Raw genomic sequence first — 253,926 nt, forward strand, 5'->3', positions numbered from 1 at the left:
GCAGGGAAGAGTTCCAAGGATGCATGAGTATTGTACCCTCAATCGACTGCTGAAACTCGACTACCAAGTCTGTCTTAACGTTCCCATCATTGGCAGCAGCTTTCCATTAACAATGAGAGACACAGTCGCCACTGGGTTCAAGTTGACAAGAGATGCTGTTTGCCAGTGGGCAAGGACAATAATTGCTACAAATTCGTTGTATTTATTCTTACTGTTCCTCCTCCTGATTGAGATATATTAATTACATCACTGTCAAATATATTTTAATCCTACTGTTTGGTGAATTTGGACTCCTCTATATTTGTTATGTTTATTATTGCTATTCCATGAATGAGTCAAAGTGGAAATTAAGCATCATTCTGATACGACAGCTTAAAATCTATTTATTTAGACATGTGGGACAGTTTCATAATATATCTCCATCGATATCTCACCAACACCCAAATCTGGAGTTTTTGTGATCTTAATATCATATGGTAATCATCTCAATTGTAGCTATAAAGATTAAATTCGATTTGAACAGGGGAACCAACATCATATATTAGTCTTCTTCCTTCCGAGAAGGTGTTTAGACGGCACTTATCTGCTTAATCATGTTATTTCTTCACCTGCTCATATTCCATATCGCATATGGGGACTTATAAACTCTGTTTATATTCTTTTTGGGGAGTAATGACCATAAACTTACGACCTTCTTTTGATAAGGATTTGTTTGTGATTAGAGCTGAAGTAGCAGAGAGTTGCAGTGGTTGCTAAAGAGAATTATATTGAGCTTAAGTTTAAGTACAGTAAACAAGGCATCTTTACGTCTGCCTGCGATATATGTACAACACAGATTCACAGGAAGAGAAACAGAAGTCTTTTGAGCTCAGTGATGTCTGATATTTCTGTCTGGTTCTTCTGGCTGATGATATACGGTAGACTGCTGCCTGTAATATTCCATGCATAGGTAATGAATTCTTTATACTTCACTCCGGTTGACACTTCAGCCTGCCAAAAAAGGGGAAGAATTTTTAGATGATACAGTTCGAATTTGCTTGATGATAGCTACCAAATTCCATTCTAGAGAACTAAGTTCATGAAGCTTTCACGAGCAGATTGGAGGTCTTATTGTCAAAAGGATAGCAACACTGGATGGGAGTGAAACGCGTTACTGAGATGCCAAAAGGCATCCTAAAGTTCGCTTGGAGAACGGCAGACAACAACCCATGATATCAACATTTCCTAAAAGTGAATGCAACCTTAGGAGAACGCAGGAGTAGGAAAGGGTAAGTGAGAAGGAAGAGTACCCCTGTTGCCGGCCGAGTGGTAATTGGCGCGAGGCATTTGTCCCGTCTCGATGCGAAGGAGGTCCTCCACGAGCAGCTGGTAGTGCTGCTTCACTTCCTGCTCGGACTTCCCGCCGACGGCGCGCGCCACCTTGTGCCAGCGGTCGGGCGTGTCCTTGTCGTACTCCACCAGGGCCATCTCGAACACCTTGTTCTGCTTCGGCGTCCAGGCGGAGCTCAACGAACAGGACGCCATCTCTAAACAGAACAATAGAAGTCGGCTCTAATGCTAATGGATCACTTGTCGCCTTCTGAAAACTGTGCTGCTGCTACGGAGAGGAAGTCGTCGTGGTCTGATCTTTATAAGCTGTGCTGCGGTGGGGTGTGCACAGTTGTGAATGATATTTCCATGGGGTAGGAAATCAAAGGCAGAACAGGCGATCACTGGATTGGGGAAGAGAATAAGGCAGTGATTTGATGGGTGGGAGAATCACACCGTTCTCGTAAAGCCATGGAGTTATTTACAAATCTTTATCTGAGCCTTCCTCCTCACAAATCTTCTTTTTCTTATCCCATGCCATATGCTGAAACATCTCAGTGGATATTCGTTCTTCTACCCGCAAGAACACATCGACTCCAGAGCACGTAAAGCTGCGAGCCAAAAGCATAAGAGAGAAACTTTGTTCGTGAGGGTAACAGATGTGACAACAATATCACCAGTCTGGTGATTCCTCCGTTTGCTTTAGAGCAAGTTGCGTCGGAGAACCTCAATCTTGGGGAATTAGGATGATGTTTGATGCTTTCCCTCTGCAAGTTGATCCATGTGTGATACTGTTGCAGATTCAGCAGGGTAGCTCTGGAGGGTGCAGTAGAGCCAAAAGGGAGAGGAACTATCAGAGATTCCAAAGGCTTTCTGCCATTTGCAAAAGCATGAACCCACTTGGGACATCAAAATAAAGGAAACAAATCTGCTAGTCTCCTGTGACTCCGGAGTGGAGAGGTCAAGCCCACCATTCGTCAACTCTCACAGTCGCATCTTGTGACCGTAACAGGACTCCACTCCACCAGGATCTTAACCTCTACCCAACCCTGCATTGGTTCTTCAGTTCTTTACTGTGGAAGATTAAGATCCATGAAACCGACAGGTCCCCCCCATGCAGGAACCCATACTTCCAGAAAGTGGTCCGGGAGATACTGATTCCTGCTGATAATAAGAATAATATCACTATTTTCTATGATGCCCACCTCCAGAAAGTAATGACTGGATTCCTTCCCTTTCCACGATCACAGGTTGGTCGGCATGGATTTCAGCTATGGTGCTGCTTGGTTTGCAAGTTGACTGCTTCCATGGCAATCTTGGTATCGATCTCAGCGGAATACGTTCACATCACCAGATTCCAGGATTCACAGGCAGGGGAGAAAGCCAGCCAGGCGAAGCTGCTGCATCACCTGGGGGGGTGTGGAAGATTAAGCGCGGGGATGATTAGTTTATGGAGCCACACGAAGCTCCGGCCGTGAAAGGAATTCCTGTTGTCTGCTGAAGTAGAATTCATCCTCAAGCCCCGCAAAGACCAGCGGTCGATCAGACGACCTTTTTGAGGGAATCTCGCGGGAAAGAGGCTTTCCCGGGGTCAAAGATATGCCGCTGCTCTCGAGCTTTACACCAGAGAGACTTAAAAGTTCTTCCATTACCAGGCTGTTCTTTGCTGACATGATCACATTTAACAGAAAAATAAAAAGAATAAACATATGAATAATCATTTTATTCCTGATAATGCATTTATTAACGTAAGATGATTAGCTTTTGTTACCACCATAATGCTTCCTTTTATATATTTTAGACAGTGAAAGAAAAGCTTTCCAGCTGTTTTACATGAGATTTCCGGCTTGCAAATCCGTGGATTTGCCAGTGGTTGCAATCCAATTTCACGATCGGATGTTATTGCAGCTTCGGCAGTAAAGAATGAAGAGACTCTGACAAATATTGGTAGTGCACGCTTTCACCGGTTCCGAATCATCACTCCGTCGTTCACGTGGCAGCCAACCTGATTTAGCACCGACGTGAAGAAGCCGCCTCCGTCGACTCTCGCATCCATCGATGGCGGAGAAAACGGCAGGATGACGTCCCTGAGCGTCACCATGCCCTCGAGTCGCCCAGCATCGCCGACCAAAAAGCCGCTCTCCCTCATCGAAGCGGCCATGATCTCCATGGTTTTCTTGAGGCTGTCGGACTTCCGGAGTACTGCTGGGTTGCTCAACCGAAGAAACCTCGCGTTCTTCATCCTTAGAAGACCAGCTGGGGGAGCCTCCGTTTCTGTGTATCGATTTCTGCTCTGTTCACTCGCAGCATATCGAACCTTAATGAATTCTTCGACTGCAAACGTCCTGCAAGAGTCCTGAACTTTAATTACCAGCTTTCTTCTTCTGAGCAGTGAACAACTATTTTGTCTCAGGGGAGATCATCAACTTACTTCCTGCGGATGAACAAGGAATCGTCCTCCAAAAGGAGATAAATATCCGATCGCCTCACACATCCGAGCAGCGTTCCAGACCTTCGATCCACCACCAGCACTCCATCAAGTTGCTTATCCCACAGTACGTGCACGGCATCTGCTAAACTTTGATCCGAGAAGACCGAAACGACTCCAGCAGCATTCATCAACCTACGACAGCAACATTAAGTTAGTTCACGTCGCTTTGGTACATTGCTATGGTAGCATTGTGTTGACTACCGGTATTCTGAGAGGGATTTCTCTGCAATCTCATCAAACCATTCGAGTCCACTCGACTGAAGAAGCAACTGAATCACTGCATGCTAGAAAACAATGAATACATATTATTTTCAGAACGCGGATATCTGAAACATATACTCAACAAGTGTAGTGACTCACATACGATTGATTACCTGAGTAATAAACCCAACTATGCTAGAGTTGGATGACTCGATGACTGGTATGACATTTAACTTGTGATGCTTTGTGAAAAGCAGCAGCACATGAAAGAGTGTGTCATCCTCATGGGCAGGGAAGAAGGGTTCCCATAAGAATGACTTGGTCAGCTCTATGATCTGCATGAAATAGTTTTTAGGTACACACGCTGCACATTTGATGCTCGTTCAAACAAATATACACATATTTATCGAAGACAATTGACTGTCAAGATTTGTACAAGAGAATGCTTTGATTTTTTTTCCTTTAGAGAACAAAAGAATACCTTAGTCTGTCCGATCTGATAGTACTTCTCTAGCGTATCAAAGAACCCATGGTTGCCTTCCTTTGATGCAGCTCTCGCTTTGTCAATTTCCTGGTAACATACGCATGTATACGAAAGGAACCTAATATGTTCTTCTTCCTCTGTGATTTAGAGGCTCAAAACGACACTACGATCACTCACCTCAAGCGACCATAAAACCATACTCGAGAACTCGATGAAGCCAATATCTCGATCCATAGACTTCTTGGACGCAGAATCTGCTGGATCAATGATCGCCGCGCCGGATACATTGTTCTCATACAGCAACCGGATTGCATGCGCCACGCAGTCGTCAAATTTTACCTCCAAAACTGTGATAACATTAACATACCACACTGGTGATTCCTCCAACCTATTCGTCAAACAAAGCTTTAGAAAGAAAGCCGAAACCGGATCAATAGCATCAGCCATTTTGCTCGGATTAAGACACGGATTCTTAGATACTGTCATCTTCCCTCTTCTTCAAATACTAGTGTTTCCATTAAACATGTGAAGGATGCAAGGAAGACGAAGGGCATGCAAGCGCACCTGGCACGGAACCACGAATACCAGGGATGGCAGTGATAGGAATGTGATCGAAAAAGGACTGCAGCACAGAGCCGGAGTCTTCTTTTCGATCGCTGTCGCCGTCTCCTCTTGCTCCTGGAGGCATGGCCTCTCCCTTCCTTCCGACCACCGCCGAAGTGCTTCATGTTATCACTTCCACAGCCCCTCGGATCCAAAACACATCCGTGTGTGCGCGTTGGTGCAGCCCGGCACTATCGCCGAAGCCATTAACGTGGCGGGTGGCGCAACAGCATCAGGTCCTGCACGCATGCTTCTTCCAACACGTGTCACGAACTCGCGTGTTTGGCTCCCCTTAAAGACCCAATATTGACCCATCCATTACGATTTCCAGGACAACTAATCTCCGCCGTTGATTTGACTCAAGATTAGAACTCATTCCTTCCTCTCTTGTACAAATCGAATGATTTATTATTCTAACAGAGAATTCAGATGCGGATGAAAGCAGCGGATCAAACAAAAGCCGGTCTCAACGCATGACGTGTGCCCCAGCAGAAGCAGAGGCGGTGGTTGATGGGATGGGCGTCTCCTCATCCTGGCTCAGAGGCGGAGGCCGTCGCCGCGTGGGGCCGTCCGGCTCCTGATAGGAGGGCCGCTATCCTAGCGGACTCGATCAGATACGCGTCATCCGACGTCATTCGTATTCCCCTTCTCTCTCCCTCGTTCTCGTGGAAGCTGAGATCAAGCAGAAGACGAAGAAGAAGACGAAGAATGCAAGAGAAGGAAGACATTTTTGATATCCTTCTCCGCAGGGGTAAATCCCGAGCTTATTTATTTGATTTGGTCATCGGATCTCGTTTTTCCTTTTTTTCTCGTAATTTGTTTCGGAAGAGGAATCATGACATCTCACTTTGTTCCAATCGTGTCATGATGCCGGAACCTGGGTTTTGTCAGCCCTAATCGATCCGACGCTGGCTTCTTTTTTATCGGCATCGCCCATTATTAGATTGATTTCTTGTTCAAACTCAAGAAAGAGATTTTGTTTCGATGGATTTGGATGTGAATTTGTACGATTTGATTTAAGGTTTCCATCCATTCTGTCGAAGTTCGCACTGATTTAGAGGTTTGGGGATTCTGGTCCCTGAAATGCTGAATGCTATAGCCATGACGGTGATTCGTGGACATCGCGATGAACTTTCTTGACGCACTTATTATTGGAGTGTTTTTATGTATTACTCAAGAAATAGAATGATTTATAAGGCTAGATGGATTACTATTATTATATAGCCATGTTAGTTTATATCTTTTTTCCTACATATGCAATGCATATGCTTTCTTCATTCATAGGCATGCCTTTTAATTCAATGAGCGTGACTGCTTAATTTTGTCTCACATTAGAAGTGAGAGGATAACAGTGATCGCATCCAATATTAATGAGTCTATCATCATTAATGTTGCTTAAGCATTTTGAGCAGCCTTTTAATTAATTGGTCCCATGTGTATTGGATAAGTATTCTTATGAGGTCGCTTCAATGAAACTTGCATATTCATGCAAATATTGATGTTACTTGTGAAGCGCATTGAGTTGGTAGCTAAGAGCTTATAGTTCATTGTAGTTGTCCTTTCTTTTGTTTGTTCTTTCTATAGATGATCCCTACATTTAATTCTTACCTTTCCTTTGGAATCAATGAATGTGATGTCTTGATTTAGCCTCACTATGTGGTTGTCTTTTCTTTTGTTTCTTTTTTCTATGGATGATCCCCACATTTAATTTTTACTTTGTCTTTGGAATCAGTGAGTGTGATATCTTGATTTAGTCTCACATCGAAAAGTGAAAAAATGAATATAATAATATCTAATGCTTCATCATCCTACTACCTTAAACTTGTGATTAAGTATTTTGGATCATTGGTTTAAGTTAACGGTTGGTAAGAGCTGTGACTTCCCCATGCAAAGAATCCCATGTCGAATTTGCATTCCTTGATGACGTGACAAATTTTTGACATTTGTTCAATTTGTTGCCATGTTAAGAAGAATGTGATTTATAAAGTTAAGCCAATGAACAAGTGTATGAGAGTAATACTTGGTGTCAGATATTTTTGCTATCCATGGATTCTACTTATAATTACTACTAAATGACATTTATCTGAAAGACACTTTGATTGGCTATATATATTATGCATGTTGTTTTTTAATTCCTCCTGATGCATTAACTTTTGTCCCCGGCGTGGTTCTGGTAATCTTTTCCCTGTTATTCTCCTTTCTACTGATTTTGTCTTGTGAGTCTTCAAGTCATCGTTTCTAGCTACTTTCATCATCACAATTTATTTGCTTGCCTATTCTGTTGCAGCTTCTTAAGATTCATCAGAGCTCATCATGTCGGACATGGATGTCAATGGACATATGAACCAAAACGCGGAGACTGCCGTGCCATCATCTCAGGAGGAGGTGATATTTAAACTTATACTTTTTTTTTATAAATTTCTATTACATCAAATGATGTACATGACGTTCACACGTGGATTCGAACTTGAAACCTCCATATGTCTCAACAAAGACAACTTGCACCATTTATTTATTCCTTCCTTCCATTTTAAGCACTCGCTAATGGTATTCAAATTATATATGCACAGCTTTTAAGAATGTCTTGACGAAGATTTATCAGCTCGTGATTATGTATAATTAACTTTTTGCAGGAGGAAGCAATCAAGAAAAAAGATGGAGGAATTTTACCCAAAAAAACCAGTCACATCCAAGGTAATCGGAACCATTTCTGTTGCAAGTTTCATTACTGTTCTAAATATTCTTTCTTAAGCGTGCTGAACGTTGTAAAAGTGGAAACAAATACTACGGTAGGACCATGAACTGGCTTACTTTGATTCATCAGGCTGGGCTTTAGGGAAGGTATCATTATCAGCTCATACAAAACTATTTCGAGCTAAGACGCCATGAGGCCACTTCCTCTGGTTCGACTAGATTGTGAAATTACAGCAGGGGGAACTTGCTCATAAGCCCAAAGAATCCCTTGAGGCACTCCGACCAAAGTTTCAGGTATGCCTTCCTCTCCTTGTCCCTGTGTAGTCTCACACCAGTCTGTTATCTGCTCCCACATTTGTATGCCTTCCTCTCCTTGTCCACTTTATCTTCGCAAGTGCCATGCAAACCTGCTTTTGTTTGTAATGTGTTTACAGTGTGCATACAGTCAAAAAAGTTACTTCATAATTGATTTTGTGTCTTTTCTTTTTTTTTTTTAGCCCACGCCACATCTGCAAGTACATTCTACAGCCTATGCACACTCTGATAGCAAAGGTACGGTCAGTTGTTTGGCTTCTGTTCTTCAGAAACCAGTTAATGTCATCTCTTTCTTTTTCAACCTGTAGAGGGAGGAAGTGCTACTTCAGAGGATACCTAGGATGACAATGTTAACGATCAGTGATTTCATGTTGCCAATTCCGTCGACCTTGTCTCTCGACAGCTACCTTCTTCCTGTATGAGAAAAGAAGTTTGAGATCATTTTCAGATTCCACAAATAAAGAACGAGGGTGGTTTTGTATTTGTACGAAAGGTTACCATTGTGACATAATTTTGTAGTGCACAAATAGATGCTTCTTTATGCTATAATTATCATCTATTATGATGATAGATTTTGATTGTCCGATATATCAAAGGTTTCAAAACCAATTTGGTTCAATATTCCAAGGTTTCAAAACTAATTTGGGTTTAATATTCGAACATGAGCTTTGGTGTTCTAAAGTAACTTGACGTTTAGGACTCTTGCAAAATTATGTTGGTATATACCCAACAAATGTTCTTTCATTAAGTGGATTTTAGAGGTTTGGAAATATGTTCCACCATAATTTAGTTTGTATACTCTAATTGTTGAACTCTTTGGATTTGGATTAGGTCGGAAGATCCTCCAGAAACAATTTGAGAATGAGTGAGTAAATTCAAAAGAGATTTTTTTTCAACCATGATCGTGGTCTACGCATGATTATCCTTTCGTATGATCCAAATATTCTTATTCTAGCATCAATATGTTAGGGAATATTATGATTTCTTATACTAGAATAGTGAAGGATTCGAAAAATTAAGGACTATTTTAAAATAATTTTTGACAAAGTAACGTAGCTAAGAGGATCTTATAGTAATTTTTGGTAACTAACTAGAATAAATGGACACTAATTCATTGGGCAAATACACAAAATCATCAAACGTCACTCGGATCTAAAAAGTCAATCGAAACATTCAAGCAGTGTGTTGGGTTAATAAAATAGGTATTGTATCAAGTTGATTAGGAAGAGCCATTGGATCATCCACATGCTCAATTGTGGGGTATATACGTATGTTGGTAGTGTAGTACTGCTTACAAACATCAACTCATTTGTCCCCGTCGTTCTCTTTTCTCCCAAACACTTTTTGACTTCCGTAAATGCAATTAGCTTCGAATGGAATTGCACAAGCATTCACATGGACTACCACTCCAACAGAAACCCAATCCACACATCATTCCCATGCAACAAGTCACGTCAGCAGCAAACTCCTCAGCTAAAAAGCAGCAAGTTCTTCATCCATAGATACGATATACATCGAGACGTATTCCAATTTTGATATGTACTGATGGTACAATAAAATTATCAAAAATAACTTCATTTAAAAAAAAAAAAAAAAATTGAATCAGAGTTTTTAAATTTATATATTTTATCATTAAAAAATAATGAGACTCTACAAGCGATGTATATCAGTTTGATATATTTATCGGATCCAATCCTAAAAATTATCTCATGACATAATATACTAATGCACCATATGTTTTTGGTGCATTGATGTGATGATGATCGTAGTTTAATCATTGTAAACCACATGTCCGAGATGACTCGTGATGCAAGGACGATTATGATATATATTAGTGCAAAGCACGAAGAATGTTAAACCTTCTATTTTCATCATTAATTTACTTCTGTGTATCATAAGATTGATCACTATACTACTATTAATCGTAAGATTCTTCATAATATGACAGTTGTGAATACGATAAACCATGTAAGCTCTGTTGCATCTGTTCAAAATCATCCATTATTTTCTCCTCCCCTTTTTGTGTATAAACTTTTGACTAATACCTCATTGAACTCTATAATCTAAATCTTGAGTGACATGTGTAAATTATTGTTCCTCGATCCACACACCACCCTCAAAATTGTATAGACAAGACCATCAACTCCTTGGTGTCATCGCTATCGATCAAGTCACTACTGTCCATATCATTGTTATATCTCTAGATCGAGCGAGCCGTTAAATATGATTAAGAAAATATCTCTCATTGTTATATCTCTAGACCAAGCGAGCCGTTAAATATGATTAAGAAGATATCTCATCACTCGACTCGATTCTTTCCGATGATTCAACTGATGCTAGCATCTGAACTCTTGATCGGTAACAATCGAAATTAATAGATATCATGTGGCGATGGTCCACATGCTAATCCCCTTTCGGATCGGATCAGTTGGTATCATTTGTGCCAAATGGTACAGTTCAATACGTTACAATCTAAGTCATAGAGCAAACCAGTGAACATAAACAAGCATTGTCTCATAGCTATAACGGAGATTAAAAGATTCAGGCATAATCATCAACGGAGATTAAAAGATTCAGGCATTATCATCAGGCATTAAGTAGAGCAAACGAGCAAAAAGTGAAGAAGAATTTTAACAGAGAAAAAAAAAATGGCAACCGTACCAAAGAACTAGCAACCTTTGAAGAGCAATCGGAGCATAATCATCACATTCCCTATCGATGATGCATCATTACAGTATCAGACTAAAAGATGCAAAGGTCAGATGATGCACACTATACCAACAGCAAGCAGCAGGGCAAACAATCCGGATGCAGCAGCACTACCTACTCCACAAGTTAAAATAGCTGGAACAGTGTATTAGAGTGAATAACATTAAAATATCCTCTTTTTCTTGGGAAGGACCAGTGAGAAGATAATACGCCAATCTTCACCTTGGAGAATAGGAAATGACATAAGTATCATGTAATATTGTCTGATGTGAACTTGTAAATTATCAGACAAACCAGCTTAACTAAAGTATCATCACTCCTTATTGGGCTCTTTTAAACGTCACATACTATATATATCAGACACTGTTTAAGATAACACACGCAACCATAAAAGCTGGTTAAATCAACAAAGTTTCTTCAAACAACTACAGTTCACTAAAGCTAATCAAATAAAGGAATTGTGCATGTGTTATTGATCCTTGGAGCAAAATGAAAGTTTTATTCGATGCAAAAAGCCAGTTGTGTTCATAATGTCATTAATTGCATGTAGTGATGTCTATAACGAAGCAATGATTTTAACATTGAGGATATCCTTCTGCTTAGTTTCTCCATTTACCACTCCAACTGTAGAGAGGAAACATATAAGAACAGAGGAAAGACAAAGAAGATACAAAAAACAAATAATAAATGCCAGGTAATAGAAATGTCAAATCCACTTTGTTTTACAAACAAATGGAAAAATTCTGATTCTGGAGTCCTCGAGCGAGACAAATATTTTTTTAGTTGTGGCAACTAAACCATCATATTGTGATTTGTTCTATATTCTAATATGGTAAACATTGTCTATTCAAAGGATTTCAAGTGTTACTCAGTATTGAACATTGTCTCATCATTGCGGGTCATGAAAAGATGAGGATATTGTGGACGATGAACAAAATAAAGGTTTGACTTATGTTTGTACATAACTTCTTTGGTTAAATTATAAATAAAATCTAAAACTGAAAACACATATATAGCTAGGTTTCGCTTTGGCCGCAAAAAGGTACAGAATCAAACCAAACTGCAACCATCTTTTTTGAATTTCCACAGACCAAACTGTCTTTCTTAAGGTCAAAAACAAATCCAAACAGCATTTTTAAATTTGCTTTGGTTTGGTAGGTTAGACCATGAGATGAAATAATATGTTGTATCGAGGGGGAATCTTGCGAGAAGTATTGGCAATCTGCTGTACACACTCTTCTTCAAAATGGAGATAAGAACTTCTAATATAACCTTAACTGGGTATTCCAAATTACAAAGAAAATGAAAAAGAAGCAAACAATTTTTCTTACCTAAAGCATACGGTTTGATCAAACAAATTTAGCTGGCTTCCTTAATAGACTAAAATAGCAAGAAGTTAATTCATTATATCCGGGACTTATATCCCAACACAAACAGGACACCGAACACATTGTCCGTTACTCTTTTATCAGCAAAAGGAACAGCTATAATGTTTAAGTCCTTCAAAAGTCCTTAAACAGAACATGATGATCACCCCAATAAAACAAATATGGTTATCAAGATCTCTAATAAAAAAGATAACAAGAAGATCTCCCCAACAATTGTTAGAATAACAACATTAAACTAGTGAAATCATATCTCACAAATCATATATTTCATTGTGATTTACACATCATCTTCATGAAGTTCAAAAAAAAGATGCATCATGTGGGAGATGTGTGAGAAGAAAAGTAATCAGACCATAAATGTACCAATAATCAGGCTGACTCAAAGTTAATCCAAACTTATCAGTTTTAGAATAGCAATGTGTACAAGAACCAACAAATACATGCCACAAGCAATGACAGCAGACATCCGTTTGTATATCGAATTATTGAAAATAAGCTTGATATAACAGCAAATGTTCAGTCAACGATAGAACAAACAAGCATTCTGGCCAAAAATTATCCATAATGTAAACAACAACACTTCTTAAACCTTTCAGCCTACTAATCAAGCATGCAAAAAAGAAAAAATCTCACAAGTTCAAATTTTGAAGATAGAGAACAACATAGTCCTCACGATCTAATTGTTATTTATGACGAAGATGAAAAATATAGATGAAGAATGCAAGTACCCTTCAGACCACAGAAGCATCAGTATCCTTCTCACCCTCTGCTGCTCCAGCTGCAGCATTGGCCTCTGCTTCCGCTACTTCATCCACAGCATTTGCTGTGGCATCTTTCTCGGCAGGTGGCTGCACCTGCTCCTCCTCTGGCAGTGGCTCCTCCACATATTCATTCTCAAATGCATCCGGCGGCACCTCATATATCCTTACCTGAGGCTTTGCTGGATCCTTCACAAGCACATATTTTCCCTCGTTAAGCTTCATGCAAAGGTCCACGATCGATTTCACAATCCCCCACATGTTAGAGGTATTAAGGTTGATCTGAGCAGCAAAATCTTTCAGCTTGTAGCCAATGACACTCAAAATAACATGGTTGAAGTGATCCCGGGGATGGACTCTGGAGACATAGCCCAGTTTCATCAAATCAGCGCCCGCAAGGAGGGCTTGAGCTGTCCACTTGGCCAGCTTGTTGGCGTTGTTTTTGAGTTCGGTAGCAAGAACTGCTCCCCTCTGCGTCTCAAGTTTCTGCCTCCAGTCTACCCCAGAATATTTTGGATCGAACTCGTTGAGGGCGTTAAGGGTCATGAAGGTTTGCTGTCCCTTGACCTCAGTCACACTGTGCACCTCACATCTTGCAACGAGATGAGTGTTCTCGTCCAGCTTCCAACGGCGGTATCGGTAGGCAACGGAGGCGACCTCCTCGCCTTCAGAAGCAAACGGGTTGGGCTCATCAAAGGTAACCTTGTTGCCATCACGTACAAGGACCTGCTGGGAGAAGTTCTGGTTGATGTAAGTGGCCTCCATGGCGAGGGAGTACGCCGAGTTGATGTCCTCCTTGGCCTCGGGTAGCGGATCCTGCGAGGTCTCGTTGACGGAGAGGAGGTCGAGTTGAGACCCGTCGCGCTTGTCAAAGAAAAGCTTGTTGCCAACCCGCTGGATGACAATGTCCCAAGAGGACACGGAACGCGGGGCGCACATGAGGGCAGAGAGGATGGCGTCGGTGGCGAAAACGGTGGCCTTGTCGTCGGCGGCGAGGCGGCGGATGACCGGGTCGTCGGTGGTGGTGATCTTGAAGAAGTTGCGGGACTTGAAGCGCTCCAGACGGCGCTCGTTCTTGGGGTTAACGCGATCGAAGTTGCGGTCGTAGAATTCGAGCGCGCCACAGATGAGGAGGTCCTCCGGCGGATCTGGAACAGCGAAGGAAAGCTTGGAGAAGGTGGAGAAGGGGATCTGGTCGAGCATGGTCCATTCCGGCTGGATATCGACGGAGGATTTTTGGTTGGGGGTGTCGCGACGAGAGCCGGCAAAGCCGGGACCGCCGGCATACGCGGAGCGGCGGTGCATATTGTAGAGACGGTCGCGGCGGGCGCGCTCCTTCTCGGCCTCGCGCTTCTTGGCCTCGACCTCCTCGTCGCGACGCTGCGGCAGCTGTGGGCGCTGCTGGAAGCGCCAGCGGGGGCCGAACTTGGGGCGAGGAGGAGGCTTGCCGTCTACGAGGCGGAAGGAGGAGTCATCTGCGGCGGCGCCGGAAAGGGCGGACGACTCATCGAGCGCGAAGTCGAAGACGGCGTCGCGGGTGCCACCGGCAGATCGGGAGGCGTTCGCGCTAAAGTTGGGGTTACGGCTCCAGTCGGCAACGCGGCCGAGCTTCTCGGAGCGTGAGAAAGGGGCGAAGGGTATGTTAGCCGGGTGGGCGGCGCCGTCCTGCTTGACGAGGAGAGGCCCGGCGGGCGTCTCCGGCGGACCCCAGCCGTCAGGGTTGAAGGGGACATTCCCCACGTCGAAGCCCATCTACACTCTAGGGTTTCCGATGCGGTCCGCGGTGGTGAGCCGAACAAGACAACACAAGGTTGATTGTTTAGGTTCCCTATTCACGGCCTTATAAAGGCATCGCTTTAGGGATCGCGATTATCTGTTGATGGTTTCGGATTCAGCGTCAGTTGGTGACGGTTTGATCTTAATCCAACGGTCGGATGGCCACCCGCAAAACGTAAACAGCCCATTGGGCCGGTCTAAGTACTCCTATGGGCCGGCCGAAATCAAACGAGTTCTAGGTTTACTTGCAGTCGCATATTTGTCAGGTCTACAAGTTCTGCAAACAGTTCTTTAGCGGAAGATGATGCAGTTGCATCTTTGTTTAACTTAATTAATGCACATATCAAGTATTCAACTTGACCTTTGTCAAAGATCGTTGGTGCAGAAAATCCAGCTCTTGTATCAGCAGCAGAGCAAATTTTTGGTGCTGGTGGAAAGAGGCTGCTACCAGCTTTAGTTTTCCTGGTGTCAAGGGCCACTGCTCAAATATTTGGTGTCAAGTCATCATCTCATTTGCTTTCTGCAGTAATCTATGGTTGGAACACCATGGAAGATTTATTCATTTAATGCTTAAAACAGGGAATTGACTGTAGAACACCGACGTTTAGCAGAGATAATCGAGATGATTCATACTACAAGTTTAATCCATGATGATGTGCTAGAATATTCTCTCTCTATTTAGACAAGAGAAGGTTTTCGGCTTTCCCCTAAAAAAATGTTTCATAGAATATTCTCTCCTTATCTCATACAAAAAATTATTTTTAACACAATAATCGAGATCAAAATTATTTCATAGAATATTTTTGTCTGAGATTTTCGGCTTCCATCTTAGGGATACTTCTTTCCGTTGCAACCCACGTGAGATATCTCAATCATCATTCGTAGGAAAAAAAAAATGATACCTCAGTCTTATGAATCGACAGGATTAGAATAACAATTATAGTTCATGTGATAATTTCTTTTCAGAAACATACAATGAGACGCGAGGGGCTGTAACAGCGGGAGATTTCATGTTTGCACAATCTAGAGAAAATGGAAGTTATAAAGCTCACAAGTATGCCAGGCAGATTTCACTAATTATTTGTTAGCTACGAACAAAGATCATGATTTCTTGGGAAGTTGCTATCTCGCCGCAGGCTATAAAGGATTCGGCCGACTATGAGATTAAGCAAGCATCAAGGCTCTTCAACAGTGACCTTATTCTTGAGTATTTGCAGCTTTAACCGCAGCAAGCTCAAGATCTAGGTGAACATATGTTTTGAATAGCGAAGAACATCGGCATCTATTTCCAGGTAGTTGATGAAGAGAAATTATCTAATCCGAGTTCAGCCAAGATAGTTTGTTGGCCACCACGATTAAATCGACTCTCAAGTGTGCCGAGGGCTCCGTAGAGCCAGGGGCAGAGATGGCCATCGAGAAGCAGATATGCCTACCTGAGAGACTGAAGACTCGATATGCATGTATTCTTTGATCAATAAAATATTATTATTATTATTCGACATGCTGTTGAAGACGAGAGAGAAGGCAACAATAAAACAAGAAAAGAAAACCAGAAACCCAGTAAGAACTGGACTCCAAGAAAGGTACCACTAGGAAGCAAACCAATAACAAGGAAACAATCCAATGGAAGAACAATGACGACCAAATTACGATATGACCATATCGAGCTACAAAAGAATTCATACTAAAACGGCACGTCCAAGCCAAAGATCCAAGGACTTCAGTCTCAAAAATCCACATCCTCATACAACGTTATGAAACAGATCAAAATTGATTTGCTGGTAAAACAAAACAGTGGCGACTGACAACAGCATAAAAATGGCATTTATCAAGTAACAAGCACATTAAATTGATAATTAGATGTAGGCACGTGCATTTGCCATTAACCACAAGAGAAGGTAAATGGAACTTAATGCAAACAGCATAATGCCAATTGATTTAGGCAACAGGGAAAAAAAGGAAACCAAACAAGTCTTGGTAACCTCGGCAAAGTTGCCCTACAAAACTGAATCATTAGTTTCTTTACGATTATATTCATTAAATGTAAGCGATGTGGTTTGGCCATAACTGGAAATCAGTCAGTTAAATTTGCAAGATAAAACTAGCAAACTGAATTCTAAAATATGAAGTTTCCAATAGTAGTAATGCAAACCCAAATATTGAAGCACAAAAATTATAGTTAATGAATAAAAATAAAATTAAAATAGGTGTTCTAAACCAACCATACAGAAGGAAAAAAAATAATACAAAAGTTTAATCACAATGTTAAATTTCTAGCAGTTGTTCTCGAAACCATCATATAATCATACATTAGTATGCTAGAAAAAGCTCAGTAATTCCCAGAGCAGGGGCTACCAGAGTACCATGCAAACAGTTCAGCCTAACTATAGATTTTAATTAAATAATAAAATAAATCAGTTCAAACTTCACAGAAAGATACATATGTTGATTTGCAATCCAGGATAAAAACAATAATTCAGGAAATCCTCAATGGAAGGAGCTTGTGTCATGCAATATAAAAGATCAAACAGAGCAGATGTTCTTGGGAAGTGCTCAATGTAAAAACAAAGACAAATGAGTTATTGAAGAACACCTCACTAAACCACCAAATGATCAGCTACTCTGTTTGCTCAGCAAACATCATAATACAAATATGCACCTTGCAGTACCACTTTATCAAACATGTTTCTCATTCAAAGTTTAGTCTACATCCTTGTGCTCATAACCTCAACTTTTTCAATCATCCATTTACTAAAACTAATACACCATCCATCAAATTCAGTTTATGTAAAACATATCAAAAAGCGCATGTAGCAATCTCAAACAGTTCAGTGAGTGGCTATGAAAAGCACCATTAAATGCAACATTGAAATCATGTAAGCATCCACATCTTATGCTACTAGAGATTCAAAAAAAAGCAAACGCCGAATGAAGCTACATAAATAAGTTTGGCCTCGATGCCTTATATGTGGTTTTCAACTTCCTGGTTGGAGGCCTAACCTTCTTAAACACCAGAGGAAACTTGATTTTTGAGTCATGGAACTGCTTAGTACTCTCCCTCTTGCAAAGCTTAGACGGAATTGTAGCTGTTTTAATTATTTGAATACAGTGATGCCTTACTCGATGACGAGAGGCCATCTCATTATACATCTGCTCAACAGCACCATTGAGAGTGGTATCACGGTATTCCTTGTACATGTTGTGATAGCCTGTTCTGCTCTGGTATCGTAACCAGATGCCATAATTCTTGATCTTGGTGGGTTTACGCTCAAAGATCTGAATTTGCATAGGTACACCGGTAAAGAGTAGGAAACAATAATGATTAAATAATTAGCCAACACTGAAAGACAAGCAACATATAAAGTCACCAAACTAAATTTCTTGCTCAAAAACCCTATAATCAAGAAATTTACTAAGGCTTATACAAGCAGATAAATGGCGAACAACAAGGATTTGACCTAATAGCTTAATATAGCATGCAAATTTCCAGTAATTAACAAATTTGCTTATTAGTAAGGTAGGACACATGAGACAAGGAACCACTTGACAAGGCAACATGTCATATTAAATGTAACAAATTTGGGTTTAGCTTATGCTTTCAAGCTTTAAAATCTAGATAACAGATACAATAGCAACACGAACAAACTGGCAATGTGGCATCTTTCTTATCTAAATATACAAGATACAGATGCACCTGTACTCATGCCAAACGTTCAAATAAACAAAGAATCACTAATATCTCAAAGCAGACAAATTCTAGTATCAACTATACTGACTGAATGGTAGAAAAGACCAGTACCCACATAACTGACTGTTAAAGAACTTTTTCTCTCTCCAAAGCCCTCTGCATCCATGGGAATAGACCGGTCTCCTAGAGAGAAGTATTTATGTACTTATATCCTCGGATAAATCTTTACTAACTTGTAAGGCATTTTGGTTCTCTACTCACTGATTCTCGCATTACAATGATGAAGTAAATATTTCATCTCGCCATACCCCCAATAGTAGAAAAGGAGCATATTTCACACAAAGGACAAAATCTCATACAAAATCAGCATCAATATAAGGAGCACTATACATTCAAGGAAAGAACGGAGAAAAGGCAAAAGAAATAAACCTCGTTGATTGCCAGCACTTGTCCATTGCTCTTCTTAACCTTCTTAAGCTTCCTCAAGAAGTACCTACATTACATGGAAGTAGCTACAATATGAGAAAAATGCTGCTCGATAAATCGAAAAAGGTTTGGATCTACAGCAGGTATAAACTTCGTGTCCCACCAAAACTTGGATTTGGCGCGGACCTCGTTCGTTGCCCACAGTTTCATCCGGTAGATCTTCGGGTGCTCATCGACAGCCGTAGGGAGCGCCCTCCCGACCACTTGATACTGATGGAACTGCAAACAACCATCAAATAGACGATCAAACAAAGAATCCCACCCAATTCTCAGATCCACGACACTCGAAACGCCAAGAACGTAACAGGCATCGACGAGGAGTAAAAGATGAGAATCAAGCATAAACAGACTCGGATCGAAGAGAAATGTATGCCGAACAGAGGATTCGAAGACTCACCCTAAAGGCTACCATGTCGAAGCGTCGGCGGCTGAATAGCTTCATCAACGAAAGAAAAAGGCTTATTTATAGAGATCCACTGAACCCTAACGAACTGGGCGACCATTGAACCGGACGAGTTAGTTTTGGGGCTCTTGTTAGGTAAACTGGGCCGGGCCAACTAGTTTTGGGGCTACTCTATCATAATAATCGGTACGAACAACTCTAGAATATACAAAATAGAAAATTAAAATAAATAAATTCAAAATAAAATAAAATAAACGATTAATATAATACTTATGTGAATGATGAAATAAATAATAGTTTGGCCAATTTACATTTAACAGCCCGACGACGTTCGAGTGATGCAGTCTGCCGACTTTGAGGTTTAGGTTTAGGAGGGTAAATACGTTACATCCTTACCTGTTCTCACTCCGAGGTGCGAGAGACGACCGAACGGTCCGATAACGGTAGAAACATCGGATGGGCGGCGGCGGAGCATCGACCGAGACGGCGAACCCCAAGCCCTCGCCCCTCAACCCCAACTGGGCGCAGCTTCAGCAGAAGCTCAAGTCCCGCCGTCCCCCTAAACCCTCCCATTCCGCCGACCCCGGCGCCAGAACCCTAGCGCCATCCGTGTTGGGAAAGCGCAAGGAGAGAGCAGAGCCCGCGCCGGAGGCATCTCCATCCGCTTTTCTCTCTCCGACCTCCACTGACTGCAGGTTTTCTTCCTCCTGTCGCTGTTCGAAGAAACATGGTGTCTTTTGCTCTTGCTCTCGGAATTGTTTGTTACGTCCGCTTCCTCGAATTGCAGCCTGACGGATGCACTGGCTATGGACTGTGAGATGGTCGGCGTGAGCATCGAGGGGAGTAAGAGCGCTGTTGGAAGGGTCACGCTGGTGCTTAATCTTTACTCTTTGCTTTCTGTCCATTTTTTTTCCTATTTTTGTTTGATTGCTTAGATGACTCCGCCTAGAAGTTCCATGAATTTGATATTAAATAAGGAATCGTGACTTGCAGATAATGACATCATGATGAGTTGATAAACAAAATGTAGATCAGAAATAACTAAGTAATTCTGTAGGATTTCATATCTCAAACAACAATCAAGTTCATTTGACCTGATTCTTCAAATTATTTATGACATAACTCAATGAAAGAATGACTATATATTGCTCTTTCTACTTACAAAGATGATCTTCGGTGAGCAAGTAAGCATAGGAGAGCTCAAACTTTTCCAATGGTCAAATTAATACCATAATACTAAAACACAAGCAAGAGCTATCAAACATAAAATATATACAACAAGATCAACATTATGTTTTCCCTAGTTACTTGAGTAGGCTATATGGAATCTTGTTGAACTTTGACAAGGTCAGTGTCACTGGATAATTTCCTCCCTTGGCAAATATAATCTTATTTGATCTAACTTGCATCCTGGTACATATATAAATTTACTGATAAAGATATAAGTTCAAAAGTTTAGTGAAAATTGCGGATTACCCACTTGTTTTTGAGCTTTATTTGCAATCTGCTTGTTGTTTGAGAAGCATGACTTGGTTCACTAGAGTCTCCTTCCATTTGTTATTCAACCTTGCCATTACCCACCTCACAAAAAAAGAAAAAACAAAACAAAAGACAAAAATATACTCTCCATGTTTTCTGGAAACTTTGCCCTTTTAAAACAAGAGTATGTTTATCCTTTTTGACATACATTTAGTAATAAGACGTGTGAAAAAACAAATGAATAGGTGGACAAAGTGATACATTTCTGTGGGTAAAGTGCAGACGTACCTAAGCATAGGTGAGTAATATGTGATTTTCCAAGAAAAATTATGTCACACCAATGTACAGTTGTACATAAGTGCTGTGTTGAATATACCACTTTTTCTACATGGATTTTTGATCTGCCATTATAGTCTCAGAATTGTATTTCATATATAATTATTCTGCTCTGTTCTGTGATAGGTGAATTCATGGGGTAATGTAGTATATGATGAATATGTTCGTCCAATAGAGCGTATTGTTGACTTCCGTACCAAGATCAGTGGCATCCGGCCCAGAAACATGAGAAAAGGTTTGTGTCTAACTATTATGTCTGTTTGCATAGCTGTTCTGGAAGTGGATGAAACTGTCATTCCCTAACATTATTTTTTGTTTAATTATGGCAGCAAAGGAGTTTTGGGCTGTTCAAAAACAAGTGGCTGAATTGATTAAAGGACGAATACTCGTGGGCCATGCTTTGCACAATGACCTTAAGGTTGTGAACAATGTAGACTTGTAATTGTCTGTATTAATGTCATATTGTAGAAGGTGACAATCATATATATATATTTTCTTTTACAGGTGTTGTTATTGAGTCACCCAAAGAAGGACATAAGGGATACCTCAGAATACGAGCCCTTAAGAAGGTTTGGCTTATTTTGACTTCACAAACATTATCATTATGGAAAAGTACTTTGCAATTATGTTTCCAACAATCTCTTCTCTGAAAGAAGAATTATTATATTAGGGGTGGTCAAAAGAGGGCACTGAAGCATCTAGCAGCTGAAATTCTTGGTGCTAAGATCCAGGAAAATGTGCACTGTCCTGTGAGTATCAACTATGTTGATAGTTTTTGTAGTGTTTCAGTTTTATCAAGTTGAAATGATTTTTATTCTTCACAAGCTTGGTATAGTTCTAGTAGTTACATTCATCTGTTTAATTGTTTCTAGCTCACTCCGCTTGCCTCAGTGCTTGCAGTCATGCATTGTTGCATCTCTTAGCTTATTGCTTTCATGTACAGTTTCCTGCACCGCTGCATGAGATGATTTGGAATCAGTGCTTGCAATCAGCTTCTGTTGCTGCAAATTTTGATGATTTGGATTTTTTTGCTGATATCAACATACCATAGGATCACATTAGCTGTTATAAGTATCTGAACATTTAGATTGGTTACCATACCTCTGATACTATGAATTGCACGTTTGAGTAAAGCTAGTCACTTTAGGTATGAATTTCCGAAACAGGAACCATTAAGCTATGAGGTTGGGAATAGATCTTCCACTCAATAATTTTAGTCGAAATGGTTTTGGATGCAAGTTTGTTTATATCCTCATACCGAAAATTAGATATAAGATTTTTCTTTATATGGTGTACTTCATATATTAAAATATGAGTTTGTGATGTTTGTCTGATATCTATGATAGCTAAAATTTCATTTATAGTTGAAATGCATTAAAGCAAGATTCTTGTCTTGTACAACTAACATCTATGTTGTTCCCAAGCCAGATATTAATATTACAATCCAAAAAGACAAAATTGGTAATGGATCTAGTTCGTCTTATCTGATTGAGACTTGATCAAAAGTAAAATCTTATCTGAATCTAGCTCGATATACCCCTATGAATTATTGATCTAGCTACTTTCTTGACATTATTGTTTGCTTTGGGATCCCTCCCTGTCCTAGGATCTCAGACGTATTGTACAATCTTGCGTCGATTACTCCAGTTCCAGTTGGCTGTACCTGGTCTTTTGCTGGGTTAGGCGAATGGTGCTTAAAGATCACCATGGTGTTGAATCCTAGCTTTCTAGATGGCAGCTAGACAGTATGTCTATAATCAAACCTTGTTGACTGTTTTTTAACTTTTCACAAAGCTGTTGAATCTATCTATTTGCTAGATTCGTGCATTTTTTTATCTGTTATTATGAATTACCATTGTGGCTCCACTAAGAGCTCGTTAACATTCTGAGGACTAGGTTATTGTCATTCCCTTATGACACTCTTGGTAAGTTGATGAACAATCTTCGATGAGATTTCTATGTTAGCCTACGACGCATTTATGTACCTGAAAATTTGAGGCTTTTGTAAACTTAACTAATTTGAACTTTGTGAACTTTAACTAGATTGAGGATGCCCGAGCTGCAATGTTTATCTATAACAAATACAAGAAAGCCTGGGAGAAGAGCATGAAGAAAATTTTCATGTTCAAAGAAAAGCTCAACAAACGGAAGAAGAAACAGATGGAGGCAAAAAAAAGCTGATGTTCCAACAACCATTTAATGGAAAGAGAATTTGTTTTCTGCTCATCGGAGTCTCCACACCTGGCCTTATTCACATTCGAGCATGATCCTGAGCGCCATATAGTGCAGAATCAGTGATTGTAATTAACTAGATCTCAAACTTCAGAGTTTTGGTGAGAGTCTTGGAATCATATAAAAATGTGAATACCTGGAGATACATGTAGGTGAATCTGAGAAGAAATAGTTCTTCAAGGTGGATTTGTTGAGTACGTATGGCCAGTCTTCTTTTTTCACCTATTTGAAGTAGAGTGAATTATGTTTGTTGTGGTTGCCGCAGGCAACTCATCGAGTTCTTTTCATTTTATTACTTGTTTATTATTTTGTTGAGTATGTATCATCGATCAACATCACCAACTCATCGAAATTATGTCAGGGCATCCATCATTTTTGTTGAGTCGTCAACGTGATGCATATGAAGCTGACACAGCAGCTACAAAGAAAGCAACTGTGCACCAACAGCTGCCTCTTAGATTTTATTCCTTCCAATACTTTCCCCCAACTGACATAATTAGTTGATATCGGAATTAAAAAAATCACCGTATTTTAAAAGGTTCGATAAACAACCAAATTGTGTGTAAGATAATAAACTTCTGATAAAAATTGTGACTACTTACTTACAAATAAATATAAAAACGTAAATATTCTGTTTTAATGATTGATTGCGTTTCGGCTGTTGTCATTATATGAAATACTCAGCCAAATAACGTCCGACAAGTTCTAAACATGGGTTGGTTAGGCGTTATTTCGTTGAAATAGTTCTCGATAATTTACTACACAATAGCACAAAACAAAACTTAGCCAAGACTTACCTGAGACATTGTGTTCCATTGCATGATTGTTCATTGGATTTACAAGTAGTAGTCAGAATTAGTCTCAGGAATAATACAGCGGACGAAACAAGAACAGCATCAAGCACTAGATCACAAAAACAGAGAAGAAACCATAAGAAAAAAGTGAAAGGAAGATGTGGTGCAGGTACGTACAGTAACACCCGCTCATGGCACAGTGAGGGAAGAGCAAGAACGAATGGTTGGAATAGATGTAACAGAGCACTCTTACCACGTCCACTTCCACCTCAGAATAGATAACCGGCAATGGCTACAAGCCCTCCGCCCACAAGGAGGCTCCATCCGACACCCCTCCCATGCAAGCCAGCTCCGCTGGTCCCTTCCTCCGCGGCTGTCGAATTCCCAGACGGGCTCTTCCCACCGGCCGTCGGGGGCACCGACGCCGGCGGCTTTGGCCCGAAGAGGTCGTACGGCAACAGCACCTTGTCCAGCGAGTACACCGCCAGCTGCTGGGAGTCGTCGAAGATCTTTTTGGCGATGCGGGTGTGGACGATTCCCGTGGAGATGTTCACCTGCATGTTGCTGTCGGTGGTGACGTTGATGGTGTACGCCCCGTGGTTGCCGGACGCCTGGGTGCGCACCGGGTTGCTCGCCGTCTCGAACATGTCCAGGCTGTAGTAGCGCGGCAGGATGTGGTAGAGCACTAGCCCCACCTGGTCCTGCTGGACGAGGGTGTTGAGGGTGCCGGACTTGAGGCTCTTGAAGGCGGCGTCAGTGGGGGCGAAGATGGTGAAGGCGTTGGCCAGGTCGTTGAGCTCCTCGTTGATCTGGATGTCTACCTGGGTTTCGCGGAGGAGGTGGATGAAGGTGTTGTAGTTGGTGCCGTTGACGAGGACGGCGGTGATGTTGAGAGGCTCGGGTGCCGGCTCGGGGGCGGCCGGTTGGGCTCCGTCGAGGGGGGTGGTGAGGGCGAGCAATGCGGCTAAAGTCATCACCATGAGAAGCGGGCAAGTGGCCATGGCGGTGGTGATGTTGATGGTGGCGGTGGTGGAGGTGGAGGAGGAAGACCTTGCTTATTTATGGCTGGAAGCAAGAGTGCGGCAGGTGGTTGGAATGAGCTGGCTTTTGGAATCCAGTGGAGGAGGGAGTTCTGTAGTTCTCCAACCATTTAGATGTGCCATTTAGATGTATTGGAGGTAGAAATGGGTCCCTTTAGGGCCCCCCAATGAATCATCATGCTATTCATACATATGGATAAGCAATAACCGGTAGGAAAGGCGTCGTTCTCATTATATTTTCATTATATATGTGTGAAATTAAATGTTGTATATGAAAGTTTACCATTAGTAAAATGTCTTATATAAGTAAAAAAATATAGTATATGACTCGTTTATGTAGTATCAATTCTACCACAAAAATATGCTCAAATTAAATTATACAATTTATGTCAAAAGGATTAATAGAAATAATATTACATTTAAACATTAAATATAAAATAATTATGACTCAAACTCTAATATCCAAATGTTACGGCTGAAGCTTAATAGGTTAACTAATTCATCAACTTTGACTTAAATCATCAATTAAAATACTTAATTTAAAATTAATAATAATATATTCACCGTATCTTTATAAGTTAATTCTAATATTACTTAGTTTTGATGTTGAACTAATCGAAATATTATAATTTTGCTCACTCAATGACTTGACGTCATCATCAAAGCCCAACATAATCTGGGTTCAAACCTTAGTACAGGCATAGCCCAATGGTAATTTCATATCATGACGAGTCATCTGATTCTATGAGTAACTCTTTCCTATTCGAGCCATTTCACTATGCCCAAATACTAGATCAAATCCAATATCAAATGTTATGGCTTAAGCATAATAGACTAATTTGTATTAAAAGGAAGACCTTTGCTTGAGGGTTGGGAAACCCAACACTCACTTTGTCGAGGCGTGGAAGTTGAGAAACTTAACCCTCACTTTACGTTAAGGCACAAAGATCAAGAAGTCCGACCCTCACCTTTGTTAAAGATGAGGTGACACCCATCATGGGGGTTGAACCCACGACCACTCGAGGAGGGTGTAAAACTCGATTCCCACCTTATGTTGAGGCACGAAGGTCAGGAAGCCCGACCCCCACCTTTGTTTGAAGTGTGGAGGCACCCATGACCACCTGAGAATGTCTGGAAACCCGACTCTCACCTTCACCCGAGGCATGGAGGTTAAGAAATTTAACCTTATCAAATCAAGATACGTCTCTTGAAAATATGAGGAGATGGTCGACGATGAATTCCCATCAACATCACTCGAGCATGATGAACTAGATGTGTTAAACGAACTAGACGTGCCACTAGATTGCCGATAAATCGAAGAGATGTAAGCTTTTGATGTGTCAAATGAACTAGAAGCCGCATTTCAAACCTCTCTCACAAAGAGTCCCAAAGCATATCTTGGGACAAGACAAATGATAAGAAATACACTATTATGTTAGCCAATCTTTATTCAATATATGATCACCATGTAGTGTCTAGAGTGAAAGAAGAAGACGAAGGCCACCCTCCACTTGTCTGCCCACTTAGGCAAGGGTTCAAGACAAGCGGTTATAGGTTGCTCTCTTTTTATTGCCCACATGGACAAGAGATTAAGGGAAAGAAGTTGGAGGTGGTTAGAGGTTGTCTCCTTATAAAATATTTTTTAGAATATTCTGTCCATTTACAATGAGGTATAAAAGCTTGTTTTTAACATAATGAGAAAGATGACTTATCTTTTTTTAACAACTCACGTTTGTATTTATATATCTCGAGTTACTAACTGGACATTAAATGAATCATCGGGTCAAAAACTTGACCTTAGTGTTCGTGGAGATCACACCTCGGATAACCCTATACCTATACATATGGATCCGAATTATATCGATCTAATCAAAATGTTAACTGCTTCTTTTCCTAGGTAACAGATGTTAAATCTTACCCGAGCATGCATCTAATATCAATTATCAACCCAAGTCATCAAACCAACTTTTACTTGCCACATGGACATATACTAGATTAATTGATGCAGATCGGTCAGATCAGATTCACTATAGATTCCATTCCATTAACCTACAAGAATCATCATCCGGGTTAGGATGCCAACGAAGATGGTACTATAGTCATTAATTTTTTTCCTTTTAAATAACAGGAAAAACCCCATAAATTGTACCATATTTATATTTTATGTTGAATTATGCACTTTGGTTATTAATATTGTATATATAAATCCGTATGGTACGTTCGGTCACATGTCAGCCATCAGAATAAATTGGTTTTAAATCTATGATTTGATGCTATAAATTAGACAGAACTCGGCCCCCTTTTTTGTTATGTCTCCTTTGCACAAGACATATTGAAGCCCGAATTAGCTACTGATGATGTTCATTTGTATTGGAAAAAGGCTTTATGTGGGCTGGTAATGGGCCCAATTATAGTGCATACGAAGGCTTCGGTAAAGGGCACGAGAAGGATTGCTAGCTGGTATATTATATATAACGGCTGTTAAAGTGACACGGGACGAATTGGCTGGTATATAATATATAACGGGAGTTATAACGTGTTACTGGCCGAGGTAACCGCCCTAAGCGTGAAAAGAACGCGACCGTAAAGTGATATTACCGCTACAACAAGACTTGACCGTCATATTTAAAACATCACGCCGTCTTCACGGTCCCACCATCACCTCCGTCTTCTTCCTCCCGAAGAAAAGCAGCAGCGACATAGTGAGAGAGAGAGAGAGAGAGAGAGAGAGAGAGAGAGAGAGAGAACGCAGAGCGGAGGGCGAAAGAAGAAAATGATGCAGTTGCTCGGCTTCCGCGGGGGATCCGCAGCATCCTCCCCTTCGTCGTCGACGGGAAAGGAGATGGAGCCGTCGCCCACATCGGACCCACGAGGCCCTAGCTCGAGTGTCGCTGTCGCCTCGCCGGAGCCCGGACGCCCTCTCCGCCTTGTCTACTGCGATGACAAAGGCAAGTTCCGGATGGACCCGGAGGCTGTCGCCGCCCTTCAGCTCGTCAAGGGCCCTATTGGCGTTGTCTCCGTTTGCGGCCGCGCCCGCCAAGGCAAGAGCTTCATCCTCAACCAGGTGTTCCCTCTGCCCCTCTTGTAGATTGTTGGCTCCTTTGGTTCTTTCCCTTGATGAATTATTTTTTTTCTTCTTTCCTTCCTGAGTCGATTTAGATGGCTATTCGCTCAATAAACGTTGGTAACTTTGATCTATAAGTGCAAAGTTATCCCGGGATTGTTCACTTTTTACGGGTTACAGGAGTAGTGACCTATTTATATGTCTCATGTGCAAGCTAGGGTTTGCTAGGGAAATGAAAAACCCTAATTTAAGGGTTGAAGGGGCGTTTTAAATTCTTCGAGCGTCATTCGGATTATTCTTTCAGGTCATATGAAGTCTGTATATGTGATGAACCTGAACAAATCCGATGTTATTTCAGATAGGTAGACCTGTAAATAAGAAGGTACTGGGCATTATAATAGCCAAAAAGGAGGCTCATGAAGACTGTTCAAGCCTCTTCAGATAATCAATTGAATAAAACTGCTGGATGAAAAAGTAAGTTGACCAAGCCAAAGTGGTTTTGTCCCTTGAAGAGCTTTTTCACGCTAAAGATGGCCATTTGGGAGCATAGAGAATGGACTTGGGTATTCCATGTTGATATGGTATATTATTCTGTGAGCAACCATAAATTAAAATAAAGCTAGTAAGAGTCAGCAAGCTTAGCTGGTAAGGATTTTGTCAAAAAGAAATGCTGACAGAGACTGGGATGAACATTGAAGTGTAACAATAACATCCGAAAAGCAAGTGCTTGTGTTGTATGATGCCATACCTATATAGGCAGCTTCTTAACGTGCAGTATAAACTCTAAATACACATTTATATAATTTCTATGTATGAGTTGATTTAGATTATTACTCTCTATATAGCCTAGTATTATGCTGAAATATTGGTGGAGCTTTAGATTTGTTACATGAAAAATTTGAGGGCTTGTCTGTGAAACAGAAGATAGTGTATACTTAAGTTGTTTTAGGTTGTGAGTTCTCTGGGAGAAAGCTGGAATAAGTTTCTTGGGGATCTGTCATAATCTGTGTACATATCTATTAAAGGCATAGCCTTTAGGCAATTAGAGGAAGGTTCCAGTGGAGGTGGATTAAAGAGACAGACTTGGTCAATGATGTTTGATTTTGCAATTCCCGTATATTGTTGTTTTCATAACTCATCTTCGTTGAAGTTTCTGGTTGAATTTGCATGATTCTAAATATGCAAGGTTATCAAATTTTGGATCTTTTTAACTTGCTATTACTCATTGTATATCAACCAAAAGATGAAGAGTTGTCATTGATTCGTGACTGACATGCATACTTGATCTTGTGGACCAGCATGGTAATAATTTTAAATGAAAGAATGCAAAGATTAAATATGATGAAATTTATAGTTTATAGCAACGTTCGTAATTTCGTACTGTACCGGAGTATCGAGCTCAGCTCGGTGTGTGTATATATATATATATAAAGACGACGTCGTCTCATTTTTCTGTCCGCGTGGGGAGAAGAAACCGCAAAAAAGGACGACGAGGAGATGTCGTCGCCTCGTTTCTTCTGCCCGCATGGGGAGAAGAAAAGTTGCCTCGACGACACTCGGTTTCTTCTCCCCGCGACGTCACCGAGGCTTCTTCTCCCCGCGCGAATGAGGAGAAGTCGCCGACGACGTTGAGGCCTCGTCGCCTCAGATGAGGAGACGACATCTCATCTGTGGCATTCGGCGAGGGAGCGCGACGACGGATCGGGATCGTTGACGGAGAGTGGTGTTGGATCTCCAGGTTCTCTCTTTTCTTCTCCCCTTTCTTTCTTCTCCCTCGGGTAATACCACCCGGTAGTGGGGCGGAAACAGCCCTAATCGGCAGTACTGCCCGGTAGCGGGCGGTCCGTGTACCAGTCTCCTGGCGGACCGGTACGTACCGCCCAGTACAGGTGGTATTATTCAAAATTAAAATCATTGGTTTATAGTACATGTGATGATGGTGACCTCGAAGAACCACGATTGAAGTTAGCTAATATTCTTGAGGCTGTGTTATTTGCTTATGCTATAGGGAATTTGTAGGAAAATATCATCTTAACTTGGCCTTCAACTTTGGGTATAATTATGATATTACTTTCAGTTTTTCTGCTTCAACTCAGTACAGCTAGTTACAAAGTTGTTAATATGTCTGCCCCCCCTACTCAGTGAAATAGACCTTTAATGCGTTATTTGATGCTTAAGGGCAGAATTCATAGGTTCCATTGCTCAAGGAAATTTGACCTATTCTTTTTCTTGATAAACTTAGGATTCTCTTCTTGAAAAAATTATCAATTATAAATAATTGGAAAATGGTTAATTGTTATGCGCTCTAGTTTTGGGTGGGTGTGCTGGTTGCCTTGAGAAATATAGGACATGGATCTGGATTCTGAAATACAAATTTTATGCAGACCACTGAGAGATGTTTGTTATTGATTAGATTGGATGTTCTGAAGTTAATAACTTAATGTTCCTTACCTTGCAATAACACTACAAGGACAATGGCTTTAAGGAACTTTGTTTTTCCTCAGTTCTACTCTTTTGTTTATCCTATCATATAAAATTCTTATTGTTTTGTGTTGTAATATGAGCCATCCTCTTCATATTTTATATTACAATGACGGGATTGTTAGTACTCTATACCTTGGATACATTCTGCAGGATATATTCAATTCATATAGTTTGCTTATAACTATATTTTATGCAGGATACATTCTGCAGGATATATTTTATATTACTTGTTTTATGCTTATAACTAAGCAGCTAAAATAATTCTATCTAATGCCCTAGGCTTTTTGCTAATGCTAATTTAGTTTTTTATAATTCATTTACATTTACAAGGCACCATGTAAGAGTCATGCATAATAAATGAATGAACTGTTTGTTTTTATTTTTGTTGTCTTCTTTTAGTTAATTAATTCTGTTGATGTTTAAATTGATTGTGGTTGCTTCCATTTTTTTTTGGTTTAAATATATAACTTGCATTCGTTTTTGTAAAGAATTAACTTCTCTTTCTTGTGGTAGCTTTTGGGCAGAAGTAGTGGATTTCAAGTAGCTTCAACTCATCGACCGTGCACTAAAGGGCTTTGGATGTGGAGCACACCATTAAAGCGAACTGCTCTTGATGGAACCGAGTACAATCTTTTGCTACTGGACAGTGAAGGAATTGATGCCTATGACCAGACAGTTAGATTTGCTCTTCTTATCTTTTTCTATTGGTTATTTTTTATTCTAGTTTAACTGTACTGAATTCCTATAAGGAATACAAAATAAAACTTGATTATAATGTCTAATTTTGACCTTAATCCACTACAGTTTTTTAAAGGGTCTTTGCTTGCAGATACCTCTTTCTAATTGGTTAATGACATATTTGCTTCTCCAATACATGTACATACATTCTCAGAGAACTTAACTTATTTACCTTAGTTCCCTTTAATAGAAACTGTTAACCATGGTTCATTGGATTAGGTGATTAGATCAGTATTGGCCAAAGCGTATTTCATGCTAGTCACTTTCTCGGTCTTATTGCTAGAAATTGGTCAGAACTGCAGATATTAGCTGGTTGTAGCTGACTTGTTTATTTCAGAAAGAAAAAATAGAAAAGGACATCCTCTCTTCTATATCTCCACCTCCTTTCTTAACATTCTAGCAAGGAAATTTTAAAAGGGGCATATTGGTTATCTTGATGACAATTGATTAAAATAATAAATAGTTTATGAAAGGTAGCTAACCTCAAGGACATATCCATTACTTTCAGGTATCAGTTGAAAATAGAGAGCAAGGCTTGAAATTTCTGTTGGGTACTGACTCTATTTATTGGTCTGACTAACATGATATTGCTATTGATCCATATCGAGATTCAGTATGGTTTGATACAGATTGTTATGGATCAGACCCTGCCCAGTATCTACACTGGCATGTTTCTTTTTTTGTCTTAGTTTTTATTTATTTGTTTTGAAGATCCATAATGGTTCATATATCATCTGAACCTAAGTATAGTTTCTAAAACGTAAACAATGATGCTAATTATGTGCAATATCAATATTTGAACCTGATTATGCAAATCTGATGTAGATCCAATACAAAGGTTGATCCAGATCCAGGGCTTTATGGTTTTGGTAGATGTTGGACTTGGACTTGGTCTAAGAAGCTACCCTTTTTATTTACATCATCTTTTACCTTTTTATAAACTTGTGTTTGTATTTCTAGTGACGTCTCTTTAATTTTTGTGGGATACCAAGTGATGATGTCATATTTGATAGTCTTTTTATGTGGGGTAATAGGATTTGACCTAGGCCTTTCCTGCACAAATGAACAACGTGTCACGAGAAGTCCCTTGTTGAGGGTCTGTGGTCAGAGGGTCTGACCAGAGTCCTCTCACCTCGTAAGGCTTTAAAAGTGGTAGGATCATCGAAAATGTAATGGGAGGGTTTTTCTCTGACAGCCATGTCAATATCTGATCTAAAGTTACTCTAGAGAGGGTTTTTAATTACTTAGAGAGAGGATAAATATGCAGACAAAAAGAAATAGAGCTTCTTTAACTGTGAGGTCCCCTTTTATAGCTTGTCTTGGCTTGGGTTAGTGTTCCGTTGGGCAAAGAGTTGGTGAACTACAATGGGACACCACACTAGGACAGGGCATATTTCCCTTGTGGCAAACTGATGCCAGTAGTGTAAGGCTGATCCATGGGCCAGCCTCAACCATTTTCATTGGATTCTGATGTGCCTAGTATGGTAGCTGTCACCAAGTTTCTCATATTTCAGTTGCTGTTTATCAGATGACTTTTCTTTTTTCTTGATTTTTAATGATATTTTCATTGTCAATTATTAGTTGTTTCATGTTCTTTTCCTATAGACACGGACCTTGTATAAGTAACAAATATATCAATTATTTAATTGTTCTGCTCTCATAATTTGAACATATTTGGCCTATGCTGAACCTGAGATCTGATCCAGACCAATATCTTGTGCCTGATCTAGATCATGATTTGACCTTAATGGATACAGTTAGGTCCAATTGCCTACTTGCCAGGATTGGGTTTAAATTTGTGGTAGCTGATTTTTGACCTGAATGATGCTTGTTATGTAGCATAGAGTTACATCATAAAAAATGAAGGGTAAAAAGATCCTCTTGTAAATTGGCCAGGAATTAACCTAGGTTTTGACTAGTATTACACATATGGATGGATTGTGACAATGAAGGCACAGGCACATATGAATCCAGTTTGTTGTTGGAATATATATGCAAATTGGTATTTTTGAGGGTTAAATATTGTATTTAAGAGCATATGTTTGGAAGAAAAAAAATCCTATACCGGATTCTCTTTGGTGGATGCCATTTGCATTTGGAGTATCTTCTTGGGACTCAGAGAAACAAACTTGTGGCATAATCTTGATTTTATACATGTAGTGTTGGTTTGACTTAAGGCATCAAATGGGAAGACCCTTACCTGTAAAGCTCATATGCATTTCTTTTCAGTTATATGTGCTTCCTCTTCCTTGTTATGTTCGCTAAAAAAATTATTTTTTTATATCTACAACTTGTCATATGAATTATTTTCTTTTTGGCAGGGCTCATACAGTACAAAGATATTCTCTTTAGCTGTTCTGTTGTCAAGCCTGTTCATCTACAACCAGGTAAAAATTGTGTTGCGTTGAGCTGTTACTGATTCTTTGCAATGGAATTGGGAATTAGAAATCTTCTTAAGCTTTACATTTGGGCTTGCATAAACTTGTTGTAGTACCTAATGCCGTCTTATTAATTGTTGACCAAATATATATTTTATAACACCTGTCCTTTTGTTTTTCTTTTGGTTTCTTTAGATGGGTGGTATTGATGAAGCTGCACTTGATCGTCTATCTCTTGTCACTGAAATGACTAAACATATTCGTGTTAGAGCATCTGGTGGAAGATCCACGGTATCTGAGCTTGGACAATTTTCTCCAGTATTTGTGTGGTTATTGAGGGTAATTACATCGGTAGATGGCTTTTTTTGTTGTTTCTGTTACTTAGTTTCACCTGTTCTGCTAATTGATTATAAATAAATATTCTGCAGGACTTCTATTTAGATCTTGTAGAGGATAACAGAAAGATCACCCCTCGTGAGTATCTAGAATTAGCCTTAAGGTCTGTGCAAGGTGGTGGGAGAGATATATCAGCTAAGAATGAGGTTCATTGCAATCTCTGACATGTAATCTAATTATATTGATTCACAACATCTTGTAACATTCATTGATAATAAGCAACTAATCATTTTGATTAATAGATTCGGGAGTCTATTCGCACTTTATTCCCTGATAGGGAATGCTTTACGCTTGTGCGGCCACTGAACAATGAAAACGACCTTCAACGTCTTGATCAAATTCCTGTGAGTATTCCTTCCACTTTTTTTTGGACAATTTCAATCTATTTAAAATTCTGATATTGTCTGTTGTGCAGTTAGATAGATTAAGACCTGAATTTAGATCAGGTTTGGATGCATTGTTGAAGTACATTTTCATGCGAACCAGACCAAAACAAGTAGGTGCAACTGTAATGACAGGCCCCATTCTTGCTGGTATTACACAGTCATTCTTGGATGCCATTAACAGTGGTGCTGTGCCTACAATATCTTCTTCATGGCAGGTCAGTTGTTTTGAATATTTAGTGTTTTCCAAGTTTCTAGTTACAATATCGCTCGTTTAAAAACGATGATTACTAAAAGTCAAGTTTTTCTGGGTACTTTTGAATGTGAAAGACTATATTGACTTGTTTCTTTTTAAGTATTGGGTTCATTGGAACAGCATTAGTGTTGGATTATTCCTTTGCTACAATGGCTATTTCAAAATTTCAATATTTACATATGAAAAAATTTTAATTGATTATACATTTTGTATTTTTAGGTGTCTTTCTTTGTTATATAGTGTGATGACTTTTCCTTGGAAATTTTTTGGCTTTCTTTAGGATCTTTGCTTCTATTGTCCTGCATTGTCACTAGGAAAATCGATATCTCCTCCTAATCTTAGCTGATACAGTACTAGCTGTCTTAGTTGTGAATATTACTATTTGTATCAGCCTATTGATTATTTAATGCAGTCACCTATAATGCAGACATTTAAATGTAGGGAAGGATTAGAGAATCTCGCTTCTAATTATCCTTTTGTCTTAAATGTTATGAGTTGAAAATCCAGCTAATTTGATGACTTATCCGGCTCTTAAGGCATTATGTTCAGGGCTTAACAACTTTAGTGCGTGCAGTCCTTTATCTGCAATCTAGATGATTTGTTGATCTTTGTTAGCTGGCATTTTGGCTTTTGGCAGTATCATTAAATGATCTTAATTTTTCACCCACTTTGGGGCTTTCTAGTGTTATAATATGATTAAATGTTTGATAATATAATGATTACAATGATTCAATTGATATGCTGCTTTGATAAGATGTCCATTAATACTTTGTCTTTCAGAGTGTTGAAGAAGCAGAGTGTCGGAAAGCTTACGATTCTGCTGCTGAGATTTATATGTCCTCCTTTGATCGCTCAAAACCGCCAGATGAGGTATAGGTCAATATTTTTTTTAGTTGTTGTCACATACCACTTCATTTTAGTTTCAGTTGCACTGATTCATAATTACTTTAGACTGTTCTAAGAGAAACACATCAAGAAGCTGTTGAAAAGGCTCTCAATGCATTCAATTCTGGTGCTATTGGGAGTGGATTAGCGCGTCAGAATTATGAGAAGCTTCTCCAGAATTTCTTTAAAAAGGCCTTTGAGGTGAGCTCTAATTTCACATTTTGGAAATTGTTGGTTCCTAAATAGATTACTGTCACAACTATCACTATTATCATCCTATATTTCATTTTTATTTTCAATGTATTTCTCATCCAGAGTTTTTCTTTTTGCTAGTTCTGCATGTTCCATGACATGTGCCTGCTTGAAATTTCCTCTTTTTTATTTGGCTTGAACTTACGACCGAGTAATATTCAGAAATAGATCAAAATTTTTTCATGAAGTTATGATCTTGTACTAAAATAAACTTGTTACTGGTGCTACTCTCTAGTCTGTGGGAATGGTATGAAGTTCAATTGGATTATTATGTAGCGTCACCATGTGTAGCTCATGAATTGGCAATACATTCAGAGTAAAAGGAAGAAATGCATCAAACAGTCATTCCCAACTGCCATCTCATTTCTTTTCTCCTATTCTTTGTCGTAATGCTTCATGGTCTGAGGAGCTAATGTGAAAATTACAAGTATATGTTGACGTTAATCTATCCCTGCTGATTTAGTCATGATGGATGGGATATCCTGTTAATTGATCGTCACAAGGGAAATTTTGCATCCAACTGCAGCTTACATTTTTAAGCAATCAGAGCATTTAAAGTTTCATTTTATTTGTTGTTTAGTTTAGAGCTTGCAAGGATGACTTCTGCTCATGATAATAATGCCAATCTTGGGAAGCTTTCAAGTGGATGTTTTGCACAAGTAACTTTTGGGCTGTCCGATAACTGTGTAGCCTAGGATATTGCTGATTGTATCTATACTGCTTGCGCAGGACTACAAAAGAACAGCTCTTTTGGAGGCAGATTTGCATTGCTCTAAAGTAATCCAGGGCATGGAGACGAAGTTGCGAGCAGCTTGTCATGCTCCTGATGCAAAACTTGATGATGTGATTCAGGTAAGGCACTGTTTGTCAGAGAACATGTATAGGCTTATGATGCTGAAGCAAGGGACAGCATACCAAAACATGTAGAGTGCATTGCAGCATGGCTTAAATCATTACATGTGTTTTATCATCGGCATAATCACTATTCTTTCCGTTATCATTGCCTGTCATTACTGTGTCAGTGGTTTTGTTGGACATGTAGACCTTTTGCCCCTTTTCTATTCAGTTTTATCTATGCATTTGGGTTTATCTGCTGGTACACAGGTCCTCTTTTTTGCACCAGCTATTAGTCTGGGTTATTGGCTTTGTGGATAATGAATACTTATTGTCATGCTTGTTCAATCTCTTGATGGCTCTCACATTGATAATAGTTGAGGTCATCACTTGTGAAGTTCTATCTATGCATTTGGATATATCTGCTGGAACACAGGTGTTCTCTTTTTTGTACCAGCTATTAGTCTGGGTTATTGGCTCTGTTGGTGGTGAATACTTGTTGTCATGCTTGTTCAATCTCTTGATAACTCTTGCATTGATAATAGTTGAGGTCATCACTTGTGAAGTTTATGCTGGAATCTTTCACTATGTATGGTTGCCGATTCTACTGATCTGGCATCTTTCTTTTGGTATTCATTGTAGTTTTATGTTGGCTTATATGTACTTTTCTTTGAATCTTGTCATTTAGAAGATATGGACATGAGACTCGGTTGCATGTAGTTTATCCATGTCCAAACATGTTTTTTACGTAAATGCAAACCATCAATAAGTCGTGGCTCCATGGAGTTTTTTATTTTCTTTGTTTTTTATTTGCTTAATAACTTGTTTCATTATTTGACTAGAGGCCCATTATTGGTCTTAATTATATCAACAAACTTTTGCAAAACACAAATGCTTCAGATTGTTAGTCCTATTAGTATTAGACATGTCAGCTAATATACCTGGAAGAAGCTTCTTCGAAATGTGTTGGATACTTTCAAGAAATATCTATTTTTTAAGAAATATTAAATGTTTTTAGTATAGAATCTTGAACCTCCAACAGCAAGAATTTTAGCGTGTGAACTCTCTCTCTCTCTCTCTCTTTTGCCTTATTTTAAGTATTTCTATTCTGGTGGTTTTTCAAAAATATATGTTGATGCATCCATATTGTGTCATATTCAGTATCCATGATCATGCTTCAAAGGCTTTAAACATGCTCTGGATTGATGCCTTTCTTATTGCTTAACTTTCCTTTTATCTTTAAACATAATATGAGATGAGAGGCTTGAATGTCACTGCAGCTCTTGGGCAGTTTGCTAGTTGGCTTCGAGTCATCTACTCATGGTCCAGGGAAGTGGAAAAAGTTGGCTGCCATCCTGCAACAAAGGTTTGTCTTTTTCTCTGTTTCTCTTACAGTTAGGTAGGTACCAAAAATCTGATTCCATCAGGCTGCTGAACCAATGTTTTCTTACTTTTAATTGTATGAATATCTTTTGAGGTCCGCATATAATGACCTTGACATGATTTATTATCTTCTGGTTGATCAAAGTTCCAAGATTGTTTCAGATTATCGGTGCTAAAAGAGAAAAAAAAAAACTATTCTGTCATTGAACCTTTTTTCTTTCTGCAGTTTGCAGGGACCAATTTTGGACTTATTCAGAAGGCAATTAAATTGTGTTGAATCAGAAAGGAACTCACTGAAGTCTAGATGCAGCTTAAGTGAGGACAAACTGGATTTGCTTAAGAAGCAACTTGAGGCAAATGAAAAGCACAGATCTGAATATTTAAAACGCTATGAGGAAGCTATCAGTGACAAGGAAAAAATATCCAAAGATTACACTGGTCGGATTGCTGATCTGCAGAGCAAATATAGCAAATTAGAGGAACGCTGCTTGAGTTTGTCAAATGCTTTGGAACTTGCTAGACGTGAATCCTCTGATTGGAAAAATAAATACAATGGGAGCAGCATAGAGCTAAAGGCTGAGGAAGACAAGTTCAAAGCTCAAGTTGCAGCTTTGCAGGCCAGAATAGGTGCTGCTGAAGGAAGGTTAACTGCTGTTCGTGAACAGGCAGCATCTGCTCAGGAAGAGGCATTAGAGTGGAAGCGGAAATATGATGTAGCAGTTGGAGATGCTAAAACTGCTTTGGAGAGGGCAGCAGTTGCACAGGAACGCACAAATAAGAAGGTACAAGCCAGAGAAGATACTTTAAGAGCAGAATTTGCTGAGCAACTAGCAAAGAAGGTAAACTTTCTCTTTGCTTATGTACATATATGTCTTCCAGTAGGTATATGTAACATGTATCCATAAGGTTTTCATCTGTATGTTATGTATTCACAAATACCTTTTTGTTGACTAAACAGGATGAAGAAATCAGAAACTTGACTGCAAAGATCGACCATTCTGAGAAGCAAGCAAATACTTTGGTCCTGAGAACAGAGGTATCACCTAAGAGTACTTTGAAAAATTCTGATAGATGCTAGAACATTGTGATTGTGCTGTGCTAAAGGAAGGTCATTTTTAATTGCAGGCTGCCGAGGCAGAACTGAAAAGCCGTGAATCAGAGTCCTCGGTTTTGAAAGAAGAAATCCGACATTTACTTGAAAATTTAGAGTCTGTTAAAACCATGGCTCAGTCACATGAGAGACAAGTCAAAATTCTAGAACAAGAAAAGAACCATCTTCAGGAGAAATATCTCACTGAATGTAAGAAATTTGATGAAACAGATAAGAGGTGCAAGGATGCTGAAAGGGATGCAAGGAAAGCAACTGAGTTGGCTGATGTAGCTCATGCAGAGGTCGTGGCAGCTCAGAAAGAAAAGAGTGAATTTCAAAGGTTGGCAATGGAAAGATTGGCACTAATTGAAAAAGCTGAGAGACAGGTTGAGAACCTGGAAAGAGACAGGAACAAGCTGATTGATGAAATTGAGGGGCTTCGTCAATCAGAAATTTATGCGATTGACAAGGCTGCGTTACTTGAGTCAAGAGTCCAAGAGCGAGAAAAAGAAATAGAGGAGATGTTGAGTCAGAGCAATGAGCAGAGGTCCAACACAGTCCAGGTTCTTGAGAGTCTTCTGGCAACCGAGCGAGCAGCTCGTGCAGAGGCTAATAACAGGGCGGAGTCCTTATCCTTGCAGCTACAAGTAACTCAAGGCAAACTAGATTCTCTCCAACAGGAGTTGACATCTGTTCGGCTCAATGAAACTGCACTTGATACCAAGTTGAGGAATTCTCGGGGGAAACGCCCGAGAGTGGATGACAACATTGGTACGGAGTCGGTCCATGATATGGACATCGACGAAGAGGTTGCCAAGGGTAGAAAGCGGTCCAAGAGTACCACAAGCCCGTTCAACTATGCTCGGTCCGAAGATGGTGGTTCAATCTTTAGAGGGGAAGAAGATAACAATCCGAGTCAGGGAAATCAAGAATCTGAGACTGAAGATTATAAAAGGTTTACGGTGGTGAAACTCAAACAAGAGCTTACCAAGCATGGATTTGGCGCACAATTGCTGGAGCTGAGGAATCCCAACAAGAAGGATATTCTTGCATTGTATGAGAAGCATGTCATCCATAAGTAGTAGCTGTTTTTAAACACTGGATGTATCTCTAAACGTTCTCTAAACGTACCTAACTTAGGTAGTCTCTCAGGTGGCGTGTGTGGGTCATGAATAGTTAGTTGTGTTGTTCTTTGGTTTCTGTAACGTGCATCTTAAGCTTTTATGATGCATGCATCAATTCTTTTGAGGAAGGTGTGTACATTCAAATCACGTTGCTTCCCTCGTCTTGTGTGCGTGTCTGTATCGTGCCACCATCATTTCTGTGTGTGTTGGTGAGTGTGTGTGCGTGCCTGTTTTCCATTTTACCATGCGTTTGTGGTACGTGTGAGCCATCTGTCCTATTTGGAGTCATGAGATACACATGGATTTGTTGGAAATTAGATGTGGTAAAGTAAGTAAATGATTGTCTACCATCTGCTTCTGACGCCATGAAGGAACTTATGACATCTTCTTTATGGGTCCGCATCCATAAGAGTTGCTCGATAGCACTTGATTTGCTCTTCGTTCTGCTTTCTTGTTTCATATTATTCCTCGATTCATAGTTCTTGCTTCTTGGCTTCTTCTCGATGACGCGGACAGCGACATGTATTGTATTTTATGGCTTATGCAACCCAATAATCAAAAAGTTATATGTTATGGCACGACAGATGGATCCAAGACTTGTTAAATAAGCTTCGCATATTTTAATGACAAATCCACCCACGCAAATCACAAGATTTCAATTGTCATGTAGCTTTTTCCTTTAATGAAATATTCGCCTATTCATTATGGGGGTTCGACATGTGATGTGGTGTGTCACGTTGATCGAAATATTCTTCCAAGTATTTTAGTGTACGTGTCGATCACATCACATATTCTGCCGAAGATAGGAGGACCAAAGGCTCCTAACGAACGTACGTCAGTCGGATCGTAACCAAGTCGAACTGATCGCCTGCCACCGGCATGGATACTGCTGCTTCGCAAAGTTCTGTGATATCTATCTTTGCATAAGCTGGAGAAATCTCATACGGTAATCATCAAATCATGGTTACGAAAGAAGAAGAAGAAGAAGAAGAAGTAGAAGAAGAAGCAAAAGAGAACACCACTGATCCTTGTTGTGAATAAAGCATGCATACGCGCCACCAAAGGTTGGCCACCGTCATTTTTATTCAATGGGTTTCAGCTGAACAACTTTGTCGGATGAATCGAATCTACATAGCCCTGAATTGTTAAGTTCTGTCGTGCTAACTGTGAAGTTTCCACATCATCATCACAGAATGCACGGTTGAATGGATGGATCTACATGGAGTCTTCCATCTCCTAAAATTAATCGAGGACGAATCCTCGTCTACTCCACTCGTGTTCAGGAAAGGAAGGGAGGAGGAGCCCCGGTGGCATGCATGGTGGGAAAGCTTGGAAATAGATGGGGCGAGCTAACTCGGTCTTGGCCACCTTGGGTGTAGGCCATCAGCGACGGCGTGTAATAGCCACCGCCGTTTCCATCCCTCACCGCATTGCCATCGTCGTCCTCGTTGTCCTCCTCTTCCTCATCCTCGTCCGCCACCAGACCCTTGAGTTTGGTCTGAAATGTATCCTTGAGTGCCGAGCCACACTGCCGAGGCTGCGTCTGGAAGAAGATCTTGGACACCACCAACTCTCCGTCCTTCTCTTCTTCGTCGAAGCCCAAGTGGTACTGATGCATTATCCAGTTTGTCTTCTCGGGCTTCCGCTGCTTGCCGTAGTTGGTGTAGAGAACGAGGATCTTCTTGTACCCCTTCAGATCACCACCTGCGAACACCGGCCTCGTCTTCCCGGTCTTATGCCACCGCGTCTCGCTTCCATGCACGTCGGTGTGCACCTTTCGCCTCTTCCTCGTCCCCGTCGTGTATGCTCTGGAAGGGCGATGGAAGAAGTGTCGAACCAGCCCATCGCTTCGCACGCCTGCATATCATCGCAGGAAGAGAAATGCCATGATACGACGATGGACAAAGCTTAGCACAATAATTCATGCATAGAAACTTTCACTATTGAAAATATATGTTATTTAATCGACCAGTAAGGATAAATTCCTTTTTAAATGATAAGTAAGGAAGACGAAATTTGAACTTTCTTACTGTCTTCAAGTGAGTGTGAAGTCACAACTACAAAGTCAAGTCAGTCTTATGTTGCTTAGAGGCTACACTACAAAAAATTCATTATGCTTTAATATAGCCTTTTCTTAATTTTTTAGAATACCAATAAATATTTTATGAAGTTTCAAATTGTTGGGGGAAAATATTATTAGCATTCTTGTCAATCCAATATGGTTCTGATCCGTATGCATAGAGTAGTCCGAGATGGAAAGCACCTCCTTTAGAAATGAAAACACCGTGCTCTTAAGGTGTTACCTGTATAAAGACCGAAGTTGGAAGAGGCTTTCCGAGCTGATCTCTCCGACACTCAAGTTAGTCTTAAGGTCAACTTTTGTAACCTCACATAAGTTAACCTCAGGACTAACTTGAGCATCGATGGGATCGACTCGGGATGTGTCTCTCGACTTCGATCTTTGTATAGATAATACCTCATAAGCACGATGTTTTCATCTTGGAAAAAGGTGCTTTCCATCTTGATGACTCTGTACATATGGATCAAGGCTATATTTTCCCTTAACACAAACTATACTTGCCTTCTCTTAGTCTATACAATTGCAAAGTATACATGAAGACATAAAATTTTCATACCTGTTGCCAATTTTTTGACTTAGTTGGATAACAATAACTAGAATCTGAAAACTGCAGTCAAATAGAAACAAGATCTTTTCTTGCACCTCATGAGAGAGAGAGAGAGAGAGAGAGAGAGAGAGAGAGAGAGAGCAGACCAAGTGACTCTCAGTAGAAAATACGTATATGTGGACTTGACTGACGTTTATTTTGATTCATGACGATGACAAAAATGGACTTGTATTGTTGGCTCTATTGGATAGTCTAATAAAGCCACAAAAATGCATATGTCGACGACCAACATAATTAACAACAGTGGTAAATTGTCAATCGAGACGCAAAGATGAGTATTTCTTTGAGTAGCAAAAATCATGATGTACTACTAATTAAGATTCTTCTTGGACGTAGGAAGTTTCATAGCGTTCCTTCATGTGCAAAACACAAAGCATAAATGACTTGTGTGCTCTGGTCGAGCAACGATGATAATTGTGAGGAGGCAATTTTATGACGCAAAACCTACGTTGATGTTAATGCATGCAACCCTACGTACATGAACACCGTTAGATTATGCTGCGATGCCATGTACGTATGCTATCGGGCGCAAGAATCATGTCATAGATGGATGGTCTCAAGAGATGGAGGAGGGCGATTAAAGAATCGATCCATGATTCAATTACCAGGGAGCTTCTCGGGGTGTGTGTAGCAGATGCCGTCTTCTCCTTCGATCGTAGGGATGAAGTCGTCGATGAGGGGGTGAAGCCTCTGGGGATCTGACCTCGCCTTGCCCTCCAAGTGTTGGAGCAGCTCTTGGTCGGTGGGATCAAACTTGACGCCTGCAGGCAACCCGAGAAAGTCTTGCATGGAGGGAGCAACCTGAATACATCGATTCATAGATTTCATGATCGTGTTAGGTCTTCCCCTACACAACAACTTCTGGCATTTGCCTTCGACATGAGATGAAGAAGGTGACACGTAAACTTTGTTCGTATGATCTAACCATGCACCTGTTTCTTGGTCGAAATTACGGAATAATCTTTAACTTGTAGAGAGAGAGAGAGAGAGAGAGAGAGAGAGAGAGAGAGAGAGAGAGAGAGACCTGGCGTTGATACTGAATGGGATAGCCGCAGGAGGGGCATGTCCGAATCGTGTTCTCGTGTGACTTCTTGCTGATGGAAACCATGGCAGAGAACTCGTGGTGTCCGACGCTAAGCGATGGTTGTCTTGTTCTCCATCACCTCCTCTCCTGTGTTTCTCTTATCCAGATCAATAGGAACGATAACCAGAGGCACCGAGGAAGAGGAAAGAGGAGAGAGAAGAAAAAAGGGGGGGGAAAAAATGGAAAAGGAAAAGAAGAAAGAAGCTTGTCCCTCTTAAAGCTATTGGAGCTCTCGTCCCCCCCCCCGCCCCCCACCTCAGTCTCTCCTTGAGATCGAAGAGAAGGAATAGAATTGTCCTCGACTTTTGTTCATCACCCAAGTGCAGCAAAGGAGAAGAGAAGACGGACCCTCCAATGGTCTCTCTGCTGCTTCCTCCGGACAACAAAGGGGAAAAGGAAAAGACAAAGAAAAACAAGTGTATTTGTAGAGATAGAGGGAGAGATGCCTCAGCAAGCAAGCTTAGGTTGCTTGTCCCTTAAGCTTCACCTTGCTATATATGCTTATCACTCGCATGTTTATCCTCAACAGGATGATAAAGAAAAGAAAATAGAGAATAACAAGACATACATCTCTCCAACTGCTACTCAATAAGCCTTTGGCTGAACCCCACAGAGAAGATGGCGAGAAAATAGAAGGAAGAAAGTTATAGGACAAAAGGAGCGATTGGGTTGAGTGGCGATGGGGCAACCTGATTCGCATGAGACGTCTCACCTCCCTGACTGGGATAGTTAGACAGAGAGAGGCGGAGGTCGAAGGTGATCATCATCTCCTTTTAGCTCCGAGGTCAACCTAGAGTGCCTTCCAAGACATATACCGAGCACTTGCCCATTTGCATTATCCACTCTCTCTCCCTCTCTCACCATCTTCCTGATCTCCCTCTTCAACCAAAGCACGCATTACGTACTGTGCAGCATAAATGTGATATTTCTACCGACCAAAAACTACATACACATTGCATCATATCTGCAGTACCAACGTGATTCTTCTCTCTCTCTCTCTCTCTCTCTCTCTTCAATGAAAACACACATTCGCGTTTTCCGCAGTAACGCATTCGAGAGTTAATGCTGTAAATGCATGGGATCGGAAAGCATAAGGTGAGGTGAATCAGAGTCGACGTGATCTCTGCGTAGATGAACATGGGATCGGGCAACAATGAGGGTGCGGTGAATCCTGGAGATTCTGGGGGCGTAAAGGAGGCGTGAAGGATACTATTAATGTCCGAAAGCAGGAGGTGAGGTGGGTCTTCTTGTCTGTGGAGTCTCGTGGTTGCGATTGGTGGAATGACTGTTGTGGCTTGGAGACAAAGCTATCCATCCCACCCATCCATCCATCCATCCTCCTATGTTTGTTAGCCCTTTCGAAGGTAAGGCTGCAACAGATGAGGCTAATATTAGCTTGCTGTGGGCTCTTTGGACCTCGGACCTTTGGAGAGAAGACGCTTGAAACATCAAAGCTTTCCTGGAGAGAGAAGCATGCATGAACAGTGAGGGATGTCACATATCTCTCTGTCTACCTCCACATTAATGAATATATATATATATATATATATATATATATATATATATATATATATATATATATATATATATATATATATATATATATATATTTGAAACCATGGCATGATTCTTGTTTACATTCGATGTAAGATTATGTGTGTTGTAATTATCTTTTCTTTTGTTTCATTCAAAAGCTCAGTAAATTATAGTTTCAATTAAACAATATACAAGATGCTAAAATATGAACTCCAGACTTATCAAATGTGAATAATATACTAAGATAATCTCCATAGAGACCACAAATTGCAATGTTGATATTTGATTTGATGTTATATTTATATCGTCAAAGATTTGTGATTTATTTTTCTTTTTTTCTAATTCAAGAAAGCCAAAAAATTACTCGAGGGGTGAATGACATTATTACGATCTGCTTCTTGCATTATCCATTAAATATTATGATTCGAATCCATGTGTAAGCATCATATATGCCTACATAATCATTGTTGTGGCATCCATTTCATCGTTAGACCAGATCGATTAGCTTCAACATCAAGAGACAACAGCCAAATTATATGCTTTTGGAATGGGGAAACCTTATGAATCAATCTCTTTACTGTTCCCTATAAGATGAAATAACAACGAAAATACAAAAAAAAAAAAAAAAAAGGTTTTTGCTCACGCATATCATTTCATATTTGTTGAAAGAACTCGGGACATAATAATTCGTGCTTACAAGTTTCTCTCGGAAATAATAAAGGAAGTGGGGGTCATTTGCGGAGCACTAATGATCTACAAATAAGAAAAAACGTAGGTGCGTGAGAGTTAATCCCACAAGGTTTCGACAGAGTACTGTGAGTATTACTGAAATCATCTAAAAAAATACTTGCCCAAAATGCCTCTTCGATTAGTGAGAAAGGAGAGAAATCACTAGGGATCAGTTGTCGGACGGAAACCATTCAAGAGTCTCGCCCGCAAACATAGGCACTATTTCTCCGGATGTGTATGGATACGAGTCAGGTACTTTCCAGGGACTCTTCCTCAATTTGACCTTTGAAGTGTTTCTTGGAAGTCCATAGAAATCAGGGCCATTGAAGCTTGTAAAGGCCTCCAGTTTGTCAAGTGAACCAGCCTGATCGGAAAAAAAAAATCAAGAGACTTGATTAGAACAACTTAATGAATAATAATCACATAAATGGTTATGTATTCAGGTTTAGAACCGGAAATTTCCGACATAACCTGCTCAAATACTTTAGCGTAAAGGGATAACGCAACAGGAGCATTGTATATTCCCGCACATCCACAAGGACATTCTTTCTTTTGTCTCTCATGTGGAGCACTATCGGTACCAAGAAAATAACGATTGCTACCTCTTGTTACAGCTGATACGATAGCTTGTCCTACAGAAGACGACAAATAGAAGTGATACTATCAGCATAAATTAAAACTTCAGCAAACTAATGAATTGACCAGTTAAACTATCTTAATTCCTATACAAACTAGAATATGGTCAAAACTAGAAATGCGACAAACCTGAGAAAAACCACTGTGGAATAAAAGGAAATAAACCAAATGGTGATGTTATCATGTTTTTAAGCACTAAATCTTTTAAATAAGCACTAGAATGACTCCTTTAAGTTATGATAGAATCTGTAAAATGAAAAATATGCTTACGTAGTAGTATATAAAAAGGAGTCACTAAGGACAACAAACCAAAAACATCCATATATTAATTTTGGTAAGTTGTTCCTAAGCAAGAGCATCAGTATTTAGGTTGCCAGTCGTTGCATGTGATTCCTGACTTTCCACAAGTGTTATAAACAGTTGAAGTATTCCATAGTAAATGCAAGAAAAAAAAATTTTTCTGTTGGCAAAGGGAGCAGTTGCACGTACTATGAATCTCTCGTTTTAGTACTGGAAGGCAGTAATTGTGAGGCTGTAGTCCACCTTGAAATAAGGAATTTCTGTTCAGAAGAAGGTGCTGTGGCGTGACAGTGGCAGCAACAGAACCTAATAACGAAAATATATCAAAATATATAATAAAGATAAAAGTAAGCTCAGTGCATGAGATTTCAACAATGTGCGGGATAAAGAGGGTCAATGCAGTCTTCCTCCAGGTAGAGAATTGTTTTGTTGGTCTGAACCCTTGACACCCATGAAGCATAAAAATACAACCACACCATAGTGCAAAGGCTCATCCTTACTGAATTATAGAAACATGAAAAAAAGGAAGAAGAAAAAAATAATTCATTCTGAAGCCTACCTTCATTGCATGATTCAATAAATTTAACTGCGTCCATCGTGGTAATATGTTCCATTACAACTTTCAGATGAGGAAGCTTTATTAGTAGTGGTGATAAAATAGTCTCAATGAAGACCCTTTCTCTGTCAAATATATCAATATTCGGATCTGTCACTTCCCCATGCACCTGTTATAAGTTTTACATGAAGAAATCAGCCTCAAGATTACACCCTCGATAATAAGGCAATAAGTAAAAAAGAAGGAAATCTTTAGTGTACAAAATATTATTTACAGTAAAGCTAATTAAAGAATTTTTTGATCAACTAGACATTTCCTCAGAAGAAACTTAAGTAATTTCTCTAATACATAGTTATTTTACTGAGTAAAACTCAGAGTATGGTAAACCGATAAGAAGGAATAAACTAACACATACCAACAGTGGCATATTATGTTTTGCCATTTCTTCTAGGACAGGCAAACACTTCCCAAAAATATCAGTGACTCCATCTTGAGAATTGGTAGTTGCTCCAGCAGGATATAATTTTACAGCAAATACCACTCCACTTTTTCCTGAAAGCTAAAATCAGCAAAAAATGGAAAGAAGAGCTAGTAACAGGAAACTGGATCAGAGCCAAACTTTTAGTGAGCCATCAGTTCCCTTTATTATAAGGAAGAACATAAAGCATATTAAGTAGCTTGAGAAAAAAACAGAGAGAGATAGAACATATAGTACGGAAAAAGTTCAAATGGATGTATTTTTTTCTAATTCTTTCTAAAAATAAGTCTTATTGAGCGCATGTTTTCTTGAGTAGTTGAACACAAGGTAGTGTATGTGCAAAATGCAGAAGCACATGCATTCACAAGCACATATAAAAAAAAAAAATCAAAGTAATTAGTATAAATAAGAAATATGGTGATGAACAAATGTGAAAGAATGAAAGGTAGAAATATATTAAAACAAAACAAAAGAATCTTACGGATTCCATTTATACTGAGTTAAGAACTTTTTCTGTGATAAGGTGTGGAAGTGAGTCAAATTTATGTTATCATGGACACCAAGATGGTACTAGTAGTTGACACAATACTACTAATAACAAGAAAATACAAACTAAACCATGCATGCGATCGTCTATTTTATTCTAAGTGGTTTATTCAGAGAGAGAAACCAAACAATTTGGCATAGCACCCAAAAAAAAAAGAAGAAGAAAAAAAAGGAGCTCACTGGCAAGATTAATCTCTTCGGGGCTGGTGTTGTCTGTGAGGTACAGGGTCATGAGGGGATCGAATCGACTGTCGGGTGGCAGAGCCTTTAAGATGGATTGGCGGTACGCCACCGCTGCAGCGGTGGTGGTTATGGGGGGCTTCAAGTTGGGCATCACGATCGCCCTTCCAAAATGCCTTGCGCTGCGTCGTCATCATCACGAATCACCCATCAAATTCCCCCTTTCTTTGTCCGTCGTAATCGAGAAGAAGAGGAGATCGAGAGGCCTATCACCTACCTGTGGGAGACGACGGCGCGGAGAAGGTCGCCCTCGCGCAGGTGGAGGTGCCAGTCGTCGGGCCGCGTCAATGAGAGCTCCATCCTCGACCCGGCCGATCTCACCACCAGGCGACGCCTGCTTCCCTTGTCGGGACGGAGAGGGATCCAAGCACGGGTGGCAACGTAGTAGCCGACCTGCATCGAACTCGACCAGTATTCACAGGTAGCGCAAAGCGAAGCCTACCGATCGACCTCCTCCTTTTAACGGACCAGATCGACGGCTTCGATTAACTGGGCTGACTAGTGGGCCATTGATCCGGACCATGACCAATGCTGGCCCAAAATGGCACTGAAATGGGGGCTTTACGGGCCGGATTAAAAGGCTCTTGTAGCAACTCATGAGAAATTTTATCGATTTTATTCCATAATTTTATTATTTTATCCCTAATGTACAATTAATATTTTATTTTTTTATAAAATTAACGATATAAATATCACGATTTCATTAAAAAAATTAAAGTATTTTATTATAAATTAAATGTAATATTATTTCTTATGATTATATTATTTTTATTAATATAAATAATATATTTGCATATTATTTTTTGTATTTATATTATAATAGTATTTTAAACCGATTTAAATTAATAGGTCGAATTGATTTGAAAATTAGTGGGTTGATTGAATCCGATTCAATTGAAAGGAAAAGAGGAGAGAAAATGCCCCTCAAACTCCTTGAGAGTATTTTTCTGATCCTTTGAAAATAGCACTCTGCCTTGTGGGAAAAACCCAAAATTGATGACTTTTATAGGGAATTTACCCAATATCTAATCTGCATTACATCTCATTGATATAACATAGAAGTAATTTTAAGTAACGAATTTTTGGCTTGGCACTTGACATTTCCAACCTATGCCCATGCATAATTAGACATGGATCTTCGGGTTATTTGGGCTAGAGAGAACACTAAGCCCAACCATACATAACTGGACATGGTGTGGATGTCTCCAATACGACAGCTTAAGATAAGCTGCAGTGTGTCAAACCCACTCTACTCAAGCCGAGACAGGACCAAGAATACTTGCATGTGCAAATATGAAAAGGAACATTGTGGTTTTAGTGTTGTAATTAGAGAGATTATTTTCATAGTTTTAAACCATGATCACTTAAATCTAAAAGGAATGATTTAATTATGACACCAAGGTGCAGTTTTTGAGTTGGGCATGAATAGATGTCTAAGATCCAGACATGAACTCTGCATGTAGCACACAGGTCGACTCGTACATAATTAGCCTATCTACCGGCCAAATATTTATGAACAAAGATCAACCTTATTCATGGACTTTATTCTAGTACTAGACAAAAGTGAACAGACACATGCCACTAAGTCTGCTTGGAAGAAGGGGAAAAAGCAAAAAAAATCGGAAGGTCAACCAAAATCTCAAGACTTCCATCTTCTTCTCCTAGCTCGAGATGGATGTCAGGTGAGACACCACAATGAGATGTGAATACCACAAACCCTGCTCTTTCCATTCTTGGATGCCATTTTCCCTGCAATCTGACAGAACCACACAAGGGCAGGCAATCCAACGTGAAATGCAAAGGGGGACAGCACAATCGAGTGTTGGTTGGTGCCATCAAAGTAGGACTGCACTCTTAGCTGCTAGAATCTGAAATCCAACCTTCCCTCTTCATTTCCAAGGTATTCTTGGACACTCGAGTGCAGCATGGAAATGAATGTGACCATGGGTAGAAGAAGGATTAGGATCTGATTGATTTGATCCCACAAACAAACAATTGGATGCGTCAATGGACTCCTCACTAAGAAATCGATGGGCTCTAGGCACACAGGAGATGTGTTGGGGCACGGAACGACTAAAGTCACGGGCATTCCAAAGGGCGAGAAGAGCCGGAGTCGTGATTCACAAACAGATAAGAATTAGATACCCGGGCGGAAGCCATCCATTCGGGCAGGGCAAAATGGCTGCAATCGTATCTTATCTAATGGAACTCCATTGCGAGCACTATGAAGGAAGGGGGGAAGCTTCGTAGATGCTGTCCCAGGTGCCTTGTTATCGTGAACCGATGCTGTCCCAAGGTGTCGCCGGTTTGAGTTGGGCAACGAAATAACTTTTTATGATGCTTAGAAACGACACATGGCTTTTTCTTCCAAGTGTCTCGACTTGGTGCCGAGTTTTACCGGTCGTTATAGTTCTGTCAACTTAACTCGAACATGTACGCAATCGACGAGTAAAATCTACAAGGTTCATGTCCCATATCCAGAACCGATCCAATTCGATATTAGCTTTCCAGAGAGAAAGATCAGTAGATATTCCCACTTCAAAAGTCTGCCTAATTGTGGGCAAGGCAGGTCAAAAAACAGAAAAAAAAAAAAATTGATTCACATAATTATTACTATGTACCCTAAAGACAATATCTGTGTTTATTTAAAGAAAGAGGAATAATGTGAGTGGAGAGAATCCACCAATGCAAACGAGCAAATTGGCCACTAAAAAGAAGAGAGCGCCTGGCGCTCAAATCAGCAGCTCTATCGGATTCGCCCTAACGATCATGACCCATGGCTGTAGCTAACTACAAAATATGCCTGAGAAAGCAACGGAAGACGTGGAGAATCCATTCTCTCAAAGCTATAGCGGTGAGGAACACATGATGGTGATTGGCCATATTGACGACCTTATCACAGTAGATAGGGTATCTGCAGATTTTGTTTTAGACGTATCCAAATCTAACTATTAAATTATTGCCTTTTTCCTGCTCCATGGGAAGAATGGCTTACTTTCCTTCCTACATTTGACTCTGCCCTGTAAAGGACTGACATGGATATATAATTTCCCACTATATCCATCCTGAAACCAAACCCAATATCAGTTTTAAAATGGGTTGGATAAATGCAGGTAGGTACCTACAGAAAAAAAAACCAAAAAAAAATCACCTGTTATTATCTAAAGAACAATCGATAAAAAGCATGTCTCAAATTTGAGGAGCACGTATCCTAATTCGACCTAAGTGGGTCAGTGGGTATTGGGAAATAAACTTTCTTCCCATCCCTTATCCAAGGCTACAACAATCTCTCGATGTTGCCGACCCATCATAACAATGCTGCCACGCAACCTAAGTGGCTGCATTTGCTATTTTTGTGTCACTCAGATTAGGAATTCTTAGGTAGACCAAAAGTATTTAGCAACACATCTCAAGGTATTTTGCTACAATTGGATGGTCCACCGATAACATGGTGGATCTAGTTCATCAAAAACCTATATATAACATGAAAGCTACTTGGATGGATCAAATCACATGCAAGGAGTTTTTCTCGGTACTGGTCAGATCGTCAGGTTTGCGAAAGGTGACATTATTCTTGAAATTTAGTCTGACAAAAAAACATGGAAAAAAGAGGAAGGAATTACCTGACAGGTTAGGATTGTGAGAGGACCATGCAAGATGAGTCTTTAAAGAGGGATCTTTGCTACAGGTGTCAGACCTGAGAACGAATTTGATGCTACAAGAACTGTTGATTAACAGTAATATAATCCTGCCAAGAAAAATACTGTTGGTTAGTAGTAGTGATATTTCCACATTAGTTTCTTATAGGTATTGCGTAAACATGATGTTAACAGTAAATCACTATGTAAGCATCTTACTATATTCCAATAGAAAGGTGAAGAAAAGTTTCAATTGTAGCATATCCTTCACAACTCATGAGACTAACAATTTGCATCATCCATGAGGGAGAGTTGATAACCATGAACCAGTCCTTTAGAGATCAGCATAATCATGTAATCACCAAGCTTTATGCCCAAGTTTGCAAGAGGACCATTGGAATTAGAAGGACTCAGAGAGGTGGAAGCCTTCCTTGCTGGACCACTTTGCACTCTCAGCCTTAACAGTCAGATTTCACTTGGAATTTTGAGATATGGAAGAGGGACAATGATCAAAGTTCTGGCATCCTTTACTGTCAGATGTAAAGACCAAAATGCTTCAGTTGCATAGATACCAACTAAATATTTGATTATGGCCCGTAACTTCGATTGATAATTTGAGAACATAAAGAGTGTTCTGTGATCCATCACTTCTACCAAATGCATTGCACAGGTTTCTTATATCATCATATTCCCGATGATGCTGACAGAAGCTAGTCACCAAAATGTGAATGATAGACATGGGAGTATGGTGAAGGTTTATAATCTTGTTGCAGGACAACCCATAGAGTTAGGTAGTCCCAACTGCAAGCAGCTGCAATTTCAGGTACCACCACTTAAACAGGAGACTGAATCTGCTTCACATATCTAAACTTGGACTATGCATGCCATCTACAATTACCAATAAGGTAAATTTTGGTTAGCATCATATTTGTCTCACATATAAAAAGAAAATATAGACAGACACAGTAAAATATGTTGAATGCTAACCTACATTTCTTTATAGGTTCTTCACGACAAATGAACAGTAGCAAAAGATCTGATGGAAAATCGGGCTGATAAATAGATGGTAGTACCTTTCAAATTTTCCTTTTTCACTTTGAGAGACCATGAGATGGGATGTGAGAGGTGGTAAGGTAAGCCAACCATAAACTGGAAAAGATCCAAAATTGATGGCACAGAGCATCTAAAAGATCAGGAACTTACACTAATAAGTGATGGAGGTTTAGCTAAAGGACCATCAACCAATAAGTGGATCAGGTTCTGTGGCATTTTAAAATAGATCTTTTCTTTTAGCTTCTTGGATTCTCCAATCAAGGAGAAGACAGTATGGAAAGGAACTATTCACATAATACAGGACTAAAGCTCCATCCAACCCTGACAATGAAAACAAATTGATGTTTTTCATGTCCTTAACCTGTAGAGTGGTACTCAAGTTATATTTCCGAATGCTGTTTCCCGTGGACTTATTTGATAACTTTAACATTCTCACCAACAGGCTTTGTGGCCAAGATGCAACTTCCCATTCTTCCTAGGCATCAATCACCATGCATGGCACCCACCAGGAAACCACAAAGTTTGGCACCCATACTGTATTCGGTATCATCCAACCTTCATCATGGACTCTCATCTTCCCAAGGACAAATCAAATGCTGTATTGATTTATGATGCATTTCACAGGATCATGAGGGTTATCACTTAGTCATGTCATTTGCCCTCAGAATGCAATGTCATTCTACTAATGAAATTCACATGGTTGTGGAAAAAACTAACAGAACTTCACCAGGAAGAGAGAAAATGAGGTCTTTCTGGTCTTAAGCCATCTTTTGGCTATGACCATCCACAGGATCATATAACTAGCTCTACAGAATTTCGTGGTCACATTCACATTCGCAGACCAGACATGCATTATCCCAGAAGTGGTGCCTGAACACAGACATCTAAGGGCATAATTCTGGGAACCCAAAAACAGTTCACTGTTTACAGTAGGCCCTCACCCCTCAAAAGGTCGATATTCATATCCTGAAATTAGTTCCAAAGTAACCTAACAAACAGGACCTAGTTCTTATGGTTCACTTGTTTTATCTATGGCCACCTCTAACCAATATTTTACGTGGGCCTGGAAACAAATCCATCCACCATAGATGTGTAAACCACCACATACCTCGTAAGTTGGCTAAAACTTCTGCCCATTGTTTCCAGAAAATTAATGTTCTGACTTCTTCAACTCAATCTGCAGTATTTCCCACTCCTAATGATTAGATCCAAGTAAAATCCTTTATTATGTCTTTTCCTTCTCGTGAACTTTTCCTCATCCAATCCTTCCTATGCATTGACCAAGCAGCCCACTTGATCAAGGACATCAGTCAGACAGCAACCTTCACTACCCTATATATATTAGACCTCTCTCGAGTCCCATTACCACTGAATATCAGATCACAAAGGCATCATAGTGCAACCATGTTGTGCTCTTGTATGAACTGCTTACAGCACTTTGGCAACGATAGTTTCCAATTGGAAAGTGGAGGATACAGCATGCACAATGACCTTTTGCCATCACTGGGAGCAACAATAAACCATACAATCAAGCTCAGGAAGCACATTGTTTCACCATACGATCCTCGTTACAGGTATACTGACTCATCGGTCTCCCTGTATTCTCACAATTATATTTTGAACAAACAGCATGTTTATTTTCTTCTCACCAACCACTTTTCAGGCTATGGGAGAAATTCTTGATAGTCCTGGTTCTCTACTCTGCCTGGATCTGCCCATTTGAATTTGCATTTCGGCGATACTTGCCAAGCACAATCTTTCTTGTGGATAACATCATCAATAGCTTTTTTGCAATTGACATAGTACTCACCTTCTTTGTTGCTTTTGTTGACCATAAATCATATCTTCTTGTTGATGAACCAAAGAGAATAGCAGTCAGGTTAGGATTTGTGAATCTTGTACAACACAAAAACTTAAAAGCTGCTTGGGCTTAACAGAATCTGACTTCACAGGTATCTGTCCACTTGGTTCATCTTTGATGCATGTTCAACATTTCCCTTTCAAACAATCAGCTTCTTATTCAATGGACATAGTAAAAGCCTCGGCTTCAAACTTCTCAGTGTGCTTAGACTGTGGCGTCTACATCGTGTCAATTCCCTGTTTGCTAGGTCTGTATCTTCTATCATTTCATAGTATACATTTTACCAGAACAGGACTGATTTCCTAATTTTCTTTCCACAGACTTGAGAAAGATATTCGGTTCAATTATTTCTGGACACGGTGCACAAAGCTTTTCTCTGTAAGCCCAGCATTTTGTTCATTGTTTTGCTTCAAGCAGCTGCACAAGTATTCCTACCATAACATTTTTGTACTTCAGGTAACTCTTTTCGCAGTCCACTGCTCTGGATGCTTCAACTATATGATTGCTGATAGATATCCCGATCCGGAAAGAACCTGGATAGGTGCAGTGATACCAAACTTTATGGAACATAACCTGTGGGTTAGATATGTAACAGCAATATACTGGTCAATTACAACACTAACGACTACAGGTTATGGTGACTTACATGCTGAAAACACAAGAGAAATGGTATTTGGTATTTGCTACATGCTCTTTAATCTGGGGTTGACGTCTTACCTCATTGGAAATATGACGAACCTTGTTGTCCACGGGACCAGTCGCACGAAAAACTTTGTATGTCCTATCTCACAAGTTCTTTAAAGATCTCTTATTTTGCTGGCAGATAAACCTCATACCTGTTTATTTTATCAGAATAAGCAGTGGAAAAAGGAAAAAATCATAGCATGCACATCAACACTTACACAAGATTGTCAAAGGTCCAGATTCAATATGATGTTGGATCATCTGGTTGCATGGCTTTCTCAGTTGTCTAATTGTTGTGTACAACTTCAGAGTTCAGTCTTGCATTTTTTATTCAAATTTAAAAATATTTCTTCTTCTTAAATTTCATTTCATTAATAGAATTATCAAAAGCATGATCAGAGGATCAAAAGAATATTTTATTTCATTGCTCCTAATAAAGGATCAAGAGAATTATTGAAACAGTTGAACAACAGTATACCCCACTAATTGATTAGAGAATTTTGTCATTTTACATTCTGTTAATGAGTGTTTATTTTGATATTCAGCGGGACACCATTCAGGCTGCTTCTGAATTTGCGTCAAGAAATAAGCTACCAAAACATATGGAGGAACAGATGTTGTCTCACATATGCTTAAGATTCAAGACAGAGGGACTCAAACAGCAAGAGACTCTTGATGGCCTCCCAAAGGCCATCCGCTCAAGCATAGCCGAGTACCTATTCTTTCCTATTGTCCAAAAAGTATACCTTTTCCAAGGGTTTTCCTTTAATCTCATTTTCCAGCTGGTGAGGTTTAAAATATAAATGATCAATTACAACACTAAGCAGGTCAAATGCATGCAGCATGCTGATAAGACCATTGTGCAATTAATAGGTGACAGAAATGCAAGCTGAGTATTACCCACCAAAGGAAGATGTAATACTGCAGAATGAAGCCCCAGCATATCTATATATAATAGTATCAGGAGCAGTGGTGAGTAACTTCTCTTTTTTGCCTGTATTCTTGATTCACCCGCATAGTTGTTTCCAGCAATTTCACATTCATAACTATTTTCATTAGTATTTTTGTTGCAGGACATGCGAGCATCTGCAGATGGGGTTGAAAAGGTAAAGGCTTTTAATATGTGCATCAATAGCACACTAGCACGTTAACCATTGATAATTATTGTAATATCAAAATCTTCAGGTTCATGGAAGGTTGACTGCAGGGGAAATATTTGGGGAGATAGGAGTTCTATGTAACATGTCACAGCCATTCACCATAAGAACCACTGAGCTCACACAAATTCTCAGACTGAACAGGACAACACTCTTCAACATTATTCGACAAAGTAGACAGGATGCGACTATTGTCATGAATAATCTTTCCCAGGTATATAATTAAGATTCGACCAGTGCGCTTTTTATAGAGAAAATAATTTATCATTTTTGGCAAAATAGGAGCTTAAATTTCTCTCCATTTAATCTAACAGAATTTAAGGCTACATGAAAGTCTATACCCCGGAATACAGCAAAATGAACCTGGTGAACTTCTTAAAAGATGGCTCGAGAGAGATCCATGGAAGAGGAATGAGAACCATGCACCAGATGGAAATAATTATCAAGTCTGCAAGCTACACACACAGGAACTTATGGATAAATGTAAAAGTCCAGGCAACGCAGAAAAAAACAAGGACAATGGCACACCCAATGAATTTCCAATCGGTCAGGTCAATGCAAAATTAGACCATGCAGATCGGCACAGTGTTTTTCATACGGTTGCACAGGATGGATACAATATAACTGCCAATATTTTGCTCAAACAAGAAGCAACTATAGAAGAGGACAAAGATAACAGGTGGACCCAAAAAGGATTGGTTGAGAAACATGAAAATACAGGTAAATTTGAGTTTTCATCAAGTAATGGAAGTACAAGGAGACACACTGGAGAGCATGAAATAGAATTTGTTGAAATGAAAGCATCTGGCTATGAAAATGACTTTGAGAACCATGGCAGCAGAGAATGGAAACCCAGGTTTGGGTATCCAAATATTAATGAATTGACGATAGCTTCTTGTTCACAAAGTGGAAGCCACAACTTCGAGAACAATATCATGAGACTAACAAGCAAAAGAGTGACCATCCACATGCATTCTCAAAAGGGAAATCCAGCAAGACAGCTAACTGCAAAGATGATAAACTTACCAGGAACCATGGAGGAACTCCTCAGAATTGGCAGTAAGTATTATTTGGACTGATTTACATGAAAGGTATAACCATAAAAGCTGCAAATGCTAATATAGATAGTATCCAAAATCAGTGTCAAGCTTAAACTGAAACACACAAATAACAAAGCATAAGAGTACCAGTTTCAGGAAGAAACATAAACTGTGAACCAGAAAGAATTCATGTGTCATATATTCCATTGTTGTGCAGGTGAGAAGTTTGTGGGACATCATCCTACAAAAGTGATCAACCAAGAGAATGCAGAAATTGATGACATTACCATAGTCCGTGATGGGGACCATTTGTATCTCCTAGAGATTTAAGAAAACTAGCAAGACTGTCAAAGAGGACATGGTCTAACTAGGATTCAAAGGTCAAGGAATACTTCCAATACACTTGAGTGTGTAGGTTTGAGCAATGTTTCTGAAAAATCAAAATTATGTAATGGTTTCTGACTAAATTAACTTTAGTTCTTTACTTCTACTAATTTAATGAATAGTTGCTAAGTACATGAGAGCTTGGTTCAAAAATATTCCTTGTGCCCATAAACCAATATAAATCACAAAAAAACATTTAATAAAATTTTAAAAATAATCTGAATTAGACAAATCACTTTTGGTTTCTTATCGAAAAAGATAATTTACTAAAATTGGCATTGCAGAGAAAATGGCACAAAAAAATTCACTTTTACTTGAAGACATTCGAGAAGGTTGATCGACCAACTTTGCATTGTAGGACAACTGGACTGGAGCTCAATCGTATTACCAGGGCACACCAGGATACTCTGTACATCAAATTTACTAGAAAAGCTGATAAAAGAAGTACTTCAGTACCATCAACCAAGTTAACGAGAATACACATAACAATGCAAAAAATATTCACCAAGGAGAAATCTCTGTCACCATTTTTTTATTGAGATGTTATATTGTCACAAATGCCAGGTGATCGCCACCAAGATCATCATGCATGCATCTGTTTGTTCACATAAAACATATAGATGAAGCCAACCGCAGCACCACGCATTCAATAAAGTTGATCATAAAACTTATAGTTACACACATCAATGGTACTTATACTGTCTTTAAAGAAATAATTATGATTTTGACTTGAGCATGCAGGAAAATTGATGATTGATAAGTAGAAATATACGCATACGGTCATATACAGATATAGATGCATCATAATTTGTTCAAATACAAATGCACAATACAAACATAACAATAACATATATAATTAGCCAAGGCAGCAAAAATTTCTAAGTAAAATAGTGAGACAACAAAAAAGACTGGCATAAAACATAAATGAGTTAACAAAAGAGATTAATAATGATATAGAAGATCATGAGGTATCTACAATTAAAACGAACAAAAGAAAAACAGAGAGAAGATGAGCCTATTGCTCCTACCTAAATCCGTTGCCTAATACTGTTGTCTCAAGCACATCAGACACATATTGGTCATCCACCAATTCAAGGACAGCATTCTGGCCCAAAGTTTCTCGATCGACTATTTTCTTAGAATACTAATGTCCTACAGCAGCGATCGAACGATCAATAACGAAACAGAGAACGTTCAACGACACTAGTTCCACGGCGTACGCGATAGCCAACCCTAACTCCAGACTTGCAGAGATCACCACATTTCGAGGGATTATTACGGTAAAGAAATATATCAAGAGGAGCTAGAAGACCAACTCATGAGGAGCTAAAAGACCTGGCTTAAAGAAATAAAGGAGGAAGGAAGACCAGGAAGCCACCACCTCGAGTCTTGGACGTCGGCGATCACCGCGAGCGTCGGACCAACTTCCGATGCGCTCGAATCCCGTTTGTTCCTCCGATGGGCTTATCTTATTGGGTAACGACGCCATCGACTACCGGATGTTCCCCCATTTAATGGGCCTTATGTGCCCATTAACATCTAAGGTTAATCAAATGGTTTCTACAAGTACCAAAATAGCATATTTGTCCCTACATATTTTAATATAGCATGCATATAGGTCCATAATATTAATTATCCTAATATTTTAGTTTGATACTGAAAATATATTTTATTTTCTTACCATTATAATAACGATGAGTATTTTAAAAGTACTTATCCAGCCAGTCTAATGACGTGTAACAATCAGCCTCATACATTTGACTTATATCTTAGATGTTGTCAAGTCACAAAAGGTTGGTGTCGAAAATGACTCGATTCAGCAATGGACATGAATAACTATATTATCGGATATGTCCGATGAAGATTCTCCGATATCTAAATTAATGTCCGGATGTGGAGAAATAATTGAATGGAGAATTAAATCATGGGAGCAGTTTAACGAGGGATCGCCCAAATCATCAAGCTATGGCACGTCGTGTCAGTTACGTGAGTCAAGCTGGCGAGGGGGTCCGGTCCGAACACGTGTCGTTGTTAGTCTTGCCAAAACTTAAATTTAAAATGATAAATTAAAATACATTTCAGAAATAAGAAACGGCACCATATTATTACTTACTGGTACAACGGCTATAACAAATGTCGTTTTGCTAGTTCTTTGTCATTGCACGCCACGTTCGCAGAACCTTTTAACGGCTACTCCACTCAACACGGCAGGCAGCGGGACCCACCCACGTGCCTTTGCCTGCGATCCGACGCTTTCGAATCTTTCCCTTTCCCAACGGCTCTCTCTTCCTCCTTCCCCCGCTTCTCCGCCTTCACCACCTCCCTCTCTCTCTACGATGTATATATACACGCACACACATCCTCGACCTTTTCACATTCACCGCAGCTAAAACCAGCTTCTCGAGTTCGTTTCCCTTTGAGCCACTCCCTCACCGCTTGCTACCTGTGAGAAATGGAAGCCTCCATGAGACTTTCTTTGAAGGTACCGCTGCTGCTGCTGCTGCTGCTCCTACTCGCATCTGTTGCAGTCCACGCGCAGGAGGCTCCGGCGCCTGCGCCGACCATGGAGAGCGGATCGGTCCCGGCAGGCCCCGGTCTCTGCGTGCTTGCTCTCTCTGCCGTGGCTTCTCTTGTCGCTGCCTTCGCGCACTGAGGGTCACTTTCTCGTGGCCCAGCATACCATAATCCTAAGATGATTACAATGATGTGAGCTGGTTATATGATATATTACGTCTCTGTTGCATTGGGTGTTCGTATTGCCTTCTTGTTTAAGAACGAATTGATCCGTGGATGCTATTTGTCGGGCTGTAAATGGGTGCTATATATTTTATATATTTTTGCATCTAATTGGAGAACCACAGATCTCAGTAGCTTTAATCCGAGTGTTTTTGAGGTATTATATCGTATATGGGAAAAACATAATCACATTTAGTGCCAGCATTGTCTTGATCGTAGTGAAGAGGAGCAGCTAAATGATGACCGAACTCTTCTTTGACCATTCTTAGACAAACACCAACTTTTTTGTCATTTTGACCGGTGGTCAAAATCATTAATTAGAAGATGACAATGTGAAGGCACAAGCGCAAAACGTGTTCCTCCTAATTTGCACTGGATTTGGCAGAGGTAGCTTTAGTGGGCTAAATTTTGAGTTGCGCATGCCATTTTCCTGCGACTGTTCTCTCTCTCACACACACAAAATCCAGAACATCATGGGGACATGCCATTTGCTGGTATCTGCTCTCCGCAGCACTGATATGTGGACATGATGATGACGAGACTTGCAAGCATCGGTTGGCAGCTGAGTAAAGGCTAAAACCAAGTGTATTGACCAAGGTAAGAAGTAGCACACCTCCAACCATGTGAGAGCAGCAGGCTTGGTGGTGATGGTGATGTCCTTCCTTCCATGTACACTAATAATTTATCCTCATCATACAGGCCATACCTTCTTTGACTTTTGCCCCTCCTGATAAGAACCAAATCATGTCGTAGATCCCAATGCTTCTCGGGCATCTTTCCTCCAACTACATGTTCATATTACATGGTAAGATGAGAACAAAGAACAGAGTTTTTTATAGTCTATACTTGCTGATCATTAGATGCAAGCGAATACGAGTTTCGGATCATCTGAACCTTCTCCTAATCTGTGAAGCTGTTCTTGGACAGTCTCAAGAAAAATTCAACAAATTTCTGAGCATAACAATCGAACACTTATCAAAATTTAGATCACGATCTCAGCCTGTACAGAACGACACTGGAAAGCAGAAGTTGAGAGAGTAAGACTTGCATGCCACTAATTAGCTGCACACAGATCCTTCCCCTATGTGCACTGCACACCGTAACTCAAGAACTGCAGCCGCGGAAGTCAACGGAGGCCGCGGTCAACCCTCGCCGGCGCCTCCCGTCTCAAGAGCCGCCGCCCTGCCGTCGCCCGGTCCAGGTGCTCCGCCGGTTAGTGGGGCATCCCCTACGGCGGCCGGCTCCGACGGGGACGTTCCGGAGGGCGCCCCCGGCGGTCCAGTAGCGATGGCAGGCCTTGCAGAAGTGCCGCGGCTGGTTGACGTTGTAGTTGTTGAAGTAGCAAAACTTGGTCTTCTTGCTCTTGCACCTGGGGCATGGCAGCGCCTCCTCCGGCTCCACCGCCTCCACCACCCCGGCCGGCTCCGTCGCCGGCTGCGCCGCCTCCTCCTCCTTGCCTAGTCCGTCCCCCTTTAGGATCACCGTCCCGAAAAGTTTGAAGCTTGGTGCTTCCTCGTCTTCTGCCATGCTGAGATCGGAGAGAGACAGATGATGAGGACTCCCGATAGGTTGAGAGGGATAGGAGGCGCAAAGCGAGAGAGAGAGGTATATATAAGGGAGGTGGCAACAGAGGCTTCATTCTTTAGTGCTCTTTATCGTCATCTCATCCCAATGGATAGAAAGGCCACCCAAAGAGAGCAAGAAGAGAAAGAAAAAGAAGGCTTGTCTGACAACAAGAAAAAAAAGGTCTTCCATTTTGGATGTTATCCATCTCCCGGAAGAAACTTTTTTCTCATTACTTGGGTGTGAATTGTGGACTCTGCCACTCGGGAAAAGAATTCCCCAACAATGACAACATGGAAACTTTGGAATGGAGCTTTGTTTGTCATCCATTCATGCGGTGATGAGGTCTTCAGTTCATGAATCATCGCCATGTGCCTACAGCATGTTACTGCGTAAGTCAACAAAGAATATGATGGCAAAGCGAAACATTCCAAATTTTGTTTTCAGCTATGGAAGTTGTTTTGGCACTGATGAAGTAATCACAAAAGTAATTCAAGATGCTCAATGAAAGTGGAGATAAGAATTGTGGTGCATATATTTCGTTTATTGTTTTTTATGTTGGGTTGATTGCAGGACCACTTTGCAATAAATAGAGTAGGTGATTTTGCCTACCCTTCCTCTAAGAACAACATCAAAGTCCAAATAAATTGTGCCTAATCTTCTCCGATCGCACTCAGAATATAAAGCTTATGGACTTGAGATTTTTAAGGGAGTAATGGAGGACATGTGGGAATAAATGGCTTTGCTCGTACTACTGAGCAAGAAAGATGGAGAAATTTGTGGTTAGCACCAGAACTTAGATTCTTTGGCTCCAAGATTGACTTTTCTTCGGCAGATGGGTCCAAAACTCAATTTTTAATGTAATTTTACATTAAATTTTGTTTTTTGACTGCATATAATGCACCGGATATTTTATCAGAGATAATCTAAATCTCATTTGATTGGATTCTTTGCTCGCTGGAATTTGCTCTGCTCACAAGCATGATCACATGATGTTGGATTGAACGCCAGAATAAGGTGAGTCTGATTCGTTCTGGAATTAGTTCGGATGAGGGAAACGGATCCGTGGAAGGAATAAAGCTGAGCTCCTCTTTCTTCGATCTTTTCCTTGCTTTTGACTCGATCTTTTTTATCTTGACGATACTGCGCGCAATGCTGGCGATGATGGAGGGGCTGTAGAAGATACTGATAGCTGCGCATCACAATATATCTAGAATTAAACGTAATTAAATTGGTCTCTTTCAATCGGTAGGACAACACTTGTTCTGTACCTGAGAATGATTGACTTGTTCATTTCTGGCATCCCTGTCTGCTTAGATCAAGTCCTAGCTTTCTACAACCACCATGAACATCTCTTGGCTTCTTCCCAGCTCCCTTTCTCGGTTGATGTCAGTGTCCGAGTAGATGGGAATTCTTGAATGCACTCAGTGAAGAACTTGAAAAGGTTGTCTTACTGCTTCAGTCAGTGTGCACTTTTCTGCAAAAGAAAATGACAAAAACCATCTCAAAATTGCATCTTACTTTTCTTCTCCGTGAAGAGTATGTGCTTTCTTCTCTTACAGTAGGAAAAAGTTGGGAAGTAGTTAATAGGGTGGAAAGGAAGATTGCCGGCCTCTTTTGTCTTTGAATCATTAGTCTATGCCCTGATATTATATATATATATATGAAGGATAAACAAGCATATGTTCTTTTGTCTTTTCTAGGGTTCATCCACCCTCATCAGACTTTTAACATGATGATACAAGACTGATCCTTTCTTCGTTGGATGGGATTTGTGGTTGACTGACTCCAAGCACTTTTTTACACCTGAAGAATCTATATGGTGATCTCTTTGGTGTTTCTTTTGTGGGAAGGAAAGCAACATGTGTAGCAAGCATTGGACAGATGGTTGATGGTTGAAGAATGTATACATCTCATTCAGATCATATGGAGGTCAGCAGCTCATGTGGATCAATTATCATTATAAGATGAAATCATTAATGACTTGATTAATTTTGACATTAATGTTGCTGATGTCTCATGACGCTTAAGCTGCAGATTACAAAACAATCATTCATTCCAAATCCTTTTATCATCTTTAGTTTGGAGAACAGTCGCCAACAAAAATGGCATCCGCCAATTCCATGGCAACCTTCTCAACAAGTGCAGTCACGATGTGCTCTTCCACCTTACTGACAACGTTATATGCTTCTTCCATGCAAAAGCCATTCCTCCAACCCACGTCCCACATGGCGTTCGTCAACATGTCTTTGCATCTGAGATCTCTTTCCAGCCTCACGTAGAGACTGTCTCTGTAAGGAACATCATCGTCAGCCTCACTGTACTTGGCAAGTCTCCCAATTCCCTTGCTGATTTCCCCCACTATCTGATCAAGTGAAGCGTGCTCTGTTCTGCTCCACCGGTGAGTCAGCGACATAGGATGATGGCCAGAGAGCTCCGCGTGCTGCCTTTTGCGCTCTATCAACTCTTCTGCACAACCCAAATAGAGCTTAGCATCTTTGTCAACCTCGTCCCAGTCCAGCTTTCCGTGATTCGTAGGTGTATGAGCGTCAAGGGTCAGCTCGTCGGCATGCAGCAGGAATGACTGGCAGCTGAGCAGTAAAGCTTCGAGGTGTTCTACTTTATCTGCTCTTGTAGTGGTGCTGATGAGTTCATTGCCGACATGCTTAGCGGCCGCTGCTTCTGCTTTGCCAGAAACCATTCCACCTTTGCTGGTCTTTGGCATGACTTCGCGAATGACTTTCTGGTCTTTCCCAGTCTTCTCTGCAAGCGAGAATAAGAGAATAGCCTATTTAGAACTCATATGCTTCCGTGACCACACGTCAGTTCTTAATTGATTGAAAGGATGAAAGAATGCTTACCATTGTTGGAAGATTTTGGGCTCAGCTTTCGCTGTTTCGAAGGTTCGGCAGCAGGCGAGATGTTGATTGCAGATGCGTCATCATCTGTCTTGCAGGAAGGACTCATTTCCTGGCCATCTCTCTGCTTTGGAGTCTACAAGAAAGTATGGTAGGATTGTACAAATAGATGTTTGTTAAACTTTGTGTTCATAGTTCTCATCTAAATAAGCATCACAATAATTGAGTAAAATTCCTGAGATTAGTTTGGCCATCTTCTGTATCGAACGCTTTCTTTTGAGTAATCTCTACATGGCTGACCAATTCATGGGCTCAAAAAAATTTGAATGGCATGAAAGGGAATACCTTGACCTTGGTCATCTTTCGAGCTGGTTTTGCTGCAGCTGTTCTCTTTTCTGCTGCGGCATTGGTGGAATTCCCTGATACCATTTCCCTCTGGGGTTTCATCATACTCTTCTGCTGTGTCGCCCCTGCTTTCATGGCAATGCTCTTTGCAGAAGCTGGTCTTCTGTTGGGCTCGGTAGATGCTGTTGTAGCTTTCTTGGCCTGAGATAACGGAGCTGCAGCAGCTTTGAGGCCTTTTCTGCTTTGAGGAGTCGTTCGATCTAACAATGACCTCTGTCCCTGATAGCTTCTCTTGTGAAGATTCGCTTCCTTCTTCTGCTGTCCATGGCATACAGAAGCTGGCAATTTACTCGTCTTGGACGACTCTACTTTGCTCTTCTTCGAGCTCACTGCTTCTTTTCTCACCGATTCATGTGCTAGCTCCCGTCTTCTGTTGGCAATGACCTCGTCATGCTCCACCTTGGTGGCTTCGATCGACTCCTGGCTTGAAGGCGGACGAGAAGGAAGGAGCTCATGCTGCTCCCCTCTCTCGGGGAACTGCATTGCCTTAACAGTCGATGGGTCTTCTTCATCCATATGGAATCTTTTACTGTAGCGTTCATCTGCCGAAGTATCGTTTGAATCCGACTGATTTCGGCAACCTATTTCTTGGCCTCTCTTCACGAGCCGCTCGATCTTTTCTCGTTCGATGATGCTCCGTAGAGTCACTCTCTCCGGTTTCGGACTCTGCTTAGACAACAGCAACCTTCCTGCCTCAGGCTTCCCAACATGAAACATTGATCTTGGTGCATTTAGATTCTCCCTGATCTGTTCCTTTCGTATGGTTTCGGCAGCGTCTGCAGGGACTTCTTCCAAGCCCATCAGCCTTGCAATCAGGCTCGGAGCTTTCATCTTCACTGGCTGCTCCGAGGCAGCGGTAGAATTCTTTCTTCCCCCCTCTGTCTCATGATAGGATGAACCGAGTGCACTTCTGAAATATACTCCCAATGACCGGCTGGAAGACGTCTTCTCGTCGTCGGAAGAGATTTGCAGTAGATTCTGACCATGGAGACCCTCTCCGATCACCTTCTTCATCCCCTCACCGGAACTCCTCCATGAAAGACTACTGCAGAGCTTCTCTTCCTGCAGCCTACAGCTGTAACTGTTCACTGCGTACCTATGTGGCTGCTCTAACTCATGACCGATGTGTGCTCCCTCCATGAATTCTCTTTGGCGAGGAATCGTCTTCCTCGATTGAAGCTTCAGTGATTCCTCAGCGTCCAAAGCATCCTTCAGATGACCGTTGCCGATACATTTCGATCCTCCATCAAGATTTGCCACCCCGAACCATGTGTTGATCATGTGACTCAGCTTGCGAGCTGGTTTGGATACCTCCAACAGCTGCACGTCACTGTTCTCCCTGGAGGGGAGGCCATTGCCTCCTCTTCTTCTTACCATCAAAAGGAGTGCAATCCAGGCCTCGACAACCTCTCCAGGGAATCCACCACCCGCAGAAGTCAATTGTTTGTTTCTGCCGACAAGAACAGGATCGTTAAAACCCATAAGCTACTAACCTTAAATTGTCTGAGAACAAAATTCCAGTTGTCAAGGAAGAAAACAAATATTCCAGTAGAAGTGAAAAGCTCTCTGGTTTTGGAACTCCACTAATTCTTGATCTGTACATATCATGACAAAATGACCGGCTATAATCTATATATGCGGGCTAACACTGGCTTCAAAGCGAGAAGTGGAGAGAACAGAGCTACCTGAAACAGGAGGCATATGAGCTGAGGGTGGAAGCCAAGAAGAAAAAGAAAGGTGGCTGAAACCATCAGGAGTCCCCCATGCTGCTGTGTCTCCACTCCCGGTTTGGCTCCTTGAGATCACAAACGTGTCACGTTAACTCCCTCTCTGTCTCAGCGAAACAGCAGATTTAGGTTTTTTGCTACCTGCTGGTCTTCTCACAGACTGAGCTCATTGAATCCCAGTAATGTTGGTGGGTCAAAGTTGGCGTAATGAGTAAGAAAGGAGAACACAGAGATCTGAAGACTTTTGCTGTTTGCTAGCAGTGTTTGCCTTTTCCTTCCCTTTCATTTTAATACGAGAGAGTTCATGTAGTTAATTCCCTGTCATGAGCATATCGATCACTGTGGGGCTAATCTGAATCATGGATTCTTGTTGAGATGTCTTCTTCTTTTTCAAGGAAGAAGGGAGGATTTGGACCACCCAAAGTTTATTAGTGAATGTTCCCTTAAAACATGTAATTAATGCAAGAGTTCTTCCCAGAGCTTCATTAAAACAGGAAAGGTTCTGCCACAAGAAACTCTTGCGGCGATGTGAAGCAATGGTTTCCATGCACTTAGAGGAATATGGTAACGACATGGAAATACTACATGATGGAATGAAATAGGAACTGGATATCTCAGGTCTGATCTCAAACATAAGTTGCCATCATTACAAGCCTCCTTTGTCTTTTGTTCCTACTCATTGTTGTTTGATGGAGCAGTAGGAGATGGATAATTCTTAGTGTTTTCTTTTTACCTGCACCTCTTTTCTTTTACTTTCTCTTTTGGTGTGGTCCATGACATGTTGGAAAGCTGGTCGAGCAGCACATCAATGCATCTGAGAAAAGATACGTAGCTGCATTGGCAGTGGTGACAGTTTGCCGGGGTAGTCCCATCTCCTTTGCTCTGTCTTCTTCCATTTGCCATCTGAGTTACTAGGCTGTCAATCTTCAAGCTCTGTAGGCCCACAAGTAGCATGCAGTGCAAGGAAAGCAGAGCTCGTTTGCTTGAGCTAGCAATCATGAGCTTTCCTGATGAACTATCAATACCACCATGAGAATTCATCAGCCTCCCTACACCAATCAAAGGAAGATGACACTCTAAAGCTCGGGATTCACGGATTAAAACTTCATAACTCTCACACCACGACAATTAATTAACGGAATTTATTTTGATATCGATAGATTAACTTAGATCGTTGTTTTCTGACTTGATCTATCTGTATTCGATGAGACGAGAGACTAGTGATATAATAATGATGATCCATCGCTAATTAAGCATGACAACAATATCCAACTATTCTCGGTAACCATCGATAATTATGAAAAAAAGAGTTTTCTCCCCGAATACGTTCTTCACACATATATATTATTATTTCAATCCCCAACTAACTTAAACATCATACGAGCATTATTCGAGAAACGTTTCCAACGTAGTTTTACAAGTTCATTACCTTTTGATTGACAGTAATTTATTTAAGACCAATCAATAAAAATACTCTTAAATTAAGATAATTTAACAATGTCAGGTAAAAGAATGGTTGAAAACATCGTCTTCTCGATGAGCTTAGAAAGGGTATCTTTGTCATGGGAAGAGAAATATCGACGTGAAAGGGGGAAACTGCCCTACCAACCATAATTGCAGGGCTCGCTGTTGTCAGCCTCAGAATGTTGAGACCACAATACTGACCATCCACTTCATAACCTCCTTTCTATTTTATTCTCGTCCCTCAACCTTCCCTTCTCTTCCTCGACATGCACCCCACGTCCACTCCTTCTGGGTGCATGGTGGAGGTCGCCTTCTTCCCTATCTCTTGCACTGCTTCCCAGAGACAAGGCCTCAACCTGTGTCTCCCCCTCCCTCTATTCGTCTCCTCGTGAGAGAAGGGCTTTTCTTTGTGCAACCTTAGCCGCTACACCAACAAGTTTCAGCCTGCGTTGCCTTCCATATGTTGGCTTAGAGAGAGAGGGGGGGCGGAGATATATGCATCTTCCTCTGTTGCTCAATCTAAATCCATGCGCATGCACAATCCGAGAGAAGACACGGTTGCTTCTCGAGTGTATCGATCACCTTCGGTGGCAGACGTGTGAAGGTCGGGTTTCTCACGAGAGGACATAGCCTTGACAGATTGAAAGTGCATGTTAAGGCGACGCTGGAGACCTCGAGGCGCTGAGCGCAGAGCTTTTTTCGGATAATGAGGAAGGGAACAGATCTTTTAAGGAGGAGATCAAGGTGTTCTTCAGAAGCCAGGGCTTAAGAACCGCTGACAACTCTGTAGAGGGCCAGTAGATTGGTGTTGCGTTTGATCGGTCGCCCGAGGAAGGAACCCCCCCAGAAATCAAGGAAGGATGAGAAAGGATTGTGCAGGAAACGGTCCTCCATCAGGTAAGGCAGATGAAGGATTGGGTGTTCAAATTTAGGCTGAGAAGACAAGATCTAATTCGTGAACTAATCTACATAATATCCTTAATGCAATCCAATGTTTGTTTTGCTTTTCTTATTTTATGGTGAAGATACATAGCCTTTTGAGTTTTCCTCATGGACTTTTGTCAGACATGGAGCTAATGAAGGAGAAGTTTGCGAAGCTTCTTCTCGGTGAGGACATGTCAGGTGGAGGAACAGGAGTTTCCTCAGCTCTTGCTCTCTCTAATGCCATCACCAATCTTGCAGGTTTTGTCTAATACGCAGTAATACATATTATTACAGCTATTCAGCTATTCTGATCATTCTCTCTCTCTCCCTCCCTCTCTTGCTCCTGCTTGATTCAGCTTCTGTCTTCGGAGAGCAGCGGCGCTTGGAACCCATGCCAGAGGAAAGGAAGGCAAGGTGGAGAAAAGAAGTCGATTGGCTCTTATCCGTCTCTGACCATATCGTGGAATTTGTTCCCTCACAGCAGGTTTCAGGAGATGGAAAGAGCATGGAGGTAACTATCGACGTCCGGAAGCCCTCCTTGACCTTAAATCCAAAGATCAAACACTTACATCATCATGCTCTTCACAGATAATGATAACTCAGCAACGCAAAGATCTTCGCATGAACATTCCTGCCTTGAGGAAGCTCGACGCAATGCTCATCGTAAGCAAGAAAGATGATCCCCGCACGAACATTCCGCTTCACTCTGTTCTGATACCGATCTCGACACTTGTGCAGGAGTACCTCGACAACTTCAAGCAGAAGAACGAGTTCTGGTATGTGTCCAGGGATGCGGATGAGTCTGAGAAGGGGAACGTGCAGAGGACCGATGACAAGTGGTGGCTCCCTACCGTGAGAGTCCCCCCCGGTGGGTTATCAGAGGCCTCAAGAAAATGGATTCAGCATCAGAAGGAGCTGGTGAACCAAGTGCTCAAAGCAGCTATGGCTATCAATGCCAATGTTATAATGGAAATGGAGATTCCAGAAGACTACATCGAATCCCTCCCAAAGGTGTTCGTTCACTCGAGCAATGCTTTTTTTGCTCCAACTCACCATAATCATCGCCTCAGTCTCTGCCATGGATGGATGCTGATCATTTCTCATGGCACAGAACGGAAGGTCAAGCCTCGGAGAAACCCTCTACAAGAACATCACCGACGAGGATTTCGATGCCGAAACATTCCTTGCATCCGTAGACCTGTCCACGGAGCACAAGATCCTGGACCTCAAGAACCGGATCGAAGCATCGGTCGTCATTTGGAAGAGGAAGATGAACAACAAGGACGCCAAGTCGACGTGGGGTTCGGCTATAAGCTCGGCTATTAGCATGGAGAAACGAGAACAGTTCGAAGACAGAGCAGAGACGATCTTACTCATCCTCAAGCACAGATTCCCCGGCATCCCCCAATCAGCACTGGACATAAGCAAGATTCAGTACAGCAAGGTACGTAGAACTCCAAGAATTGGTACTCGCACCGTCCGACTTCTTCTGCTGCCGTAAACATGCGACTCCCCTTGTGCAGGACGTGGGATACTCGATCCTGGAGAGCTACTCCAGGATTCTGGAAAGTCTAGCTTTCACCGTGATGTCGCGGATAGAAGATGTTCTCCATGCAGACTCCGTTACTCGAGATCAAAGTCTTGATGGCTCCAAGACGAGCCCTTCGGTGGCAGATTCGGAGCCAACTGCAGGAATAGCGACGCCGCTTGATCCAGCAGAGGAGATCGATAAGCTTAATAACATGGAAGCCAACAATTCCATGACGCTGTCGGATTTCATGGGCTGGCAATTCGATATCGACACCCAGACAAAGAAGGAAGACGAAGATGGAAAGCTGGTGAAACAGCCTCCAAGCATTGTGGTGGCCAACAACAAGCTTTCCAACTTAGAGAAGTTAGAGACATGGGAGGCTTGAGCTTTCAAGAAGCCCACAGAAAAGACGAGAGAGAGAGAGAGAGAGAGAGAGAGAGAAGAGATGCATTTTACAGAGATTTTGTACCATAAGTTTCTTGCTTTATGAAGATCGAAGAGCATTATATGGATTTTTTTTCCTTACTTTGACACAGAAATTTTTTGAGAAAATAAGGTTCATTCCATCAAATTAATTGTTAACAACTGTTCATAGCTTCAGGAATTCAATTAAGAAAATAGTCTCGAAGAATTTATTTATATGATGATGATCGAAGTGAAATGATGGAGTTGAGATTCCAATAAATTCGATCTGATCGAGTTGCCCAAAGTGAGCCCAAAAGAAGCATTCCATGTCGATCTTTGTTCACACACGACGAGCATAAAGTTGGAACAGAGTACAAAGGAAATAATCGAGCTTCTTTGATGTTTACACCGATCGCTTAGATCTTGCCGCGAGGCCCCGGAGTAGGAGGCAGCTGCGGGCCCTTCTTGATGGGTAGTATGTCGCCGGAGGCGGTGGATCCCAGGTAGGCTATCGAAAAGCCGCCACCCAGCAGCAAGAACTTGAGCAACAGACCCCGCTTGGTGAAAGGAGCAACGAACGTCTCGAAGAACTTGCTCTGCAATTCCACAAACACATGGTCGGCATCAACCGTAGCCGAGGGGAGGAGGTATGGGTTTGCCTACCTGGAGTGGGTTGTAGGGCGAAGGGGCGTCGGAGCCGTAGAGGTCCCACTGGCCCGTGGTGTTGCCGATGTCTTCGAGGTCGAAGTACACGCTCTTCTCCCCGTACTTGGCGACCACGGCGGCGCCAGGCCTGCTACCAACAAGATCGGAGTTCGATCGCGTCCATTGCGTTCGACGAGAAAGGTAAAGGAATCGTACCTGAGGTTGGCGCGAGAGGCGATGCGGCGGGAGGGCTTGAGTGCGAGCTTGTTGCCGTTGAAGGAGCTCCCTGCGAGGCCCTTCACGGCCACAGGTTGCACGGCCGCGACCGCGGTGAGGGAGGCCATTGCTGCGTCCTTCGCGTGGTGCTGCTGCTAAGATTCCGAGGACTGCGTTCTTTGCCTCACGTTGCTGCTGCGCGAATCTTTATCCGCTCTCCTATATCTACGAGGCTGTGGTGAGTCCCAATTGCAGGTGGTGGCGCGGGTGATGGGAGAATCCAGTGAGGGAATGCCACGTGAGTCGAGTTGAGATTGGCTTATCCAGATAGATGCATAGGAAAAAGACACAAAATTATACACAAATATACATAAATACCTATATGTTACAACCATAATATTGTTGACCGGGGAGTCGATACGACCTAGTTCCATCCCAAAAGTATAAGCTCGTCTTGAAAGCTTACTTAACGCTCTTGAATGCTAATGGGGTGAGGCGAACCGACTAGAATGATCTTGAGGTGTCGCTTGTTCGCTCGAGGTGAATTCTACGCTTGGACCGAGGTGGTTGGACCTTCCTCGGGATTCTGGAGTCGAACCGAGGTGTGTCTTGATTTTATCGAGATTCCTACACATGAGATTAGCATCGTGAAAATTTCCAACTCGACCCCTCCAATGATAGAATCAGTAGTGGGAATGAGAATAGTAGGCTTTTTTTTTTCGTCCCCCTTTTGGGTTTCGGGTGTTTGCTTTTATACTTGGACGATCGATTGTGGGAGATTGATGACTCCTTCAAGGGTTCATTTATGTTGATGATCGATTGGTTCCTTCTCTTATCAACAAAGGATAGTCAAAGGGGCATCGTTTGTTTGGGCTGACATCTGTATAGGAAAAGAGCATGGAGATTGCCCATGTCAAACGATCGGGAAAAGGGAGATGGATTTGATCATCGGGGATTAATATCCCCTGGAAATGGGGAAGACGTATTTTAATGAAAGTGAGAATTTTGAGTAAAACAGTAACGAGCCTCGATTAATAGTAAAATAATATTTTTTATATAGATTTAAGAAAAAAATATTTTATAATATAAATAAAAATATTCTCCTCTCCTTATATTCCGTTTTTGATAGATGTGCACGTGACTCAATCTTTCATTGAAACTCATTTTTTCTTAATGATAATGCTGCCACATTGTTATTTGAGCTTGAAGTATAATTATCGAGCTAATAGATTTATCAGTTTGGTTGAATCAAAACTACATGAAATGTAACCCAATGATAACTAATGATGATTTGTAATCCTATACAATGAATTTTGGGATAGTGATTCATGCACGATACAATTTATTTGGTGAGTGAGTGAAATCGTAACAGAGCGTAACAATAATAGCCAAAGAAGATGATAAGAGTGACAGGCTTGTGAAGGCAGCAGCAGACAAAACGTCTCACAAGCCATGTGTAGTAGTTTTAAGGGAAGTTTGAGCTTCCATCACTTCAAAATTACTTTTCGCCAATTCAATTGGCTTTAGAATCTCAATTGTTACATTTCCCTAAATGTTCGGATACATTGAAATTTGAGTGACATTATAGCCGATACATGGGAGTCAGACATCATCAAGTGGTGATGAACCATCCTCTACTTCAGTTGAAGCATCAAATACATCAAAAAAATATGAATGACTAAAGAAGACTTCGAGACCTGTAGCTAATAGCACCTGCACTAAACCATCATCTTCAGGTCTAAAAAGCAACCTGCTTGCCAAACTCTGTCATTTCAACTATGAATCATCCATCTACTATGTTCAGAGGCATGCTTTATTACCATGTATGCAGCCCCTCAGATTCCTTATGATGTCACAGGTTTTGATTAAAAATGTGAGCAATATCCGGAGGCAAGATTCCAATAAGAAGGACCTGATGAACAGATAAAAAGCAAAGAGTTGATCAACTAAGGAAAAGCAAATGATCAATTGATGTCAATTCTAACAGACTAATTATAAATTGCAACAAAAATGAAGAAAGAAAAAAGTTAATATATGCTTCCAGCAGCATATCAGAATATTATAGAATGAGGCAGTGATGGGTTCTGAGACTCGCTTACTTGTTCACGTATCCGATTTCTCAATCTTAGGTTTGATGTCGCCATTTCCTATGGCTGCTTGTCTGATAGGAGTATGCTTATTAGGATAAGCAGGGATTGGTTTCAACATCTGAGGCATCTCCATAGCAGTTGGCATTGTAGTTCTAGCAGCGGCATTTTGAGCTGATTCCATATGATAAGGTGTTTCATACTTCGCAGACATGGATGAGTACTTCTCTTCTGCAACACGTCAGAGAAGAAAGCATCGGATCTGAACTAGCAATGCAAAAACAAGAAATTGTATACTGCTTAGTCTAAATAATTAAAACATCATTATTCAATGGCACCTTTGGACAATCGAGAGAAAATGATTTTCATTATAACTGAGACACTTTATCACATAATGACTTTTGTGTCAATTCAGGTTAGAGAAAGAGACTCTCAAAACTGCATGAAGTTGCCATTTTAGAATTTCAACTTAATAGCAAAATGAGTCATTCCTCACAACAAGATTATCCTGCTACTAATACTTCCCAAACATTCAAACAGGCTAACTGGGGATAATAAAAAGATCACATCTTTCTGATAACAACAGAAAAAACACTTGGATGACAGAATCAGGTTCAGAATCTGGGCAAGACAAACGGTCAAAACAAAGATTTCACATAAAACAAATGTCCACCTTTCGTGGTCAAAAGACACTTCAAATTTCAGAAGAAACAAACATAGATGAAAGAACAAAATGATCCATGGTCATTCTGAAATGACATAATCAGCAGACTCACAGTTAAAACTATTTATCTCTACTACCACGGCACAAGGAGAAAATGTTTACCTTTCATTCGTCCATAGGTAACTAGCTTGTGGAGATAGTCTCTGAACTCCATTAATACACACCTTTCTTGCTCCGCATAGACCTCTGACATGCTCTGGTCGTTGGAAGATCTTGGAGCTGTACCAGTAGCTCGAGATGTCATAAAAATTGTGTCTTGCTCATCGCACATCAGTGCCAGTGTACCAGGAGACATCGACCGTTCACCCTTCTGTCCATCCCCAGAATCAGATCCAGACTCTTCGGTGTTAGTTTTGTCTATAGGAATTCCACTTGAATACTCATCCACTAATGCATTCTGCATGTCTGGATCTTTCTGACTCTGATCTCTGTCATGATTTGGTGGTATGAGAGAGCTTTCATCTTGACCTTCCTTCTCTTCTAACCTCTCCTGAACTCTTCTGTCTGAAACATTTTACGTCAGAGAATAAGGATTTGACGGAATCAAAGGTAAATGACCCATAAAGAACCCAAATTCAGACTCAGCAGCAACATATAGCCAACAAAATCAGCATATGTTAGTTAGCAAAAGAAAATTTTGATCAAGTAGAAATTGGTCAACACCAATATCGCAAAAACCAAATCTTTCGACCGAAGTATCTTAAATTCTAGCATTCATGAAACTCCAAAATAATTAATTATATACTATATTAAGTTCCGCACAAACACTGATGAAACATGCATTTGTTGAAGTATTTTATTTCACAACCAATGTTTTTAGTAAAATTACGATTCAAACCCTCATTTATCAGAAAATCCTGCACCTTGTATCTTCCATGCTAATTTACAAAATATAGATTTTCTCTGACTTTGATGTCCAGAAAGAGAGAAGTAGTCAAACATTCTAGAAGGCTACTCGATGAGCACATTCACCAGGCCCCAGCTTCGGACTTTGTTCATTACCATATAAGATATGTTTCAATGGAACAGTAGCATTCTGACGGTTGCATTACTTGCAATTTAACAAGAACCAAACAATGGTTACTATATATTCAGAATCCAAGTGTATGATCAGAAAGTAAAAATATCAAATGAATCAACAGAGCTCAAGATAATAATAGGTCAGCAAATAGAAAATGCATAGAAAGAAAGAAGCATAACAACTGTTTTTATAAAATTTCCAGAAGAAAATAAATAATCTAGTAAAGAATTTAAGACAGAACGAAGAAATATATTCAAAAACTCTTTTTCCTTTATGAAAAAAATACATAAAGCATTAGAATGACTGGGTTAGTTTCGAATAATTAAATATGTGAACAATGGAAGAACAAAATTCTCCTCATGACTGTCCACTTCATTCTTTTGATATGTGTCACGTATGGGTAACATAACCGTTGCAAGCTGACATAGGATGGAGATGTAAGCATGTTTAACTTGTCCTATACTGCAACGGTTTTCAATAATTAAATATGTAAACAATGAAAGAATCATGACTGTCCACTTCTTTTTTTTTAATGTGTCATGGAACAGTTTTTTGTGGTGACATGGGTAACATAACAGTTGCAAGCCGACATAGGATGGAGGTGTTTGTATGTTTAGCTTGTTCTATTCTGCAGCAATATTACTCAAATTGATAGTCCAAAGTGTACCAGAATACTGTATGAATCAGTTATTGAAAACTGTCAATTACTGTGGCAGTCATACCGGAAAATGTTTTGGCAACCTCTCCAGACACTACCACCAAAAGCTTGCACAGATCCCTAACGTGCTCAGGTTGGACTATGTCTGCTAGAAGAGACCTTCAGATGACCAACAAAAATTAAACCTTGAAGGCACAAAAAAACAACAATTCAAAAGTTCCACAAACAAGATTAATTAAATAAAGAAGAAAAATATTGGTAGATTGACTTTAACCTGTAAGTGACCTTAGTGGATGCCGCAGGAGCAGTATTAATAGCACAAGCCACAGGAATGGAAGCAAAAGAAGAGCCCGATGCTGAAGCGTTAGCCTGATAAATGCAGAGTAGCATTGGTAACAACAATGATAAAAATTATTCTCCAATGTAAAGTTCGGCAAAGGTTAATCAAGCAGTCATGTGCAAGTCAGAAGAGCGACAATAAATCACTGTTACATCTTCTTTCATTGCCTATAAATGCCTGTCAGAAAAGCCCTTTGGACAAAGTTAACTTAGCCATCGCATGGGCAATCATCCAGATTTTCAATCAATCCATGCAATGCAAAATTTGAAGTGAACAATAAATTTTTGTCTGATTATTTAGTACCAATTTCATGGAAATAACAAGTAAAATAACAAAATAATCTCTATAATATTGCAAATATCAGAAAATTACCTGTGGAATTTGTGCAAGCCTTTGAGTGGGTTGATCCTTTACTGATGCACCAGCTAACAGCACTTGGTTTTTTCTCTTCCTTGGTGCTGAGGGAGACATGAACCCGGAGGGACCAATAGCCCCATTCAGGGCTGCATTGGTTGCCTGCTGCATGTAAAGAATGCTCCCATGATCACCACGAAAAAGAGCCTTCCTCTCTTCACTCCCTTCAAAGTTCTTACAGTCCATACATTTACAATTATCAGAGCAAAGAATGTTGGCTTGGAAGCATTCACAGTATTTCTTGAGGCATCCAGACTTCTTACAGTGACATCCTTTATTGTGCTTTCCCACTAAAGGAAGTTCTCCTGCCTCATCCTAGCAAATATAAACATATTAATATTAGTAATTAGCACATATATTAAAAAAAATTCCTTTAGGCAAAATGGAACTTTTATTTCTTATCCTGAAAGTAGATTAAAAGGATTTTATGATAGGAGTCCTAAAACATTTTTTTTATAGAACAAGATAAACAAAACTTTCGTGATCACTTAATTGCCTGTTTGACTTGCAGAAGATTGAGAACTTCACAAACATGTCCTCTGATCTAATCACTTATTTCTCATCACCTATCACCACCTTGAGAGCATATACAAACCATCAATATCAAAAAATATAGTTGTTCTTTTCTGAGAACAATTGCTAAGTTGCTCAAAACTCACAATAATCTGTTGTTATCATAGGACGCAATTGCTAAAATTTGTCATTACATGCAGAGTATAATATAAGATCCAATCACCAAATGTGCCAAATATCTTGAATGTCACACCTTGTGAAACAAACCAATTATTTAATTCTTCTAGGATATTAACTACATACCCTGCTATCCCGCAGTGTGTGTGGGCTACTTCCAATCTTAGGCCTGAAGGCATTAGGATTGCGCTCTAGAGTAGCTTCAACAGCCTCACGCCTGGCAGCTTCATTCTCGATATTGTTACAGCAGTTTGCACAGTTGCAGCCATCACAATAAACTCCAGACGCAAAACACTCACAGTACCTAAGCATGCAATAATGAAAAAGTTAATATAAGGACAATATGCTAGTTTACAAGAGGACATATAAATAAAACCATAATATCAAGCACTTAATTGCAAGACTATGTTTAATACCACAAAAGACAGAACTCAGCATGAATGGGACAAAAATATCTAGTAGTAGTATTTGCATATTCACTGAAATTTTCAAGCGACTAGCAAAATAGAAACTCTAGCATAGTAGAGAAACTTAATGTCCCCATTCCATATTTGTGAAGCATTTAGCTGCAAGACTGCAGGCATAAACTTTCCTTATCTGGAGTGCACAGCAAAATTCATTTTAGATGAGCAAGTAAATAACCAATACTCCTTCTGGCATAAAACCTATCAACCAGAGTAAGCACCTACAGATTTTCCTGCATTTTTCGTTAATTATTTTCATCAAGTGGGATTCTTGTGATGTATATATCCTTAATTAAAAAACTAGAGATAAGGGTAATGAATTAGACAGAATTATTCAAACGATTATTGAAGTCTCTCTGCACATTATTCATGAGTCATCTACAACTTCCTTGGGAAACAAGTTATTCATAACCCAAGATTTAGTTTCTAAAGGTCCCACAAGGAAGAATTTTATATATGACTAATTTACCAACAAAAACTGACAAATTCACTAGCATATGAACTTCGCTTACATAATTAATTAATAATCAAGTTGCATGCCTGACTAATCAGAAATCTGTTTTCCATTAATGAATATCAATAATCATAATACATCCAATATTTACCGTGCTAATTCTCAGTCAGAGAAATCAGACGGGGAAGGCACCATAATACATCATAGCTCATACAACTGAAGTACAACACTCTGCGACTACTACAATTAAGTGTAGCTAAGACAGCAATAAGTGCTATGTAACAATTTAAGTTGTGTGAGTTCTGTGTTTGTCTAGATGGGAGGTCTAGGAATATGTGTTACATAGGCCTGCACTTGATGAACCATATACATGAAATCACAGTGTAGCAATTACTGCACTAGTAAGGTTTAATCAGTCAGTCTATCCAATGACCATCTTAAGTGGTAGTTAACTAATGCTATGAGAAATTGTAATACTGAATATGGGTCACAATCAAGATACCAATTGCAAATTACCACCGCAGCATAAGTATCAAGTTAGAAATTCCATGGTTGTTTTGGCTGTAAGAAGCAGCTAGTGAACTAAGAAGTCTTAGTAATCAACTACTTGAAAAAATCTTCTCGAGGACAGGGATTAAAGGAGCATAACAGAGACACAGATGATAATTTCTGACAATATTTACAACAGATTTCCTTTTTTGGGGTCCTATCCTGCCAGAAGGCATGATGTTTTATGGCATTCTTGGTCATCTGTGCAATCCTTAGACTATAGATGATCTCAAAGAAGTAACTATGCCATTCAAGTGTTAACACACCATAATCTTATCATGCAAAAAAATGAAACTAAGAAGATGACAAAAACTTTCATAACAAAAGTTAATTCCACCTACAGCTTCAAGCATTTTGAGTGTTTGCAGTTGCAGTTCTTCTTTCTTGTTGGAGTACCATCTTTTGCATCATGTAATGGTCGTGGCCTTGATTTGGGTGATGCTGGCTTCCTGGAGAGGTTGGTTGTAAGATAGTGAGCCCTTCTTTGCAACAAAAAGCAATAATACACAGAGACATCGGGTAAAGATAAAAGCTTCTCTACTGCTAGTCATGCCTCCGAGAATATTAATAGGTATCCCTCCCAAGACTTGCATGTCACTGAAAAAATATGGATGTACTAATGTAACTAATAGATTGCAGCATGTTCAATACAAGAATATCTCGGAATGAACTTTGATGCTTGATATACCCTGGGCATTTAGAGAAATATGTTGAAGGGATGAAAGCAGACATATTAGCCACTAAAAACTATGACTGAAAAGAAGCAGAAGGTTGATAAAAAAGAGTAATCAATTTCAAAGTTCTCATCTACTGTAGAAGACAGTCTAATTCAACTGTAATCGTAAGAATTAATAGTGTACTTATGAAAGACTCCTGTGTCCTAAATGACATATATGAAATATACGGATGAATCTTATCACTATAAATCCATCATTATTAGCATCATTAAATACTGGCCAAGATGTCCAAATCTAACAAGATTTAAGCTTGTAGTCTGAAGTAAAAGAACACTAAAATACAAAGAACAAACAAACAAACGAACGAAAACAAAAAAGGACATTTCTGAGGCATTATATTTCGAATTGCATTCCGAATTAAAATACGAGGAATCTTAACATAAGAGCACTGCAGGGACAGTTTCAGACGGAGCGGAGAAACTCTCATGGCCATCCTACGCTATATAACCTTAGAAGGTAGAAACTCAAGCTCCCAAAACCTAACCTAAGATTTTTAAGAGTTTCGCAAATCCATAGTGATTTCAAAAAGCCCGTTAGATATTAACTCACGCAGCCACAGAATTTGAAGGAACAGAGGGGCTCAAGGGATCCGGCGTGGGCCACGGCGGTCGTTGCTGCTGCTGCTGCTGCTGCTGCCGCTGCTGCTGCAGTTGCTGCGGTGGATCAAGGGCCACCGGTACGGCCGCCGAAGGCGGGGCTCCGCAACAAGTCGCGGCCGTGAAATCCAGCTGGCGGACGAGCTTTCTTGGAGGGAAATCAGTCGACGCCGACGCAACAGGTTGAACACTTTGCTCCATCGGAGTCGTCAATCGCCGATTCAAGGACCAATTCGAGAAAACTGCAAAAGGTCCCCTCCAGAATTCGGGTCCTCCTTAAAAATCTGAACCCGCACAGATGCCCAACGGCTGGAGATCACTTGGATCGAGCACTGGAAATCCCGCAGATCGCCGGAGGTGGAGACCAAAGAAGGTCCCGTGGAGCCTCGGAAGATCTCCGGCGTCGGAGAGGGAATTAAACGGCAGAGATCCACCGAGAGGAGCAGCGACGGGTGGTGGAGGGCGGGGGATAAAGGTGGATTTTTTATTCGGGTGCGGGAAATCTTTCGAGCACAAGGAGATGAGAAGGGGGAGGAAGAAGCGAATTGCTTTCTCTCTCTCTCCCTCTCTACTTTTAAATCGAATTCTAATATTTCGACGGACGGATTTAGGTCGAATAGACGATCGGACGGTCATTCTCTCGAAAAGAGATCGTGCGGTTAAAATTCATAGGTTCTCGATGTCGGGCCGTCCGATCCAAGAAAAGGAAGATTTTTATTGTAGGGAAATTTGTGGATGTACGTCACAAGACGGCGGTGATATGATCCTGTAATAGATTTCTGGGTAATTTACTCACAAAAATCACTTATATTTATATTTTATCATCTTTTTCAAAATATTCAATTCACTTTCATTATATTGGACCTAAAAAATATATATATAAATATAAAAATAATAAAAAATAACTTTTATGTTTTTTGGACAAATTTTATCAAAATGATGCAACATATTGAACTTACTATAAAAATCCCTAAAATCAGTAAAGTGCCTATTTATATCATATTTTCATTTGATGGTTAAAATTTAAGATGTGTTGCATATAATGTTACACCCATAAATGAACGGCTACATTCGACTGCGTAATTAGGAGTAACGTAATTTTATTTTGATTTTGATTATATATGGAGTGTAATACAAATCTTTTTCAAGAGTAACAATATAAAGTATGTTTAACTCATCTCAATCTCTTAATGTATCATACAAATATGATATACATGATGATGTCATTAGTTTTTCTAGTTTTATATTATTTATGAGTTTTGAGTCAATTCAATAATTAAGTGTGACACAACTCATTAATAAATATGACATGATAAAGTTTGTCTAACTTACTTCAATCTTTTAATAAATATAACCTAAATAGTAATTTCATAATTTTTTATTTTCTAAATAAATTATATATATAATTTGAATAAATTCATGCTAAAACCCATGCTAATTACGTATTACAATTTTATAATTTTTGCTTGGATGCTATTGTAATCTCTCTCTATACTTAAAGTAAAATAAATAACTCTATTTGTCCTAATGTTATCGGATACATTAACAAAAAAATATAAGTCATGACAATAATATTCTGGATCACTATGAAAATGATGGACAGAAATAAAATTTTTCGATCAATTTCATATTCAACTAAGATGTTTTTATTTTGATAAAATAAAAAGAAATAATATTAAAATTACTTTTTTACTTATAATATTCTTATCAACTTTCATTTATTTCACTTTCATCCCATGTAAATTTTTCAAACACAAAAATCCTAATACTAATAGGATAAAGTACAATAGCTAATATGCAATTAGCCACTCAGAACCTGTGAGTCATGTGATAATACTTTCATTCCATGTAAATTTTTTGTTCGCAGGTAAACCAATTATGAACAGCTTTTATAGGTAAATTGTCTTGGATATTTTTAGTTTATTTATTTATTTTTGCTAAAATAGATGTTTAGATTTTTTAAAATAAAAAAGACATATTAATATTTATTTAATAGCAAATGACAGTTACAAAGTTCTTAATAGACCGTCATGAGATTGATTATATGGATATTTATTTAGATGGATAAATATGCTAGCATAAATTTATAGGAAAAATACGAAAGTATTGTCACATAAAATGTACATATACACTAATATTTAATAAATGTGTGATATATATATATATATATTTATTTATTTATTTATTTATTTATATACATCCTTCTTTCTCCCCAATACCCCTTTACAGGCCGCCGCCCTCATCGACATCAGCGCACAGCGCCGCCTCCTCGATCCATCTCCGTCTTCCCCCAAGCCCCTCTCTTCTTGGAGCCCACCGCCATGGCCTCCGCCGACGCGCCGCCGAAGCCCCCTCCGTCCACCGTCGAACCCGACGACGACGACGACGATTACGAGGATTACATCCCCGTCAAGAAGCGCCGAGCCATAGAGGCCCAGAAGATCCTCCAGCGCAAGGGCCGCCCCACCTCCGCCGGGGACTCCGACGCCGCCAACCGCCCGCAGGCCCTCGCGGAGGCCAAGCCAAGCCTCCTTGTCAAGGCCTCCCAGCTGAAGCGCGATCTCCCCGAGATCAGCCCCACCGAGCAGCTCGTCCAGCAGGAAAAGGAGATGATCGAACACCTATCCGACCGCAAGACACTCATGTCCGTCCGCGAGCTGGCGAAGGGCATCACCTACACCGATCCCATCCCCACCGGGTGGAAGCCGCCGCTCGCCATACGCCGCATGCCCGCTCGCCACGCCGATGCCATCCGCCGCCAGTGGCACATCCTCGTCGAGGGCGAGAACGTGCCTCCCCCCATCAAGAACTTCCGCGACATGCGCCTCCCCGAGCCCATCCTCAAGAAATTGAAAGAGAAGAGAATCGTCCAGCCGACGCCGATCCAGGTGCAGGGACTGCCAGTGATCCTAGCGGGGCGGGATATGATCGGGATCGCGTTCACTGGCTCGGGAAAGACGCTGGTTTTTGTTCTCCCGTTGATTATGACGGCATTGCAGGAGGAGGTCATGATGCCGATCGTCCCTGGAGAGGGCCCATTTGGGCTTGTGGTATGCCCGTCGAGGGAGCTCGCGCGACAGACGTATGAGGTTGTGGAGCAGTTCCTTGTTCCGCTGCGGGATCATGGATACCCAGAGCTGAGGCCGCTGCTATGTATTGGCGGGGTCGATATGAGGTCGCAGCTGGAAGTGGTGAAGAAAGGGGTGCATATTGTTGTGGCTACTCCAGGGAGATTGAAAGATTTGCTTGCAAAGAAGAAGATGAATCTTGATAATTGCAGGTATTGTTGCATCATAATTAGCAAACTGCTAATTATGATATTTGTCTTAAGAATATTTGTCTTCATATATGTTTTGAATTTCTGAATTATTCTTGTGCTAATGCTTTGCTGTTACTGATTAACTGTCCCTACAGTTTTAATCTAACCAAGAGTTCTTGAATGATATTCTTTCATGCTCTATGATCCTCCTGCACTGGACTTCCTCATGACATTGTTGACAGGTTTTCTCTGAATGGTAGCATTTTATTCCAGTTTTGAGTTTGGTTGGATTACTTCTTTACCATGTAAGCTCGAGCAATATTTGGTCAGCCATGAAATTTGCCTTTCATTTTAATTTCATTGACTTGTATGATTGACAAGAACTTTTGAGGTATTTTCTTCATATTTAGATTCTTCAGTTGGAAAAACTATTGCCAGCACTCTTTGGACACCCTTATACTCGATAGGAAAGTTGTGAAGTGTGGCACACCATTCTTTTTTGTTGATTCCTCGGACATCATCTTCTAGCTTTTCATTACACTAATTTTTTTGTACATGGGCGGAAATGATCAAGTAGAGAGCTTCATGAACTGATGTTGAGTCAACATAAATGAAATTATGATTCTGGAATTAGATGACAACGTCAATATCTGACCTATACATTGTCAGATAATAAATAATGACTAGTCTACGAACGAACTTTGTGAAGCTGGTGTTAATAACAGTCTGATTAGAACTTTAAATTACTGTTAGCTATGCTGTAGAATCTAATACAATTAGCTTCTTGTGGAATCATAAGATTATTGATTTCCCATATCATAATGCTAAGAAGTTATTCCACATACTGTCACTTGCAGCCTTAATTACCTTTGAATACAAACGCTATATACAGGCAAGGAAAAAGACATCTCTTAAAATATACTTCTTGATTGTATTGCCAATGGTCAGATCTGAATCTTTTCCAGTTTTCTCATCAACATCCTTTACTTCTTCTTGTGGTTGGCTATATGGATTGTTTCACGTTACTGATATTTGTTAATGGAAAATGTTACTATTCAAACTAATAGACAGCAAATTCCAGTAGTAATCTTTAATCACCGGGCCAGCCTAACCATGTGGACAAATATGAAGTCTTTATCCCCATCTCGCAGAACAATACAAGAACTATTTACTTGTGAAGCTCTGGAAAATTGAAGAGCTAGTTTTGTAATTTTCCAAAGCTTGTTAAGAACAAGTGATTTCTAAAAGCAATATTTTTATTTAATAAGTAGTTTTTTTTTAAAAAAATTTTAAGCTTTCTTGGATCAATTTACTGAATAATTTGGAAACAAACATCCCTAAGTTATATAAGTGTGTGAATCAAGGCAATCATTTCAGTAGAACATGGTATAATTAATGATAGTTTCAGCAAAATATGGATTATTCCTTCTACCTGCACTAGAAAATTTGTTTGTGGTTAATAAATATTTTTAGATCCTTGTATCATTTATGCAAAGGCAGCACAGATTCTCATATATATTATCAGAACAATTGCACCAACCACCCCCTCTCTCCTCCTCTTTTTCTAATATCTGACCTTTTTGTTTGGGTTGAAATATACGAAGACTGAGCCATCTTCCTATTCATTTATGTGATCTCACATTTTTGCTACAGGTACTTGACACTGGATGAGGCTGATAGGCTGGTGGACTTGGGCTTTGAGGATGACATACGGGAGGTTTTTGACCATTTTAAAGCCCAAAGACAAACCCTACTCTTCTCTGCTACCATGCCAAAGAAGATCCAAAACTTTGCAAAAAGTGCTCTGGTGAAACCTGTGACAGTCAACGTGGGAAGAGCCGGAGCAGCAAACCTTGATGTCATTCAAGAGGTTGAGTATGTGAAACAAGAGGCTAAAATTGTATATCTTCTTGAATGCCTCCAAAAGACACCTCCTCCTGTCTTGATTTTCTGTGAGAATAAAGCAGATGTGGATGACATTCATGAGTATCTGCTTCTTAAGGGAGTTGAGGCCGTTGCCATTCATGGTGGCAAGGACCAGGAAGAAAGAGAATATGCCATTGCATCCTTCAAATCTGGCAAGAAGGATGTATTGGTTGCTACAGATGTTGCTTCCAAGGGCCTTGATTTTCCTGACATCCAGCATGTGATCAACTATGATATGCCTGCTGAAATTGAGAATTACGTCCATCGGATCGGCCGAACCGGAAGGTGTGGCAAAACAGGAATAGCAACAACATTCATAAACAAGAACCAAACAGAGACGACACTCCTCGACTTGAAGCACCTCTTGCAAGAAGCAAAACAAAGAATTCCGCCAGTATTGGCAGAGCTTAATGACCCGATGGAAGATGGTGATGCTCTTACTGATGCTAGTGGAGTAAAAGGTTGTGCATACTGTGGTGGGCTTGGTCATCGTATCCGAGACTGCCCAAAACTGGAGCATCAGAAATCCATGGCTATTGCTGGTTCTAAAAGGGACTACTTTGGTTCAGGAGGCTATAGGGGCGAAATATGATCCTGCTTCTTGTATCTGTATATATGGGGAACTATTGCGGGATTTCCATTAACGACCAAGTTCTTACTATGTCTAGATGTCTGTAAACCAGGAAACATTTCTGTAATCAGATATTACAACCCACCTTAAAATTCACAGTGCCCAACTTTTTTCAGTTGGATGTGGAGAACTCCTTTGCTGTAGAGCAACATATCAGCTGCCAAATTTGTATGGAGTTTAGAAGTTATTTTAGCATCTTGAAACACATCATAATGTGAAAACATCAACGTGAATGCAGCCGAGTGATGCATTGCTTGTAATATAAGTGAGACATCAGTTTAATTGTGGAAGCCAACTAAATGCTCATCATCTTCAGGTTGCTTGTTGATTGTTATGATGATGTTGCTACTGTTTGGTAATTGACTGTTGATTGTCTTTTGGGTTTAAAGCCTTATGGACTAATTTAAAGGATTTGCTTGTACATATGCTGCAAAATCTAATTTTATCAACCGTATGCTTAATCGATGTATATATATAATTTTATTTGGTTAACATTCTCTACTTCTTTTTCCTTCGTAATAACGATAAGGGGAGCATACGAGAAATTATTTTGATTTTTAATTCCTAATATGCGAAAATATAGGAAAAAAATAAAAGTCTATTTTGGCAATAAGGTATTTAGGCCCTTCTTGATGCAGTTCAATTTGATTTAGTTGACATGATAAATTCAACCAATTAAACTTAATTCTCATAAATATGTCATCATAGTGTTCCGCTATTATTTAAGGTTGGCTACATGATCTTTATATACCTATTTAAATTTTCAGTTAAATAATCAGCTACTTAAAATTTTCTATTAGTGAGTCTTTCTATTTCTCATTAAAAATTCTAATAAATTCAAAACCTACTAACAATAACATTTATGCCTCAATCACAAAATTATTTCTTATGATATATATTTTAAAGTAACTTCGCCTCAATATTTTTATCTTAACTGTACTAACTATTCCACACAGTAGGCTGTGCTCGTCCTGTGGCACGCAGCGGTGCAAGCATGTGCCGATCACTCCACGGTCGCCGTGGCCACCGGTGAGCAAAGCCGCCACCTTTAAGCACGAGATCCTCCACATGCCCAAAGGTACGCAACTCTTTTATCTCTTCAGGCTTTCTCCGGTCGCTCTCTTCCTCGTCTCCTCTCCCGCTTCGTCGACTTGCGCATCCGAGGCGTTTCTGCTAGCTAGGGATGTATCTCCACTACACTTTATAGTGCGTGATGGTCCAACCTGCATCGAGAGAAAGGTCATGGTGGCTCGACTATAGTTACTGATCTCTATGTACGTGTGTTTTCTTGAACAGTATCTCGTGCAGATGTTGTATGATCTTGATGGCTCCGGTGCAAGGACGATGCTCCTTCTCGACAACATCCATCTCCTTGGTGCTCTTTATCTGCTGCAGTGAGAAGTAGGAGATACCTCGATCTGGAATCCCTCAGGTTATGGGCGAGGAAGCTGATGACTCCGACGACAAAGCTGACGAGGAGTTGCTTGCATCGACAGACAGCTCAAAACAGCAGAAGGTGGCTGCTCCACCGTCATGTATGTACTATCTGTCTCGACCAACCGGAGGCATTTTTTAAGGGAGAACACAGCAGAATCCACTCATGAAAGCTGAAGTGATCGGGTCTCCAATCTGTGGCTAAAGGAAGAAGAAAGAAACCAGTGCAGCTGAATGGGAGCACATGGGTTACACCAACTCTACTGTCATACTCCCATTCTCGCATGCTTTGGCATAAAGCTCTGCAAGAGAATAACACCACATTTCTGGATGATTGGATGCTACACGCAGATGGCTCCTTTGGAGTCCCATCGTCGCTGAGCAGTTTGTATCCACTTTTCTTCTCCCTGAGAAGGTAAATGGCTCCCTTTCAGTTTTATCACCACTTCGATGCTATCTTCATACCTCAGACCACTGTGAAGCTAAATTATGAGACGAAGAAGATGACTTAGCAGTATATGGATCTACGAATGCCCGAAGTAATTCAGGGAAGAAATAGGAACACCCTTCGGAGACTCATCAGATCCATGCAACAAAGGGAAAAAGAAAGCAGAGCTGCATCAGCCACTCACTCGAGACCATAACCTTTTTCATCGGGCCCCACAAGAGGAGCCAAACAAGAATCCAACACCAACCTCCCATGGATTTGGTTCCTTTCTACCGCGCCATCAATGTCCGGTGGTAGATTCGCCTGCTCGAAACATCAAACTATCATATGTCCCAGTCGCACCACCAACGACAGCAAACCTCAACCGGGGTTCGGGGTAGGGTTAGGGTTAGGGACGCACGCAAGCACATATGATGGGTGCGGATGACATGTCGCGTATAGACACTCTTTTAATTCAATGGAGGTGTACTATATCTCCTGCTTTTGTCGTTCATAGATTCCCTCTCTCCCGCATGGAAAGCCCTAGGCCAAAAGAGCTTGGGTTTCCGGATCGAACACTCGCTGATCCCTCCCGTCTCTCTTGCCCCGAGCTAGCCTTCGGTTTGGCTGAAGATTGAAAGCTGAATCGCAGTGGAAGAAGCAAGAGAGTTCGCGTTCGGCTTCCTCGTAGAAGGTACTCATTCTTTGCCCAGGTTCGAGTTCAAGTTCAGATTTTTTTTCTCCCTTTCTTGTTCACCTCTCGTCTATCGCTTAACTTTGTTCCGAAATTTTGTTTGTGATTGATGGGTGTTGGCTTCTGGGATTGTTTCTTGTTAGGTCTACTGTTTATAGTACGATTAGGGATGTGGTCTAGAAAATGGGCGTGAAGGAGTCTTCTTTTCTCATGTGGATTGCGGCTCATTGTTGGGCCGTAGGATCTCTTGGCCTGTCCGTTCATTTTCGGAGGTGGGTGGTCGGCAAAGCATGGGTTGGATGCGGTGTATTACGTTGTGTCTTTCTTGCCACTTTTATCATTTTATGTAGGAAACTTTGATTTTTATAGAGCTTGTTTACTGCAGATTGTACTCATCTTGCTTTGTATGATGATCTTCCTGTTCTGGCTTGAATTGATGTGCTCACTATTTAACCTAGGTTATGGTTGTATATTATTATGGGAAGTTGGATAAAGCCCCTGTTAGCCCTACTTCCCCTAAAGAAAGCATCATTGTTTGTCCTAAGTCTAAAGTAACAGTTTATTTACTGATTTTGGCTCATTTTTTTTATGATTAGTTTTCAACAGGCAGAGCTTGCTTGATGTCATGACCTTAATTCTCATCATGAATGGAACTTCAAAATATTGTTTCTCTTATTTCTCATGTTGCAAGTTTGATATTCTTGTGGTAATTAAAACGCTAACTTTTCTTAAGTGCGTGTGACTTGTTCAGTTTCTGTTGAGCTGGTCAAACAGCTCCACTTCTCTGATGATGATGCAAAATTAATACCAGAGTGAGTCTGACTTGATTATAAATAAATTTAAACACTTGTGATTAATGGCTTGGTTTTTTTTGTGTAATTGGGGACTGCTTTAAGTTAGTTGGTCCGTTCAGTAATATACACATTGTTTGTTTTCACCTTCATGTTGGCAATGTACTATTCTGTAAGCACAAGGTTTCCTTCTCCTTCCATGAGTTTGTTGTGATAAGCGGTGTGGCCGTGGTCCATCAAAGTTCTTTTTGGAATGTTGTTCTCATGCTTTTGTTTCCTCTTTTCAATTTATTCTTTGGCATTATTGCGGAAATCTGCAATGTCATGAATCAAAGCAATTATCATTAATCTTATATAATTGAGTCATGACTAAATCTTAACTATGTTAGAGTTAGAATCTTCATTGAGAATTTTTAATTGTTTTTAATTATATACAGTTTTGTACTATGTAAATGACAAATCAGCTGATTAATTTAAGCAACTTTTGTAAACAAGTGGATTATACTTTCATAAATCCTTATTTAATGTATTCATCCTCGGTATGTTTTTTATAAGCTGTTGTAATGTGAATACCTTGGAAAAGGAACAATCAATTTTGACCAGCTATTTTTCTGATGCATGATAATATACATGTACATGAGACTGGATCTTCTATTATATCTCATCGATATTTAAACTATTTTGCAGCGTTTACACTAAATAAGTCTGATGTGACTGCTGCTTGGAATTATGGTAGCTTAAGTTACATTCTTAATTCACATATTTACAGCAAGAAGCAGGTCTAGTCTAAACTCATACAACCTGCTGGAGATGATTTTGAACATTATTTCAAGCTATGGAAGTAGCAGTAAAGGAGCTCAATGCTGAAGGAAAGGAATCTGCACTTGTAACTCATGGCAAGCACGATGGAGATGAGTGCAACCATTTTACCATCCGGTATTCCCACTATTCACCTGTTTTTAACTGTTTAATCTACTTCCTCAAGAATTAGCATGCAAAACTCTTTTAAAACTTGGCATTATGAATGAAATGCTGTATTGCTGCTAACGTATTTACTTTAGTGACTTTATTCTGGTTTAATTACAATTTTGTTAATGTTAAAACTGTGATTGAATAACAAAACAGAGTAGCTTACGTATTGAGTGCAAGAAACATAAATCAACTTGTTTATAACATATTACTTTCTTGTTACTTGCTTTAGTACTTAATGATTGAGGCATTTACTTTCAAGCAGTGGTTATGTTGCTGGTGTTCGGAAGAGAGATGCAAAGATTTGCTGGCCATTATATATGGCCGGGAATGAAAGTTCAGATGCACTTTCAAGCATGCTGCCTCCGCTACATGTTTCTAAGTTCAAGCGATGGAGTTGCCTGAACTGTCTTCATACAATTTGCGCTTCTGCTGATGTAACAGGAAGTGCAAACTTTACAAATGTATGTAATGAAGATAAGAAGACAAACAACTCCATATTTCTTTTTGATCTCAATGCAAAAAGGTTGTTTTTTTCTGGTCCTAAACAGTCTTTTGAAACCGTCATACTTGAGGAGAGACCAGTTTCAGACTGTATTATCAAAGTCAGTCATGGTGAACATAGCCCAGTACCATATCACGGCAACAAAAATAATGAGTCCAAAACAGATGATGCGGCAAAAGAAGGTACCTGGTTTGTGACCGTGTCATACATATTTCATTAATTCTCATGAATCATCATGGTCATTTCTTCCTCTTAACAGGATACCATGTATTCACATATAGAAATTTTAGAACGGAAGAAAAAGAAAATCATTCATGCAAGTCTATCACTGCTGTGGCTGAAGGTGAAGAATTTCAAGCAGGACAAAGCCAAAAAAGAAACATGACAAATAAGGAAAACAAGTTTAAGGCAGCTCTTCTTTTTGATGATGCTTCTCCCAAGGTTGGTGCCGAACCAAATGGAGGTATGAGGATTGGGCTTTTTGATGCAACTATAATTTTCAGAGGCACTGATCTTGCAGCATGTGAAAACAAAGATGATGAAGGGATTACTGCAAAAGGCAACATAAATATAGTGCCTGATGGCATGACCAAAGAAAGTAGAAAGTTAGTTGGGGTTGATCTCTGCATCCCAGAAGACGATGTTCTAACTACTACTGCTGCTAATCTCCCTAATTATGATTTGATGACATTAGACCAGAACAATGATGAAGCATCATATGGTAATAAGAATTTATCAGATGGCATGTATTTTAGCCGAAACCAGAAATGTGTGTCTAGCAGTTCACATAGAAAAGTGACCCAAAAAAGGGTTCTTAAGCTACGTTTGCTGGAGGACATTATGAAAAATGAAGAGTTACACATATCAAAAAAGATACATACTTTTAAAGGAAGTGCGGATACATGTGAAAAGAGCCACAAAAGATCAGATGAATGGAAATGTGAAATCCATCCTGAAGACTATAAAAAAGGCAATTTCTTCAGGCAGAATTGCAAAGTGATACCAGCGAAACCTATTAATGCTACAGAAGCTACTCACAGCAAAGATGAGGAAATTTCTCTAATGCATTGGCTAAAGAAGGTTTCTAAGAAAATTGTCACTGATGATTCTCAAAGAAAGAAAAACATTGTTGGAAAAAGATATGCTGAAATCAAGCGCATAGAGAATAAGGTTGTTACATCTCCCAGTACACATAAAAAGAAGGATGCTGATCCTCTTTCAAAAGGTTCTAGAGCGAGTAAATATAGTAAAAGTTGTACTGTTGAGAAGAAAAGTAAGTTTACTCGACTAAAACCAAGTGCCCATTGCCTCAAGCCCCAACTGGAAAATTTGATATCTAAAGATGCATCGGTGAAACATGTACCTCCTGAAAATGTTTATCCTCAACTGAGAAACATAATTTCTGAAGATATTTTGCCCCCTTGTCTTGAAAATCTAGAGAGGAGTTGTGAGCAGAAGTCTAAATTCAATAGAAGGAAAAGGAAGGCGTTTCAAGTGAAGGACAGAAATCCTTCCCAAATAAACTGCTCAAAGGTATGCATGCAAAGTCTATCCTTCTAAATATAGAAAGCAGACAGCTCATTTACTTTTATTTTTTAGCTCCTTTTCCATATGGTTTTCAACTGACAAGAACAGAATCCTCTTGTAGCGATAAATATTCTGTTCTGTTCATTCTCTTTTTGAGATTTTAGTTAAAGGTCTCGGCATCCTCGTATTCAAGCATGGTATATCTTAGAATCTTATAGTTCATTCTGTTGCAGTCGAATAATTGTTATGAAGAAATCATATATGTGAATGCTGTGCATTGTTAACTAGGTCATATTATCTTTTTTTGTTCTTCGGTGTTGAGTTTCATGTGATTTGGTAGACATTTTTATTAACTGTAGCATGTTATATTAGAATGAATAACCAGGAAAGTTAAATTTTAGATCTGTTATCGACAGAACAATCTCTGTATTTGCTTAATCTTCTTGGGAAAGCTGATACTCTTTTAGGTTCTTATATTCTGCTGGTTACAATATTTTCAACATAGTTTCTCGTTGTGTCTCAGTGGTATATCATTTTTTATTGATAAGTTCTCAGTGAAACAAATATTGTGACTGATGATAAATAATCTTCTCTTTTCGTCACACATGTGCATGCTTGTTTTTGAATGCAGAAACAAGTGATAAAGAAACAAAGAAACATGATGCCTCTTGAAAAGAAAACTGTGGATGACATTCCAATGGATATTGTTGAACTCCTAGCTAAAAACCAGCATGAAAGAAGTATGATGAATGCTGAGGTTTCTAACATGAACAAACATGAGTTGTCAATGATGAATGGAGAGTTGAGACATGGAATTTATTCAAATGTAACTGGATATTGTGGAAGCAAGTTTCCACAGGCAATATATCAGAGACAGGCCAATGATACAGTACTTTGTATTCCTACTGCTCCTCATGGTAACCAGAATGACGTGTATGGACCAGAAGCCTGCAAAGCTATCGAGTTCCAGAAACATGCCCTTATTGATCTGAACCAACAAGCTGCAGATTTTCTGGCAATTCCACAATATGATGGATACCAACCCTGTACAACTCACCATTCTGCTGTTGATTCTAAGAAAACCAGTTCTTTTCAAATTTCTTCTTGGGATAGAATGAGGATGCAAGATTCAGGATTATATCAAAAGAATCAGGGAGTTTCAGCTCAGAGATCATGTGGAGGACCTATCCATGATATGTCGTCACTATCGTTAAATGGCAGAATATTTGGAGTCAATAAAAGGAACGTTGATACTTGTCACAATCACGGGAAAATGGTTCCTTTTGATTCATTTCTTGATACAACTCAGAAGATCGTTCCTCGAAAGACTGGTTATCAGGAACCAGTGAATTTAACCAGCTCCAATCTCCCATATGGGGAAGGAAAATCCGAGCAAACAAAAAATGGAATAGCTCTACCAGGCAGATCATTTCTCATGGAACGTGCAAGTAGGTGCCATCCAGGAAGAGCAGGGCCGATAGATATGCATAACAAGGAAACAGTATCGGCGTTGCATTTGCTTAGGCTAGTTGATCAGGCAGCTCAGTCAGGTACATCATGGGATATTAATTGTACAGGAATTACCCAAGACTCCCGCTTAAATCATAATCGTCAATCCAGTGAGATGCATGGAGCAGAAGTTGGAGTTAAAAATAGAAAGACCCAGGAAATTCCATCCGCCACTGGATACTGTGCTCATGATCAAACTGAAGGTGGTTTCAGCAGCCCTTGCCATCCATTTCCTCGAATAGGTGCTCTTGGTTCTTTGCTGCAAAATGAAAACATGACTCTTTCATACAAGCCTCTGGCACCATTGGGTTCTAAAGCTGTGTGTTCTGCTGAACTGCCATCTTTCTGCATCTATGACATGGACAAAATAGATGCTCCTTCAGCCAGTAGTACAAAATACAGAGACAACAAAAACCCTCCATCTGTGACTACAAATACCAAGCAGATTGTTTCGGCTGATCAGGTTGGAATCAACAGAAAGGGTGACCAAGTCCAACCTTTGAGTTATGATCCCATGACTATAACCTGCGTTATCAATCGAAATCCTGCTGACTTCAGCCAACCTGATGAAGACAATATTTACATGCGAGGAAATGACTGAGCTCTGAAATATCAAACTCTCATCATGACGGGAAGAAGTGGCAGGTGCTGAAGATGCCACTAAGATGCAGCTTTCTCCCTCGGAAAAAGGTGACAATCGATGGATGACGCATCCTACCAGCTTATGTCTTTCATCAGTAACTCTTCTGTGGCCTATTCTTGTACGCATTTATATGCTTACATATGATCTATAATTTGGGTTTGCTAATGTCTGCCTCCAGCAATGTCTCAAAGGTAGCTTTAAAGCGTGCAGTGATGATGATGATCCATTATCAACAACACGAGTTTAATCGTCTAGATGTAATAGTTATCATACCTAATCAAATCATAAATAGATTTTATACTGTATAGATCACCACATGTCTAAGCATGATACCCCGGTGGGGCCCACCACGTGTATTGCGGAGGGCCCCACGGAAAGGATAAATAAATAGCCTGAACCCTGTCGGGACGAAGGCGGGTGAGTTTCAGGTTGCCCGACAATTAAAGCATTCATCAGACGGCTGGCATCGCGATGCTGAGGGCGCTCGTGGGCCACCGAAGCCGGGGATGGATTGGGGAGCCTCGAGGCCATCTCCTCTCTTTCGAACGTTTCCTTACCGATCGTCCCAAGTCGATGACAGCGACACCATATAGAAATCGAAGCACCAATACTTCTCCTCTCTTTCGTGATTCTTTTGGTTTTCTTTTCTCTTGGGTTTACAGCGGTGGGATCCAGTGACGGAGCTATTCTGGCGGTGGTTAGTCAATGAGCGCGAGAGTCGTTGGGAGACGATTACTGCTACTGTCGGGGCTACATTATGAGCGCATTCAAAGTTTCCTACCGTCTCTCCCCTCTTTTTCACGACCTCCTCTTTATCTCTTCAAGATCATCCTCCCCGTTATCGCTACTCCAATCTCGCCTCTTCTCAGGTGAACGCTCTCTTTCACCTTTTTTTGTTGTTTTCTTCTCGATCCGTTCCCAGGTTTCTTGATCCGTGAGTGGGGTTTGATGTAACCGGGTTTCTTATTTCTTGAGCTACGATAGGCTGGTTTTTTGGATTATTTGTGAGCCTTGATATGTTGATCGGAGGGTTTCATCATTTTCTTGTTTCTTGCGTGATAATATAATAGGTTGCCTTTTTGGATTATATGAGAGCCTTGATGTTTTGTAGGAGAGACTCATCATTATCCAATCGATGTGGCTGACGATTTACAAAGCATGTCTTGGAATTACATGACCATACATTCGAATCTCTAGCATAGATTCAAAAATAAATGAATATTTTCTTGAAACTTGTAAAGGAGAAAGGAACTTCCTAAAATGATCCAAGATATGCGTGTTTTCAAAGTGACAATATGCAAGAAATTGAGAGTTGGCCTTCAACAATAGCTTCTTTCTTGTAGGCTTATAGTCAACCTGAGCACTTCATCATCAAAATCAGATGGACCTTTGACCTCTTCAATTGTTTCACTGAACGAATCAGAAATTCTTTGGTCGTTTGTCTTCTGCTCTAGACAGATTATAGATGAACAGTTCCACATTTACGCCCTCTATCAGCAGGTTAAACAGGTTCAAACTAGCTTATTATTATGTCATCTCATTTAAAGCTTTTGAAGTCTCTTCAACTAGTAGCACATTGTGTAGCTTAATATTAAGAATTAGAAGTTTCTGCATAATTAGATTGAGTCCTCTCCTTCCTACTTTACGCAGAAGTCGGTATTTATGCTACAAAACTTTTGTTCTGTGAATTGATCACTAATAACAGTGGTGTCATCATAAAATCTCCTCTTAAAGTTATATTACCTGAAATGTAATCCTAGTTTTTGCTATATAGCTCATAATACCAGACCATCATCTGGTACATTCATGGAAGTTGTTAAGGCAGCACTCAGCCATGTCTATGCGACTCAAGAACGTGCCGTTATAAGGGCTGAACAAAAAAGCTATGGTTATGCTCAAATCGTCGCTTCAGCTGTGAACATCTCAAATTTATTGCATGATGCAGATGTTAAAACTGTACGTATGATTTTTATGAATTGTGCTTATGCTTTCTTGTCTAATGTATTACATAGTACATTTTAATTACAAATAGACCTTATTAAATTTAATTTTCCAACTTGAAAATATATGATAACAAACTGTGGAAATCATTGGTATAATACATGTAATTTTTTTCGTGCATATGCTTTCTTGTGCCATGCAATTTATGTTTTGAAGGTTCACATTATGTGTAGACATGCACAAGTATACAATGCTATTCCATGGAAGTGCTATATTCTATGGATGTGGCTTTGTGAATCAGTGTTATTCTGATGTAACTAAATTAGCCAATTGTGCCTGTCGACCATTGTTGCCATCTCGACATTGTTGCATGCTCACTGGATCCAAAGCATAAGGAAACAGAAAAACTTACCATCTTGCAGCATAGTACTGTAATGATGAAGTAGGAATTAGGTTACAGCTGCTGTTCTATTTTCATATTTGCTAGTTACTACCTCTGGCAAATCTTGATCTGAGGAAGAGATATAGGAGCCAAATAGGTACATATTTGGATCAAATCAGGATCTTTGATAAGAAATAGCAGAGGGAGAGGACAGGAAGAAACAAGGAAACAGTTGGTAAGGTCAGAGAATCAAAATAACTTACATATTTTTTAATTTATTAAAATTCCATGTCAATCTGTAGTATTTATCTGCAGAATTTTTATGCCTTCTAACCTACCTAATTTTACCACCCATTAACATGTTTCTTATGTATTTAAGATACTTGACACACTTCTAGAATTCCTTTATATTTTCCTAATCATACATAAAATGTGAAGGTGATGCTTGAACTACCTAGCAAGTGTGTGATGTGAAAAATGAACTTTGCACTAAATAAAACTACTTTAGTAACATTAAAATATGTCATTGAAGTTGAATAATTTATTAAGCTCTAAAACCTGTATATTAGAAGGATCAGAGCACAAGGCTCTTATATAATTTGAAATGTGATTATACATAATCTTTGCTGAAGTAGTTTCCTTGAGTGACACAGGTGAAGGAAGGGTGCACAGCTTCAGGTTCTGCTGAGGTTGTCAATGGATCAAGATACCTTCATGGTGCTCGGGTAGGGATTGTGGCTAAACCTTCTGCTGAGTTTGTTGGGGCAATCCTTGGTACATGGCTCCGTGGAGGAGTGGCAGTTCCTCTCGCTATAAGCTATCCAGAATCAGAGCTTTTGCATGTGATGAATGATTCAGTATGTACTGCACATATTCTCTTTATGTATGTTTTCATGGAATTACTACTAGAGCTGTGATTTATGGGTTGGCCAAAAGTAATTGGGGAGCAAGGTTCATCGTACCTAGGCGTACCGCTCAGTACGGGTGGTACATATCAGTCCGACAGGAGATCAATATGGATGGTACATCAGTATGCTCCCATGTACTATGTGTTGGTACTCTTGGTACGGCTCGATGTAGCTCAGTATATATTGTACTGTAGCTGGTTGATACACCGATATGGACCGATAAGGCGAACCATGCTGGGAAGAGTTACAATAAAAATAAGTTCATGTTTAATAAGCCATTCGACTCTTCTTCGTTACCCTGGTTTAGAGATGGTGCAATTATTCATTTAAGAAGAGAAGAACTTGTATCAATTATTTGCCCTTTTGGTACCAATATATGGTTTTTTGTGATTATTTGAAATTTGACAAATGATTTTGTGAAGGACTCTGCTGTCTGGACGAATTCAAACCATTATATTAGCCTTATCTTCAAAATTACATATTAGCATCAATTTTGTAAAATGAAGTTGTCCATTCTTATGAATTTTTGTTGGATTTCTGATACCATAATTTTGAGGTTCAATATTCTGTAATAATCTTGAATGTGTATTATTTCAATCATCAAATTGATGTTAATATTTCAAAGGCTCTCCATGCAATTCTGTTTTGGTGAATGATCAAGATCACCATTATACATAGTTGGCCATTGATAACACTAGTTCTTTTTAAATTCTTTTTTCATAGTGTCTTTTCACAAATTTATCAATATTGACCTTTATAATGTTGTTACCAATACTCCTTTTAGGTTCAAATAATTTTCCTCATATATATATTAAGTTTCTTTGATGTTCTTCAACAATAAAACAGTAAATGTGATTTTCGATTGGCAAGCTACAGTGATAAGACAATGCTGCACCTAAAGTGGCCCACTTTTAAAAAGTGAAGTGATCCAGAGTCTTTTAGAAATTATTGAACTTATACGCATATCTGTCTGTTGCCAATTTACTCTTTCTGTTGTGTGGTTGAGCTCTATATTATTATCATCACTTCCCCTTCCCTCTCACTTTCTCCTCTTGTGCTCCAGGTTCATAATGCTGATTCTAGAGAAAAAAAAAAGACTAACATGTTCTTGTTTGTAGGATGTATCCATGATACTGAGCACTCCAGAGCATCAAGAAACCATGGAGAATGTGGCTGCTAAATGCTCTGCTAAAGTTTCACTAATTCCAACGGTCACCAGTATGCCATCAAACAATATGTTCAGTGAACATTCAGGGGAAGAAGCTATTGGTTTGGTTGTTGAGTTGATAAGGGAAATTGAGGATTCATGCATGATTAAAGGTAATTCATGTCTCCCCACACCTTTAGCTTTTACTTCCCTTTACCAAGCCTTTTGAGTAATAAGCCTTTCTTATGCTTTTGTGCTGAATCTAAGTTGGATTTTATTTCCACAGTGATGTGCTAATAAAAAAGTAGATTGGAAATTTCACTCTTGCAATGTGATTGGACTTTATTGCATATAACTTCGGGGATATGTTCCTAAATTATCTGATCTTCTAGTTTACCATGCACTTTTGTTGCTATACTACTTTCTTTCGGTGTTCAATGTGACACTATCTAGGTTGCATTTGTCATAAAATATTTTATGATGTCCACCTCTGTATCATTGGTCATTTTGGCATAGGTGGTATGTTGATTCCCGTACTTGGTTTGTGCTTTTACTAGTAATTGGTTGGTTCTATGCTTTTAGTACTTATCAGCAATCAATTCAGGTTCTTGACTTGTTATGTAGGAGATGATCCTGCTCTGATTCTTTACACGAGTGGTACAACGGGTAAACCTAAAGGTGTTGTCCACACACACAAGAGCATAATTGCTCAGGTAAACATGTTGCTTCTCCTTCTGTTAATTGATTCCTGGAACGTTAGGTCGATCTGCCTCTGCACTCAACTTTAGCTCTAAAGATGTGATGAAGACAATGGAAAATTATAACTTTGGTTTAGTCATCAATAAAAAAAATAGACTATATTGTAATTTAAGGGATTAATTTAAGGTCCTATCTAATGGCATCAGTACAAAATACGAGTACCTAAGACTTACAAATTACTTACTTGTATCTCATGCTTCATCGTCAATTATTTCTTTAGTCCCATTTTACTTATGGTTATATTTTTGATATGTCATTTGACATCTCAAGTCATTTTGTTGCTTCAAAGATACATTTGCTGAGACAATTATGTTGTCACTTACTTTTGCAGGTGCTAAAGTTCATTCTGGTCAACACTTTGTTACCTTGTTTCTCTGTAGTCTCTATTTTCTTTTTAGAATTTGGTGAATCCCAACTTCCAAAGAGATACACTATCTATAAGCTCTTTCACTACAATGATATAGCAACAGGACATAAATTTATGGTAACTTGTTTTAGTTCCTGAAATATCCTGGGAATCCATTGTCCAAATGCCTTTGTTCTTTGGAAAAAGCAACAAAGATTAATCACATTTTGTACCTATTACTTGTAAATAAGTGCAGCTTCTATTGTTTCCTACAGGCTCCATAGATGTGTTAACATAATTTATGGGTAGCTATATTTATCATCAGTTAGGCAATGGATTTTTACACTTGTAGTGTTCATGTTGTTCAATACTTTGTAGTGACCAACAGGTACTTTTAAGTTGTTGTACCTTACTTGCTCTGTGATTTCCTTTCGTGCTATTGTCACAGATCTCTTGATCTTCAAGTTTTTCGTAGGATATGAGGTATGCTAGTTTAAGAAGTCACTTATAGCTATAACTAGTTGCAAATTGTTGATGATGTAAGCCTTATAGCAAATAATACATGTGGCTGCTCATCCTTTATTTGTATTTCTTGCCAGATGAAATTGACTGTTACCTGTCTGAAATGTGGCACTACTTATGCTATTCTTTTGGCTTGTTTCAGGTCCAAATTCTGTCTGAGGCTTGGGAATATACAAATAACGATCAGTTTCTGCATTGTCTACCCTTGCACCATATCCAAAATTCACGGGCTTTTCTGCTGATTAAACAATCATGCAATTAACTTGTTTTGTATGCTTTTTCTAATCGTAGCTTATAAATCTCTTATTAATGCATGTGCATATTATAGCTTCACTCAAGTCCCTGGTGGAATGCTGTTAAATATGTAGATCTGATAAGTAGTTTATGTTGTTTTGTTTTTTAATAACACTTCATTTGGTTCCTTAACCTTTAGTTTACATGTTCATGGTCTCTTCAATGCTTTATTTGCGCCTCTATATGCGGGATCAGTGGTAGGTATCGAAATCTGGAATCCATTATTTGTCAGTTCAGTTTGTATCTTAATTTTGCACTTTGTTGTGTTAGGTTGGAGGTTATGATTTTTTTCATTAGCTTGAATAATTTTGTCCATGAAGCCCTGATGATAGTTGTCTTATGTCTTTAGCACACTACAGTTAGCATATGCATATAATGATTGATACCTGTGGGATTCTTTTGTAATATAATTTTTCATCAAGGTTCAAGAGTGCGTGATCTTGTAATTTCGTCATCATTAATGCTTATGTGTCATTATTCTAATTACAGGTTGAGTTCATGCCAAAATTTAGCGTACGAGGTGTGTGGCAGAGATGGCGTGATTCATACCCTAAAGATGGAAACAAAGCAGCTGATGCGATTACCTTATTTACAGGAGTAACTTCACGCAACTTGTGTTTTGTAGAAGATGATTAATGGGATTGTACTATTTTATCAATTGACATATGCTTGAACTGTCATAACAAAAAAGAAGTTAAAACCACTAGGTCTTTCATTTTGAAGACCAATAGTTGCTAGAACTTAGTGTAAAGCAACTTTAAGATGCAATAATCATTCAAATTTATGAACCTACTGCCTTTTGAGGAAGTGCACTCATGGGGCTGGTATACCATCATTTATATTATCTTTCTGCAATACATGCTAGAATAATGAACTTGTTCAGTGAAAACTTAAAATAACGTTTTTGTTGAGTACATACCAGAATAGCTGACCACTGTCTTCTCTTTATAGAAATGTTTTCATGAAAACCATTTGTTGTGAGCTTGCCTTAGAAAGACAAGAAGTTCCTTTTGTGATTATTTTTCAAAATTTTGTTCGCTGATAAAAATCTTAGGGAGAGTTGCAGAATAATTTGTGATGCTAACATTTTCCCATTTGCCAGAGAATCTAATGCAACCAAACAACTTGAGACATTCAATTAATGATTTGAGCCTATTCTGAAGATCATGAGTCATTGCTTTGTACTGGATCTCTGGGTTAGATGAACATAGATTTGATTTTAGATTTATGCTTACTGAATATTGTCACCAAATATTCTTTTCTGCTTTTGCTTCTCGAAAGTGATAGTTGTGCAGTGACAAGCAAATACGCTTTTATTATTCTTAGTCCACTTTTTCAAATAAAGACTAACTTTTAGCTTTTTATGTATCCAAAAACAAGACTGGGAAAAGGAAAAGGTGGTATTTATATCCTATGAGCATAACAATTAATTATTATTTTTACATTAAAAGTTTTCAATGGAAAGACCTTTCAGAGCATTTCTCTGTGTAATGGAGATAGCATAGCTTTTTTCAAATAGTTCACAGCCCTTGACATTAAATAAATTCTTTAGACATTTATTTAGTTGTGAAGTCACAGTATATGGATGTTACTTTTGAATTTAGCTTCATGTCGTTTGTTTATCATGTTGAGAACATTGAAGATTTTCAGGTTCCAACTATGTATACTAGACTGCTGCAAGGATATCAAACTATGGATTCTGATCTACAAAAGGCCTGTGCATCTGCAGCAAATCAATTGCGTCTCATGGTAGTTGCCTTTAGTGGTTTTTCATTTGTAATGTGTGAATGAAACTTCTGAACTTGGTAGTTGGTAATGGATATATGCTTTAGTTTATGCCCTTGATAATCCAAGCTAAGCTTAACCCTTTGGAGAGGGTTTCATGTATATATACTCATACTTCAATGTGATAAGATAAAGTTGCATCTCTAGTAGTTCTCGGCTAAGAAGCATGGACATGTGTGTTCGACATGTGTCGAACACAGACACGTGTGTCAGACACTCGTGTGCGGCGATGCGCACACATGGCCCTCACATGAGGGTCATATGTTTCACAAGAAAAGAAATATGGAGATTGTCGCAAGGAAACATATATCAATATTTATTTGATGTACTCAACCTTTATTTTGGATACTTAAATAAATGTATATGATTTTAATTGTTTTAACCTGAATGATGATATTTATTTGTTCATATTGCTAAGTTTATAAAATTTAAGTATAAATACTATGAAACTTGTCAATAGAATATTATATATACATATTAAAAAATACATGTGTCTTTGTCGTATCTGTGTCCTAATTATTTTAAAAATGGCATGTCACCATGTCCGTGTCGTGTGGTGTTCGTGTCCCGTGTCTATCTCCGTGCTTCTTAGGTTCTCAGCATATTATGGCTCCAGAAGTAGAATAATATATGACTTGTTTATATCTCTGAGAAGTCGCAATGGTTACATTTAAATGATGCTTTAATAGCATCTTATTTATTGGCTCTATTGATCAAGATTTATCCTTCTTAAGTTTGAAAAAAAACCTTCAATATATTGTTAGCTTCATCCTTAACATCTATGTTGTGCTGAGTCAACAAAGCTTCAAAAACAGGGACTAGCTTGTAACCTCGAAAATTGATATATATTTACCTTATTTTGCTCATTTGCTAGCAAAAGCAGTATTACCGTAAGTACCAAGGCTCACCATGTCGTATTCTGTTGACTTTCAATGTTACTTTTTTTATGGGTTTGCATAATCCATCGTTTGACACTTTGACATATATGGCCAGGATAGGCTAAATTGTTTGAAATTTCAACTTGAAAAAACCAAAAATAATAATCTATGGAAATTAGACTGTTAAGGGCCAAGCACTTACCTTTTGACCTTCATACAAAAGTTGGGAAACTTTTATGGCCAGTCGATCCTTATTGGTCTGATACAAATTTTTATAGTTGAGCATGAATATAACATAACAAGTCAATCTTTATATAACTTTCTTGATACCTTAAGCTAGAAAGGACAAAAGACATTCTTGGAGGGCCTGATGGCATGAAAGGAAGCCTGCTCATTAGGAGGACCAAGTCATGAACACAAGCGATACTGATCCAGAGTTGCTGAGGCTTGGAATACTATTTGGTTTGTACAACAATGAAATAGAATAAATCTGGGAATGCTGTTTGGTTTGGAATACTATAAGTAGTGGTTCTTAATTATTGTAGGCATTGCAATATTTTTTCTCATAAAATATTTCTTTTTATTATGTTCAAACTTCAAAATCATGTTTACTACAAAAAGGGATACAGGCCCTGAAGTTTTCAATCAATAACTATTATCATTTACTTGATTTCCTTCCTAGATGTGTGGGTCTTCAGCTCTTCCATTTCCCGTTATGAAGCAATGGGAAGAGATAACAGGTCATCGCCTTTTAGAACGTTATGGCATGACTGAGGTTAGTGTCATTCCTATTCACACTCTATCTCCTTTCCACCCTCTTTTCACTGTCTTATTCTCTGGTAGCTGTCCACACTCTTCAGGAGATCATATTGATTCATATTGCTCGCCTTAGCCTGATTGAAACCTCAAAGTTGCATATTTATGTTTCTGGCTGACTTGCGTAGTTCTCTGTAGTTTGTGATGGCAATATCCAATCCCTTGCATGGTGTACGAAAAGGAGGCACTGTCGGGAAACCTCTTCCTCGAGTAGAGGTATGTTGAGTAATATGTTCTCTTGTTTCATTTGACTTGGTTTCTGGTCTATTGTTGCTAGGAAGATCATGCATTTCTTTTAAATTTTGCTTAAGTTAGTTTTTAATTTTTTTTAGTTCAGCAATAATTGAAATTATTATGCTAGTCTCAGTGGTATTTGATGTGTAAAATCTTAGAGTTCCAGTGAACATCCTGAAACTTTATAAGAGCTGCTCAAAGCTAGAAACCTACCAGTAGTAGAGGTTAATAATCATTCTATTATTTATGGGCAATTTAAGTCTAACTTTACCTTAGTTTCTTTGGACAATTTTCAGATGTGTCTTCGCTATATAGGTTTTCAACTTGTTCTTTACTTGTGGCCTCTCAGAATCTGAAAACACTGGTTCTTACATAAATGACTTTGTTGATTAATTAGCTAACCTAGTGGCTAATAGCCTAGTTATGATGAATATACATTTTTATCTAAATATTTTTCTTAGAAAGGATGTGCACAGTCTACAATGTTTCCAGAACATTTATTCGTGATATGGCTTCATCCTGTTAGGTGAAGATTCTTGCAGAAGATGGTAGTGAAGTTGGCACAAGGGGAGTGGGAGAGCTTTGTGTTAGAAGTCCCTCTCTGTTCAAGGAATATTGGAAACTGCCTAAGGTATGATCTAATGAGAGTTTTTCCTTTTGACCGAAGGAATCCAAGTGTTGGTTTCTTCCATTTGGAAAAACTTGTTTCCACCATAATGGTTTGCTACTTTATTCTTTTGCTTCCGGATCTGAAAAGTGGGCAGATGGAACTAAAATGGAAAATCAAAAAATTCTTTTTTTAATTGTTATATGATGTCACCATTAGTAATTAACACCCATGATTTTTGACCTTTCCACAACTGTACCATAATTCTTCTCCCCGAAGAATTCTGTTGTGCTGCTTAAAGTTTCCACAGTGAAGATTTATCTCTTTTAAAAACAGATACTTGATGCTTATATAATATCATGTGATCTGTCTGTTCCCATTAACCGTAGCTTGAGAATAGCATTGATAGTTATTTGATGTTCTTATTTCCTGTCTTAAGAGAAAATACAATCATCAAATCACCATTGAAGAGATCCCCATAAATTTGTTATTTGATGTTTGGTCTTTAATTGATAGATATACTATAAGCTAAGCTGGAAGACACGGTAGATTCTAAAATTGTAGGTTGAGACTGCTTCAATTTGTAAATATTGATCATGTTAGCTTATAGGAATTAGGAACAGAGCAAAGAGTAGCTTCTGGATGATAGTTTGTTATATCGTATACTTGTTAAATTGAGACTCTTTATAATTTTTCTCTTTGGTTCTTTATTTTGAATTTAGGTAACAGAGGAATCCTTTACTGATGATGGATTCTTCAAGACTGGAGATACAGTCACAACAGATGAAGATGGATACTACGTAATTTTGGGGCGTAAGAGGCTACTGTTTTCATGCATTATGTTTAAGTATTAGTAATTTGCTTATTTTTTGTCAAATATGTTGCTTAGCATAAGTAGTTTGAGAATATTAAAAAAAAAATCATCGATTTATTCTTCTGGTATTTCTTCCGGTAATAATAATATTGACTATTGAAGAGGAGAATCAGCAGTATGCTGTGTAGGTTGTATGCCGACCAATAAATTATTCGTTTTGTGTGTTTTGATAAGTCATGTTTTGCAGCTATGCTTCACATGAATCATATGCTTAAAAGTCTAATCGGTGTGTAAGAGGATCATATATGCAACTCTCTGGATATGGACTTGGATATGGATTTGGATTGACTTGGTTTTCTGGATATGGATTTGGATTTCCTGTAAAAGCAAAGGTTGATCTATGTAATTTTTTTGGGGAGAAAAATATCATTTAACTATGCCTTATCAGACACTAACTGACACTATTAGTTGATTGTCTTCTTAATTTAGAAAATGGATAGGACCTAGCATGCAGTAGGAAGCTCTACATCAAACGTTCAGAGAATAATTTAGTGCTTACATATTGCAACCAAATGTCCAAAGTGAACTGGGTCCATGACTTAAAATCCCAAGTTTATACTTAATTGCCTACTGTATGTTGCATTAGTCAATCTACAGTTATCCTTTCATGCTTTGACTTGTATTAGAGTACCATAAAAAAATTACTAGACATGACACCTCATAATATGACCAGGATAACTGTTGCCTTCTAGATCTGTTTCCATCAATTATTAGTGATTGATATGTAATCATCCACATTTCATGTGTGCTTAATGTACAGAAGAAGAGATGTTTATTTTCATCGAGCACTGTCAACTTTGTAGACCGATAACCTGTATCAGTGTCTGAAATGTATTAGTTTGAAGATGCCCAACCACTAACTAATTTTTTTTGAAGTCTTTATAAATGAGATAAATTAGAGTAGAGTCATTTTAAGTAAATTATGACTGCAAAATTTAATTTGCATATGAGTTCGTCTTGTATCTTTTGCATGTTCTTTAGAGTTTAGACATTTATCTGTTATGTGAGGGTTATAATTGTGATGCTGATATGAAACTACTTATTTTGCCCCCATTCCAATGACATGTACATTTGATGGAAGTGAAGAGCCATGACAGTAAAAAACTGGTTCCATAAAGACTATTTAGGGCCTAATTTCTAAAGATGATGACATCCACCTTACTCTTTGCAGGTACTAATGCTGATATTATGAAAGTTGGTGGTTATAAGCTGTCAGCACTAGAAATTGAAGCAATACTTTTAGAGGCAAGGAAATCTTATATCTCTCAGACGTCTATAGTTTTCTTAAGCAATTCAGTATCAATTGCTTTAATTATTTATATCTGTTCATGAGCTTATTATTTATAACCGTTGCCTTCTAGTCTATGTAGCTTGAATGGCTTGCTATAACAGCTGAAATTGGTCTTCTGTGTTCTCGTTCAGCACAAGGCAGTGTCAGAATGTTGCATTCTGGGCTTACTGGATGAGGATTATGGGGAAATTGTATGTGCTATAATTGCGCCTCATGCAGATGCAAGAAGTAGTGCAGAGCAAGAACAAAAGCCAGCAATAACCCTAGAAGATCTACGAAGTTGGTCCAAGGATAAACTAGCTCCATATAAGGTTCTTTACTATCATTAATAACACATTACTTCAGCTTTGTATTTGCTTTTAACTATAGTCTAAACTCTAAAGAGTACCTATGGACAAACTACAAAGACCAACCGCCTGCTGTAAATACATTTTGTTTTGGCACGGATATGCTATTTATCATTCTTTTATTCATTTTCTTATATGTTAACTACAGCCTACTTTGAAAATCTTTTAAAAGCTTTGTTCTCTGAGCTCAAAAACATCTTCTCTATCTTGGTTCTAATTATATATGGTTACTGATTTAGTCTACTACATATTTTGTTATATATTTTGGGGAGATTATATTGCACCTCCCTAGGGTTGCGGACTTCAAGAATTTCTTTTGTATAACTTTAACCTGGAAATGCTATTCAACACATTTCTAGGCCTTGTTTCTTTTGGAACCCCTGGTTCTGATATTACAAATGGATAAAGCAAAGGACAAGTTTGATGGTTGGGGATGCTAACTGGTCATACCTCATCCAAATTCCTTTAGGTCATCAAAATTGTATCACTTCACAATTCCTCTAGGAAATCAAGCATTCCCTGTCCCTAAAATCGGGATGTGATACAAGCGTTTGACTCTTATAGCATCATTGGGCAATCATGCTGCACGCAGGGGTGCGGAAAAGATGAGGAAGGCCTGCCATCATTACTTCAATGCTGCTGCTGCTGCTCTGTCACCAGCACTACTCTTGTTGCATTATTATTAACGGTCAAATTTGTGAAAAAATTGATTTTAGTATTTAATGTATTTAGCTACTTGTCTCTTTGTAATTAATTTTAATTTATATTCTGTATGCTTTATATATTTATATTTTCTTAATGTTATATATTGTATCTATGGCCATGCAACACTACCAAATATGATCATATGTTACATGTCATATCTCTCTCAAGTCCACACATTTGTTATTTTCTATTCTTACCGGAACATTTTTGAACTAAAGGTCTCTGAGGAGGCCTCCCAATGGCTAGTGTATTTTATGCACCTTTAGATAGTGTAGGGTTTAAAACCTATTGTAAGTGTCTAGTGCACATGGTTATGTAATACTTATGTGGAAGGGGTAAAATTTAGAAAAAAAACATTTTAAACAAAAGGACAAGATAATTTTTTGAGTTTCACTGTGGACATTTGTTGTTATGATCCACAAGGATTTTCATTTGGAATTGTTTGGACCTGGAGGATTTCCCCGTTGTTCTTGTTATACCTCTTAACACCAAATTTTTGTTGGCAAAATAGTTTTGAGGATAGAATATAAGCTCATTTGTTCTTAAACAGATGCAATCCATATCTCATGATATTTGTTTACATTCATTCAGATCCCGACAAAGTTGTTTCTGTGGGATTCTCTTCCTCGAAATGCCATGGGAAAGGTTAGATGTGCTCCCCACTGTATTTAATTTTCTTTTTTAGTGAATTTTTCTGTGGTCAAACTCTCTTGCATTTTACTTTTCAGGTGAACAAGAAGGAGATCAAAAAATTACTGGAACAACAACCATAATTTAAGTTACAAATTAACAGTGGAATTTATGGCTGATCAAAAAATTAGCAGCCCCATTAGGTTAGCAAGATCATTTTCTTCAATGAAATCTTCTTTCCCATCGAGGCACAATTTGGATCGTGGTACTTTTATCTCTATTTATTACAGTGGCTTTAAATGTGTACCCGTCAGTCATTGGATTATGTGACAAGTGGTAAATGTTGTCTCCAATTAAGTATGATGCAACTGTAGCGAGCCTTGCAATGGTAGATTTGAATGGTGATGTAAAAGTTCAGTACAACCGTCTCACCGTAGCATCTGCGTGCCATTGGTGATCAGGGTTAAAATTCTTCATTGACGGAAAATGTTGAATGATCTTGTCCTGCTTTGATCCATGTTTAATAAAATTTTGAGATTCTTGATCGATGTTGTTGGCAATCTTTTAAGCATACTAAAGGATTGCACATCAACAGGAGCCCTGTGAAATGTCAGTAACACAGGACCTCATGTTACTTAGCTAGATGTGCTGTGATTATTATGCTTGTCTACCGTGATTGACACCTGCATCAGCTGCCAAATCCTATGTTTTAAGTAAGTCTTGATGCTAGTTATAGTAGATGAGAGTGCAAGCATTTGAGGTTTCACTACATAATATTCCACTGTGTAAGGATAGTATATCTGGAACCGAGGCTTCAGTATCGATCCTTGCTTGCAAGCTGAGGATATGGATGGTTACTGTCGAACTGTTATCGAGACAATTTTAGCCCGAGAGGAAAGTGAAGAACAATATTGAATCTTCTCGACCTCCATCATGAAGCATTTGTTTTTGCTTTTTGTTCATTGATTCGGGTGACTGCTAGAAGAATAGCCTAAATTTTGAGGAATGAGTCGAGAAACCAAGCACAAAGTGGGTTTGATGCGATGTGTGGGTTGTGCCGGAATAAAATATTCAGGGGACAGCTACAGGAGTTAGTTCAGGTCGGTGAGCCACAAATACACACTTGTTGTCAGCTTCACGCATCACACTCATTCCTTTTCACTTGTGTGGTGGATCTGTTGGTGGAGAAAGTTTCTCGATTTTTCTGTGTCACCAGTAAGAGCATTCGTGTTTTGCTCACAATCTATCTAGTCACACATATTTCTATGTATAAACATTTAGATGCTTGGATGGCGGTACAACGTGCCTGCTACTTCCAGCGGAGGCCTTCTCCCCGATGAAGCGATCCAAGGAGGCAACAAATGGAGGTACCTTTCTCGCGTCATTGTTATTCTTATTTGCCTTATATTCATCTGTTACTGTACGCCCTATTTCATGACTTTATTCTTTCGGAATGGTCCACCGAGAGAGACATTATGCTGGTGTTGTCTCCGCTTGGGACGTGGACTTGCAACTTGGTACGACTCTTTCAGAAACAAGCTGCAGCAGCAATGGTGAATCAATGGAAGTCGAATCACCGAAGAAGGCGTGTTCCAGCAGAAGGCGGTCTCCTTAATCTGGACCAGCCCCTTTCTCAGGTGTTTGACTTGAATAGGTCAAGGACGCCAACTCCACTGGTCCGAGTCATCGGTTTTCGGGAGCAGCATCAAACCGCTGTTCCCACCACTTGTTCTTGTCCGCTCGCCGCAGATAAAGCATGTGGGCAGTGACTGCCACCAACAGCGGATGGGCAATACTGACACCGACACTACTATATCTACTTACCGACTCATTTGTTGGTTTGGTTCGCTTCAAGTCATGTTGCTTTCAGGTGGCTGCCATCAAAGTTGAAGTTCCTACCGACCCGGTGTTGCTTTCTGCTGCTTCGCCTGGTGGATTCGGACACTTGTTCTTGGATCAAGACCTGATTTGATTAAGGGGTATCGCAAGCAATCGCAGCATTGGCTGAGCATTCAATCGTATGGTAGGAAGATCGAAGGAGAGATTACTGAACACGTGATCATCAACTCTTTCTCCCACTGATCATTCAACTTTTCTTGGCTAGTACTGAGATCATGATCATGGCGGATAAAAGAAGATGTTGTTGGAAAATTCATCCGGAAGAGTCAAAATGCGGTCGATGGCAAGCGGTCAACTCGGGTGATGTGCACGGATCGATGTCTCTGTCGGATCATGATTCCCCCTCTCTCTTCCCCTGCGTACCACCGACTCGCCCAGCGTCGTTGCGCGGCCCTCGAAGCGGGTGCGAGCGGGAGGCCGAGGCGGCGAGCGACTGTGGAGGCTTCCGAAACACGACGATGCGGATGATGCAGGCGTGCGACGGTGGCGGTGGTGTTGGAGTCGCACTGGTCCATTTGCACCATCTTGTCGTTTGGTACTTGTCATCATTGTGGCCAACAAGGCATAGCTCGATCCGAGTGCCAGCACTGGCCACCCAACTGAGACGGTCTTCGTCCGGCGACAGCATGGAAGCCAAGAGGAGAGGTTTGTCTTCCAGCTGTGATGTGATGTCTCACTGGTGGAGCAAGAGCCGTCGGCACCAGAGGTCCCTGCTTTGGAGTCTCGTTAGAGTCAACAACACTACAGCCACTAACAGCCATTGGTTCCCCCCCCCTTTTTTTTTCTTGGATTTCAGAAAATTTTCCTGGTGAGTTTAAGGAAGGTTTATTTTTTCTCTTCTTTATAGTTTTTGTATTACTTTAAGATTCTGTTCTGCAAGATTATAGAATACCATTGGCGTTCCTAACTTTATATACCCAGACACAATATTGTGCGGATAAACAGCGCATCTATCAAAGATCCTGAGAGATTCGATAAGAGACGGGAAAAAATATATTCCAAGGGAGTTGTCTGAATTCTTGTCGGGTACTCGAGAATCCCTGTCGGCAGGTGGTTGAAGCCTATTATCTCCAACGTTCTACTATTTAACCACACCAATACTTGGTTGTCTCCGGATAGCTGTTTCTTCTTCCATTTCTCTCCACGAATCAATCCTAAATCTGGAAGTCCGATGACACCGCCGCCATCGGAGCAGGACTACATACGCCTCTCCGACGGGCTCTCCTCCGCCGGGGCGCTCAACCTGAAGGACACCGAGCTCCGGCTGGGGCTACCGGGGTCGGAGTCCCCCGAGAGGGTCGATGTAAGAGGCGGGGTCGACGGCGGCCTGAAGCTGAGGCTCCCCAAGGGCTTCGTCTCCGGCACGAAGAGGGCGTTCTCGGACGCCATGGACGGGGCGGAGCTCCCCGGGGTGGATGGATCCGAGGTGACACCCGAGGGAGGCGAGGCTTCCTTCTCGGAGAGAAGGGAGAACAGCGGTGGAAAGGAGGAGGATGGCGATGGAGAGGCAAAGGCGGCGGCACCTTGGGCGGCGAAGTAAGTCTGTTTCTCGTTGCGGTCGTCCGTTTGGCGGATCGACGTGATGAATCAATCAAAATGGTTGTGTGGTAGGGCACAAGTCATTGGGTGGCCACCTATCCGGAGCTACAGAAGGAATACAATGACCTCAAACCCATGGAGGAACAAAGAGGAGGAGACCAAAGGGAGCCAAGGAGGGGAGTGCCTCTATATCAAGGTCAGCATGGATGGAGCTCCCTATCTCAGAAAGGTCGACCTCAAGACGTACTCCACCTACGCGGATCTCTCACTGGCACTCGGGAAGATGTTTACTTGCTTTACCCTCGGTGAGTGAGCACCGCCATCTTTTTTAGTAGCTCGATCCCACCATCAAATTGATGTTGTCGAAGCACTGGAATTAATGGCATTCGGATATCTGATGCAAGGGGAGGTTTCACTTCATCTGTGGTTTTCGATTCAGGTCAGTGTGGTGGTACTCATGGGATGGGTGGCAGAGAGGAGACGAAGACTGAGGGTGGTGGAGCGATCGACCTTCTTCGAGGGTCTGAGTTTGTTCTTACCTACGAGGACAAGGATGGTGACTGGATGCTTGTTGGTGATGTTCCCTGGAAGTAAGCGAAATATTACATGCATCTGATCCTGTATTCTAATCTGACTACTGATGGTATGCGTTTGTCATGGCAGCATGTTTACTGATTCTTGTAGGAGATTGAGGATCATGAGAGGTTCAGACGCAATTGGGATGGGTAAGAATGGCTATCTATCTATCTATCTTCTCAGGATAATACTTACAAGAGAAATGAACTTAAATAGAACACAGAATCTCTACCTAATTGACCCTTATTATTCCAAACATATGATGGATGCTACAGTCCTAAGAAGATTAGGTCACAAATCTTGTTGTGTGCTTGATGATACTGGGTAACCTTGTTGCAGCACCAAGGGTGATGGAGAAGTCCAAGAGCCGGAACCAGTAGAGGTTTAACCGACAGCAGACCAAATGGCTACAAGATGGTCTTTAATTTCCTCAAAGGAAATGAAAGCTTTGGTGTCCATGAGATTGTGGGGTGAAACTTCACTTGAGTTCTTGGGATTGTTCTTTCCCTGGACCTTTCTGTATATGGTGAAAGCTCAAACTTCCAACATCAATGATCTTAGTGGCCCTCATGTTTCAAAGGGAGAACTCCCATACTTTTGCTATGTTTACTACTGTCTTGGGGATCAAATTTGTGTTTGTGAATGACCTGCAAAACTTCCATAAATTATTAGATTTGATTGCTGAGGTTTACTTGTTCCATGTGCAGTTCAGAATATGAGGAATAGCATAAAAATTAAAGATCAACAAGACAAAAGGAGGGGCATTGAGCAAGGTGATGTCAGGAATCTTTCAGAACGGCAGTGATTCCTCACTAAGTTCTGTTTACCATTTGGGAACAAAGGGACAACCAACCACTAACTTGTATAGATTATGCTTATGCTGAAAACAAAAATGAAGAGACTATAAATTATTACGTGAGTGGGAGAGAGAAAACTAGATCTTGAAAGAATACTTAATTGAGTCCTCTGGTTGTAGCAAGTGAAAGGTTTAATGAAATTTCCACAAATCCATCTATTTTTTGTGTTTGGTCGATGGAATTTTATGTATCTCTTATGGATAGGGATAATTATATATTACCCCCGTATAGTTAGCTATATTTAGAATCTCGATTTCTATACTTATGAAAGTGAAACAATTAATCTTATTTTTCCTCGTGTCGTCGATTCTACTAACGAAGGATACCTCACACGTACAGAAAATGATGCTAAAAAAGGGATAAAAAGATAATTTACTCCTTTTTGAAAGCTTTGCTATCCTGCTTCTCTTCCCTCTCGCGCCTTTTCTCGATCCTCTCTAACGTTGAGGTTGCCTCCATCGTGCATCGTAAGCTCCTAGCCCTCTCGAAGAAGAGAGACCTCCCCAACGATTTCGAGTTCGATGTCGAGATTAGTGTCGTATTTCCAATCCCCACCTCTATTGCACTTACGTCACTCTAAAGGCATGGAAGAAAGCCATGCACTTTGACCCCCACAACTTCACCGGCAACTGGGTCGACCCTGAGTGTGTGACTATCAGGGCATCTTTTGCACCGTGACGCCCGACGACTCTTTGGTTAACATCATCATCGGTGTCAACCTTAACGATGCCAATATCGTCGAGTACCTCTCTACAGAACTCAACCTCTTAATCGATGCCGCCCTCCTCCACATCAACTCCAATCGTTTCTACAGCATCATTCCCCAAAATATCTCCCGCCTCAAACTCCTCCATGAGCTCAATGCTAGAAACATATGCTTCGTTAATCCATTCCTAGACATTGCTCTTCGCCCGTCGTTGCTTAAGTACCTCGACCTTCGGTTCAATGACTTCGAGGGAGCGCTACTGTCGGTGCTCTTAGATAAGGAGCTCGATGTCATATTCTTGAATGACAACCGTTTTAGCTCTTTGATGCTCGACAACTTCGACAACTCCAAAGCCTCCGTCGTTATCATTGCCAACAACAAGATCCATGACTGCCTTCCGAGCAACATCGACAATATGACGACCATCCTCAATAAGCTTGTTCTGATGAATAAGCTTTCAAGATTTAGTCGTAGCTTTCTCCTCTCCGTAAGTCATCCGGGAGGATAGCAAAGTTGAAGGGAAGGATAAAGCTATGATTTTGGCATCATTTTTCGTATGTGATAGCACGTGCAATATCTTCCGTCAGTAGAGTCGACGACACGAGGAGAGACAAAATTAAATGTTTCACTTTCGTAAGTAAAGAAATCATAATATAAATGTTATATTAAATATAAATATAAAGATCGGGATACTAAACATTATCACACAAGAAATTATTTCAAATTTTCAAGACCATATTGTTGAATTTCTAAGTTGGAGGAACACAAACCCCCATGTCTCAGACAGCTAATTGGGAACCCCAATTCAAGAATCCATATACTAAAGCAGCTATTTGAAGGTATAACCTCTGCAGGATCCCTAATTTGAGAGAACAAAGATAATTGGAGAAGGCCTAAATGTAAGCATTTATGCATCTTATGGCAACAAGAACTGCATTTTGTTCGCCATTAGCAGACAAGAAACGTAATCCGGTGATAAGATGTAATGTGATTCATTCGAAAACAAAAGCAACAGAATCAAGAAAGTGAACCCTACCATACCAAGAAACCAATTCTCGACGAGAAAATTAACAAACGATTCAAGCAGATTAATCTATCAATCTCCAGATCTAATGCAAATCCAAACACCCAAGACGATCAGAGCCGTACCGAAGAAGGTGAGACCAACGCGCATCTCCTCGCCGAGGATCATCGCCGCGACGGCTGTGGCGGCGAACGTGGTGGCGTTGGTCACCGGCACGGCGACGGAGATGGGGGCGCCGCCCAGCATGTGGAAGAAAGCGGCGGAGGCGGACAGGTTGATCAGGAAAGGGACGGAGTACTGCCACGTCAGGAGGAGGTCGATCCACCTGAGGACGTGGCCGAGGAGGCGGCCGCGGGGGCGGTGGCCCGGCGTGCGCGATCGAAGCTGGAGCTTCCGGTCCCAGACGAGAGCCCCGCGGCGCATGACGGCGTTGGTAGCACCCCACACGATCCCTACGGCGATCATCTTCTCCACGTCCCCGGCCATCTTTTTCCGCCCCTCCCACCACCACCACCACCCACCTCCTTCGACAATCGGTCGAACGACCCCGATCGTCTTCTTTGGCTCATCTTGAGCCCTTGATCTTGGCTGAGCTCCCTGCGCGACTCTTAAAGCAAAGATCCGAAAGAGTTCAACGGTGGATATGGAAAGACTCGATGCCCAAAGATAGCACCAAAAATAAAATTGGGCCCACATCACTATTTCATTAAAACTACGGATAAGAAAATTCATCTATTTTTTATTCTTTGTACCGAATTATTTTTTGAAAATTTTATTCCTAAAACATTAAGAATATATATATATATAATTTTGTTGCATTTCACCATAGCATGTGATTGCATGAGTGGCTGTAGATCACACGGTGAGACTGATCATGCTGATCCTACTCCTTCCTGCTTCTCCTTCACTGAGATTAAAGAAAGATGGTGTACCTAAAAGATTCCTTGAGAGAGGGAAAACATGAAGGGAGAAAGAAATTTCTTTTAATGCATGAATATTATACTCTAAAGAGTACAATGAGTTTCTATCAACGGTTAAACTTGGTAGATAAAACAAAGGCCAACAACATTCAAAGTTCACTACATACATCGTCTTTCATTTGTTGCAGGTGGGATCAGACTATACACACAAGCAGCAATAGCCAAATGGCAACATGTTTATTTCTATTGCCATGTTTCTGCTATACATTCATGTTTGCTCTATTGAGCAACTTTTAACTCTTCTAGAAACAGAATATGACCGATATCCCAATCATTTGCATTTGCATCAGAAGATGAGCTTTCTCATGCATTGTTTTGTTGAATCACTGAAAGTTTGTTGCCTGTACTTCAATTTAGTGACTAAACAGAACAATGGAAATACTTCAACTCCATACCACATAGTTAAGCTAGAAGCTTTGCCAGCTCATCTACTCCCAAGCTCCCATGTGGAACCACATCAGGAAGGATGTCTTGAAGATTGTCCCTCCTCCGACTTCGGAAGTTCTTACCACTAATTCTTGTATTAGAATCAGAGACGACTTCAACCTCTATATCTTGTTCCTCACTTTTGTCACTATTTTCTTGCTCAGTAGTTTGTACAGAAACTTTCTTAATTCTGTGCTGAAAGATCGGCCCAGGTGGAGCTGTCTTGGCAAGAGCCACTGACCTTTCATAGACAATATTGGCATCCAAACATGAATCATCCAAGATTACTGCAGTGCCACTGTCAACTGCCTGCCTCAGAAGAAGCATTACTCCCTCCAAACATGACCCACTAGGTAAACAATCGCTTTCTTCCATTTCCAACCCAACACTCTCTCCAGAAGCATTATCAAGTCTAGTACATCTGTCCATGTCATCATGCCTGGTTGGACCCACATGAACTGCGCTGTGTTCAGCTTTTTCTCCTAGATAAGATAAATGCTTACTTTCATCCTGAAACAACTCCTTCGAGCTATATTCAGCTCCTGAAGAAGAGATGTCATGGCAAATTGCAATTGAAGCATCCTGGTCAATTACCGTTGAAGAATTAGAGGTCTGATGGACAACATCGTTTGGGCGGTTAGCAGTTTCTCTGGATAATTGGTCAATCTCTTCGGATTTGGACATACACTCAGTTTCTACCTCTCTTGGATGTTCATCGAAAGCCGCATCCTTGGTAGACAGACTGATGCCGGGTTCCTTGTTGGGACTTGTTCCAACCACTTGGTCCATTATGTCCTGATCAGTCGATAATGTATTGTTTGATGACCTGGAAGGAGCAGCTGTTGGGTCAGTGGTGATGTGTTCTGCAGCTTCATTGCTATTGTCTTCTTGTGGCAGAAGAGTTGATTTCCAATTTTTCCCTCTCCACATAAGTATATGCTCATATTCAAAAGAGAGCAGAACACATGGGACAAGATCCTATAAAATCAAGTCAAAAGATTGAAAGGTCTTACCAACAGATGAATGAGGAAAGATATAAAAGCTGGTAAAATCAACCAACCCGAAGTTTGGCACCAATTTTCCTGCAATCATGTGGGTTCATATCCTTACAATTAATACGGACAAGCTCACATGCTTCAAAGGCTTCTCGGACTTGCTTAACCAGCTTACAATACACACCATTTTTTCCTGTTTCAGGATGGAAGCACAATTAGCTCCTCTCCACTGAGCCATGGCTATAGCAAATCGATCTCAGGATAATACTAAACTATGTCGATCAAGACCTTCAAATTAATTTAAAACTAAAGGTTTCATCTTAGGCACAAACCTTGAAACAGAATAATCAACAAAAAAGTAACTAGTTCATAGCAACCAGAGATGGGTGTCTAGACAATAGCAGAAAGTTAAAAAAAAAAAGAAAAAAATATTACCGAGTTTACATATAGGAGGCAGCTGGCGCCCCTTCTTACGCATTTCTGTTGCTTCTTCCAAAGTTAAACCATCCGGTACACGTTGCACCAATCGTGGATATACAGGTGTGATAGGTTTCCAAAGCATAAGAGGATATCTGGGACGAGTCCTATAATTGTAATTTCGACCTCGAAACAGATAGATAACTCCCCCTTTAGTGTATATAATCTTCCCTCCAGTTTTCTCCTACAAGTTAACAACCAATTTTTAAAAAAATATAGGAAATTAATCAGGACAAGAAAATTGCAGCCTGTTAGATTTAATTACAAACTAAACCTGTGGCAGTGACATGCTAAGAGAGTTGATTCAATGTATTATTCAAAAGTTGGCAGAATAACTAAGTGCAGTTAAACAGTGAGACAATTCTATACATCTCAGATATTACTGTATACTCAGCTTGATTTGGATTGTGCCACTTATAGTTTCAATACCATACCAAAAAAAACACATTTTTCAACAAAACCAGATATTAGCCTTAAGTTTGCCAGTTATGGCACATGCTGTTAAAAATATGGAGTGCGTGTTTCGATGTTTTTTCAGGATGTCCTTTTTCAATTGGCTACATAAAGGAACTTGAAAGAAATCCCAATGATACTATTCTTTTTCATCATATTGGAACTTTCTACTTAGAATTTTTTAATTCCATGCTGTACGTTTTGTCTTATTTTGAAAAACATTCTTCTGAAAGACAAATACCAACAAGAACAATCTCAACTTCCAAAAATTGAATATATTTTAAAATATTAAGCAAAATATCATGGTTTGCCTTACCAATCTATATCGGTGTACTAACTGGCTATCGATACGGTACATATAGAATTGTATTGATATACCAACACATGATACAGTGAGGCATACAAACAAACTGATATATACCACCTATACCAGTCCCCTATCGGACCGGTATGTACTATCTGTACTGAGTAGTATGGCGCAATACGATGAATCTTGCAATATACAATCATGACGTTGAATCTAAAATGATCTAACTGCATCCCATATTTATAATGACCTCCAGACAGATGCTTTTATTTTCAAGCATGTACAGAAAAAAAACAAGAAAAGTAATTCCAATGAAAGAGACAAACAACAGATGCCAAAAAACTTCATCATAGACTATTGAAATGCAGGATTCCAGTATGCATGTGATATCAGTCAGTGCTAGCAAGAGCAGGCAGATCACAATGCTTGTTATCTATATTTCAAGTTCATGCCATTGTCAGTCAGCATCAGCCCTATCCTAGCATCAATCTTCAATATACCAGAGATCACTGAAATGCAAAATCAAAACATAATATGCTAAAAAAGGAAGTTAAAGGATGACATAATGAATTATATTTTAAGTGCAGACCTCCAATTGCTGACGAACATTATCCATATCAACTGTGCAAACTCCTTTACATTTTATCTTGCACACCCTCCTCCTTTTCCAGTGAGCATGGATATTTTCCAACATGTTATGTGTCAAACCATCTCTACCTGCAAATAATTAACATTATATTTCACAAAGCTGGTGCTACTGGTACAAGAAATTGTATTAACCTTGAGAAGTTACCACAGTTTGAGATTTGATGAGAAAATATAGCGATTCTGAATAATTTACTAGCCAGGATATATCATTGAAACAAGACTATAGCACCAAAAACTATACCAGCGTACACCTTTGATTAAGAGCAACAACAAGTTCCTCAAAGTTTATTCCATCAAGAAAATAAAAGACCAGCACCAGATTTCACATAGTTTATTCTGTTAAAGAAATTTTTGAGTTGTATTTTGTTTCAATCACTAGTCTTCAAAAGAAAACCAAAGATGCAATATTTATAATGAAATAGCATTTCCTTCTGAATTCTCCCATAATCAAGAACTTACTATCAGGTTTAAAGTTTCAGTGACTGAGTTATAGTTAAGCCAAAAAGGTGAAATTTATCAGTATAGAACATATCCTACCTGTGTCTTTAAGTGGTAGCTGAGATTTTAACGATCAACAAAGTGAACAAACTATGATAGAGTCTATATATTATCCAAACATTATGATTACTTGTAGTCCTATTCACTTATGCCATGTCAGAATCTATTTACAAAAGTTATTACCAGTAGTCCACTATCAACAGCAACTTGATTCTAATGAAGACTTTTCCTCTTTCCTTCCTAATAGTTCATGATTCTGTAACCAAAAGAAGAATTCAAATCATCCATTAAGCAAAAAAAGAAGACAAGTTTGAGAACTCAAATTAAACAATTACCAACGTGCACATGAGGACAGAATGAGTAGGGTATATGACAAGTCATATGCAAACATGCGGGTAGTTTGAATTTTCACCTCCTTACACTTCCTTTTCAAGAAACTAAAAATCATAGTTATTTATATGAACCAAAAAAATCTAATACTTGTGACTGCAAGAGCTCATATATGTGATTATTTGACATATGTCATCAAATATTTCTTCCATTATCAATGAATCATGTGGTACCTAAAAATAGTAGAAAAGTATCTTGACATGGCAATGCTGTTACAAAATCCATTACAATTACTCCACACTATGAAGCCAAAAATTGAATGTCAAAAGTTTTGTACAAAAGACTTCCCATTCTTCAAATTTGTTCTCCATGTTGTCTAGACCTTGTTATTGGATCTTTTTCATCCAAGATTATGATTATAAGAAAGAAAAAATCCTTGAAACGTACCCATATTTAGTTGTCTTTTAGTCCTCAGACACCCCTTGATAAGCACCTTGATCTCCTCCGTCGTCAGCGGTTCTCCCAGTATCTCTTCCCTTGACGCAGCATGGTACTTCGGCTCAGAACCGGCCAAGAAAGGTCCAGGCGCCTGTATCGACTTCACCCCCTTCTTTCCCGGGGGCGGAAGCTGGAAAGAGTCGAACTCTGGCAGCTTCTTCTTGCTCGGTGGAAGTGGAGCCCGCCCAGTCCACGGCCTAGGCATGGTGGTCGGCCCGAACGGCAAGAACGGCGACTCCCGAAGGGCCAAAGGTTTGACCTTTGGAGTTTCAGTATAACTATACTGAAACTCAAAGGGCGCACCTTTGATCCGATATGCAATCCCATTCTCCCCCACGGAGATCCCCGACTCCTCATCCGGCTTCGGAGGGATTCTCGCCCTCGCGACACGGCGGAAAGCGGGATGGGAAGGGGAGGGAGGGGCCTTATGGTCGAGCGGGGGCTTGGAGTACTTGGAGGCTTTGCCAGGGATGGAGGGCCGCGAAGGGGCGGAAGGGGTGCCGCGAGACCTGAAATCTGCGGAGGGAGGAGGGGATTCGATGGCGGCACGATTTTCCTCGTAGTCCGCATCCTCGGCGATCCTGAGGGCGGACTGGTGGCGACGGTGGCGGCGGATGTCGTCCTCGATCTCCTTCTGCTCGCGGCGACGGCGGAGGAACGGCTCGGCGTTGGCGTTGTTCCACCGGGAGAAGCGGAGCTCGGTGGAGGACGCCGGGCGGCGTGAGGGGGTGAGGTTGGGGTAGAAGAGGGGGATGGGAGCGGCGACCCTGAGCGCCATGGCTGGATGTGAGGTCGACCCCAGGCAAGGGAAGCGAAGGGTTATCCGCCGCTTCCTTGCTTCTTAGCGGATCACCGCTATAAGTTACCGGGTCCAAATCCGGTTTAAGTTACCAGAGACCCGATCCAGACCCGGTCTTGGCTTCAACGATAGATAACTAATGCGATAAGAGATTGCTCGAGTAAATCTAAAAGCAAAAGCCCTCAAAGTAAAAGGATCCGTTGACATAATGGATTAATCACCCGAAAACAACCACATTAATTATATTTGCATCCATCCAAAGTCAAAGCCCAACAGTCGTAGCATTTCTAAGATCATTAATCTTCCTGGCACAAGATCACAAATTCTTTATCCGAGCAATCCGCAAACACCTTTTAACTGCAAAAAAACAAAAGAACAAGCCACACAAATTTTATGGAAACAAGATGCAAGGTGCAGCAGAGATCATGACTTCTGCTGTAAATTGTATTAGGTAAAAATGTCGAACAAGAGTACCCATATTTTCTATACAAGTAATAACTCAACAGAATGGAATTCCAACAAGGAATCCATTTGGTAAATCTAACTATGAACTTAATAAGGAATGCTCAATCCTACATCTATCCACCTTCCAGAACTGTCAACAGAAGAACAATTTTAAGTTGGGGCAAAAAGCTTGAAGTTGGCACCTGGTTCCGCAACAAATGGGTTGAAGAATCATGGCATCAAAACCACCCTCTCTGTCTCCCTTCCAATTTCTTGGCTGCAATCAACTTGTCTAAAGAATCATGTGAACTAGGAACAACAACGAATACTGGAGGCTTTTCACATTTCCATGCTGAAATCATCCAAGCCTGGCGGAGACATTGGTGGCATCGCACTCTCAACACCACCAACAATCTCCATGATCTTCCGTGCAGTTGCTTGAGCTTTAATCTTGTTGCCTCCTATCCTTCCTCTCTTAGATATACTGTCAATTGGATCTAGAATCACCGAAGATCTATTTTGAAGATTCTCGATGGGTGAAGTAGATTTCTGTTTGGATGATGCTTGAGCAGATGCAATGGCAGAGCTAAAAACACCAGATTCCCTCAGACTTTGGACAATAGCCTGAAGATTTGCAAAACAAACTATCATTAAGCAGGAAACAATACTCAGATGCATTATAAGCACCATAAAGGACACAGAAAAAAAAGTCAAAGTACCATTGGAGCATATATGCGTGTCAAGATGCCCTTCCTGAGAAGCATAAGAGTTACCTGTTTATCACTCCACACAACATGTTCCTTGTACCTGTAGGAAATGAAAATCTTCAACACTTAAATAAACAAAAAGATGTTTCCAGCTAATAAATCACAGGCAGCTAGATGTTATTCTGGACTTGGCACACAAAAGTAAAAGAGAAAACATATTACTAGCAAATAGTTTATAAAGTAGCACACCAAGAATTATGGTAAAACCCTTAAGAAACTAACCACAATCATCCAAATAATACTTCGCGATACCTGTACCTCCAGGAACTTGGAGGCAAACAAATTGAAGAAGGTTCTCTGACTTAATAATTCAACAACCTTGAATCAACCTGATCAAACTCTAGTCCTATGAGTGATACTGCTGTGTGCAGAGAGAGGACAAATGCAAACAAGATTTTCTATTTAATGCCCAGCCACTTGCTGCTGTATGCAGTTAAGACTATTGGTGTGTGCTTGTATGGTGTAATCACAAGGAAGTCATTCATGTATGATGATAACAATATTCTTAATTCAAATATTTGCTATTATTAATGCCATGGCAATCTGAACTCAAGTCACATGCATATGTTGTCAACTCACAAATTTCTCATGTCAGTGGCACCAGCTAACATACAATGCACCATTACGTTACTAGCATGGAACATGAAATCCACTGAGGCCTCACAAGAGCATATGTATCAACAAGTAAAATCATGATAAGAAGTTCAGATCCCAAACAGATGATGAGATATGCTTCCCTGCATATCAACCCTTGCTGCCACCATGGTCACCATGTTCCCAATCAAACTGGTGGCAGTGGAACTCGTGCTCAAAATCTTAAAGATAGCTTAGTTCTGCCAGTCAATTACCAACCATGTAAATTTACATCATTAAAACCGACTACATTTCAGATCAATAAAATAAGAACTAGTGAACTAGTCTTGTCAAGTAGATCTAAGATTCTCAAGTAGTGAAGTACATTAGTCACAGGATGGGAATCTAAGCACATACTAGCAATCATCATAGGTTCATACCATGAGTAAGGATACATATCTCTGGAAAAGAACAAACATTTAAAACAGATCTACTGCCCTAAGTAGTGAGTGACCAAACCCATCATGCTTCTTGGTGAAGACAAACCAATCTCTGATCTAAAGGATCATTCCCCATAGTCCTCCATAGACAAACTTTCAGCCCTCTGAGCTTGCTTCCCAACTCAGAAATTGATTATTTTTGCAAGTAAAATGGGAAGATTCAGACTATATTATGGCATTAACTCTAACGATTGGTCAGTTTCTAGATTGTACTCAAGTCAGGTATATGTAAATAGCTAAATGCATATTGTCCAAACAAATAAGGTGATTGAATAGTTTCTGTTAGCTCCATAAAAAGGGTAAGCAAAACATGAATTCTTGTTAGCTTAGGTGCAAACATTATCATTCCACCAGAAAGATGCATTTCAGGTAGGAAAAAATATTATGTTTGAAGTATCTTCCCATGAGATAGGTGCAAAGTTGTCACAGGATGCAAAATAGTTCGACAACTTATGCTCTATTATAAGTAATACCAAGACTTTAGCAATCCCCAGGAAAATGTTTGTCTCCAAAGATCTTTTTTCAAACAAACTGAACCTAAAGAATTTCAGAAAATTACCAGCGCAACATTTCTTCTTCAGTTGCAGTTGATGCAATAATAAAAGCCTGCCATGAGAATATGGAATTTGCCATTTAGCCATAGAAAGCAACATATAAACAAATAACAAAAATGACCTTGTTTACATATGTAATGGACCGAGGGTGAAGATGCTACATTTCACCTCCAAAGTAGTTTTCATAGACCTTTTCCATACCAATTTATTTGCAGATAAAATCAATACTTGCTAGCAAATAAGTAATATCTACTGCCAAAGGTAGAGTCATTTTACAGCACATAAAGATCAAATACACTTCTGTGTGATATATTTAGTGATTGTTTCTACTTACACTCATGCCATTACTAGTGCTGCATACAAGCATGAAATACTGACATGCATGGTCTGAGAGCAATTATGCTTACACTGAGCTAGGGACAGGAAGAACCACACAATTCATACAATTAGAATACATTTCTAACTTATGTAGGTAATATATGACTTATGGGCAGAACAATCAAAAGATAAATTAAAATAAACTCAAGCCATAATTGAAAGTTACCAATATGTAAATGGAAGTAGAGTGGCAATGGTCAAGGCTACCTTTGAGAAGACTGTGATGTAATGGTAAAGTAAGCTGTACAGGTAAAACACTCACAGCTCTGTCAAAATCCAACATGAAGCATCTCTTGACATCCTCCTTTGTTGGTTTGCAGCCACACCGGTCACGTCGAGATGTCAAATCTGAGAACTTTGTATATGTGTAATGCAGGACGGCAGCATCTTCAAACTTGATCTCACTATAAAAAAGGGGTTGTTTTAAAAGGGATACTGCTTAAATTGCCCAAGAGATTAAATCCTCAAATAAAAATGTGATTCTTGTCACTGCAAGGCCAGCAGGGTTTGGCTCAAGTTGAGCATCACTGTGTGAACCAAACTTCGTAGTTGAAAAGGTCAGAACGGACTGAAAATATATTGAAGCAAGCATCTTACTGTGGGGCCTTCATGTAGTTATGCCATCTATGTGCACCATTAGGGCGAAGATGATTCTGAATCCGTGCAGCTGATTTTCCATTTCCATAAGTAAGAAAGTAATTTGGGTTACCGTGTGATGCCTCTTTATACAAACCAAAATATGTTTCTTTTGGTAGATGATCATAATTCTTCTTGAACATAGACACCTACGCAGAAAAATAGAACACAGAATGAGATGGCAACATGCCTGATAGTTTTTAAGTTTCATTGGCAAGGGTTATACAAAATGAGCATTCATGCACCTTTCTAAGATAAATTTGTGAAATAATTGCATTATTTGCAGCATAATGCTATTGTATCGAGAAAGGTTTAGATGAAAATCTGATGTAGAACCCAAATACAAAGCACCAGATAAATTGTATTGGGCAAAGAAAGGGTAAAGACACGATGTAAGAAGTGAAGTGAAAAAAGGGGTTACCCTGGGGATGAGCCATAGGGGCCTGGTATATAAAATTGGGGAAGGATTTTAAATAAGATCATATCAGTTCATTTCTCTTTAGGAGTAATGGCCACAAAATGTTTACATGGCTACAACTAAAGAGTAACATCATGATAAATATATTAGATATGAAGGAAGAAGGAAGCACCATCTACCTCACTGAAAGGATCTTTGATGTCATCCCGCTCAATGGTACTTTCCTGGAACAGACATTATCAGAGATACAATAGAGCACCATCATTTATTATGAAATAGCTATCCACTTACATAATTTGGAAAGACAACCATGTCCACGTTGGCAGGAACATCAGAAAGCAAACTAGTTAAAGAGTATTCTTGGGCACCAGCTGGATGCAGTAACTCATCAGTATCGAGATGTATGATCCAGTCCATGCCAGCATTCTTTACACAGAAGAAAAGAATGTTAACTACTGGAGGAGACAAGAGTTAATTATTCTTAAAGTTTATAAGTGCTGTAGCAAGCCTATAATAAAAATCAACTTAATCTGTTCAAAATTTAAAGTTAAAACAAATGCAAGCAAAAAAATGTCAACCGGGTTACTGCCTTCCACAGAAAACATGTTTAACATCAAAATAACAACAGAATCGAACATACTTGTGCCATCACTATCGCCATCTCCATATTAAGTGATTGCTTGACAAAGAGTTCGTAATTACAAGGCTTGTAGAAAAAGGCTGCCAACCAAGTCTCATTCCAGATACGACTGCAGAATAGATGGAAAATGAAACTTAGCCATTGTTTTAAAACTCAATGCAAAACAATGTGCAACAAATATTTTCACAAGTTTCTAAAGCTTGAAAAAGAATTCATGCTGCTATGAACTTTTACACATGGTAGATGCTTTCAACCAACAGTTTTGACTTTAGAGGATGAAATTATTAGTGATGACTGATGACAAAGAACGAAATGAGAAAATATCTCCAGGCAGAAAAGAAAAGGTCACCAGAAAGGAAAAATCTCCAATCCATAGAGGAAAAATGCTTAGGGTAAATTTTATCGTCAAGTGACTCGGAACAACAAATGACTATTGCTGTAAGGTAAAACTTTTTTAATAGAATATCGCTAAGCTTTCTTTTGAGATTTTATTAAGTTCAAACATCAAGTCTCTACATAACATTTTATGCTCGTAAAGACAATTTGTCATTTACGCCATAAAAAAGACAGTAAATCTCATTTGAATATGAGCAAAATAGTGATTAAGAAAAGAAAGCAAAAAATCTTATATACTGGCAACTTTTCATAAAAAAAATAACTATAATAGTTGTTTATTATGCTCTTTAAATAGCACAACCATACTGGTAAAAACCTATACAACAATAGCCAATATCAAGGCATTTTGATGAGGCATTAAACTCAGGCTTCTAGACGAATAAACTCTAACTAGATGCTTGATAGTTATCAATTGAGCAGAAACTGATTTCAGTGGATTGTGGTACTGGATATTAGACAAAAATGCCTCAAATGCTTAACACAAAATTATAATTTCCTCTTACTTTTTCCCCATGCTATAATAAGTTCTTGCAATTGTTTGATACCTTTCTGAGAATAAAGAGCCAAAGAAGGGGTAATAAAACCAACCTCTTTGCCTGTTTTTCCTCGAGTTCTCTGGTTCTGTACATCAGTTTTACCCCCTGTCAATTCAAAAACTCAACACCAAGAATCACAGCATCTTGAATAAATTAAAAGTAGAGGAGGCCCTTGGGATTCATGAGAATCTTCCTATAATATCAGTAACTAGAAAGAGAGATTAACTTACGGGTATGGCTTCAAGGACAGCAGAAAGATGAGGTTTTGCAGCCTTTCCTTCAACAAACAGGAAAAACTGTGATACACCGAGGACCTTGTGATAAAACAACCAGGGTATGATCTGCTCTAAACCGGCAGAAGTGCTTGTTGTTATACATATCTGTGAATCATATACAGATTCCCACAATTAGAGGCACAAACAGCTTGACTCCAGCACAGTAAAATCCTTCCGGTCTATAGTCAACGATTTGGCAGCAAATGCAACAGAACGCGGATAAACAAATTAACAAGATTAACCGAAATATGAACAAGTAATCATTTGACGGAGATTCTTTCCCTCAGAGTTCTGAAGGCAAAACAGGAGGACGATTCGTGAATCTATCCACACACACACCAAATCCATCTCCCCAAGTCAAACATGATCCCAAAACCATTCAGAAGCGCTAGAGATCTCACCTTCGGCTTCAGATCCTTGCCCAAATTAAAATTCCAACCGCGGTAGTAAGGGAAAGACGGCGACGAGCTCCGGCCGAGGATGTCCGCGCAATCCGAGGCGGATGAACCAAGGTGGCTGTCGTTGTTGCTGTCCATCACAGGGAACATCTGGGCGTCGGCGGCGGGCCACCGCGAGGTCAGATCGTCGACGCCGCCGCGCCACTGAAGGACGAACGCGAAGGAGGCGAGCGCCAAGGGGAGCACCGTGAGGAGGAGGAGGGCTCGCGAGATGAAGCCCTGGTGCGGGGCGGAGGACGCCACCGGCGGCCGGCGGAGCGCGCCGTGGCCCGCCATTGGATCGATTGAATTGACGAGGCGCAAATGCGGGCGAACAAAGAAGAAAAAAAACACTAATAAATAGTAACTAAATTAAAATCATTTCTTTGGGGAGAAGAGAATGGGTCGGTTTGTGGTGATCCGCCGGAATATTTATAGTACTAACAGAAACCACACGAGAAGTATGCATTCCTACTTATAAAGGTAAAAGTCGATGAGAAAACCTTTCAAATGTGATTTTTATTGGACTGTGCGCATAAAAAAATGATTTGGTTCAAATATCATTTAGTCTCAAATTGAGGAGTATGGAAATCAAAGATTAAGTCTGTCGAATCTCTCTTATATTCAAAAGTATTTTTTGAGATCAAATGATCCCATCTCGAGTTAATAATTTTTTGATTTCTAATTTTTTTTTCACAACATATAGATAATTAAACTTTTTTAATGCAAGTAATATCTAATTTTATTTTTACTTGACTAGGTAGCTTTGCTGCTGATCTTTTCTAAGAGAATATATAATATTTCTTGATCGTTTTTGGGTGCAATACTTTGCTTTTTTCTTTCTTATGATCATGTCAAAACAATTTTTTCTACTCGAAGAAAAGGCACTCATGTCCAAAAATTGATATGAAAAAGGAAAAAAAGAGAGAGACAAATCTATGGCAATATTCTCTTTCTTCTACGGAAGGGAAGGGATGCCTTTTCAGCTGCGGCTCTGTTTTCCTGCACGACAGAGTCATAGAGGAAGTTGCTCATCGAATTCTGATGAGGCGAGAGAAAGCAATTCCTCTCGCATGATCCGACAGAATCAAACTGAGCAGTTGTTCGGACGTCTAAGAACTGAACTCTGCTCGCCACATTTTGACTTGGACAAACAGAGCTGCAAAGATGATGGTTTTACAGGGCAGAGGATTGAACAAAGCATGAGGCAAGCTCCACAAAGTCAACGGCAGCTCTGGATTCGAGTGTTTTCTGCGGTGATCTCTCAAAATCAAGAGGGACTGACTGACTCTACAAGGATGAGTCGCCTCTATCTATCTACTCTGCGTCATATTTCTATCTATGCCAAGAATTCAACAAATACTTGCAATCTAGAAGAGGATTCGAGTGTGATGATGAAGAAGAAGAAGCAACCTCAGACCATTTAATTGCCAGGAGAACATTTAACTCTCCGCCGAATACTTTTCCTCATCAAACCACTCATGTCGAACAATAAATACATCACCATATCAGTATCGACAAGTCGAAGAAACAAGCAAAACCTGGATCTTTCTTCTCCGGAGAGAACATATCATGTATGATTTGATCCGCGACCTGATGGGCATACGATCGATCAGTCTTTTAGACGTTTGTCAGCAACAAATAACAGTTGTATTAGCCATTAGAACCATATGATCTCAGATTCTCTTTTGGGCAACACAACATTATTATTACGGCCGGAATTCTAATGTGTGTGTTTGAACGAATCAGAACCGTTCATCGAATAGTTCGATAGGATACGGGTGAGAACAAACGACGTTGCGATGGGGAGGGAACAATTAGATACGTTCGGGATTTCAATATTTAGTTACACGAATTTGGATCGTTCGTCGAATAGCTCGACTAGATTTTGGTGAGAATATACTGCGCCGCGATGTGAGAATGGCTCACCGGTAAGTGACGTGATCGGATGGAAAATTTATATATCTTGGGAACGCGTGATGCTCGATTTTTTTTTGAAGGAGATGCGAAGTAAGACATGTATAGGCTACGTTTGAAAATGTGTTTTTATTTTTAATATATATTTTAAAAAAAAGTAATTGTGTTTATTTTGAGTGTTTAGTGCTTTTAGATAAAAGAAATTTGAGTGGTTATGAAATAGGACTAATTACGTATTAGCCCTTGTAGTTAGGGCTTTTAGTATCTCGATTTTTATACTTTAAGAAATTATATTGGCGTCCTTATAATTATGAAAATAAAACATTTAGACATATTTATCCTAACATCTTCGATTTTATCAATAAAAATATAAAAAGTAAAAAAATATTTTTAATATTTTAATTGGTGGACGATGGCATCATTAGGGATCATCGATGACTATTATGAATAAAAAGAGCGACGATGAGAAATGAAGGTCGCTCTATATCTATGTCGATACTAATGTAATTATCGAGTGACCCTTTCGTTGCTTTATGATTATTGTGTCGACGTCGACATAGTTGATGAGCGATAACTAATAAATAGATAAATGTATGTAATCTTATAAGAAAATTTTGTATGACCTAAATATATAATAAATAAAAATATAATCATATAAATAAATATAATTTTTTTAAAAAATAAATAGATAAAAAGGTCCTTCTTATAAAAAATATAAATCATATTGATTTCTGAATAAATTATTTTGATAATCTTATAATTTCAAATAAAATCATAAGATAATTTAAAATTTTAAAAATTTATGTTAGCATCCTATAAAAATACTAATGTTATCCCGAGGTAACATCAACATTCGAACATTTCTAATGTTGCATCTAGATCAAGTGTGATTTGAAAAATATGTATTCACTTTCAATAATATTAAAATATTGAAAAGATAAATTTCTCACAAAATATTCAATAGACTTTTAAAATATAATTTTATCTAGCAATACTTACCTCAATATACATTTAAAATATATTTTTTATTTGTTGTTTACCAAATACTTGGAGCATTACATAAGTACATATTCACTCAAATCCCTTTCTCCAAATATATATTAAAAATATTAATATGATAAATAGCAATCTATGTTCCAAATCAAGAACGCTATATGATGATGATTCAAGGCCAACGACACAACATATGCAAAAAGTAAGAAACAATTTCTTATCAGATGGTCATAAGTAAGACCTAAATTAATAAGTAAAATACCAAAAAATTAAAAAAAGATAATGATAAGAGACCACTCGATTCTCGAACAAGAATCCAATATACTTATAATAAACTAATCCACACTAAAGGCAAAGAAGAGGAGGGGAGGAGACACAGAGAATGAGAAGGAATAGAGTTTTCTTTTTGGGAACTGACCTAAGAAGTGGCGAGAGCGGAGTCGTATACGACGATCCAAAGCGAAGGGAGAAGCTGAGGGGGAATAATTAGATGCGATCGGGATTCTAATATATAGTCGAACGAGTCAGAACTGTTCATCAAATAGCTTTATAGGATTCACGGTGGAAGGGAAAACAATTAGATACTGAGATTATTTTATGTAATTAGTTAACTTTAACATCCTTCTTATGTTTTAAAAAATTATATTAACATATCTATAATTATAAAAATAAAATATCTAAGTCTATTTACCTATTAGTTTTAATAAATAAAATATAAAAAATAAATAGTAAAATAATAATTTTAACGTTTTAATTGGTGGTGATGGATGATATCGGTGGTAGCAGATGGCGTCGTCGTTAGGGGTCATAGGTGGTTGTTGTGGATGAGAAGAACAATAATGAGAGACGAGGCTTGTTCTGCATTTACGTTAATACTGACATAATTACCGAGTAACTCTTTCGTTGCTCTGCATTTATATTTGCATCGATGCAGTTACTGAGTGATTCTCAGTTTTTACCATTACTCTCATTATCCATAATAACTACTCGTGATCCCTAATAATGTTATTATTTGCAATCATCTACTAGAACATTAAAATTATTTATTTATTTATTATTATTTATATATATATATATTTTTTTATAAAATTAAATTAATAGGATAAATAAATCTAGATATTTTACTTTCGAAGTGTAAGGATCAAGATACTAAAGAACTAACTATGAGATGTATGCAATTTATAATAAACCCTCGAGATTCTAATATTTAGATATACTAATCTAGATCGTCCATCGAATAGCTTGATTAGATTACGATGAGATGGTCACATGAGAAATTTTAAGGAAATGTGAGAATGCATAAAATTCTCGATTGTCAACGTCTTATAATTAATATTTTAAAATAATTTAAAAAAATAAAAAAAAAACTAACTTTGATACTTTTTATATGTTTAATATTTTTAATTAAAAATATTTTTTAAAAAATATGTTAATTAGTTGAATTATTTATACAGATTTTTAGGGTGTATATATATATATATATATAAAATGTGTGTTAAATTCAGCATTGGATGTAGAGTGATATTTACAATTTTCTCCCGAGTCGGTGTGTTCAACCCCAAGCGGCCGCCTCGATGCCACCATCGTGCTGGTCGACTTGACTTGTCGCGTCTTCACCTGAGAAGGAAACGGACGCACGGGGAAGGGGAGAGCTGATAAGATTCGCAGACTGGGAGAGGCGAGAGTGAGAGAAAATGGAAGGGGGAAGCGTTGGGTCCGCTCCTGCGCCGCCGCCGCTGCACCCTGCGATAGCCCCTCTTTCGTATCTTCTGGGCAGGTGGAGAGGGCAAGGCGAGGGCGGATTTCCCACCATCAATTCCTTCGCCTACGGCGAGGAACTCATCTTCTCCCATTCCGGAAAGGTAACTTCTCTCCTTTCTCTCTGTGTGTTGCTCGTTCTTAACATGATCTCTGTCGAACAGCCTGTGATAGCGTATAGCCAGAAGACATGGAAGCTGGCGTCGGGCGAGCCCATGCACGCGGAGAGCGGCTACTGGCGCCCCAAGCCCGACGGCTCCATCGAAGTCGTCATCGCTCAAAGCACCGGCCTTGCCGAAGTTCAGGTACTCAATTTGGTCTCTTATGTTCCCTGCTTCCGTCGAGTTCAAGAGATCGAGGAGGAACATAGACTCTCTGGTTGCTTACGGTACTGTTGATCTTAGATGTAAAGGTTACCAAACGATTTGTTAGCATCTACGAAGTCTCCCAATCGAGTGTGTCAAATCAGATCTGCAAAGCTGGAGGATGATAATCTCCACAATTTGTTGTGATGAAAGTGAATAAAAAAGGAGCTGATAAAGTGCATGTTTAGCAACTGATGAATACTATGTGGAAAATGAGGAATTTCGAGTATAAATTAAGAGAAGGAAAAAGGAAGTTAGTATTGAGGCTCGAAGGGACGTTGGCAAAGTTGGAAGACTTCATATAGGGTATGCTCCATTGCTGCTAGATTTAATTTGTGAGGCTAGTGTGACATTGCAGGCAAATGTTAAGATCTGACCATTGCCTGATGAAATCTACTTACTAATAGTTCTCTCATGGCTAGCTCTTGTTGCTGGTGGAGCTTGGCATATCTTGATTCAAATCTTTGGCCTACTCGAGAAGCTTCATTGACAGGGAAAAATCTGGGAGTTCTTTTCTTATGTGTGTGCATGCATCTCATGAGATCTCAATGCTGACAAAAGATCCATTTATCAGACCCCGTTTGTTGTTAATCTTTTTTCTAGCAATCATATTGCATTAATGATTTGTATGTTGATGATTGTTCTTTTGTTAACAATATATGACAATGTCAGTTTTCTTATTGGCATCTCGTGTGTGTGTTGTGATTTTGCAGAAGGGTACTTATGATGCCGAAAATAGGATTGTGACACTTCAAAGTGAACTTGTCGGGAATGCATCAAAGGTATTCTGCAACAGTCAATTACATAATCATTTATTGGTCAGCAAATAACTATTACAATCTATTTTTGTCCATTTGCATTCTCCTTGAACTATGCTCTACTGGAAGTAGTTGTCTTAAGTAGGTATACATAATTCTATGTGCAGCAAATGTTTTCATTCTATTCTGTGTTGAAATGCTACCATAGGTTACAAAGGGAAAAGTTAGCTGCAAACAGTATCTGATAAATTTACAGTAGAAAACCAGATGAGACAAAAATCTAGAAGCATTCATGAAGTTCCTTTTGGGACACTCCTTCAGTCAATTACAATTTCTTGATGAGAGTATAGATCTCCTCCAAATTGTGAATTCCATTCCATATTTTCTTTTCTTTATAAACCTGCTCTGAGATTCTCCGTAGTAGCAGCTATGATCCACTTGATGGGAGAATACTGGGGTCTTAAGTATGTTAGTTTGGTCCTTTGACTTCTATTCTCGATGCGATCATGGTAAAAAAACCTTTGCCATGCAGGTGAAGGAGATAACAAGGGTTTTCAAGGTGGTTAATGGTGAGCTTTCATATGTTGTTCAGATGGCCACAGTGATCACTAGTCTTCAGCCACATTTAAAAGCCTTGCTCAAGAAGGTCTGATTTCCATGACCAACCAATCGAGAGTGAAATAAAATCAAAGCTCTGATACAGCTGTTTTACTTCATGTCGTGTGAATTTAGACATCAGTATTAGAAGACGGCATCGTGATGTCGTTGAACCTTGTACAATCATTTTCATTGCGATCACAATAAGTGACTGCAGAAACAGACTCTTCTTTCTTTTCAATGTTATCCAGTCTGGATTTGTGGCCTTGCTCCATGGTCTAGTTTGATGCTTAATTATAACACGCTGTGTTGAGCTGCTGGCACTAGATAAAATATGCAAAATAGGGGTCTGGCCATGGAATAATGATAATGGTCTAATATCTACTGGAATGTGTTTAATCTCTGCCTTGATTGTAGAGATTGTGTTGTATTCCAATGCCTGAGGTCACTCAAGTCATCCTCCATGTTCCTGTTGTATACATGTTTGTGGATTTCTCACAGCCAGGAAAAGGTAAAGGAGCAGAAAGCTTAGAGCTTGAGCATGCAGCTAATAAGTACAGCTGACTTCCAACAAAGCCAGCATCTGCTTGATTGATATAGGATGGAACATTGCAAGCTAATAGTAAAATAGGAAAGCAGGGCTCATGGTAATCCTTAACTTCCCAATTTACAATGTGTTAGCTTTCATACTTGTAGTGTTGGCAATAGATGCATGTCAGAAAATAGAGTGAAAATTATATATTTAATCAGGAAAGCAAGCATTAACCCCAGAAAAGATGGAAGCTTCTTATTTGCTCAATTCATGGCAGCTCGAGTATCATTACGAATGTATCTCACACCTTGAACAACATTCCCTCTGCAGTTCGTAATTAGAACATACAATTACAGAAGAGCATCAAAGTATCAGATGGGCAAGACATCATAAACAGTTTCATGGGAACAAGTTGCACATTATGGTCACGGCTTTCAGCTACAGAGATTGGGCATGCAAACTCCAGCATCATTGTTCTGCTGCTCCTTCCATATCCGACCAGTGACCCTCAGCTTCAGCTCTTTCCTCTCTCCACCAGAGAAGAAGAGTGCCATGTTTCTCTGTATGATGAGCCCATCATGACTGTCACGGACTTTGCGATGACTGTCACGGATGCTCCGAGGTGTACCTTCCCATATTAGCTTCCTTCCATTGACCCCAACTTCAAGACTGTAGCTGAAATTTCTGGCTTCATTCTCATCACCCATGAAGCGCAGAAATGCCATGTACACAGGAGCCATCCCTAGCTGGAAGGCCTCAAAGTGCAAGCAGAAGTACTGCCCAAAGCAGTTAAAGACCTGAACAGCCAAAGGTATGCAAATGAATGAATATATTTATGTATACAAGGGAGGACATATTCCCACAAACACATGATGCACATCACTAATTATGGAATGAGATCTCAGGTAAAATTTAAGTAGAGGTCATATCCATCAATGCGGTTGTTTTGACAGCCATGAATCTTTTTCACTATTCTCAGGAAGGAGTACGACTTACTGAATCCATTTCCTAGTTGATGAATGCCGAATTTGACATTAGATAATGGAAATGAAATGTGGAGAAAGATCAAAGAACTGCAGAATATTTCTATGAAAATGTGCAGTTTGAGCAGTAAGGCAAGTATATGTGCTTACAGTGAGCATCCATGTGGCGTTTTCAACTTCTCGTGGATTGGATTTAACATATCGATGATTGAACGTGCAGCCAGTGTGCATGTCAACTTTGTGGTCATCTCTTAAATGTGTAACCAGGGAAGGAATATCACCCACGACCGAGCATTCAGATCCAGCATATGGGCAACTATATGGTCTATAGTTGCACTGAGATTCATGCTTCAATTTGCTGTAGTATGGAAAGATTTCAGGGCATCCAAGTGAGTAATATTTGCAGGGAAGCTCAAGCGATTCGGCCACCTTTTCCAGTGCTAGACACCTGATATCTCCAAGCTCTTGTCGACATGTAGGGCATCGGTTGTGCACCCTTGTTTTGCATGTTGAACAGAGTGTATGCCCATTTTGGCACTGCAAAAATAAGCTACTTTTGAGACACAATCTTGTTGTAGATGCAAAGGACATGGTTTTTTTTTTGTAGGTGATGATGCTATGCTTACTGGAATCGTGGAATCATTGAATAACCAGCAAAAACGTTACAAAAAAAATTGCTAAAATCATGATGATGCTACCCTGACAATCTAAAATCATGTTCTTCTTCTGGATCAGTAATGAGAAATCCAGAATTAACTGTAGCCAAAACATTAACATGGAAGTGCCATAAGATTGTGAAACAGGAATGTCAAAAAGAATTGTAGTACAAGGAATATTCCTAGTACAGATAAATTTATCCCATGGGATGCTCAGTGCCATATAATGGATTTCACATTCGTCAACTTATTCTGCCAATGCCCATAAAGTCAATATTGGTTTGCTTTGTCTGATCATTAGGAGGATATATATATATATATATATATATATAGAGAGAGAGAGAGAGAGAGAGAGAGAGAGAGAGTAAATTGGAAAAATAATAAAAGACATATATCTTTGAAACTTATTTCAAAAAGCAAGTGTCTAGCATGTGCAATACTAGAGTTTCAAAACTGAATCATAGCTACTTTATCCTCTTTATGCAATAATATTTTTATCAGCAATTCAATAAGTTCTGTCAACTAATTGTGCTCTTATGGAAAAATAACTGCCTAAATCAGTATAAATAGCCATTCATGATGATTATCTACGTCAGCCAATCCTATGCATCTTGTTGAATTTTCAAGGCACCAATTTTGACCACCATGCCAGTCACTCTAGCTTAATCATAATTCCTTTTGACCACAAACCACTCTTTGGGTATGTGTGACAAATTCATTATCTCTTCTCAAATGACATTATGTTTCTTTTCCTATAAAAAATAATTTGATACATCACTAATTCATAGTCAACAAATTTTCAAAAATAGTTGAATATTGAACCTCCATTGCACATGCCACATTGCTAGTACCTAATTAGAATAATGACTAGATGTTGATGGGCATCCTATTTGATAAGATGGACTGTCTGTTTATTAGATGATAAGCGTGTTTAGTCCCACATCGGTTGATGAGTAGGGGAGTCAAAGCCTTCTAAGTGCCAAAGTCGCTCTAAATCTCTAACCTTAAGGGGCATTGACAATCACATTTGATCAATAGATAAGAGAGATCCTTGCCATAATCATAAGTACAAATTGAAGCTCAGCAGAAAGAACAATGCTTACTCATAAAATTTGGAAAATGAATGGCTTTGAAGACCAACAATGAGACAGAATGTTATTGGACATTTGAATTGCCATGAAGATGCCAATTTTCCCATCTTCATAAACGAGATGTTCAGTCAACAAATACATGTTTCAATATGCACATACTAGATTCAAAAGCTTCATAACTTTTCATGCAACTGCAATGTATACCGAGTTGGATAACTACAGGGAATGAATCTAAAAAATTCTATAAAGCAAATATCATAATTACAAAAAAAACTTGCCCAAAAGGTTACATTCCAAGTATTAGGAAAATAAGAGCCACATTCAAGACAGCATTTAGCTGCAGAGTTGAGACAAGAAAGTTATACAACTGTCTATTAAAAAGAAAAATAATCAATAAAGTTAATAAAAGAAGAACCCCTACCAAGCCACATATTTAGCTAGAGGAATGTGACATTTAACTGACAAATGTCAAAGTAAATATGCAGCTAACTATTCCCGGAACATGCGACAATGTATTAGTTACAAGAATCGGAAAGTTCTTTAGAGCATCCTGTCAGCTTTGCCATCAAACGATAATTATAAAGGCCTCATAATGACAAGAGGCAAAGGCCAGAACAAAAGGGACAAAGAAACAATAATGTCAGATCAACTTTATTCAGATGGAGACTCGTCACATTCTTTTCTGAACTTCTTCAGGGGCTATGCCAAAGTGACAATAACAAATCAACTAATCAGCCAATCGGAATTAGAATTCCACGGCCTCAAACTTCAACAAAGACTCGTGCATAAGATGAGCCAATTCAACCAATGATGATGGATTATATATTAGTTTCAAGACGACAACTAAATTGCAGGATATGAACAACAATTTCTTTTATAGACCTCAAAGTAATAGAAATTCCAAATCACAATTCCACGGCATCAAAGAGAACCAAGACTCGGATCATCGAAATCTTTCGACAAATACATATCAGCGATTATCCACTGTCTAAAAAGAACAAATCATCCGTATAAGCACGAGGAGTCAAATTATGAATTTTTACTGTAGAATCGCATGTTGTGTCACCGGAATGACGAAAGAGATGAGAAACTACAAATGAAAAGCCCATAAAAACGACAGATTTGCCCCAATTTCTTCGCCCAAAATACAATAGCCAACAAGATTGCTGCTCTAACCAAAATCCAGATATTAAATGCCACAATAAGCTAAGCAAATCGAAAATCGCCACAAATTAAGTGATAATAAGGAAAAGTGATCAACCTGATGAATTGGGGGGTACATAGAGTTGGTGCAGACGGGGCACTCGAGCAGCTCATGGACGCTGGTGGAGGGGACGATCCCGGCGGGAGGCGCAGCGCCTCCGTGGGACTTCGAGGAGTGGTGGTTAAGGGAGGTCGCCTCCTCATCTATCCCGTCGATCGACGACACGCATTCGATGCTATCCGACTCCATGCATCCGGCGGCGAGGTATTCCGGTCCTCGCACCTCACCAGTCCGCTCTTCGTTCTCGAGCTGGAAAGGGGGAAAACCAAAAGAAAAGGAGCGGCGTGCAAGGAATAAAGGGGCGACGGAGAACGAGACAGAGAGCAACCGGAGCGAGAGGGGAAGAGAGAGAGAGAGAGAGAGAAGGTGGACGAGGTGCCTTTCTTGGTCTTTGGTCCGGATTACCAGGCGTGACGAGATCACCGTCGTTCGCTAGAGCAATCAATACCTTTCGGAACCTTCTGCGAACCGCCCGATCACTTACCTGCCTTGTGACTGCACAAACCTCATGGGACCCGCATGACCCGTCACAATCACTCGAAGAAGCCGGTAGAAATTACGAACACTGTCCCGCCAGTTATCCTTGGTCCGGATACCTCCGGTGACGGGATCACCGGTTTAACTAGAAAACAACCTTAACAACCCATTTGTGCGTCACGGTAGCCAACTACCTCCCTTGTAATTGGAAATATCCATAGGGACCCACGCAGTTCCCATCCACGCCATGAATTATTCTCGTTAAAGAATAACAGATAATTGGATAAGGTGGGAGAGACAGCGAAACCTTTTCCTTTCTCTCGTGTTTTGGGCATGTATACGAATGAGTATATAATTAGAGGATACATTATATGATAGACTTTGACCCATATTTTGTCGTTGCAAACACGAAAGTAAACCTCAACAACAATGACATAAGAAGATAAAAATATATAGACGTTTCCAATAATAGAATTGACAGTCAAGTCAACTTTAAACGTCAACAAAAATGACATAAGACAAAAATATATATCCGTTTTCAATTATAGAAATGACAGTCAAGTCAACTATAGAAAGGACGGTCGGTTTACAAAGTACCTCTTAATGAAAACCACGCTAAATATTGAATGCCCTGACACAAGAATCCAAAATAACCAAGTATATAGCACTGTATGATTCAATTAGTAGAAACCCCATGTCTTGAATGACAAACATGAACTTGATTCACTGAAACAGCTTGGAGATACGGTTTGCCATCTAGTTTATACAAACTGATCATCTCGCACAGGGATAAAGAAGTGCAAGAGTACTCGAGAACTCAGAAGGAAAACAAAACAGCAAGCTATTCAGGGACTAACATTTGTGTCACCGACTACTAGCTTAAGGAATCCATGGGCAAAAATCAAAACTGACATTGAAGAACTCATTATCCAACAGCCAACAGGGGTCTCAGACATAGTAGCCAGTGAAAGTGAATCCTCTTCCAACTATCTCACCAACACAGAACCATGCATACAACTCGAGCCCAAATAATGCTGCAATGCCAGCATCCTCAATTTTGAGATCCTCTCTGTTTCTCCATATGTGCTTCACACCATCAAGCTCCTTCCAAAATGATTCATAACGACCAGGGATGCTGTAATTGAAAGATGTCAGTACTGGCACATATTTGACACTTTGTCCATCTCGTAGGATAACATCTAAAAAGATGGTTTACATGACATGCATTGTTGAAAAAGGACTGTCTCAAACAAAACAAGCATAATCAACTTTGACTCTATAGCTTTGAATGACAGCAGAGCAATCGACCAGGATCGCAACCTCTCCCGTGGAACACACCATCCCATGAATTACGGGGGAAGCACTTGTCTTTGGGCATGCTAATTTGGACTTTGGAGAAGGCAGCCTAACTGGAAGGTAACAGTATACACATAGTGCTTATTAGTGGCAGGCTTCTTGTTGTTCTTGAATATGAATTTGCCAGAATCTGAAGTCAATTAAAAAATTGTGTTTGGTTCATGGTTACAGTAACCGGGTGTAGTTATTCTATAGCGGCTAGCTTATTTTAACTTTTCATTTTTCTTCGACTGCTTACTAATCAAACAAAGTTACCTGGAGTAAGGATTAATTCTAAATAACCCTATAAAATGGGCTTTCTTAAACGTGGTTGGTTGAATAAAAGTCATTTTGACCAGATTATTTTGACCCTCCCCAACTCTTTAGACTACATTTCATTAGTGGCTAAAACTTACAGGTTAAATCATCCAAACCCTGCTATCTAACTTTAACCCTATTTTTTGCCTGGTTGCTAAACGAAAACTATCTGGGTCAGCAAAAAGTGTGTTTGGCAGGTTAAACCAATAACCACAACTTAAAAGACTTAATTCATCCCAAGTTATCTGGGCTGACAGGATTAAATTTGGCCTTCCTTAACCCTATTGTTGTGGCAGGTTAAACCACTAATCACCAGTTAACCCTTTTAACTCTAAACCACAAGCAAGCAATTTCCTCACAAAAGATGTCACTTAGGATAATGTTCATAACCCACAACATAAACCTAAGCAAGGATAATACATTTAGCTTACTAGTTTTATAGTACCTAAAATTAGTAGAGTAATATACAGATTATACAAGGTAAGCAAGATTCTTAACAAACATCAGGCACAACAAGCTGCATCAGGGGAACAAGGAAACTCCTTGGATATCTCATCAAGGAAATAAGTCACCGACCTGAATTATGAATTCCACCACTAAATTCAGAGAAAGATCGTACCACATGCTATGTTCAGAGATACAGAAACTTACTGTTGACAAGGCAAGTGACTACGGCAGAAAAACCAAGCCAACGCTGTTAGTCTTTGGGTATTCAGTGTTTTTATGCTTGAAATAGATTTAAACTATACATAACTATCGTACATTCTTACACTTCAGCTCCTGGAATAACCTACATCCATCTTGTTTAAGAATAGTTACGGCCAACACCAACCTTACAGTACATTTATCCGAAAATAAGATAGAAATTATCCCCAAACTTGTCATTTTGTTTAGGATGACTTAAAAACGCAGCAAAAACAACATAGCGTGGATGTTAAGCCAAACCTTGCAAGCCGTGTGTAAAAGAGCTGTTTTGAGAGCTCTTGGCACTTCTCGACGGTTGGTGGTTGAACAATATGCTGCTTGTTCTTCTCCAAAAGCTCCTTATAGTATGCGCATCCGTGCTTAGCCACAAACTCCGAGGCTTGGACAGCCTTAGATCGAAGCTGATGCAGTTTCGATGCCATCCACCAAAACAAGTCCACGCCACAAAATAAAAATCTGTTTTCTTCAGCCAGTCATTTCAAGAACGATACGAATGACGTAAATTAATCATGGTAAAATTAGTCATGGCATGTCATAAAGATCTAAAGACCCAGAGGCACATTAACGTGTCAGCTCAAATATACATTTTCAGATCGATACCGAAAGAATCCAGAAAAAAAGAAAGAAAACAAGAGTAAAATCCAATGGAATCGATCGAGACCCCTACAATTAGAATGAAAATTGGAAGGACAATTGAGAAACATATCAGGGAAGAAGAATCCCTGGGTCCGACTACACAATCAGGTACAAAGATATCAGGAAAACAGTCCCAGTTAGAGATCGAAAGCTTTTCCATCAACAAATGAAGCACAAAGATGGGACTCACCTCTCGATCGACCGGCGAAGAGATCAGACACTGGAGTGGCGACAAAGTACGAGGACTAGGGTGGAAGCATGGAATGGGCGTCCGCTATTAATATTGGCTCCGATGTAAGTAATTTCGTAAATTAATGCACATATTAGGGCTTTCTGTGACACATTTGTATCCTTCTGTACGAATCGCCAAAGGCCTTTCCCTATGTTCTTCTCCGCCCGTGAGCTAATTCAAACGGAACTTCCTCCCCTGCGGGACCCGCAAGCTTGTTTGGTGTAAGCTCGGCGAGTAAAACGCGCGAGTGGGAAAAAGAAACCTTCATTTCGCAGCCTCGAGTGTTGGTATGGGCACCGCCCGAGCGCACGTTAGCAACCTGTACATGTTTCTGGCAACCCAACGGCGCACGTTAGAAGCTAGCGCGGGCGGTTTCTAAAAACCTTTCGGAGCCGTGACAAAAACCCTAATCCGAACTCCAAAAATCCCCCCCCAAAAGGATCGACAAAATTAGGGCTAGGGTTTGCATCATCCTTAATTCCTGAAATCTGTGTGCCCTATGGATTCGATCATCGTTGAATCGCGAACAGCAGCTGAGTCGTCTCTCCACTTCGGTCCTCTCGCCGGCTCCGGCTTCTACTCCATGCTTAAAGAATCCGTCGACAGGTTCCTGGTTGAAGTCCAGAGGGAGACCTGCGACTTCGCTGCCTTCCGTTCGATCTTCTTCCGTCTGCTTCAGTCCAGCGTCGATCCCCCTCTGGAGGTCATCTGGTTCTACTCCGCCCTTGGCTACCACGAAGCGATCAGGCTAAAAAAAGACGCCCTCGATCGAGTATCCGCTGTGAGAGACCTTCTCCAGCTGCTCTCGGCTTGCTCTGCTTCGTGTGATGGCCCAAAGTCCGTGGCTTTGCTCGCTCCCGTTGTTTCAGAGCTGTATCATTGTGTAAAAGAGGAAAAGAAGATGTCCGGAAAGGTGGCGAAGAAGTTGAGGAAGGAGATAGGGGGTTTGGTGGAGGCTCTTGTCAGCTATATTAGCATTTGTAGCGGACAGAGTTCTGACGGGAAAGAGCTTTCTTATGGCTACTTGCAGCCTTGTTTTGTTGATGTTATACGAGTGTGGACGGTGCAGCATTTTGGGAGAGGAGATGGTTTGTGTGTTCTGTTTCCTTTGGTTACTGATGAAATTCGTGTCTGCTTCGAGCAAGAAAGGTGTGGGATTGATTATTTGGCTGGTGTTGTGGTTGTGGAGGCTTTATTGCTTAGTTTGAGCTTGAAGGTTCAAGTGGATGGGTCACCAAGGTTGGACTTACAGAAGGAGCTTAGACTCTGGGCCATCAGTTCGATATCTGTGTTTCAGAATCGTGTTTCATTTGGTAGGTCTTTCTTACCTATGACTGAATTCACAGACCTGTACAAATTGTATTCCCTTAGATTTTTTAGCAGAATTATCAATGCCATTAGCAATTTGGATAGTTGCATATTCTATCAAGATATGCTAACTGTGCATTTTAATTTCGAATTATTTGATAATGCAGTTCTTATTTATCACTGATTGGATTTTTCTGCTTCTGTTGATGGTACAAGTAAATTGCTATAAGATGTAGGTGTTTGGCACATGGTCCTTGGCTAATATTTGCATATGCATGTGTGTGTATAAACAGCTGTACATTCTCTTGGCCATTATATAGAGAACTTGTGACTTTTCTCTAATGAGTAGCTTTGCCAATTTTTTGCTATATCAGCTAGCTCTATAGAGATTGCCTATCTTTATTGTGCAATTTGGTTCTGACATCTGAGTGTTGATAAACAGACTTATTACTGAGGCTGCTGTTGAACCTACCAATGCCAGTTATGACCATTTTGGTGAGTATATTAATCAGAGACTTGTACATTGAGTTGCAATGATATAATCAGCATTAGTTCATTCACTCAAGCAGCTGCTTACCAACATAAATGCATCTGATAGTTCTATTCTGCTTCATGAATGTGCTAAGGATTGTGGACAACTTCAGGTATTATTTGAAAGAATCATTAGTGATTGATTCATGTGCATATAGATCAGCCACATGAGACAGATTGATCAAGTGAACCTGTTTTGTAAAGTCACTAACTTTTCTCCTAACCTCACCGTGAAGCCAATGCTCACCTTCTGGATTCTGTTAGATAATTGGTGAGCTGGTTATAAATAATTATGTTAGTGGTGCAAAAGTATCTGATTGTAGAATTCTATGGATGTGCTTTAGAAATAATTAAGAGGGCTGGGTCCTCGGTCACACTCTTTGTTACGTAAAAATTCTAGAAACATGTTCTATATCTACTTTTGAAGCTGCTGCAGCTCCTATATCATGATGTGAGCAGGAGAATTTTCCCTTGCTTGTACATTTTTTTTTTCTTGAATATAGTAGAAGTACATATTCTTTATCATGCATGGGTTCTGATTTGTATTTTTTTCTTTAGTAGGGTCAAATTTTCTTTTCATATTCTTATTTCTAAATGTAGACAATATCCTGATATTAGTGTTTTTTGGCTCAGAGCTCTACTGAGGAAAGCTGGCTAAGAAATATCCTTTACGATGCTGTTATTTTAGCGGATTATTCTTTCTTAAATCCGGGAGTTGAAGTAGAACATTTTAGTGATTCTATGATGAATCTTGTTGTGAGAAGATTGATTGTTACTCATGAAGCCATCCGAATTGTCAGGTGAGGGCATTACTTTAATGAGATGGAAGGATATGAGAGTAGCACAGTGCTAAAATTCATTATGATAACAGGGATAAAGGAGATAACCGCCAAGCCATAGCCTATACAAATGCATTTTCAACATCGTGTGTTCCCAGTAGCTTAATTAAGTGGGCTACTTACCAGGTTGGCTTGGGGAAACTTAATAGACCAAATGCTACTACACCTCAAGCTCTTCTAAGTACGTACCTAGAATATGCATATTCTTACTTGAGACTGACAGTAATGAATGGTCTTTTATTCCTTATGAAATCATTTGTTCATCATGCAGCTATCTCTTACTTGCAGAGTGGCTTGTGGTTCTTGAAGAACAGGGATTGAAACTTTTTGATGATAACATTTCAGAACTTCATAGCAAGTTGACTATCAAGGAATATGATGGCATGCCTGAAACTGCAAAGTTTGATTCACGCAGCAACAGCACAGATGGAGATATTTTCTTTTTTGATAACACGGGGAACGTTGATGAGAATGCTGCAGATGATGATCAAGACATGGAAATAACAGATTCTGCATTTCTCTCTGCTGCTCGGTCTATGAAATCTGAGGCAAGCAAAGGGAGGAGGAAAAGGAAAGAATGGGTTTATGAAGGAGATGAATCACAAGTGAAGTTTGTCAAATATAAGATCCATGACAACTCAGTCAAAGAGCATTTGAGCACTCAGGCAGGAGATCGTATGAGCAGTGATAGTGAGACGGAGAATCCACCTTCTCCAGATGAGATGGAAGAATGAGATGGAAAGAGGTGAGATTTGAGCAGCAGCGTTGGTTCCATCCTTTTGTTAGATGTGTCATTTCGCTGAAACATGTAAAGAGGGCTGAGAGCATTGCTTATAGCCTTATGCTTAGTGCACTTGTTGAGTAGGGGCACAGCCTTCTTTAAGGCGATACTTTTCATAGTTATTGAGAGCAAGCTGAGCTCGTAGGAGACAATGCAGCCTGTTTTGTATATGGCTTATGTTTCGGATGATTTCTCATCTCACTTTCGAAAAGACTTGAATGGGAATCATCAGCAGTCATGTTTCCATTTTTTGACGTGTGTCATACATATGCGATCTCTCTGTGCAAGTAAGGGTACTGTATCGATAGATTTCATGGGTGGGTAGCCCTATCTCATCGATCAGGAGAGGAAAACGTGGCATGTTGACATTGGTGGAGCCAAATTAACTGGCATCCTACTTTAGATTTTTGATGAAGTGGCAAATAAAATCCAGGAAGCAGATATCTAAAGGTTCTGAGACTGACAACTCAGCATCCAACTCGAGCGAATGCAAACCATCAACCAATAGGAACAGCTTACAACGATTCACGGTGAGATAAGGAGCATGACACTGCTCTATAAGGTGCAGCCGTTCCTCTCCACTCTGCCACACCAGCAGCAGGCAAGCAACCTCGGTCATCCTCCACCCCGAGAACCTACTAGCTCCAGCAATGGCTGCCACGATGGCCCTCTCCTCCCCATCCCTCGCCGGGAAGGCGGTGAAGCTCGCCCCCTCGGCCTCCGACGTCCTCGGGGAGGGCAGGGTGACCATGCGCAAGAGCACCGCAAAGGCCAAGCCCGCGGCGGCCTCCGGCAGCCCCTGGTACGGCCCCGACCGCGTCAAGTACCTGGGCCCCTTCTCCGGCGAGCCCCCGTCCTACCTCACCGGCGAGTTCCCCGGCGACTACGGGTGGGACACCGCCGGGCTGTCGGCCGACCCGGAGACCTTCGCCAAGAACCGGGAGCTGGAGGTGATCCACTGCAGGTGGGCCATGCTGGGCGCCCTGGGTTGCGTCTTCCCGGAGCTGCTGGCGCGCAACGGGGTCAAGTTCGGGGAGGCGGTGTGGTTCAAGGCGGGCTCCCAAATCTTCAGCGAGGGCGGGCTGGACTACCTGGGCAACCCCAGCTTGATCCACGCCCAGAGCATTCTGGCCATCTGGGCCTGCCAGGTCATACTGATGGGCGCCGTCGAGGGGTACCGCATTGCCGGCGGGCCGCTGGGAGAGGTGACGGACCCGCTGTACCCCGGCGGCAGCTTCGACCCGCTCGGCCTTGCCGACGACCCGGAGGCGTTCGCGGAGCTGAAGGTGAAGGAGATCAAGAACGGGAGGCTGGCCATGTTCTCCATGTTCGGCTTCTTCGTGCAGGCCATCGTCACCGGGAAGGGTCCCTTGGAAAACCTGGCCGACCACCTAGCGGACCCCGTGAACAACAACGCATGGGCCTACGCCACCAACTTCGTCCCGGGCAAGTGAGCAACCATAGTGTCGGTTTGTCACCACCACCACCATCACCATCACCACCATCTCGTTAGGCTTCTCATGATTTGAGATGTCTTGTATCCCATGTACTACTCTACTCTACTCAACAGTATGTTCTTTCGTTGGTCTCCATCGGTTCCACTGCTCATTAGCTGCAATCGCTGAGATCGAGGGTAAATTTGATGTGATTCACCGTCCGCCAGCCATCGTCCTCCCTATCAGCCACTCTCCGTGAAGTTGTGAATCAGCTCACAAACAGAACCCCTCTCTCTCTCTCTCTCTCTGTGTGTACGAAAACCTCTGTTTTGTCTACAGAAATCAGTGGGCAGCCCACCTAATCTCTCTATATATAATTCAACCGAGACAAATTGACCAGACGAACAGCACTCGTAAAAGATAAGAATAAACGGACGCGACAAGAAAAAAAGAGGGAGTCACACGCACTCAACATAGAACAGAGCAGAAGACGCTACCATAATCAGCAGAGAAGTGCAGATCCACGAGCTGCAATACAAGAGCACAGCCACTGCTCATCTTGTGGCTTAGATCCCCTAGATGACCCGAGGCTGACAAAACATCGTCTTCTATGAGCAACATAATTGTTTGTTGATTCAGCATTTAAGTGTAATCTTCGATAGAAGGTAGATAGATACTGGCTGTACATAACCATGACAGACGAGAATCTTCAATGAAACGTGCGTCTCGAAACCCACCCAAAGGAGTGCCACAGTGGCCGTCGAGATCCATCATAGATAATGTAGATGAACTTTGGATGGCGGTCAGTAACGCCACGTCAGACCGGCGTTGACTTTCGATTGCACAGCTTACGTCACGGTGGCCGTCATATGAGTCCCGGTCACAGCTACACATGTATACGCTCGTACGGACGAAGACACGCTGTCGCACCCATTTGGTATCTGTTTCTGTAGTCAACATACGTATATGAATGTATGTATACACGTATTGGATTCGGTCTCCGTCTCTCCGTGTCTATGCCACTCCATCCCCCCAAAAGATCAAATAAATCAGACCAATAAAAAGACGCCCTCCGAGAAGGAGATAAGGACGGAGAGAGTAGGTGGGAGATGCCGACGGAGAAGACGAACCAGAACGGCCTCGCCGCCTCGGCCCCGGCGGCAGCTGCGCGGCACGCGATCCCGACGTACCCGCCGCCGGAGTCGGAGTCGGAGGAGTCGTGGGTGTGGGCGCAGATCAAGGCGGAGGCCCACCGGGACGCGGAGTCGGAGCCGGCGCTGGCGAGCTTCCTCTACGCCACGGTGCTCTCCCACAACTCCCTGGCCTTCTCCCTCGCCTTCCACCTCGCCAACAAACTCTGCTCCTCCACTCTCCTCTCCACCCTCCTCTACGACCTCTTCCTCCAGTCCTTTTCCTCCAAGCCCTCCCTCATCTCCGCCGTCGTCGCCGACCTCCTCGCTGTTCGCCACCGCGACCCCGCCTGCGTCTCCTTCTCCCACTGCCTCCTCAACTACAAGGGCTTCCTCGCCGTCCAGGCTCACCGCGTGTCCCACATCCTCTGGGCCCAGCACCGCCGCCCCCTCGCCCTCGCCCTCCAGTCCCGCATCGCCGACGTTTTCGCCGTCGACATCCACCCCGCCGCCCGCATCGGCAAGGGCATCCTCCTCGACCACGCCACCGGCGTCGTCGTCGGCGAGACCGCCGTGATCGGCAACAACGTCTCCATCCTCCACCACGTCACCCTCGGCGGCACCGGCAAGGCCGTCGGCGACCGCCACCCGAAGATCGGCGACGGCGTTCTCATCGGAGCCGGCGCTACCATCCTCGGCAACATCCGGATAGGGGAGGGGGCCAAGATCGGTGCCGGGTCCGTCGTCCTCATCGACGTGCCCCCGAGGACCACGGTCGTCGGGAACCCTGCCCGGCTCGTCGGAGGTAAGGACAAGCCCGCGAGGCACGACGACGTGCCAAGCGAATCCATGGATCACACTTCCTTCATCCAGGAGTGGTCCGACTACATCATCTGACCTCCTTCTGCCTCGACTCCTATCGCATATACGGCTTTCTTCCATCCCCCATCTCTTGTTCGTATTACTTGTTTGGAGATGTATGCTGTAAGAATCCTCCAATTATTAGGTACTGCTATATTTCTATCTTTTGATGATCCTTCATCAAGAAACTGTGTGCTTTTTGGTTGGATGACATCCAGCGATCTTCGTCTTCTTGGTTGTTGCTTATGGTGTTTTCTTGACTGATTTGGTCAAGTGTCTATAATAATGCATTATGCTATGTTCATTCATTTCATCCTTATTAACGTACAGCAAGCTTTAGTTTAATGTTCTACAACGTTTCATCTTCTTAGATGTAATTTCTAACCTCTGCTCCATTCATTTCAACGTTGCTTTGTTCATGTCGCCAAAATTCTGTATGTTCTCCTTCGGCTCTTCTGCTTGTATAACATATTAACATTATAAAGGAAGTTTAGAGAAGAATCAAACTCCTAATATCATAGAAGATTTTTATAATACTTAATTGACTTGATAGTCTTCTTCTTATTCCATATTAATCTCGTTCTAAAAACTTATTCCTATATCTAGATACAATAGATTCTAAAAATACTTATAAGTCTAAGAGTCTTTGAGACCCAATCATATAGTAAATCAATTAGGCATTGTTATTAATTTTTTAAAGACCTTATAGGGATTATATTTCTTAGTCTTAATTTATTGTAAATGTTTATGAAAAATCTCTCTTTTAACAAATATATCATAATCGTATCTTCTTTCTTAAACATCTTCTCTTTTATGCTTATCGACTACTTCCTTATATCTGATATTAATAGCTTTCAACGTCTTCTTCACTTTCTTATAACTAAGAGAGAATGATATGCTTCGATAAAGCTATGAGTTGCATTATTATAGACAAATTTAACTTATACCGAGTGTAAAATCTCATTATCGTCACTATAAATGTAATGAATCAAGTTTTTTAGAGTTTTATTAATTACTTTTATTTGACCATCAATTTGTGGGTGCTAAACTTCAAGCTTATGTTAAATCTTTTTTACAATATCAACAAAAAATGGGATAGAAATTTAAAATCTCTATCAGAAGTGATTAATTTTTTTATCCCATGTAGGCACATGACTTTTTGAAAAAATAACTTGACAATATGTACCATAATTGAAGTCTTCCAACATGATATAAAATGAGCCATCTTGGAGAATTAGTTTATAACTACAAACACAAAATCAACTCTCCTTTGAGTTCTTGACAATCCTAATACAAAGTCCATGGATAGATCCTCCCAAAATCAACTGATAATGACATATATATATACTAGTGTTTTACGATTGTTCTTTTATAGTTTGATAAGTTAGATATTTTCGTATAAAATTATCAATATTTCTTTTTAATTATGGCCAAAAGTACCTCTTGCTTGCTATTATTTTGTCTCCCTTGAAATTGATATTATTTTGTCTCCCTTGAAATATCCGTTGAGTTCTCTTTCATGCAAATCTTGAATAATTTTTTTCTCGTTAGGATATCCTCGGAATGCACAACTTATTACCTTTGAATAAGTAACGGATATGGAAATCACCAATTATCTTGTCAAATGTTTTTCTCAAACATCTTTTAGTACTTATCTTTAGTATATGAATCCTTCGAGCATTTAAACCTTACAACTTCATTAGAGATACTAGTAAATTGCTCCTCGACTCAAAGCACCTGCAAAACAATTGGAAGTACCAAACTTGTGTTTGATTACATAAGCAAATTACTCTAAGTAGGAAACTCATCTTATATGAATCTTGTTTAAGTGCTTCTAATTCTTAAAATACTTTAGTGCTTTGTGGTCTAAATATATTACAAACTCAAGGGGATTAAGTAACATTCTCAATTTCATAAAGCTTGTATCACAACATATATCTCTAGTTCATAGGTAGATCATTTTTTGTGCTCACTTAATTTCTCATTGAAAAATACAATTGGTCTTCCTTCTTGTGAAAGCACTGATCCAAACTCAATTCTGCTTGTACCATATTCTACTTCCAAAGGCTTTTCAAAGTTTGGTAAATAGTAGTCAATTTTTCTTTAATTTTAACAAATAATTTCTCGGTAGCCTTAGTCCACATAAACTTCTCTTCTTCAAAGTGATAAGAGCGATAATACTACTAAAATTTCTAATGAATCTCTTGTAAAAAGTAGCAAGACCTCTCACTTCTGTGACGGTCTTCGGGATAGGCCAGTCTTGAATGACATGAATTTCTTTTTTTGTTTATATGAATCCCATCAGCACTCACAATGAACTCCAAGAAGATTCGTCGATTTGTTAGGAAATCACATTGCTTTAAATTGACATATAACTTGTTGTCTTGCAAAATAGTTAGGACTTATCATAAATGATCCATATGTTCTTCCATATGTAGATTATAATGTCATTAAAGTAGAGTACTATAAATTTTTCAATGAATGATTTAAGTATTTGATTCATAAGCTTTATGAATGTATTTGGTGCATTAGATAAACCAAATGGTATAACTAATCATTTATATAAGTACTCTTTTATCTTTAATATAGTCTTCTATTCATCTCTAGGTTTTATGCGAATTTGATAATATTCGATATGGAGATTAATATTTGAGAATATTTTGGAGCTTTGTAGTTGATTCAATATATCTTCTACTCGAGATATGGGAAAGTTATACTTAACTATAATTTTATTGATGACTCTCTTATCTATGCATATCCTCTAGCTTTCATCTTTCTTACGTGTTAACAAAGCCAATATTGTATAAAAACTTATATTTTCTCGAATATGTCTTTACTGTATCAACTCTTTTACCTTCTCCCTCAATTTGTTACTCTTACTTCTAAAGTCAAATCAATCTAGTATTGGATATTTGTCATAATTAGAAGTCCATCCGGTAATTCTTCAAGGGTGATCTTTTTGAATTCTTCCAATATCGATCTTAGTTCTTTTAGAATCTTTGCTTCATGTGACTTTTCTTTCTTCATGATAAAAGTATAGCATATTTTTGTTTCTTTAGAACCGGTAACTAATTCTTGCCTAGAGTTGGAAATGGATAAAAAAGACTTTTCCTTTACTTTAAAAGTCTAGATTCATCTCCTTTTTTGTTAGTTGATAGCATGACAATTTTCTTTTCGTTCTACCAGAATATAGATATTCTTTCTTTCAAGATGAGTTGCATTCATATCATACTGTCATGACCTTCCAAGTAACACATGACATGCATTCATGTCAACTACCATATATATAACTTTCTCCTTATTGCATTTTCCAATCGAGAGAGATGAACTCTATAGATTTTAGTTACAGTGAGAGTTGGGCCTTGTTACAGTGAGAACTAGTAATTAATTCTTGCTTAGAGTTGGAAATGGATAAAAAAGACTTTTCCTTTACTTTAAAAGTCTGGATTCATCTCCTTTTTTGTTAGTTGATAGCATGACAATTTTCTTTTCGTTCTACCAAAATATAGATATTCTTTCTTTCAAGATGAGTTGCATTCACATCATACTGTCATGACCTTCCAAGTAACACATGGCATGCATTCATGTCAATTACCATATATATAACTTTTTCCTTATTGCATTTTCCAATTAAGAGAGATGAACTCTATAGATTTTAGTTACAGTATGGTGTTGGATAAGCTTCCGTTTGCAATTGTAAGTGTTTCACCAATGATTTAGATACAATGTTGTCATAGTTTCCATTGTCTATTATCAATGTGTAGACTTTGTTATTAACACTACATTGAGAATGAAAGATTTTCTTATGCTGAGATGGATCTTCTTGCCTTAGGGTGAGTAATAATTATTTTATGACACATGCCACATATTCTCCTTTTTCTTTTATTATTTCAATATTATTAATATCATTAATCATATTATCTCGGGCATCTCCTTTCTCAAAGTCATTTTTGTGACCTACAAGTTTGTTAGTCTTACGAGCATGACAATCATTGGAACGATGACTAGGCTTCTCACATTTGAAATATTTTCCAACCAGAGGTCGAGCATATGGATTGTTTGTGGTAGTCAAGATATGCTTGGCTTGCTTTGTTGCTCCTTCGGTACTTATCCCTTGATTTGTAGGTTATATTGACTTAGTCATAACTTACTTTTCTTTATTAAGAGGAGATCGTGTTATCTAACTAAAGAATTACTGGGCAGCAATTGGAGGTTAAGTCAATAATATTTTAGCCTTTAACATTATATTGTGATCTTCATCTACTGTTCGTATCATAGTTAAAAACATTCTATCTTTGATTGTAAATTTTAGTCCATTGACATACATTGTTGGTTGTTAATCTTCTGACTCTGATAAGTTATATTTGGCTGAAAGGCATAAGAACTCATAAGTATACTCAGTTACAGATCGAATGCCTTGGATATAATTTTGATATTATTGAAATAATAATTGTTCGGGTGTAGGAATCTTCCTTTGGGAAATTGCTTATCTTTCGCCATGTATTGGTCCATTTCCTTATCTTCTTTTGTTATTCTATAATATATCCCACCAAGCTACTGCATCTCCTTTCAACTTGTATGCAACACATTTAATGATTAGGGACATTTATTGTCTCGAAGAAGAAGTTGTCTACTTTATAACTTCAATCAAGAAAAGCTTCAATGTTAAGGTGGCTATTAAAGCTATGGAGGTCTACTTTGAAGCGGTAATCCTCAAATAACCTTATTTTGTTTGGGTGGTACTTTAAGACTATTTTGTTTGGGTGGTACTTTAAGACTATTTTGTTTGGGTGGTACTTGATGTCTTCCGTATCTTTTCACTATCATCCTTGGAGTTATCATCATATATTGTTGGTTGTCATGGATGGATCATATCACGTCGATTGAAGTGCAAAGGTTGAGCTGCACCTATACCTCTTCTTTGATTATGTGATAGTTCATAATTCCTTCTTCTTCTTCTTCGTGTGACTTATTTTCATAGATTGGTTACCTACATTGAATTACAAGCCTATGTTGATTATTAGGTTAGCCATTAGCATCAACTCTAGCATGATTGATCCTATCATTATCGTAAACTTTCTTACGATCATGACATGGTACACAGTCTATCAGTCGTAAACTCACTAACCCAAGTTAATGAGTATGTCATGAATCTATCGGAGTTCCCATGTTATTCTCACTTTTTGTACTTCTAACACCGCCCATGAGACGAGTACTCCTTGATCATTATTGTTGGGGTTATTATCATTGCCTCTATCACAAAGGTCATCACCATCGAAATTATCATTACCATCACCAATAATGTTATTATTATTAGTAAACCTCATCTTGATAGGTTATAGGATTATATTTAATAAATTAATTTTTTAATATATAAGATCTACGAGTAATGAGTGCATAATATATTTCTTAATTTTCTGATCATAAATCTATTATGCTATCGTCAAAAGCGAGACTTTAATACTAATTGACGTAGAACCAAAATAAAATTTGATTCCAGCAAACTAAAGAGAGGAATCAAACTCTTGTGTTAGAAAAGATTTTTCCATTACTTAAAGATTTTTTTATTAAAATTATTTAACTTCTTTTCTTGAAATTGACTTTAACCAATTCTTTCATAAAAATCTTCGCCTTCTTTAATAAAATGATTCTTAAATTCTTTTATTCTGGATGAAGAATGGAACAGCCAAAGAGATACAAATAGTGGGATGTTTATATTTAAGCACATACAAATCCAAGTGAGTCTATAATTCAACCAGGAAAAGTACAAACCAACATCAATTGTCTTGCAGATGAATGCATTTGATGTCAATTATCTTGCAGACGGTCTGACGGCCACGGACATGGCTGCAACACGTTCTATTTCCAGTGCACTGTTCTGGCTCACGTCACTCGCTTCTGCGTATAGGCTCTCGGTCCTGCTATCAACGTAAGGGTTCTCCAGCTGCAAGCTCTCCTTCAGCTGCGTCACCACCTCCGCCATGTCCGGCCGCTGGTGGGCAACCGGCGATGCGCACCTCAGTGCCATATCGGCACACTTCCACATCGAGTTCACGTCCGACTCCCCTTTCAGCCTGCCGTCCACCACGTCCTCGATGTTTCCTCTGGCCAGCCTTTGGCGCACCCAGTGAGCTATGTGTGCATTCCCCGCAGCTGTTATCACCGGAGCCTGTCCCGTGAGCAGCTCCAGAAGCACCACCCCGAAGCTATACACGTCGCTCTTCTCGCTGAGCTGGTTGGTGGCGTAGTACCTGACCAAGTGACATCACAGTACGCGTTCAGTTCTATCCTTCCTCTGTATCATGAAGTGACAAGAGCGGCGTACTCTGGATCAAGGTAGCCTGGGGTTCCCATCACCACAGTGGATACGTGGGTGTTGTTGATCTCACTCTGGAAAGCCTTCGACAGCCCGAAGTCCGCAATCTTGGCCTCCAGGCTTTCGCTCAGAAGGATGTTCCCCGTCTTCACGTCTCTGTGAACCAGCGGTGGCTTGCATCCCTTGTGCAAATACTCCAGTCCTGGATGAACTCCAATGAAAACCAATGGACATAGATAGTGAGAAAGACGAACAAAGAAGAGGCCGACGGCACTGAGAAGCACATCTTGCCGCCTGACCTTGTGCGGCTTGCACTGCAATCTGGAGACGTTGTCGCCAGCTTAAAGCTCTGCCACCGCCTGCTCTGCCTGTAGCACACACATCATGCAACAAACACATCAGTAGTCCAAACAGGAAAACACCGGTGCAGATTCATGCACTACAGGGTTCTCCGAGTTGAATTGGGAATGTGCCGCAGCAGATTCATGCAGTATTACAACAAAGATGGAGTGAGGAGCCTAAATTTAAGACAAGATCGAGAACCAGCGTGGAAAAATTATAGCACTGCGATATTGGAGATTCTAATGTCAGTCAAAAGACTTCAGGCAATCGATCACTGATCACAAGTTACAGGCAGAGCATCATGGAAGAGTTCAGTGCGAGGACAAGATTAGACGATGGTACGAAGCAGGGGGAGTTGCGAACCTCGCAAGTGGTCTTGTAGAGTTCCTTGAGCCATGAACTCGTAGACGAGTGCCAGATAGGGTTCATCCTTGCAGTAGCCAACCATGGAAACTAAATTCCGATGATGAACCCTTGTCAAGTGCTGAGCCTGAGGACATACACAAAGGACAACATCAGCCTTCAAATCAACAAACACAACATTCACTGCCGTCTGAACGTACTGAACAAAGGTAATGCCTAATTTCTATTACCTCAGCAAGAAACTCTTTAGTCCCTTGGGACGATGACTGCGATCGAATCTTGACGGCAACTTGAGTGCCATCTTCCAAACACCCATGGTAGACCGTCCCAAATCCTCCTTTGCCTATGACTCTCTCAAAGTTATTGGTTATACTCTTCAATTCCATGTACGTGAATTGGCGATTCTCTAGCTGCAATAGACCATCTTGATGCTCCTTCACTCGTTTGAGAGTCTCTTCATTCTGCGGCTCCACAGAGTTCCCTTTACCTGAGCCTTTCAAGTTAAAGCACGATACCGTCAAACGCAAATCACATATTAGAAAGTGTTTGTTGGCAAGATTGCAAGAGATTGAACTCGAGAAAGCTTACTTGGTGGCTTTCTCAGCTTCCAGATTATGGATACCACCACCAGCAGTAGCAGCAGAGGAGCAAGACAAATTATCACAATGATTGGCGCCGACAACTTCTTCTTCTTTGTTGTTGGTGTTATTTCACATGTAGTTCCATTGCCGCAAAGAGACGGATTGCTTTCGATTCTATCATTGTATAGATCAACACTCTGTTAGTGAAACAATCTCAAACAGAGGATTCTCAGAGAAAGAAAAAGTTGGGAATTTGGAGAATAAATCAATCATAGGTTTTACTTCCTGCGACAATCTACAAGCAACCGGATCTTTTAAACAGAGAACCAACCTTAATGTAAGTTCTCCATTCTGTGCTTTTGTAAGAAGAGGAGAAGGAACGGATCCATTCAAGTTGTTGTTCGTCAAGTCTCTGCAAGCCAACGCATGATGATAGTTCACCAATTCTCCATTCATTTATGAATAAACTGCAAGGTTACTGAGAACACTTACAGGATCTTGAGGGAAGGCAATTGTGCTAGAATAGCAGGTATTGTTCCTGTTAGGTTGTTGTGAGACAAGTCCCTGAAAAATGCCATCCATCCCAAACTATCATATGATTGAGGACCAAATTGACAGCAAAAGGTAGCAGAATCATATCATAAATGCATCAGCAATCTATTTATAAAACAGAGACTTGAATGTGATGTTCCATTCTCATTACACTGAATTCAGTAGCACTTACAGGATCTGGATCGCCGTGAGGCTGGCAAAGAAGGTGGCTATTTCCCCGGTCAACCCACTGGATGATAGATTCCTGAAGCATATTTAAACAAAGTCATGTGATCTGTCATCTAATTATGTCGCAGTTCCTTCTGGGGTAGACTCACAATGCAGTGATTCTTGGTGGATTGGAGAGGCTGGAGCTACAGTTTAGCCCATCCCAAGCAAGAGCCTTCGGGGAACAAGGATCGCCCATCCAGTTTCTGTTGATCTTATACCATGCCTTTACTGCTATCATGGCATCAACTGGCATCGCAAACAAGTTCAAATGAAATCAATCAACAGCATAGTCGTTGCGCAAATACTACTCAGGACGTGGACGTCATACCGTCTCCGGCGTCCGATGGCACGTTCACATCGCTCATCCTGGAGTAAACCTCCATGGCGTTGAGGATAGGCGGGAGGGTGGAGTTGTCCAGACCCTGAATGGTGACGTTGTACTGCTGATACCCCTCTGCGGGATTGGTGCCGAAGATGGCGTCGGAGAAGAGGTAGTCCGGGGTGAAAGGCTTGGCGTACCAGAGCTGCCCGTTGAGGTAGACGTAGAATTGGCGGGACATGTTGCCGGTGAGGGTCAGGAACTCGGAGAAGTACATGACCGCGTAGTACTCGTTGACGTCCCCGGGCTCCGGTTCCCATGAAATCATCAGCTTGGTGGAGTTCACGGGGAACACCGCCGTCTGCATGACGGCGGAAGGGGCTTCGAATTTGTCGTCGACGAAGTTCTCCACGGTGGAGTTGGTGGATGTCTCCGCCCAGAAGGGGCTGTTGTTGAAGGGATCCCAGATGCGATCGTGAGAGTCGTCAGGATACCTGATGATAACCAGGATGATGACGACAAGAATAGCAATGTATCCATCAATCCTCGGGCACCGAAACATGATCTGCTTACCTGATGAACGTATCAGTCGGTCCCATGTTGAGCCGCCGGGTGAGAACCAGAGAGCGAGAGGCGTTGACGGCGGGGTAAAGGATCTCCTTCAGTGGCCTCACGTCCAGCCCCGAAATGAATGGAGTTCCATGGCCCGTGTTCACCAGGCATACCGAGAAGGAACCGGATGCGGCTACGGTGATCACGTCGGTTCGGTATCCACTGCCCGGATCTGTGATGTTGATCGTCTTCCAAAGATTGACTCCAAGGTAGAGGTCGAAGAGACGGGATTGGCTGCCCAAACCGTCGTAATTTCCATAAAAGAACGATGCCCTTATCAGATACTTCGAGCTGGGAGTGATGGAGTTGATGGTGTAGCAATTGCGAGTCCCGTTAGGAAAGCTTCTGACGTTGAGGTATCTCCTCCCCATCAAGTTTGTAACATATGCTGCTGAGATATTTTGGTTTACGCCAGCGTCTATGTATGGGGTATCAGAGACGTACGGTATATTGGTGGTTGGATCGACGTAGGTAGAACCGGCAGCAATTCCACAGTCGATGCTTATAAAACCTGCAGATTTTTGGACATTATATTGGTTTTTTTCTGACATTTCACCCAAAAAATACCACTAGAAATTAAGAGAAAGATCATTCTTGACGTCCTTTTTTATGATAATACAGAAACCTGCACGGCTTTCTTACCAAGTGTGTCCGTCGACTGGCAATGAACTCGGACGGCGGCCATGGCGAAGCCCAGAATGACCATGCACCAAACAGCTGCCATCTTCGCCGAGCTGAAGAGGCACGCCATTGCCATTTCTTCCCTTCAAATAGCAGCTCTTATGGCCGCTCCACAAAGATGATGGAGGGATGTCTTCTCCCCCATCGAGTATAAATTATTTGCAGAGCGGACTCGTGAGAACGAAACTATTTCGTCGTCACGCGAAGGCCGCGTCACGTTGACTCCACCTATCATCTCCTTCTCGATCCAGCGGACACCTTCTCTTATGAACCCGCACCTAACACGCGATGCAATGAAATAGGATCCACTTTTGCAACGCAGCCTGTCGGTAGCCAGAATGCAGAGCACGGCTGTGGCGTCTGCATGGTTCTCACGGGAATGCAGTCAACGGCTAGAGAGAGAGAGAGAGAGGGAGCGAGTAAGGTTCGCGGGCTACAATTGCAGCACATGGATGAGTTTGACTTTGGCTTATGCAAACGCAGCCGTTGACTGACTTGAAACGAAACGAAATTATATGGATCTGAGACAACAACAACGCTTCCTTCGTCATCGTCGTCGTCGTCGTCGCCGACGCCGAAATCTTTGAATTCAGTACAAAACGAGGGCGAAGGGTTACAGAGAAGTGTCTGAAAGAGGGATGTCCATATGCTTCGAGTCAACTAGAAATTGCAAGCAGTGCACCGATGGAGACTCGTGACGCCGGGTGTGGAATTTCCACCGGAGTGAGTTCAATAATAGAGTCGTGAGCTTGAGGTCACCATGGAATCCGGCAGAAGAAGCTTATGGTGACGCATCTCTAGCGATAAGGCGGATGGAACAGCTCATTGGTTAGGTAGCGATGGCGACGTATGATCGAAGAAATCCTCAACATTGCGTGGGCTTAGTGGCATCAGAAGTCAATTTCTTTGTACCGCTACTAAAAACAGTGGCTGTAAGGAAAAGACAGGAGCAGAAACTACAAATTCGAGCAGAAAAGAGATGAATAGTATGTTATCCATCCATTAAAAGGGACAAAGCAAACAAAAAAAATTCTTCCTTTCGGATGGCAATATATGATTGGTAGCCAAAAATAAAATAGCATCGACACTAATTTCTCGCTCTTAATACCTCTAAAATGGTTGACAATTTGTATAGAAGTCATTAACCTTTATTTCTGAAGAGAAAATGGATTTGACTCCATGCTTAATTCTCAACTACACAGCTGTTATAGTCGTCTTCGTGAGCGAAGCCCGTACAGGCGCGCCAAAGGGATCATGCGAAGTGGCACGGTCCGACGTTTCAGGGTGAGACGCGTGGGCCGTCTGACATCACAGACAGGCAAAGGAAACGTGGAAACTCCGCTTCCCACGACGTGGCATCGCTGCCGTTGGCCCACGAGCCGATCTTGACCGCGTCACCAGCAGTATCCCGGATCAACGGCCCGATGTTCGTCGATCCGAAACGGACGGTTCTTGATCGAAGTCCTGGTTTGGAAGGTCCATTCAGATGTCTCGTACGTGTTTCTTACGAATCGTGTTCCGCGTAATCTACACCGTCGATCCGCCTCGCTCGTCACAATTATTGTCGTTATTGTTGCGAGGAAGTGCGTTAACTCAAATGTTCCAACGAATAGGGCTTAGTTATGGATGGGAGGGTACAGCGTTATTTACGGCCTCCCATTGTCATATGGCTTTTTCTCGTCGTACCCTTTATCGAAGACTCTCGCAAGATTGGCGGAATCCATGACCGAGATCGAAATCCTCTCCGTCCAAGCTTCCGATCGAGGTGCTTTTTGCTTGAATCGGTCGATACTTCTGTTCTAATGCAGCGATCCTCTCGCCATAGCATCATCGAATAAGGTTTTCCTCCGATTGTCGTGAGTTTCGAACGAGTAGGAGTTCCTGAGTCCTCTGGAGACGATTGTTTTCTGATAACCGAGCAGGGATTCCAATTTGGGTAGCCGATCGATCATGAGAATTGAGGAGCCGAATGAAGGGGGATCCGAGGATTCTGACGGCGGGAAGCTCGTGACGGTTAGGGCGAAGAGAGCGTTGGTGGGAGCGGGAGCTCGTGTTCTTTTCTATCCGACCCTGATTTACAATGTCCTTCGCAACAAGATTCAGGCTGAGTTCCGATGGTGGGATGAAGTCGATCAGGTAGCTTCTGTTTCCCTCAAATTATATGGCATATTGCTTTGATGTATGGTATTTGCACGCAATTGGGAATTATGAATTCGATTTTCTGGTTTATGCTGGGATGCCTTATGATTTTTGGGTTCTAAACACTGCTTTGATTATTGAACTTCACTTAGTTGAAGGCTCTTGATATGGTGATCATTTTACACTCTTTATGACTTTGCTCTTTCGAGTTTTCAGTTTATACTGTTGGGTGCTGTGCCATTTCGGAAAGATGTCCCTCGCTTGCAGCAGCTTGGAGTTCGAGGAGTCATTACTCTGAACGAACCATATGAGACTTTGGTCCCATCGAGCTTATACAAGGTAAACCTTGCCTTTTATCATCCTTATACGGGGCAAAATTTGTGCTTGTATAATCCATTGATAACAAGTTTACCTAACACAGTTCCTTTTGAGGTTCATTTTCTGATTCAATATTTTCTGTTTGTGTTTTCTCATATGGCGTGTATATAACTTACTAGTTATCTAGTAAGTTTTGACACCATTCAGGTCAAGCCACAATAATCAAAGGTCATTTTTACAAATATCACCGGGGTAGGAATTTGGATAATATATGTTGTTGCCAAAAGTATAAAACTCTGCTTTCATAAACTATATTAGAATAACTATGAGACCTAGATCCTAATTGTCAAAGTTAAATATTTTGTCCATGATTCGCAATTGATCGTCATACCAAAAGTTTCCAAGATAGGCATGTTTTGCAACAAAATTTTCATCTACAAGCACATAATAAGAAACTTGCTAGACTTATTTAGGAAATTCAATGAGATTAATCAAATCTTGGCACAATTTCACTATATCTCATTGTGCATAAACTTTTTTTGTGTAATTCAGTAAGTTTCTGAGAAAAGTTCTTTGGGGCATTGTCAAAGTAAAGACTTCTCGTGATTCTTCATTCCTTTCATTCAGGTTCATGGGATTGATCACCTAGTGGTTCCTACAACAGATTACCTTTTTGCTCCTTCACTTGTGGACATATGCCTAGCTGTTGACTTCATCCACAGTAAGGATTTTTCTGTTCCTTATCTCCGTAATGATGGTAAATACAATTTTTGTTCATTGAAAAATTGCACCTACCAGTTGTCATGTATCTGAAACCTTAAAATTGATCTACCACATAATAGAAAGGAAAAAAAAGATGTTCCCCCCCTTAAATATGTTGAATTTGACTTACATATGGAAGTAGCTAAAACAAAAGGATCGTTAAATATTAAGGGCCTTTTCCTAACAACTAAAAGAGGGTTTGCTCTTGCCAGAGGAGTTTCCAACTGATGGCTTTTAGCTCTTGCCAGTGTGGTTATTCAACTTATGGAATGCAGAATTTATGCTACAGAATCAAAATTGTGAACCCAAGAATTTACAATAAAATAACCTTATGAAATATGACAGGACAACTTTAATTGTCCTGCATGGTCAAAATTACCTTCCTAGATTGTTACCATCTAAATATTTCTTGGTGCCAAGTTGGTAGAAAAAAATTACTAATTTCTAGTTAAGAACCTGTAAACTTATATGCCTGCTTATCATTCTGATTGTTTTCTGAAAGTTCTGTAAGTCAGATAGGCTGCATTTTATGGAATATTTATGACTTCTTGCAGGATGTATCACGATAGCATACCTGTTTTCTTTCTTCAAAACACAAATTTTGTTACCACTTAATCATGCTAGAGGCTATCACAATGCTCAATGTTCCTAAATACTGTCATGCTGCAACTTTGGATTACACATCTCTTCTTTCTTTCTATTAAAAATTAGCATAATCTTCCTTCTGTATTTTTAGGGAATGCATCCCATGGGAGGACAACCTACGTTCATTGTAAAGCAGGAAGGGGACGTAGCACCACCATTGTCCTGTGCTATTTGGTAGTTATGATTCTTTGAGGAATTTTCTTTTTTGTGAACCATGTATGCTCTAAAGGACAGTTGAACTTATGTAGCCCAACTGGTATAAAATAACAAAGGTTTTACTGCCAGGTACAAATTTGCTGATATATGTCATTACCCTAAATTTGCAGATTGAATACAAGAATATGACACCTGTAGCTGCTCTTGAATATGTGCGTTCTAGAAGGCCCCGGGTCCTATTGGCTCCATCACAGTGGCAGGTATGAATGTTACTATACCTTCATAGATAATATAAATGAATGTGGTCTATTAAAAGATTAAAATGGTGCCTGAAATGAAGTCCATGGATGGTTTATTGAAAAGATTAAAATGGATAATTTACTCCAGAGTTTAGGCTTTTCTGTTTTTGAAACTTTGTAGTTTGTTTAGAAGGTAACATACTGCAGATAGCTTCTTCCCTTTTGATTTCTTGCCTCACTTTTTGTGCACATGAATTTACTAGGCTGTTCAAGAGTATAGCAAGCGAAAGTTAGAATTTCCTGCAATCCAATGGCCGAAGCCAACATATTCACTCACAGGAGATGAAGTCCTTGTAACCGCACATGATTTAGAAGGTTATAGTGCTGAGGATGATAAAGATCAGAGGATGTCATCATGTAAGGCTCCTCAAACCAGAACTCTTCTTGGAGAGGATGAAGTTTTGATTACTGATGCAGACCTACAAGGCTATGAAGCCTTTAGGGTTGCTTGTGATGAAAAGAGAGTCTTATCAAATCAGAATATCCGAACACCATTGATGATGAGGAAGCTTTCTTGCCTCTTTCCCTTTCTGAAGTTTTCTGGTGGTAAACAGCCAATTGCCAGAGCGCTTCCTGCAGTTCATGCTTGCTAGTTTGTCATCCCAAATCCTGTTTGGGTTTCAGTGTTTGTGTGGAATGAATCATAGAGCATGATTCAGCAGAACGAAACTATCTGGTGGTCAGTGAAATGGATTCGGATTGCATTCCAAGGAGAGTAAGAGGCAACCAGTTTGATAAACATTTTTTGGTTGCCTAGATTTTGGCTAAAGTCGATTGATATAAAATTTTCTATTGTTTGTTGTGGTTTTGTAGGGTCAAGTTTGTCGCAAAGAGGGATGACTAGTATAATGAATGGATTTATGAACCCTATAACTTACACCTTGTGGCAACAAAAATTAAGTCAAAACATGATTTTGTTTTCTCATCTGTGCGGTCAAATACAACTGCGAGCAGTGCTCGTGCATATGTGTGGCTGTTCACTTTATTAGCAGCGAAACTGTATCAATTGCTCATGGCATAACATAGGAAATGTGCAAACCGGAATTGCACGAGGACCCAATCCCAAGATCAAAATCTTACAACCCATGTAGTTTGGTTCCTTGAGAGAGTTCCATTCTGTGACCTATTTAGCTTTTACCAGTCAAAGTGCAAGTAGCTCGATTAGGATTTCATGGCCTCCCTCTTGGATATCCAAGTCTCTCCTCCGATGAGCTCCCTGGATTACATAAAGCCCATATCCTCCTCAGGTGCTGTACAGCTGCAGTATAGTAATAATGTCATTCACAGACAAAAGAAAGATAAAAGAATCTAACCTATTGCAATGGATGCAATGGAAGTGTAGCGAGCGAGAGAGAGAAAGTTCTCCTTCGGTCACGTTACCAGACACGTCTTCCACCGTACAAGTTACTATTTAGGCTGTCACGAAATGGGACATTAATACCACAACAGTAGAACCACTGCAGTGCAAGAGAAAAGGCATCCCCGGGCTCCACAGGAAGGAGAAGAAGTCATGCAGTCCCCCAACGACTGTGCCCGAGCCAACTGCAATCCATTACATCATAAATGCCCAGGGACAGCGTCCACCTACTGCCACACTCTTGAAGCTCAAATGAGGACCCATCACATGCTTCGTACCCAAGAGACCATCCCCTGCTCTTACAATAATCCTCTCTTTTGTCGCTAATCACGTTGCTCAGACCATCTAAAGCTGCCAGACACTTCACCAAAGGCTTCAACGCTGGAGGATGTACTGAAAGCGATAGGCTTTTTGCAGAAAGCACCCAGCAATGCATTAATTACTCTTTTGAATGCAGAGATTGGGAGGCATGATGGCGATGGCAACAACGCCGTACTGGTTACTGTAGCTTCCATGATTACTGCCTTCCATCGTGGCAGCAGTCATGCACACACACTACACACCCCCCATCCCCACATCCCCTGTTCTCCACTGGAAAGATCACGTGACTCGGAGCCGGAGATGGGCCCAGTCTCCTTTTGTCTTCCTCCGTCACCCCTTCCCCTTCTCCAGTGCTTCGTTTGACGGTGCTTTAGGATTCGCGCTTCAGTATCCAAGGCCCCGAACACGGCAGGAAGAGAGGTCGAGTTCAACGCGTCAGACGCCGGTGTTCGTCTGTCGTCCACCAGAGAGCTCATGCGGTGGACTCCAATACTTTTCTCCTTCGGATTCTCCTGCCTTCTGCTGTCCTCTACTTTGTTTGTTAACAGCTTCCTCGGAGCAAGTAGTGGATTCCCCATCATCTGCTTCACCGTGCTGCTTACTGTTCTCAAAGCATTTAAATTGCAACTGGATTGACCACATTACCCTTGCCTCTCTCCCTCTCTCGTTTTAGTACAGATCATGTATCTTAATATTTCCTATAATCATTATTATTATTGCCAATAAAACACCACCATTAATGTCAAATTAGCAATAGAGTAAAAAGATAAGGGGCATTATTGTCTTTATCTATCTCTGTGTTACAAAGCTTGCACACACTCTCTCTTTACTATGCAACGGAAACATGGAGGTAACCGGAATCGCTGCAAGCCCCCCGACGCCTCCTCTCAGCTTTCTCGTGTACTCCATCCACATTATTTTCCTCCATGTAACTAACCGTCCTTTGCCCTTTTCCGGCAACTCCGATTGCATCTGAGCTCCGTTCCTCATCTTCTTCTTCTCCAACCCCCCAAATCTTTCTCATGAGTTCGATCCGTTCCCTCTTCTGATAAAGATCAGAATCGTTAATTTTCTTTACTTCTTCCAATCTGCGTTCGTTTTTTGTTCGGATTAATGGAGATCCTCCAACTTGCGCTCGCCATGTCGATCCTATTGTTCGATGCCGTTTCTCCGGCATCCTCGTCGGCGCCGCTCAATTGCTCCGACACCACCCGCGTCTGCACCTCCTTCCTGGCCTTCAAGGCGGATCGGAGCGCTGCCGCCCTACGCCAAATCCAGAGCATGTTCGACGTCTTCCCCCAGGACGTCACCGCTGACGAGGACGGCAGCCCCGGGTATGTCTTCGTCCGCAAGAATTGCTCCTGCCTCTCCGACAACAAATACCTCACCAACACCACCTTCACGGTGCCGGAGGCGGCGAGCTCCGTGTACCCCGTGGTCGTCGACGCGTACCAGGGGCTCGCTTTCCTGCCCAACATGACACGGCGGCCTGCCCGGGCCCGGGCCATCGTCTTCCTGCACCTCCTCTGTGGGTGCTCCAGCGGCCTGTGGAATTACCTGATGAGCTACGTGATGGAGGAAGGCGATTCGGTCGAGTCGCTGTCGAGTAGGTTCGGGGTGAGCATGGACAGTATCGAGACAGTGAATGGGATGTCCGGTCCAGATGAGGTTGTCGTCGGTGAGGTTTATTACATCCCACTGAATTCCGGTGAGCTGCCTTCTGATCTCAACATTTTTTCTTTGGCCTTCTTACCGTGGATGATCACCCTCTAATTTCTAAAGAGTCCGTGTGCGGTGGATCTTAGTATCTAGTTGAATGAGACGAGTTTCTCATCAATTCCGCTTCAATATGTCCTAGCTGATGAATCTTTCCATTTTGTCTTGCTGATTCCTTCATGTTGGGAGGGAGAGAAGAACCGAAAAGCAGAAAAGAGAACTCAGAAATTAACAAATCGATGCATGATTTAACGTGGTTCGGCAATTTCATGCCTATATTTACGGAGAAAATCAAATTCTCCACCATGTGAGATCAATTACAATATGCTTGAGTTATCTGCACAATTCCATTGTATACCCCTACACATAAACCCTGAAGAATTTATATCTATCTTTCACCCTTTCTAAAAATCCTAGAGAGCACCCTCTCTAGATATTATAAAGAGAAACCTAGGAGCATCAAAAGTATCTATAAAAGAACCAAATATTGATAATTAGGGTTTTCTTCTTTCACAAAAATTTCTCAGGTTCCTTATCCTCCTAGGATACTGGTTCTATGAATCCCAAAATACTTGAGCATTCTGACACCCATGAACGTGAACTGTATGCTAATGCACAAAGATTAGTCATCTTCAGCTTATAATAAAGATCTCTATGCCTCTTTGCATGTGCAAATTATTTAAAAATTTTCAGCATACAAGAGGTAGCTCAACTTGTATTTGCAAAGTTCTTTTTTTATCATTAGATGCTCCTTAAGTTTTTGCATCTTTTGCCACTGTAGTTCCCGGTCTACCTTCTGCTATGGATACTGGGATCTCCCCTTCTCCCACTCCTGCTCCCTCACCAACTCCGATTACATTTTCAGGTATGCTATTCTAAATCTTAGATTCAGTTTCACCTTCTTTCCGACTTATGCACAGTAGCTGTTTAGATGAGAAATGCATAAACACATTATCCTACAAGATTCCCAGAATTCCAAATTATTTAACACTTTCTTTTTCTTTTTTCCCCTTGATTGTCAATTATATCCAGTGTATTTTTTGCTTCTTTGGAAACTAAACAGAATCATGATTAACATTAACAAATTCTCAAAAAGTAAAATCTTAACTAGATTTTTAGTAATTTTTGTGTCCTTATTCCTGCTATTTTGTTTATTCAGAAATGCATAATATTCAAATCTCTGATAGTTATTCCTGAGCTAAAAGCAATGTTTTTGCAGATAACTCCATGCATCATTCTGCTAGATTCCCTTATGGGTGGGTTTTTGGGAGTATGGGTGTTTCTCTTGCTCTGATAACAGTGGCACTACTTTCTTTCATTTCTTTGAAGTCCTTTAATTCAAGGAGCCAAACAAAAGATCCTAATGGACCAGTGTCCCATAAGTTTCAGATTCTTCGGAACACTAGTTTTTGTCATGCTTCAGGAAGGTATCTCTGCTGCAAATATGGGAATCTGAAGTCATCAACAGGGGATGCAGGAAATCACCACATCAATGATCCTAAAGGTCAGTTTGAGTGCACATCTGGGATAAACTTTCTTTCAACATTTACTTCATCAAATATTTTCCTCATGAAAAAGAATCTGTATCGGTCGAGGAGTTGATTCTCTAAACCTGTCGTGGTATTTGATAGTTGTGGAATGGGTTTGATATGCTTTTTCTCTGTAGTATCTTGTTATAGGAAAATATAAGAACAAAATATTTGTAATTAAAAGGCTACAACTTTATTTATCTTGTTTTTCTTAATTTTCCTATAGAATAACATTATATGTGCAAAGCACAGAAGAAAGCAAGGGCAGAATTCTATAATGGTTGTAGGCCTCCCTAAATTCTCAAATTCATATCAAACCTTTTGAGTTATTGGCTATACTTACTATGAAAGCCACTGCCATTGGCGTGCATCAAGCAGTTGCAACCTCCCATTAAAATAGCTTCACTTTTTGTAATGGTTCTGCCCGAGGAAATCATATGCTTCCTTTTGCAAATTTTCTTTGGAATGCTACTTTCCAATATGTTATGCTTGCATATTCCTTTTTCAGTTCTATCTTTTTCTCAAAAGACCATAAAAAAAATTTATAATCACATAATATACAAAAAATATGAATTTTTTGTATTTGGTTTTACAAGCTGTCACAAATCAACCCTGCAAACATGTGGCCTATGTCCTCAAAAAGTAGTACTCACAAAATTTTTTAGATGAGCAGTGAGACATAGTAATTGAAGCCTACTCCAAAATCAGTGTGGGACTATTCAGATTGGAGATAACATAATCTCTCTCCCTATATAATCCCTGACATCCTTGTTAAGCTGGACCCCCAAGTGATATAATGTGGAATTCGAAGTTACGACTACTTGCCATCACCATAGCCAATGCTTGCGCCTGCCTGTGGATTAGAACTTAGTTCAATAAATGCACAGTAGGTTCCAACATGACCCACACACAATGAGTGATTGTTGCCTGATATCATAATTGTCATTATTTTTGTCCCAGATTGCATGGGTTATGCTTTCTATAAGGAATATTCACAAGATGTCGAGACGTTGTAATTCATATACCAATGAGAGCTTGGTCCAGTCATTCTGGACTAATCAGAGTGTTATACAAGTATTGATTTATTCTTGCTATATATAAGATATTTGTTAATATTTCAGCAAAGCACATATTACTATCATAATGAAAATTGGCATTCGGTGATTTATGCATAACCATTTTCATCCTAGTGTACGCCAAGCAATACATATTGGCTTCAAAACTAAAAGAAATTACATGATTATGGTGAGATCAGATACATGCTTGTGGATACTATTAGCATGAACATGAAACTCACCTCTGTGATTTAGAGCTGGACTTCAGAGGTGCAAATCTCATGAAATACATGGACTTTCCTAAGTTGGGCAGTAATACAACTCGTAGGTGATAGGATGGCTAGGAAAGGATTCTGGCTAGATCGAAGCAGAAGATAAAGCCTGGATCTGTAACTAGCAAAATACTACAACTTTACCAATTTGGAAGGAGAACAATAAAATGAACAAGATGAGCAAGATATAGGAGAGACTGTTCGAGGATTAGGTTCACATCTGCATGACAGCTTAAAAGTGGTTTGTTATGAGCTTCCTGCCTTGCAAGGGGCCTAAATCTACCATTGGTTATTTGATTAGAGTCATTAGACTACAGATTATTCTTTCGCCTTAATCTCTTTTCCTCTCAAGTCTAATTATCATAATATCAGAGTCAGTTTCCATAATTTTTGACAGATACTGCAGCTGATTTGTTCGACATGGAGAAGCCTATTGTTTTCAAGTACGAAGAGATACTTTCTTCAACTGATAACTTTTCTGATTCAAATCTACTGGGCCACGGTAAATATGGTTCTGTATATTATGGGGTCCTTCGAGACCAGGTTTGTAGGGTTATTGGCTTTTATATTGCAAAATTCTGAATTCTCAGTGATGACTATCTTTTTAACATTAATATGATGTTTAGGAGGTTGCAATAAAAAGAATGACTGCAATGAAAACTAAAGAATTTATGGCGGAGATGAAAGTACTATGCAAGGTTCATCATGCTAGTTTGGTAAAACTGCTAAAGCTTACAGTATTTGCTGCTTCAACAAAAAAACCAGTGGCTTAGATATTTTTAACCTTTTTTTTTCATTTTACTTCAATTTTGTCAAGGTAGAATTGATTGGCTATGCTGCAAGTGATGATGAGCTTTTCCTCACCTATGAGTATGCTGAGAAGGGTTCGCTCAAGAGTCATCTGCATGATCCACAAAATAAGGGTATGATTTCTTTCTATGAAGTCCTTTAGTCCAGAGAAGGCTAAAATGGCTTTGTGAATTAGTGTACATAAATGAAACTTATGCTTTCGTGACATGAAAGCTTAGATGTTGTTCTTGTTATGTTGTATTTGGTTCAAGCATGTTAGAACTTCTATAAAAGAATCTCCTGCAATTAGTTTGGTAACTGGCATCCTCTGTGGCAGTTTTGATGATAAAACAATTTCAATAAACAAAAGGAGAATTTGGTTTATAATTTTTCTTATGGAGATTTGTTAGGTCTAAGACAGAATGCTTTTCAGTGAAGATGCAAATCAACTTTGCACTTGGTGGCAAATTGATATTTTGGATAGTGGAAGGCACAAATAATCTGAATCATGAACAAAACCAAACAAGACAAGGTTGCATCTTAACATCTTAAAGGCAGTTATCCTGTGCTTATTCATACTGTGATTTCTTCAAATGCTTTCCTCACAAATCTCATTCTGTTTTGTCTTTTTATTTGAATTGATTTTATCTATCTTTTGTCCCGTGTTTTCCGTCTGAACTCTCTGAATCAGAGTTGAAATTCTCCAACTTTCTACTCATTCCATAATTCTTCATCTTATGAATCATTCATGACAGATATTTTTTATAGACTTTATAACTTCGTGAATACTAACTATAACAGTTGTCTGGTCATGTTGCAATACTACATAAATGAATAATGTTACAGAAAAGACTTATGAGAGTTTTATTCTGAGGCAATGAAAAAGAAGGCAGAGGCCCAGAATCTGGATTAACAGTATTTTGGATCTTCTTCTTCATCTGATTATACCCAGACCAAAAAAATTATTATATGGATGTGTCCCCTTACATTGTTAATATGACAAAACTTGGGACTCATTGTAATATGTTATGGAAAATAAATGATTGCTTACATTATACTGTTGTAAGAAGCTTCAGTTTTAGAAGAGATTTACCACGATGGTACAAACTCCCAAGGGTATCAGGCACTGTCATTCTTCCATCTTGAATCAGTCTCTAGTATAGCATGTCAAGCTGTCATAATCTTGCAAACCATATAGACAATCCACTCTTCAGTTATTATTCAATACAAGCTTTGGAAGTAAGTGTTCCATTTTTCTGATGACTTCATGTAAGATGTGTACTCCATATGTTTGAATTGTCAACATTATGATAACCTGTGCTTATAGTTGCTACTGTTAGGTTGGTATGTGTGAATCCAGAGTGTGTTTTGTCTGTTCTTTTTCTCTTAAACGAGTGCTAATATGTGCTAAGCAACACACTCAATGATGCATCATCATCAGCAGTTCTGGACCATAAGTGCTTCCTTTTGGAGATGGGTCTAACTGAGCCTTGAAAGCAGATGAGTGAAATAATCATTAGCTCACATGTGTCTTGGCAATGAGTGATTATGACTTTTTGTCATTCAATTGTGTTTATTACAGTGAATCACCAAAATTGATTTTGATTGCATAAGTTAGTGACAAAGAGCAATCGAGATTTGCTATTTTCTTATATGTATGTTTGAGTCTGGCTTACATCCTCCATCTCTGATACCATGTATACTTTATGTAATTTATTTGTTCTGTCACTGGTGTAATAAATTCTGCTTTGCCACTTGGCCAACTGCCCATGTAAAAGTGCATCACATGCTTCTTATTTCATCTCCAGGACAGGCATCACTATCTTGGATATCTAGAGTTCAAATTGCACTTGATACCGCTAGAGGACTAGAATACATTCATGAGCATACCAAAGACCAATATGTTCATCGAGACATAAAGACAAGCAATATCTTGCTTAATAGTTCTTTCCGAGCAAAGGTTTTTCCAGACTTAACTGTAGTGTTCAAGATGCAATGTTATGATCAATAAATTCTCATACGACTAACTCTTTCTATATATAGATATCAGACTTTGGGCTTGCAAAACTTGTTGCAAAGACAGGAGATGGAGATGTTTCTACCACTAAGGTTGTTGGAACTATTGGGTATCTGGCTCCAGAGTAAGTAGATCTGGAGATATTGGTTCAGTGTCACCTTGAGAATAGCTTTCCAATATTCACTTTCTGTTGATTCCTGTAGATACTTACATGATGGCCTGGCCACAACAAAAAGTGACGTTTATGCATTTGGGGTTGTCCTTTTTGAGTTAATATCAGGCAAAGAGGCAATAACAAGGACGGAAGGAATGGTTTTGTCTAATTCTGAGAGACGATCTTTGGCATCAGTTGTGAGCACATTTTCTTGAATTGCTGTTGACGATGGATATTATAGTGCTTCCAAAATTGAAACTTGTAGAATTACCTTACATTGAGATTTCTTGATCTTTTTATCTGACACAAGTTTCTTGATTATCTAAAACAATGAAATAGATAATTTCAACTCCAAATCTTAAATAATTAACTTATTTTTCTTGTGAGAACATCTAGCTTTCACTTTGCAAACCTAGAGAATAGGTGCATTATCACTCAGACATTCTGCATGTATGTTATATAGCAATCCAGAAGCTCATGCTAAGAATAAAAGCAAGACAAGAGAAAAAGAATTGCAGAGGAAAATTAATGCTTTATATGGAATCTTATATGGGTTATGCAAGCTTAAATGTGTTTTCAGGAAATGTTCAGGATTTTACTTTCTGCATGAAATTGCCAACTTGGGTTGAATGTCTTGTAAACATAGCTACAATAAGAAACCAATCAACTGGTGATTCTTTTAAGCTGTGCAATTGAAAATTTTGATTAGAGGACATATTATTTAATTCCAAGTAGCAGATCTATTGACAAAGGCACTTATTAGAAAATCAACTAAATGTAGTTTAACCTAACTGTGATGTTTGATCGTGCGATCTGTATTTAGTTCTAAACTTTTTACCTTTAATTGAATATTGTCCAATTCAACTAACTCCTACTTCAAAATTGACATCAATGCATAGCCCTAACTTCCAACTTACAGCTTCTGTTACATTATTGGGCTTCCAAAAAGAGTTTTACCTGCATTTACTGAGCCTACCTAGTTTTGTAGTGCTTTTTACAGACATGATTGTACCAGCAGTTATATAGCTTGATGCATTTCTCACCTTTTGAGTGCTGAAAACTTCCAGATGTTAGCCGCTCTAAGAAGCTCTACGAATTCAGTAATCATGGGGAGCCTGAGAGACTATGTTGATCCTAGTTTGATGAATCTATATCCTCATGATTGTGTCTACAAGGTGAGTAATTTCTGCTGATTTGGATGGTTAATGTCGGTTTTCTTTTCTTCTTACCTAATTTTTGGAGAGCATATCTCAACACACATTCATAAAAGATGCATGACATAATTCAATTAAACAAATGTAGGTGACATGGTTCACTCTGACTCGGTTGAAAAGTTTCTATCATTCTTTGCTACGCAAATGTTAATAGTTTTTGGTAATTCATGTCTTTTGCTTTGCAAATATTTTCTGAAAATTCCTTTGCTTTTTCTTGTGGGTAAGTGGAAGAAGCATCCTCCCATTGCATAGATATGTTGCTCTGCTGTCGTTCTGTGAAGGAAAAACAAAAAAGTGTCATCATATTAGTTTGGATATAACATGCTTTGTACAACTAAGTTATATAAATGTAACACTCATTGTACTAGTGGTTACATCAACCTTTGGTGTTCTTTATCAGATAAAGTCTCCTTCTCTTAGTTTGGATATTGCACACTTTGTGCTTCATTTCCAAATATCGTGCTAGCTAGGAAATTTATCATTCTTGTTCCTTGTTACTTGATTTCATGCTAGCATGTGACATATCTTAGTATTTCACCACCAGGTTGATACACTAAATATGAAGTCCATCCCTTTTATGATTCACCCCATCTATGATAGAATCGCTATCCCAGTAACAAACACTAAGTAGCATGACCTTACTGGGAAGGCCCTTGGAAATTTGAGTTTGGTTGATCGTTATATGTTGTAATGATCAGTGAGTGACCTTCACACTTATACCAAGGAGTTTTTTCCCCATGATCATATTTACTGTTTAGGCGAAGGTAAATTCTGACTTTAACTATTCCTTGTCATGTACTAAGATGGCCATGTTGGCGAAGCAGTGTGTGGACGATGATCCTATACTACGACCCGACATGAAGCAAGTGGTGATCTCTTTGTCCCAGATTCTGCTATCGTCTATCGAGTGGGAGGCAACATTGGCAGGGAACAGCCAAGTCTTTAGCGGCCTTGTACAGGGAAGATAACCAATCGGTCAACCCTTGTTGGAGCTCCATGCTTGGGGTTTTCTGCTGTCCCGCGTCCCGCGAGTATCGACTGATGTGTACATGGTGACTCTCTACATTTTGTTGCGAGTGGTTGAAAAATTTTGTTAGCTATATTCGTTTGAGGTGTGTATGTGATAGGAGATGTATTTAAATGCGCATCACAGCGTGTACTGCTTCAGCAAAAGTATTACTTTGAGATAGATTTTAGTTGTAATTGGATATTCTTTCGTTTTCGGGGAGTTGTTTTAATGCACGTCCAGTTTCCATTCGGGGAGTTGTTTAATGCATGTCCAGTTTCCAATCTGTCTCTGATTAGGCTCTATGTGTCCATCAAGTGGGGATTTGGGCAAAGTGAGATCTGCCTCTCCTCTCCCTTTTCTTTGGATTGTCGTTGATGCCAGGCTTCCCACCTTCACCGACATGGACGTTGTCATGGCTGGATTGTTGTTGATGTTGAGACATGGACGTTGCCATGGCTGGATTGTCATTGATGCCAGGCTTCGCACCATCGCTGTTGTGAAATGGACGTTGCCGTGGCAGCTCGCCACCCTTTTCCGCTGCATCTTCTGTCGAGCAGACCATCGAACATCTTCCGAGCGATGTCACCCGTGAGCAACAAGGCTTGCGTCGAGTGAGCGACCACCATCTTCTCTCGAGCAAGCGAGCGACCACTGCCCATGTGTTGTTGTCCGACAATGTCGCATCCCTGGCTTCAGCCTTGAGCCTTGTTCATGTGTTGTTGTCCGACGATGTCGCATCCCTGGCTTCAGCCTTGTTCGGTGTCAGATCGGCAACTTCATCCATGGCCTCCATCAGCGCCCGTCACTCTCTAGTTTGTTTTTATCACTTTGCTCACAAGTCCATCACATCTTTGAGAGGGCCGACCTTCTTCAAGTTAATGGGTATACTTTGATGCTCTAATGTGTTTTCCCATGTTTGTCACAGTATGATACATCTAACCTTCATGACCAAAGCATCTCCTTACATCTCATCTCATGTTCCATAATCAGATATAATATCATATGAGAACTCTAATCAAATAAAACATATGACACACTCGACATGACCTTCATAACCAACAGACCCATTAGCCCATTAGCCCCAACTAAGCCATTGCTCCCAAAGAAAAAAGCATGCAACATGCTCGACACAACCTTCTTGTCCAAAGCTGATCCTTCAAATCGAGGCATTTCCAACCTCGGACACCTCCACTTCAAGCAAAAGATCCTAAGACTCTTTAATCGATTTCTAATACAAGATATAATTGTCAAGTTCATGAGATGCACATTGAACTCTGGCACAAACAGATCTTCTAAATGTACACTAAAAAGTAAATGATATGATCAATATTTTGGATCTATCAACGCACAAGGCCAGTCAACAAAACTTGCCACATCAACATGAGCTAAAGAGAATGATTTTCTCCAAAATATTATCTTCTATTCCATAAATAAAAAACCATCTTAGGTATGGTTCAAGATCAGAAATTCTAGTCGAGTACACTCACTAGTTTTGCAAGAAACACTTCCAATTCAAGAATCTTGAGAGAATTATCCTGATAGACTATTCACTTTCGACTCGATGAATCCGTGACTTGAATCGACCACCAATATGACACTAACTACTACCAATTCAAGTTGTAGCATCAGATCTGGTGACACCACAAGTTAATCCCTCAGGTAAAAGGCATTCACCAAGTAAATAATTCGCATGACTCGACTAACGTGAAATTCTTCAGACAACAAACAACAGTATTTCATCATAGCCACTTCAGATCACTAAAAGGCTACAACTTGTATAGATAGCTTAGGACCCATACCTTCTGGAGCTTTTCCATGACACGCACACATAGCTCAGGCATCACTGTAGTGCATACCATACGCACTGAAGCTCTCCAAATCTAACACCATGATCTCATCAATCAATTGCACTTCCCATATACTTCTGGCCGAGTAACCAGTACCGGCCAGATTGGCTGCAGCATGATGCTTTGCCGAGGCGCAACACTTAAATCCTTGCATCGAACTCGGCTGCTTCAAACTTCAGAAAACTTGATGCTGGATAGCAAATTATTGCAGTATAATCTAAAAATAATAATAATATTGTCGACTATAGCAGACCCTGATTCTGGACAACGATATATGCACTTTTGAGTCAAGCTTGAGGAATAAAATGGAGTTTCCTCATATCCGAAACTGCAACAGCCAATCAGAGGTTCATGTCATATCCTGAATCCATGCAGCACCTGCGTAGAAGCTAGCAAGGGTGTTGGAGAACAACGTAGAAGTTGGTATCGCTGAAGAAAGAAGCCAATCTCATACTTTCTGCCTTTCTTCAAAGGTTACCTCCATTGTTAGAAGAAAAGGTTGCAGAATCTATATATGTCTGTTTGTGCCAACCTCAGACTGGATTCTGCAGCTTCATGCCGCCCAACTACAGCAGGAAACAAGCCATGGATGTAATCTTCAACCACTTCCGTAGTTTCTTTTGTGTTGGACATTAGGGTAGATCACAGCAGAAGCCATGTTCGACCTTCCCGTTCAACAATGCATCAGTGGATACTAGTACCAGCCTTGGTTGACACTTGGTATATTTCTCTTGGATGCATAAAAGACAGCATTGAAGGCACAAGCGTTGCAGTCTACCAAAACCCTTCTACCTTCTCACTGTCTAGGCCTACGCCTGCTCCTGGACTTCAAGTCCACTACCACTACAGATATGTTGTCGGAACTGTTTTTCTGGTAAGCCAGCTCGGTAAGATGATCAGCAACAGCCTGTGCAGGTGACACTCCATCTACTAGTCCATTCCGCCGCTGCCACCTAAAATGACGACAAGCCATGTCCCCAACCTCTTCAATGGACATAACATCCCATAATCCATCGCTAGCCAAAATCAAGCAGTCATCATCCTCGCTTCGAGACATAAAACTGATCTCGGGTACAGGAATAACCCAAGGTCTCATATATCGATCACCTGAAAATTAGCATCTTAGAAATTATTTGGTAATGAAGTAATATTTCTGACTCAAGTTATATGGCAAAAGTAATTGATGGTAGATTTATAAAGAAAGAACATAGTTCAAGAAATCTATTTCCACAGCCCCACATCATAACCATAGTTATTATTACTGGACTGGAAAGGACAGTCCAGTTTTGGCTATAGGATTGGAAATGTCAAAAATAAATCCAACTAGCCAGTTCTCTGTGAAACAAACTGACCAGTCCAATCAAGACCAGACTGATTTAAGATACACCAAAACTCTTCTTTGTCCTAGTTGTAACAATGAGAGCATTTTCTCTATTTGAGTGCTAACAATAAATGAAGCAAAAAGGCTTTGAGAACCTTGGAATCGAGCCATAACATTTCCTAAATTTGTTAGCATTTTTATGTTTTTATAATTTATATATTTTACACATGGTTCAATTGATTGACCCATTAGCCCAACAACAGACCCAGTGACTCAAGGCTTGGTTGGGCAGTTGCCGATTCAAATGTCATAATTATGATCACATTAGGAACTTCCATAAGCGGAAACTTCTCAAGTTGAGTACTACATTCACTAGCATAAGTGTTCGCAATGTCTAGCTTTTAAGTATTTCCTAACCCAAAATAAGTATGACAGAGACTAAGCAGGCATTAACTACTTCAATTGATTTTGATATTTATCTCCTGAACTTAAAAAGATGCAACAAGAAACATATGCAATATTTCCTGACAAAGAAAAAAACCTGTAAAAATTTAGTATAAAGCAGATCGAAATTGATTTAGTAACAAAACGTATAAGCAATGGATCAGGATAAGAAAAAAAACCTATAGACCGGGACACTGCAAGAACACCAGAAATTCTACACCCTTGCCAGTTTATGACTCTTCCACCTAGGCTCTCAATGCGCATGAGTTCATCTTCTCTGTCAGGCTGTAAAGAACCACTATTAGAAGTAGATGTAAAACTGGAAGTAATATGAAAAAAATTATCCTTGCAAAAATATAGAATCATATAATGAATTATAACAACAAAAAAAAGCAATTATGAACATTTCCAGAGCCCTGCTATATGACAACTGGTAGAATGGAAGTCCACAAAAGATATATCTCCACAACAAGCCATGATTTTTAATTTTAAGTTCAGCTAGACATAGTACCGGATGGTTATCTGGATTGCAGGAGCAATTTGGCAAGGGACAGTACTTCCGATTGCAATTTCATGGTCGAATACAATTGCTACATCGCTACATCTAATTACAGGCTTTAACCACCCATCCAACCCCCTCCCAACAAGGAAAACATAACAAAGGGCCCCGTTAATCACTTCACCATAACGCGATAGATGCTGGCCCAAATAAGAACTGATCACTAACAATGCATCAAGGAACAAAGGATGTGGTTGTAAATCCCCATGATACATCAATAACAACAAAAGAAAAGTTGACAGACTAGGTAGCACTTAATGCCTTCTGATTCATAGAGATTTTTCAGAAATCACAAAGTTGTTCATATAGCAGTCACCTGTTGAGTTCCACAGCCATGGATGTCATGCCTTACAATAGCTTATTGCAAATCGAGAGAATATATTGGCAGTTCAAACTGAATCAAGCTCATACTTTTAAATTCTGAAAAAAAAATCATTAATATTTAAGTACTTTCAATCTGCTTAGTTATGGTAACAAGTTAAAGAGGCATAAAAACAATCAAGAACCATTTTTGTTGTCGCAATTCAATTTAGCTTGCAAGTCAAGAATCTGTTAATTTGAAAAGATTGTTCTATAGAGGGGAACATGTGCAGTTATTCTACCTTCAGTACAACAAGTGGTAAACCAGAAAATTTTGTAACCTGTAATTTTCAGTGAGCATTCAGCAAAGAATATAACAATGAGTTGCTATAGTATAGGAACACCTTCAAACAACACTAAGAAATTGCTTCCTACTTAACAAAAAATTTAATTCTATTAACTCAAACAAAGAAGATTTGTATAGAAGAGTAGAAGGATAATAGTAAGACCTTATGATCAATGGTTAACTGGATTCTTTGATTCCCACGACAGAGAAGTGCCCTCGAGTCACCACAATTAGAGGAGATGATTTGACAACCTGATATTACTACGACAACAGCAGTTGACCCAATTATATCTGGGGCTACAGCTTCATCAATGACCTCATTATCAACCCTCTTGAAGCCATCATGGAATGCTGTCTCCCACCTCCTTTTCCAGCACTCTGGATTCTGTATCCTATCCCACTCCTCTGCCACCACCTCATGAACTCTTTTTGCACAGTAATCAGCCACCTGAATATAAAAAGGAATATGAAGTAGAGCAACAACGTCTTTTTTCTTTCAAGGAAGTCAGTTGACCAACAATCACAATAACACTTCTCAGAGAAAAAATAGCCATAACAAAAGATGTGTTTTTATTGTTCAGATATCACTATTCCATGATCTACAACTTGAATGCCAAACTTCATCATATACCTAACAAATATTTTTTTTCAGATCAAATGGAACACAGAAAAAGAGCTCTATATATAGAGAAACTTTGTATCTGCTCATGCTGTAATGATCAACTAATAGGAAAATAAATAGAAAAACCATGCCTTTACACCTGTTTTTGTTATAAGTATATCAAATCATGAAAATGACAAGATTTTGATATAAATACATAAAAAAATATTTGAAGCACAGCAAACTACATCAAAGACAGCCAAATAGAGTTGATCCCCAGTGAAAGCATAATTTGTTAATAACAAACAAAGCAGTCAAGTGTTGAATGCTTAAGTAACTTCTTTCAATAAAGGTGGCATTTTTTGCCAAATTGGGTAAAAAAGCACAATACTTGTGATCTTAAATTCTCATTATAGCTAACAGAAAAAAGAGGTTTTATGTACTGAGCAAAAGTAACCTTACAACAGAGAAAAGTGGTTTTACAGTGACCCTTTCAAATTGAAGTTCCAATCTTACTTTATTCGCAGGTCACCTTCCACTATTTTTATAAGCTACCAAACAATGACACAACCATCCCGATGACCCCAACCTCCATGAAGATGGTAAAGATTATAGGAAGACAATGACATATGTTCTGGACAACAATGCTTATAACATTATGGAAATGGGTTTACCATCCAAGTTTCTGTTTTTATATTATTAATGAGCCTATAAGAAGAGATTCTGTCCTTATCATTTGGAACACTGCATTCCCAAGGACTACAACATCAGCTAAGATGGCAAAGACTAGGAAAATGGCAGCAGATGTTTTTCGATGAATGGGACAATGCTTCCAACACAGTGGTAGCAGCAGGCTCAAGTAGTATGTGGCAGAATGGCTCCAGAGTAGGACTCTGCATGGTTATGTTTGCATTAAGAATAACAAAATTATCACATTTGCATACCTATACAGCTCCCCTCATCAGCAGACAAACATGAAATCTGCAGCCAACATTGTCGACTTGTTTTAATTTAGAAAGATGCCTCACGTCTCATGACAATAACAGTTTGCAAAGTTAAGCACATACATTCTTTGAATAAAATGTACCCTCTGATTAAACACGGTAGCAAATGAGAATCAACTGAAAGGACACATTGGAACATTTGTCCAAAGGGAGTCTGAATAATCAAAAAAATTGTGATTCTTTCAAGGTAGCTAACACAATCTTAATGTACAAAATCTAACAGATACATATTCACCTAAAGATAAGAAAATGTCCGCTATCCAAACAATTTACAGCAATGTGGTGCATCAAAGTGGACACATGAAGGTAGTAAGTAATGCAAGAATGTGACGCGTAAAAATCAGATAACCAAATATGATTGATTCCTAGAGTCACGAATCCGACCGTCCAATGAGCGTAGCTCGATCAGACGGCTTCAGAAAAAAGCGATCAGATTCATGGAGAAAACCAATCCGGATGGTCCACGTTTCAGCACGCACAGACTCCGCGGGGTACTCTGGATGTACAGAGACGGAGGTCAACGTACCTGCGCGCCCCCGTGGCCGTCGTATACACCGAAGAACCGCACGTGCGAGACCTCGCCCGATCCCGGCGGCGCCGCGCACCCGCCGACCCGCTCGCACGTGAGGGCCATGAACGCCGGCGCCACCGCGACGGCGTCCTCCATCTCCTTGCGCCGCCCCACCGTCGACGCGGCCCCCCACGACACCGCCGCTGCCCCTCCCTTCCGCCACAAGCACCTGCCCCTCGCCTCCGCCGGCTGCGCCACGAGGCCCGTCGGAGCCGGGATCTCAGCGGAGGATGATGCGGCGGTGGCGGGGTCCTCGTCCCGCCCACGGCGAGGTTGGATCCCCGGGGGATCGGATTCCATCGCCGAAGGGAAGGGGGGAGACGAGAAAATTTGGGGGAGGGTAAGATGGGAATAAAAGGTGTAGAGCAGCCAATGGCATGACGACACGCAGCCAGATGAAGCCCTCTCCCAATCGATGAAGCAATTGAATGACGCGCCACCTTATCGCAGCATCGCGCCCGCCCCCGAGCGACACGTCACGAGTGGCAGACTGCGGCCGGGCTCCGATCGCTTTCGGTGCGAATAATTGTAGCGCCAAGTCGATTCGAGAACACTTCTGTTACGTGACCGTCACCTACCCGCTTTTTTTGTTTTATTCCGGGACCACGCTGTGGGCCCACAGGTGCGCCATGCTTTGCGGGTGCGTGGCGGGTTAAATTGTGCGAGTACTTGTTAGATAAGGACGGGACAGGTGGCGAGCCGAGGTGCGAGAACTATATATGTTCGAGGCAGAAAGCGAGGAGGTTAGTTTTTATCTCGGCATGAAAGGCATCAGAGGTCAATCTGTTTGACGAAATAATCAGATTATGTGCTCAAAAGTGTGCTATGTTGTTTTGGATGGCTAAAGATGATGATGGCAAATAGATAAAAGGATGATATAGGAAGAGAAGTATATTGGTCTTCAAATATAATAAAACAAAAGTATATTGCATCACCGCTTGATATGTCGAGAGCTGCGCAAGCGTAACACTGCAATCTACAGCGTCTACCCCAATTTGGTAGACGGCAACAGGATTCTGTGACCCGTGTATGGCTTCTCGATCGATCGAATACAGCAGCGGTGAACAGGAGTCTCTCTCGGTCTTTGTCTGGGAGCAGAGAGTCCGCCATTGGGAACAGGGTTCTGGCGTTGCGGAATGACCCCACGGGACCTCAAAAGCCGTGCTCCCATGTCTCTTTTTCCCACCCTGGTTTCTCCGCCCCTCTGCTCTCCCCACAAGTCCTCCTTAGAGGTCCACACAGTTCCCACACAGGCCGTCTCTCCGCTCCTCCCGGAGGCTTCTTCAGTCGGCGGTAGCGAGCCGAGAATGCCGCCAAAGAGCCAAAAGGCGAAGAAGAAGTGCTTGCCGACGAGGAAGCCCCACTTCTTCAAAGTCCTTCTGGGTGACTTCGCACAGCGACTGGCAAGCCCTCTCTCAACCTTTCCTTCTCTTCTTCTTCTTCTTCTTCTTCTTCTTCATCTTCGTCTAGACCTTACTAACTGGCCAACTGGGATGAGATTCCACTTAAGTTACAAGGTAAAGAAGCAACGTCTTCTGTAATGAACGCTTCTGGATCTATCACTGTAACTACTACATATTTTTCAAGCGTTGCTTGATACAGCGAGTTGGCTTGCCATCGTCGACTCAGATTCGTTGCTGCACACAGAAGCTGAGAGGCATTTCCTCAGCTTCAGTTGCTCGTGTGAAGCTCTCTTGAAGCAATTTGTGCTTCAGACTGACTGCCCTGACTGACTAATTGGAAGCAAGTCGCAGAAAGATTATGCGATGCTTTCGCCGTTTTGTTCCATTAGATGCATGCATGCTTACATAACTAAATCATCAACATACCGATGAATGTTCTTGACGTAAGCTAAGCCGAAAACGAAGCTGATGAAGACACCAATCGAATTAAAGTATGAGGACTAGCACCGGTCTGCTCTATGGTTGCTTCTCTACCATTGTGTCGTGGAAGGTTTGACGAATAGTCAACGTAGCGATCTTGCAGTGTATAATCCATTTGTCATTGCTTTCAAAACTGCAGAGGATTCCACCAAAGTTCTTGAAACATATTTCTAGCGTAGGATCCAAGAAAGCCATCCTGCAGGGCCCCAGTGGAAGCAAATGGCATGTGGAACTAGGCAAAGACATGAAGGACACATTCCTGACGACCGGATGGCCCAAGTTCGTGAAGGACCACTCCCTTAGAGAATACGAATTCCTCGTTTTCCAGTATGACGGAGACATGCGCTTCACCGTCTTAATCTTCGACACGAGTGCGTGCGAGAGAGAAGATGCTTTTGCGGTCAGACCACGGAGAAAGCCCCGTCAATGTGAAGGGAAAAGGAAGCGCGGTAGGCCACCGAAGCATTCACCTGAAGTCGGCTGCATCATCAAGAGCGAAGCTATCGAACATGGCATGAGCTTGGAGCTTCTGAAAGATGATGTCCAGCTACCTAATTTATTACAGATTCAACCCTTTCAACGTAAGTGCAAGTCTTGCATTCTTGTTCTATCGATTCATAGCATGCGGCACTGCATGTCAAGATTAATGAGCTCTCCAATTATGTTACTTTCACTTTGCAAATTGAAATGCTGTAATTTGTGTTGATCAGAGGCAGAAAGTGGCCTGCCATATCCTGCTCCTGCCTGTGATGTCAAGGTTAAAAGAGAAGAGTCTGAGCTTCTGATCAATATTCTTCGCAACACAACGAAACGCAGCAAAGGTGGTCGTATCTCAACGAGAAGGCCTCTGACTGAAAAAGAAAGGTTGAGAGCAGAGGAAGCTGCCAATTCCTTCACCTCGGCATTTCCTTACATCGTTATGCGCATGGCACCATCGCAAGTTTACAGACCATACATGGTGAGTTAACCATCTAGGTGTGTTGATACTTGTCTGTTGAGATCTATTCTACATGACATTATCTGTGTTCTCATGGGCCATAGAAGTAGACTAAACACTATCATCAACAAAGAGCAGCATGATGGCCAAATGTATTCGAAACCAACTCGTAATATGTTCCCTTAGTGTTGTCACCTTCTTACACCTGAAACAAGTGCATTTTTAGCTAGAGTTATTTGTGTTGTTTGTCTTGCTCTTGTTATTCAAGAACATGAGTTACATAACGCAGGGCTTAGGCTTGTGTTTTACCATGTCAATCTTCTCTTTTCGGTCGATCTTTGATTCAGAACTGATTGCAGAGGATTCCTAAGTGGTTCTCGCGGGAGCATCTCCCACCGAAAAGATCAAATCTGGTGCTCCGCGACCCGTGTGGTAAGTCCTGGATTGTGACCTACATTCCAAGCTTGAGGTGCCAAATATCTAGAGGATGGTCCGTCTTTGCACGCACCAACAAACTGGAGGAAGGAGACTACTGTGTATTAGAGCTCATCGGACCAATCGAGCTCCGAGTGCACATTTTCAGGGCGGTGGAGGTGGAGGTGGAGGCAGAGGAGACTCTGCAGATAGCTATGACTCCAACAACGTAGGAGCGTAAGTCATGACATTTTGCCCTTCCATGTTTTCGGAGAAACTACACAGATTGGAAGCAGGGAAGAAGACATTATTAAGATTTGAACTATCAAGTCTGATTCAGTTAGTCGGACTTGCTTGTAGATAATCCAATCAAACTGGAACTTCTCAAACAGCCTGCTATGATCAATTGAAGTATATCGTGGTTTTTGTATTTTTCTCTGTTGATTCGAGTTGAACATATATGTCTGCATGTATATATACATAATAGAATGACACAGTACAGGGAGTTCAAGAGCAATAACAATCCAGGAAACAGTCCTGGTTTTTGGTGTCAACCACTGCCATGGAAATGCAGACACCAGCTGAAGTGAGTCTCCAGTGGGAAAGATTTCATCATGACAGAGAAAACCTCAGAAAGAAAGAATGAATTTAGCCAGACTGGTGAAACCAAGACATGCAATCCGATACCTCCACCTATATGCATACTGAAACATGGGAATATCTTGAGATATTATGCATGCAAATAATTAGGATGTAATCCATTCATAACAAGACTATTCTGGTCATGCAAAAAAGTTCAAACAAATGCATCAGACAGTAAGACAATGGAGAAAACGAACTCCCAAAACAACAATAAACAATATTTAATTGTCAAAAACAAAACATGGAAAAGATGAGCTACATATATACAATCATACTTTTTTTCTTTTACCGTTCATGTGAACCATCAAGCACTCAATAATTCTGCCAGTTCTCCTTTCTTGAGTTTGGAATATCCTTTGACCCCTCGATACCTTGCAAGATCCCTCAATTCTGAAAGTTTCAAGGAACCCAAATCAGGAGAAGCTTCGGTAGAAGATGATTCTATAGTTTCATCAGAACCAGAAGGATCCAACTGATCATCTGATGATAACTCATCTGGACCATCCAACACAACAGACTCCACAGGTGCTGATTGCACAGACTCATAATCGCCAGTCTTCTTCCTTCCCCCTCGTGGCTCGGAAGGAGCAGAGTTGATATCCTCCTCTGCAGAAAGTACAGGTTGCAACTCCATTCTAGGAACAGGAGATTTTCTACTAAAATTTGAGGCAGGCCTAGCAGAAGGAAGAGGTACATCAGACTCCTCTGACTTGCTATCACTAGGGCCAAAGGGATTTATATTCTGCTCATCCTCAAATGTGTTGCTTCTTTCTACTTGTTCAACAGAAAATTCCTCTCCTTGACTAGTTGTCTTCTTCTGATCCCCTGAATGCCTCCTTAATAATTTGAGAACCGAAGCGACAGTTCCCTTCTTGCTTTGACCCTGTTGTGCAGCTGCAATCTTCTTCTCTTCCTTGATTGCAGCCCGCTCTCGTAATTGTGCTTGAACTTTCCGGAACAGCTCAACTATTTCTCTCTCTCTTTGTCCTGAAGTTGCAGTAGCCTGATATCTAGTATTAGCACTTGGAGAAAGCAATGACCCATTTTTGGACGACATAAAATCCATTACTTCAGTGTTGTCAGACTGCTCAGACTCTTGGTATTGCTTCTTCTTGCCCCTTGAAGACCCCTTCGGTTGTCTAGAGAAATAAGGATTTCTCTTATAATTGTTATAACTAGCATTGCAAGTCACAGATGTCCTCGTTGAACTAAAGGAAGGGATGGGTTTGCTACCAACGAACAGCTGCTGGCTTCTATGACATGAATACGATGACAGAATAGCTCTTCTGGGTATCCCTGGAAGCAGACAGGATTTTCCATCTTGCGACACATAACCTGCAAATCAAGAAACCCTGACATTTTTTATCCCATATTTAAAACTAATAACCAAATGGCTGTTGGTTTTAGATTCTTTAAAAGCAAGTTAGCTTGTGCTGGCTTTTACTGCATATTACAAGAGAAAAAGTGTCATAGAACTGATGGTTTGTAACTAAAGGACAGATAGGTTCCACAATTATTTCACACTAAGCGAGTTTTAAGACTGGCAGACTTTCAACTGCATAGTTGAGCACGTAAACTATCTTCGTCCATGGTCTAAACTCTTAAACTAATATAATTGCCTTTATAGCAAACTCAAAATAAAAAAACATGCAACAGGTAGGTTATTTGTCAAAAAAAGGTCTGCATCTAGCGTTTTACCAACAGTGACACTAATGCTTTCTTGATCATAACATGATGATAATAGTATCCTACAATTGTTACAGATTTAAGATATCAACCAAAGATGAAAATAGACCCTTATGACCCAACAATCCAATAAAAAAGGAGGTTCTTTTTTGGGAGCATTGGTTCTCAAATAGAACCCATTTGGCAACATTGTGTCTGGATCCTACTAATGGATGTTTATCCTAGAAGGAGAAGGCTTAAGATTCAAGATCACAGCACCAAAGATCATGCATATAGAAAACAAGTCATGTATGTTGCAATTAAAATATACCAAAAAACCTGAACCTCTAATGCTTTCTAGTAACCAGTTCAATTATATAATATCATACAAAGCCCGCATCACTAGTATAAACTATCACGACTCAGGCCTGATGGGCTAACTGACTTATCAGCTTCGTTCGACCTAAACCACTGATCAAATACTTAAGCCGAAGTTGATAATAGTACACTCATCGAATCTTTATAAGTCAATCTTAGTCTTGTCCACTTTCGGACTGATCGGGGTGTTACAATTTTCCCCATGGGGATAGCCTAGTAGTGGCTCCACACTGCGATGAATCGTCTGACTCCGTAGTCCTTTCCTATTCAAACCCCCGCACCATGCCCAAATACTAGGTCAACTCTGAGACCAAATGTCATAACTCGAGCTTGATGGGCTAATTAATCTATCAACTTTGTTTAGCCCAACCCATGAGCCAAAATACATAGGATTAAGTTAATAGTAGTACACTCATCACACCCACACCCTTGTAAGTCAATCTTAATTTTACCTATTTTCGATGTGAAACTAATCGAACCAAGGAGCATTGGATTTCCACTGATTAGATTATATTTATCATATGTTTAATGCTTGTGGGTTCGATTTTGGTAGTACAAAAATATTCTAAGAGTGATAAGATATTTGAATAATGAAACCTGAAAGAATTAAACCATCCAAAGTTTTAATTTTGATCGAAAAGGCCTGAGGAAGATAGCGAACGGTAAACCATACCGATGGTCATCATCCCTTCCTTCCGAATTATTAACCAGCAGCCAAGCTCCAGAACCAGACCCTGGGATTTATCGTCGACGTGTTGCTTTCTTCTCCAGTCGAAGCCCTATGAAATAAGACAAGATCAGAAACATGAGAGAGAGACAGGGAATCGAGGGCAAGACCGCGAAGGAAGCTCGACGGTTACGGGTGCAGAGGAGGGTGACGAAGGTGGGTTGAGAAAAAGGGAGAATCTGGTCGCAGAGTATAGCGGAGGACCGGGACCTCCTTGTCGCAGTCGGCTACGCCGGCGGCGGCGGAGGAGACTAGGGTTTCGGAGGCGGGATTCGGTGTGGCTTCCAGAGGTGGAAGAAGCGCGAAGGATCGCGATAAGGGCAGTCGTTCTTTCTTATGTGGGGCTGAGCCGGGGCCCACTACTGGCTGAAGCTACGTGTCAAACTTTAGTATGGCCCACTGCCGAACCGATGAGCATTACCATCGAACATTTTCTTCCAACATCTTGCGATTATTTTCGCTATAGTATAACAATACCATATTCTACCCTATATTTCAACGATATAGGAACTACACAGAGACTCCAGCCAATTAGACCACTTTATATAAAAGAGAGATGGGGAATGGTATGATCTCTAGGATTTACACGATGCTGCTCGCCATTACTGCAGCTTAAGAACACGAGTTGTGCTACTTGTTTGGAACCCAGCACCCGTGCAGCCCATAGGGAAGTCCGTAGGGGAACTTGGCTCGTGCGATCTCCTCAAAGGTGACCCCGTCCAAAACCAGTGCGTACCCTTCTCCGTTTTTGTCGCTCACTACGGAGATCACCACGCCTGGAAAGATCCGAAAGCTGTGAGCTTGGATTTCATCTACGCGAAAAACACAGTGACTGGTGGGGCAGCAGAGAAAGGAACTTGGAGCTTACCGTCATCCTCCTCGATGGCCCCTGGCCTCGCCACGAAGAATGGCTCTGAAGGCACTGCACCGTTCTCGTACCAGTTCTTCGCCTTCTTCTCCACCAAATCGATCTGTCATAATAATTTGGAGAAAGAAAAAGAAAAGCCTCGCCATTAGCCACGGAAAACTATGCACGCAAGCAGCTCCACCGCAAAGCATGATGAATACGAACCTTGGTGAGGGTGTTGGGGAAGTTGCAGGGGCGTTTGGCCCCGCAGGCGTAGGCGTATCTGTACTTCTTGCCCAGGTTGGCCGGGTTGATGCTGCACATGTCCATTCCTCTGCCGTGCTCCTCTGGGTCCAGTGCTGCATGCAGCTCCCCCCTCGGACGCCCGTCCAAAGGAATCCTAAACCTGCCTACCCTGATCAATACAAACAACATCAACCATTATTTAAGGTACCTCATGAGCTCACCGATGACTTCATCAAGTGTGCTAAGTAGTACAACATTGTGTGTGGCTGTACATTATGATTATTATAATCATCAATATTATTGTATGTGGGAGTTGCATGTAAGTAGTACAAGGGAGGAATATGCCTTGTTCATCAAAATAAAAGAATGGGATGATGAGATCAGGAATATTACCTGGCATCCGGCAATGCATCAAGACCGGTAAATGATCTCAGATTTTGGAGGCGAAGCAAATCCAGGATGCTGGTGTCGGCGTTATGCTCGCAGCAATCGGCTACGACTCCGGTGATCCTTCCGTCCTCGTCTACCTCCTCGTATGCATTGATGAAATGGAAGGTCACGAATGGAGGGACTTCAACGCTTGCCACCTGAGCGTTGCAATCGCATCTTTAGAATAAGAGAAGGGAGAAGTGAAGTGCTTAAGAAACCGTGGAGATCAGGCAGCACTTACGATCTTTCCGGTGGCTCTGGACATGACGTGCATGTAGCTCCCGGACTCGGGATGCCACTCGAACTTGTACAGCGGGGTTGGCTCAGCCCTCAGCAGGTTGTGGACGCAGTACCTCAGCGGCATCTCCGGCACCACCACGTACCGGTCCGTCACCGCGAACGAGTGCACCCACCCGGGCGCCGCGCCCCCGCGGCAGTTCACCCTCCCCATCACCCTCCGCTCGTTGCTGCCGGGCTTCATCGTCACCACCAAGTACCCCGGTCTCACGAGGTCCGGCAACAGCGTCAAAAACTCCGACTCCGTCACGATCGGATGCGCCGAGTGTATCAGCCCGCCCAGGTTGTCTTCGTACACGAACTTTCCTATGGTCTCGAGCGTGTCGGGGTCGATCTGGATGGAGCCCTTGATGGTCTCCGTGAGGCAGAGAACACGGCCGTCGCCGAGCCTCACGACGCCGGTGTTGGAGTTGTCGGTGAGCGACGCGCCGGAGAAGAGGCTGGCGACCTCGCCCACGTACGCGAGGAAGTTGGCCGGCTTGGGGGCCTCAGAGAATTCGCGGTAGCAGAGCCGCCGGTTCTTCATGGCGGCCTTGTACGCCTCGGACTCGACCTGGCGGTGCGAGGCCATGACGCGGCCCTGCTCGAAGTAGACACGGACGAGGGTGGCGTAGCCATCGAACAGGTGGCGGAAGTTGTACTCATCGATGTGCCATAAGCCCGGGCCGTTCCTCAGGTATGTACCGTTCTGGAGGCCGTAGTTTTACCGATTAATACCAGTATACGGTGACATATAATTATCAACACATATAACTTATATTTACATCTTCTTATTAGGGAAATCTTCTTTGTAAGAAGTTAAAAGTGCATGGATGCTTATCACGCAAATTAATTCCAAGAGTGATCATGCATGCTAGTACTATACCAGCCAGCGAGGGACGTCTCCCTCCACGACCAGCTTCCCTTCCCACCGCTCTTGCCGGATGCTAGTCCAGGCGGCGAGCTTCCCGCCGCAGTCGACGGGCCCGGTCTCGGCCGGTCCGACGGAGACCGTGGGTCGTGGTTCGACCCCGACGCTGGCCTTGGCAGACTCCCAAGCTCGTCGTCGTCGACGACATATCGTATCAAACGAATCAAAACTGGGCCGACCAGACCCAGACGACGAGGACGGCATATGGAACCTGCAGTTTCGAGGGGATGCGGTGGATTGAAGCGAAGAAAGGAACAAGGTGGAAGTCATGGCTGTGCGGGAAGGTGATGTAGGAGGCAAGTACAAGGAATATCTGATTTGTTGCCTCACAAGGGGGCTTGGGAACTCAGTTATTTATAGATAGAGTTCTTGGCGTCATGGGGGGTAGGAATCTCCATGGATGAATTCTCGAGGGCTAAAGGACGAGACGACAAATCTAATTGAATGGAAACAAGCGACGGTCGATGCTCCCCACCAGTGAAGTGATACATAAGAGTCCCTTTCCGACCAACATAAGCCTCCACAAATGGTGTGGTCATCACAATGTATTGGCACCCGCTGATTCTCTACGACTTTTCAGGACAAAGATTCTATACCTTGGGTTTTGAGAAACATTTTGAAGGATCGTACTGTGTCAACGTCATCAAATGGAGGAATCTTACCAGGCAGCATACACTTGCACAAAACAGAGTTTGGGAGGAATCGTAAATCTCTTTCTGTCATCAAATGGAGGAATCTTGCCAGGCAGCACAGACTTGCACAAAACAGAGCTTGGGAGTATCATATCAGAACTTCGCATGACTAAAAACTTAGCGCTTCCATAATAAAATCAAGTAAATATTCTTCTGTAATCCAACCACATGCACCGAAATAACGGCAACCGTCAATGAGAGATGGGAGGAATCTGTGTCGGATTCCTTGCCTTGCAAAGTGGGGAAAGGTGCGGGAAGAAGAAGATTTCTTTGTTGCTGCTTTTTCCACCCTCTGCAATGATGCTGCTTTGCATCTGCTACAAATAATTTCCAATAGTTTAATTGATTCGTAAGACAACAAAGAAACCCATTGGTTGGTTGAGCATCACTCAGCTTTTGATGCCTCGTTGAAGTATTCTATTCATGAAGAGAACAGGGGAGGGAAGAACAAAAGGAAGCAGGAAACACATATTTGTTGGTAGTGCTCTAAGCACTGGAATATGTTCCCAACTCTGCAATGTGCTACAGTAGATCTGTTTACGCTTCATATAAGCATCCAAGATGTAACCACAGTATGTCGCAAGGTACAAGATGCCCAGCAGCTGGATGGATCCCACTCTGTTTAAACAATGGTGGTGCGTTCACGCAAACGACAGCCTCTGAGGAAGCTTAACACTAACAATTCATCCGGAAGAATCTGTAGCATTCTCAAATGGTTTGGTTACTGACAAACATCGCGAGTTAATTACCTGTTGCGTTGAGTGGACATGTAAGGCTATAGCTCTATGCTACTCTGCTGCAGGAAAGCAACTCAGCTGCAAGTTTTCACCAATTCCATATATATGCAAGCTGAAACTTCTGTCAGAATCATATGTTTGTGCTGACTTACCTCTCCAATTGGAGATCGCCTTGAAACCACCTTTGACAGCAGAACGAGCATGGTTGGTGTGGCTCAAAAGCTTTCACAGCAAAGGGCAAGAATGGAGCGTCGCTCCACTTGCTCTTGATGTCATTTTGTGCTCTCGTTCCACATGGCAAGGCCTGGCAAATTCTCCACTAGCCGGATGAAGAAGAGGCAACTCACATTACTCAATAACTGGAGAACCAATCGGATTGCGGTAGCGGAGCAGTAGCTTGCACAAGAACAAAAAGGTATGCCATGGGGTGGCAGACACATTCTCCACAGCGGAGCATCTTCCCAAATGGAGAAGGTAAGATCCCAACCAACACGTGTAGGATCTGTGCGTAACCATTTAGACCCACCCCGACCAGGAGAATCTAAGTGTTCAATGCAAGAATCATTTGGTCCATCTCAAGTTGAGAAGATTGTCGATATATATGCAGTCCAATTATTTACCTTCGAAAGAAAACATTGCAGCTTAAACGTGAGTATTGTTGACGTTGACAGAGGTAAAACTTGGCATCGAGATCCAAGAAAGGACTCCTCTTCTCTAAGGAACAGGAAATGGACTATCAGTGAAGTCGCTGATCACACGAGTTGTGCGCCGCCCATTGACGACAGTAAGACTAGCTTACTGGTGTTCTTCCATTCTTTCCACTTCCACCATCAGAAGATGAGTGAAACGGGAGAACACACTATCCTCTGTTTTCTCCGAACTCGAGAACAAGTTTTCTACTTGTAGATTGCAGGATCACTGATCAATCATGCTTCATTTGGCAGCCATCATGTGGAGGAAGAAGGATCACGAGGCTGATGTATGAAGTTTAGTGGATCATTATGAGCGAGCAAAATTGGGTGGAGTTGGTGGGTTGCCACCAATTCGACAACGTAGAATTGAATGCACTGTTTGAAATCATTATTGAATCCGAACGAAGGTGTTGTTTCGGGTACGATCCAACTCCTCGGTTCACAAGTTGGAACCCGGTCAAGTCAGATCAAGTCAGACGATATAGAAATCCTTGGGATCACAGGATCATCAACAACATAATCTGTTTACATCAAGATAATATATATGTTCATTGGCAATTCCAACACTGTTCTTCGGATGAAGAAACACACGGTGAACAAGTAGAGATAAAGGTTGTCGTCGTACGTTGAACAATATCATTGAACCAAGCGAATACGACCAAAAATGCTCGGTGAGAAGCATATACAGTTGCCTTCTTTAAACAGGCAAAAAAAGATCACACGAGCTTTTACGAGGAAGACGACAGCAGCGGATGTCGCCATCGTGACTGTAAAAGGCCGGCTGGAAAAAGACATTGTAAGATGAGATGAAGAACTGCAGTGAACTCTCCCTGTCTCACAAGGAAGACCAGCAGTTATGGAAGTCCCAACGGGAATGACTACAATGAAGCGAGAGATAAAAGTAGAGGGGAATACAATTTTTACATGTCCAACTAGTGGAATGCATCTGCAATAATTGTTGGATCTTCCAAACTTGAACAGAATGACAGTCGTAGAATGATTGCCGCCGTCTGCTCCCTCGAGTTGGTTCCTCTTGAACTGCACCATGAGTTACGACTCGATGAGAGTCTTTTAGGTGACAAGCATGAGATGCTCTTGCAGCGATTTCGGGCCAACAGCAACACTGAGTTCCTTCTCTCTTTTCTGGTGAGCTGTGCAGTGCTTGGAAGGAGAAGGACGTGAAGAAGAAGACATGAAGGACATTTACTTGATGCCCCAAAAGAGAGAGCTCCCGAGGCAGTGGAGATGCTGCATTCAGGCAAGAACTAGTGGTCCTCTTCTCCCTCCGTCCTTGGCGGCGTGTACACCCACAAGTCCCACGAGTCATGGAAGACGAATTCGCCTGCCAGATGAGCAGAGCCAAACAAGTCCTGTCCCAGCCGCGGGAGTTCCACTATTTCCTCAAGCTCATCCTCCTCCACCACCAAAGCGGCCGCGGCTGCCCTCGGCATGTCCATGGCCGCAGCCCGAGCGGCAGCCTCGCGCACGTCGCGCGGGGAGAGGGAGGCCGGGCGGGGCAGCGAGCCGGCGAGCTCGGGGAAGTTGAGCACGTTAGCAGCGGCGGGAGCGCCCTTGACGCTGAGGACAGCGGCGTCGTGGGCGCGGGCGGCCATCTCGGGCGTGGCGAAGGTCCCCAACCATATCCGCGACTTCTTGCGGGGCTCCCGGATCTCGGATACCCACTTCCCCCAAGCCCGCATCCGCACCCCGCGGTACACCGGGTGCTTCCGGATGTCCCGCGCCCGCTTGTGCTCCACTGCAGTCCCCGCTCCGCTTGACGACGCCATGGACGGGCTCCTCGACGAGGAGGAGGATATCGGTGCGGCGTTCGTGCTAATTTTGGACTCAACAGAAGTCCATTTCACATGGTCGGTCATTGCATTCAAACAGCTTCGAAATCCCAAAACTCCAACTATCTTCTCTGTGCTAGATGCTAGTAGACTGGACTCCGAGAGTGATTGATACCTGGAGAACGAAGGAGGAAGAGCAGAAGAGGGAACTACTCAAAATGGATGCACAACAACTTCATGTTATATATATTACATGGACGTCTTTATGATCCAAATGCTATATATATATATATATATATATATATATAGAGAGAGAGAGAGAGAGAGAGAGAGAGAGAGAGAGGTGGGTAGGCAGCATTAGTGGATGGAGGAAGGAGAGATCGAGAGGTGGGGCATGACAACCGTGTTGACAGCCGGAGGACACAGGGGGGGAAGTGCATGGGGTCCGCTCGAGCATTGCTCTCCTTGTCTTTTGGTACAATAATAATACCACACTGGGACGTGTACCAGCCTTCCGTTTAAAGGGTGCCTTACCCTTTCTCTGCGTTTCCACCTCGGCTTGCCCCCTGTCTTCGTCGTAGGGGCAAAAGGTAATAGCACACTTATATGGGACGGATGGTACTGTACGATCATACAATTTTCATTGTTAATAATCACAAGAGACTCGAAATCGACTTGAATTTAGCAGATTTTTGGGACAGAGTAAAGTCGAAGAAACACTTAATTTCCATGGAGGAATGGTCAACAAGGTCCTTCGCTCAGGCCGCTGAGACTTGAGCTACGTTACTTGAATGGATTACAGGAAGAAGAAGAAGAAGAACAGAGAGGAGCGCGGCGTCGATGCAATAAATCATGCTGTCCTCTCTGTCCGCCTAGCCGTGCACTCTTTTTCTTTGCAACCCTGTACTGCGACTATTTCGTGGCCTCCATTTGGTGCCTCATCAACCCTCTGTGCTCTTCAAAAGACGATGAGAGAGAGAGAGAGAGATGTGAAGTGTCGTCAATTCCATCACCTTGGTACTCTTCGCTGCCAGCCACACAAATCACCTCCGCAGTGGCTTCAATTCGCAACACGACGAAACGGAGCAGACCAGCTGTGGAGGGTACGGTGTACGACCTGGTTGTCGTCACCATGTGGAAATTTGTCGAACATGACCTCCCCATCCCCTCCATCTTCACCAGCACTGCTCTTAGACGATGACATGGTCTCTGAGTGTGGTTTAGGTTAAAGAAGAGAACAATCGTACTTGGTCCTCGGCCGATCGACATGGTTCCATCAGCTTAATACGAAGCATATGACATTGACATGGAGTGGGTAGAGGAGATAGACACCGCAGGAACAGGATTCAAAGGGAGGCTTGTGACCCACCGCAGAGCGATGTTCTGGCTTGTCCGAAGAATCCACTTCGACGGCATGAGGGGTGGAATGCCAATGCTTCGGACCATTAAAGATATGGTACTGAATTCACTCCACTTATAAGCGATGTGCGACGGCGACTGGTCGACTTCGAGCGCTTTGGTTTAGCGTAGATCACTACGAACTCCGTGCATGCATGCATGCAGCCTTTAGGTGTAATGGATGGAGCTGCTGAGACGAATGATCTGTTCTCTCACCATCATTTTTTAGTGCAGCTACGTCCACCAAAAAATGGAACCCTATTTCAAACCCGGTGTGATTTATATGAGCTTGTGTTAGCTCAGTTCATCCATGCTAATTCAAAGTCAATCGAAAACCTTTTCCATATTAGTCTCAGTTCAATCGTAGTTGAGATATGATTCATCTGAAGGTGCCAAACATGTAAAATTATGTCAGGATCATTTTCGATAAGTGTCCATTAGATGTTTAAATTAGTTGAATTGAAAGGAATTCTTAAAGAATGTGTCATTTTTTATAGTGACTCATAGGACTATTTCTCATGCAATAGATGAACGATAATTAAAAAATATATATATATTATTTTTGGACTTAATTGTGATCAAAATATCGTGATGCATCGAATCCATAATAGTTTCGACTTAATGATCGAGATTTGGTCCACATGACATGTTGTATCACCATGTGTTGATTACAAGACAACTGAATTATGTATTGTATATAAACCACGTAAGATGGCGACTTGGATCCAAGGTGTCGGCCACGTATCGATCGGGACACCAAAGTGTCAGCAAGATGATCCCCATATCACCTTGCATACCGACAAGAGAGTCTCTTGGATTCCCTTCAGTCATCAGTCAGTGAGTCAGTGCTAAAACCTTTCACGTCGATGCATATCCGTTTCCATGATCACCAAAGGAAACAGCTGCTACAGTCTGAAAAGAAAGAAATAAAAGAAACAAAATCACAACCATTTGCTCAGATGAATACATCCTCCTCCAGAAACTTTCAAAGTCCCAGTCATCCCGACACAAAAAAAAACGTCGCCCTCGGCATGGGTAGATGAACACCACTCGGCATGGCTCAGTCCTATCCAAATACGCGAAATCGTCTACATGACTCTATGACCGGAGAGGGCTGGCATCAAGTCGGGTCAGGGTGATATCTGTCGAGTCGATCTAAGGTTGAGCTATGAGTTACTTTTTTTTCCGTTCCTGCACAGGTTGAGAAGGGAAATTCTAATTCAATTCCTCCGAAGCTTAAGTTAGTACGATGGAATTATGATGAATTCGAGTATGCTTTCGTGCCCCCTTAGCATTGACTCGAGGATCGACTTTTATACATTTTATCGAGGGTCAATTATATGGGATTTATTAATGACAGTCAATACTTGGGATGGTCGATCCATGCGTTCCGTGCAACATGAACCATCCCGCACAATTTTGCACGATGCGAACCGTCCTACGCGATTCCATACCATGTGGTGTCGTCTTGTACCATCACAGATGGTTTAGTGTAAAACGATGTTTTCCCGTACAATCCCAAGTGCCACGATGGCACGAATGTACCATGTCAGTCTTGAGGTGGCTACTAGTCGTTGCCACATAAGTGGTACTAAAATATGCCCTATCAATCTCCATGTTTCAACCATCCGCTATAGAAACAAGACAAAGGAGATGAGAGGTGGACGGAGGAGTTCACGATTGAGACTCTTTTGGACGGTTGTGTCTGTGGCTTTTGTGCAGCAAACGATGAAAGGGACCGACACTTTGATGGTCCCTTCGAATGAACGCCAACAGGTAACAATAGACGCAATGGCAGGCATGGTGAATTTGTCCGAATTTGGTGATGATATCCCGATCGACATCTGATCGATATCTCAGTAACATGAGAATATTCGTCAACTCACAATACTTGTCGATATTTTGATTTTTAATATTTGAATATCGACTATCAATATGTAGAATATAATTACTAGATTTAGAGCAACTTATGTAATAAATCGTAAATTCATAATTATACTTTTGATTCTTCCTATGGCCCTTCGTTGCACTATAAAAATTTTCAAGTATGCAACTGTAAAACATATCACTCCACATAATGTAAGATCACTTTTTCTTTATTTCCAACTAATTTGATTTGATTACACTTACGAAGACATGACATTCTTAGAAAAAAAGATTACGGCTAAGAATCATTCTCCGGGTTAAACAATCATAATATATTGTAATAGATTTTTTTTATGCTTCAAGTTTGAATCAACTTGAGGCTTATAAATAGCCCTCTCATCCCTGGTTAACATACACACAACTGAGAGCAAAAAGAAAAGAAAACGCTGTTGTAATCTTGTGTGGACTCATCTCAAATTCTAAGTGTTAGTCTTGTTTAAGAGAGGAGTGAAGAGGGTTATAAAGGTTCTCTCATAAATCTATCAAAAGGAGAATCGAGTTGTAAGGGTAATTGATCTTTGCCCATTGAAGGAAGATCATTAGTGGATGCCGGTGGCCTCGACAGAAGAAGAATCGACGGCAAAATAGATGTAGGTCACGACGATCGAACCACTATAAAATCTAGTTTGCATTTACGCTTTGCTATTTACATTTGTTGTAAACTACCATACTTCCTAATTACTTTAGCTGCGCACCCTTACAAATGTATTTCAAGTTTATATCATTTACGAAATTGATTTTTATCGTATGAAGATTTTTTGAACCAACGTAATTTTATCCACTGCACTAATTCACCCCCACCTCCTCTTAGTACTGACTCATTCCTAACAAATATGTAAGAGAAAATTACTCCTACATTTATTCATTTGAGATATAGACAAATATGTAAGATATATACATGCAAATATAAACAAAATTGATATCCTAGGTAATGGCTTATGATTCCACACACAACCTCTCGTGTGAACGTGATTACTTAATATTCTAATGTGCTCGAAATAAGCATAATAAAATAAGGTTTTGGATGACAGTTTCATAAATATCGTATCAATATGAGTCTCATATGAAACGATGTTAAGGCCTAAAGCATGTTTTATTGGGCATGCCCTCACTATGTATGGCGTGAGAGCAATCGTCCAGCCAATTGGCTTGCCAATTTTACTAGGAGTTAGAGTTTTGATTGTGATGAGCAAGAGGTTTAACCTCTTGATCTAGATTTGTTGGTTCACGGTGATGAGAACGGGAAAGGTTGCATCAGACATTTTTATTTATAATTTTTCATTCTTTAGACCAAAAAAAAAATCGTGTACCATTTTGCTCATCATCCATTAATTTGTTAGAGTATTTGATAAGAAGTAACCTCGAATAGTGATTTTATTTTTGCATCAGAAAGAAATCATCCGTCATGACGGAGCTAAAATGGGCTCATCAAAGATCCGTATTCTTCGAGATAAGAAATAGATCTCTCTATGCTTTATATTGTTTTATGAAAGAATGGAAGTGAGGAGATCTCGAGAGCACATCATTGCAAGTTCTATTAATCAATAGGTATTGACAATGTAGACCATTAATGATTTGATTATTTAGGTATTAGACTTAAGCTAATTACATATTATCTTTTATACTTAGATTCTGTTAATATAGTCGTCTTTATTTAAAAAAATTATATTGAGATCCCTATAATTAAAAAAAAAAATTTATTTGACTTAACGTTCATAAATTTATTGATCCGATTTCATCGTCATTGATAATGAAATGACAAGTACGACTCAAATACTTAATCCTTTTATCCAAATTCTTAAATCCGATGGTTGACATTATTGACTTTCCGAAAATTTGGGTATATTAAGTGTTGTATTGTATTGCCATTCATAACCAGCACAAATGGGCATGCAATTATGTGCCCAAACTCGGTATGTCGCTCATGCTCGCGACTCACTCAATAAATCCTGATAGAAATTTACCCGTAAGTCCCCTCATGCGGACTAATTTTCCCGTCTACAGCAACATTTGAGCTTGCAAGGACGGGACGACATCATTTCGAGCACATCAGGAAAGCATGCAATGGAAGAGAGAGAGAGAGAGAGAGAGAGAGAGGGGTGTGTACGTAAACCAAGTACGGAATGTGTGACGGGGTTTCTGCCTCGCGGCTGCCGTCTCGGGCGGATCGAATGCGAGTGTTTCCTTCTTTCTCTTTGCTGCCATTAATTGAATACCATCCGTTCTCCGAATTATGTGCCCTCGTTTTCTCACTGTAGCCATGGAAACAAAAAAACAAAAACAAATCTACCAATTTATTTTCCTTTTTTATTTCTCCAACAAGTTCCTGTTCTTGCGTGTGTGCGATCTACGTTCTTCTTTCCTTCTTTGGTTTCTTCTCGGCTTACTCTATTTCAGGTGTTGTTCTCGTTGTGTTCGGTTGCCTTTCGACTTGGGATTCTCGAGAGCCCTCCACGCTTTCTTGATGACCACCTTTCTTTATCCTTCCCCTTACGATATATAGCTAATCCATGGCGATCACTCTTCTCCCTGATAGATCGCTGATTTACCAGCTTTAGAACGCACCTTCTTCCCTCTACTTTGTACGGTCGCGTTTGCATCCTGTAGCTGAGATGTCATGGAGCTGAGAGCCAAGGCGGCTCCTCTTGTTCCCCTTTCCATGGAGAGAAGATGGATGTGGCCCTTGCTGCTGTGCTCGATCGTCGTCATCGTCCTCGCGGTCACCTCCTCCAACATGAGCATCATCTCCTCCTTCCAGACCATGTTCTGGATCTTCCCTACCGTGCCGTCCGCGAACAGGACCGGCCCCGCCTTCGTCGAGTCGCAGTTAGCGTCCGCCGCTCCCCCGCCTGTAGGTTCCCGGATTCCCCGGCTGGCCTATTTGATCTCCGGATCCAAGGGCGACTTGGACCGGCTGTGGCGCACGCTGCGGGCGCTGTATCATCCTCGCAATATCTACGTCGTCCACCTGGACTTGGAGTCTCCGGCGAGCGAGAGGCTGGAGCTGGCTTTGCGCGTCGCCAACGATACCGTGTTATCCACCGTCGGCAACGTGCACGTCGTCGAGAAGGCTAACATGGTTACTTACCGAGGACCGACGATGGTGGCCAGCACACTTCATGCCTGTGCTATACTTCTCAAGGAGAGCAAGGAGTGGGACTGGTTCATCAATCTCAGTGCCTCGGATTACCCTCTCGTCACACAAGATGGTGAGCCAGCCCGCTCATTCTCTTTCGTGATCTCTCTCATCTCTGTTCTTCACCGTTTCTTGATTCTGACCGCAGACATACTGCATGTTTTCTCGTCGCTGCCGAGGAACATAAGCTTTGTCGAGCACACGAGCAGATTGGGCTGGAAAGAGTTAGTAGCAGCATCGCCGAATCTTTTGGGTCAAATCATTTCTCTGTCTTCTCCTAATTCTGAAGATTGCGTTTACAGGGGCCAGAGAGCAAAACCTTTGATGGTAGATCCTGGGCTGTACATGACTCGCAAGACCGATGTGTTTTGGGTGAGTCAGAAAAGAGAGGTACCGACTGCATTCAAGCTGTTCACAGGTTACGCCTCTCGCCACAGCGTTGAATCTACGATCGGGCGATCGATGTACGAGTTCATCTTTTTTGTTCTCTCGACAGGCTCTGCATGGGTGGCTCTGACTCGAGAATTCGCGGAGTTCTGCGTGTGGGGATGGGACAATCTGCCAAGAATTCTCCTCATGTACTACACCAACTTCGTCTCCTCCCCCGAAGGCTACTTCCAGACGGTGATCTGCAACGCACCCGAGTTCTCGGTCACCGTCGCCAACCACGACCTGCACTACATCTCGTGGGACGTGCCCCCGAAGCAGCACCCTCACACCCTCTCCATGGACGACTTGCCCAAAATGATCGGCAGCAACGCCCCCTTCGCCCGCAAGTTCAAACGGGACGACCCGGTGCTGGACCAGATCGACGCGGAGCTTCTCGGCAGGGCAAAAGGAAGCTTCGTCCCTGGAGGATGGTGTGCAGGAGCACCCCTGTGCACGGAGATCGGAGATCCCACGCGACTCCAGCCCGGGCCCGGGGCCGAGCGGCTCGCTGCGCTCATGGACGTGATCGTCCGATCGAAGAAGTTTACTCAGAACCAGTGTAGATAGGACATTTTTCCTTCTTCAGGCGAACTCAGGTCGCGACATGATGCGCCGCCATCGGGGCGGCACACTGTGTAGCTAAAATAAATGCGAAAGGAGAGAGGCCAATCCATTGGCCACAGCCTGTAATCCAGATTAACTTCAAACTTGTCTAACCCATGTGATATCACCACCGTAAACATATGATCAATCGGCGTGCATAGAACGGCATTGACTAATGCAATCGGTGGCCCATTAAACAGCCCATTGGACTACGGAGATTAGATTCCTGTCATCGGCCACGTTTCTTGCTTCCCGAGATATATAGGTTAATCAGAGCCGTCCGAGAGATGGGCCCATGTCATCCCGAGATATAACGGCTCGAGAACGAAACCGTTGATCGCTGGGCCGAATGCTATGTTGCTACCGGCGCTCGGATCCCTCGCCGGACCGGTCTCAACAAGGGAAGAAGGCGTTGGCTGGCGGTGAGAACGGCCGGGTCGAGGATGAAGCTCTCGTCGACGGGGCCTGACGACTGGCACCTCGTTTTGGGATGCTACACTCGTTCATTGCCTGCATGAAAATTCAGAAAACAATGCGTATAAAAGGAAAAGAGAGACGAGAGAAGAGACAAAAGGCAGAGTTTGTCATTTACAAATATTGCATTGGTTTTGTTTGTGTAAACTATCTTGAGCCGTGGCCTCCGGGCCGACGCGGCTCGGTTCGGGTCCGGATGGCGGGGGATCTTCAAAGGAGGTTCCTCGGGATTGCTGAGGACGCTGGCTCGGTCAGTTCAGTCGTGGAGGTGGGTCGCCGTTTCCTTTGGGAAGGGGCTCCTCGCCTGGTGGGTCCGGAGAGAATCGCCTCGTCTTCGTTGCTGCGCACAAGTCGGGTTGGGGTGCTTGACCCGACCCCTCCGATGATCAAGTTAGTTCAAGGTCGCATGATCTTTTTTTTTTTTCTTTCCCTGCTTGTTTAGAACGCGAGGGTATTTATAGGGAAGTTTGGTGTTATCGGGTGTGCCTGCCCGCAGGGGGCAGGATCGTACCTCTGACGGCGTCTGACATTGTCGTTGGCCTGGCATGATGGATAGAGCCTGAGGGGTCGTTAATGGGCCTCGGTCGACATTTCGGCCTGTGTTTCCCAGGTGTTGTCAGCCCGACAGAGACGTGGGGCGTCAGTTGATGTCACGTAAGTCTTATCATAATTATCTCCCTCGTCATACTCCCCCTCCAAAGGAAGCTATGTGTCGGTTGCCGTAAGGGGGGTCCAAGGCATGGCTTCGGTTTTAAGGAACTATCTCTGTCGGGCGGAGATCGGTTCGTCGCCAATGGCGGGGGCATTGTGGAGCTTGGCAATTTATGAGGGTTGGATGTGCAAAGGTGGCACTAAGTAGTGAGTGGCCTGTGGAACCCCAGAGTATGACTCGTAGGTCAAGTTGGGCTCGGTCGTAGGGGTGGTAAGCTTCTCAAGCGGGCAGGCCACGGAGCAGCGTGGGGCCGAGGAGCACGACGCAAGCGGCTGCGGCCGAGGAGCTGGACTCGGGCGAGCGGGCCGCGCAGGTGTGGTCTCAGGTAGCATGGGGTCGAGGAGCATGATGCAGGCGGCTACGGCCGAGGAGCTGGACTCGGGCGAGCAGGCCGCGCAGGTGTGGTCTCGGGCAACATTGGGCCGAGGAGCACGACGCAGGTGGCTGCAGTCGAGGAGCTGGACTCGGGCGAGCGGGCCGCGCAGGTGTGGTCTCGGGCAGCATGGGGTCGAGGAGCACGACGCAGGCGGCTACGGCCGAGGAGCTGGACTCGGGCGAGCAAGCCGCGCAGGTGTGGTCTCGAGCAACATAGGGCCGAGGAGCACGACACAAGCGGCTGCGGCCGAGGAGCTGCATTAATTGGATCTGTAGGCTGTGCTGTGGGAGGCACGGGCGGCCGGGTAGCCTTTAGTCTGCCCGGGAGTCCAGGGGACGAACCTTTTCGTGAATCGCCAATTTTCGAGAAGACCGGCGCTTCAAGCCCGTTGTTTGCCACGCGTAGCGCACCCGTTGGTCGCCCTGTCAAGCCACATTTATGGTGGAATGACGTTTGGTCATCCCGACATGACATGCTTCAAGAAAGGTCTAGTGTTTTTGGCAGGATTTTGTTTATAAGTAGCGTGCAATTAGTCCCCTGAAGGTCTCTCCACTCGTTTGTACTCTGCCGCTTCGGACTCCATCATTTCGTTCGAGTCGTCCGTTCCTCATCTCTTACTAAAGGTCGGTAAGGATGGTGTCTTCTTCCTCTTCCTCTTCTTCATCAGTTAAAGTCGAGAAAACGGTGACTGCGTCGAGTCCTTACTCGTCATCCGACGAAAAGGTGGCCCGAGCCCTTGAGGCCCTGATGTGGCCGCATGACCTCGATTCCATTGTGAGCGAGTCGTCGCTCGGTCGCCTCCGGGATCGCTACGGCATCCCGGAGGAATTCGTCCTTCTTGCACCCGAGCCCGGTCAACGAGCATACGACCCGATTCCCAAGGGCTTCGCCCTCACCCTTGATGCCTTTGAGGCCGGGCTACACCTCCCCTTGCATCCCATCATGACTTCTTGCATCTCATGGTGGCGTATCTCCCCGTTACATATGGCGCCCAACTCCTAGCGCTATCTAGTGGCGATCCTGGGGGAGTGCCACTATGCCAACATCACCCCGACCCGATCTCTCTTCCTTTCTTGCTTTCGTCTTTCCAAGGGGTCGGGGGGTTACTATCTGTCTGCCCGAGCAGGCTTCCGAGTGAGCGGGGCTCCTTCCAGTAATAAGGGATGGAAGGGGCGCTTCTTTTTTGTCTGTCGCTCGGAGGACTGGGGGTTCGGGCTCCGATGGGCGACGCGCGTGATAGACAACACCTCCCCGGCTTTGGATGATGAGGAGCGCCGAGAGCTCTAGAGGCTTAAAGAAATCCTTCCAGCCTCGAGAGCCATCCGGAGCATGTTCGAGCAGTGGTTGGTCGAGGCGGGTCTTAGCCCGATGCCTCGAGGTATGCCGTAAGGGGTAGCTTTAGGGTTTTCTTTTGGGGATTATCTAACCAATTGACCAATGCTGGTGATTTTGTGCAGAGATGGTGCTTCTCTGAGCCATGCGGGGGGGTAAGACTTCGTCGGCCCCATCCACTCGTTCGTCGGCCGAGGCGAGGGCCGGCTCGAGGGAGGCTCCGGTGGATGTCGAGGCCGATCGTCCTCGGAAGAGGGCGAGGGCTTCCTCAGCAAAAGTCTCCGGGGAAGCTGCGGCTTAGCCAGCGAGGGCCGTCGTCGCACCGGCCGGCCGCGCCGGGAGGAGCCACAGGCGAGGAGAAGCCAGCTCAAGTAGGGAGGCGACAGGGAAGGCTCCTCGAGAGCCCTCCATCCGCGAACTTTGTCGCCTTCCGGTCGGGGGGGGAGGACGAGGCCTTATCTTCGTTCCTGCGCATAGGTCAGGTCGGCGTAGATTACTTCACCAAACATTTTTTTTTTCTTCCCTTGCTTGTTTAGAACGCGAGGGTATTTATAGGGAAGTTTGGTGTTACTGGGTGTGCCAGCCCGTAGGGGGCAGGATCGTATCTCTGACAGCATCTGACATTGCCGTTGGTGTGGCGTGAGGGATAGAGCCTGAGGGATCGTTAATGGGCCTCGATCGACGTTTCGGCCCGTGTTTGCCAAGTGCTGTCAGCCCGATAGAGACGTGGGGCGTCAACTGATGTCACGTGAGTCTTATCATAATTATCTCCCTCATCATACTCTCCCCCCAAAGGAAGCTATGCGTCGGTTGCCGTAATGTCACGACCTTAGCTGGAATTGCCTAAGGCGTGATGCACCCTTGCGGCCAAAGACGCGAACTTAGCTTGGGTTGCCTAAGCCGCGAGTCACCCTCGTCGCAAAGACGCGAACTTAGCTTGCGTTGCCTAAGTCGCGCTTCGCCCTTGCGATCTTGCTCCGCAAGGATCAGCCACTTTGTAACCTCTCGCAGGTCCCGAAGGACCTGTAAAAGAGAAAGAAAGTTAGATCGAAAGAACGAGCAACGGACAAGTCCCGAAGTCTCGCGAAACGGAAAGCTTTACAAGCAATTCGACGAACACCCTGTGTGCACAAGAGAAAAGAGGGAGAGGGGGAAAAGCAAGGCTTTCAAGGATGAACGAACAGCTGCAAGCCCACAAACAGCCGCTCACCTGGTCCCGGACGCAACACCAAGTTCCCGTAAAGGTCACGTGCGAACTTGCGAAAGAGTGTTCAACGCCCGGTATATAACCGAAGCCCCATCCAGCCATGTGCCACCCGGGGGGTTCCTGGGTGCTGAGATGGCTGACATTTTGGTGAGCGGAGGCAGTACTCCGCTCACCTCCCGCGGCACGCGAAAACGGAGCCGTTTTGGGCTGTTTTGGGGCTGTTTTGCTCGGTTCGGTGAGCGATCGCTTTGCAACGCTGCAGCTTGTTCGAACTTACATATTTACAAGCAAAATGACCCAAAACCATGGGAAAACATGCTGTCAAGCAGCTGTACATGCGGGTGTGAGCGACGAACGGTTCGTTGAACGAAGTTGTTGCGGGTGCGCGACGACCGTTCGTGACATTCTCCCCCACTTAAACTGTCGACGCCCTCGTCGACGCTTGTTGGTAGTTGTTGATGACGTCTTCTTCATGTCGCAGGGCGTCTTCAGGCTCCCAACTGGCTTCAGTTCGGGGAAGCTTTCGCCACTTCACCAAGTACTCTGTTTGCTCCGCTCCGTTGGGTAGCTTTATCTTGCGATCCGCCAGAATGGTTTCCACTCGCTTCTCGTAGGAGGCTGTGATGGGAGGTAGTCGAGTTGGAACACTTCGAGAAGCATCTTGCGGATCTGAATGGTAGGCCTTCAGGTTGCTGGCGTGAAGAACGTTGTGAATTTTGAACCACGCCGGCAGCTGCAACTTGTAAGAAACATTGCCTACCCTGCTGATAATTGGGAAGGGCCCTTCATACTTACGCACCAATCCTTTGTGGACTCTTTTCCTGAAGAATTGGAGTGATGCTGGTTGGAGCTTTACCAACACCAAATCGCCAACTTTGAACTCCTGTGGTCGCCTTCCCAAGTCTGCCCACTTCTTCATCCGTTTTGCCGCCTTCTCCAAGTAAGCCCGCGCAATATCGGCATTTCGATGCCACTCCTTTGCGAAATGGTAGGCTGATGGACTACTCCCAGTATACCCAATTGCCATAGTGTGCGGAGTCGACGGTTGTTGTCCTGTGATAATTTCGAAGGGGCTCTTGTTGGATGCAGAGCTCCGCTGCAAGTTGTAGGAGAATTGGGCGATGTCCAACAGCTTCACCCAATCTCGTTGATTGGCACTCACGTAGTGCCGGAGATACTGCTCCAAGAGCGAATTTATTCTTTCAGTCTGACCATCCGTCTGGGGGTGGAGGCTTGTAGAGAAGTATAACTTTGATCCCAACAATTTGAATAGCTCGGTCCAGAACCGTCCCAGAAACCGAGCGTCTCGATCACTAATGATATTGTGTGGGACTCCCCAATACTTCACTACACCCTTCATCATCAGTCTGGCCGCCTCTTCAGCTGAACAGTGTAGGGGAGCAGCAATGAAAGTTGCATACTTTGAAAACCGATCGACCACCACAAGTATCGATCCAAGTCCCCCTACAGGTGGCAAGCTTGATATGAAGTCTAAGGAAATGCTCTCCCATGGCCTTTCTGGTACGGGCAACGGCTCCAAAAGTCCCACCGGCTTCCGCTGCTCCACCTTGTCTTGTTGGCAAGTAAGGCATGTTCGAACATACTCCTCCACATCAATCCCCATCTTTGGCCAGTAGAAGGCCCTCTCCACGAGAGCCAATGTTCTGTGAATGCCGGGATGTCCAGCCCAAAGGGAATCGTGACACTCTTTTAAGAGTTCACGCCTTAAATTGTCCACTCGGGGAACATAAACCCTATTCCCTTTTGTGTAAACAAGTCCCTCCTGGACCCAAAATCGTCGTGCCTTGCCTTCTTTGATGAGCTGCATCAGGATAACTGCCTGGGGATCACTATACAGTCCATCTCTGATTCGGGAAAGGAAGTTGGAGTGTAACTGACTTGTTTGGCCTCTGCCCTCCAGTTGTGCAGCATTCACGCACTCCACCTTCCGACTCAGCGCATCGGCCACGACATTCGCCTTCCCGGGCTTATATTCCATTGCCATATCAAATTCAGCCAGGAAGTCCTGCCACCGTGCTTGCTTTGGGGAGAGCTTCTTCTGAGTTTGGAAATAACTCAGGGCGATGTTGTCTGTCCTCAGCACAAATCGCGACCCAAGGAGGTAGTGTCGCCAAACTCGTAGGCAGTGGATCACCGCTGTCATCTCCTTCTCATGCACTGGATACCGCCTCTCGGTCTCGTTGAGTTTGCGGCTCTCGTAGGCCACCGGATGACCTTCTTGCATGAGTACTCCACCAATAGCAAAGTCCGAAGCATCTGTATGGACTTCAAAGGGCTCTCCATAGTTTGGCAATTTAAGCACTGGTTCTTCCAGAACAGCAGCCTTCAGATCTTGGAATGCTATCTCACATCTGTCAGACCACTTCCAAGGCTGCTCCTTCAGCAACTCCGTCAGTGGGGTTGCCCGCTTCGAATATCCCGCGATGAAGCGTCGATAGTAGTTGACGAAACCAAGGAAGGATCTCAACTCTGGCACCTTCTTTGGAGTTCGCCATTCCGCAACTGTTTGCACCTTCGACTTATCCATCCGAATGGAGCCATCACCGATTCGATGCCCCAAGAATAGGATCTCAGTCTGAGCAAAGTAGCATTTCTCCCTTTTTACGAACAACGTGTTCTCCCTGAGAACCTTGAAAATCGTCCGAAGGTGCTTGACGTGCTCCTCGAGCGTTTGGCTATAGACGACGATATCGTCCAAGTAGACGACCACGAACTTATCCAAATACTCCTTGAATAGCTGGTTCATGAGAGTACAGAATGTGGCCGGAGCGTTGGTTAAGCCGAAAGGCATCACCAAGAACTCAAACGCTCCATATCTGGTCACACAAGTAGTCTTTGCTTCGTCGCCTTCAGCAATGCGCACCTGCCAATACCCCGACCGGAGGTCGAGTTTTGAGAAATACTTCGCCTTGCCCAGTTGATCGAACAAGTCCGCGATGAGCGGGATGGGATACTTGTTCTTCACTGTTACTTTGTTGAGGGCTCGATAGTCGACGCATAATCGGAGACTCCCATCTTGTTTCTTCTGAAAGAGAACTGGAGCTCCGAAAGGTGCTTTTGAGCTGCGGATGAGACCACCGCTTAGCAGTTCACCTAACTGCTTTCTGAGTTCTGCCAACTCTGGCGGGGCCATGCGATAGGGTGGTCTCGCTGGAGGCTTCACTCCTGGCTCCAGCTCGATACTGTGATCCACGCCTCTGCGTGGTGGAAGAGTCTTCGGCAACTCGGGTGGCATAACGTCTTTGAACTCCTTCAGGACGTTCGCCACCACAGCAGGTTCTTGAATGGCTTCTTCGTTGAGTGGCTCTAGCTTCATAGCAGCCACGAATGTCAATTCGCCCTTTCGCACCCCTTTCTTCAATTGTAATGCCGAGATATGTTGGGGCTCCTTGGTTCCTCTCCGAGAGACGGGAACCACGCAGGGGTCATCGCCTCCCATCATACATAGGGAATTCAAGAACGGCATCGGCACCAACTTCGCCGCGTGCATAAACTCCATTCCAAGAATCACTTGGAAGTCGTCTAGTGGCACGGCCATCATGTTGGTGGTTCCGCTCCAAGTCCCGATTCTGATGGGAACTCCCTTCGCCAATCCGGAGATTCGCCTGGCCTCCGAGTTCACTGCTTTCATTCGGCTTGGGCTCTTCTCCAATGTCAACCCAAGTCGCTGTGCTTCACGATCGGCTATGAAGTTGTGGGTAGCGCCCGTGTCCACCATTGCACGGGTCGTTTGGCCATTCAGCTTGATGTCTACATACATCAGTTCACTACTTCCTGCTTTTTGTGCCTTCGTCTTCATGTTCTCCCCCACTTGACCCCGCATAGCGTTCAACAAACGCATTGCTCCCATTCGGGGTCCTTGCGACTCTTCATCGTCACTGCTGGATTCAGAACTGCTTGAGCTAAGGGCAACAGCTTTGCCCTTGTCCGATCGGGGAGGGTGGATGGAAGCTGTCAAAGCGTTGAGTGCCTGCTTCTGTGGGCACTCCCTTACCATGTGCGGTCCTCCGCACAAGAAGCATCCTCCAGGTTTTGAGGCCTTGCCTTTCGGGTTCGGCCCTTTGTGGGAGCTCTTCTTCTTTTGTTCACCTCCGAGCTCCTTCCCTCGAGAATGTTTTTGAGGGCGATTGTTTGAAGATTGTTTCCTTCTCGCTGGGTCTTCGGAGGAAACGAAGTCGGTGAGCCTTTCTGCAGCTGCAATTGCCCCGACCACGTCGGTAACATTCCTTCGATTCAGCTCCTGCTGAGCCCATGGTTTCAAACCATCAAGGAAGCTGAACAACTTGTCCTTCTCGGACATGTCCTGTATGTCCAGCATCAGTGCAGAAAACTGCTTTACATAGTCTCGGATGGTGGTACTTTGGCGGAGTTGTCTCAACTTCCTTCTTGCGACGAACTCTGTGTTCTCCGGTAGGAACTGAGTTCTCAACTCCCGCTTCAAGTCTTCCCATGTGTCGACTCGACACCGACCTTGTTGGATCTCCTCCCAACGAGTTCGCCACCAAAGTTTCGCATCTCCATTCAGATACATTGTTGCTATAGAAACTTTGGTATCTTCAGAATCGGGCCTCGTAGCTCGGAAGTATTGTTCCATGTCGAACAGAAAGTTCTCGAGCTCCTTGGCATCTCTGGCCCCTCCGTATCCATGGGGCTCAGGTGCCCTTAAGTTTTGTGGCGGTGCAACGCGGGTGTTGCCTCCTCCCGCATTTAGCGTTCTTGTGAGCATAGCCACCTTTGCCGTGAGTTCCGCCACAACGTCTTGTAAGTGCAGCACGGAGTCCTTGGTGTCATCGGACAGTCGGTCGACTAGGGCCTCGACCTTGTCGATCCTGGACTCCGCTTCCTCTTGCGAGCTCTCTACCCCAACAAGTCTTTGTTGGCCATGGTAGAGTTCCTCCATGCTCGCTTCCAGAACATCCAGGCGGGTTTCCGCCGTCGTGAGTCTCTCCTTATGACTCTTTTTCCCAGTTAGCGCACCAGATTGCGCTTCCTCCGCTCGCGGAGAGTTACCAACTTCTCGCTCATCCTGTTCGCTGCCGCGATCCTCGTGAGCGGCTCCAACAGCATGAGAGCGAGTGTGCACATGCAGCCCACCTGCGGCTGCTTGGGGCAAGGGTCCAGCTTGCCCCGTCTTGCTTGATTCGCCACGATGCTTTGCCATGGCGAAGTTGCGAAGTTCGTTCGCTGTTCGATCGAAGAGCTTGCCCGCTCTGATACCACAATGTCACGACCTTAGCTGGAATTGCCTAAGGCGTGATGCACCCTTGCGGCCAAAGACGCGAACTTAGCTTGGGTTGCCTAAGCCGCGAGTCACCCTCGTCGCAAAGACGCGAACTTAGCTTGCGTTGCCTAAGTCGCGCTTCGCCCTTGCGATCTTGCTCCGCAAGGATCAGCCACTTTGTAACCTCTCGCAGGTCCCGAAGGACCTGTAAAAGAGAAAGAAAGTTAGATCGAAAGAACGAGCAACGGACAAGTCCCGAAGTCTCGCGAAACGGAAAGCTTTACAAGCAATTCGACGAACACCCTGTGTGCACAAGAGAAAAGAGGGAGAGGGGGAAAAGCAAGGCTTTCAAGGATGAACGAACAGCTGCAAGCCCACAAACAGCCGCTCACCTGGTCCCGGACGCAACACCAAGTTCCCGTAAAGGTCACGTGCGAACTTGCGAAAGAGTGTTCAACGCCCGGTATATAACCGAAGCCCCATCCAGCCATGTGCCACCCGGGGGGTTCCTGGGTGCTGAGATGGCTGACATTTTGGTGAGCGGAGGCAGTACTCCGCTCACCTCCCGCGGCACGCGAAAACGGAGCCGTTTTGGGCTGTTTTGGGGCTGTTTTGCTCGGTTCGGTGAGCGATCGCTTTGCAACGCTGCAGCTTGTTCGAACTTACATATTTACAAGCAAAATGACCCAAAACCATGGGAAAACATGCTGTCAAGCAGCTGTACATGCGGGTGTGAGCGACGAACGGTTCGTTGAACGAAGTTGTTGCGGGTGCGCGACGACCGTTCGTGACAGTAAGGGGGGTCCGAGGCATGGCTTCGGTTTTAAGGAACTATCTCTGTCGGGCGGAGATCGGTTCGTCACCAATGGCGGGGGCATTGTGGAGCTTGGCAATTGATGAGGGTTGGATGTGCAAAGGTGGCACTAAGTAGTGAGTGGCACCCCGGAGTATGACTCGTAGGTTAAGTTGGGCTCGGTCGTAGGGGTGGTAAGCTTCTCAGGCGGCAGGCCGCGGAGCAGCGTGGGGCCGAGGAGCACGACGCAAGCGGCTACGACCGAGGAGCTGGACTCGGGCGAGCGGGCCACGCAGGTGTGGTCTCGGGCAGCATGGGGCCGAGGAGCACGACGCAGGCGGCTGCAGCCGAGGAGCTGGACTCGGGCAAGCGGGCCGCGCAGGTGTGGTCTCGAGCAGCATGGGGCCGAGGAGCACGACGCAGACGGCTACGACCGAGGAGCTAGACTTGGGCGAGCAGGCCGCGTAGGTATGGTCTCGGGCAGCATGGGGCCGAGGAGCACGATGCAGGCGGCTGCGGCCGAGGAGCTGCTTTGATTGGATCTGTAGGCTGTGCTGTGGGAGGCGTGGGCGGCCGGGTAGCCTTTGGTCTGCCCAGGAGTCCAGGGGACGAACCTTTTCGCGAATCGCCAGTTTTCGAGAAGACCGGTGCTTCAAGCCCGTTGTTTGCCACGCGTAGCGCACCCATTGGCCGCCCTGTCAAGCCACATTTATGGTGGAATGACGTTTGGTCGTCCCAACGTGACATGCTTAAGGAAAGGTCTGGTGTTTTTGGCGGGATTTTGTTTATAAGTAGCGTGTAATTAGTCCCCTGAAGGTCTCTCCACTCTCCTCCCTCTTGGTCTCGAGCGCTTGCTTATTCTTGCGAGGAAGAAAGCGTACACGGCGAGACGACCGGTTCATCTAAAGGGCTGCCAACAACACTCTCTATTTCTTCTCCTTAGTGGAGATTGCTGGGAGTGTGGTCGCTAGGTGTTGGGACGAGAAGCGCAAAGGGAGAAGAGAAGCAGGATGCCACAACAAAATCAAGCAGAAGAAGCTGCCATCGCGGCGAGCGGCATTACCACCTTCAACAACAAGACAAAGGAGGGCGGCGGCAAGGAGGAGGACGATGAGACGACATCGGTGTTCAGCATGAAGAGCCTCCTCTGGCACGACGGCTTCGCCTGGGACGCCTGGTTCAGCTGCGCCTCCAATCAAGTGGCGCAGGTGCTGTTGACGCTGCCGTACTCCTCGCAGCTAGGGATGTTGTCCGGCGTGATCCTTCAGCTGTTCTACGGCTTCCTCGGAAGTTGGACTGCCTACCTCATCAGCGTACTGTACATCGAGTACCGCACCCGAAAGGAGAAGAAAAACATCCGCTTCAAGAACCACGTTATCCAGCTTCCCGAGATTCCAAGCTAGCAAATCCCTTGGTTTCACTATCTTCCACTTGATGAGGGAGATAATTATGATAAAACTCACGTGACATCAGCTGACGCCCCACGTCTCTGTCGGGCTGACAGCACTTGGCAAACATGGGCCGAAACGCCGACTGAGACCCATTAACGACCCCTCAGGCTCTATCCCTCACGTCACGCCAATGTCAGACGCCGTCAGAGGTACGATCCTGCCCCCTGCGGGCAGGTACACCCGGTAACACCAAACTTCCATATAAATACCCTCGCGTTCTAAACAAGCAGGGGAAGAAAAAAAAAAAAAGATCATGCGACCTTGAACTAACTTGATAATCGGAGGGGTCGGGTCAAGCACCCCGACCCGACCTCTGTGTAGGAACGAAGACGAGGCGATTCTCTCCGGACCCACCAGGCGAGGAGCCCCTTCCCGAAGGAAACGGTGACCCACCTCCACGACCGAACCGACCGAGCCAGCATCCTCAGTAGTCCCGAGGAATCTCCTTTGGAGATCCCTCGCCATCCGGACTCGAACCGAGTCGCGTCGACCCTGAGGCCACGGCTCAAGGTAGTTTACACAAACATTTTGGCGGTAGAAGGAGGGCCACGACTCAAGGTAGTTTACACAAACTTGACCCGACCTCTCTGATGATCAAGTTAGTTCAAGGTCGCATGATTTTTTTTTTTTTCTTTCCCTGCTTGTTTAAAACGCGAGGGTATTTATAGGGAAGTTTGGTGTTACTGGGTGTGCCTGCCTGCAAGGGGCAAGATCATACCTCTGACGGCGTCTGATATTGTCGTTAGCGTGGCGTGAGGGATAGAGCCTGAGGGGTCGTTAATGGGCCTCGGTCGACATTTCGGCCCGTGTTTGTCAGGTGCTGTCAGCCTGACAGAGACGTGGGGCGTCAGCTGATGTCACGTGAGTCTTATCATAATTATCTCCCTCATCAGGTTTTACCTGAATAAATGGAAAACTAAGAAAATAATAAGTACAAGAAGAAAGATGAGGTGAGAGACTTGTATTTTTGATGATAACAATACGAGTAACTATGCGATCAAGCATCTCCTTCATCCTTAACATCAAAGCACGTCGGTAATAGCAAACGAGGATGCAGAGCAAATTTGACTATTGATTTGTTTGTTTTTCTTTCCAAAATGAAATGGACTCATGTGGTTTGTCAAGAAAGACAATGTCCCAATCAATCAGAAAACTAGAAGATCGCAAACCTGTCATAAAGAAATTGACAGTGATATTTCGATTGCATCTTCAGAGATGCCTTTTCCATCGGCAGGGAATCATCTTCCAAATCCAAAGCAGCTTCAGCGCCAGCGAGAATTGCACTCAGAGTGCCCGGGCGATGTTCTTGAACTCGTTCAAACAAGATTGCAAGACCTTTTGGCGCTTGTTGAGTGACTGCCTCTCGCCTTGAAGGACATCGATCGCACCCGGCGCCACAAACATGTCCATGAACTTCTCATCATTCACGGCGAACAGCTGAAGGCCAAGCGCAACGAACAGCCTCTCGCGACTGCATCATTCGAAAGAATGTTACGGCAGTTCACATGAAAGATCAAAACAGCAGCTGAACGCTTCATCACATGGATGATGAAAGGAAAGCCAACAGGAAATATATATTCATGAGATAGATAAGGAGAATAGGCATTAAAACCCACCAGGGAGTCAGGAATCCAGCACTCAAGGCTGATGGAATGTTTCTCTCGATGAGGACCTGACGTATCCTGGCAAAATGTTGAGCTGACATAGAACAGATCTCAGCATATGATGATCCTGTTCTTGAGCCCTTATTACCTGCACCAAACAAAATGCTAGTGTTTTGGTTCCTGTTAGCTTCCAAATTTCTTCCAGAAGTTATGATTCTCGCTTGTCGTTTTCTTCCTCCAATATCCATCAAGTTCACAGTATCCTTCTTGACCCCATAAACCTCTTGTGGCTGATCAGGTGAAGGCGTCTCAGGAACTGTCATTTGGCTTTCCCTAAGAGCATCCTTTGCTTCAGTTGCTTTACCAGGTGTTGAATGCTGTTGATCCTTGGGTGGTATGTTCTCTTGATCTGCAACCATTTCATCCTTTGCATCTGACAGGTCCAGAACAAATGAGGTGGCAGAGAGCTGGTTAAATCTGCCAACATCACCTACAAGATCATTTTCATAGCACACTTGGGAGTATGGGCTGGTCACTGAACTGAGATGATGTTGCACTATTTCCTTGCATTGGTTGGAGAGATCCTGGATGAAGTTGTTGTAAGAACGCCTTAGAGCAGCATGAAATCCGATATACCCATCCATATCACCAGTTTTCCTCCAATCTGAACCAACATAGACATCAGTGGGATACCAATTTAGCAGGAATAAACCAGTCCAACAAAAGAACAGAGCATAGATGATCCAAACATAAAGACGATGTCTCATACTGCAAGCTTTTCAAGCATGTAAATTTGATACATACAGTCGGAGTCATGGCTTCGATTGCGCTCCAAAGCCAAGTCAAAAAGGCTCTTGAGAACAAAAGAGAGTCGCTCGCACGCAGCATCAAGAAGAGGAGCAAGCCATGCTCGTGCTGCTGCGCGTGCTATTTCAGCAGCTGCCTCGGTTAAGCCTCCACCCCCTCCTCTGCCGGCATGAGCGAGCAGTATATTTGCGACCTGCCGCAATGATGCAAGTCCGTAATGAGCTTCTACGAACGGAATTCAGCAAATAAAATTAATTTTACCTTTTCTCTAGAAACCAGTGGGCACTCGATGGAGTATGTAGCACATTGGAATTCATGCATTGCTCTCTCAAATGCTGCTCCACCATAGAGTTTAAGGGTGTGATTGGGAGGCTTCACGGCCACGGTGACTCCCGGCCAGCTGCCAATGCCACTATCTGACTGCTCTTCGTCAGTGGTTTTACCCCACTCTTCAGGAGCAGGATCTGATGCTCCATCAATTAGTGCCACCTACAGACCATACAAGGGTACTTGAGACTCGAAAGCAATACGACAAGAAACAAAGAACAAGCAAAAACGAAGGTTCAGATGCATGGATACCATATGACTGCAAATAGAGGCTACGTGCAACATGGCTGACCTCCGAAGATGGCAAACGTCAGAGGTTGCCTGTAACTTAGATTCCACCCGAGCTAATTCGATGGAGACTTCATTACAACGCTGTTCTAACAGGGCAAGTGTTGCAGGAGCTGCTTCCTTGTATCTCCTTTGAAGCTCAGATTCCAAGTATTGTCTGAGACAACTAAATCCAACATATGGTCCATACTTTTCCTCATCGAATCCTCCATTGACACTATCACGCAAATGACGCAGTACTTCTGCGTCTACCTGAGAAATCTGCCTGCGAAATTCCTCGTTTGAGACGCTGCCTCGGTCCTTGGGCAGTGCCACAAAATATGGGCGAATGTTCTCACCAAGATAACCATTGGCGCTCAAATAGTTGTCCACTTCCCACCGTTCAGTAAATTCCTGCACGGATATGATAATTTAGTACATAAAATTAGCTGATGCCGCTCTTGCAGATAAGCGCATAGCGGATACCTTCAACCGGTTATCGAACTTGGAGACGACTATCATAGTCCGTTTGAAAGTGGGATCAATCTCACGAATTGCATCTAACCAAAGCGAAGAACACCATTCCACACTGCTTTGCTGGAGGAACAAGAGAAGACGATGAGGAGGGCTTGCAAGTGACTTCACCATTGACAAAATCTCAGTTGGCGTGCTCTCTGGCTCGCCTTTCTTTGCCTGTGAAGACAGAAGTAGAAGACAATCAGTAAATTTACATGAGAAAAAGGGAGCTAAATTCAGCTAAAAAGTGCAACACCTTAAGAACAAAGCCAGGGGTGTCAATGATGGTGAGATTAGGGCAATGGGCATATTCGGCTCTCATCACGATTGGCTTAGAGGAAACGGAAGCTTGGAGCTTTCTCAGATGCGCCTCTGTTCGTGATCTTATAAGATCAGCGATCGCAGAAGCCAAAACAATTGGACCCCCGTACTCCTCCGAATCCTCTTCCTGCGATCACATCAGTCGAAGGATGAATTACCATTTCATGCAAAATTAAGCAGAAATTTTGACAGAGAAAAGAAACCGATGTCTCGTCAAAATCCCTAATTTATAGAAGTAGATCGAAAAATCGAGAGGAGAAGGGACAAAGCCCCAGAGAGTGACATAAAGATTTGGGTAGATGACCTGGAATCTGCAGCGGGGTTCGAGGGCTGAGGGATCGTGAACCATCTGGAGCACGAGAGGCCTCCGAGTGCCCATCTCGACCTCCCGCACGTTGAACCGGAAGCCGAGGAGGGCTTCAAGTAGCGAGCTTTTGCCATCAGATTGGCCGCCAAGGGCCACGATCTCCGGGATGGGGAGCCTCTCGCCGAAGGCGACGGCGGCCGCCTGGAGGCGGTTGTAGGCCTCGAAGCGGGACTTGAAATCCGCGACGGCGGAGACGGAGGAGTCCATCTGATTGGGCGGCGGAGCTCTCCGGGAGGCGGAGAAATGGTTCTTAGGGTTGGGGGTCTTCATGGGGGTAGAGCTCTGGAAAGCGTTGGCCGCCATCACCGAGGCAACGAGGGATTTGGAAATTTGAAAGGTCCGGGTAGCCGTTTGCGCTTTTAAGATTCGAGAAACCGGTAATAGCCGGTCACCGATGCAGCATCGTTTCCATGATGAGATTGGGCTTTCAATGGGCCCAATTAATGCCTTGTTAGGACAAAAGTGTAATTCCGTCTCCATTGGTTGAGGAGGAGATGGAGGGGCGGTGAAGGAGACGAAACAGGGGGGCTCAGAAGGAGCAGAAAGGAGACGGCGGCGAAGAGATGGGTGGCCTGTACCTCACAGCCATGACCACCACTACTAGCTTCTGGCGCTTCATGCAGTTCCCGTCCTCTTTCCTGGATCATCTCTCCAGGAATCCGGTCATCCGGAGGATCGAGTTCCTGACATGGCAAAGCTCCCGTCCCTTGAGCGTCCTGCCGTCGCCGACGCACACCGAGAAGGTCGTCTTCCTCCGGGCCACGATGATGTGCGGCGGAACTCTGTGGTCACCGCTGCCATCATCATCACCATCACCGCTGCTACTTTTGGCGTCATCTCTACCGTCACGGATCGTACGATGAGCAGCTCGAGGTCTTGAAGGGATCTCGACGGGGCTGGACGCCTTCTGTCGTGATCCCCGCCTGGCATGCTGCTGCTCAGCGAGCTCATCTGCTCCACGAGCATCGTCGGGCCACAATACATCAGCTTCGTCGAACTCCTCCATCAGCCTCCTCTGGGTTAGGAGGCGGGGCTATCTTGCACGAAGGAGGGGAGTGATCGAAGGCTCTATAAAGAAGGAAAAGCCAGAAATCTTGCACCCGAACGTGATCGTTTGGTTCTTAGCTCACAGTCGATTTGTTCGTATGTTGGCATCCATGGTGAGGATGAGCTTCAAATGGCGTTATGATGTTCCCCTGACGTGTCTTCCTCTGTCTCAAGCAACTTGGAGCAAATGAATCGAAGAAGAAATAGATGTTGCGACGGGAACGTCCATGTTTGTACGCATACGGGGAACCATGCATCTGGACTACCTCCTGCATGCACCAAAAGTCTGCCATGCCACAACCTTACACGGAAAGAGACCTTCGTTCCAAACCACCGAGCTGTGGAGAAAGGGAATGAACTCGTTACGTCAAGAACTTGAGCTCTGGATGATGGATTGCCCTCCCTCCATCTGGACGGCCTGTGTTCTTCCGCGAGACGATTGCATTGTTCACTGTCCTTTTGCTTCTTCTTGTCGTCGAGTGACGATAGAGAGCGATGGACATGACACTATACCAAATTGGATGTCTTCATCTCTCGATACCAACTGTTCCAATCATCTTATTCGCAAGTTCGTCTCGTCTCGTCTGGTCTCGTGTTTGTTCGATTCCCGCGAGCCTGCCAGCTTTCTGTGGAAAGAGAGATGCTTGGCATCAGCTGATAATGAATCAAGGAGACATGCAATGGATCAGCAGATCACGCGCCATTCTGCACTACAAGTATAATGAGATGTTAGTGTCATTTAGTGCCGGGCATTCGACATTGGCTATAATTCATCATCCTCGTCAACCACAATGGATCCCACTCGGAAGACTTCTTTGGCTTTACGTCATAATGAGCTTTCTGGTGCTCCTTGAAACTTAACCTCGCAGTACCCACTTCATGATCTGATTTGATGCACAATCATCCGAGTATCCGGCGAAGGCGCCGCAGCGGTCGTGCCATCGCAACGCGGGATGGAAAACAGGATAAAGAGAGCAGATGGAGGAGGAAAGAAACAAAGGGCAAAGAGACAGAGAGACGGAGGAGTGGAAGGGGATACCGGCGTTTGGTGGCGCACCGGAAAGAGGAAGCGGAGGCAGTGGCGGTGGTGCGTGACCGCGGTGGCCACAAATATGTGACGCGCTGTGGCTGTAACAGTTGTGAGAAATTTTTGGTATTTTCGTAAAGACGTGTGAGCTCGTGTGCTCTTTTTTTTTGTGTTGAATAAATTTCATTTTCTTAGAAACGTGTTTGGGATGGACAAGAAGCAAAAGTCAACCTTATTTTTTTTTTATTTACATATGCATTGCGTGGATGAGTGTCTCTTTTGGAAAAAAATCAAAAGTCAACCTTAGTTTCATCATTTGGATGATAACCTTTATCATTTAGGAATCTGTCCCGAATATGAATAAGACAACTTTTTGGGTATAATTCAAAAGTCAACCTTAAAATTTTACTTTAGATATGCATTGCGTGGATGAGTGTCTCTTTTGGCAAAAAACCAAAAGTCAACCTTAGTTTCATCATTTGGACGATAACATTTATCATTTAGGAATCTGTCCGGAATATATGAATAAGTATAACTTTTTGGGTATAATTGAAAGGTCAACCTTAATTTTACCTATCTTTTCAGGGGTAATAATTTTATTTTTACTAGGCGATACGTATCAGTCCGTCAGTAAACTAATACATGTATATTATAATATATTTATTATATAAATATGCGACATCGTTTCTTTCTTCCAGGTGGAAAAAAGTGACGTCGCGTCTTTATATATATATATATATACTTCGACGACGTCTTTATATATATATATATATATATATAAATCGAACGATATATCGCTAACAAACTTCGATATGATATGATATTTTAATCCTTATTTAGGGGTGTATATCAACTTTCGGGGTAAGAAGGTATCAACCAAAGTCAACCTTCGTGGTTTCTAAAAGTAGATACAAATAACTTCACAACAAATTACCAGAGTTAAATTTTTATGCTGCTTTCGTGCAGTTTTTTTTTTTCGTGCAGGGAAAGATTAAAAGAAAAATAACTTTAGACAGTAAATCTAGACAATAAATCTGGAAACACCAATACACCAAACTCCAGTAACATTATTCAGATATTACCACAGCCCACATATGGCAGCTACCTGGCTTCCATGATAATCCAGTAACAAAAGCAGCCAGCATTGGGGAGTTTATATGAAATTAAAACTCATGATACCATCCCAGTATATGCACATGGATATAAAACCAGAGAACCCAGATGAGGATAACAAGTTGAATTCCTGTGACCACCATATCGAAAAATGTAAGCGGTATGTGTTCCATATGGTTTTCCAAAGGGCAGGGCAATTTGTAACTTCTGTACATTTCACTGCAAGTCACCCTATGGTCAAACCAGCATTCTCGGATCCAACTCTCATTGGAACATCCAACAATGTCACAAGTTTGTAGTGGATGAACGTGACGAATGGCTGCTGGTGCTTTCTTTCTTCCACATTGCCTTGAAATTTGAGAAGCATTTTAATTGCACCATCTGGTAAAGAAGAACAAAATGAAGGAACCAAATCTTTAGTTGAAGCTGTTAGAGAAACTATGAGGTGCAGAATTGTCAAACGAGAGGAATTTGAATCTCATCCAGAATGAAAGAAAACAAAACTCAATCATTTATGTCCTGCAGATGCTTATATCTGTAATAGAAGCAGGAATTCAGTGAATCGACTTAAGCCAGCTATCATGGACTTCTACACGGTTCTGGTTTGGGTAGTGATCCTGACAAAGGCCAAGTGTTCTTTGGTGGCTGTTTTAGTTCAGAGAGAAGAGATACTTGAAATTTACAATTCAGTGAAAGCTACCAGTTAAATACTTTGGATTCCCACTGCTTTCTTTGAAACTAAAACCCTAAAATTGAAGCATTCTTGATCAGAGCAACAGCCAAAGTAATGGGTCTAGGACTCTGTTAAGTGTCTTAAATACACAGGTATTATGGACAAAATATAAGAGGACAGAAAATAGCTTCTTGAGATGTTTGAATTTACTGAAATCTAAACAAGAATAGCACTTTCGGCATCAAAAAAAGCATGAAGCCATATTGGAGGAGGAAATCCAGAGGTATGGTGGGATAGTATTGAATGGTACCCTCAACAGGTCCATGTTTGTGTTCTTAATAGTGCACTTTTTTTTTCAAGCACCTAAATGTTTGGCTCGATACAGTTTCCGAATGTGTAAGACATCATGTATGCTTTCATCCATTCATGCAAAAGACTGTTATTAGTGAATTATTTCTTCAATCAGATGTGCTAATAGAAATTGCTTGCTGCATGGAACTTTTTAGTTAAAGATAGTATTTCTAAGCTTCAATTTTTTTTTCTAATTGCAATGTGTTCAATCTTACAAAATTTTCTTCATCTAGCATTTTATAGGTAAAGAATATCATGATATCATGCTCTTTGTGCTTCCGGAAGATAACCATGGTCTCAACATATTGCTATTTAGATCTGAAATGAGAAAGTGTACCATGAAGTAAACACATATGTCAAATCAAACTTTCACCAAAACAAAATTTCTAGATAGAACTGATTTAAATTCTCCAGGTATTTTGGTATGTATTTTCATGTAAAACTATGTGATTATAAAGAGCAAGTATTTTGGTAGCTTACAGCAGACTGGCACAATCAGTAGAACAGATATGGAGGTCACAGAGAAAATAATAATTGCTTTTTGTGAGCCAAGTAATAAGATCAAAAAGAAAAAAAATGCATCATGAGGTAGAAGTTTAAGAAACTTACCCTCCAATGTCGTTTTCTAACAATATAATTTTGAATATTTAACAATCGATCAATTATGTCTTTAAATGTCGGTCTGTCAGCAGGGTTTTCACTCCAGCATTCCTCAATCAACCTGCAAGTGGGAAAATCGTGTGTTTGATCCAGTCAATCTTCTGTGGTAATAAAGCAACATAAGAACTTAATTCTTTCGCGTGCACACAAACAGACTCACTCACACAGTCATATGGGGGGGTTCTCATTGCGGCCACTAATAAGTAGTAGTTGTGTCTATGTCAATGTTGCTTCATAAAGATGCTTCCTAAAAATCAAAGTTGTGTTTGTTTTTCCGCATGAAAGTATGGAGAGCAATTTCTGAAGCATAGCTCGGCTTATCATATACCCCAACCTAATGTGCTAAATGGAGCATATCAATGGTTTTACTACCCAAAAGCAAAACAAAGGCAACCAGCACCAGAAAATCTATGCCATAAAAAATAGTTCATTGACCATTGCATGATTTTGAGACAAATCAATGATAATCCACAATAAAGTAGATCAACTAAAAAAATATAAATTGAGAACAAGACTTACTCTTTTAATCCATGCACGTACAATTTTGGTGGAGCTCCGAAAGGTGGTCTCTGCTTAGACACATATGCTTTTGGAACTTCATTATCTTGTTTATAACAAAAAGGAGGGCATCCTTCAATCATCTATAAAAAGGCCAATGATAGAGTCAAACACGTTAATGCACTTTTGATAACACATTGGATTTAGCCACAAATACCTAGTAAGGCAAAAGACAACCATCATTTCAAATACTTAAAAGGCACATAAAAATTTATCGCATTTACATAAGTGATGAATCTCAACTTCATAAAACTAGAAACTTGGTTCTAGTGTCAACTATAGGTAGATAGCAAATCTCAACCAGTATGTTGAGTAGTGTGCGTTCAGTCACTGCTGAAGCCGGCAACAGCATTAAGCTGGAACACAAGTCAGGTGCGGCAGTAATAATAACAATTTTTAGGAAGCTTGCAGTCTGAATTTGAAGAAACTCATTTCACCAACAATTACAGTCCCTAGTTTCTCAAGCTTCAATGGTTCTTTTATGGTACATCAAGAAACCAACCAACATGTCTATAATGGACAAGAATGTACATATCAAAGAACAGATGCCAGATAAATAGTGGTAAAGAGTGTAAAAAATTCCTTACTATATGTTGAAATTAATCATACTTGAGAGTTCAAAGCAGTAGTAATAATTTAGAAACCCATCTCCTAGGAAGTGTCATGATTAGTATACTTTGACCACAACACATTATTTATGCATATAAACAAAGTTAAGCATACAAACATTTTTCTCAGTTTAGTCATAATAGATTCACCTTTAAATTAATATCCAAAATAAGTTGTTGAAATTAAACTGAACATTTAAGCACCACCTTTACCTCTTGTAGAATCAAAGCAAATGAAAACACATCCACTTTGGTATCATACTCCTCATTGCAGAAGACTTCCGGAGCCACATACCTGCCTGTATATAGTAAATCAAACATAAAAAGTGACATATTAAAAGTTAAAAGATTAAAATGGAACAACCAGGCTGTGATTGACTAATATATAACTGCAAAAAGAAATATTGCTACACTCACAAGGAGTGCCTAGATGTGTTAATGATCTTTCTTCTCTAACAGTCTTCGCCACATTTAACAACTTGCTCACTCCAAAGTCTGCAACCTTCAAATTCCCAGAATCATCCCGCAAGATATTTCTATTATTCACAATAGAGAAAGCATAAAAGATTATTCTGACAAATATTAAGATAATCGTAATTCAGATGAGAGTGTAAATTGAAAAAAGTGTCTAAACACTTACGAAGGCTCAAGATCACGGTGAATTATGGCTTCTGGTTTATGCTCATGTAAGTAATTCATCCCTCTGGCATTTGTTCATGTAAGATATTAGATTATGCTCAACTAACAGAAGATGAAGAGTTGACTTAAAATGAGAAAAAGAAAAAAAAATATTAGTATCTCCATTTATATTCCTCAAAAAATACATACAGAAATGATAAGCACATGAAATCATGAACCAACCTAGCAATATCAAGTGCAAATCGCACTGCCGATGATGGCTTTAGAGCTCCTTTACGTTTCAGATAGGCACGTAGGTCACCCTGCAATATGAAGGAGAACTAAAAAATCTGAAAGACAACTTCAGCCAAATGATGGACTCATGGAAGTAAACTTTTTCCATTTGTAGGAAAGAGTTGAACATTCACTTCAATGCAATTAGGTAGTTTGAAAGAACCCATTGTACCGAGGGCTCTTTTCTTTGTAACAATGGGTTGACAAAGTGCACATACGCATTCTGGTAAACAGCATAAGCCAGATTATTTCTTGTATACACCTGCTAATATTTAGTTGGCATCAAAACAGAGCATTTTTGTGAAAAATTAGTTGGCATTACAAAAGACCTTTTCTTCATGAAAAAAATGGTTAATGTACATGAAGAAGAGGGATGTAGGAGGATTTCTGAAGCATTAAAATATTTGTTTTCCTTCCATCTTCATGCATGCTAAGCCTCTCTTTTCTAATTTTTCTCAAGTCTCTCCATTATCCTTCTTCCTAGCTCATATATATGTACATATTAGAAAAGAGAGGCTTACCATGCATGAAGAGGGATGTAGGAGGATTTCTGAAGCATTAAAATATTTGTTTTCCTTCCATCTTCATGCATGCTAAGCCTCTCTTTTCTAATTTTTCTCAAGTCTCTCCATTATCCTTCTTCCTAGCTCATATATATGTACATATTAGAAAAGAGAGGCTTAGCATGCATGAAGAGGGATGTAGGAGGATTTCTGAAGCATTAAATTATTTGTTTTCCTTCCATCTTCATGCATGCTAAGCCTCTCTTTTCTAATTTTTCTCAAGTCTCTCCAATTATCCTTCTTCCTAGCTCATATATATGTACATCAAATAAAAAAGGTTCACTTTATACTTGACCAACTAACAAGTATGCATTCATAGGAATCCATCAGCATGAAGATTTATGAAACGGTTGATTTAGCCTTTGCTATGATGCAAATTCCAGAGTTTGATGGATGAGAAGTTAAAAATAATACCACGATAAAAAAAAGAGACCTCCAAATGGATGTGTTCAATTTGTATCTAGATTACAGTAAGAAGAACAACCTTTGGCAAATATTCTGTAACAATCATCATTGGACTGCTTTGAGTAACAGCACCCAAAAATTGAACAACATTTGGATGTCGTATTTGTTGAAGCAATGCAAGCTCATCTCTGAATGCCCTTCTGCAAAGCACATAAAGAAACTCTAAATGACAAACATATAATGAACACAAACGTAAATGCAACATAACCACAAAAAGTATATATAAAAATTTGCAGTAGATTTGACCCAACCCACAATTTATTCTCATCGACCAGGACATCTTCACCATACTTTTTAACAGCGACTCGAATTCCACGCCATGTTGCTAATCTAAATGTTCCCTAACAAATGATATTGGTAAAATGAAGAGAAAATAAGTCATACTGCACAGAAAAGTTTGCAGAGATCATGAAATTGAAAATAATAAAATAAGGGAAACACTCTTTAGCAGGAAAAATTCAGATATGAAGAACTGAAAAGGTGATAGCTCCAAGCAAAATGTAAATGTTCTTCATACTTAATATAAAACTAATTTAGTGAGAGCTGTTTCAGTTATATTAGCCCAGCTTACATGTAATTAAAAAATCTGTCGTGAAATTATGCCAGTCACAAATATGTTAAAATGGCATAGCAATAGAACTATAAGGTCCCAATTATCAAGGTTCAGCTATATGGTTCTTCTCCCAACATTGTGCTCTGTTAAGTGAAATATCGCTACCCAAACTAAAAACCAATAAATCTCTTGTTGTTATCCTGAAAAAGTTTTCTAAAGCCTTTCCCTACCTATCATAGCACCACTGACCAAAATGGCTTGACACCTTTAATCGGTGCATCGATAGATATTGAACAGCAATATTTAAATTCAAGTGACAAATTCCTTTTGGCCAGCAAACAGCTAGAGTTTGAACATTGACACTTACATAATGTAAACAAAGTATATCTATCACATAACATACAAAGATATGATAGAATAAATGACTGCTTGGAGGCTGCAACTGTTTAGGATAAGCTGAAGACCACTAAGGTTATTTTAACATATGTAAAGGAGACAATGAAATGCACCCAGAAGAAGGCCAGAGAATCATACACAGGTAGGCCATGTGGAGGTAGGATGACAATAATAATCTTGGACAGGGAGTCAAGGAAAGAAAAGGCATGATGACCCTTAAACTGAAAATTTGAACATAAATAACCTAGATGACAAAAGAAATTCGTTTTGAAAACCATAAATTGGAATATTATGCTCCAATTTGCAATAATTACAGTTTATTCATTGAAATGCCATGTATAAAACATAAAATATGTGTTCAAGGATAATGGAGGGGAAAATTATTCTGAGGTCAGAAATTTAAAACCACCAAATAGATGCTCAGACCAATGAAGTGAACATAACAAATTAAAAACAACAGATAGTAGGATTCTGATTAAGACCACATTGTATCCTAGCCATAGATAGGAAAGAAAATATATACCTTGGTTATATTAACACTGTGAGTGAAATCAAGTTCACTGGGGTCAATCTCATACTCAGGGACTTCACGGGCATTCTTGACATGCATAGGAATAATCTACATAAGGTATAAACAACAAGGGATGATAGCATATAAGTTGATTAAAAGAAAAGTACATCACCTGATATCTACCTTTTCATCAAACTAGAAGGACTAAAAAGTTTCGCAATTGACATACCGATAGCTTGGCACCATGCTTCTCCAAAAGATCGATCACTTCGTGGTTATTATAATGTATTGCATCTGCAAGTGGCTGTTAGCAGTAGAAAGAATGAGGAGATCGTATTTTTAAAAAAGCAATACATTAAGATTCCAACATGTAAATTGTACATGGCTAATCATCACCCATAGTAACGACTTGCGCAGAGTAATTGAAACCATCAACATATAATAAAGTTACTCTGGTCATGATTTGAATTTGGCCAAAATGGACCAGTTTCAGCCAAAATACTCATTGGTTCTCATATTGGTTTGATGCTCCAATAACTTTTATATAGCCAAATTCAGTTGGTTGTACATAGCTTCCACAGAAACCAAGTGATTTCAGCCAAAACCAACTAAGGTTTGGGTAATTTGGGTCTACTGACAGAACTTACTAATGTGTTAGCACTTCAATTCAAGCTTTTGGATCTTCTAACAGAACTTCATAATACACTAGTACTTATAGCTTTCGGTGGATTATTTGCTAAAAGTCACGATGGTTTCTTCTTACCAGAATATCATTTGCAAACATCTGGTCAAATCTAACTAGTTAAGTTAGATTTTAGGTTATGCCAAAAGAATTGACTTAATGATTTCTCGAGATTTCAATGCTAAACCAAACTAATTAAAAATACTTATTAAATAAGCATGCGAGTCAAAAGTTTACAGCAACTTCATGCACCTAGTTGATTAGGAATGTTTATAACTCCATTTTCGTTTAGTTTTAGATCTTCGAAGAACTTCAAATTGTAAACAACGAATGGTTGTTAACTTGAAATGCATATTTTGTATGCTCACGTTATTCAGATCAAGTTTACTAGTTTAACACAAAGTGGTCAGATGTGGGCAACTAAACGTTATAATTGGAATATGTTCTAGAATCAAACAACAAAAAGAATTGTCAACATGATATATATTATTTTTAAAATCGTCCCTCCTTTTCCTATTTTTCAGACCAAAACTTTAAATCTCAAACTGAACTGTCACAAGACAGAAATTGGCAAAACCAAAAAGTAATATATAGGCCTGACAAGACCAAAACTGAAGTTCTAGTTTGAAACCTTAATGTTTACGCGACAAGTTGTGTTTGATGATTATATTATCGCTCTCCAGAACCTCAAATCGGCATCTAAAAGTTCTATCTTCGGCATAAAGAAAGTGGCATTTCAATGATTCAGAAACAAATTATTCGTCATGCGATCTTCTCTCTACATTAAACCACATCCTTACTGACAATTAAAGAACAACATGAATAAATAGCTTCTAAGTCTAACGTTTAACTTGTCAGGATTAAAAATTCAAAGGAAGCTACGAGATTAAAGGGGATTCAGAACATAAATGCAGCAAAGAACGGCACCGAGGAATCCTTCCTGGTCAAGGCCGCTGAATATACTTGAGGCGACATGAATCCAGAATGGCCAGTGATGTTGTTAGCATGTACAATCCATTAGGCACAGCATGATAGAGAATCAAAATTCAAAATTCCAGCAAAAACGAAGACTACCGTGTGTTTTTAAGTCCTCAAGAAGACCAACAAACAATTCGCGCGCGTGAAGAAATCCAAAAATCCAACTAAAGAAAAAAGAAAGAAAGAATCGTCGATATCACCACGCACCGTGCTGCCCCAGCGGTCCTCCGGGCCCACCTGCGCCCCCCTGTCGAGCAGCAAGCGAACGACGTCGGCGAAGCCCTGGCAAGCGGCGACGTGCAGAGCGGTGCGACCGTCGATGTCCCTGAAGTTGGCGTCAACGCCGGAGGACAGGATCTCCTCGATCCCCTCCAGGTCGCCCTCGCTGGCGAGGTACATGAGGCGGATGTCGGCGGCCACGTCATCGGGGAACCGGAAACCATCGCCGTTGCTACTCTCGTCGCCGCAGTCGCGATCGGGGGCGAGGGAGGATTGCTTGCCGAGGGTGAATCTTCCGGTGGACTTGGACTCCATCGCCCCTAGAGAGGTCTTCGGGCCGACGTCGGTGGGTCGGCAACGGGAGGAGGAGGAGGGGGACACAGGGAGAGCTGCGCTGGAGCGTCTGTGGTGGCGACGTTCGTCCGGGACGTTTGTGGGCTTTTATGAAGAGGAAACAGCGCTGTTGAGGTTGGACATGACAGCGCTGTTCATTTATCCCCTCATATCGCCCGATGTGGGTTTTGCGTCTCCCAGGAATGTGGAATACGAAATCATATATAATAAGTAATTATTTATCTGTTGGAGCAATAAATTCGAGCTCTAAACTTGGGCAGCACAACGGAGGCATTTGGATAATTGAAGGCGGAAGCTTCGGAAATGACAACTTGCGAGTCGCTTACCCAATGCCGCTATTCTGGGGCCCGCATGTGCTGGCCCGACGCTCTTCCTCGTGGCTCTTTTTGCGTGTGACATCGTCGTATAATAAAACTGTAACGTAATATCACAAAAAAAAAACATCGCCCTCTATATATATATATATATATATATATATATATATATATATATATATATATATATATATATATATATATATATATATATATATATATATATGTATGTATTTATATATATATATATATATGTATGTATTTATATATATATATATATATGTATGTATTTAAATATATATATGTATGTATATATACATACATATATATATGAATGATGTTTGTTTGGATCTGATCACTAAGAAATATTGTGCATCGATCTTAACGAGATTAGACTTTGACTGAGGAAAAAAATATTTCTCGAACATGGAATCATATATTCAAATGTTAGTCAATGTAAAGATAATCTTATCTGTCGAGGAACGACTTGGCCTCCGGTCATGTTTTTATCTCGACGTGATCCACTTAGGGATCTTACGCATGAATACGTGGTTATCAATACAATATCTACTTGGGTACGATTGATAGTCCCACCACATTAATACCGATGCATAACTATATTAATCATGATATAGAATAGTTTAGTAGCATGTGGAGGCTCATAATTATCGTGTAAATTAAATACTCATTTATATATTGAATATATAATTAAATCTTTCGATTTAAGTATTTTTTTTTCTTATGAATAGATTTTAAAAAATAATTATTCAACATTCTAAGTTGGATGATATTATTTTTATCAATAAATTAAATAAAACTAAAAAAATAAATATAAAAATATAATTATCTTATGTGAAAGGCTCGGATTCCCAAGAGGTAAGTTCCTTTGTCTTTCTCGAAAAATATTTTTTTTATTTTTTAAAATATTTAAAATTTTAGTTTTAGATTAAGACATGTTATGATTATTAATGTTATATGCAATCTGAAAAATTTTCTTTTGTTCCTTTAATTATTTAAAATTTTATTTTTTTAATTAAAATATGTTATAATTATTCATGCTATATGCTGTTTCTAAAATTTTCTTCTATTCCTTCAAGTGTTTAAAATTTTATTTTTAGACTAAAATATATTATAATTATTCATGCTATATGTAGTTTTTATTTTTTTCTTCTATTCGATCAAATATTTAAAATTTTATTTTTTTGATTAAAACATGTTATAATTATTCATGTTATATATATTTTCTAAAACTTTTATTATGCATGATGCTAGTTGTACTATTTGATTTTTATTAGATTTATACAATAGTTTATTACAAATATTATTTCATTCCTTATGTAATTTTATATTTTTAGTCTACTACTATTTATTATGTTTTTATAACTCAATGCTAATGATTAGATAATTTGATTATAATCTCATGATGCCCTGAAAGAAAATCAGCATAATTTGTTAGGATTTGAGTTAAAAAAATATTTATTACAAAAATTTGCCCTACAATAATTTTTTATATATATATTTCTTCGTAGTGTTAGAATATGATATAATTTCAGAGTTGTGGTATCAGCTTATATATATATATATATATATATATATAAGCTGATACCACAACTCTGAAATTATATCATATTCTAAGACTATGAAGAATTCGGAGAACCGCAAAAGCCTCATGCAATATGCATGCCTTTGGAGTTCTTTTTTTTACCTTTTGATAATAAGGTATTATGTTCCTCTTTTTTATATATAAGGAATTAGGGAGTATAGTACTCTCAAAATTTATATTGAGATTTTAATATTTATGAAAGTAAAATATTTAATAATATTTCTTCTCATGTTTAGTGATAAACTGAAGTGAAACAGAATCAACAGTAATAAATCTTAGGATATTTTAGTTAGTAAAGTTTATAATATAAAAAAATAAATTAAATATTTTATTTTTATAAATATAAAGATATCGATGTAATTTTGAAAGCATAAAAATAAAAAAAAAATAAAGAAAGATAATTACAAGAATAATATGTAATTAGCTCCATCAGATGCATGATTTTGTACTGATACTCCCATAATGTATATTACTTTGAAGACGGTGATTTCGTCTGATTACCCAAAAACTACGAGACGCGAAAGAAAAATAAGCGCCAAACGACCATTACAACTTCCGTTCGATCTTCGCATTCCGTCGTCAAGCGGGTAGGGAACAGAGTTGCATAGCAACCACCTCGTGATAAGGCAGCCGACCGAAAAAAGGGCCTAAATTACCCAGTTGATACCTTCGTCATTATTGGAGAAGGAAATGGGACCACGGGACCTCTCTGGTGAGCGTCAACACTGAGTCAGTGTCATCGAACGTCAACAATCCTTCCGCGGTGTCCCATCTCCGGCCGTTCTTTCTTCCTCCACCTTTCTTGCACCCGTCGAATCCGCAGCATCACTCCCGGCAAAATCCACCTTTACCTTCCTAATACTACTGCAATTAAAATGAATTGAAGCTCGGTGGTCGCTATTTCTTGAGCTGCATTGGTGCGTCCTTATTGTTGTTGTCCGAGAGAGAGAGAGAGAGGCGTCGACGGGTAGCGAGCGGAGGATGACTACGACTACTTGTTCAAGCTGGTGCTCATCGGGGACTCCGGGGTGGGCAAGTCCAACCTCCTCTCCCGCTTCACCCGGAACGAGTTCAACCTCGAGTCCAAGTCCACCATCGGCGTCGAGTTCGCCACCAGCAGCATCACCGTCGACGGCAAGATTCTGAAGGCCCGGATATGGGACACCGCCGGCCAAGAGAGGTGCTTACTCTTCCCGGATATCCCTTTCCTGGTCATTTCTTCTCTTGCATTTAGATTTCCCTTTGAAGTTAATCTATGACAGGGATGCCGATTTCTTCCATGGGCTGTGGAAGGGGATTACTGATTCTGGTGGTATAGTAGATTACAGTGCGTAAGGATCGGATTTGTCCGAACTTGAATCCGTTTCTCAGCGATTTTTGTAGTTTGATAATGATTTTGTGTCCCAATATCCAATTTTTCTTGAGTTCGAAAATCAATTAGTCGAATAAAAATAAAACGATCGCATTTAATTTGCATAAATTTTCAACAGTGGTTTGCTCTATGCTACTGGCTTTAACATCTTGGCCAGAGAAAAAGAAGAGTCATCAAATCAGAGAGGAACCTAAATACTACTAAATTCGGACCATTTGTTGTGTCTTAAAGCCCAAGATACTAAATACAAATTTGATCCAACTCCCTCAGCAACCTTACGAGTCAATTTAGTTGACTTCGTTACTATTTAACTTGATCCATTTTCAGTAGGTCAGTCCGTGAAGACGAAAACCATGGTTGAGATCAAGCCATGCTAAATAGCATTCCTGATAAAGGAAGGGCTTGCTTGGATGCTCTTAGGTCTGTTTCTTAGGCGTGATCCTTGAAAGATCCTCTTTAAAGAATTGAATAAAAGGAATACTCTGAGACGATAAAGTATTTTATCGCCTTACCTTTACCTAAATTTGTCAAGATAGCCAGTGTGTTGTCTTTGATCCTGAAAGCATGAAGTCGGGTATGCATGAGTTTTGTACTCCTTATGAGAGCCCCAGTGTAGAGGATATGACGTTTCTTCTCGGGGTCCTGAATTGGAGGAGAATTAATTTAATTGCAAACTGACTAGGTGACACTGTTCTTAAATTCCTTTGTAGTTTCATCCTCTAAACAGGCCTACAAGAATCCAATAGAATTCTTTAAGAGAGAGAGAGAGAGAGAGAGAGAAAAGGGAAAATTGAAGAGGGTAGTTGAGAGTAACAAGTAGTGAGAAATGATCAAAGGAGGATAAATTAGAGAACAGTTAGAGAGAGAAGGAGAGAGACTGACTTGATGGGACTGATGCCAAACGTCGCGACAGATTAGGTGTTTGAGAGAGATAATGGAAAAGGATGAGTGGGAGAGAGGTGCTGCCAAGCAGCATGCTTACTGATCACATGTAGATGGGAGGGGGAGTAGAAGAAAAAGGGATAAAGAACAAATGAGGAATGAGAAAGAGACTTAGGTAACATAAATGGAAAGAAAGGCTAGAGTGTTGGGTAGTTATGTTATTTTTTTTTAGATTTCACCCCTCGTTTGCTTCAAGCTTCGCAACATTGATATTGTCTTTCCATTATGCCTTCTCAGAAGGTTCCTGTGAGATATTTAATTGGGATCTAACTCCTATTATTCCAACTTAAACTGTTCTACTGATAACAAGCCACATCTACAGAGAATTCCTTTACTATTGATCAGATCATATAATTGCGGGAGTAAGTTTTATATAATACTTTTCAGCAAGATTAGGAAAATTTAGTAGTGCCATTCTGAATTTATCGTTCATTCTTAGTTCACCAGTTGCTACTACCAACAGAGCTACTCTCTTTAGCATAATATGGGGAGTATAATTCGATATACATCCTGTTAGAAGTTGTATGCTTTTATATTACATGGTGCACTGTTGGCAGTTGTGTGCTTTCATATCACAGAGGTTGATCTGAGTGTTGCAAACCTTAGATAAGCTTCTTTTGCTCATGCCAGCAGTTGATCTTTATCGATTTTGCATCTCCTAGCAGGACTTCTTTTTTGGATCATGAAATAGTCACTTGGGAGGTTAAACAGGGGTGAAGTCAGAACTCCATGGGGGTAGAAGCATACAAGGGAAAAAAGAAAGAAATCTGCTACTTTTGTATAGAAATGAAAGATTTCTTAGTGATAATTTTTGGAAGTTAACAAAAAATCTTTTAGTTAAAACTAGTTGGGCTAGGGATTTATAAACAATTAATTGATTTCAAACAAAAGGTGATATGCTTGATTCAATAATTTGAGTATTTCATATTTACATGTGGTTGGAAATTTTGAGAATGCATATGTAAAGTAATGTGCTTCCAAGCAAAGAGCTCCAAACTAAACAAAGCTAAGTGGTGCACCATGATTTATAAAAAATCATTATGGACATGCAAACATGAGTTGACAGAGAAATCTAATCTTAATATTCTTACATGAGAGTTTGACGACCTCATCACTCTTGACGGAGAACAGATTTGTTCAGCATGTTCAACCTTTGGTTTCTTGTTTATAGACTACAATTTGCACAGAAGATAAGCAGATCCATGAACATGTAACCTACTAAAGGTAACAACTGTCATAATATGGACATGCAAAAATATTCTATATGGGCGTTATAACCTGAGAATAATGCCATGGATCTTAAAATTGTCAGATCTGGCACAAGCTGAAAACCATATCCAGTGCTAATTTGGTGCATTTCTGGCTGAAAGCTTGTTTGGTATGTATCACCTAACCTGGCCTACGATTGCAGGTATCATGCCATAACAAGTGCTTACTACCGGGGAGCGGTGGGTGCATTGCTGGTGTATGATGTTACTAGACATACTACATTTGAGAATGTTTCACGGTGGCTGAGGGAGTTGAGGGACCATACAGATCCTAACATAATTATCATGCTCATCGCCAACAAGTCAGACCTCCGTCACCTTATTGCTGTTCCTACTGAAGATGGCAAGGCTTATGCTGAGAAGGAATCTTTATATTTTATGGAAACATCTGCATTAGAAGCAACAAATGTGGACAATGCATTTGCAGAGGTCTTGACTCAGATTTACCATATTGTCAGCAGGAAGGCAGTGGAGGCTGGTGATGATGCAGCATCTTCTGCACCACCTAGTACAGGTGAAAGAATAAACGTGAAAGATGATGCGTCGATGAGGAAACTTAGCTGCTGTTCAACTTAGGTAATACTAATGTTACCCAAAGGTTACCGTCTCTTTGGGATGCATGTTTTAGGTTTTTTTCTGTAGTATTTGAGTTCACTCGTTTTCTTTCGATATCAACAATTATGGATCTGAACTTCAAACTGAGGCTGTGTTCTTAACCAGTGGTACTGCAAATCTGCAAGTATAATCCATTATTCCATTTGTTGAGACGAATGATTTACTATGGTGTAAATTAGGATTGACCAAATTCGAAATTGGAAAAGCACATTGTTGTGCAGGTTAGAACTTAAGAGTTTGAGAACCAGTTGTTTGTTGATCCTTTCTTGTACATCCTTGTGACATATAGGCTGCTGCCCAATTCCCAACCACAAGAAGAAGAATTGACAAGAGATGGGCTTATATGTTAACCTAAGAGACGATTAGTGCTAGATAGATCAATCTTATTGGTTACAGTATGATCCAAGCACATAGAGGGGCAACTTGTTAGAATATGTGGCCATTTTTATAATTGAATAAGATAGAATAGCTAATTGGGTTCCGTTGCGATATTTTAGCCAATAAAGACTAAGTCCACTACGGAACGATTCCTCGGAGATATTCTTGATGGGAGGATATCTTCTGAGATCTCATCTCATCGTAGACCCTCTGCTCTCGCCTATAAACGGACAGGATCTCTAAGGGTGTTAGTGTGATAGAGCGTCATAACGTTGACACGTATAGACGCATCTCTCCGTTGAGGAATTCAGTTATTCTCTTCGACTCTCTCCCCAAAATCCTCTCCCCAAATCCATCAATTTGTGTGATCCTGTGAAAGGATAGGAAGAGAGGAGAAAGGGTCTACGCTTCGCACTCCCTGCAGATTCCGCAGCGCGATCGGATTAAAGACGGAGCGCAGCAATCTTGGATCACGGTGCTGAGCAGATCAAACAAGATCTCTGAACGGATGGCATCAAAAGGTACGCATCGTATAATTAGATCTATGTATTGAATTTCAAATCCTGGCATATAGGTTAATTCCGCATTATTGATTTAGCATAATTACAGATTTTTATGCTAACAATTGGTATCAGAGCCAGGTTTTTTGAAATCATGCATTAGATCTGTAAATTAATTTACGATGCATAATTACCTTTATCTTCCAAGAACTGCTAAGCAGTAATGGTCACCGTCGACCTCGCTGCAAATCTGCGGTTACGCCGAGTAGCGTACGCATTACAGAACTCGTCCCATATGTGGACATTACAGAACTCCCATATGTGGACATTACAGAACTCGTCATATGGACATTACAGAACTCGTCGTCCCATATGTGGACATCACAGAACTCGTCCCATATGTGGACATCATAGAACCCCGTCCACGTGACGGCATCACAGAACCCCGTCCGTGCGACGGCATCACAGAACCCCGTCCGTGCGACGGCATCACAGAACCCCGGTCGCACACGGCCACAATCCGTCCATGCGACGGTCGGCCGCACGCAGGCAGACAGCCCAGGTGGCGGCCATGCGTGAGTTGGCCGTGCACAGGCGGCGGCCGCGTGCTGGCAGCAGCCACCCGCGGGCAGGAACCGCCGCAGCGGCAATGGCCGCGCATGAGCAGTATGCCCCGCGGCGGCAGCGCCGTGGCGGCAGTGGCCGTGCGCAGACTAGATCTACCGCGCACAGGCGGTCGCTGGCAGCCGCACACAGGCGGTCGCTGGCAGCCGCGCACAGGCGGTAGCCCGCAGCCGCGTACAGGCGGCAGCCGCGCACAGGCTGCAACCCGCAGTCGCGTACAGGCGGCCAGGCCGCAGGCAGCAGCGGCAGCGCCGCTCGCGCAGGCGGCGGCGGCGGCGATGGCAGATTAGGGTTGGCATATTTACGTTTTTGTCCTCGAGGCTAGGGTTTTGAAAAATTACAGTTTTACCCTTTGCAAATATCGTAATTACAGTTTATGTTCTGTCAACATATTTACGGTTTTGCCCTCGGGTCTAATTTCTGCCAAATTACAGTTCTGCCATTCGCATATTTTCGATTTTATATCCTATCAAATATTTTCGTTTTTTTTTTATCATTATGAAATTGAGAAATTTAGGTTATATTCTCAATTATAAAATTGATAAATATCATTTATTATAATTATGATTAATTTTAATCATGATTATAATTTTTGATTATTTGATTGGATTTAATTTTGATTAAAAAAAAAAAACTATAAATTATGGTTTATTTTATGGTTTTCTCATATGAATTATTCATTATATATGTGGTAAATAAAATTAAAATCCAATTATTGTTTTTGGAATTTTTATTTATTTATTCACATGTATATGCTTGAAATTATCATATGAGTTTTATTAAAGTTCAATAATTGTTATTGTTATTTATTATTGAACTTCTTAGCATTAAATTTCAATAATTATTATTATTATTTATTATTGAATTGCTTTTTTATTAAAGTTCAATAATTATTATGGTTATTTTATTATTGAACTGTTTAGCAAAATTAAAGAAATACTGATGAATATTATTTGTAATTTATTTCCTTAAGTTTTATCTGACTAGTAGCTGCCAAAGTGGCCTAGGATGATAGACTTTTGTGATATGAATTACAATAAAAGTTTTATCATTTATAGGATATTTTTATTTTATATCATGGCATTAGTCTTGTAGCCACCAAAGTGACCTAGACTAATGACTTATAAAATAATATTAAAGAATTAGTCCTAAATGATATTAAAGAAATAATATTCATAATGGCACATATAATTATGAGATTTAGATAATCCCAAAGGAGAATCTAATTCAAATAATTATGTGATGGGGTAGGATGATACTATTTTAGATATTCTTGCAGTTTAGGATTGTATACCCAAAGGTAACAATACCTATTCCTCAAGGATGGTATCAGTCCTCCAAAATATTCTTGAGTGAACACTAGATATGTCAATATTTCACCCAAAGGTGTAATATAGATGATATCAATAGTTCATCAATTTTTGACAAACTCAAAGCATTAATGTTGTTATATACATTTTTTTGCAGTGGTACTTCCGCATATACATTCATATGCTTCAAGTGTCCCTGTACTTTCTGGATCAAATTATTCAGAATGGTTAGAGCATGTGCAATTCACACTGGGTGTATTAGATCTTGATCTAGCTTTACTTGTTGAAAAGCCTGCAGACTTGACTGATGAAAGTACTGCAGAACAAGTTAATGAAATGAAGGCTTGGGAAAGATCTGATAGGCTTAGTTTAATGTTCATAAGAATGACAATTGTAAATAACATAAAGACTTCATTACCGATTGCAACTAGCGCAAAGGAATATTTAAAGGTTATTGAAGACAGATTTAAATCTGCTGATAAGTCATTGGCTGGCACATTGATGAAAGAACTGACTACGGCTCAGTATGACGGTACTCGAGGAATTCAGGATCATATCCTCAATATGGCTGACAAAGCTGCAAAACTTAAAACATTAGGCATGAATGTTGATGAATCCTTCCTTGTGCAATTTATTCTCAATTCTCTTCCTTCTCAGTTTGGCCCATTCAAGATTCATTACAATACAAATAAGGATAAGTGGGACTTGAATGAGTTGACTAGCATGTGTGTTCAGGAAGAATTGAGATTAAGGCAGGAAAATTCATATAATGTCATGACGACTACTCAAGGAGGTGGTAATAAGAAAAGAAAGTTGAAGCATCATCCATCAAAGAGATTTGCTAAGTCTGGAAATGTTAAACAGAATAATGAAAAGAAAGCCTTTACTGTAAAGTGCTTCTTTTGTGGCAAGAAAGGACATGTGAAGAAGGATTGCATTAAACGCAAGACTTGGTTCGAAAAGAAAGGTATTAACTCGACCTTTGTATGTTTCGAATCAAACATTACAGAAGTTCCTTCTAACACTTGGTGGATTGATTCCGGTGCTTCAACTCATGTTACAAATAATATGCAGGGATTCCTTTCAATTCGGAAACCAAAAGAACATGAAAGATTCATCATTATGGGAAATCGTCTTAAAGCGAAAGTGATATCAATGGGAACTTATCGTCTTCGCTTAGAGACGGGTCACTTGATGGATCTTGTTGACACATGTTATGTCCCTACAATTTCTAGAAATTTGATTTCTCTTTCTAGAATTGATGAGTTGGGATATTGTATTTCTTTTGGTTGTGGCAAACTCAGCATATTTTACGATTCAATAAAAGTTGGTTTTGGAATTCTGTGTGATGGTTTGTACAGAATTAATTTGGATCTTGAGTTTGCAAAGACACTAATGACCCTGCAATCAAATGTTGGATTGAAACGTAGTTTCAATAATGAAAGATCTTCCATATTGTGGCATAGACGATTGGGGCATATCTCCAAGGAAAGAATTGAAAGATTAGTGAAGGATAATATTTTGGAACATTTAGACTTCACTGATTTTGATATTTGTATAGATTGCATTAAGGGAAAGCAAACTAAACATATAAAGAAAAATGCCACAAGAAGTAAAGAACTCCTTGAGATTATTCATACTGATATCTGCGGACCACTCCATATTCCTTGTTTTAGTGGAGAAAAATATTTCATCACATTTATAGATGATCTGTCCAGATATGGCAAAGTTTATCTAATACATGAAAAGTTTCAAGCCGTTGATACTCTTGAAGTATACATAAATGAGGTTGAGAGACAATTAGATAGAAAAGTTAAAATTGTCAGATCTGACAGAGGTGGTGAATTTTATGATAGATATGATGGATCTAGTCAGAATATTGGTCTTTTTGCTAGATTCCTGGAACAATGGGGTATTTGTGCTCAATATGCATTACCAGGTGTGCCACAGCAGAACGGTGTTGCTGAAAGGCGAAATCGTACTCTGATGGATATGGTTAGGAGCATGATGAGTTATTCCTCTGTACCTGAGTCGATGTGGGGTGAAGCTCTTAGGACAGCTATGTACATCTTGAACAGGGTTCCTAGCAAGTCAGTTTCATCGACTCCATTTGAGTTATGGACTGGTAGGAAGCCCAGTCTGAGACATCTACATATATGGGGGTGTCCTGCAGAGATAAGAGTATTCAATCCACATGAAAAGAAATTGGATCCAAGAACTATTTCAGGATATTTTATTAGTTATCCAGAAAAATCCAAGGGATACAGATTTTATTGCCCTAATCATAGTATGAGAATAGTAGAATCTGGTAATGCAAAATTCCTAGAAAATGGCGAAATCAGTGGGAGTGAAAAATCTCGAAGGATTAATTTTGATATTGAGGAGATTCAGGTTAATTCTCCCATATCATCTCCTGTCCGAGAGATTGTTGTTCCTCAAATCAATGAGAGTATTGATGAGGGTGAACAACAAAATAACATCCAAGAACTCTCACATGATGTTGATGTCGCCGTTGATGATCTTGTAGAACAATCACAATTGGCAGATTTGAGAAGATCTCAAAGGAAAAGGAAACATGCCATTTCTGATGATTATGTTGTATATCTACAAGAATCAGATTATGATATAGGAATAAAAAGAGACCCCTTATCGTTTTCACAAGCCATAGAAAGTAACGATTCTGAAAAATGGTATGATGCAATGAAAGAAGAGTTAAAATCAATGGTACAGAATGATGTCTGGGATCTCGTTGAATTGCCCAATGATTGTAAAAGAGTCGGTTGTAAATGGGTCTTTAAGACAAAACGCGACTCAACGGGCAATATCGAACGATATAAAGCTAGACTTGTGGCCAAAGGTTTTTCTCAGGAGGAAGGCATCGACTATAATGAGACTTTTTCTCCTGTTTCTAAAAAGGACTCATTGAGAATCGTTATGGCATTAGTAGCTCATTATGATCTTGAGTTGCATCAGATGGATGTGAAAACAGCATTTCTGAATGGGGATCTAGATGAGGAAATCTATATGGAACAACCCGAAGGATTCATAGAAAAGGGAAAAGAAAGTTGGGCTTGTAAACTTAAGAAATCCATTTATGGCCTTAAACAAGCTTCCAGACAATGGTATATAAAGTTTCATAATACCATTACTTCCTTCGGATTTAAGGAAAACACTGTTGATCAGTGTATATACCTGAAGGTAAGTGGGAGTAAGTTTATTATATTGGTCTTATATGTGGATGATATTTTACTTGCCAGCAGTGATCTTGGTTTATTGCACGAAACCAAGATGTTTCTCAACAAGAACTTTAAGATGGTTGATATGAATGAGGCATCCTATGTCATTGGCATTGAGATATTCAGGGATAGATCTCAAGGATTATTAGGATTGTCTCAGAAAGGATATATTGATCGTATCTTGGAGAGATTTAATATGCAGCTTTGCTCAACCAATGATGTGCCTATTACTAAAGGTGAAAAATTCAGTCAAAACCAGTGCCCAAGAAATGACTTAGAAAAGAATCAAATGAAGAATATTCCTTATGGATGCGCAGTTGGAAGTCTGTTATATGCTCAAACCTGTACAAGACCAGATATCAGTTTTGCAGTTGCAATGCTGGGAAGATATCAAAGCAACCCAGGAATGGAACATTGGAAAGCTGCAAAGAAAGTAATGAGATATCTAAAAGGGACAAAAGATTATATGCTCACATACAGGAGATCTGATCAGCTTGAAGTAACTGGATATTCAGATGCTGATTTTGCAAATTGCCTCGACAGCAGGAAGTCCACTTCAGGATTTGTATTTATGTTAGCTGGTGGGGCAATTTCTTGGAAAAGTGCAAAGCAATCGCTTATTGCATCATCAACAATGGAAGCTGAATTTGTGGCATGCTTTGAGGCCACAAATCAAGCTTTATGGCTGCGAAATTTCATCTCAGGACTTGGTGTGGTCGACTCAATTGCCAAGCCGCTGAAGATATTTTGTGATAACACCGCAGCAGTTTTCTTCTCTAAGAATGGCAAGTACTCTAGTGGTTCCAAGCACATTGAGATAAAGTACTTGGTGGTTAGAGAAAGAGTCCAGAAACAGCAAATGTCAATTGAGAACTTGAGCACCACTATGATGATTGCTGATCCATTGACAAAAGCCTTACAGTGCAAAATATTCAAAGAACATGTTCTTAGAATGGGGCTTGTGAGCAAGTCATAAAGGATATGGTGATGCATGTTTATGTGGATGCTATTATTGACATTTTACTTAATTAAAGTTATCTGTTTCTGCTATCCTGTTTACATTTATGTTTATGCATATTATGGTTGAATGTAATAACAGGATTGTCTTGACAAGACAAATTACAGGGGTCATTATGGACTATGTTACGAAAGACTAACAATGTTGTGGTACATAGAAGGGAGTATGACATTGATGAAATACAACCGCTATGACTCGCATTGATAGTTGGACTTAATATAGTATTATTGTGATTATTGGACTTATTGGCTTATTTTAAAACATGGCCATGTATAAAATGCTTTTCAAAATTTTTTTGGAATCCAATTAGGTAAAATTATTTTCAAACAAATTTTGTTTTGTTTGTTTTGATTTTGTATCTCTTTTATATCTTATCAATTAATGGGCCAAGTGGGAGAATGTTAGAATATGTGGCCATTTTTATAATTGAATAAGATAGAATAGCTAATTGGGTTCCGTTGCGATATTTTAGCCAATAAAGACTAAGTCCACTACGGAACGATTCCTCGGAGATATTCTTGATGGGAGGATATCTTCTGAGATCTCATCTCATCGTAGACCCTCTGCTCTCGCCTATAAACGGACAGGATCTCTAAGGGTGTTAGTGTGATAGAGCGTCATAACGTTGACACGTATAGACGCATCTCTCCGTTGAGGAATTCAGTTATTCTCTTCGACTCTCTCCCCAAAATCCTCTCCCCAAATCCATCAATTTGTGTGATCCTGTGAAAGGATAGGAAGAGAGGAGAAAGGGTCTACGCTTCGCACTCCCTGCAGATTCCGCAGCGCGATCGGATTAAAGACGGAGCGCAGCAATCTTGGATCACGGTGCTGAGCAGATCAAACAAGATCTCTGAACGGATGGCATCAAAAGGTACGCATCGTATAATTAGATCTATGTATTGAATTTCAAATCCTGGCATATAGGTTAATTCCGCATTATTGATTTAGCATAATTACAGATTTTTATGCTAACACAACTCTCCAAATTTTCTCATGCTATTGGAAGAGTGTAAACAAAGGGGAAATATTGTCAGAATGTCGGATTTCGTATATAAATTTTTCCTGAATTCATCTTTTTCTTTTGTTCTCCTTTTGTCTTCCTTCCTCAAAAGTTGGGTCCACTCATTGTGCAGAAGCTTCATTCCTAAAACCAAGCTGATCCGGAGGTGATTAAAGCGGACAAATCCAACCAAGCTCACTCACGAGATTCCGGGAATCTGAATCTGTCCTCTCTGCAACAAATAACACTGCACTGGAGCCCCTCGATAACAAGAAGCCATCTTCATTGTACGCTCATCAATGATACCTTCGTTTGGAAGGCAGAGCACCATCATTCAGGTGGTTAGATACTGATAGCGCTATCACCTAATTGTGACCTGTGTAGTAAAGAAGCAAACATCATCGAGCATGGAAATGACAGGAAGGCAAGGGCAACTGTCATTTAAGATAAACAACTTAGAAGGACAAGTCCAGCTAAAAAGATGCCACCTTTTGCCTGTAAATCCAAGCAAAAAATCAAGAGTCAACAAAGGACTGTCCTCTCATTACCTCCATTCATACCATTACTTTACCAACATTTCATCAGCTACCAGTATTAATTTATCCGCAAACCGGAAACAGCTGAGAAAGAGAGAATAGAATTGTGTTTCACCTTGGTAACATGAGCTCAGTGCTGACTCAGGAGAGTAGTTCTACAATGATTTCTTCATATGCGAGATGAATAGTAGTAGTAGTAGTAAAGAATTTTTGCTCATAGACTTGTTTGATTTCATGTGCTTCAGCGACAAATCCTGGGGAAACTACGACCTACAAAATCTCTTTTTTCTTCGGGAGAATGGTGCTACAGTGATTCGTGAATGAGATGAGACTGAAGAGTTGCTGAGAAATAAATAGAGGAAAAAAAAAGAATTTTTTTTGCTCTTGGATTCAAACTAGTTCGCTTTCGAGGTGCGTCAGCTACAAACCTTGGAGAAGCAAACAAGGAAGATGACCAAGAAAACAAAGCAGGACAGCCCAATGGCCACCCCAAGCACCAGCTTACTCGGCCCGTGGTGACTCCCGCCGTTGCTCCCTCTGTCTCTACTCCCTTCGTCGCTGCTGTCGTCGGAGTAATCCGACGAGTCCGCCCGAGTGGAGCGGTCCGCGGGTGGCGACACTGGCAGCCCGTACTTGTCGCAGGGAGCGATCCCGAGCTTGAGACTGGAAGAAAGCTGAGTGTGGTTGTAGCAGAGGTTGTTGTTGCCGCCCACCTTGAAGACCTCAAACCGTCGTAGGAAGGACGCGTTGAAGGGGAACACTCCCTGGAAGTTGTTCTTCTCCAAGTTTAGGAGCTTTAGCCCTTTCATCTCGGCTAGGAACTTTGGGATGCTTCCGTTGAACTGATTCGAGCTCAGATCGAGGTGGACGAGTGCTGAAAGCTGCGATATCGAGTCGGGGACTGGGCCGGAGAGCGAATTGCGAGCGAAAGATGCGTTTTTGAGGGCGGCGAGGTCGCCGATGGTGTCGGGGAGGGATCCGGTGAGGGCATTGGAGCTGAGATCGAGGGTTTGGATCAAGCCGAGCACGGAGATGGAGCTTGGGATACGGCCTTTGAGGAGGTTGGAGGAGAGGTTGAGGTGGACGAGGCCGAGGGCGTTCCAGTGGTGGGGAACGACGCCAGAGAGGTTGGTGGCGGAGATGGTGGCAGAGCGGAGGTGGTGCATCTGGGAGAGGATGACAGCTGGGCCGCTGGCGGAGACGGGGACGCCGACGACGGAGAGGTCAGTTAGGTTCTGAAAGCGGGAGAGCCAGACGCCGCTGAGGTGGCGGAGGGAGGCGTCGCAAGAGAAGGAACGGAGGGAGGCGGTGAGGGGTCCGGGAAGATGCCTCGGGACGGGGATGGGGCAGCGGAGGAAGGCGAGGGAGCGGAGCGTCGAGAGGGCGCGGAGGGCGGTGGTGGGAATGTCGAGGTCCGGGGAGCAGTTGGCGAGGCGGAGGGAGACGAGGTGGCGGAAGGGGGTATCGTCGTCGCAGGCGGTGGCGTTGCCATGGGGGGAGGGGTCGGCGCAGGGGTCGGTGGCTGTGGGGAATCCCATGGACTGGAGCGCCGTGAGCTGCCGGGGGTCGAGGGTGGAGCCTTGAGCGGCGGAGGGAGGACGGGGGGACGCATTCGACGCCGGGGGGGAAGGCGCGGGGGAGGCTTTCGGCGATGGGGACGGAGGGACAGCGGCGGCGCCGCCGCCGATCCATGTGTAGAAAGGGAGTAGAGGGAGTAGTATGAGAAGCGCGATTGGGCGACGCTCCATCTGAGATCGGAGCGAAAAGGATGAGAGAGGGTGTGTTGCAGTGGGGGTTCAGTCGTGAGCGGAGGGAGAGGCGGGCTTTAGCAAAGAAAATAAAGAGGCGTTTTTCCAATAAGAAAAAAATAGAAATTATATTTGATTCATGTTGGTTAATATCAATCTTAATTTTAAATAATTAATCTGAACTTTTATTGAACGTTAGTAAGCTTATATTATGTGGGTGGTCTCAGTATTTGACCAAATCGCAAGTGTTACCCGTCACGGATGTGACGCGTGGGACCCGCATCTATATCGCAACGGAAGTCAGTAAAAAGGGTTCCTACAATCTCTACCTGTACGTATGTGTCGGACTCATGAGTTTTTGGCGTCGGGCGGAGGCCCGCACCCAACCGATAGAAGACGTCATATCGGATCGACATGGAGAAAGAGAAAATATAGGGGGCCACAAAAACTAAGGAGAGAGAAAGATTTGACTTGTTACCAATAGAAACCTCTAATTGGTTTCAAAGGATCGAGGAATTGGCTGCAGCTCTTTTGGCAAAATATGACATGTATTTAAATGCCATCCGACACACTAACCACACCTAAAACAAATTGCTCTGGACAATGATAAATAACTTTGGCAGGCAAATTTTCCATTAAGGTTATGGATCCATATCCACCTTCGCTCCCCACTCGGATCTTGTTGGGTTTCCATCCTGGCCCAATATGGGGCTCGCGGATCATGGGCTAGGTGTAAGCGGATCTTGCGAGAAGTTGGACCCGCCATTGCACCGAGTATAAATACTGACCGGTCGGGCGGGCGATCTCACGGCTGTTCCGCGATCGAAGCTAGGGTTGTAGCGAAGGAAAAGGGCGAGAGGAACCATGGCTGCCAAGGCTTCGCTCAAAGGGAAAGGGAAGGCCGGGAAGGGGTCCAAGGGTTCGGAGGAGGGGTCGTCGGCGGCCAAGTGCGTGAAGGAGTGGAGCACTTGGGCGATGAAGAAGGCCAAGGTGATCACCCACTACGGCTTCATCCCCCTCATCATCGTCATCGGTATGAACTCCGAGCCCAAACCCCAGCTCTATCAGCTCCTCAGCCCCGTCTAACGTCTCCCCCTCGAACATCGGCAAGTTTTGCATTACGGGTGTACTGCTTGAATTGGTTTTATCTTCACTATCTCTCTGAGACGTGATAATCGATTTAAAGCTTATATGTAGGCTTACCGCATAGTCCATCCGTTTCTACTCATGTGGTATATTGGAGCTTTTGACCTTGATTTGATGGTACAATCTTCTGTGCTTCTCCATTAGGAGATGCGTTTAGTATATGAACTTGTGCTTTCTTTTCAATAAATTGTTGATTCGTAGATCTGGTCCGCCTTGAAGTCTACTGCCCAAAGTTTAACTAGGTTTTGCCTGAACTGCGCTCTTGAAATGCAGAAACGAACCCGTGAATTAGATGACATTTGATCTGCCAATTAGGTAGTTGGTACTTGAGTGCTATCGCATAGAAAGAATCTTAGTATAGTTCAATAAGTTCTTGAGTGTCTTCAAGACTCTAAGTTGCTCAAAAGACGCTCACAACATTTGGATGTGATTGTTAAATAGTATAGGTTATTATTGTGACACATGAGGGGCCATGAGTTGGGTATGATTAAATTTTTGTTTGATGGAGCATGGAGAAGTGATGGAAGGAAGGTCTTAAAATTTCATCTTGGAAGAACTGATGCTGAGTGTGTATACGATCATCTGGTAAATATTTTATTATGAATATGTGCTTGTTTTGCAAATTATAAACTCAAACGTAGATGCATATGTGGATATACAAATGTTGTTGGGTTTTCTTCCTTTCTATGTAGGATATGTCAACCTCTTGGCTTGCATTGGAAATGGTTGAATTGAAGGATCCATCAACGAAATTTTTTGATGATGACATCCTAATCATACTATAATTTTCTTTAGCATCTCTTTCTGGTTAGAAGAAATATTGAATGGAAAAGGAAGAGAAAACTTGTTACTTTAATGTCAGTGAAAAAGTTAAGGCTGTTTTGTTAGAAGTTATGAGGTTCCTTATCAAACCTTTCAAGGAGGCATGCTTAAATGGTATTCCTATCAATCCGAGGATTAGCTGGTCAATTACTAGTGAGAATTTTAGGATTCTAGTGAAGTTCAAGCAAAGCAGATTTGCAAATAAGATTGACATTCTGATCGCTAATGGTTTAGATTTCTAGATTTCAAGAGAAAGTTACCAGATGGGTGCTTGGGAAGTCTACAAGGTCATACGATCTGCGATAATTAAACTGGTAGACCAAAGGTTTTGTTCTTGCCGCAAGCATGAATGTCGCTAAGTGGATATTGTTTTGCCTGAGGCATGTTAAGGGTTAAGGATTATTCATCTGGCTTATGTTGTGTAAAACAAAAAGACTTGACTGCTAGAAAGGCCTTTTGTGGATTTCTTGGCCTCCTTTATCTGACTGTATTGAGTAGTTTTGTTTTCAGGTCATTCTTGCATGTTCACGTTATTGGTATGTGGTGTGTTCTGTTGGGGGTGGGATCATATAAAAGAGCTACCAGTTCTAGAATACAAATTTCTTTGGGCATCATTCCTTGTATCTTTTGGGTCATCGATTTTTAGGATCAGATGATAATATTTGATATTAAGAGAAGAGCAGGAAATATTGATAGGCATGCATAGTTTTGGCGTTGAGATTCCAAGAAGTTTACTGTTATGTTATCTTATCCCTCCTGTCATATCTACCAATAATGTTGGATGTTGACTCGGTTCATGTGTGAAAAAAGAAATTAGGCTTCTGGACATTGACAGATTTGGATTTCAGGATCGATTTTTCTGTATCGTGGGTGTTGTTGACTTCTGATGCTTTTTTGCAATATCTTTTGATGGTGTGTTGATGACACACTCCACGCTGTTGTCCGAAGAAGAAGAAGAAGAAGAAGCAACTCCATGGAGAAGGGAAAAGCCAATCGCTGGAAGGCGGAGGACACGGTCGAGGGGACGTTCAAGATGGAAACGATCGGCCGCTCAGCGGTGGTCTGGCGAAAGGGGACGTGTACTCGCTCGGTTGGTTCCGCTGACCCCCGTGAGAATACGACAGCAGAGAATAAGCAATGCGGGGCTGACTTATATGTGGTAAGCTCACGGGGATAATATGCGGACGTCGATACTTCGTATGACGGATTAAAAAAAATTATAGTAGTATATGATTCTTTTGGAAAAGGAAAATATCAGGGGGTTGAATGCACTGAAGGTTTCATCCGCGTTACAGAAAGAAAGGAGAGACCAGATGTTCTTCCATAGCGAGGGAATACAAGTGAGGTAGGAAATCTTAAGAGATTGCATCAGAGATTTGATATCCAAGATGATTCCCCAAGGAATCTTCTGAGAACCGTTCACATAATGAATTAGTAGTAGCATACGATTTAGCCGTGGCGTAAGAAAGGATTTTGTCTATTTCATTTCGTCTAATATTTTACTTAGGATTTAATTCGCTTTAAATAATCAATACGAAAAAGAAAATGCTGCACACCCTCACCAATTAGTGGATGTTTCGATTATATTTGATAATCTTCGTTGAAGGCGATGGTGGTAAGCCACACGCTTCCCATTCGACAACCAGGAAGGAAAACAAGGAAGAAAGAAGGTTTTGAACCATTAACCTGAGGCAAGTCTTTGATCTGCTGTTCACAAATCCTTGGTGATTGATCTGATAGGCGGGTCTGTGGAAAGTGATCGCTGGTGAAGCCTCAAAAATAAATATTTGATTGGTGTAACAAAAAATGCACATAGGCCATCAATGATATTCTTATAATTATGAAAATAAAATAACCAACTTTATTTACCCTAATATCATCGATTTTATCAATCGAAACATAAAAATGATATGTAAAAAAATAATGTTAATGTCTCAATTATGTTTTTTATGGTGACGGATGACGGTAATACCACTGGGAGCCACGGATAACTGTTGTGAATGAGAAAAAAAAGCGACGACGAGAGATGAAATAAAAAGAGATGAGTAAGAAAACGACATAGATGTCGACGCTCTACATATGTATCGATATTACTTGGTAATTGTATCGTAACATCGACGTAGATGCAGAACGATGTCGCTCTACATCTATGTCGACATCGATGTATATGTCCAACGATCCTTTTGTCGTTTGCATCTACATTAACGTCGCTCAAATACAAAGCGGCATTAGCATTGACATCAGCGTCGATGCAAATACAAAGCGACGCCACTCTTTCCTGCATTGTTGTTGATGCCAACGCAAATATAGAGTGACGCCACTCTGCATATATATCTATGTCGATGCAGATACCAAGTGATCCTAACGTCGATGTAAATACCGAGTGATCCTTTTGTCGCTCTATATT

General features: G+C 41.2%; 42 protein-coding genes, 1 long non-coding RNA gene and 1 pseudogene across 65 annotated transcripts; 19 read left to right on the forward strand and 25 right to left on the reverse strand.

Moving 5' to 3' along the window:
* Positions 1–749: 749 nt before the first annotated feature.
* Positions 750–2,096, reverse strand: LOC103975981 (protein RADIALIS-like 3). The gene is made up of 2 exons (XM_009391140.3): positions 1,290–2,096; positions 750–990 (listed from the first exon to the last, which is right to left on the reverse strand). Exons 1-2 carry the CDS (start codon positions 1,522–1,524, stop codon positions 986–988), a joined length of 240 nt encoding a protein of 79 aa, XP_009389415.2. The 5' UTR covers positions 1,525–2,096; the 3' UTR covers positions 750–985.
* Positions 2,097–3,155: 1,059 nt separating this feature from the next.
* LOC103976366 (SNF1-related protein kinase regulatory subunit gamma-1-like) lies at positions 3,156–4,931 on the reverse strand. The gene is made up of 6 exons (XM_009391560.2): positions 4,662–4,931; positions 4,482–4,571; positions 4,174–4,335; positions 4,001–4,083; positions 3,740–3,931; positions 3,156–3,653 (listed from the first exon to the last, which is right to left on the reverse strand). The coding sequence occupies exons 1-6, from the start codon at positions 4,929–4,931 to the stop codon at positions 3,269–3,271; spliced, it is 1,182 nt and encodes a 393-aa protein (XP_009389835.2). The 3' UTR covers positions 3,156–3,268.
* A 606-nt stretch (positions 4,932–5,537) lies between these two features.
* LOC135601351 (uncharacterized) lies at positions 5,538–8,737 on the forward strand. The gene is made up of 6 exons (XR_010483651.1): positions 5,538–5,838; positions 7,375–7,472; positions 7,721–7,781; positions 7,912–8,075; positions 8,279–8,333; positions 8,405–8,737. It is a non-coding gene; the product is annotated as an uncharacterized LOC135601351 (long non-coding RNA).
* Positions 8,738–12,658: 3,921 nt separating this feature from the next.
* On the reverse strand, positions 12,659–14,776 carry LOC103975979 (eukaryotic translation initiation factor 3 subunit D). Its single transcript, XM_009391139.3, has one exon. It carries the CDS (start codon positions 14,701–14,703, stop codon positions 12,925–12,927), a length of 1,779 nt encoding a protein of 592 aa, XP_009389414.2. The 5' UTR covers positions 14,704–14,776; the 3' UTR covers positions 12,659–12,924.
* A 2,611-nt stretch (positions 14,777–17,387) lies between these two features.
* On the reverse strand, positions 17,388–19,333 carry LOC103975978 (60S ribosomal protein L18a-like). The gene is given in 4 exon segments (NM_001378000.1): positions 17,388–18,003; positions 18,845–18,908; positions 19,005–19,120; positions 19,299–19,333. Coding segments are annotated over 4 exon segments (537 nt in total). The 5' UTR covers positions 19,314–19,333; the 3' UTR covers positions 17,388–17,661.
* Positions 19,334–19,639: 306 nt separating this feature from the next.
* On the forward strand, positions 19,640–23,552 carry LOC135601377 (uncharacterized). The gene is made up of 7 exons (XM_065094192.1): positions 19,640–19,999; positions 20,092–20,176; positions 21,246–21,354; positions 21,449–21,537; positions 21,624–21,688; positions 21,790–21,868; positions 23,163–23,552. The coding sequence occupies exons 1-7, from the start codon at positions 19,761–19,763 to the stop codon at positions 23,298–23,300; spliced, it is 804 nt and encodes a 267-aa protein (XP_064950264.1). The 5' UTR covers positions 19,640–19,760; the 3' UTR covers positions 23,301–23,552.
* Positions 23,553–24,133: 581 nt separating this feature from the next.
* LOC135601393 (fasciclin-like arabinogalactan protein 9) lies at positions 24,134–25,265 on the reverse strand. Its single transcript, XM_065094193.1, has one exon. The coding sequence runs from the start codon at positions 25,144–25,146 to the stop codon at positions 24,415–24,417; it is 732 nt and encodes a 243-aa protein (XP_064950265.1). The 5' UTR covers positions 25,147–25,265; the 3' UTR covers positions 24,134–24,414.
* A 2,518-nt stretch (positions 25,266–27,783) lies between these two features.
* LOC103975975 (uncharacterized) lies at positions 27,784–40,599 on the forward strand. The gene is made up of 14 exons (XM_009391135.3): positions 27,784–28,249; positions 31,247–31,408; positions 33,793–33,858; positions 34,045–34,188; positions 34,278–34,391; positions 34,488–34,589; positions 34,661–34,846; positions 35,665–35,754; positions 35,836–35,970; positions 36,751–36,873; positions 38,136–38,221; positions 38,465–39,077; positions 39,197–39,274; positions 39,364–40,599. The coding sequence occupies exons 1-14, from the start codon at positions 27,959–27,961 to the stop codon at positions 40,408–40,410; spliced, it is 3,237 nt and encodes a 1,078-aa protein (XP_009389410.1). The 5' UTR covers positions 27,784–27,958; the 3' UTR covers positions 40,411–40,599.
* A 902-nt stretch (positions 40,600–41,501) lies between these two features.
* Positions 41,502–44,401, reverse strand: LOC135601424 (NAC domain-containing protein 73-like). Its single transcript, XM_065094194.1, has 3 exons — positions 44,164–44,401; positions 43,745–43,940; positions 41,502–42,309 (listed from the first exon to the last, which is right to left on the reverse strand). The coding sequence occupies exons 1-3, from the start codon at positions 44,245–44,247 to the stop codon at positions 41,732–41,734; spliced, it is 858 nt and encodes a 285-aa protein (XP_064950266.1). The 5' UTR covers positions 44,248–44,401; the 3' UTR covers positions 41,502–41,731.
* A 1,990-nt stretch (positions 44,402–46,391) lies between these two features.
* LOC135601440 (dihydroorotase, mitochondrial-like) lies at positions 46,392–55,938 on the reverse strand. Of its 3 annotated transcripts, XM_065094197.1 has the most exons (10): positions 53,874–55,938; positions 53,102–53,770; positions 52,868–52,992; positions 49,462–49,637; positions 49,185–49,366; positions 48,396–48,532; positions 47,984–48,149; positions 47,614–47,730; positions 46,960–47,120; positions 46,392–46,852 (listed from the first exon to the last, which is right to left on the reverse strand). In XM_065094197.1, exons 4-10 carry the CDS (start codon positions 49,542–49,544, stop codon positions 46,658–46,660), a joined length of 1,041 nt encoding a protein of 346 aa, XP_064950269.1. In that variant the 5' UTR covers positions 49,545–49,637; positions 52,868–52,992; positions 53,102–53,770; positions 53,874–55,938; the 3' UTR covers positions 46,392–46,657. The 3 variants fall into 3 exon arrangements, with proteins under 3 accessions (XP_064950269.1, XP_064950268.1, XP_064950267.1); XM_065094196.1 differs by lacking the exons at positions 52,868–52,992; positions 53,102–53,770; positions 53,874–55,938 and having other exon boundaries at positions 46,392–46,512; positions 46,611–46,852; positions 49,462–49,821; XM_065094195.1 differs by lacking the exons at positions 52,868–52,992; positions 53,102–53,770; positions 53,874–55,938 and having other exon boundaries at positions 49,462–49,821.
* Positions 53,253–58,731, forward strand: LOC135611693 (potassium channel KAT3-like). The gene is made up of 11 exons (XM_065107340.1): positions 53,253–53,414; positions 53,553–53,705; positions 55,370–55,509; positions 55,599–55,814; positions 55,888–56,043; positions 56,117–56,570; positions 57,026–57,265; positions 57,354–57,452; positions 57,554–57,586; positions 57,666–57,851; positions 57,952–58,731. Exons 1-11 carry the CDS (start codon positions 53,253–53,255, stop codon positions 58,714–58,716), a joined length of 2,604 nt encoding a protein of 867 aa, XP_064963412.1. The 3' UTR covers positions 58,717–58,731.
* A 4,233-nt stretch (positions 58,732–62,964) lies between these two features.
* On the reverse strand, positions 62,965–63,324 carry LOC135611700 (cyclic dof factor 4-like). The gene has a single exon (XM_065107350.1). It carries the CDS (start codon positions 63,322–63,324, stop codon positions 62,965–62,967), a length of 360 nt encoding a protein of 119 aa, XP_064963422.1.
* Positions 63,325–65,402: 2,078 nt separating this feature from the next.
* On the reverse strand, positions 65,403–68,529 carry LOC103976363 (uncharacterized). Its single transcript, XM_018822164.2, has 4 exons — positions 68,309–68,529; positions 66,564–68,073; positions 66,222–66,354; positions 65,403–66,123 (listed from the first exon to the last, which is right to left on the reverse strand). The coding sequence occupies exons 2-4, from the start codon at positions 67,998–68,000 to the stop codon at positions 65,438–65,440; spliced, it is 2,256 nt and encodes a 751-aa protein (XP_018677709.2). The 5' UTR covers positions 68,001–68,073; positions 68,309–68,529; the 3' UTR covers positions 65,403–65,437.
* A 1,566-nt stretch (positions 68,530–70,095) lies between these two features.
* On the forward strand, positions 70,096–72,840 carry LOC135601476 (rho guanine nucleotide exchange factor 8-like). Its single transcript, XM_065094198.1, has 7 exons — positions 70,096–70,711; positions 70,880–70,996; positions 71,095–71,249; positions 71,327–71,401; positions 71,477–71,749; positions 71,850–72,182; positions 72,262–72,840. Exons 1-7 carry the CDS (start codon positions 70,675–70,677, stop codon positions 72,652–72,654), a joined length of 1,383 nt encoding a protein of 460 aa, XP_064950270.1. The 5' UTR covers positions 70,096–70,674; the 3' UTR covers positions 72,655–72,840.
* Positions 72,841–72,979: 139 nt separating this feature from the next.
* Positions 72,980–73,769, reverse strand: LOC103975969 (photosystem I reaction center subunit VI, chloroplastic). Of its 2 annotated transcripts, none has more exons than XM_009391128.3 (3): positions 73,536–73,769; positions 73,338–73,467; positions 72,980–73,270 (listed from the first exon to the last, which is right to left on the reverse strand). In XM_009391128.3, the coding sequence occupies exons 1-3, from the start codon at positions 73,661–73,663 to the stop codon at positions 73,091–73,093; spliced, it is 438 nt and encodes a 145-aa protein (XP_009389403.1). In that variant the 5' UTR covers positions 73,664–73,769; the 3' UTR covers positions 72,980–73,090. The 2 variants fall into 2 exon arrangements, with proteins under 2 accessions (XP_009389403.1, XP_009389402.1); XM_009391127.3 differs by having other exon boundaries at positions 73,338–73,470; positions 73,536–73,746.
* Positions 73,770–74,995: 1,226 nt separating this feature from the next.
* LOC103975968 (protein tesmin/TSO1-like CXC 5) lies at positions 74,996–82,803 on the reverse strand. 2 transcript variants are annotated; one of them, XM_009391126.3, is made up of 9 exons: positions 82,223–82,803; positions 81,278–81,385; positions 79,596–79,773; positions 78,738–79,094; positions 78,300–78,394; positions 78,090–78,184; positions 76,449–76,850; positions 75,635–75,853; positions 74,996–75,447 (listed from the first exon to the last, which is right to left on the reverse strand). In XM_009391126.3, exons 1-8 carry the CDS (start codon positions 82,468–82,470, stop codon positions 75,639–75,641), a joined length of 1,698 nt encoding a protein of 565 aa, XP_009389401.2. In that variant the 5' UTR covers positions 82,471–82,803; the 3' UTR covers positions 74,996–75,447; positions 75,635–75,638. The 2 variants fall into 2 exon arrangements, with proteins under 2 accessions (XP_009389401.2, XP_064950272.1); XM_065094200.1 differs by lacking the exon at positions 74,996–75,447 and having other exon boundaries at positions 75,672–75,884.
* Positions 82,804–84,481: 1,678 nt separating this feature from the next.
* Positions 84,482–88,200, forward strand: LOC135601517 (DEAD-box ATP-dependent RNA helicase 35-like). Its single transcript, XM_065094199.1, has 2 exons — positions 84,482–85,549; positions 87,182–88,200. The coding sequence occupies exons 1-2, from the start codon at positions 84,591–84,593 to the stop codon at positions 88,044–88,046; spliced, it is 1,824 nt and encodes a 607-aa protein (XP_064950271.1). The 5' UTR covers positions 84,482–84,590; the 3' UTR covers positions 88,047–88,200.
* Positions 88,201–90,368: 2,168 nt separating this feature from the next.
* Positions 90,369–96,749, forward strand: LOC135601558 (uncharacterized). Of its 4 annotated transcripts, none has more exons than XM_065094203.1 (6): positions 90,369–90,640; positions 90,784–90,912; positions 92,201–92,367; positions 92,666–93,087; positions 93,165–94,438; positions 95,064–96,749. In XM_065094203.1, exons 3-6 carry the CDS (start codon positions 92,267–92,269, stop codon positions 96,540–96,542), a joined length of 3,276 nt encoding a protein of 1,091 aa, XP_064950275.1. In that variant the 5' UTR covers positions 90,369–90,640; positions 90,784–90,912; positions 92,201–92,266; the 3' UTR covers positions 96,543–96,749. The 4 variants fall into 4 exon arrangements, with proteins under 4 accessions (XP_064950275.1, XP_064950274.1, XP_064950276.1 ...); XM_065094204.1 differs by lacking the exon at positions 90,784–90,912 and having other exon boundaries at positions 90,370–90,640; positions 92,666–92,864; positions 92,952–93,087; XM_065094202.1 differs by lacking the exon at positions 90,784–90,912 and having other exon boundaries at positions 92,119–92,367.
* Positions 96,750–97,113: 364 nt separating this feature from the next.
* LOC103975964 (probable CoA ligase CCL8) lies at positions 97,114–111,598 on the forward strand. Of its 4 annotated transcripts, none has more exons than XM_065094205.1 (17): positions 97,114–97,453; positions 97,928–98,093; positions 99,561–99,764; positions 100,934–101,135; positions 101,587–101,675; positions 102,732–102,800; positions 103,027–103,080; positions 103,373–103,480; positions 104,534–104,632; positions 106,229–106,321; positions 106,501–106,578; positions 107,123–107,227; positions 107,926–108,016; positions 109,249–109,322; positions 109,500–109,679; positions 111,012–111,065; positions 111,149–111,598. In XM_065094205.1, exons 1-17 carry the CDS (start codon positions 97,290–97,292, stop codon positions 111,191–111,193), a joined length of 1,875 nt encoding a protein of 624 aa, XP_064950277.1. In that variant the 5' UTR covers positions 97,114–97,289; the 3' UTR covers positions 111,194–111,598. The 4 variants fall into 4 exon arrangements, with proteins under 4 accessions (XP_064950277.1, XP_064950278.1, XP_064950280.1 ...); XM_065094206.1 differs by lacking the exon at positions 97,928–98,093 and adding an exon at positions 98,359–98,540 and having other exon boundaries at positions 97,119–97,453; XM_065094208.1 differs by lacking the exon at positions 97,114–97,453 and adding an exon at positions 98,359–98,540 and having other exon boundaries at positions 97,945–98,084.
* Positions 111,599–113,225: 1,627 nt separating this feature from the next.
* On the reverse strand, positions 113,226–118,219 carry LOC103975963 (uncharacterized). 3 transcript variants are annotated; one of them, XM_018819527.2, is made up of 2 exons: positions 117,777–118,219; positions 113,226–113,659 (listed from the first exon to the last, which is right to left on the reverse strand). In XM_018819527.2, exons 1-2 carry the CDS (start codon positions 118,135–118,137, stop codon positions 113,241–113,243), a joined length of 780 nt encoding a protein of 259 aa, XP_018675072.2. In that variant the 5' UTR covers positions 118,138–118,219; the 3' UTR covers positions 113,226–113,240. The 3 variants fall into 3 exon arrangements, with proteins under 3 accessions (XP_018675072.2, XP_009389392.2, XP_009389390.2); XM_009391117.3 differs by lacking the exon at positions 113,226–113,659 and adding an exon at positions 115,462–115,711 and having other exon boundaries at positions 117,777–118,208; XM_009391115.3 differs by lacking the exon at positions 113,226–113,659 and having other exon boundaries at positions 117,593–118,207.
* On the forward strand, positions 113,769–115,749 carry LOC135601649 (auxin-responsive protein IAA17-like). Its single transcript, XM_065094209.1, has 5 exons — positions 113,769–114,485; positions 114,561–114,793; positions 114,928–115,078; positions 115,152–115,213; positions 115,404–115,749. The coding sequence occupies exons 1-5, from the start codon at positions 114,121–114,123 to the stop codon at positions 115,442–115,444; spliced, it is 852 nt and encodes a 283-aa protein (XP_064950281.1). The 5' UTR covers positions 113,769–114,120; the 3' UTR covers positions 115,445–115,749.
* Positions 118,220–118,612: 393 nt separating the features above from the next.
* LOC103975961 (CRS2-associated factor 1, chloroplastic) lies at positions 118,613–124,104 on the reverse strand. Its single transcript, XM_009391113.3, has 5 exons — positions 123,213–124,104; positions 121,879–122,006; positions 120,488–120,713; positions 120,118–120,245; positions 118,613–120,035 (listed from the first exon to the last, which is right to left on the reverse strand). Exons 1-5 carry the CDS (start codon positions 124,039–124,041, stop codon positions 119,034–119,036), a joined length of 2,313 nt encoding a protein of 770 aa, XP_009389388.2. The 5' UTR covers positions 124,042–124,104; the 3' UTR covers positions 118,613–119,033.
* A 363-nt stretch (positions 124,105–124,467) lies between these two features.
* LOC135601731 (glycosyltransferase-like At2g41451) lies at positions 124,468–131,029 on the reverse strand. 2 transcript variants are annotated; one of them, XM_065094212.1, is made up of 11 exons: positions 130,581–131,029; positions 130,135–130,284; positions 129,957–130,009; positions 128,973–129,081; positions 128,624–128,758; positions 128,512–128,556; positions 127,876–128,063; positions 127,541–127,682; positions 126,906–126,952; positions 125,280–125,313; positions 124,468–125,130 (listed from the first exon to the last, which is right to left on the reverse strand). In XM_065094212.1, exons 1-11 carry the CDS (start codon positions 130,911–130,913, stop codon positions 124,846–124,848), a joined length of 1,521 nt encoding a protein of 506 aa, XP_064950284.1. In that variant the 5' UTR covers positions 130,914–131,029; the 3' UTR covers positions 124,468–124,845. The 2 variants fall into 2 exon arrangements, with proteins under 2 accessions (XP_064950284.1, XP_064950283.1); XM_065094211.1 differs by having other exon boundaries at positions 125,226–125,313; positions 130,581–131,028.
* A 4,062-nt stretch (positions 131,030–135,091) lies between these two features.
* LOC103975959 (peroxynitrite isomerase Rv2717c) lies at positions 135,092–137,278 on the forward strand. Its single transcript, XM_009391110.3, has 4 exons — positions 135,092–135,388; positions 135,449–135,589; positions 136,363–136,431; positions 136,940–137,278. Exons 1-4 carry the CDS (start codon positions 135,221–135,223, stop codon positions 137,057–137,059), a joined length of 498 nt encoding a protein of 165 aa, XP_009389385.1. The 5' UTR covers positions 135,092–135,220; the 3' UTR covers positions 137,060–137,278.
* Positions 137,279–137,765: 487 nt separating this feature from the next.
* On the reverse strand, positions 137,766–141,934 carry LOC103975958 (E3 ubiquitin-protein ligase SINAT5). The gene is made up of 3 exons (XM_009391109.3): positions 141,528–141,934; positions 138,670–139,056; positions 137,766–138,333 (listed from the first exon to the last, which is right to left on the reverse strand). The coding sequence occupies exons 1-3, from the start codon at positions 141,717–141,719 to the stop codon at positions 137,971–137,973; spliced, it is 942 nt and encodes a 313-aa protein (XP_009389384.2). The 5' UTR covers positions 141,720–141,934; the 3' UTR covers positions 137,766–137,970.
* Positions 141,935–142,657: 723 nt separating this feature from the next.
* Positions 142,658–145,312, reverse strand: LOC135601819 (uncharacterized). 2 transcript variants are annotated; one of them, XM_065094216.1, is made up of 3 exons: positions 145,192–145,312; positions 144,606–144,821; positions 142,658–143,142 (listed from the first exon to the last, which is right to left on the reverse strand). In XM_065094216.1, exons 2-3 carry the CDS (start codon positions 144,785–144,787, stop codon positions 142,956–142,958), a joined length of 369 nt encoding a protein of 122 aa, XP_064950288.1. In that variant the 5' UTR covers positions 144,788–144,821; positions 145,192–145,312; the 3' UTR covers positions 142,658–142,955. The 2 variants fall into 2 exon arrangements, with proteins under 2 accessions (XP_064950288.1, XP_064950289.1); XM_065094217.1 differs by having other exon boundaries at positions 144,606–144,828; positions 145,192–145,290.
* A 259-nt stretch (positions 145,313–145,571) lies between these two features.
* Positions 145,572–148,941, forward strand: LOC135601715 (uncharacterized). Its single transcript, XM_065094210.1, has 5 exons — positions 145,572–146,546; positions 146,984–147,036; positions 147,706–147,872; positions 147,944–148,092; positions 148,200–148,941. Exons 1-5 carry the CDS (start codon positions 145,733–145,735, stop codon positions 148,643–148,645), a joined length of 1,629 nt encoding a protein of 542 aa, XP_064950282.1. The 5' UTR covers positions 145,572–145,732; the 3' UTR covers positions 148,646–148,941.
* A 325-nt stretch (positions 148,942–149,266) lies between these two features.
* LOC135601788 (chlorophyll a-b binding protein of LHCII type 1-like) lies at positions 149,267–150,282 on the forward strand. Its single transcript, XM_065094214.1, has one exon. The coding sequence runs from the start codon at positions 149,343–149,345 to the stop codon at positions 150,144–150,146; it is 804 nt and encodes a 267-aa protein (XP_064950286.1). The 5' UTR covers positions 149,267–149,342; the 3' UTR covers positions 150,147–150,282.
* Positions 150,283–151,163: 881 nt separating this feature from the next.
* On the forward strand, positions 151,164–152,427 carry LOC135601772 (probable serine acetyltransferase 1). Its single transcript, XM_065094213.1, has one exon. The coding sequence runs from the start codon at positions 151,238–151,240 to the stop codon at positions 152,153–152,155; it is 918 nt and encodes a 305-aa protein (XP_064950285.1). The 5' UTR covers positions 151,164–151,237; the 3' UTR covers positions 152,156–152,427.
* Positions 152,428–157,812: 5,385 nt separating this feature from the next.
* Positions 157,813–162,302, reverse strand: LOC135601845 (probable LRR receptor-like serine/threonine-protein kinase At1g51880). The gene is made up of 13 exons (XM_065094218.1): positions 162,057–162,302; positions 161,376–161,925; positions 160,812–161,296; positions 160,591–160,729; positions 160,446–160,517; positions 160,214–160,285; positions 160,053–160,133; positions 159,729–159,895; positions 159,371–159,633; positions 159,141–159,267; positions 158,735–158,803; positions 158,445–158,637; positions 157,813–158,370 (listed from the first exon to the last, which is right to left on the reverse strand). The coding sequence occupies exons 1-13, from the start codon at positions 162,169–162,171 to the stop codon at positions 157,932–157,934; spliced, it is 2,772 nt and encodes a 923-aa protein (XP_064950290.1). The 5' UTR covers positions 162,172–162,302; the 3' UTR covers positions 157,813–157,931.
* Positions 162,303–163,702: 1,400 nt separating this feature from the next.
* Positions 163,703–167,291, forward strand: LOC135582579 (phosphatidylglycerophosphate phosphatase PTPMT2-like). Of its 5 annotated transcripts, none has more exons than XM_065094219.1 (7): positions 163,703–163,860; positions 164,018–164,231; positions 164,451–164,573; positions 165,180–165,273; positions 166,051–166,133; positions 166,286–166,375; positions 166,618–167,291. In XM_065094219.1, exons 1-7 carry the CDS (start codon positions 163,718–163,720, stop codon positions 167,005–167,007), a joined length of 1,137 nt encoding a protein of 378 aa, XP_064950291.1. In that variant the 5' UTR covers positions 163,703–163,717; the 3' UTR covers positions 167,008–167,291. The 5 variants fall into 5 exon arrangements, with proteins under 5 accessions (XP_064950291.1, XP_009389374.2, XP_018674555.2 ...); XM_009391099.3 differs by having other exon boundaries at positions 163,721–163,951; XM_018819010.2 differs by having other exon boundaries at positions 163,721–163,951; positions 164,036–164,231.
* A 1,631-nt stretch (positions 167,292–168,922) lies between these two features.
* On the forward strand, positions 168,923–178,114 carry LOC135601916 (lysM domain receptor-like kinase 3). Of its 2 annotated transcripts, none has more exons than XM_065094222.1 (11): positions 168,923–169,800; positions 170,590–170,673; positions 171,028–171,312; positions 173,062–173,207; positions 173,291–173,380; positions 173,482–173,587; positions 175,262–175,413; positions 175,497–175,594; positions 175,674–175,821; positions 176,692–176,799; positions 177,663–178,114. In XM_065094222.1, the coding sequence occupies exons 1-11, from the start codon at positions 169,206–169,208 to the stop codon at positions 177,804–177,806; spliced, it is 1,956 nt and encodes a 651-aa protein (XP_064950294.1). In that variant the 5' UTR covers positions 168,923–169,205; the 3' UTR covers positions 177,807–178,114. The 2 variants fall into 2 exon arrangements, with proteins under 2 accessions (XP_064950294.1, XP_064950293.1); XM_065094221.1 differs by having other exon boundaries at positions 168,924–169,800; positions 177,642–178,114.
* A 1,044-nt stretch (positions 178,115–179,158) lies between these two features.
* Positions 179,159–185,188, reverse strand: LOC103975949 (protein phosphatase 2C 53). Its single transcript, XM_009391095.3, has 4 exons — positions 184,796–185,188; positions 182,828–183,112; positions 181,639–181,744; positions 179,159–180,801 (listed from the first exon to the last, which is right to left on the reverse strand). The coding sequence occupies exons 1-4, from the start codon at positions 185,138–185,140 to the stop codon at positions 180,491–180,493; spliced, it is 1,047 nt and encodes a 348-aa protein (XP_009389370.2). The 5' UTR covers positions 185,141–185,188; the 3' UTR covers positions 179,159–180,490.
* A 556-nt stretch (positions 185,189–185,744) lies between these two features.
* On the forward strand, positions 185,745–188,504 carry LOC135601967 (B3 domain-containing protein Os01g0723500-like). Its single transcript, XM_065094225.1, has 4 exons — positions 185,745–186,243; positions 186,863–187,304; positions 187,434–187,681; positions 188,020–188,504. Exons 1-4 carry the CDS (start codon positions 185,977–185,979, stop codon positions 188,305–188,307), a joined length of 1,245 nt encoding a protein of 414 aa, XP_064950297.1. The 5' UTR covers positions 185,745–185,976; the 3' UTR covers positions 188,308–188,504.
* A 387-nt stretch (positions 188,505–188,891) lies between these two features.
* On the reverse strand, positions 188,892–194,540 carry LOC103975946 (carotenoid cleavage dioxygenase 8 homolog B, chloroplastic). Of its 2 annotated transcripts, XM_065094224.1 has the most exons (8): positions 194,171–194,540; positions 193,250–193,993; positions 192,973–193,166; positions 192,559–192,748; positions 192,355–192,457; positions 191,620–192,262; positions 191,433–191,538; positions 188,892–190,051 (listed from the first exon to the last, which is right to left on the reverse strand). In XM_065094224.1, the coding sequence occupies exons 1-6, from the start codon at positions 194,483–194,485 to the stop codon at positions 192,117–192,119; spliced, it is 1,692 nt and encodes a 563-aa protein (XP_064950296.1). In that variant the 5' UTR covers positions 194,486–194,540; the 3' UTR covers positions 188,892–190,051; positions 191,433–191,538; positions 191,620–192,116. The 2 variants fall into 2 exon arrangements, with proteins under 2 accessions (XP_064950296.1, XP_064950295.1); XM_065094223.1 differs by having other exon boundaries at positions 191,433–192,262.
* On the reverse strand, positions 189,021–189,782 carry LOC135611706 (SAP-like protein BP-73). Its single transcript, XM_065107357.1, has one exon. It carries the CDS (start codon positions 189,780–189,782, stop codon positions 189,021–189,023), a length of 762 nt encoding a protein of 253 aa, XP_064963429.1.
* Positions 194,541–197,207: 2,667 nt separating the features above from the next.
* On the reverse strand, positions 197,208–198,365 carry LOC135612764 (ethylene-responsive transcription factor TINY-like). The gene has a single exon (XM_065109417.1). It carries the CDS (start codon positions 198,211–198,213, stop codon positions 197,602–197,604), a length of 612 nt encoding a protein of 203 aa, XP_064965489.1. The 5' UTR covers positions 198,214–198,365; the 3' UTR covers positions 197,208–197,601.
* Positions 198,366–203,852: 5,487 nt separating this feature from the next.
* On the forward strand, positions 203,853–205,720 carry LOC135602020 (beta-glucuronosyltransferase GlcAT14B-like). Its single transcript, XM_065094228.1, has 4 exons — positions 203,853–204,659; positions 204,735–204,810; positions 204,889–205,004; positions 205,083–205,720. The coding sequence occupies exons 1-4, from the start codon at positions 204,068–204,070 to the stop codon at positions 205,580–205,582; spliced, it is 1,284 nt and encodes a 427-aa protein (XP_064950300.1). The 5' UTR covers positions 203,853–204,067; the 3' UTR covers positions 205,583–205,720.
* A 22-nt stretch (positions 205,721–205,742) lies between these two features.
* LOC135601999 (dynamin-related protein 5A-like) lies at positions 205,743–222,600 on the reverse strand. Of its 2 annotated transcripts, XR_010483942.1 has the most exons (9): positions 221,352–222,600; positions 220,983–221,174; positions 220,697–220,903; positions 220,196–220,624; positions 219,878–220,105; positions 219,614–219,809; positions 218,822–219,473; positions 218,375–218,676; positions 205,743–206,128 (listed from the first exon to the last, which is right to left on the reverse strand). XR_010483942.1 is itself a non-coding variant. In XM_065094226.1 (8 exons), the coding sequence occupies exons 1-8, from the start codon at positions 221,892–221,894 to the stop codon at positions 218,490–218,492; spliced, it is 2,634 nt and encodes an 877-aa protein (XP_064950298.1). In that variant the 5' UTR covers positions 221,895–222,600; the 3' UTR covers positions 218,258–218,489. The 2 variants fall into 2 exon arrangements, 1 of the variants encoding a protein (XP_064950298.1); XM_065094226.1 differs by lacking the exon at positions 205,743–206,128 and having other exon boundaries at positions 218,258–218,676.
* Positions 222,058–222,420, reverse strand: LOC135611711 (protein S40-1-like). Its single transcript, XM_065107361.1, has one exon. It carries the CDS (start codon positions 222,418–222,420, stop codon positions 222,058–222,060), a length of 363 nt encoding a protein of 120 aa, XP_064963433.1.
* A 1,945-nt stretch (positions 222,601–224,545) lies between the features above and the next one.
* Positions 224,546–233,199, reverse strand: LOC135602036 (serine/threonine-protein kinase 12-like). Of its 2 annotated transcripts, none has more exons than XM_065094230.1 (12): positions 232,719–233,199; positions 231,081–231,155; positions 230,864–230,938; positions 229,647–229,732; positions 229,411–229,531; positions 228,313–228,392; positions 228,092–228,154; positions 227,869–227,987; positions 227,665–227,750; positions 226,805–226,926; positions 226,235–226,346; positions 224,546–224,982 (listed from the first exon to the last, which is right to left on the reverse strand). In XM_065094230.1, exons 1-12 carry the CDS (start codon positions 233,043–233,045, stop codon positions 224,887–224,889), a joined length of 1,362 nt encoding a protein of 453 aa, XP_064950302.1. In that variant the 5' UTR covers positions 233,046–233,199; the 3' UTR covers positions 224,546–224,886. The 2 variants fall into 2 exon arrangements, with proteins under 2 accessions (XP_064950302.1, XP_064950301.1); XM_065094229.1 differs by having other exon boundaries at positions 230,864–230,959.
* Positions 233,200–235,691: 2,492 nt separating this feature from the next.
* LOC135611716 (ras-related protein RIC2-like) lies at positions 235,692–239,299 on the forward strand (annotated as a pseudogene).
* Positions 239,300–248,157: 8,858 nt separating this feature from the next.
* Positions 248,158–249,620, reverse strand: LOC135612772 (receptor-like protein 51). The gene has a single exon (XM_065109428.1). It carries the CDS (start codon positions 249,549–249,551, stop codon positions 248,220–248,222), a length of 1,332 nt encoding a protein of 443 aa, XP_064965500.1. The 5' UTR covers positions 249,552–249,620; the 3' UTR covers positions 248,158–248,219.
* A 743-nt stretch (positions 249,621–250,363) lies between these two features.
* On the forward strand, positions 250,364–250,856 carry LOC103975939 (mitochondrial import receptor subunit TOM7-2-like). The gene has a single exon (XM_009391084.3). It carries the CDS (start codon positions 250,416–250,418, stop codon positions 250,635–250,637), a length of 222 nt encoding a protein of 73 aa, XP_009389359.2. The 5' UTR covers positions 250,364–250,415; the 3' UTR covers positions 250,638–250,856.
* Positions 250,857–253,926: the final 3,070 nt, after the last annotated feature.

The sequence above is a fragment of the Musa acuminata genome, chromosome BXJ1-2 (assembly GCF_036884655.1).
Source record: "Musa acuminata AAA Group cultivar baxijiao chromosome BXJ1-2, Cavendish_Baxijiao_AAA, whole genome shotgun sequence".
NCBI lineage: Eukaryota > Viridiplantae > Streptophyta > Magnoliopsida > Zingiberales > Musaceae > Musa > Musa acuminata.

Coding starts and splice junctions, on each gene's coding strand:
- LOC135601558 (XM_065094203.1), top strand. CDS start 92,267: ATGGAAGTAGCAGTAAAGGAGCTCAATGCTGAAGGAAAGGAATCTGCA. Junction 92,368..92,665: donor TGCAACCATTTTACCATCCG/GTATTCCCACTA, acceptor ACTTTCAAGCAG/TGGTTATGTTGCTGGTGTTC. Junction 94,439..95,063: donor CCCAAATAAACTGCTCAAAG/GTATGCATGCAA, acceptor TTTTGAATGCAG/AAACAAGTGATAAAGAAACA.
- LOC135611700 (XM_065107350.1), bottom strand. CDS start 63,324: ATGGCAGAAGACGAGGAAGCACCAAGCTTCAAACTTTTCGGGACGGTG.
- LOC103975981 (XM_009391140.3), bottom strand. CDS start 1,524: ATGGCGTCCTGTTCGTTGAGCTCCGCCTGGACGCCGAAGCAGAACAAG.
- LOC135601772 (XM_065094213.1), top strand. CDS start 151,238: ATGCCGACGGAGAAGACGAACCAGAACGGCCTCGCCGCCTCGGCCCCG.
- LOC135601819 (XM_065094216.1), bottom strand. CDS start 144,787: ATGGCATCGAAACTGCATCAGCTTCGATCTAAGGCTGTCCAAGCCTCG. Junction 143,143..144,605: donor TTTTACACACGGCTTGCAAG/GTTTGGCTTAAC, acceptor TTTCAATTACAG/CATCCCTGGTCGTTATGAAT.
- LOC103975968 (XM_009391126.3), bottom strand. CDS start 82,470: ATGGAGCAAAGTGTTCAACCTGTTGCGTCGGCGTCGACTGATTTCCCT. Junction 81,386..82,222: donor CCTTCAAATTCTGTGGCTGC/GTGAGTTAATAT, acceptor CAACCTCTCCAG/GAAGCCAGCATCACCCAAAT. Junction 78,185..78,299: donor TCCACTAAGGTCACTTACAG/GTTAAAGTCAAT, acceptor GGTCATCTGAAG/GTCTCTTCTAGCAGACATAG.
- LOC135601517 (XM_065094199.1), top strand. CDS start 84,591: ATGGCCTCCGCCGACGCGCCGCCGAAGCCCCCTCCGTCCACCGTCGAA. Junction 85,550..87,181: donor ATGAATCTTGATAATTGCAG/GTATTGTTGCAT, acceptor TTTTTGCTACAG/GTACTTGACACTGGATGAGG.
- LOC135601649 (XM_065094209.1), top strand. CDS start 114,121: ATGACACCGCCGCCATCGGAGCAGGACTACATACGCCTCTCCGACGGG. Junction 114,794..114,927: donor GTTTACTTGCTTTACCCTCG/GTGAGTGAGCAC, acceptor TTTTCGATTCAG/GTCAGTGTGGTGGTACTCAT. Junction 115,214..115,403: donor TTCAGACGCAATTGGGATGG/GTAAGAATGGCT, acceptor ACCTTGTTGCAG/CACCAAGGGTGATGGAGAAG.
- LOC135601999 (XM_065094226.1), bottom strand. CDS start 221,894: ATGGAGACGGAATTACACTTTTGTCCTAACAAGGCATTAATTGGGCCC. Junction 220,625..220,696: donor AGTTCGATAACCGGTTGAAG/GTATCCGCTATG, acceptor ATATCCGTGCAG/GAATTTACTGAACGGTGGGA. Junction 219,474..219,613: donor TCGAAGCCATGACTCCGACT/GTATGTATCAAA, acceptor ATGTTGGTTCAG/ATTGGAGGAAAACTGGTGAT.
- LOC135612772 (XM_065109428.1), bottom strand. CDS start 249,551: ATGGAGCGTCGCCCAATCGCGCTTCTCATACTACTCCCTCTACTCCCT.
- LOC135601440 (XM_065094196.1), bottom strand. CDS start 49,643: ATGCAGGTCGGCTACTACGTTGCCACCCGTGCTTGGATCCCTCTCCGT. Junction 49,367..49,461: donor CGCGCCGTCGTCTCCCACAG/GTAGGTGATAGG, acceptor ATGACGACGCAG/CGCAAGGCATTTTGGAAGGG. Junction 47,731..47,983: donor TATTGAATCATGCAATGAAG/GTAGGCTTCAGA, acceptor TTTCGTTATTAG/GTTCTGTTGCTGCCACTGTC.
- LOC135601916 (XM_065094221.1), top strand. CDS start 169,206: ATGGAGATCCTCCAACTTGCGCTCGCCATGTCGATCCTATTGTTCGAT. Junction 175,414..175,496: donor ATAGTTCTTTCCGAGCAAAG/GTTTTTCCAGAC, acceptor TTCTATATATAG/ATATCAGACTTTGGGCTTGC. Junction 175,822..176,691: donor GACGATCTTTGGCATCAGTT/GTGAGCACATTT, acceptor GAAAACTTCCAG/ATGTTAGCCGCTCTAAGAAG.
- LOC103976366 (XM_009391560.2), bottom strand. CDS start 4,931: ATGGCTGATGCTATTGATCCGGTTTCGGCTTTCTTTCTAAAGCTTTGT. Junction 4,336..4,481: donor ATCAGATCGGACAGACTAAG/GTATTCTTTTGT, acceptor TATTTCATGCAG/ATCATAGAGCTGACCAAGTC. Junction 3,932..4,000: donor AAATCCCTCTCAGAATACCG/GTAGTCAACACA, acceptor TTGCTGTCGTAG/GTTGATGAATGCTGCTGGAG.
- LOC103975959 (XM_009391110.3), top strand. CDS start 135,221: ATGGAAGGGGGAAGCGTTGGGTCCGCTCCTGCGCCGCCGCCGCTGCAC. Junction 135,389..135,448: donor TCTTCTCCCATTCCGGAAAG/GTAACTTCTCTC, acceptor TCTGTCGAACAG/CCTGTGATAGCGTATAGCCA. Junction 136,432..136,939: donor TTGTCGGGAATGCATCAAAG/GTATTCTGCAAC, acceptor TTTGCCATGCAG/GTGAAGGAGATAACAAGGGT.
- LOC103975975 (XM_009391135.3), top strand. CDS start 27,959: ATGATGCAGTTGCTCGGCTTCCGCGGGGGATCCGCAGCATCCTCCCCT. Junction 31,409..33,792: donor TTGATGCCTATGACCAGACA/GTTAGATTTGCT, acceptor TCTTTTTGGCAG/GGCTCATACAGTACAAAGAT. Junction 35,971..36,750: donor TCTTTAAAAAGGCCTTTGAG/GTGAGCTCTAAT, acceptor CTGCTTGCGCAG/GACTACAAAAGAACAGCTCT.
- LOC135601788 (XM_065094214.1), top strand. CDS start 149,343: ATGGCTGCCACGATGGCCCTCTCCTCCCCATCCCTCGCCGGGAAGGCG.
- LOC103975939 (XM_009391084.3), top strand. CDS start 250,416: ATGGCTGCCAAGGCTTCGCTCAAAGGGAAAGGGAAGGCCGGGAAGGGG.
- LOC135601845 (XM_065094218.1), bottom strand. CDS start 162,171: ATGGCAATGGCGTGCCTCTTCAGCTCGGCGAAGATGGCAGCTGTTTGG. Junction 161,926..162,056: donor CCAGTCGACGGACACACTTG/GTAAGAAAGCCG, acceptor AAAAATCTGCAG/GTTTTATAAGCATCGACTGT. Junction 159,896..160,052: donor AATGGAGAACTTACATTAAG/GTTGGTTCTCTG, acceptor ATACAATGATAG/AATCGAAAGCAATCCGTCTC.
- LOC135601967 (XM_065094225.1), top strand. CDS start 185,977: ATGACCCCACGGGACCTCAAAAGCCGTGCTCCCATGTCTCTTTTTCCC. Junction 187,305..187,433: donor ACAGATTCAACCCTTTCAAC/GTAAGTGCAAGT, acceptor TGTGTTGATCAG/AGGCAGAAAGTGGCCTGCCA. Junction 187,682..188,019: donor AAGTTTACAGACCATACATG/GTGAGTTAACCA, acceptor AACTGATTGCAG/AGGATTCCTAAGTGGTTCTC.
- LOC135601393 (XM_065094193.1), bottom strand. CDS start 25,146: ATGGCCACTTGCCCGCTTCTCATGGTGATGACTTTAGCCGCATTGCTC.
- LOC135602020 (XM_065094228.1), top strand. CDS start 204,068: ATGGAGCTGAGAGCCAAGGCGGCTCCTCTTGTTCCCCTTTCCATGGAG. Junction 204,660..204,734: donor CCCTCTCGTCACACAAGATG/GTGAGCCAGCCC, acceptor TTCTGACCGCAG/ACATACTGCATGTTTTCTCG. Junction 204,811..204,888: donor AGCAGATTGGGCTGGAAAGA/GTTAGTAGCAGC, acceptor TTGCGTTTACAG/GGGCCAGAGAGCAAAACCTT.
- LOC103975946 (XM_065094224.1), bottom strand. CDS start 194,485: ATGACTTCCACCTTGTTCCTTTCTTCGCTTCAATCCACCGCATCCCCT. Junction 192,749..192,972: donor GATGCATTGCCGGATGCCAG/GTAATATTCCTG, acceptor TGTATTGATCAG/GGTAGGCAGGTTTAGGATTC. Junction 192,263..192,354: donor GGCCATCGAGGAGGATGACG/GTAAGCTCCAAG, acceptor GGATCTTTCCAG/GCGTGGTGATCTCCGTAGTG.
- LOC103975958 (XM_009391109.3), bottom strand. CDS start 141,719: ATGGAGTCGGATAGCATCGAATGCGTGTCGTCGATCGACGGGATAGAT. Junction 139,057..141,527: donor TGTACCCCCCAATTCATCAG/GTTGATCACTTT, acceptor TTATTTTTGCAG/TGCCAAAATGGGCATACACT. Junction 138,334..138,669: donor ACGCCACATGGATGCTCACT/GTAAGCACATAT, acceptor TTGGCTGTTCAG/GTCTTTAACTGCTTTGGGCA.
- LOC135611706 (XM_065107357.1), bottom strand. CDS start 189,782: ATGGATTTTATGTCGTCCAAAAATGGGTCATTGCTTTCTCCAAGTGCT.
- LOC103975949 (XM_009391095.3), bottom strand. CDS start 185,140: ATGGAATCCGATCCCCCGGGGATCCAACCTCGCCGTGGGCGGGACGAG. Junction 183,113..184,795: donor ACGGCCACGGGGGCGCGCAG/GTACGTTGACCT, acceptor TTTTATATTCAG/GTGGCTGATTACTGTGCAAA. Junction 180,802..181,638: donor TGCAGTGTCCCGGTCTATAG/GTTTTTTTTCTT, acceptor GCTAATTTTCAG/GTGATCGATATATGAGACCT.
- LOC135582579 (XM_065094219.1), top strand. CDS start 163,718: ATGGATGGGAGGGTACAGCGTTATTTACGGCCTCCCATTGTCATATGG. Junction 164,574..165,179: donor TCCCATCGAGCTTATACAAG/GTAAACCTTGCC, acceptor CCTTTCATTCAG/GTTCATGGGATTGATCACCT. Junction 166,134..166,285: donor CCATTGTCCTGTGCTATTTG/GTAGTTATGATT, acceptor CTAAATTTGCAG/ATTGAATACAAGAATATGAC.
- LOC135611693 (XM_065107340.1), top strand. CDS start 53,253: ATGCCCAAGTTTGCAAGAGGACCATTGGAATTAGAAGGACTCAGAGAG. Junction 53,415..53,552: donor AAGTTCTGGCATCCTTTACT/GTCAGATGTAAA, acceptor TGCATTGCACAG/GTTTCTTATATCATCATATT. Junction 57,852..57,951: donor TCATGAATAATCTTTCCCAG/GTATATAATTAA, acceptor TTAATCTAACAG/AATTTAAGGCTACATGAAAG.
- LOC103975969 (XM_009391127.3), bottom strand. CDS start 73,663: ATGGCCTCCCTCACCGCGGTCGCGGCCGTGCAACCTGTGGCCGTGAAG. Junction 73,471..73,535: donor GCCTCTCGCGCCAACCTCAG/GTACGATTCCTT, acceptor TCTTGTTGGTAG/CAGGCCTGGCGCCGCCGTGG. Junction 73,271..73,337: donor CGCCCTACAACCCACTCCAG/GTAGGCAAACCC, acceptor GTGGAATTGCAG/AGCAAGTTCTTCGAGACGTT.
- LOC135601377 (XM_065094192.1), top strand. CDS start 19,761: ATGGGCGGCGGCGGAGCATCGACCGAGACGGCGAACCCCAAGCCCTCG. Junction 21,689..21,789: donor GAATACGAGCCCTTAAGAAG/GTTTGGCTTATT, acceptor TTATTATATTAG/GGGTGGTCAAAAGAGGGCAC. Junction 21,869..23,162: donor AGGAAAATGTGCACTGTCCT/GTGAGTATCAAC, acceptor AACTTTAACTAG/ATTGAGGATGCCCGAGCTGC.
- LOC135611711 (XM_065107361.1), bottom strand. CDS start 222,420: ATGGAGGAGTTCGACGAAGCTGATGTATTGTGGCCCGACGATGCTCGT.
- LOC135601424 (XM_065094194.1), bottom strand. CDS start 44,247: ATGGTTTCCATCAGCAAGAAGTCACACGAGAACACGATTCGGACATGC. Junction 43,941..44,163: donor CCATTCAGTATCAACGCCAG/GTCTCTCTCTCT, acceptor CGATGTATTCAG/GTTGCTCCCTCCATGCAAGA. Junction 42,310..43,744: donor ACACCCCGAGAAGCTCCCTG/GTAATTGAATCA, acceptor GATGATATGCAG/GCGTGCGAAGCGATGGGCTG.
- LOC103975979 (XM_009391139.3), bottom strand. CDS start 14,703: ATGGGCTTCGACGTGGGGAATGTCCCCTTCAACCCTGACGGCTGGGGT.
- LOC135601731 (XM_065094211.1), bottom strand. CDS start 130,913: ATGGCGGGCCACGGCGCGCTCCGCCGGCCGCCGGTGGCGTCCTCCGCC. Junction 126,953..127,540: donor TGTTGGATTTTGACAGAGCT/GTGAGTGTTTTA, acceptor TTCTCATGGCAG/GCTTTTATTATTGCATCAAC. Junction 125,131..125,225: donor CACGCATATATGCTCCAATG/GTACTTTGACTT, acceptor GCAAATCTTCAG/GCTATTGTCCAAAGTCTGAG.
- LOC135601715 (XM_065094210.1), top strand. CDS start 145,733: ATGGATTCGATCATCGTTGAATCGCGAACAGCAGCTGAGTCGTCTCTC. Junction 147,037..147,705: donor TGCCAGTTATGACCATTTTG/GTGAGTATATTA, acceptor TTTTTGGCTCAG/AGCTCTACTGAGGAAAGCTG. Junction 148,093..148,199: donor TACACCTCAAGCTCTTCTAA/GTACGTACCTAG, acceptor TCTTACTTGCAG/AGTGGCTTGTGGTTCTTGAA.
- LOC103976363 (XM_018822164.2), bottom strand. CDS start 68,000: ATGGTAAGAAGAAGAGGAGGCAATGGCCTCCCCTCCAGGGAGAACAGT. Junction 66,355..66,563: donor GAAAGATGACCAAGGTCAAG/GTATTCCCTTTC, acceptor ACTTTCTTGTAG/ACTCCAAAGCAGAGAGATGG. Junction 66,124..66,221: donor CCCAAAATCTTCCAACAATG/GTAAGCATTCTT, acceptor TCTCGCTTGCAG/AGAAGACTGGGAAAGACCAG.
- LOC135601476 (XM_065094198.1), top strand. CDS start 70,675: ATGAGAAAGGATTGTGCAGGAAACGGTCCTCCATCAG. Junction 71,402..71,476: donor AGCTCGACGCAATGCTCATC/GTAAGCAAGAAA, acceptor ACACTTGTGCAG/GAGTACCTCGACAACTTCAA. Junction 71,750..71,849: donor ACATCGAATCCCTCCCAAAG/GTGTTCGTTCAC, acceptor CTCATGGCACAG/AACGGAAGGTCAAGCCTCGG.
- LOC103975961 (XM_009391113.3), bottom strand. CDS start 124,041: ATGGCGCTCAGGGTCGCCGCTCCCATCCCCCTCTTCTACCCCAACCTC. Junction 122,007..123,212: donor TAAAAGACAACTAAATATGG/GTACGTTTCAAG, acceptor AATTATTTGCAG/GTAGAGATGGTTTGACACAT. Junction 120,036..120,117: donor AAATTGGTGCCAAACTTCGG/GTTGGTTGATTT, acceptor TTGATTTTATAG/GATCTTGTCCCATGTGTTCT.
- LOC103975963 (XM_018819527.2), bottom strand. CDS start 118,137: ATGGCCGGGGACGTGGAGAAGATGATCGCCGTAGGGATCGTGTGGGGT. Junction 113,660..117,776: donor CGTTGGTCTCACCTTCTTCG/GTACGGCTCTGA, acceptor ACTCCAAAGCAG/GGACCTCTGGTGCCGACGGC.
- LOC135602036 (XM_065094229.1), bottom strand. CDS start 233,045: ATGGAGTCCAAGTCCACCGGAAGATTCACCCTCGGCAAGCAATCCTCC. Junction 231,156..232,718: donor AGGACCGCTGGGGCAGCACG/GTGCGTGGTGAT, acceptor TACTGCTAACAG/CCACTTGCAGATGCAATACA. Junction 229,733..230,863: donor ACAGTGTTAATATAACCAAG/GTATATATTTTC, acceptor ATCATTTGTTAG/GGAACATTTAGATTAGCAAC.
- LOC135612764 (XM_065109417.1), bottom strand. CDS start 198,213: ATGACCGACCATGTGAAATGGACTTCTGTTGAGTCCAAAATTAGCACG.
- LOC103975964 (XM_065094205.1), top strand. CDS start 97,290: ATGAGCGCGAGAGTCGTTGGGAGACGATTACTGCTACTGTCGGGGCTA. Junction 103,081..103,372: donor CTCTATATGCGGGATCAGTG/GTAGGTATCGAA, acceptor TTCTAATTACAG/GTTGAGTTCATGCCAAAATT. Junction 109,680..111,011: donor ATAAACTAGCTCCATATAAG/GTTCTTTACTAT, acceptor ACATTCATTCAG/ATCCCGACAAAGTTGTTTCT.